This window comes from Eubalaena glacialis, chromosome 3, assembly GCF_028564815.1.
Source record: "Eubalaena glacialis isolate mEubGla1 chromosome 3, mEubGla1.1.hap2.+ XY, whole genome shotgun sequence".
NCBI lineage: Eukaryota > Metazoa > Chordata > Mammalia > Artiodactyla > Balaenidae > Eubalaena > Eubalaena glacialis.
The window spans coordinates 23581069-23869426 of NC_083718.1; the positions used below are offsets into that span (position 1 = coordinate 23581069).

Consider the following 288358-nt stretch of genomic DNA (forward strand, 5'->3'; position numbering starts at 1 on the left):
CTTGACCAGGGCTCAAACCCATGTCCCCTGCATTGGCAGGCGGATTCTTAACCACTGTGCCACCAGGGAAGTCCCATATATATTTTTTAAAAAAGGAATTTCCAGCTGAACTGGAGTAGAGGGAGCGTGAAGGGTGAGAGAGTCTACTGCAGTAGCTCAGGGCAGAAATAATGAAGGTCTGAGTCAAGGCTGTGGTCATGAGGGTGGAGAACAGGGGCCTGAATGTGGAGACGAGGTAGAGCCCACAGGGTTGTGCGTGTGTGTATTGTTGTCGTTGTCGTTCTCGTTGGAAGGGATCTAATAACAGCTCGTATTTATTGAGCGCCTTCTGTATGGCCGCGACCCATGGAACATCTCCTTTGTTGCTCACTGTAACTCTCTAAGAAGGGCTGTTTTTATTCTGGGAAACTGAGGCAGAGAGGGATTCAGGAACTTGCCAGGCTAACACAGGATGTGGTGGAACTGGAATTTGCACCAAGTGGTTCGACTCTGAAGCCTCATTCCTCTAACCCCCAGGCTTCTGGGTGGGTGAGCTGGAGGAGGGGATGTCTCTCTCTGAGCGATGAACTGGTTTGCAAGGCAGAAACAGAGACACAAACGTAGAGAACAAACGTTTGGACACCAAGGGGAGGAAGGGGGGATGGGATGAATCGGGATATTGGGATTGACATATATACACTAATATGTATAAAATAGATAACTAACGAGAATCTGCTGTAGAGCACAGGGAACTGTACTTCGCTGTACAGTAGAAACTCACACAACATTGTAAAACAACTGTACCCCAGTAAAGAAAGAAAGGGAGGGAGGGAGGAAGGAAGGAAGGAAGGAAGGGAGAAATACTGTGGGAATCACCAGGCACATATCAGGTGGCAGAGAAAGTTTAAATTACCTATACATTAGGATCAAACCAGGACAAGCTAGAGCATTCCAAACTTGGAACAAGGGGTCCTATATAAAATTAATATTTAAACCAAATTATATATAAACTATATACAGTTTTTCAAAAAAAAAGAATACTGGGACTTCTCTGGTGGCACAGTGTTTAAGAATCCACCTGCCAATGCAGGGGACACGGGTTTGAGCCCTGGTCTGGGAAGATCCCACATGCCGTGAAGCAACTAAGCCCGTGCGCCACAACTACTGAGCCTGCGCTCTAGAGCCTGCGAGCCACAACTACTGAAGCCCACATGCTGCAACTACTGAAGCCCGTGTGCCTAGAGCCTGTGCTCCACAACAAAGAGAAGCCACCGCAATGAGAAGCCCACGCACTGCAATGAAGAGTAGCCCCCACTCGCCTCAACTAGAGAAAGCCCACATGCACCAACAAAGACCCAACGCAGCCAAAAATAAATAAAAATAAACAAAAATTTTTTTTTTTTTTAGTATTAGTTGTTTTGTTTGTTTTTTTATACTGCAGGTTCTTATTAGTCATCAATTTTATACACATCAGTGTATACATGTCAATCCCAATCGCCCAATTCAGCACACCACCATCCCCACCCTACCACAGTTTTCCCCCCTTGGTGTCCATATGTCTGTTCTCTACATCTGTGTCTCAACTTCTGCCCTGCAAGCTGGCTCATCTGTATCACTTTTCTAGGTTCCACATACATGCGTTAATATACGATATTTGTTTTTCTCTTTCTGGCTTACTTCACTCTGTATGACAGTCTCTAGATCCATCCACGTCTCAACAAATGACTCAATTTCGTTCCTTTTTATGGCTGAGTAACATTCCATTGTATATATGTACCACATCTTCTTTATCCATTCATCTGTCGATGGACAAAAAATAAAAATAAATAAATTAAAAAAAAAAAAGGAATACTGACGGAGGGGCAAGGATTTGGGGGGAAGGGGACAAGTTTAGCCTGGGACATGATGAATTTGAGATGCCTCTGGGATATCCAGTAGATATTCCATGTAACAACGGGTTAATGGAACAGGAGCTTGAGAGAGAGGAGGCCAGGAAATGACAGATTTCCACACCATCGAATATATTTGTTCTCCTGGGGAGTGAATGAGAGCACGCGTAAGAGTCTAGTCGGAAGAGGGGAAGAGGAGAGAAACAACGATGGAGACCTGAGGTTCCTGATACTTAGGGCGGGGGGTGGGGCAGAGGACGAGCGGCCAGAGGAGGAGGTGGGGAACAGTCGGGAAGCAAAAGGAAAGGCTCACCGGGGACTGAGCCTTGGGCACCCAGAAGGGGAGGTTGGAGGTGTCAGCCCTTAGGCGGGGTGAGGACGAGCAGCCACTGGGAGTCAGAGGAGGGACATTTCAGACCACAGTCGGGGGAGGAGGGAGCGAGGGTGAGGCGAGGAGACAGGGAGCGCAGACCTATGTGAGAACCACTGAAGACGGTCCTTCTACCGGCACCTGGTAGGGAGAGCAGGAGAGAGAGTGCCTAATCCTCCGGTCCTGGATGCCTCCGGACACCAGCTGAGCCCCGGTGGGTGTCTGTGATCTGGAGGCTCCCGGGCCGCCCTTCCTGCAGCGAAGCATGCAAATGCTCACGGAAGGATACAGATGACCACAGTCTCTCAACCAAGAGCAAGGAACAGCGAGGGTTTCTGTTTTACTGCTTTGGGAGCATATTCAGGGTTTCAGCAATATACAATAGTTAGCTGAGGTCTGAAGGTTTTTTAGAGTATGTTTATTGTGATACAAAATTGGTTGTAATGGGCTTTGACCAAAGTTTGAATTCTGCTCAGAAAGCCGGCCCGTGCCACTACTCTTTCTCGTTTGTCATGCTTGAGGAAAATCTGATCTCACGTAAAAGCAGCGACCACAGCCAAAATGGCTAGCCAGCAGCCACCAATCATCCCCCACCTGCCCTTAACCTCTGCAAGCTCCTCTCCTATGCCGCCACGTCCGAGCACTCCACATAGGACACCACCTATCTTTCAGGACCCTTTCACGTCACCGCCTCTAGATAAACACTTGCTGAATGACTGAATGACCCACCCACCTGGGAGCAGCTCTCCCCACCAGTGCTTTCAGGTGAAAATGAGGGTCACTTCTCACTATTACCCCAATGAGGGCTCCACCCTCATTGCTTTTTTTAGCCCAAGAAGCAAAACCTGGGACTTTCCTGCGGCTAAGACTCCACGCTTCCACTGCAGGGGGCATGGGTTCGATCCCTGGTCAGGGAACTGAGATCCCACATGCCGTGCAGTGCAGCCAAAAATAAATAAATATCAATAAATAAAATATGATTAAATAAAAACCAAGAAGCAAAACTTTCCAGGGTTGAATTGCTAATCAGCATCTACAGGGTAAAAGTGACAGAGAGTGTGGGTCATCTCCCCCAGCGGGGGTCTTTCACGGCCCTGCTGTGAACCATGGCCACTGCAATGGCCCAGCTAGGGAGGTAATTCCACTTTTCCTTTGAGGCACTTCTCTCCCCTCCAGCTGCCCTTGAGTGTTTTGGGGGGGAACAGCGTGTGGGGCTTCCTGCCCCCGCCAGAGCTAACCCAGAGGGATGGATTGCTTTTGAAGGATCTGGAGGACCCACGCCCTTCTCCTTCGCCTTGCATCCACTGTTTGCCCCTCATCCCTTCTCCGTCTGAGGATGTCCGCTAGGGTCTAGAGGGCAGGCGCGGGGCAGGGCAGCAGCTGGCAGAGGCCTAGAGGGGCTGCTTTCAAACATATTCAAACCCAAATGAACCAACGATAGATAAAACAAACCTTTAAAAAAGCAACTCCCTTAGGACAGCCCTCTGTGGCTCCATAGCCCCGGCTGCCTCTTTCAAGACCGTGTGCTCTGCTCTCTGGAAGCAGATGGCCTGTTGGAGTTTTCTGGCAAACATTCTGCTACTCTGCTGGGACTATGCGGCCCTCCCCAGTCCCTGCCGGCTGTGCCGGTCCAGGTTGCAGCGTCTTGGGCCTGCTGGGCTCCCAGACCAGGCTAGAAGAGAACACAAAAGCCAGAGCCAGCAGGAGTAGTATGCGCCCCTCCTCACCCCAGGACCCCTGCTGCCGGGAGGAACAGCACCGCTCTGTTCTGTGAAAACCAAGATAAAGAATGGCCTGGCCCTAAACCAGCCCGGACCCAGCAGGTCGGTCCCGCCCTCCCTGCTCTCAACCCCTTTGTCAGGAGTGCATTGGGGAAGGGGCAGGAGAAGCAGAGGGGCACAGCTGCAGAGATGCAGGGGGGTCCAGCCACCCAAAGCATGACGGGCCTTCAGATGATTCAGGGGACCCTCCTGCTTGCAGAGAGCAAAAGCTCAGGGGCACGGGACGAACTTGAGGGAAGGAGGGTCAAGGCCGAAAAGCCTGGATTACTGACTTGGGGACCACACCGTTCTTCCCTTGGAGTCTCCTTCAGCATCTGTACAATGGGCGCATGACCCCTGTCCTGCCACCTCACGTTCCAGCCTCGGCCTCAGCCTCAGCCTTCTCACCTTTGATCCTGCCTGCACAGCTCTCCTCAGACCAACTCCCACTGCTTCTCCAGGCCCCAGCGTGGTGGAAAATGCCTCTCCCATAGCTCCCACCCACGGAGAATAGGCCAATTCACCTGAAGAAACACCAGCACCACCTGGTTCCAAATTCCCAGGGAAGAGACTGATTGGCCAGCTGGCTCATGCTCACCTGGGTGGAGGTGTCCTGCTGAACCACGGGAAGTGACCCAGCACCAAGGGAGGGGAGGGGGTAAAATGGCTGGCGGTGGACAGGCGGCTGTGATTAAGGGGGTTGTTGTGAACTGGGAGGAGGCTCCAAAAACACGTGCACCCGAGACGCTACCTTACAGAGAGGGATGCGGGAAGAGGGACGGTGAGCTGAGGCGTGGACACGCTCAGCAGGAGCAGTCGATGCGACTTGTGGGTGTGGAGTCTGCCGGAGTCCAGAGCCTCGTGCTCTGCAGAGGTCCAGCTGGAGGCGCGGATCTGGGAGCCTCAGCATCCAGGAGGCCATGGGGAGGAGATCTCCCAGGGCGAGAGAGTGGGGAGGGCTGGAAAGGGGCAGCGAGGAGCACCAGTGATGAGACTGGCAGAGCTGAAGGAGACGGAGGAGGAGCAGCCGGGGAAGCAGGAGAAAACCGAGAAAACAGGGCAAGATGGAATCCAAAGGAAGAGGCGGGAAGGGCTGGTGTCGTCAGAGGTCAGGCTAAATGAAGCCAGAAAGGTGAGCAGCTGGGGGTGGGTGTGCACAGAAAGGCCCTGGGAGGGGTGATGCTGAATCTAGAGGGACAGGTGGGAGATTCTCAGATGGAGAAGGGGTGGAGCCCAGGCACCCAGGATGAGGAATCATCACATGCAAAGACACAGTGGGGGACTACCCTGGTGGTGCAGTGATTAAGAATCTGCCTGCCAATGCAGGGGACACGGGTTGGATCCCTGGTCCGGGAAGATCCCACATGCCGCGGAGCAACTAAGCCCGTGCGCCACAACTACTGAGTCTGTGTGCCACAACTACCAAAGCCCGCGCGCCTAGATCCCGTGCTCCGCAACAAGAGAAGCCACCGCAATGAGAAGCCCTCGCTCGCCACAACTAGAGAAAGCCCACTGGCAGCAACGAAGACCCAACGCAGCCAAAAATAAATAAATTTATTAAAAAAAAACAAAGACACAGTGGGAACAGAACGCCTTGGGGGCACCTGAAGCAATATGGAATTGGTGGTGAGTGGGATGGGGGCGGCAGAGGGGTGTAGGAGATGGAAGTGAAGAGGGAGAAAGGAGCCACACCTGGAGAGGTCTCTTAGGGCATGCCGAGCTGTCCACATCTTCTGTAGATCAGGGCTGGCAAACCGCAGCCCACAGGTCGAATCCAGTCTGCCGCCTGTTTTTGTAAATAATGTTTTATTGGAACACAGCCCCACCTAGGCTAGGATAGCGGAGTCCACCGTATGGCCTGAAAATGTATTTGACCCTCTGCAGAGACAGTTTCGTTTCACCACGGAACAAGAATGAACAGGAGGATGAGACCTTGCTGGCCGCAGGGTGGGCAGCGATGGAGTGAGTGAGGCTGCAGGCAGGGAGCGGGTAAGGGGCTGTGGCTCCCTCCTGATGAGAGCTGGTGCCGACCTGAGCTAACGTGGTCAGGGGTGAGGGGGCTTAGCTTTACCTGAATGGCAAATAAAATCCTTCCATTAGTGGTGTCTGCCTGAAGCACTGGGTTGAGAAAGATGCTGAGGATATAATTCTGCTCAGCAAGAAAGACTTCACTGACCCATTGCTTAAAAATAAATAAAAATGAAGAATTCTTCTTGGGATTTGCTCACATCTGAAAATTCTGAACAGCTCCCTTTTTCTCTCCCTCTTAATGACAGGACCTAGGAGGCTTGTCTAGGTGTTTACCCATAGCCCTTGCCTGCAAGCCCATTCTGCATCCTCAGGGAGGAGATGACCAGAGATGGAAGGCAGGGTGGGGTGGGATGGTGTGGGTCCTGAGGCTGCCTGTGCTGCAGACCCCAGGAGCCAGCTCTGGGCTTTGACCAGCAGAGGCCAGTGAAGGAGGCTCCATGGGTGGAGGGAGAGGCGCAGCCTGAATGGAGCCGGCAGGAGGCCTGGGCTGTGAACAACAGGGAAAGAAGGCTTAGGAGTCATCCGAGTTGCCTCTGTAAGCAGGAGTGCTGGTCCCAGGGGCAATCTAGGTGTTTGGTGGTGACCTGAGAGCCGACAGAAGAAGTTGTGAAGAAGATAATGCAGGTTAGTGCAGGTGGTTAGCATGTGGGCCTGGGTGGGACAGGAAGTGGGATCGTGAAAAGGTGATGTGACAATGCCTGATCAGCTCAGGCTCGGGGAAGGAAATATAAAGCCTCATCTTTTTCTGGGTGAGCGAAGTGGGTGTGGTGGGGTCCTCCTGTCCCAGTGCCAATGCAGAGGTGCAGGCAGGGCTACGGTGGGCTGTGGCCCGGGGTTGTGGTCTGGACCGACCAAGACTTGAGCATCATTTCCCCGAACCCTGGGGCCTCCTTTGAGACATCTGTTGACTCAAAGGAAGACACACAGCTTTCTGTGAGTTTAAGTTTTATTCAGGGTCCTGCTGAGGACTATAGCCCGGAGACGCCACTCAGCAGCTCAGAGGAAACTGCTCTGAAGAAAGAGGGGAAAAGCCAGTTTATATATGATTTTTGGCCAGGAAATACTTGCAATCAAGCATACATCTTGGTAAAAGATGACTGCTAGTCACAAAGAACAGATATCTTAAGTTAATGATTTTAGTGCTTTCTTATGTATGGGAAGATGCAAAAATATAGGGTCATGGAAATTCTTCCTGAGATATACATCTAACTATCTATGGGCCCAATTATCCAAAGCACAGGGTGTCTCATCCTGTTTTTTATCCTGAATTCCTCTCAGGATGCACTGTTGGTGGGACTGCAGTGGGTTAAGACTTAACCCTTGTAGAACTAGGTGGTGAGCCACACTCTTTGTTCTTTGTTCACACATCTTTGGCTGCAAGTGTGCAGGATGGCTGTGAAATAAACTGTCTGCACGTGAGGAATGAAATGGGAGGAATGTTCACTTCCTCAACCTGGAAAGACAGACAGGCCTCACGTTCCTCAGCCAGGCTCTCAGAGAAAAGGAGAGATGGGGACAGAAGGCCGACTGATTGTTATTGCTTCAGGGGCTGCTGAGGCCCAAGAAAAATCCACTCGGGTTGCCCAAGGCCTGGCAGGGACAGAGCCTAGGCCTTGGACTCCTCCAGTGGGAAGGTCAGACTGCCCAGGCGACATGGCATGTGCCCTGCACAAGTCCACAGAGCTCCCCAGTCTCAAGAGCAGGGCAGGGGGATCCCTGTGCGTGCCCGTGGCCACCCAGGAAGACCCTGTGGGGGACATCTCAGAGCCTCTGGAGGTGGAGGCAGTGCTCAGGAACAGGAGGGGCAGCGATGACCACCCAGGACTGTGGCCCAGGCCCCTTCTCGTGCTCCTATTCCCCTGAAATCCTCGGGATTCCTGATGAGCCCATGGAGTTGGGGGGAGGGATTCTCCAGAGATAAAAAGTGGACGATCCCCCTCAGGGAGATACAAGCTTGAGGTGAGATTAATTTAGTTTAGGAAAATGATGTGTGTTGTTTCTTTTACATTCCAGTGTTAAGGTTCAGTCGGGAGTAACAGAGATCCTAACTTTTACCCAAAAAAGGTGATTCATTGGAAAGAGGATGAGGAAGCAGAGGGAACCTAGAACAGTGTCCCGGCACTGGAACGCCAACAAGAATCAGCCATGCCCCTTTGCTGGCCTCTGCTTCTTTTCCCCCAGGGGTGGGGCATAATCAGAGCTGACTGCTGTTGAGCACTTACTATGCGCCAGGCACTTACAGAATGGAGTACTTTACATGCGTTGTTTAATCCTCATGACAACTCCATGAGGTAGGTATTAATAATATTACTCCCATTTAGCCAATGTCTGATTGAGGCACAGAGAAGTTGAGTCATTTGCTGAAGGTCACACAGCCAAGACATGGAAGGACATATTCTCCAGAGAAACAAGGGTCATCATGAACTGGATGAACACCCTAGATGCGTCTTCTACCCCTGGCTAGCCCCCTCCCAATAACCTGACAAGGCACCAGGGACGACAGGCAGGAAGAAGGCAGACGGGTTATTGTTATCCACCAGTTTACCCGACACTTCACACGTGTTCTCATCTCAGCCTCACCACAACTCCCTGAGGAAACGGAGACCCAGCAACGAAGTGACGGACCTGGAGCCACTGCAGCTGCTGAGAGCTGGGGCCCGTCCAGGGTCTTGGGGGTGTTTTTTCCTCACCTCAGCCTTGGCAAGCGCAGGGGGTGCTGCTGGCCCCGTTGGTGCAGCAAAGACAGACTGTGTGCAAGGCTTTCCGACCAAGTGGTGTGTTCAAGCTCTCCAGGTCCTGACGCTACAGGAGAGGAGCGGGGGGCCGGAGTGAGGTCTCCGCGCTTAGGGAACTTGGATCCACCTGCAGGGCCTGCCTGGGGGAGCCGCCCTTTCTGTGGCTAGGGCTTCTGAGCTCATTTCCTGTCTCGGTTCTCTCTCTCAGGGTTAGGGGGGAGGGGGGGCGGCGACGCGCATCTTTCCGCAGAGGATGGGAGAGGCCAGGGCTGGGCGGGGCTGCGGAGAAGCGGCTCGCCCCGCCCTCCGGGGGCCGGAGGTGATGGGGGGGCACTGCGGGGGCAGTTCTGACCCCTTGGCTTCCCTTCGCCGAGGCGGCTCCTGAATGGAGGTGCGGGCAGAGAGGCCCGTGGGGCTCTCAGGGGCCCTGGGGGCTGGAGGGCCAGGCCTCTCGGGAAGGGTCACAGGCCCGCGATTGACGTCCCGCTTGGAGAAGAGAAGGATAAGGAGCTTTCTGGTCACCAGGGAGCGTGCGACCAGGCACGGAAGAGCCACGCGCTCCCCTTCAGCCCCGTGGATGAGGTCTTTAGAGACCCCTGGAACCGTTCCTTCGCCGGGAGCAGGAGGGGTTTGCACCAGGTGATCCCTGAGGGGGCTTCCCACTTCCGACCCCCAGAGCTTGAGTTGAACCCGCTGGACTGTGTGCAGGAAATGCAAGGAGGGGGAGGGAGGGAGTCAGACTCCAGGAGGGCTTGTTTAATAGTGAGCCCTGTTCCTGCCTACACCTACTAAATTAGAGGCAGGGCCCAGGATCTGCATTTTCACCAGCTCGCACTAAAATCTGAGACATCCCACACCGGCCCTTGTGCAATTCCTCAACCACACCTTCGCCTGCTCTGCCTCTACCATTCCCCCAGATCTGCACAGTTCTCCCTCCATGTCATTCAGGTGTCTTCCCGAATGTCCCTCAGAGAGTTCTTTCCTGACCTCCTGTTTGCAATGTTTGGGAAATACTTGTACTAAAAAAAATATTTGTTGTGAACCTAAAACTGAAATTGAACTGGCATCCTGTATTTTTATTTGCTAAATGTGGCAATCTTGAGGCAGGAGGACTCTGCACCCTCAACCCCCTGAGAGGAGGGCCATTTGGTAGTTGAAGTTTCCAGGAGCAGCAAACAGGGCTGCAGCTGCCACCCCTGCACAGCCCTGCCCTCAAAAGAAGACAAATCCTCTTCTGGGGCCGTCCTGCATATCTGAAGAGGAGTGTGCAGGAACTTCCAGGCTAGGAATTAAACCTAAGTGCTTTCTTCTCCCATAGTCTCCTCCTTTGCCCTGCTTCCTGCCCCAAATGCTCAGGTGTTCTGCCTGAGTCCCCAGGTGATCACACACTGCAATGGACTCTCTAGACAGGCCTGGGTATACTGTACTCAGGTAAGTGCTCCATGCAAGAGTCAGGAAGGGGGAGATTTCCCCCCATCCCCCATGGGTTCTTTTGGTTGCTCTAATAATGAAATTGACACAAGACAGATTAACATGAGGAAAAGCAATTTAATTTGTATGCACAGAGGTCTTATAGAAATGGGACTCCCAAAGTGACCAAATCAGGATGTTTATATATCATTTTTAGACCAAGAAATAATTATTTGTGAAGCTTTAACAAAGGGCCAGCAGTGCTTGGGGCTGCAGACTAATGAAGAAGTAACAAAGTTTGTTTATACAGCTTTCTTAGCCTTGAATTCCCTGACTCTGGTGATAAGGATGCTTTCTATCCTTTCCGTATAGGGAGGATACCTTCACATGGGAGATTTATTTACCACTTTCAGGGGGAAAGAGGGGAGTCAGAGTGTTTTTCTATGTCATTTTTTCCCCCACTGGCTGTTTCTCAAATAACTTTAATTCAGATAATCAATATGCCACTGCAATACATCTTGGGGCGGCCTGCTCTGAGCCCCAAAGGGACAGGGAGCCCCTGCCATAGGAAACAGACACCACAGGGCAGGCTCAGAAATAGACAATGAGCTCCCTGACCTTGACACTAGTAACCATGACAACTTGTGGTTGGGGTGAGTTAGGAGTTGAATTGTGCCCCGCCCCCAGTTGGTATGTTGATGTCCTAACCCCCAATGCCCCAGAATGTGACCTTACTTGGAGATAGGGTCTTTACAGAGGTAATCAAGAGGTAACGAGATTATTATGGTGTCCTTATGAGGCGAAATTTGGACACAGACGTGTACGGAAGGAAGACCATAAGAAGACACAGGGAGAAGACAGCCATCTACAAGTCAAGGAGAGAGACCTGGGACAGATTCTCCCTCCCAGCCCTCAGAAGGAACCCACCTGCTGACTCCTTGATCTTGGACTTCTAAGCCTCCAGAGCTGTGAAATGATACATTTCAGCTGGTTAAGCTCCCCAGTCTGTGGCACTTGGTTACGGCAGCCCTGGCAAACTAATGCAGGGTGCCGGTCTTGGAGTCCGGGGCTGACTCTACCCTCTCTGCCCTGGCACCTCCCATCCCTCTATCCACCCAGGTGGGGGTCTCCACAAGGACAAGTTTGTGGTGAAGCCTCAGGTCACCCTGGGCTTCTTGGATCCCTTAACTTTTGTCCGAGCAACAGGCTTGGCTCAGGAAAGCCATTTGGTGCCCCCCAGGTTGGGGTCTCAGCTCTGGTGGCCAACCTCCACGTGGGGAGCATGCCTGCTTGTATAACAGTTTTGCTGGGGAAACTTGGGCAGTGGCTGCAAACAGTTCACTGGGAGCCGAGAATAAGATTGTCAGGCCTTATAGCCGAAGGAAAGAAATTCAGACCAGCCAGAGTTGGAAACAGCTTTTGGGCACATAAATAAAGCAACATGGAGATCGACTTTCTGGTGTCCAGAGCTGGTCTGTGCTCTCGGGACAAACCTCAATGAGGCAACACACTCACCAGTGGCAAGGACTGTGTTTTATTTCTCTTCGTGCTCCCAGCACCCAGCACAGCAGCTAGTACACAGTAGGTGTTCAATAAGTGTCAGCACTTCCTACAATAAAACATAAACATCCTACTCCAAGCAGCAGAGAAAGGAAATAATTCAGCAAGCTGGGAAGCAGTCCACTTGGTGGTGGGCAATTTGATCTGCTCCCAGTTCTGGAGCAGATATCCAATGCTGGGTGACCTCAGACAACTCTCACCCCTGTGCTCTGGGACTCCATGTCTCTGTAAAACTGGGAGCCTCAGTACCTGACAGGGCAGCCTCCAGCCCCAAGAATCCTTCCTGGTTTTGGGCTAGGCGGATGGTGCCTGGTACTAATAGGCCTCACCAGAGCTACCAGTGGGGAGGCGCTGGCATCAGGGAGCTGGCAGGGAGGAGGCCAGGCTGTTCTCACCTACCCAGCTGCTCCCCAGGACCTCTCCCATCTCTGCACCTTGCAGCCGGCTGGACACTTTCTAACTGTCTGGGTTGTTCTAAAGTTCTACCTTGAGAGGTCAAAACTTTCAGAGGCTGGAGTGAAGAATCGGAGAAGATACGCCCACCCCCACCACTAGCAACCCCATCAGGGTTTCAAGGGTGAGGAATCACATGGAGCTGTTGTGGACTGAATGTGTCCCCTCAAAATCCCTGGGTTGAAACCTAACCCCCAATGTGATGATATGAGGAGGTGGGGCCTTTGGGAGGTGATTAAGTCATGAGGATGGAGCCCTCATGAATGGGGTTAGTGCCCTTATAAAAGAGGCCCCAGAGAGCGCCATCACTCCTTCTGCTGAGTGAGGACACAGTGAGAAGATGGTCATCTATGAACCAGGAAGCAGTCCCTCACCAAACACTGAATCTGCCAAGCCTTGGTCTTGGACTTGCAGCCTCCAGAACTGTGAAAAATAAATTTCTTTTGAGCCCTCCAGACTGTGGTATTTTGCTACAGCAACCCTTATCGACTAACACAGGAGAATGCTTGGCTTATTTATTGTGTATTAGGGAGATGAATGCCAGTTTTGAGTGACTGTCACCTTGCACCTGCCTGGGGACCCCTGGGCCAGAGGAAAATGGGGATGAGAGCAGAAGGGTGAGAGGGTCTGGAGCTCTGCACCTGGTGGGAGGGGCTGGGCATCCTGAGGGGAGGTCCCAGGGCCCCAAGGCTGTGACTCACCATCATTGCTGGCATAAAAGGAAAGAGTAGACAGACACCAGTGGGGGCAGAGAGACCCCGGAGCCAGCAGGCAACCAGCACACTCAGCCAGGCTGGGGGGAGGACAGGGCTGGAAGTGAGTAAGAAGCTGGGGTCCAACACTGTCACCCTGAAGAAGGTGGTGGCCTTCCTGTCCGGCCACTTCCACTCCCAACTTTGCCTGCCAGTCACACTGAACACACGCTGTGCTTAGGCCCCTATTCAAGCCACCTTTGCAGAGGTGAGTTGTGAGGGATGGGACTGCCTTAAGAAGTCAACCCCAGTCTTTACTGGGGGTCCAGGGAGTCCAGAGAGTTGGGGGACCACCCCTCTTCACTGGATAACTGGGAGGGCCATGCAGTGAACCTCCTGTTCTCTGGGTGGGGCTGACCCACGGAGGAGGCTGGGTCAGTAGTGGTGTGGCCCCTAGGGGGAAGCCCTGGGTTATGGGGCGCCAGACCTGGCTTCAGCTCCCCCCACCAACCCTCCTCACCCTCTCGCTACCCTGCACCACTGGCTGGGGTCAGGCGACTCCCAGATGGGCCTCTCAGAAGGAGTGGCAAGGAGAGTGGTGAGCTGATGGCTACCCTGAGGACGGGGTCAGCCTCAGGTTTTGAGTCAAGGTCAAGGTCACCTTCCTCTCGGCCCCTTCAGCCAGTGACGGAGCGAGGTGAGGGCACGTGGGCCTGGCCATTTCCGTCCACCACTGGCTCCTCTGATGGGCTCCCAGCATCCACTGGGCTGCGGAGACGGGTGTAGCAGATCCGAGTGGCACTTTGCCAGCTCTTCCTACCCATTTTCTCCGCTGGTGCTGCTCCCCTGTAAACCTTTTGCGCCCCTAACTCTGGCTCAGTGCTGGCCTCCTGAAGAACCTCACCTGCGGCACCTCTTCTACACCCTCTGCCTCTGTTTCCACTTCACGGGGCAGCATCTGTGCCTCGGGTTCACGCCTGGCGAGGGGCAGGATGACCCGCCCCGCCCGGTCCCCGCGCAGCGCCCCTGCTCCAGGTTCAGGGAGCTCGGCCTGTCAGAGGCTGGCGAATAAGACGTGTCCTGCGCCCCGATGAAGCCCGGCCCTGCGGTGCGTCCACCCCCGAAGCCCCCGGACCTCGTGAGCCACCCCCCACCCCCACAGAGGAGAGCAGATAGCCTCCAGCCCTCCCCAGCGCTGGCCGGGCCTCCTGCCCTTTTGCTAACGCCCACTGCCCTGCATCCCCCAAGAAGCTGTAAGCGCCCTGTCCGGCCCCTCACGTCTGTCCACATCCCTCCACCCCAGCCGGCAAGGGTCAGTGAGCGGCCGTGTCCACCTCGCTGGGCACTTCCTTCCTTTGGAGGCAGCCCGGCTGGCAGAAGGCTCTGGACGGCAGAAATCGGCCTGTCCACAGTCCCCACCGTGGAACCCCGGCGCGCTCCGACTCTCTTCCCCACGCAGCCCTTCGGGTGTGTGGAGTCCCCCCGTGTTCCCTAAGTCCCTTCTCCGGGCTGAGACCCCCCATTCTTTCCATCTTTCCTCACATGACTGGACTTTGAGTCCTCTCACCATTCTGGCCATTCAACCTGGCCGTGTTGCGCTTTGCCGCTGATGGCTTTCCGAAAGTGGGATACCCAGGGCTCAACACAGCCCCCAGGAGTGGTCAGATTTGCTGGGCCCGGGGGAAGGCTCTGTGCACACATTTTTGTGGACATAACTTGAGGTCATATTAGCTATCTTGGTCTTAAGGCAGATGAATTCAAAATGCCCGAATTCACATCCCTTCTCAGTCAGTCTCACTTTGGATAAATTACTTAATTTCTCTGTTTCTCACTTTTCTTAACTGTAAAATGGGAATAGTAACAGCACTGCCCAATCCCAAGGCAAAATTCGAGGAAAATAAAATAACGGCTGTTGGCCCGCAGGGGGCGCTGCACATCCGCTTTGGACTGTTGGGGGGGTCACTGTCGAACGCGATCGCCAGGGGTCGCCCGAGCGCCCCCACCCAGCTCCACGGGCCAGGAAGACCCCGGCAGGCCTGGCAGCTCCATCCCTGCGCCTCACCTTGCCTTCCTGCAAGACTCTCAGTAGTTCGCTGCAACCCCTCTCACCCGGATGTGGACCCAAACCGCGGATGCTGTGGCCGGTGAGCAGGTGTGAAGGGGAGCGAGGGTCTGATGGGAATGGTGCGGGTGGTGTAACGGGGAGTGATGCAAAGCCTTTGGAAGAATGGAAATAACACTACACAGAGACGCAGAATACCCCACCCCCACCCCCATGAGCCCCACCACATCCAAGAATATTATAGAGCTGAGTCTAACTCTGCTCTCCAACAGCCTCCTGCCGTCACCTGCGCCTAAGGCCTGCAGTGGCCCCAGGTGGTCACACTCTCCCCCTGACCACCCCCCTTATATCCCTCCACACTGCGTGGGGTGCATTCACCGTGTTTAGGTGTTGTCCCCCTTTCACCAATGCCCCCTGTCCCCCCCAGGAGCCTACAGACTCCCAGGACAGGGTCTCCTTGGTGGAGCACCCCCAGGGGTCACCAGGACAGGCTGGCCCAGGTCGGTAAATTAGAAGGATCTGGGGAATAAGAAATGGAATACAGAAGCATATCTTTGCATTCAACTTCTTCCCATTGGCAATGAAATGGGGGCAAAACCTCTTTCTGGTCACAGGTGGGAAAGGGCATAAAGTTTCCCTTACTCTTAGTGTAGGAGGAAGCGTTTGGATCTGGCCTAAGTGGAGAAAAGTCCTGTTTCCAGAGTGTCTGCTAGGTCTTTGGCAGCCAAGGGAAGATCAAGAGGACATATCTATGATGGTTAATTTTATATGTTGGAGTTGACTGGGTTATGGGGTGACCAGACATGTGGTCAAATGTTATTCTGGGTGTGTCTGTGAGGGTGTTTTTGAATGAGATTAACATTTGAATCAGTAGACTGAGTAAAGCAGATTGCCCTCCCCAATGTGGGTGGTCCTGACTCAATCAGTTGATGGCCTCAATAGAACAAAAAGGCTGAGGCCCGCAGGGTAAGAGGGAGCTCCTGCCTGACTGCTCTCGAGCTGGGACATCAGCTTTTTCCTGTCTTCAGACTTGACCTGAATCATCAGCCCTTCCTGGGTCTGGAGCCTGCCTGCTTTCAGGCCAGAATGACAGTATCCTGCCTTATCCACTGGAGATTTGTTCCAAGGTGTCCAGTGGATGCCTGAAACTGCAGGTCGTACCAACGAACCGTGTTTATAACTATGTTTTTTCCTCTACATACATACCAATGATAAAGTTTAGTTTATAAATTAGGCAGAGTAAGAGATTAACAGCTATAACTAATAATAAAATAGAAAAATTATAGGGAATTCCCTGACGGTCCAGTGGTTAGGACTCCACACTTTCACTGCTGAGGGCGCAGGTTCAATCCCTGATTGGGGAACTAAGATCCCCGCAAGCCACTCGGCATGGCCAAAAAAAAAAATACAATTATAAAAATACATTGTAATAAAAGTTAAGTAAATGTGGACTCTCTCTCAAAATATCTTATTGTACTGTACTCACCCTTCTTGTGATGATGTGAGATGATAAAAAGCCTGCCTGATGAGAAGGAGTGAGGTGAATGACGTAGGCATTGTGACGTAGCGTTAGGCTACCACTGACCTTCTGATACCATCTGCTTTGGGTGATCTTGGATCATTGAACCATGATGATGTCAAATGGTTGAGTAACAGAGGCAGACGATGTTGATGGTTGGGCCTCCCAAGAGGGACAGAGCGGGAGGTCTCGAGATCTCATCACACTACTCAGAGCGGTGCACAACTTATGAATTGTTTATTTCTGGAATTTTCCATTTAATATTTTTGGACCCCACTTGATCATAGGTAACTGAAGTCGTGGAAAGTGAAACCACAGATAAGGGGGGACTACTGTACAACAGGCATGGGTCTCCAGCCTGTTGAGTGCAGATTTGGAGACTTGGCAGCTTCTGTAATCACATAAGCAATTCCACATGCATATATAGATATGCTATATGATATTCCTTATGATATATATGTGAATATACACAGATCCTATTGGCGCTATTTCTCTGGAGAGCTCTAACTAATGCAATATCCTAATCAAAAGAGCAACACGATATTCTCTCCTCCCACATTGGCAAAGACAAGTCCTTTGAGCATATGGAGGAATACTGTACATGAGCAAATCTGTTGAGTCAACATTTCCTCTCTGGAGTCTGTCCTCGGGAACCAGCTGCGTGCGGTGAGGGTGTCTCGTGCGCATAAGGAGATTCAGGAGGACATCTCGGTTTCCCCTGCCCAGCACCCTGCTGGTCCCCGAGTGGCAGGTGTCACTTCCCTGCCAGTCACATCCTGCTGCACGAACCGTGGGACTCCTCACGCTATTGGGATCACTAACCACTCCCCCACCCCCGCCGCCCAGCCCCCGCTGTTCTCTCTGCTCCTGACTGCAACCCCCTGCAGCGTGCGTGGTGTGCAGCGTCCTCCCCTGAGCAGTGAGTACAGGTGACCCATAACTGATGCCAAACTCCTCTGTCCAGGGTCAGGCGTGGTGTGTTCAGCCGTCCCCACACCCCTGGGTGTGCATCCCTCCCTCACCAACATACACCAACGAAACTCCTGTTATTTAAGCTGCTTTTAAGGTGGCTGTTCTGTTGCTTATGGCTGGAAGCATCCTGTCAGGTTAGCCCAGGCATCCCGACAACACCCAGTGACCCCTGGCTCGAATGTCTTCCACTAACTCTCTCATAACACAGACTCAGGAAAGCGCTAGGCCAATGGACTTACTCTTTCCTGTATCACAGGTCACTTTACCTGATGGCCTGGCAGCATATGTGGGAATCCAAGCAACGCCCACATCACCACAGCAATACGTTGTTCAGGAGATGAGAGGCATCTTACTTCCTGAAGGGACCAATACTCTTTACTTCTCCTCTGAACACTTAAAACAATTTAGATAGAAGGCATTTTCGTTTAGTTTAGTTTTTGATATTTTTAAAATTGAAGTACAGGGACTTCCCTGGTGGCGCAGTGGTTAAGAATCCGCCTGCCAATGCAGGGGACATGGGTTCCAGCCCTGGTCCTGGAAGATCCCACATGCCGCGGAGCAGCTAAGCCCGTGCGCCACAACTACTGAGCCTGCGCTCTAGAGCCCGCGAGCCACAACTACTGAGCCTGCGTGCCACAACTGCTGAAGCCCGCGCGCCTAGAGCCCGTGCTCCGCAACAAGAGAAGCCACCGCAATGAGAAGCCCGCGCACCACAACGAAGAGTAACCCCTGCTCGCCGCAACTAGAGAAAGCCCGTGCACAGCAACGAAGACCCAATGCAGCCAAAAATGAAATATAAATAAATAAATAAATTTATTTTAAAAATTGAAGTATAGTTGATTTACAATGTTGTGTTAATTTCTGCTGTACAGCAAAGTGTTTCAGTTATACATATATATATACACATTCTTTTTTCATATTCTTTTCCATTATGGCTTATCATAAGGTACTGAATATAGTTCTCTGTGCTATACAGTAGGACCTTGTTGTTTAGCCATTTTATATATAAAAGCTTCCATCAGCTAACCCCAGCCTCCCACTCCATCTCTCCCCAAACCCCTGCCCCTTGGCAACCACCAGTCTGTTCAGATAGAAGGCATTTTAAATGGTTATATTTTCCACAGAGGGTCTAAACATGTAGAAGGTTGTTAACCCAGGTACCACTGTGGGCTCCGCGAACAGGGACTGTGTCACACAGTTTTATATCTTCTGCAAACTTCACACAGTCCTAGAACCCTAAGGCCTTTTTCTTCTTTTTTAAAATCAGAATCAACCTCTCTCTCTCTCTCTCTCTCTCTCTCATGAGGACCTCTGAACCTCTCCAGAAACCACGGAGTCTGGTGTGGCACGTGCTGGGATTTCAAAGGGCAAGTGCCCAATATCTCGCCCATCTCTCACCTCCAATCCCGCCCAGCCTGCAGAGCAGGCCTGCACTCACCCTCAAGCCCCGCTGATCGCTCTGCTGGAAACCCTTTCCCCACTGTCGCCTGGCAACACTTGCTCTTTGAAGCCCATCTGGATGTGCGGTGAATGGACTTTCCCATCAACCCCAGGCAGCATGTATTATTTCTTCATTTGTGTCTGTGTCATAATACACAACTTGTTACCCATGCATTGTGACTTTGGTTTTGTAAACTAACTTCAGCCCAAATAGTTTGCAGATCTCCTCCCCCTACCCCACGCAAGGGTAGGGGCCACTCTTTAGAGGCAAGTAATACACGCTTCTCCCTCTTCCCCACCTTACAGTTCTAGAGAAGAAAGGGTAAAAATCATCCAGAGTCAGCCACCTCCCGAAATTTGGCCCTGTGACTTATATCATTCCATTCTTATTTGGGTGTTGAGGCTCTTTTGTATTTGTGATGGAGTTTATTGTGAAGAGAGAACTTTAAACTGAGCCATCTTGGGAAAAATGATCTTTTCAAGCTTATTCACGTTATTTACAAACTAATTGTACCTGATTCCTGGCTGAATTCCAAGTACATCCCCCCCACCCCCCACCCCTTACAGCTCCCTCTGAGGTCTGAGATGGAGCTTGCTGGAAGGCACTGGCTCCACCAATGACAAGCTGCCTTGTGGAGCCGTCACCGGCTGGCAGGGCTGGTAACCCCCAGTTCTAAACTCTAACAGACAGATTTCTTGGATCTTAAGCCCTTTGGCATACCCCTCTTGGAAATCATGATTTTTGAGTTTATAGACCCAATCCTATCCCTGCTGTTCAACATCCATTCCTGCTAAATTAATCCACGAGGATTCCAGAAAAAAATGCCCGAAAATCCGGAACATCAACTCTTCTTCACCTTTTGTTAACTTGGAGGCATTCTGAATAGCTCTCTGTATCCTTTGCTTGCATCACCAGGTTGCAAGCAGCATCTGAGATGCTCTGCCATGAAGTGGTTGGTAAAACAAGGGATCTACAAGGAAAAAAATCCCACTTCTGGGTCCATCTGCTGCCCAAATCTGAACCTTCTGGACCTTGTTGACCAACGTATCTCAATATTAACAAGAGAATCTGATATTTTCTCCGATGATATTAAGGGGAAAAAGTTTTTCCCTTTTTGAAAATTTAGGAGAGGAAAGGAGTTTTGAATTTTGAATAGCTCCCAGTTAAAAAATAATAATTCACTATACGGGCAAAAATTTTTGGAACTTAACACTAGAGATTTGTATCTTAACATCCGCTTCAGGCCCTAAATCTTTGGGTTACCACACAGCAGGTGGGATTACTTCCTCAAATCAAGCAAATTCCCATGCCATAACGAAGCATGTGAACTCCCCCTAGAGGCAGCATTTTTTAGGAAAAAACAAAAAACAAAAACAGAACAAAAGGCAGCTACTTTCTAGGCTGCTGGGCATGTACCTCACTTCTTTTGCCCTGAGAGACATTTCTGTAATCTGCAGGTCACAAACAACTGCTCCGTCAGTCTGTGCTTTGTTAGGTGGAAATTTTAAATGAAATAAATTTTAAAAACAATTTCATTGAGTACAAACAACTGAACTGGAGGGGGAAAAAAAGAAGATTATCTTCTGAGCAAATTCCTCACAATAAGTGTAGACATGAATTGTGTTCTTGGTGAGTAAGAGGGCGAGGAATTTGTGTGAGAAAGTCCTTAATTCCATGTTTCAGGGACACAGGATCAGACTCCAGTTAGGGAATCTCACGGAGACAGGCTTGGTTCTTCCACTTGACCTTCCCTGTGGACGGTGGGCCATTCACAGAGGGGAGCATGATGGAACGGAGGTGCACTGGCCCTTCCAGTGGACATGCCCGCAAGTGTAACAGTGACTCCATCACTGTCATGAGTGTCTTGAAAAGTGGATCAGTATCTGCTGAAGTTGGACACAGGCATGGGCTATGACCCAGGTACATGCCCACGAGAAGCACATGCCTATGGTCACCAAAGACACGTACTGGGATGGACCTTCACGGCACTGCTAGCCCCGGTGGTCCTGAGCTGGGAGCTGTTCTATCACAGTAAGAATGGACAACCAACCACCACACACATTATAAATGAAACTCACCTACGGTATTGAGACACAGAAAATGCACCAGTCCATGGGACTCCCCTGGTGGTGCAGTGGTTAAGAATCCACCTGCCAATGCAGGGGACATGGGTTCGAGCCTTGGTCCGGGAAGATCCCACATGCTGCGGAGCAACTAAGCCCGCGAGCCACAACTACTGAAGCCCGCGTGCCTAGAGCCCGTGCTCTGCATCTGCAACAAGAGAAGCCACCGCAATGAGAAGCCCATGCACCGCAATGAAGAGTAGCCCCTGCTCACCGCAACTAGAGAAAGCCCGCGCAGCAACGAAGACCTAACGCAGCCAAAAAAAGAAAAAAAAGAAAGAAAAAAAGAAAATAAAAAGGCACTGGTCCTATTTATTTATTTGGTTGGTTGGTTGGTTGGTTGTGCTGGATCTTCGTTGTGGCATGCAGGATGTTTAGTTGCAGCATGAGAACTCTTAGTTGCAGCATGTGGGTGGGATCTAGTTCCCTGACCAGGGATCGAACTGGGGCCCCCTGCATTGGGAGCGCAGAGTCTTAGCCACTGGACCACTAGGCAAGTCCCACCAGTATATTTAAATAAAGCACAAAAACAGCCAAAACTAATCTATGGGGTTAGAAGTCAGGAGAGTGTTTCTCCTGGGTGCGGACGGAAGGGAACGCGAGAGGGCTCTGGGGTCATGGCAATGTCATTTCCTGATCTGGGTGCTCGTCCAATGGGTGTATTTATGGCGTCAAGGCAGTGAGTTGTACACGTAAGTGCACTTTTCTGCGTTTTACTTCCGTTAAAAAAAGAAAAAGAGGCAAAATATGGGGGGGGGGGAATGCTAGCTGCGGGGACTCCTGACGGTAGCCCTGGTGCGGGCTTGGGCGGCTCCTGAGAGGTGGTCTCTGCTCTCACCTCGGGGATCAGTCCCCACTGCAGGGACGGGTGCCCTTTCCTGGGCTGACAGTGCCTGTCTGCAGGGTCCCAGAACTCCACTGAGTCTCAGGAGCAGAGGCAGGAAAGGCACAACTCCGTACTATGCATCGCATTTCCAGCGTCCAGGCTTTCCATACAAATTTTTGTTCTGGGGGTCGGGAGTGATGATATATATAGCCATAATCATCCAAGAATAATAGAAATCACTGTCACATCCCAGGTGACTTTTAAATCGAAGAGTTTTGAAGACTAGATCTGCAATGTCTCCTCCCCACGAGGTAGCTTTTCAAATGTTAATTAACATCAGTTCAGCGTTACAATACCTCTCAGCCTTTGCTAGGACAGGCCCTGTGAACAGAGAGAAATGGCAGGATAGTGGCTCTTTACACCTGGTCCATGGAGGAGCCGTGAACTTGACCTACACGACCTCCACCGGTCTGCCACTGCCGGCAAAGTCAGGGGGGCAGTCTCCAGTTCTGTGATACTGAATGTCTCTGTCAGACTGGCCCATCTGCGGTGGGGACCCTCAGCTGCCTGCAGCCGGGTATAAAACCCACAAAGCTTGAGCTGGAATGATGTCAGAAAACCCAGACACTTAACTTTCCAGCTGAGAGAACAGAAGCACCAAACCCCAATGCTTGGACCACCCTGCCAGGGGCTGCCTTCCCCTCTGCACTTCTTGCTGGCATATAATTGCTAATGCAGCATTTTAGGATATCATGCCTCATGATAATAAGCTCCAAGAGAACATCTCACTTGGATCTGAGGAGCCTGGCAAATCTTTTTATCATAGAGTCTCTTAGAGGATAACCTCTTCGCTATAGATAATGGGATTGAGCCTGGGATGAAAACCATCACAGTCTCCAGGAGCAAGGGAAGCCGGACATCGCAGTGTACCCTCCCCGACTCCTTTCCCGTGAACCTTGGGGGCTTCTCAGATATTTGAAAAGGGGAGGAGAGGAAAAGAAATTCAGCTAGAAATGAGGCTAGTGAAAAAGGAAACCACTCAAGTTGCTCTAGTTCAGGCTATGAAGAGCCTTCTTTCCGCTTTCCTGACTTCAGAGTATGGGGAAAAAAATGCAGAAGTTAAAGTGAGGCCATTAAATGGTCACATAGTCTACATGAATGTACCAGCAAGCTCCTTACAAACCACAGGCTAGCAGATATTCTTGGCTCAAAGGTAACCGGCCTCTAGGAAATGCAGTGAGAACGGGATGGTCACAAGACAAGAACGTGCAGTCTCAGGTGCCCTCCATTCTCTAGAACTCCAAAGCACTCCCAGCATCCGCATGCAGTGATTTTGTTGTAGCACTACTCCTGGGTTACAGACACAACACAGTTGCTACTGAAAAGCACAGGGTATTTGGTAGCCCAGAGGCAACCATTCATTTGTCCATCAGGCTGCTCGTTGAGTCTGGGCAACGGCCTCGGGTGGCTCCAGTGAAGACGGCACTGTTTTCTGTGGACACCATTAGACAGAAGTGAAAAGCAGCATTCAGGGATGAAAGCAGATTGCTTGACACCCTCCTTAGTGACAGGTTGAAATGCAGAAGGAGGCCCAGAAAAAGCTCTTCAAGCTTTTAGAATTGAGCATATTTTGAGGTCAGAATCACAACCAAGAAAGCGGAACACTCTTTTTCACATCATATATTTTTGATAAATTAAGAGCACTGGTAAAATAAAAACAAGTCTTCTTTGACTTAAGTATTTCATCTTTTTATTTCAAAACAAGAAAGGATACCAAGAAGCAGAAGAGTGAAACAGTTAAAACCAGCAAAGCTGCAAAGTAGGAAAGAAAGTACAAAGGAAGAAATGGATCCGATTTCAATATGGTTGCTTAATGCAAACACAGGGCTCTGATGCTGCAGACCTAAGAGGTCACATTAAGTCCAAGGACTTCAGCAGGCTCGCTGACCCATCAGTGACAGGGCTACGCCCCTTTTCTGCTGAACTTCACTTTACACATTCTAGACACGTCATGCACATACAGGTTACACTTTATGGTTACATGAAATTGCATGCAATTCACACAGAGAATCATTTTGAAGGCACTGTTGTGCAGCAGGAGCTGCTACTTTCTGGCAAGTCCTTCCTAAGTTGTCTTGCAAGTGGTCCTCCTTTTTATTTATTCATATTTGAAACTTTGGTGCAAAACCCTGGTGCCGTCTAATCCCACCTACCCTGCCAACCATTTTGGTTTCATGTCTCACCCTCTCCTCCACTTCCCTTTCTTAAAGGTAGGCTCCAAACTTGGAAGGTAATGTTTCCTGACAATAAGATCCCCCTTTATTTGGATTTACAAATGATTTTTGAGTCAAGCAGCAATTTACAATTTGTTGCTTGAAAACAAGTTGCTACCAGTTTCTTTTACTCCTGAAATTCAGCAAGGCCAGTAACTCAGAAATTCCATGAGATAAGATACACGAGGTTCTGTATACACATTAAATAATTTCTAATTCCAATTCAAATATGGCCTTGGATATGTTTACGTCAACCTTAACTTTTAAAGTGTTATTTCAGTCCATACTGCCTTAAGAGGCTCACTCCCAGATTATAAAGCCCTAGATTCATGGGCTGCATGTACTCACATCCTTAGCAAAGAAAACCGCTCTGCATAATCTTTAAGGACATAAATGCACATTTCTAGTTTTAAAATTATGTAGCAAAGCAGGATAACATGGGGGACTAACCCATTTGGACCACAAGAAATTCACCTTTAAATTTTACCAACTGGGCTCTTCTACAGGATGCTGTTGGCCTATCAACTAGGTAGGTCTGAAAAGGAGAATGTATTTAATGAATGTATTCTAAATCTCATAATGGAAACGGTGTATGTTGCTCTCCAACCAGAAAGGTTCATCCCTGACTCCCCCACTTCTCAAAAGTAAGATAAAACGCACCAAAAAAGCCTTCCTGTCATTCACTCATATGGTCATCCCAACTCCCCAGAGGTCAGCAGAAAGCACAATGGAACTGATTTTCATTCAGGTCAAGTAAAAGGTTTTGAAAACTCCTCCCACAGGCAAGGCAACAGAAAGCTCTGAACTGGAACTTACCTGGATCAACCTCTGCCCAAAGTCCCACTCCGCTCAAGAACAGATGGGACTAACCCTAACTCACCCACTCTCTCTACCCCAGCTACAGACCAGACTTGCAATGCTGCTATAACTACAGACTGCAGGGATGCTTCCGCGTTCAGTCTTATCAAGCAAACCAAAAAAAGAATGTCTATGAAAATGTGTAAATACTGTAATTGAGTTCTGAATATTTTGCACCAACTACAGATGTCTCAAGATAGAATCTTCTTTCTAGCTCATTCACTTTTGTTAGAAACACTTCATTTTCCCCAAAAAGAAAAAAACACACATTATGAAAAGCGTGTCTTACTGCTAAAAAAAAGTGAATTCCAAAACACACACATGCCCACCAAGAACAGAAGTAAAAGAACACCTGCAAAACAGGACTCATCTTTTCTAATCCCAAACCTTCCCATTCAACCTCTGACTTTGTGCCAATTATCTTCTCCTTAAGATCAAGCAAAGACTAAGAACAACATTCACCCAAATGGTGCGGGAGAGTCACCTCGTTGGCCAAGAAACTGCCGTTAGTCTTTTGGATTAACAACAAGGACCTGGGAAGGAATGACAGCTTGTACACTCGTATATAAGAAGAAGGGCAGAGAGGGGAGGGCAGTATTCCTCCCATGGATGACAGTGATAGAAGGAACCACGGTACAGCAGGCTCAGGGGATATGAGAGCTGCTGAAGTGCATTCCTCCCCAAGAAACAAAGAAGGGCTGCTTCACTCCATCCAGCTCTGCAGAGTGTTTACTTAAAAAAAAGCTACTGGGCCAGAAAAAGAATCAAAAGGGCTTTGTCACTGATCTAATCATAACCGGAGCACGGTTTCACGTCTCACATGATCCCACACGGTATCACTCTTGGTCTGTGGGAATGGATGGATGCCTGTGCTTCCAGACTGAGGCCGTGGCCGGGAGAATGCAGACACCTGTAACCCAATCTGCGAAATCTCACGAGCGAGCAGAGGGCCCTGGGGCAGCAGTTAACATAGCACTAACACTGCATGCGGCACGACTGCAAAATCATCATTTCATCGATTTTACCTTACTGTTCACACCTAGGATGCATGTTTTCCAGTGAATAGGGTCTAAGATTTTGAAACAATTAAAAGCGGCACTTAGGATCAGAGAGCAAAACTCAGGCCCTTTTCTCCTTCTCTTGGATCAAAAAGGAAGAAATAAAGCAAACCAGTGGCTGCAGAGTACACACTGGATGATGACACACAGAGCTAAGCGTTAAAGGGAGGGGCAACCTCAGAGACACGGCCTGGAGACCACATGGACTAGCCCTGCAGCCCGATAGCTGGTCAAGCCGGCTGGAGTCCAGGCCAATGACCAGTCCACTTCCCACATACAAAGGGAGGAGTGAGACGGCGAAGTGGGAGGAACACGAAGTGTCCAGCCTAAGAAAGGGGCAAAGAAGTGGGTTAAAATAAGAATCTTTTAACGATGTTTACTTTCAGAAACAAGGCTATTTTATGTGAGGACCAAATACTACCCCCTAGAATTCAATTTCAGCAACTGAAACCTATAATGATGAAGTGTCTATGGTAAGGAAACCAAACTGTAAACTCCTTGGCTCAGGCCTGAAACTCCCATTCCCCTTGGTAATAAGTAGGCAGAAAAGAAAATGAAGCCAGATTTTAATACACCTCTCTTCTATCTAAATCCTCCCAATACTTTTCTCAGGGGGAAATGATTCTCCCTGGACATTTTAGTGACAAAGTCAGTGCCTACCACCAACCCTTCAAGGCACAGAACTAACTTAGGTCTACATGTAAGTTCATCGCGCCCAGCTTCCACTTGCCCAACCACCACCGCCGGGCAGCCTGGCAGCATCCGAGGTCACACGGGGCCTGGGTGACAGCGCTAAGTTAGTCCACCACCAAGAACGGACAAACCTCGGACTTGAGGATACGAGCATCTAGGGAAACTCCGAAACATTTAAAACACCCAATGCCACGGCAGGCAGAACAAAGCGAGTTTACACCCGAGTTCAACATGGTTCATGACAACAAAAATTTCAAATTGGTATTTCTCACCTAAAATTTAAATGAAGCAAATTGAAAAACGGCTCTAAAACTAAAAATGCCTTTAATCTTTAAAAAAGGGACTCAGGCTAAGGTTCCATTGACGTGACTAAGGGCATGAATGAACCATAATCTTAAAAAGCCTTCTGTGGCAGTTTCTTTTGTATGATTAAAACAGCTTGTATTTTAAGTGTAAGCCAAGAACCTATTTTCTCATTTTCTATAGATTTGAATGGAAACTTTGGGACCTGACGGAGAATTAAATATCCTTCAATGTAAACACCTATCAATATACATTTCTTCAATGTAAATTTTCTAAATGCCATTTCCTGTGTAATCCAAAGGACCAACTAACTGCATGCTTTTTAATATATTCTAAGTCTTCTTGGAAGAACCACCATTAACTAAAAACCAAATGCACCCATATAACGTTATTCACTACCTACATTAGCAATTTCTTTTTTATATATTTTAAAAAGTCTGTTATCTATTGCTAAAGAAATCATTCTTGGAGCCAAAGGGGAAAAAAGTTAAATCAAATTTAAACATGATAAACTATGAGGCTGTGATTTGTATACAGAGTTTTACACTTATGGAATAAATGCAAATTTAGTCCTCTAATGAAATATATAAGCTTTTCTAATAAGTTTTATTAAAATGAAAGCTGTCTTCTCTCAGAACAGTTGAGAAAAGGTCATATTTGAGTTTTCAGTTAGAGTTATATGAAAAAGTGATGGAAAAGAACACTCTTTAGATGATGCATATGTCCTCCCTACCCTCAGCTGCCTCCCTGAGGCCCTGATTTCTTCCCTCTACTGAGGAATCCCACAGCCCTATACCAGAAGCTTCCAGGGGCTCTGCTCTCTGCTCAACTTCTCCAAGTATACAGCATGCTTCACAGAAGTGGGGTACATCTCAGTGACTGTGACCTTTTGGCTCAAACACTTAAAATTGAGGATTCAGCTTTATTTATTCTTCATGTTAAATTAATCAGCAAGTATTTGAAGCCTACTACATGCCTTAATTGATACTAACATTTCAGCTTAGAGAGTTTATGTGCAACAGATGAATCTATAATAACTGAAAAGTCCTTTTTTTCCTTTCTTGACCTTCAGATATATTGGTTTCATCAGATTTAACAAAACTAACCAATAAATGTGGCAGTAATTCTTTCAACATCCTGAGTCATTATGACAATCATTTATTTACCCTCTCACAGGGACTGTTACTTTAAAAAAAACAAAAACTCTTTAGAAAGAGATAAATTTACATAGTTCATAACATTAGGAGCTTTCAATTATATCTCCTTACTGATTCAATTTGCTTCTCTGTGAATTCACCATTGGTATCAACAAGGGAGATATCCTAGACCTCCATTTAAGTTGATGCTGCATATTCCTAACCCTCCTAAATTTACTCTAGTAATATTTTTTCTTTTCTAATCAATTTTAGACTTTTTGAAAATTTGAAGGTTTCACTTTTGAAGTATTATGAACAGATATAAAAACCTACTGAGCCTCAAAAATTATCTAGAGACAACATAAAGGAAACAAACATAATCCACAGCCTATTTGGAAGTTTGGAACAGAGAAAATCTGCATTCTAGACCCTCAACAGTACTTGGCTCAACAGTCCTTTGAGGGGTTACCAACTTTAGCTTCTTAGGCAAATGGTGCTTATTTTGAGAGAAAACTACTCTTAAAAATAAATGTTCTCCACTGTGTCTTTTTGTAGCCAAAGATACCTGGGACAATTCTATTCACCCAGATTGACAAAGATTCCTTATGCATACTTCAGAAACATCTAAGTCTAAATATGAAATGGCTTTTCAGTGAAAAGTCAGAGGTATTAGCATCACTAATTTCATTATACTCTCAGGATCCCTTTCTCATCCCTTAGAGCTTTGAGGAGATGTACAGATCCGAATTCATCTATTAAAAACAAAAACGGTACTACCAGGAACTCGTGTGGAGTTTTAATGTGAATGCTGGAGTAAATGTCTTCAGGAAAGCACGTTATGCAATAGCTTCATAAAGGAATTAAGAGCTCCTAGAGAGTTCTTTCACACAGTATGCTTTATATGATGATGTCATTCTTATGCTTAATCGATAGAATTGAAAGGGTAAGAGGGTTATGTATAAAGTTAGGATGGCTACAGAAAGGAATCACAGAGATCCTGTAGCATACCTTTGTAAACTGTGCTTCAAAGGATAACACTACTTAGAACTTAAAGGCCAATTCTGCACAAGGGCACTGGAAGTATATACAAATTTAGGAGACAAAGTTGTATCTAGGCAAATTTTAAAGGTTACCACCTGTTACTTCATTCATTTTTGAATGGGAAGTGACTCTTAGTTTGTAGACAAACATTCTGATTTATACACGAAGGGAAGCAAGAACCCGAGATGGGATAGAGAGAAAAAAATCAGTTAATATGTTTACACCTGTGGACTGGGTAATGACTGCAAACGTCAGTGAGTGGCAGGAACATGGGGTCCACAAGAAGCGGAGAGGATGAGGGAGGGAAAAGTTGGGGTCCGGTAGGAGAAAGAAGACAAAGACTGTTGTATTTCTAATGAAGACATTAGAATTTTAAAGCGAACTCAAAATCAGTACTTCATAAGAGTCAGATAAAACGTACTGCTGCTTATATGTGGGTTTCAAGAACTACATATAAACAAACACTATATAAACAAACACTACTGTATAAACAAACACTATAGATACAGATTTCACTGTATTTAAAACTCGGTACTTGGTAAGGCCCTTACAATATCCTTTACACTGCAAACTATATAAAGGAAAATTTTAACTGCATAAATGAGTTTAACGTATCTACGCTGTAGAACAAAATGGAGTAAACTTAAACATTTATCACTCTCTTGACTGTAAGACACTGTACCAAGCTGGGCCGAGAGAAAATAAGAACACACAGGGAACACCCAACAGCTATTTCAAGCAAAAAGTAGATAGATACATGATCACATATTCCCTTTGTATACATTACTTACTATTTATGACTTATGAAATCTTTAAAGAATAGTGTTGGTATCTAAACTTTAAGTAGTGAAGTCATGGACTTTAAAGAGTGTTTTTTACATTCAATCCAACTTATTTTAGAACAGATTATGTTAGAAGATTACCTAAGTGTCACAAACAAGCAACACGTATATACTGCAATTTTATTTCAATCGCACAAACGAAGTTAGCATGTAGGAAATTTAAATGAAACAGTACGGTAAAAATAGCAGAGAACCAAAAACTCTAATAAGGAAGTACACCTAAAGCATGAGAATTCAACATTCATTAGTGTTTCATCTTCAGTTTTGATTGACACTTGATGCTTGCAAATTTTGAAACAAACTTTGAGATCATGATGACTATTCTGAAGAGATTTCAGCACCAGCACTAAGATTTGTACATTCAGTTGGTTTGCAATTGACTTGTTAGCCATTTACATAGTGTATAGTACAGATTTGTCACAGGTCAGATCACAGTGTTGAAGGAAAGAAGTACCTTCCTGTAATTAGAAAGGATCCCCTAAACTGCACTCAGCTTAAGACATCCAATGTACAAGAGCACGAAAACCATCATAATATTGTGGCTCCAAGGAACATAGTTTTGATAAGGAAAATAACCTAAGCTTCTGTTTCCCATTTTAATTACTGAAATCTCTAACAATGACAAAACTGTCACATAGGACAGCAAATGTATACAGTAATTCAATCAAACTTCTTGGAAAGAACACATTTAGCAATCTGGGATAATGCAGAACGACAGGAAATAAAACGTGATTCAACACTTGTTCTTTTTGTCATTTTACACAGACAACATGTTAATATTAGACCAAGGCACAAAACGTTTAGTGCATAAACCAGTTTCTTTTTTAAGATCTAGCATTTTTACCGTAGTCTTTTATCTTACTTTGGACCACTTGTACCCAGTACTCTATCCTACCATAGACTGTTTAACTTAATCAACAAAATCAAAAGTGATTTCTGACCAGATTTATGGGGGACATAAACATTTGTATCATCAAAGTGTTTGCATAACCAAAAGTACAACAATAAAGATGAAAATGCCTCCTATTTCTTTTAGAAGGTAGTACTTCATAAGCTTGCTGCATCTTTAATGTCTTGACTATTGGATGACAATGAAGAGTTGATAGAAAAAAAGAACTGTATACTTGAATTATGATAGCTCATCCATCACAGATCTAAAAATGAAGTTTCTACAGAAACAGGAACTATTTTAACAAGGGAAAAAAATTCCCTCATTCAAACCTCTTTGAAGTGGTAATGGCTGCAAACTTGCAGCGCTTAGAAAACTATGCTATCAACAAGTTCTGTCTTATGAACTTAGATTAAGAAATCTAGAAAGCAGATGAAAGTGGATTATTTCTTCAAAATTTTAGTAAAACTACTGATAATCAAAGGTTTCAAAGCAAATATGGCACATAACAACTCACGCATAAATCAAGATGGAGAGCCTGGAGAATTGTGATTTCCTAAAATTTCAAAAAATTCTATCATTGCAACATACAGGATTTCTCCCCTATTTTAATCTTAGAAGTTTCAAAGAAAAGGGAGTGGATAACATACACACACGTGAGTGCCCACACAAACACGCACGCACGCACACACATGGTGGTAAGTAGAGTATCTAGTTCCTTCTTCCCACCACCTAAGTCTCACTTTATTTATTAAAAGAAAATTATGCAGGACCCCCCCTTGTTGTTTTCCCTTTATCTAATGATTTCTGTGACCTTAATTGCTGCCATCATTGTTACTTTTCTAGTATTTCAACATAACAAGGTTCAAAAGCAGCTTTGTAGTCAGGAATGTGTACCTGAATACCTGCATAACTGCAGGGCGCCTAGGTAATAACAACTGCCCAATTCAGGGATGGAACTTTTGAGTTCCACACTAAGATGTAATTCATGTGAAGCTCAGAATCATGTTTCAGACCACTGAACTTACTCAAGTTAAAATACAAATAGCTGAAGACATGATGTAAAAGATTAAGTACTTGGTGCTGTTAACATATTTACCAATTAAAGTCACAAAATATTCCTCATTATTATTCATGCAGATAACTGAGAACGAAGATAGTGCAGAAATTAACTTTAAATTAAAAATTATTCCTTCCCTTCCTCCCGCTCCCCTATACTCTACAAAATGTTTTCCCTGGGACTAGGCCTTGAAAAGGCCACTACATATTAGTTTGACATGCATTACTGTCTGCAATTTAAAAAGCTAATTTTGTGGTGGTTGTAATTACATTATAAAAATGTCCACGTGCATAAATCTAAAAAAGGTTGAAAACCTACAGTGAATCTACAATATACTGTTTTACATTTGACCACTGGTTTGTGTTATGTAGGAGTCACAGATTTGGTAAAGCATTGTAACAATTTAGGAAGGCATCTAAATCTTTAAATTCTGGACAAATTTTATGTTTGAATCTACAAAATTGCATGAAGGCTAAACTCGAGAGACTTCCTATCATTCTAAAATTCCTCACTCCGAACAAATCATTTTTAGGACACTTTCTTATAAATATCACCCTTTGAAAGCACATACAATTTCATTTGTTCCACATTTTATGATTTTAACCTACATAGGGCTGAACTCAATTATTCATGGAATATCAAATATGATAGGAAGACAAACCTGAGAGAAACATTTACAATACAATAGCATAACTTGCTAAATTCCTCATCACCATTCTCTGAAAAAAAATTCTCAAGCCTTTCTCCTCTTTATTTTAGCAATGGATTGTGGAAAACGTGCGATTTTCTCTTGACATGAAAGTATTTCAATGCACGGTGATCTTGCCTGACGGATTCAGTATTTTCTGCATAACTGATACAGGAACTCCTATACGACTCTCCTCCATCCCGTTGTAAAGGTCAGAGAAAAGCAGAAAACTGTGAGGGAAACAGCTTATCGCCAGAGTAGTAATGTCTGAAGGCTTTCAAAGTATGTTGGTTTTTCCCTCCTTCCGACTGTTTGTCTCCATTTTCTTCTTACAGCTCACAAGATGAAGTAAGGGTTTTGTTGTTGTTAACACAGTTGTTCTTTGTAGGTTTTTTTTTTCTTTTCCTTTCTCCAGATTAAAGTCCTATCTCTCCTTAGTTTGATTCTCTATGCAGTATTTGACTTGCTCAGTTCCTGCCTGATTGCTGGGTAGGAAAAGGAAAAATATTAAAAGTAAATGTAATGATAAGGTAAAATAAATGGGTGATTCATTCTTAAGAAATCTTAACGATTGTATTCAAACTCACAGTAATAAAGACACACCGATCTTGCATCTTTCATTGCAGAAATCTTTTTCTTATTTTTACGAAGACCACACTAATTTCTATATATTTATATATTCTCTCCATTTTGTACACAAAATGAAAAGACCAATTTTTGGTGCTTAAAACAAGAGGTCAGTGGGATGGGATGGATGAATAGAAGCAACCTAGAGAAAGACTAGTTCACCTAGTTTTCCATCTAATACTACTCAACACCGGAAACTTAGGAATCTTGCTTACCCCTATTTTCACAAATAATTTCCATTATATGAAGGAGACAGAGCTCCTCCCTGACATCCTAAACCAAGTAAAGGGCAGGATAATATGGAAAAGTAATTGTTTTATGCCCTCAAGTAATAAACTGGGTATTTCTTTATTTGCATTTTCTTTAAAATGGCTATTCTTGAACATTACTCTATAAGGGTAGCAAATTTGTTTAGACACTCACCGTCAATGAGCTCTTCTTTTAGCTTAGTTAATTCTTTTCTCATTTCATCTAAAATGTCCTAAAGTATTAAGAGAAAAACATCAGAAATACAGAAAAAAAAACTGTTAAAAAGATTTTGCTCACATAAAATTTTAAGAATGTATGAAATATTATGTATGTTTTTTGTTTCCAGGGTCACAATTTATGTCTTAGAAGATTAACCTTGGTAAATTTTGTTTTAATAGTCTTTGCTTCCCAATCTTTGCTTATTCTAGCTTAGCAAAATATGAAGCAGAATGTTTTCTAAAACTAAAATAATTACTTGGTCATCCAGTGAAAGGTATGATTCAGATAATTTCTAGAAAACGTAATGGCTCTGCTTTTAATCTAGTCTTCTGGGAGCTGTCTAAGAGGTAATACATAAAGAAGTTTCAAGGAAGAAGACACGCGAACTGGACAATCAGCGCTTGGCAAATCTGTCATCTGGTCTGAAGTATGGGGACTCCTTAGGAATCACCAGAGCTGCCAAACTAAATTTCAAGGAATCTAGGATTCCCCTGGAGGGCCCTCAGGGGCTGCCCTAATAGGTGGGGAAGGAAGAGGATCGGATCCCGCTGGACGTGCACAGTCCAAGAAGGCAGGGACCAGCCACACATAGCTACTGAGCACTTGAAACGTGGCTAGTCTGAAGCGAGATGCATTGTAAATGTAAAACAGACACCAGATTTCAAAGATTTAGTATGAAGAAAGTAATGTACAATGACTCATTAGTAATTTAAAAATACTGATTATATATTGAAATATTATTTTGGCTATATTAGGTTAAATAAAATATATTAAAGTGAATACCACCTGTTTCTCTGTATTTAATGCGGCTACTAAAAATTTAAAGTACTATGTGGCCCGTGTTATATTTCTAGTTAATAGTGATGTTCTGGACCCTCCTTCCTCTATGAAAACCAATCCATCTTTACATATTTTACAAAATCTCTATTTATAAAGTTCAATTTGAAATAATAGATACCCCCTAGTTAAAAAATGAAGACTATGTAATATGAAAGCTAAAAGGGCTAATAAGGTGACACAATTTTCATGGGTGAAAAATAGCTATCCTTTGGAAGGGTTAATTTCAAATTATTTGACTTTAATACTGCACACACCTCAGGTAAAATTAAATTGCTCTGTGTTTAAGGTTCATTTTTTAAAAAAGCTTTTCATGCTTAAAATGAGGTTGAAAACTATCAATTAGTTTAATTCCTCCATTTTCCACTGAGGAAACTGAGGCACAGAAGTTATTATGTGGACTAACAGATATCCTTTTTCAAATTAACTTAAAATCAGTCCTAAAATCAAATCTATCCTCTCTTCTAGTCCCCTACTTCAGATTGCCAAGAACTTACCGTATTTTAAATGTGTGCAAGTGCTCCATTTTAAAATGTTTTTCAAGAAAAGAAAGCCATGTTTAACACACAGGAAACAAGGGCTTGATTATCAATGACCACATGCTTTTCAAATTACATAACTCAACTGAACTGTTCAAACAGCTCTGCAGAATAAAAATTAGGTTGATCTGAAATTGTTAGTATTTGCCTCTTTAATTCCTATTTAACTTTTACTTTGAACTCATTATTGCAACATTATTGGTCCCTTTTTAAGCCCCACTCAAACTTTGTTGGCATTTAAAAAAATGAGTGATAAAATGGGGAAAGCAGACTCCGAAGAAAGACTGGGTTCTGATCCTGACTGTGGGACTGAGTAAATTTAACTTCTCTGAACCTCAGATGTGCACAACTTGAGTTGTTATCTGACTACTATGAGGATTAGGAGACAATGTCATGCTAATAACCTAGCAAATGCATAGCACTGAAGTCCGCCAGACAGTCAATAAATGCCTGTTACAGTGATCTGTACAATTGTGATTTTCAGAGGCTACCCTGAAGTGCAGGGTAAGAAGACAAAGATTAAATTTTTCACTACAGGCACATCTGTACTCAGGTCTGCAAAGCTGATAGTTGTTTTACTAAGATGTCCTGCTTTCCATTTCAAATCTTTTAAACACCACCATTTAAAAAAAATTATTTACCTCTTCTAGAAATAAGATAGTTCAAGGTTCCAAAATCACCTATTACTCCTTCCATTTTTTTTCTGTATATATAGGTATTAAATATAATGCATATGTATCCAAAATACAAACAATATCTTTTTCCTTTTTATAAAATTGACATAACTGTTCATACCGTTGGTTACCTGTCTGTTTCACCTAATGTGGGCAAGTGTTCACAATTCACTGTTCAATGTTCTCAGTTATGGTTCCTTAATGGCTGCAGAGCCCTCCTCCACACTGTATAGTTACATACTTCTATCATATTTTCTTAGCATAAATTCTTCAAAGTGAAATTGCCGGGTTCAAAGGTAAATCATGTATTTTTAAGGCTTTTGGTTTGTTTTCCCAAACTGCTTCCTAGAAAGCAGAAGTATGTGAGGTGAGAGTGCCCATTTTCCTCACATTCTTGCCAAAACCAGACTTGGTGGGTCCATTTTGGCTAATGATAAGTGAAAAGTGCAAGCCCATTTTTTTTTTAAGCAATTGTACACGATTCACTTACATTTAAAGTTTATAATATACCATTAAACCACTGCCCCTACCCTCCGCCACTGCTGGCACTTTATGCAAACTTATGAACCAAAACATGAGGATTTGAAAAAAATAACATAGTACGAATGCCACTGTTTAACTTGTGTAAAAAATATCTACTCTATACTCTTTTCAAACACATTCGCAACCTGTCAAATATATGCACATGGGATATTTTTAAAAAAGAACAAGTACAAATAAAGGGAAGCTGCCACTGGTCGCCCACCTGCTTCAGCCTGTCATAATCCAGTCCCTCCGTCTGGACTCCGTTGGCACTGGGCTGTGACGAGGGTGCAGATTTTGGTCTGTACAAATGAAATTTTCAGGACAGGTAAATAACGCTTAGGATATTTAATGAGTTCATTAGTAATTGCAAACTTACCAACCCAACACCAGATTAAAGTACATTTCTTAAAACAAGAGTTAAAAAGTTAATTGTCCTAATAGTTGCAGAACTGATAAGAACATATGAAAGTATTTCTCACTTTTCTCAGTATTATCAGTTACTTGTAAAGAAATCAGAAAAAGGTGATAAGATGACGAGACTTCTCCAGTAGAGGACAACACTCTTTGGGCACGAGGAGGGTAGCTGGGTAACATGTGGCATGGTGATCAGGACAGACGGGAGGCCAGCTGCAACATCGCAGCCCAAGTAAAACAATCATGTTTTCTCCTTTTGAAACTGTACATTATCTACTAACTATCTGGCAAACCAATGAACAGGAAATTATAAAGACTTGAATATTTCACTCTATATAAATCAATTTACAAATTCTATGCAGGGGGAAAAATATTTAATGAGTATGATTTCTTTGTATGTGTTTTATTCTGTTTTAAGCATCAAAACAAATAAGGATATTTGAAAAATGATTATTAAATTAAAAGTATATTCATATCCAATTGGCTATGTGGCTATTTCCCGATGAAGTTTTTATGAAGATGTCATCTGAATTGTCATCTAACTACTTCCATAAACTTATTTTATTTTTTTAAAAGGAAAAGGGAGGGGAATGCCACACAGAAGCAGATGGTCAATTACTATTGCACTTTCAAAAGTTTAGCTTCTGTTAAAAATTTTACATGAAGAAATAAGTCTTAAGTATTAGGTATATTTTTATCAAGTCAGTCAGTCATGGCTCCCTCTCCAATTCTGGCAATGAGAGAAAATACTAAGTGGAAAATCTAGAATTTTAATTGGATGGTCCTTTATTTTCAGGTTTAGTATATACTAAGTGGCTACTCTTTAAGGGTCACAAATCAATGCAAATGAAAACCATTAGTCAGGTCATATATTTCCAACTTTGCAGAGTAATTTGAACCAACATTCAATAGGTATAATAACTTTTTCAAACTTATAATTCTTATAAGGCATATTTATACTTCAAACCCGTAGGCACTGTTTGTGAAGATGAAATATTGAGTTAATCTGCTTTAATATCAAATATGTGACAACTTGAAAGATTGTTGTGAAGGAAGTCAAGCAATTTTATTACATACCTGCTGCTATGTTTATATGAACAAGAAAAATAATAACTTTCAGAAAACCTCATTCAAGAGGCACTGAGCTAGGCCCTGGGTTGGATAAGAAGATTTACGTGACATACTTGCTTCCCTCTTGAGACAATACACCTTTTTCACTTTGCTGAGGCTACTTAATTCCACAGTCAAGTCAGACGTACTGAGATCCACAGTGTGCAAGTCACAGTGCTCTGGAGAGTCTGGTCTATACAGTCAATATTCATAAAGGTTGACATACTGTGCATTTCATTTACCCATAGTGTCCATTCCTGCTCTCCAGAAGTAAATTATTATTTATTCTGCTTTTCTTTTACATTTCACATTTAACTGGTACAAACTAGCTAACTGTTTTCTCCTAAACTTATACTGGGCTGGCCAAAGAGTTCGTTCGAGTTTTTCCGTCAGGTTTTTTTGTAAGATGTTACAGACTTATCCCTGAAATTCATGTGAATAACTACAGTCTGCTACTTAACCAGGCAGTATGTTATGAACATATCCATATTTAATAAACAATGCAAAAAATTATTGTTATATAATAGAAAATTGTGGAAACATGCAATTTTTAAAAACTTTTAACTCATGCTAACATGCAATCCACCTCCACCTCCACCACCACCACCACCACCGTGATAATTAACTAAAGGGGGGAACTTTTCATACTGAAGGAAAGATGTAATCACCACTTCTCAAAAAAGGCTTATCAACATTATCCCAGGGGGCACTACGTATGAAAGCAGCAAGGTAACTGAGAAGATTTACAACAGAAAATCTCATTGTTAAGTGCTACTTTTCTATGTGCTAGCAAATTTTCTAAGTAAGTCTTTTGGTCAAAACAATTAAACCATCTCAAAAAAAGCAGGAGAAACTGTTTCACTATTGTATTATAAACACTTTATGCAGATTTAACTGGCTGACAAAATGAACTTACCAACTATTTTAATCATCTACGGCATGAAAAGAATTGTAGCTAATAACAATTTGGCCACACAGAGTCTGATTACAGAACTCCTTACTCACTGCCATAGACACCCCCTCCATATACTATTTAATTCATGCTCCCAGTAGACTTGATGTGTATTTTCAAAAATAGATGCATATAATAACACGGGTATGTCTCAGTTATTTCTAACATAAGGGTTTTTACCATAACTGATAACAAAAAAGGGGGATTCTCAGAGGTTTTTATTACTTTATAATGAGAGTGTTGCCTCTAGATACCTGCCTATAAAATAACTGTACTACAACTGTTTAAGTCTCTATTCTGCCAAATTAATTCTAAATATGGCTTAAGCACTTGAGGATTTTAAGAAATTGTCAATTTTTTTAATTAAGAAAGAAATACATGGCTCATATCCTAAGTTTTCTTAATTAAAAAATGGTATAATAATACTCATCCTAGAAAAGAAATAATCTCAAGGATGTTAGATGTCAGGTTGTTAAAGATACTCAATATACTGCAAAGTATGTAGGAAATAGAGATTTTCCTCAAATAATAAATTATTCACAATTGTGGCTATAATACTATCCTGTGTTCCAGTGACAAACAGTACAGGATCTTCTATTCAACTTTTTAAGCCTTGACTTATAATCATAAAGAGAACGGCCTTTAAAATAAAATGCAAAAGCTACAAATACTCTAGATATATGAGGCCTTACATTCCCACGCTAGTATTTCTGATATGTTTATCATTTATATTTATCATAATCCAAATATCAACTGATGGCGGGGAAATGAATACTATTAATCTATTAATTTTTCTCATTAAAATCGCTCAGAATTTTTTTAAAAAGTGTTCTAAATACAGCTAAATATGAAAGACTCGATCTTCCTACATCTCTCCCTTGTGGTGATTACCAATCCATGTAGAAAAAGCTCAGCCCTATCCTGAACATATTATTTCAAAGTCTCAAATCACAAAGTCACATCAGGATGATACCTGTGTAATGAATCATAGGACCTGCTGTCAAAAACAATCTGATTTTTCCTTGGAGAATCCCGTCTATGAAGGGGAAAAACCATTTAAAGGGGTATACAATAGAACTTTAAAAATTAATTCTCATTATGTTACTGTTTTATAGGTTTTTAGTTATAGCAAACAGAAGAAGAACTAAAGGAGTCCATTAACTTTAAAATAATTGTTTTTTCCAATTAAAAAAAATTATTTGGAGACGAGTCTAGTTATATGAGGACACTGTTTACTTGACAATTATAGAGAATTTTTAAAAATCATTAAGCAATGGCTACTTTTATAGACTGCAGACATAGTAAAATCTACCTATACAAAGATTCAACAAGTACCAGACACAACCAAAGACATTTCCATTAGAGTGAATATAAATAAAACTAAGGGCTCAAGTAAAAAACACAATAAAAATCACTATAGCTTGAAGTATACATAATTAACTCTTCTCAGGAGGCACATAAAGAACTTTTTTTCCATCTTGAATACAAGATCTGTAAGCTCTTAATAAAAACCACAAGAAGAATTCACAAACTTTCCAATGTTATGTTCCAGTCATGATTTAGAGCATTTTTAACTACAACACTCTTGCTTTTATTCTGACATCTTCATTTAATAAATATAGCATAATGCAATATCTCATGTATATTATAAGATATTAATCCATCTTATCACTAACATAATTTTGACATGGATATTCAGAAGAGAAATGGGTACTTTCAGTACTGTGCAAGAATAAAGTGTGCTTAAATAAAAACAAAAAATGGCCAATATACTTGCTTTCAGAAGGAACGGGGTAAATAATTTAGGAAGAAAAGCAATACAGTTATTCATCTTTTAAACATATTTTAAAAATCTTTTATGGTTTAAAACTGCTTGCAGTGAAATTTTAAGACGTACATATCAGTGGTTGGATCAAATCTATCAAAAGGGATATGAGTGCTCAGGAAATAATCGGAACGTCTATTTTGGGAAGAGAGAGGAAAACTATCTACCAGAGCTAGAACATCATTACAATACACTACTAGATATAAGAACCCATATTTGACAAAATATTTTTTAAATGGTGATGTTTAGAGCACTTATTTAAACTTCCTCCAGAAGTCTGAAAAATCTCTGAAATAAAATTCTTTCCTTCATTAAATGAACCCACCCACATCAAGGAACACATACATTCCACCTGGAAAAGCTTTTCCATGTCCTTTCTAAGATAAGACTTTTGCCATGAATTTAAGTTTAGCTTTAGCCAAGCTCACTACAGAATCCCTATCAATGAGGAAGGGATGAAAGTAGTGACAAAGGACAAATGGCACGTCACAGTTCTGTTCTGATATGCACTTGATAAATGAGGTTTCGTAATGTGCTACTGAAGAAAATCTGTAACAACTACTAGAGATGCATTAGAAGGCCACATCAATTAGGTACCCGAGAACATAAATGTGCAATTTTTCTACTCTACTGAAAAAACATGTTCACCAAAAGCAATTCTGCCATTTTCTCCTAAAATCAAATATATTCATCTTTCAGTCACTTAGAAACTGAAAGCTTCTATACATTCAAAAAAGGCCCAGTTTCTTGAAACTGAAAGCTTCTATACATTCAAAAAGGCCCAGTTTCTTTGCGGAGCTTAAATAACTATGTCATCACCAAATCTTCCCACCAACAGAAAGAAGCACACAAAAAACAAATCCAAACTTAGATTGAAGCTAACACACAACAGACTTGTGACAATATAAGATCTATTCTTGCATTTTTCTTTATTAGGTTTCTATAATTAGACTCAAGTTTGCTTTTTATGAGGCAAAAATAAGGCAAATAGCTCAGAAAGAAAAGGCGAAAAAACCTTTTAGTCTCTAGATACATACCTTTCTCTGGAAAAAATATGAGTCCTTTAAATTGTCTCATAAACCAAGAAAAAGTTTCATCTATGTTTAAAGACCTATGATATAAAGTTAGCTATGACAGTAAAGTATGCCTGGCTAAGAAATACTGAATTTGCTTGATCATGCATACAAAGCCACTTGTAGAAACATGAATTAACCAGTCTTGTTTCTGAGCATTATCTTTTCTAACTCGATTATAATCAGAAGTTTCAACTGAAAAATAAATCTTTCTACTTTATAAATTCAAAATTTTAGGTTTTATTTTACTCTCTCTTAAACATTGTAGCTTTTTCTCTCCAGCTGCTTTTCAGTTTAAAACATAAGTTTCTTTCAAAAGTTCAGTGTTGTTTATTGACAGGGATAATGGTATTGAGGTTATACAGGAGAATGTCCTGTTTCTTCATAAAAATGCTAAAGTATTCAGGCTGAAGCAGCACATATTTGCAAACTGCCTTCCACCTATTCAGAGAGAAGAAAGTGTGGATGCGTAGATATGAGTTCAAGCCAATGCTAGCAAAATGTTAATAACTGGTGAATCTAAGTGATGGGTACACGGACGTTTGCTATACTATTCTTTCAACTTTTCTGCAGTTCTGAATTTTTTCAAAATAAAAAAATTGGAAGGAATAAAGCTATCTTAAAATTTCAGACAACCTGGGTGACAATAATAAGCATAGGGTAGAATTTAGACAATTACTAATAAAAATACAGTGGGGCTTAGTGGTCGTCCAACAGCAGTAGGATTATAGATGTTTTATTTGCTCCTTTGTACAATTTCAGATCTACCATTCGAATTTTTTCTACAATAAAAATGCAGATTTCTTTTCAGGTACAATTCTAAAATAAAACTTAGGAAAAAAATTGATACCTGGAAATAACAGGTGACTTGCTGCCATTCATAGTACTTGTTCTTTCCCAAGGTTTTCTTGTCGGTTCTTTAAAAATAAAAGAACGTAAGTTATTAAATATCCTATATGCTCCCAGAGTTAGGATTCTAATTTGTACCATTTCAGACCCCAAAATGAGAAGAAATTAATAAGTGTGACAAGTTTCCCTAGGAAGAACTTAAGATTGTTAAATCTAAAATACAATGATTTTAAACACCAGATGGTAAGAAGTTTCTCTAATAAAGATAGGACAATAAGATTAAGGGTACGACAATTTTAATTAATTAGAATGGAATAGTGAAAATTAATAAGGATAGTTTAAATTTATTAGAATGGGACAGTATTAACTATACTCTTTTAAACTATTTTTAGTGCCAATGGTAAAACGAATAAAAAGAATCTTTAATGTGTTCATGTACTTCAATATTTAATCTAAATTCAAACAGTCCTCTTGCGAAAAAATTCAAACTCAAAATATATTTCAGAATCATCCGACTGTATTGTACTTCCTTGATTGTCAAACAACCAATCCAATTCTTGGGACTTAGCAGACAACTCCAGTTTAAATAAAGTTCCCTCTGAGCTTTTAGTTGATTGTGCTTTGAACTGTTTTTCTAATCTGGGCTGCCTCGCTGATGCCATCACTGGCCTCACTGGATGACTGGGCGAAATCTGGAGTGGAAGCTTGTCATGGAAGGATGAATCTGGGCCGCATGAGAATCAAGTCTACGTACAAGTTGTGCAGAGTTTTAGCTAAAAAAACTGGTCTGAGTTCCAATGTAGCCCCTCAACTGGCCTATGCACATTCTTACTGAGGTAGCTTGTCCTCTTTTCAAACTGCACATATGTAAAACTAAACTTAAACTCTCAACTCAAACTCTGAAACACTGCTTTTGTTCTGGATTTCTGTTGCATTCAGTCACCTAGGTGTGAAACAAAGTCATCATTCATCTTGCTTTACTCCCTGTCAATCAATCAATGGTTACTCCTTCATCTGTATTCTAACAGCTAACACACTCCCTCATTGACCACCACAGAGTGAGCCAGGGGACATCAGATAATCAGATGAGGAGGTCCACAACAGACAGAACCAGAAACACATCCAAGAGACATCTGCCAGAGGAGGGGAAAAGAGGGAAATCCTGAAGGACAACTGGACAGGCAGAGAATAGCCATTAGGACACTGTCACTAAAGAAGAGGCAGGCAAAGAGATGAAGAAATAATTCCAACATGATAAGATGTAGCAGTTGCTACCATTTAACAGTTGGCTGACGTCCTTTCTCAATCAGCCAAACCAGAACTATCTTTTAATCTTCAGAGAGCGCATCTGGTTTTGAGGAAGAGCAGTTCAGTTTGGCTCTGCAGATAGTGAGGCCGTGTTCTCTCTGAGGGGGCTCCAGGTCGGTTTCAGGAGGAAGGACAGAGGCTGGGTTGCCTTTACCGGGTCTTTGGAAACACACCAAATCCTTACTGGCACCAGTTTCCCTATCTTGGTCCTCCCTGATTTCTATGTCACTCTGCTCACAACTGCAATTTTAATGTTCCTAGAACAGTTTCAGTTGATTGTCAACTCAATTCTTTGCAGGATGAAGTCTAAACTCCTGATCTTTTCATAAAAAGCTTTCAACATTTTACTTCTAACTTGCTTTTCCAAACTTTCTCCCCCAATACTCCTCAAAAGGAACCCTCCATCCTAGTCAGGCAAGTCTACCTGATATTTCCTAGTCTCTTCCAGCTCCAACTCCCCATCTCTGCCCATGCCATACCCATTTCCTGAAACAGCACCCCTTCCTCTACTTTCAGCTAAGGTAAATACTCTTTAAGGCAGGGTAAAATGTCATTTTTTCCCTACAAAGACGACCCAGGTGACTCCAAACTATACAATCTCCTCCCTCTTTGACACATTACTTAATATTCAACATGTGGTCGTAAAAGATGAACTTTTCACTTGTATCTCATCATCCCAGCTGAACCATGGATTTCTTGTGCTTAGGGTGACTTTATCTTTCACTTCTCTTTGGCCTGTCAAGTGTCTGACACGTGGCCATTAGGGGAAAAAAAATTTTTTTTGACTGAAACAAGTGAAAAAAAAGAGGGCTCCAGACCTTCTGAATGAATCCTTAATTTTATAAACATGGCACACATGTGCAAACACACACACAAAAACACATGCAAAATCCATGCTTCAGTTTTCCATATTTTAAATAAGGGGATATATATTAGATAAGGAGTTCTTAACTGGAGTCCATAGATAACCCTCAGGGAATTCACGAATATTTTGCAATGGTGACCAATTTTGTATAAAAATATGATTCTTCCCTCCCTGGGAGAGGGTTCATAGCTCTTTTCAAACTCTAAAAGTTTCTGTGACCCCAAATTATAGTTGAATTCTAAAACATCTATGGTTTTAATAACAGCATGTATTTTGATTTTGGCTTATAGAAGATAAAGGTAAAATAAGTCACAAACCAGAGAATTTTTAATGAAGATAACATAAACTGATTTGAGTCCTATTCAGAGGAAAACTTATTCACAGTCACAATATTAATTATAACACAGCAATCAGACCGCTGAAGAGTCACTGTTCAATAATGAGAATGAGTGGTTACAGACAATTCCCTATAATGGATTCTTATGGCTCATTCTAGATATTAATTCATCAAACTCATCAAATTTACTTATGTCACTTCATTCCAAATTAGGTAAGGAGATGAACAGACAGTCTAGTGCTTAGCCTTTAGTCAAATATGAAGAAATGACATGTACAATGTAACAATCTCATGTTCTAAATATGGATATAGTCATCATTAAGTACCTCCAGTGAAATGTATTTTGTTAATATTCTAAGTAATATATTCTATGCCCAAGACTTCTCAATGTCAGAAATTTTACTGAATTCAAGAACATTTCCCAAAAGTTTTAAGGAGATTTTTTTCTATTATTTTTTTAATTGAAGTATATAGTTGATTTATAATATTGTGTTAGTTTCAGGTGTACAGCAAAGTGACTCGGCTATACACACACAGATATATTCCTTTCCATTACAGATTATTACAATACAGTTCCCTGTGCTATACACTAAATCCTTGTTGTTTAAAATTTTTTCAACCTTACAAATTAGAAGCTTTATTTCCTTGATTATCAATATTATGCAAATGAATGGCTAAAATGACGATTCAATGGGAGAATGTTTTGAGATAGACTTCAATGCTACCTACATGCTCACATAATCCTTACCTTTAAGAATCAATGACTAAAAATATTTCCCTTTCATATGGATAACATATTTTTCCTTGTTTAAGTGAATAACTTCAAGTCATAAACAATAATATACACAGAATGTGCAAAAATCATGATTTTCAGAGAAAGAGTCATCAGAAAAAAACTTTGGATTTTAATAGATCTCCCAGTATCGGAAAGAAATTAACAGCTGCTTCTGGGGTCACAAAAGGTAGAGGAAAAAGTCAGTGCTCTCAAGTGTGAACAAAGAACTTGAACGTTTTAGTAACTAAGCAGTCACTTTATCCAAACATGGGGAAATGGGGAATTTTTAATTGAGGAGTGTTGATATTTACAGAAAGTTCATAAAGATTAAAATATATCTCGAACTTACCAGGTGTACTTGTTGAAGAGGCCTTAGAACTTACAGGCTCTGAATCTTCCTAAATATACAGAAATACATATTAATAATACCACATCTTCTAGAAACCTGTTGTAGACATTTGGTGTTTCATACTTTCTGCCATTTCCCACTTTTCCCTTCATCAATCTTTTCTCCCTTCTACACTAGTTTAGACCTTCTTCTTATCCTAGCACCTTCACCCCTGCGCCCACCCCCTGCCGCTCCCCATGGCTCCTTTCCTCACGCGTCCTCATTGAGAGCTGTGCTCGCCAATGTGACTAAGCCAGATATGAGAGAGAGATCTGAATGGCATCAAAGAAGGCCAAATGCAGCAGGGAAAACAATTATACTGTTAAACACTAATATATAAAACAAATAAAGCAGAGTCTGCCCTCCTGAACTAGAGAGGGGGGCACAGCTAATAACCACAGGGCTCCTAGGGGAAACATTTGAAAACCGTGATTTAGTCTAATTCCTTCATTTTAAATGCAAGGAAACTGGACTTCCCTGGTGATGTAATGGTTAAGAATCTGCCTGCTAATGCAGGGGACAGAGATCCGAGCCCTGGCCGGGGAAGATCCCACATGCCGCGGAGCAACTAAGCCCGTGCGCCACAACTACTGAGCCTGCGCTCTAGAGCCTGCGAGCTGCAACTACTGAAGCCCGCGCGCCTAGAGCCCGTGTTCCACAACAAGAGAAGCCACTGCAATGAAAAGCCCGTGCACCGCAACGAAGAGTAGCCCCCGCTCGCCGCAACTAGAGAAAGCCCGTGTGCAGCAACGAAGACCAAACGCAGCCAAAAATAAATAATAAAATAAATAAATAAATGTATAAATGCAAGGAAACTGAGACTCTAAGAGATTTAAAAAACCTAGTAAAAGGTCATTCACTCCTTCAATGGTAGGCTTGGGTACAGAATTAAACTCTAAAGGCGAGAATTTCAGTGCTTTTCCCCCAACTCCACACATTCAACCCATTTTACTAAGTAAGAATGCCATTAAAAATTTATAAATAATGCCATTTTTAGTATCTGAAGAGTTAAAAAGAAACAATTGTTAGTTGAAATTAATTAAGTTCAAACTAATCTTTGACACAATTTCCTGAATGAGCTATACTTGAATTTCACATTTTCAGGTGTAGTAGACTATTTTTATTTTTACTCATTTATTTTTTGCCTGCACCACGCGGCATGTGGGATCCTAGTTCCCCAACCAGGGATCGAACCCGCGGCCCTGCAGTAGAAGCACAAAGTCTTAACCACTAGACCACCAGAGAAGTCTCCATGTAGTAAACTATTTTTATTAACTTACATTTTTGTCCTCTTTTTGCTCTGTTTCTATTGTTGATCCCTTTTCAGCAATTCTTCTCCTAGAAAGAAGGTAAATCAATTTTTTAAAAAATACATCCGGTAACTTAGTGTAAAACTATGCCAAAAGGGAAGAACTGCATCTAGTTAAATTATACTTAGAATAAAAGTAACAAAATCCTCTCAATTCTGGACACATCCGTATAATTTCTCACTCACCTCCTGGCCAGCAGGGCACTCATTTCTTCCATTAAACCACTGCCCCCTAATGGAAGGGGTCCATTTCCACGACCCGTATCTGTTTTAGATGAGGCCGAATTCACACCAATGGTATTCCCTCCGCTTGCGAAAGAGGCATCGTCCATCTTAATGAGAATATACATACATAATAAACGCCTATGTGGGACAATCCTATGTTTATTAATATATTACATTCAAAACAGAAGGATATATCAGCATTAATTTCAATAAAAACACCTAGATATTATTTTTTAAACTTTAAGGACCAATGGAGTAATTTTATGTATCAGTTAAGTTTTATCAAAGCTAACATCACCAATAATGGGATAAAATGCTATCACATGTCCCCTTGTGTAATACATTGAAAAGGACATATTACGTTGGTAGTAAAAAAATGTAAAACCTGCCCCCAAAAATGCATAACTCAAATCAAATCTTAGGGAAATATCAGATAAACCAAACTGAAGGATGATCTACAAAATAATTATATTGTTGTCCTCAAAATTGTCAATATCATGAACGAGGAGGTTGAGGAAATGTTACAGATTAAAAGTAAAGAGGCATTACAACAAAATATAACAGGTGACCTTGGAGTAGAAAAAAAATTGCCATAAAAGACATTATTGGACAATAGATGAAACTTGAATAGATTTGTAGATTATAGTATTGTATCACTCGAATTTCCTGATTTTGATAATCATGCTGTGGTCACGTAGGTGAATGTCCTTGTTCTTACAAAATTCATATTTAAGTATTTAGGGAAATAGGGGCAAGGTGTCTCTGATTTATTCTCAATTCAAACAAAAAGAGAGAGAGTGTGTGTGTCTGTTTATGCAGAAGGAAAAATACACAAAGAATAATAAAGCAAATATGGTAAAATGTTAAGTGGTGAATGTTACAGAAACTCTATTATTCTTGCAACTTTAATTGTTTAAGTTATTTCACATGTTTTTTAGTCAATGAAGTTAGTAACATAGGGTTCATAAAATCAGAATACAATAAATTCAATGTTTTAGATACTGAGACAGAATAAGACATAACATAAAAAATACAATTAATTAGGAAATGCATTTACCCGTGACACTTTTCTAAGTTTTGCTCCAGCAATTGCAGCTGCAAGTCCAGTTAAAGGGCGATTGTCTTCAGACATGGATCCCGAAAAAAATCCAGATGCAGGGAGGGGAGGAGCAGGAGGTGGCGGGGGAGGAGGGGGTACTTGATTAGGAAGAGGTGGTGGAGGAGGCGGAGGCGGGGGCCCTGAGGATGGAAGTGGAGGGGGTGGAGGGGGTCCTGGGGGAGGAGGAAGTACGGCTGATGCCTGGGCAGGACCTGGTGGGAGTGGAGGAGGGGGTGGAGGTGCAGGTGGTCCCAAGACAATGCCTGAGAGAAAGAAATGTTAAGACCATCAACAACAGAGCTAAGTGACACTACCTTAGGAGGAAAAGCATGTAGAATGACATGCTAAATTAACTTGACTTGAACATTTAGTACAAATTAATGAGTTCAATTTATCATAATATTTAATGTCCAAATCAGTATTTTAAAAAAACTAAAAATTAAGGCCAAAGTGTATAACTACTCCCTTTACTGTTAGAGCTTTATTAATAGAACTTTGCAACAGATCGTCTAAATTAGTTTCTTTTTTTTGCTCACGGGCATTTGGTAAATAAACAAAATAAATACTTATAAAATGTGGGACAGAGGCAGCATCCCTGAAAGATAAATGAATGTATAGGATGGCAGTTAGTGCTATTCAAAATAACAGACCAAAATAAGCTGGGTAAACCTTAAGAGTTGACACAATAACTTCTACAATAGTGAAAGCATATAGTTACTTGCTTTCCAAAGTGGCTGAATTGAGAACATGAAAGAAGGGTGGGTCCCAGGCTTCAATATGTCAAAAATATTCCACATTTAAAAGCAATGTATAAAGAGAATTGAGAATCATTGAAGTAAAGGAATCTACTAGAACAAAGTAAAACCTCAAAACAACTATCAGAAATAATTAGGAGACATAGAATTTGAAGTACAGAAGACAGGGGTTAAGAGAGCAATGTCCAGATCTTGTAAAATCACAAAGGAGTGGGCAAGAACAAGAACCAGGAGACTGACCCTGTAGGTCCTCCCCCTTCCTTAAGGCTTAAAAGGGGTATTTTAGGACAAATAAAATGTTATCTGCAAACTGGGTGGTAAGTTTTTTGAAACTGCTAACTTTGAACAGTTACACAAGCTGGAATCATAAATTGCTGGAAAAATATAGTGATGGGCTGCATGAGGGGTCATCAGAGCTCTGAGGATACAGGAGGTGGGCCTTTGGACTCTGTCAGGCTAACTGTGTCTCTCTTGTTCCAGAATCACTTTCACAATGACACTGAACTGCACCTACTAGAGTTGTGACTCAACCTTTAAGCAAATTCAGTAAGTCAACATGAAAAATATACACACAGCAATAACAAGCCCTTAAGAACTAAGATTTTTTTTTAAAATAAATGTTTTAAATCCAGACTATAACACCGTTCCTTTGTAAGTACAAATTTGTTGTCACATTCCTTCCTGTAATCCTCGCTAAATCCTATTTTAAAAGGGAGCGGGTTAAGCATCTTCTTATTTACTTATAGAACCAGGTCCTTCTCTACTTACAAATAATCCATACTTAGATTACATCCCCCCTCCCCTGTCACTGTGACAGCAAAGTTCAGGCATGGGAAGTGGGGGGATAACTGTAGAGGATGCTATCCTCTCCCAACTATCCCTTCAGCCTGCTACTTCTTGGAATTTTGGACCATGGAACCCTTTGGGGCACATATCAAGCCTGCCATCCTCTCCACCCTTTGTGCAAAGTTGGGCTGCTCCCCAGGGCTTAGGGTGGCACCCATCCCTGGAAGTCTGATATGAGAAGCCCAATACGAAACAGGGTCCAAGATCAGAACTGTCCCAGAGGAGACTCCTGGATGACAGATCTAACGACTACAGTTGGGCACTAAATATAATCTCTGTGTTTCCCAGAAATTAAAGGAAGACAAGTTTGATTATATCAATATATTTATTGTGTGGATTTATGTATCAAGTAATGTTTTCCTAGTGAAAATGAAAAGAAACATACAGAGGCCCTTAAATACCGAATAACACTTCTGACTATGACACTGCAGAAGATATCCAAATCTAGTTCAATATGGAAACCCCTCATACTGATCCTCCAAATGCAATTAATCCAACAGAAAAGAACCCACCTTCGCCTTTTTCAAAACCATCCTCCCCATTCTTCTAGGCAATTAAAGCTGTGGACGTGTAACATTTCCAAGTGATTAGCTGTTAGTCGCAATAACGGAAGCCTTACCCTGCAGGGCTGGAGTCTCGGCCGGCTGAGAGGCTGCCTGCAAGCCTGGCTCAGAAGCAGAGGAGTCTCCCAGCACAGAGGTTAGAGGAGTCTCCACAGAGGCAGGGGCAGCTGCAGAGGGAGAAGGGAGAACACTAGGCTTGGATGAGGGAGTTGAGGCAACAGGGGTGCTTGGAGGAGGAGAGGCTTGAGATCCACAGTGTGAGAGTGGTGCGAGGGAAGGCGGTGGCAGCGCTGCTGGCCCTGAGGTAGGCGGTGGAGACACTGGACACGTGACAGAGTCGAGCAGCCCGCTGGGGGCCGCTGGTGATGGAGGCCTCTGGGGCACAGGAGAAGAAACACAACCGGGGAGGACAGGCCTTGGACCAGTAGCTCTGCCTGGGGGGCTGCTAATCATTACTGGAGGAGACGGAGGGAGGGGCGAGAAACTGGAAGTAGACCAGGCACAGGGCTTCGTAGCTGGAGGTTGAGGAGAGGGTGTGTTCACAGGAGAAGAAGGTCGAGAGTTTTTGTTCAGAGGACGAGGAACTGTAGCATAATGGGGAAGAACAGGGTGGAAGGCTGAACCTAGAGATGTTGCAAAACGTGTCGCGGAGTGTCGAAGAGGTGGTGTAGGGGGTGTGGAAGTGGGTGGCAAAGCGGTCACTACAGCGTAATCAGGAGTGGCCTCTGACACTGGAGCTGAGATGACTTTAGCATATGATGGAGGAGGTGCTGAAGGAGGCTGGCAACTGGCATACTCAGGAAGTGGAGCATGATACAGGGAGCTGTCGGAGGATGGAGCTGAACAGAGGTGGAAAGCAGCGGCGAAAGACAGGATAAAAAAGGAGAGAGAAAAAGGGAGCTAGTAAAGCCACAAAACCAGCATTCAGACAAAATGTACAAATGTAGACTACAGTTAGTACCAGAGAATAAGCATATGGGCAAATAACTAATTTCACCCCAAAATGTCTTAACTTATAAATACATTTTGAGACCCAAAAGAGGACAAGTTTTCTTTTACTCTAACAAGTTGACTGATAAATTAAACTGATAAGCTTATTCTTTACAAGAAAAAGATCATAGTCTTAATTTTCATTATTTCGTCCACTAAAAGGACATTAACATTACATGAATAAGACCACAAAGAAGAGTAAGCTTAGTTGTTTTTTTTTTTTAAAATAATAAAGAGAGAAACTAGCAAAAAGTTTATCATAAAGGGCTAGAAACCCCCAAATTCAATGTTTATTTGTGGAAAAGTTTTGTTTTGTTGGCTATAACCCCAGAAAACAATTTGGCAATCAAAAGCAAATGAATGAACCCAAACAACAAACCAATCAACCAGTATTTAATCAACCCACGTTGAAACTTTAGATATAGGCCATATGGAATAAAATAATAATTCTTAAATCCTATAATAAATGTTAATTTTAATGAATGTCAAAATACCTCAAATTTTTAGTCGTATCTTAACCCTTAGGTCTTTCAATAAAATTCCATCGATTTAGTAATTTTTACTAATTTTTCACAATACTTGCATATATTTAAATTACTAGTCAGCTCTAGAGAGGATACTTTTTAACCTACTGTTTTTAATTCCTCCTTCAAAAACTTTAGAATACAATCAAACAAATTTCTGGAATGCTCCGGTATTCAAGACAATTTAAGCACTCTCAGAAGGGAAATATATTCCAAATTCATCTAATATAAAAATTTCCCATAAAAACACACTTACACTTTATAGCCAATTTATAGGGAGTTAGAAGAATTAGAATACCAGAATAAAAATTTCCTGGAGCTTTCTTTAAGTCTCCAAGCAATAAAAGAGAGAAATAAAAAGAAAATGTTAAAGTAGCAATAGCCACATATTTGTTCTAATTTCAAATCGTATTGCTTAATCCCAAGCACCTCAAATGTGAAATAGTCCTTCTAATACACGAATACACAAAATGCCATCGCCATCCAAGCTCAGACATCAGGAACACGGAACAATCTGTAAACTTCTTACCGGCATTTGACATTCTTCGCTCTCGCTCCCATTCCAGCTGCTCCCTTTCTAGCTGCTCTTGCCGCTCTCTTTCTTGCCTTTCCCGGTCCAGTCTCTCCAGCCTCTCCCGCTCTTGTCTCTCCCGCTCCAGACGATCCTGACGTTCCCTTTCTTGTCTCTCTCTCTCCAGCTGCTCCTGTTCTAGTCGTTCCCTCTCCAGCCTTTCCCTTTCTAACCTCTCCCTCTCCAATCTCTCCCTTTCCATTCTTTCTCTCTCCAGCCTTTCCCGCTCCAGCTCCTTTTGTCGTTGCTGTTCTTGTAGTTGCCTGAAATTAAGAAATTAAAAATATGCAACTGTGGCTACTCACCATTAAAAACCCATTCTTTTCACAATGAACCTATGAGAACCTTATTTCTGATTTAAATACAAAGCAGTGTAGACCAGGCAATCAACATCTCTCTTTCCACGTGAAGAAAGACTACGTTAGATAGAGATGGCTTATGTTTCATACGAATGAAAATAATTTCTCTTATTAGGATCACCTTGGGCTGCTTCAGCACATTACACTCATGTCTCATTTTATTCTGTACTTTTCATGAATAAAGTGTTGCAAATAAATGAATAACTGAACATACCACTTTAATGACCAAGACATTATTTCAATCATTTAATGGAAATATCTCTAAATTGTAATTACCTCCCTAAAACAACATCAAATTTTTACTGTATAAATTATATTTTATCATTTCAGAAAATACAATGGCTAGTCACAGCACTAGCTCAATAAATGGTGAATGGAAAAAAAAAACAGACTTAAGAAATAAACTTTAAATCATATTAAGTCTCATATCCAGAGGTCAGTAAAATTAACATTTTGGCATTCATACTTCCAAACTTTTCCTCATGTAAAAATATGCATATAAACCTTAAAAACCAAATAAATTAGAATATGTCCCTACCACTCTGAAATCTGTTTTCTCCTCTCCCACTTAATATATTGTAAAAGGTATTCTAAGGCACTAAGTACAGTTTTGTACCTTTACTTTTCATGACTGAGTAGTATTCCATTGTTTAGGTCCATAGTTTAAGCAGTCTCCTATGGTACTATATAAGTTTGCCTAATACTATCACTGATACTACAATAAACATTTATCTTCATGTATCTTTGAACCGTTTTCTACCTGCTTCTTAAGGATCATCACCAGAGGCACAGATTTGCTAAATGAAAAGATACAAATATCAAGATTTTTGACACACGGTTCCAAATTGTCTTCAGGAACATAAGTCCAACAGTATATGAGAATGCCCACTTTCCTTTCCCCTCACTAACACTGAACACCATCACTGCTTTTAATCTTTGCTAATATGACTGATATCATACAACAATTTTCATTTATTTGATTACTTCTGAGGTTAAGTACTTTGCAATCTGTTTACTGATTTTTGTGTTAGTATTAACTGCACATGTTCTTTGACCAGTTTTCTCTTGGGATAGTTAATATTCCATATTCACTTGAAAGAGTTCTTTTCTATATTAAAGATAATAACCCTTTGTCACACATGTTAGTCATATGCATTAACTTTTATTACGGTTTTTTTATGTCTTTGATTTTTAAAGTTTTGTTTTGTAATATGGCTTTTAATTTTACATAGAAAATCTAGTAATATTATTCCTTTATGTGATCTGCTTTTGATATCCTTCTTAGGCAGTCCTGTCCCACAGCAAGTTTATATAATTACTAACACTTTCTTTTCATACTTTTATTTTTTACAATAAAATCCTTAGTTCATATGAAACTCATCTTGGGCTTGACATGTGAAGTAGTGACCTACATCACAGCACCTTGTATCGAATAGGTTATAGACCTAATTGAAGATGCCACCTTTACATGTGTTGACTGTTACTGAAGTTCCAGAATGTTTTGGAGCATATATCTATTTGTCTGGCGTGGCACCAGTATCTTGATGCTTTGATATCTGATGTATACTTTAATATTTAGTAGGGTGCAGCCATCCTTATTAACTCTTCTTTTTGAGTTTTTCTAGGTGATTCTCAGATATATAACTCTTTCTAGGTAAATTTTAGTATCACTTTGTTAAATTTACCCTTTCTGCCAAGACCTATGCTCTCAATTCTATTAACGTTTCATTAAATTTGAAGATCAGCTAGAAAAACATTCACATATTTTTATCTTCTTATCTAAGAAAGTATAGAATGTCTCAGTATTTACTCAATTAAAAATCTTCTTCAACTCTAGGACTTCAAATGATGACTACAAAAATCTCTTTGTGATTATATTATAAACCTGCAGAAGCCTCCTGGATGTGGCTCTATAACAGTTTGCTTTTTACCTTTCATATATAATGTAACAGAGCACGAAAATGTCTCCAAGTATCCACCTGGACTTACACAATTATCTTGCTATAAAAATTAACTCGCCCTAAGATTTAAAAAAAGTTACACTCATCTTATGCATAAAGTATTTCACAGCATTGTGGGGAAGATTAAATGAGATAATACCGCGACAGCTCTTTACTAAGTACCTGAAGCATAAGAACTCAATAAACGTGAGCTATAGTAATACTTATTTGGAGGTTTCAAACTGAGACTTTCCCTGGACTGGCTAATAAACTGGCTGGATTCTGACTGGAGGCTGAGCTTCATGACAGAATGCGCGTGCTGCCCTTTGCTCCTCCCAACACTATCAATAAGCCAGTAAGACCTTTCCAGAAATCCCTCCCCTTCATGGTTGCTGAACTGACTATAAAACAAAGGAAAAGCCCAATCCCACTCCTGGGACAACAACACAAAGGTTCTCTCTGGACAGATCATCGTACTTCATCAGTGCAAGAGGAAAACAGAAGACACCTATGGTAGTGCTGATTATGGGCTGGCCACAAAGTTCACTCGGGTTTTTCTGTAAGATGTTACTGAAAAATCCAAACGAACTTTTTGGCCAACCCAACAGTTGCTGAAAATACTGACAACTGAATAATAAAATCTGATTTTTACGGTACAGTACTGACTTCATTATACCACTTGATAAATTAGGGGCCAAAGTTTCTGAGGGATAACAATATCACTGTAGGGATGAGGGCAAGAAATTAGGTATATTCAGAAGAATATTTTTAATAATAAACTAGACGAAGTTATTATTATTGAATAACCTGCATCTAATGAATAAACTCAGCTAGGGCTTATATTACATTTGAAATATACAACATGCATCAAAAAATAAGAGCACATGAAATGTAATAATACTCTAAGCAATCTCTTGGGTCCAGAAGACAAAAGATATACCCATATTATTCTAATTAGAATATATTTGAAAACAGAAGCTAAGGGAAAGTATTTAACTTTTAACGTAGCTGCACCAAGATCTATGATTAAAAAATCCAATTAGGTCCTGTTACATTCCTGTGCCACCTCTTTCATTTTATTTTATCAAAATAATACAAGCACATAGTTTTTAAGTTTGTAAGAAAAAAATAGCAGCTCATTGTTCCAACCCTCCCACCCCAGTTTCCAATATATCAGAGATAATTACTATCAGTTCTTTTGGCTGTTTCTTTAGATATGTCAATTCTTTTGATTATTTTAACTTTATACATGTCTACTGACTTTTAAGATATCTCTCGTTAACTCCCTCACCACACACAGGCTTTTCACAATATAGTCATGGGAGAATACTGATTTCTGGTTAAATCAATATTCAGAGTTTACATGATGAATATGATAATGTAAACACTGTTCACAGCTGAACCACACTGTACTCTAAGACTACATCTCATTTCTTATCCAAGTTCTTAGTTTTTTTACCCCCAAGTTAATGGCTGCTTCTCTAGACCATATAATGCTTTTAACACAAAAAGTAAGCTTAAAGCACAAGTAGAAGGCCAGGTACGAGTAAAGTGAATCTGAAAGAATTATTAAATAATGGCATTTACAACTAGGGTGTCCTGACTTAAAAAGACTGCTCCACACGTCATAATATTCTGGATTTTCAGTCTATGAATAAAAGAGTATCTACTGATGTAGGGAAAGAGCACAGTGCCAGAGAGATCTCCCAAGTTCACTGATAGATGATTGAAGTAGGCAGTTCATACAGCTGCAGGAGAGTCTGATGACTGTGTATTTTCTTGATTTGAAAGTAAGAAAGATGCAAGAAAGGAAACTGTTCAAAGTCTCTATCTAATTTTTAGCCTGTTTACTGAAAAGAAGCACATCTAAACATATTTCCCGAAGTTGTGTGTCAAACAGAACATCTCAGGCTTACAAATCTTTAGTGGAATGAATAATTCCACCTAAATTGGATGGTATATATAAATCTTCTGACTTTTCATGTTTTGACTTCTAAAGCAAGACATCTGTATATCTTTTTAGGGGGACAGTTTCCAAATGTATAAATTCTGCTTTTCTTAGAACACCACTGCCAACTCACATACTGGAAATGCACATGACTCTTCTTCCTAGAGTTCTGTCTACAAATGACTGTTTTCATCTGAAGATTTTTTCAAAGTACAAGGGCCCTGGGGGCTTCCCTGGTGGCACAGTGGTTGAGAATCTGCCTGCCAATGCAGGGGACGCGGGTTCGAGCCCTGGTCTGGGAAGATCCCACATGCCGCGGAGCAACTAGGCCCGTGAGCCACAACTACTGAGCCTGTGCGTCTGGAGCCTGTGCTCCGCAACAAGAGAGGCCACGATAGTGAGAGGCCCGCGCACCGCGATGAAGAGTGGCCCCCGCTTGCCGCAACTGGAGAAAGCCCTTGCACAGAAACGAAGACCCAACACAGCCAAAAATAAATAAATAAATAAATTAAATAATTTAAAAAAAAAAAGTACAAGGGCCCTAATTCTGAATTACGGAAAAATTCTGGAAGACTAATTTTTCTTTTAAGTTAGGATATGCATTTTACAATAATTTGAAACCTTCTGAGAAAATATATTTTTTCAGAAAAAAATGTAGTGCAAATGACTAATATCATAGCCACCAAGAGCATTTTAAAAATATCAGGAAAAATTCTTCCCACCACCAAAATACCTATTGAATTTCTCACCCAAAAGAGCTATCCCCCAAATGCAAAGAGATGCACGAAGCACCAGCCAATGAGATTAATAGCTTTTTTATATATTTGAACACATATTTAGTTTATCTGAACTCAAAGACTTACTTTTCTTAAAGCAAGCAAAATCTATATAACAAAAATTTGAAACACATTTCATTCAGCCTTATGTATAACAAAAAAATAGTGTTAGGTAAATGAAGAGTGATTTACGTTTGACATAATGAAGTAGGAGGGCAGATTAGGAAAAATGTTCTGGGCTGATAACATTTAGTAACACTAATGCTACTGACATCAGTCAGAAAATAAGACTGCATAAATAAAATGTGGGCATTTCACTTCTCTATCAGTAAACAAACGAAAAATGGATAAAACTAAACAAGATAATTAAGTTTTAATATTACAAAGCTCCTGAGACAAGAGACAATACTTACAAGAGAAGGCGGTCAACTCTTGGTCCATCCTGCCTCTGAAGGCTAATCGGAGGGCTGTACGTTCTCATTGTTCCAACTCCCTGCTTCTGTGCTGGGGTTATTATTCCCCTTTTATAACTTTCAGGTAATAGTGGTGATTTGCAAACTATTTATAGATATTAACTACATTAAGTTCCGTGTTGAGACTGACACAGGACTGACTCATGTTTCTTAGAATACGTTTTTTCATCACAGTCAGCCAAGGAAGCCAAATTAATAATATGAGTAAGAACCAAAAACTGATATTAACAAATGCTACACAACATATGAATAGAAAACTAAACTACACTATCATCGTGTTACTATAGTAAAAGTATTGGACTAATAAGATTTAACACCTAAAGTAAACATTTGTTTTATCAACTCAATTTTATCCTCATTAAAATTTAAAAATTAAACTTGTAAAATACATACATAGTTTAAAAGGTCAAAGAGTGTTACAAAGTTTATAACAAAACACTAATCCTCTTCTCAACCCTTACCACTTCCGATTTCTCTCCCCAGAAGCAACTACTTTCAACACTTTGATACTTATCTCACGTTTCTAACTAAATACATTAATCTGTTTAGAACTAATACTTCTTAGTCTTTCAGATTTAGAAGTTATCTACTGACTTTATACTACACAAATGATTTAATTCCTATACCCTCCAACCCCCTAAAATCTTTCCTTCTTCATTCTCCCAATAAAATCATGACAGTACTTTGGATGCATCAGCATCCATCTAACTTACTCATGGCTGACAATATTTACTTTCCAGAACAATCCCTTTCTTAACCCTGGTGTTACAAATGGCTACCTTTTACATTTGATTCTTTTTCTCTATACTGACCCTTAACTCTCCATCAGAACTGTAAACCCTCTCAATAGGGTCAAGTATATCAGGTGATCTATTTTTTGTTTGCTTATTGTTTTTCTTTCCCCCCAGAAACTTTTGGTCCATTCTGCCTCTGAAGGTTAACTGTAGGGCTATACACTTTCAACACTCCAACTCCCCGCTTCGGTGCTGGGATTATTATTCCCCTTTTATAACTTTCAGACCTGCTGGGTCCCTAGGTTTTGCTTTCGCCTTAGTCAAGCTGGGAATTCCCTTATCTCTTTCCTACACTGGATTTCTTGTTTCCTGGCTCCTCCCATGGTATCATCATTCTTGGTTTACTCTCTCATTTTAATAGAATACATCTTCCAGTAGCTTCCTAGGAAACTGTGCAGAGGAGGAAATTTCAGATTGGAAGTAACGTCTCAGGAATTTGAAGCTCCCCCCACTTTTAAAATCTTCTATTGTAATATTCTAAAATTCCAGTGATATGCCTTGGTGGTAGATCTTTTTATGTTTTCCTACTTATTGGGCTGGACACTTGGTGAATCTTTTCAATCTGGACCAGGGGGCCTGGCAAACTACAGTCCATGGCCCAAATCTGGCCACACCCATCATTTCCGCATTGTCTATGGCAAAGCTACAAAGGAAGAGCTGAACAAATGCCACAGAGAACTCGTGGCCCACAAAGTCTAAGACCTTTACCATCCGGCCCTTTTCAGAAAAAGTCGGCACCTCTGACCACAATCAAGTCACTGAGTTCCAGGAAATTTTCTTATATTATTTATTTGCAGATTCCATTTCCTCACATTTTTGTTTTGTCCCCCTAAAATTCCTAATATTTAGATGTTGGACCTCCTAATCTGATCTTCTTTTATTTTTTTTCTCATATACTATCTCTATTTTTTACAGCTATTTTCAGGGCAAGTTCCTCAACCTTATTTCTCAAACCTCCTAGTATTAAAATTAATGCTTTTAAAAAAAATTCTAAGCACATTTTCTTACACTCTGATTCTTTTTAAATAACTACAAACATTTGCTTTATGAATAAAATATATTCTTAGTTCTCTGAAGCTATTATAGTATTTTTTAGGTTTTCTTCTGTTCCCTGTTATTACATGTTTCCTCCAATTTCAATTTTTTGTTTGTTTTGATCTGTCTTCATGTTATAAAAGTTGTCCTTAAAGGTATGATGATCCCTGGCTGTCCATTCATGTTGATAAGTGGTACTAAAGCTGATCAGAAGCCCTTAAATAAATGAGCTTCAATGGGAGGGACCCTGGGTGTCAATATCTTTGTCTTTTCTCTTGGCCAAGCCAAGTTTCCGGAGGAGGACTCTACAAGTTCCCTACCTGAGTTCTACAGGTCTGGCTGCCAATGACTGGGAGCTGAGCAAAGGAAAGAGACCAAGTTGGCTGACTTTCACTCATCTCTCTTCAGTATGGCCTCTCACCCACACCTTCACAGCTGTACCTCCTATACCTCAGGCTTTACCAGGAGTCAGCAAACCTGCTGAAAAGGGCCAGAGAGTATCTCTGTCCATATTCTTTTTCCTTTTTTTTAAAAAACCAACTCTGCAAAAATGTACAAGCCCTCCTTAGCTCTCAGCTATGCAAAAACAGGCTACAGGGCTGGACTTGGCCAGCAAGCTATAGTTTGCCAACTCCTAGCCTACACTGCTATGCTGTCCAAAACGGTAGCTATTAGCTGTATGTTGCAATTGAGCACTTCAAATGCTCCTAGTTTGAATTGGGATATGCTTTTAATATAAAAACACATACCAGATTTTGGAACACATACCAGATTTTTCATACCTAGTATGAAAAAAAAGAGTGTAAAACATCTCTAAAATTTTGTATCAATTACCTATTGAAATAATATTTTAGATGTATAGAGTTAAATATACTAATAAAATTAATCTCACTTGTTTCTTTAAAATTTTCAAAAATGTGGTCACTAGAAGACTTTAAAATGACATGTAGTTTGCATTACATTTCCATTGAACAGCACTGGTCTAGAGCATCTCTAGAAGATAATAAATCTCTAGTCTCCTGTTTGGGTGTCGTGGGGAAAATCTGGGTAGCTAAACCCTCCTTATAAAGACTTACCTAACCCTCCTACGTGTAGCATTATGAAACGGCTTGCCACTGAGAGGCACCACAGCAACTCAACCCTTCTCTTCTCTGTCCTGGCTTAGTTTAGCTATTGCTGGTCTACTAAGCTAGTTACCACCTGTATTAGTTTTTGTGGTTGCCATAATAAAGACCCATACACTAGGTGGCTTAAAACAACGGAAATTTATTCTCTCAGTATGGGAGGTGACAAATCTGAAATCAAGGTGTTGGCAGTGCTGGTTCCTTCTAAGGGCTCTAAGGAAGAATCTGTTCCATGCCTTGCTCTTCCTTCTCAGGAAGGCTGGTAATTCTTGGTATTCCTTGGCTTGTAGAAGCATCACTATAATTTCTGCTTCCATCTTTACATGGTGTTCTCTCTGTATCTCTGTGTCTTCACATGGCCATCTTGCTTCTGTAACTTTCTCCTCTTCTTATACAGACATCAGTCGTGTTGGATAAAGGGGTCCATCTCACTCCAGTATGACCTCATCTTAACTAACAACTCTATTTCCAAAAGGTTACATTTTGAGGTAGTGGAGATTAGAATAAATCTTTCTTTTCTTTTCTTTTTTTTTTCCTTTGGCCGTGCCATGCGGCATGCGGGATCTTAGTTCTCTGACCAGGGATCAAACCCATGCCCCCTGCATTGGGAGTGTGGAGTCTTAACCACTGGACCACCAGGGAAGCCCCAGGACGTATCTTTCTTGGGAGACACTATTCAATCCCTAACACCACTCATCAACAAAATTTTAGAAACCAGAAAGTAGACGGCCATTTCTTGTCTTCACATTGTACAACTGCTGTCCCTAAAGTGCAACTGATGTTCTTCAAAGTGCAATGGACAGTCCCAAACAAAACCAGATTCGAAATACGTTGTTAAACTTTTCTTTAAGCAATTCATTTCCTTTTTGTAACAGTCAGAAGCCAAGAAAAATAACTTGAAGAATAAGAATTTTTAGCTATTGATTAAAATAATCCATTTATAATTTATGGTTCTGAGCAAAAACCCTATCAAGTTTGTTATGCACACCACACATACACATGCACACATATACCCAAGGAGCACATTACTCACATCATTTTCCTCCTACCCCATCCATTATTATTATTATTTTTTTTCATTCAGATCCAGTCTTTTTATTCATTTCTTATCGCTGGAATTTTACACTCATTTCTTGTTGGATGAGTAAACTGGACTATGGTAGAGATAAGCCAACATTTTCTCAGTCCTGCCCTACTACACGTCTAGAGCTTCATCTTAACTGGTGGATCAGCTACTTTTTTTTTTTTTAAACATCTTTATTGAAGTATAATTGCTTTACAATGGTGTGTTAGTTTCTGCTTTATAACAAAGTGTATCAGTTACACATATACATATGTTGCCATATCTCTTCCCTCTTGCATCTCCCTCCCTCCCACCCCTCTAGGTGGTCACAAAGCACCGAGCCGATCTCCCTGTGCTATGCGGCTGCTTCCCACTAGCTATCTATTTTACATTTGGTAGTGTATATATGTCCATGACACTCTCTCACCCTGTCACATCTTACCCCTCCCCCTCCCCATATCCTCAAGTCCATTCTCTAGTAGGTCTGTGTCTTTATTCCCGTCTTGCCACTAGGTTCTTCATGACCTTTTTTTTTTTTTTCCTTAGATTCCATATATATGTGTTAGCATACTGTATTTGTTTTTTTCTTTGACTTACTTCACTCTGTATGACAGACTCTAAGTCCATCCACCTCATTACAAATACCTCCATTTCATTTCTTTTTATGGCTGAGTAATATTCCATTGTATATATGTGCCACATCTTCTTTATCCATTCATCCGATGATGGACACTTAGGTTGCTTCCATGTCCTGGCTATTGTAAATAGAGCTGCAATGAACATTTTGGTACATGACTCTTTTTGAACTATGGTTTTCTCAGGGTATATGCCCAGTAGTGGGATTGCTGGGTCGTATGGTAGTTCTATTTGTAGTTTTTTAAGGAACCTCCACACTGTTCTCCATAGTGGCTGTATCAATTTACATTCCCACCAACAGTGCAAGAGTGTTCCCTTTCCTCCACACCCTCTCCAGCATTTAATTGTTCCTAGATTTTTTGATGATGGCCATTCTGACCTGTGTGAGATGATATCTCATTGTAGTCTTGATTTGCATTTCTCTAATGATTAATGATGTTGAGCATTCTTTCATGTGTCTGTTGGCAATCTGTATATCTTCTTTGGAGAAATGTCTATTTAGGTCTTCTGCCCATTTTTGGAATGGGTTGTTCGTTTTTTTGTTATTGAGCTGCATGAGCTGCTTGTAAATCTTGGAGATTAATCCTTTGTCAGTTGCTTCATTTGCAAATATTTTCTCCCATTCTGAGGGTTGTCTTTTGGTCTTGTTTATGGTTTCCTTTGCTGTGCAAAAGCTTTTAAGTTTCATTAGGTCCCATTTGTTTATTTGTGTTTTTATTTCCATTTCTCTAAGAGCTGGGTCAAAAAGAATCTTGCTGTGATTTATGTCATAGAGTGTTCTGCCTATGTTTTCCTCTAAGAGTTTGATAGTGTCTGGCCTTACACTTAGGTCTTTAATCCATTTTGAGTTTATTTTTGTGTATGGTGTCAGGGATTATTAGCTCACCAAATACGAATCATTTACCAGTCTTCAAAAATCAATTACTGATACCCACTAACAGCTTACCTAAGAGTAGTAACAGAAATGTAACGTTTATTATAATATGAACTTGATACGGAAAATATAACTACTAAAATTGCAGGTGAATGTTATGATGCACATTAATATTCTCTTCTACTACACTTTCCAGTAACGGCGTAGAAAGATCCAGTTAAATAGCCAAAGTAACAGGATAAAGTTACTCAACTTATGAAATAAAAGTTGTCCCAAGGGTATTTTATCATGCCTCTGAAAATAAAATCAAGCACAAGAAAATTTATTTTTATATAAATAACTACCCAAAATAAATTTTGAAAATATAATTTCTGTTGGGAACCAAACGTCTCACTAGAGTGTGCTGTACATCCCTCTGCCACTGTGTTTTTTAATCTACAAAACGAGATCCAGCCATGCACAGCTGCTGGCTGAGATGAAGTGAAGACCAGCACTAACTGTCTATATAAAATTTAGCAGATATTTTTGGGTTTTGTAGTACCTTTTCCCAAGTATCTTTCAACCATAAGCAAAAACAGATTGTTTGGCATGTAGGTCAAAAGAAAATGGCATATGCTTTTCTTATAACTTGAAAATACTAAAGTTTTACAAAGCAAGATGCCTTTTTATTATATGACAAACAGGGAAAGAATATTAAAAAGCAATGTCTTAGCATGGCATAAAGGCCCTTTACGTACCAGTTTAATAGCACCATCAGTCCTGGAGCGGGGGAAGCGGGGCAGTACTCACGTCACACAGGTGGTGTGCACTCCCTTGGCTCTTACACATAGACTCTTTCCCCCTAGAATGCTTTTCCATTCTATGATTGGAAGCTCCTAGTTCACTTCCCCTTCAAGGCACAGCTCAAAGAGCATCTCCTCAGGAATGGCTCCCACCGTCTCCCAAACAGCACAGACAGAAAAGCCCAGGCAGCATGAAAAGAGTGCGTATTATCTTATTTAATGGTCCCAACAACCTTATGAACTCATATTTTCTGCCTGTTATGCCCCAACACCTACATATAAATGAATTCAGTACCACTGAACTTCTTGGCTTTTTATTCAGAACTTTATTCAGGTCCCTACTCTCAAGTAGCCTGTAATGTTCACTGTGGAGGTAAGACTCATATGTAAAGTAAACAACAAACAATAAAAGAGCGTGTAGTTAAGTTACAGGAGTTCAGAAATGAAAACCATTAATATACCTGGAAAACAGTCTACAGAAAAGGACAAGACAGAAAGGATGAGAAGGGCAGGACAGAGAGGTAAATACTACAGAGAAGCACAGAGGGAGAAACCGAGTATGGTGTACAGACAGTCATAAGGGAGGAAAGAGATACATGGGGTGGGCTCTTAAGTGTCAGGCCAAAGAATTAAACTGGATGCGAGGAGAGCTGGCCACCCGTACAGCGAGCAGGGAAGTGACATGAGCTCCTGGACTCTCCTTACTCAAGTTGGTACATGTGAGCAGTCAAACTGTCTTCCCCCACTCCAAGATTCTACTGGAATTCCAGAAAAATAACAAAAATGTGTAAAAATAAACCCATTACAAAGTAGAAAATTGAGCTGAGTGGTCTTTAGTAGACCAAATTTATCATCAAATTTCTGGAAGACAAAAAGGGTAGGGAGGAGTTATATGTCTAGAATTCTTTCCCAGTTCCTATGTACTAGTACATCCAACTACCTAGTAGTCAACATCTCTACTTGAATGTCCAATGAGCATTTCGGCTTAACATCTTCAAAATTCATCTGATCTCTCCCCACAAAACCTGCTACTCACAGTCTCAGTTAATGGTAATTCCATCCTTCCCATAGCTTACGTTAAAAACCACAACTCCTCCCCTTCTCTCACACCCCACATACAATCCACCAGGAAATGTAAGAATCTGCCTTCTCACCGCTTCCACTGCCTGGGGAAAGCCATCATTATTTCCTGCCTAGTTTACCGCAATAGCCTCTTAACTAGTTTTCTTGCTAGGCTGCTATCACAACCCTGTACCTGCTTTCATTTGTGTTTCTCTATAGTCTGGTCTCAACAAAGCAGGCAAACTAATTCTGTTAAAATGTTAAGCCAGATGATTCCTATCAAAATCATCCAAGGGGCCCTCATTTCTCTCAGAATAAAAGCTAAATTCTTTATGATTGCCTGCAATGTCCTGCATGACACGACTCCCCCACTACTCTCCTTTTCTGCTCCTGTTCTCTCCGCTCCAGCCTCCATGCCTCCTCGTTCCTCCCTGTACACGAGCACAATCCTGCCTTAAGGCTCTGCACAGACCGCTCCCTCTGCTGTAATGCACTTACCCAGACATCCACTCGGCTAACTCCTTCCTTCCATCTCCATAAGATCTACTCTGACCAACCTATTTAAAGTTGTAACCATTTCCCCTTGGCCCTCTGTAACATATACTCCCTTCACTTGGCTCTATTTTTTTCCCATAGCACTTACCATCTTCTGCTACACTGTGTCACGTTCACTCTATTCTGATTAGGTTGAGGCTTTCTGTCCGCCACCCACCACCCTGATATACTGTAAGCACTCAGAACAAAGCACTTAGCCTGGAACATAACTGGACTGAAGAGTGGAGGCATCCAGGGTCCCGAACACAGACTCAGAATGGCTGAAGCAGACGCGAGAAGAATCTCGGGAAGACCTAACTTGAGATTAGCAGGTAGAAAGAATGGGCCTGGGCAGTACAACCTAATCAAGCTGATTAATAAACACACACACTGTCTGAAGAAAATGCACCAGTCACCCCTCTGCTCCCCAACCTGAGCTCAATGGATGGAATGGCATTTATCACAGAAGACTGTCCTCTAAACAAAGTGGACAAGCTGCCTCAGATGAGCTAGGGTGTCTGGTAGAACTAGAGGTAGCTCAGCTTTGTGGGGCTGAGGCCTGTCTGCTCCCCACTCTTGTACCCCAAAGGAGAGCCTGTCAGTCTGTCTGCTTGGCCACTTGCACAGACCCCCTTGGCAGCCCTCGGTCAGGGAAGAATGCTGTCCATAGACACCCAAACCTCACAATGAAGAGGAAACCCAAGCCAAGTACTGACGTCATTCAGACTAATTCTTTTTTTAGAAATAAAGAGACCACTAAACATTACCAGATATTTGGGTAAAACCAATAAGGCAAACAATACTACCCTATAGGAAGGAGATAATTCAAACAACGGAAGAGAAACAAGAGGGACTTAAGATACAATCATGAATTTAGAACAGGCTGTTTTGAAAAAGGAATAATTGCTCCCCCCGCCTCCACCCCGCAAAAGGCTCTTGGAGAATAAAATTAAATTATAGGAGATCAACTACTGTGCTGTCCAATTAGGTGGCCATGAGCCATATGTGGCTCTCGAGCACTCATACTGTGGGCAGCCTGAACAGAAATGTGCTGTAAGTGTAAGAAATACATACTGAACTTGGAAGACTCAGTATGACAAACAGAATGTAAACTATCTTAATTTCTATACTGATTTCTTTTTGAAATGATAATATTTCCGTTATAATGGGTTAAATATTTTATCTAACAACATACTTTATGTTATTAAAATTAATTTCACCTGTTTCTTTTTACTTTTGCTAGTATGGCTACTAGAAAAATTTTAATTAAATATGTAGCTTATATTTCTACTAGGTAATGCTGGTCTAGAACGTATGGTTAAAAATATCATCAAGAATACAGAACACAGAAACAGAGGCAGAAAATGAGAAAAGATAAGCATCATAAGGAAATAACCCAGGAGGCCCAGCATTTGATCAGTAGGAGCTCCCCAAAAAGAGAACAGAAGAAACAGAGAGAAGGAAATGGCTAAAGAAATAAAATTAAAAAAAAAAAAAAAAAAAATCTAGGAGTTTGGGTAAGTCTTCAAATGGAAACAGTCCATTGAGTACTGAGCTTAATAAATGGGGGGGACCCCAAAACCGAAAACATACCACATCTTTGTGAAAACTCAGACTACTATGTTAATAAGAAGGTTTAAAAGGATTCTAGGAAGGGGGAAAAAAGATCACCTACTAACATGAAGACAAAGATTTAATGACAGTAATAGAAAGACTGCAAATGTATAAACCTTGAAAATAAAAAATAAAAAAATAAAATTAAAAAAATGATGTGTCTATCAAAACTAGGTGGTAGAATGGAAGAAAGGGGACAGGGAGATGTGCAGAACTACTGCATTCCTCTTACAGAGTGAAGAGTTAAGAGATACTAAGGTTAGAAGAACTAAAAATAATAACTACTCATAATTGGCAGGGAAAGTGAAGAATTCTTCAATTTTTCATAGTGTAGAGTCAATAGGTACTATCTGTAATGTGACTAATCAAGAAACAGAAATATAAACACATTATATATTACTACAGAAGAACTCATCAAAAGTACTAAAAGTAGAAATGGTTAAAAGTGATTAAGTCTCATGATTAACATGAGGGGAAGGCACAAGTGTGCAGCAGATCACCCTCCCTCTTTTTAGACCCTCCTGCACTGTTTGTGCAAAAAAGTTTAAGAAAAAATAATCTGGCAGTAATAAAGTAGGAATAAGTGAAAGAGATCTAGCTTAAAGACAGAAAAACTAGGAAGTCAGAAAACTACAGCAGTATACAAGAGAATAAATACTGGAGAAAGCTATCAGTAATCAGAATGTCAGGACAGTAAATCCAAAAGGCTTTTAGAGAAAGAAATAACAAAATGTACTTGAATAGATATTGTGAATGAAGATAATTATAGACTTTCTAAGCTGAAATTTTGGGAGAAATATTAGAGAGAAGAAGGAATGTACATTAAAAATGAAATCATAAGGGTTTAAACTGAGGCATCAGTAGGATACCCAAATGGATGAGCTCTAAAATAGGAATTCTCATTGAGGATCCACTGTTGGAATTAAGGGGGTCTGTGATCCTCTGGACCATGTAAGGGCACACATGCGTGCACATGTGTAAAATCACACGCACATATCTGAAGGGTTAGGTTGGGTGGGGTGGGGGGACTGGATGGAAGACGGCAGCAGTTCACTACTTCTACTAAATTCTCAAAAGGACCCATGACACTACTCCATTTATCTGGAAATATAGGTCTGGCTCTCCATTGGATAATCAGGAGCTGTAGATTTTGAAGCCATCAGCACAGAAGTTAAAAGAAAACTATAAGATCCAACCAAATCATCAACTTTTCAAAGGTTACACTGTGTGCAGAAATAAAAAAGAGATAGCTAAGTGTAAAGCCTTATATAAGAAAAGGAAGAGGTACAGAAAAGGAGAAGAGTTAGCAAAAAAGATACTCTAAAGCATCAAAAGTAAGAGAGAGAAGTGGAATATGTAGACCAAGAGAAGACATTTAAACTAGAATAAGTCAATGATGGAAGCAGCACATCCAGTAGATTTGTGAACACAAAGTAGATTTCATGAGATTAAAATGGAAATGGGGTGGGACTCCCCTGGTGGCACAGTGGCTAAGAATCCCCCTGCCAATGCAGGGGACACGGGTTTGAGCCCTGGCCTGGGAAGATCCCACATGCTGCGAAGCAACTAAGCCCACGTGCCACAACTACTGAGCCTGCGCTCTAGAGCCCGCGAGCCACAACTGCTGAGCCCGCATGCCACAACTACTGAAGCCCGCGTGCCTAGAGCCCATGCTCCGCAACAAGAGAAGCCACCACAATGAGAAGCCTGCACACCGCAACGAAGAGGAGCCCCCATTCGACACAACTAGAGAAAGCCCGCACGCAGCAACGAAGACCTAATGCAGCCAAAAAAACCCCGCAAAACAACAACAACAAAAAAGAACATAAAAAAAGGAAATGGGGTGAAGCGTAAAGAAAAGGAATGGAGATGAAATTAATAATGAGAGAGAAGGAAATTGGTTGGTGTCAAGTGGAAGAAGAAAGAAGAGTCTGTGCATGACTATGGACAGAAAATAATTTAAAATTCATACCAATTTTTCAGAAATTCGGATTCCACTCTTCAAAATGACTGAGTTAAAGTCTTCAACTAAACAAATAAGTAATATAAACATCTTCAATTTTCAAACCCTTAAGTATCTACTTACATACAAAGAGAAAAACCTCAAGTCCAGATGAACGCTTTGAAATGAGAAAGAACATACATGAGGGCATGGCGTTCTCCTAACAATTACTAAAAATTCACTCAATACTCGTTTTCAACTAAAACTGCATGCTGCAAGTTCTTGACAACCCTCTGTGAAGCAGATGACCCACCTGTGACCCTTGACAAGGCAGCGGTACCAGCAGAAGACTTCTGTTTGTATTCTGTGCTGTCCTGGACTCCAGCAACTGTGTCTGGGATCACTTGCTTGCCTACGCTGTATTACCAGAGATGATCTATTATGTTCAGGATTTTCTCCTGGTTCTTCCTAGTTTTCTACAAATGTGTTACTCTCAATAAAACTATGATCATTTTTTATTAATTACTTTTCCGTTTGGTGTGTGAGAGACAGCATACAATTTCTAACTCTTGGAATTATTCTAGTATGTTTAAAACTTTCAATATGGAACTGAAATAAATGATTATATTCCTTAAACTTCCCTTATTTCTACAGAAACTTAATTTTATTTATATCTGTTACAGCATCACTCTAAAGAGCAGAAAAAGAGTTTCACCAAATTGGAGGCTAGTTCCAGAGTGATCTAACTAAATATATAGACTGTGGCAAAAACGAAATTCATTTTAAGAGATCCTGGAGGGCCTTCCTCAAGAGCTAAGTAGTTACACAGCAAAGCAACCAACACAGAACCATAGCAAGAGATTCCTTTGACCGTCTGTCAGGGAAACATGACACATATATTAAGACAACATAAAGAATATGAAGAACATTTCAAATATAGGTCCAAATCAAAAGTGACAAGAAAAATTGCTGGCTTGCCATGGAGCAAATGCCTCTCAATTGGAAAATTCCATCTATAAGATAGTTATCAATTCCCCAGAACAAAACAGGGTGCCCTACTAGTAACAAAAAGCAGTATCAACATCTCTAAAAAGTTTTAATTTGTTTAAAATGGGGCACCTGGTTTGACTAGCTCAATTTTAGTTGCTGAATGTGACTGAATTTTACAAAACTATTTTGTTATAAAGTAGCCTCTAATTTAGAGACTCTGGGTTAATTCAGAAAAAACTACCCCTAAATGAGGCTGTATTATAATTTCAAATGTATTTCTAAACTGCATTGAGATAATGAAGATGTTATTGATTTCATTCAATCACAGTTTAATCATAAACAGAATGATTCTGTATTCCATTACTATTCCTGTTCAATATTCAATGCCTTATACAAACAGCCAACACTATTTCAACTTTCCAGTCATGTGACAGGCATAATGATCACAGATTAATTTAACTGCTATAAAAATAAGACTGCTTGAAGTGTAAAGACATTTTGTATGCTGTTAAGAGTATTTAAAATATTTTAAAGTCACAAGTATGATTTTTACCAAAAAAGCATATATGAAATTTTATAACATCTTTTGTCCAGCCTATTAAGAATCTGCTTGATTATTAACAGTGATTCTAAAACTTAATACAACAATAAAAGTTCAGACTTCCAAATGGCTGATGAGACATAATCTACTTTCAATATCATATGTTCACAGATTGGTCTTCCGTAGTAGAAAGGAAAGGTGCAAATAACTTGTGAATTTACCTTCTTTGAATTTCCAATTCTTCTTGTGACGGGCCATTCTGAACTTGGGCAGGTAGTTGTGAATTTTGTCTAGGCAATGTCGGCCCTAAAAAGGGAGGGAAACATTATAGATGAACATTATCTTTATATTGCACTGGATAGAGGAGATAAAATCATGAGAATAACATAAAACCATCACATATTTACAAATGTATCTTCTTTTTGTTTAGCAAAATAAAATATAAGCTTCATATAACACACAGCAAATGAAAGACTGCAACATAATACTGTCATTATCTCCAGAAGACTTACTTGAAACAAATGGAAAACATCAACAATAAAGGAAAAATAAACATTTATATATGAAGAGCTTGAGTAAAACAAGTGTTCAATGAGCATCTGAATAGGCACCTAAGCTTGACGTTTCTAAGACAATGAGACATTCTCTTTGGGGTACTTATTCATGAAGTGGAGAGGGAGAACTTAAATGAAAAATCAGAATTCAAAAAACTCACCTAAATAGAACACTGGAAATGAAAAACAGGAGAGAGAGAGCATGAGAACCTTATTACTAGACTGATGCATGCTAATGCATTTATCAAATTTGCCCACTTTAAGTTGCCATTCTTATTTAATGGCCTGGCATTTCCAGCACTGGTGAAAACAAACATTTGCTAAACTTCCATATATAATTAACCTACTTCTCTGAATTTTTAATGTAACACAGGTAATCATAATAACTTTTCATTTGGGGTAAAAACAAAACAAAACAAAAAAAACCTGCGTTCAAACCAACATGGTTCTGTCATGAGAAACTAATGACCATTCATTCCCACATCATATAAAATGCAGACCCATTTTTAGCATCTCATAAAGAAGGCCACTAAATAATGGGACATTTTAATGTCACTGGATATAAAAATTATGTGTCATAAAATGAGATAAATAAAATACTGGACCTAATATACAATGCCTATGGTTACAACAGAACAATCTTGAAATCTAATCCAGTAAACAAGAGAATAAAGAAACAGTAGTTATCTTCCACTCGTGGAGAGAAATATATGAGTAATGATATGCTGCACATATTTGTGAATTCTAGTGTGCCACCAAAGGCCCCTAGCAGACAGTTTGAAAGTGTTTTGTAGACCACTAGTATAAAAAAAATTAATAAATAAATGCTTCTATGTGCTAAAGCAAACTCTTGTAATCTACGAGTTAAAACCACAAAGTATTTTATACTAGTGGAGAAGATTTCACAAAGAGAAGGATAAGGTTCATTAGAATATAATACAGTACTTTTATATCCCAAGTGTAAAAAAACAAATAATTTGATCTGAACTTACCTACTAATTTTTCTCCTCATCTCTTTACACATGTTTTTAGATTAATCATTTAATTTGTCCTCTAAAGACAAATTAGATGACAACTGCAGTGATATTTCATTAGATTTCCTAAAAGACTCTGCTATTTTAAGAGCCACATAGAGGAAATATAAAAATATATTAATCCCATGTAATCAGTAACAGCAAAAAAAATAAAATAAAGCTTTTAAAATTAAAAGTGCACTTAAATGTTTGCATAAATGAAAATATGTAATGTGTCTAGGAGACAGACTGGAATTCTTTCCTTCTTTCGGATATTAACATCATGATATAAAAATAGACTGTCATATTAAGCCATACCCTAATGTTTAGTACTTTACTTGTCTCTTCTGGTAGAGGAGGGGGACATACAAGGTGGGAGGGTAAGTGTGAGAAAATATAAACTATTTGGGGGAGTATTTTCCAAAGTTATATTTATCCAAAAATATTAAATGTGAGCATTTAGCATGGGCAACTCACAAGACCATCATGGTTTAACTAGTTTTAAAAACAATGTTTGTGTATTTAAGTTAAAACTTCATGCTACTCAAATAATTAAGCAGTGAATGTCAGTAGGTAGATTTGTTTGGCATCAATCTCAAAGAATTCGATCCTACTAGGATCGAATCAGGCACTGTAGCTCAACAATAATATTAATAGATTAAATTCACCAATTAAAATCTCTTGATGTAAGTTTTAACTCAAATACATAAATTCAAGAGAAAGATGTCAAAATTTCAACTCAATCCTACTGATTTTATTTAAAGGTTTTTTTTTTAATTAAACGTCCAAAGTTTGATATAACTCACAAAAAAATCTGAATGTGAGAAAGGTTTCTTTTAGCAATTTATAAAAACTATTTTGGATTTTTTTTTAATTTAAAAGTTTACTCAGCAAGCTCGTTTTAAAAGGAGGTTTTTAAAATGTGGGCAATATTTTCTGGCTGATATTATTAATTATAAAAATAGTTTACTACAAGGAAGATCCTTTTAAAATGGGAGGAATCCAAGAACAACTGAACAACTCTTAAAATTCTTTTCTACATGGTTCTTGGTGATAGTGGGTTATTTGTCTTCCCAAACACCTTCTTTAACTGGGGGGCAGAAGAGAGGACGCCTTTCCCTGGCATTTTCTCACATCCATATTTAACCTGGTTATTTCGTTTGTTTCTTCTTCATCAATGTTGTCAACTAACAATAACAAGCACATTGAAATTCATGTGCATTTAAGAAATAATATAAATATACTGTGAGCATTACATAAAAGTGTCTTAGGTAAATTATGAACTTCAGGTACTCAATTATATTCTTCATTCTTGTCAGACATTCTACTGGGTTATACAATTGTTAAATTATACCAAAGGCACCACACACAACATGAAGCAGCAATTAAGATTAGGCAAGGCTGTCAGCTGCCACTGTATTTTCTGGAATATAACTATTAGTTACTTCACATAGGTCATATGCCTACATGAGTATTTGTGTTCTCAGAGAATGCAAAAAAGGTACTTTCCTAACCAGTGGGTAAGTAACAGTATTTTATGAGCATCACAGGGTGCTTAACAGCTCTTTTGGGGGAAAAAAGGAGAAGGGACAAGTGAACCTGCTTTCCTACTATTGTATCATAAAGAACAGTAGCTACATGAGGGTTAGTTTTCTCTGTTCTATTACCGCAGCCAAAGACAATGGTTGGTCTTAATTTGTCCTGGCTAGAATTCATATAGCAAAGTATGTAAATCACACGTTTCTAATAAAGAAAATGTGTCCATGTCACTGATATGGTATCTTATAAATGATGGAAATCAGAAGAGAATGTCTCTCTAAACCAGGAATGAATGGCAGTTCAGTCTTGACTTCAATACTGAGTTTTGGCTAAAGCATATTTCACTTATTGTCACATTTTAATTTTCACAGACCTAGTTTCACACTTAGCCACAGACTATTTAAAACACAGGACTAAAAGACAAATAGGTGTTATTATACACAATACAATCAAGTTTAAACTTAGCAATGTGGTAATTATATTGTTTGTACACAGTTAAATCAATTAAACATACTACCGGGGGAAACTGCTTTTTAACACATTATTTTACAACTTAAAAAATTCACCTTTATGAAGGCCAAATCAATCTTTTCTCTGCAGTTGGGTAAACTCTATTATTCTGCATGTGGAACTCCACATATTAAGTAGCGAAGTATAGAACATCAAGTAGGTTTTCAAAAAGAGCTAAAAAGAGTCCTAATAACACAAACACAAACATTCACTCATGGCTAGTTCAAAAGACCGCCTGGAAGAACCCCCAGGAGGAGGCAGAAAAATCAGAACTAAAAGTTACTAATTAATCACTTAATCTGTAATGATTAATTAAGGAACCTGAGAAGGAGTGGAGAGTTTATAAGGAGCCGCACAACAGGCTCACTGCTGTAACTGTCACCTGGAGAGATCGTAAAATAAAACCGCAGGTGATTAAGAAATGCATTAGAATTTTCATTTTTGGAAATTTATAACACATGCTTCTTTGCCTAAACCAGCAAGTATATCAATCTTAAAACAATTCTCTTTATAGGTAAAGAAACAATGTTAGTAATATTGAAGGATCATATCAAAAACTCTGATTCACATGGATAAAGTACATATACACAGCTGAATTGTTTATATAAAATTTTAGTAGTATATATCATTTTATCTCTCATAAAACAATCTGGCCAGCCAAGGTATACAGTAGTCAAAAAGGTATATATGAGTTTAAAAAAAAAAAAAGAAGAAAAAAAGGCTCTAAGATTTAAAAGTCACTTTTTGAACTTGGGTTTTCAAATCAGAAAGTTTTAGGATCAAATGAGAATAAAAAGAATTCAGACGTGTGTGTGTTGTGTATATGTGTACATATATAGATACATCCTAGTGTAAGGAGAAGGATATGCATATACCTGATTAACTGTAATGTGGAATGGTTAAGTGACATAACCGGTTTGTCCATGCAAACAACACATATATGTGCACACGTGTGTATATGAGCGTGAGAGTGAAAGAAAACACTCTATAAGCCTAAATTCACTCCTAAGCCACAGATATCTAACCTACTGAATAAAGGAGGCTGTCAATCAGAAATCAACCTATTAATAAGAGCTCACATCTGCCTTACAACATGTACACCTGAAAATTAATTCAAGTTAAGCAAAAGCTCCCTTCCAATAAATCACATTTATATTCCCCAAATCATATTAAGATGAATATAACTTTTCCCCTTAAATTCTAATTTAAAAGACTGCTCTCAAACAAAATAGTTAAAAACAAAAACGAACAAACAAACAAAAACCTCTCTCATTCATGTTGGAAGAAATGAACAAGAATTAGTTCTGAGATCCTAATTCTAACTAAATCCTTACTAAGAAGCCAACTCAAAAGCTGACCAAATCACCTACATGAACCACAACAAATATCACAACATAAAACAGTAGCTTGCTGTGTATCCCAAATACCACAAACCAGACCATGGCCTAAGGAAACAAAAGTTATGGAAATGCGCAAGGAGTATGTACCACAGCTTGAAAAAGTAATGTAAACATAATGTTGCTTACCACAGAAAATACATCGCAAATTAGTGCTGTCCTGGGTAGCAGTAACTTTGCTCTGGGCTGCAACAGACACCTTGGTGTTAGAAGCTTCAAAGGACAACGGGGCCATCTGAAGAACTTCACATAAACTAAAAGGTGCTTTGAAAGGTTCAAAACGTATTACACATACGTCCTAGCTAGATCCTCATTCTGGAAACTCTGTAATTTAATAAAAACGTATCCTCTTTAACATAAACTTGTTAAAAATTTTTATGTGTAATCTTATTTGTGGAAAAAACCCTATAATAAGCCACAGACCAAATGATGCACTTATAGCTTAATTGTTTCCTGAGTTATACAATCAGAGAATGCAATCGATTTGCATTTTACAATTATCTTAAAAAGTAAGTGGACCTGAGTACAAGAAGTCAGATCTATGGCCATTAGTTAATTCCATGATAGCTACCCTCTTTTAGTATTGCTCATTTAAAAGAATTTGCAGCTGAAAAAAATTTAAGGGAAATGCTTAAGATTAGCTTAACATGAGATGAACTCATCTCTACTAGATGAAGACCAAAGCCATTTTACACAGCCTCCAGCAATTAAAGTGTTATATATTCATTGATGTCAAATAAGAATATCTTCATTTTTCATCTTTGAAAAACAGCAAAGCTATTCATTGTTTTATCAAGCCACATTTTATTTTCCTTTTTTCTTCAATATGTATATATGCATACGAATTTGACAAAATCTTGTTAAAAAATGCGTGGCCACCTCAAAAAGCCATTTAATATTTAGGTTGTCTATACTAAAATTTACCTTAAGTATTAATGAGGTAAATTCTCTTTAAGTGAAAAAATTCAATGAGAAGGAGATGATAATTTATGAAAAGGGGAAAGGCTTTTACAAAAGCAAGCTGACACTCAAAACTGGGGTGGGAAAAACAAAAATTAAATTTCTTTTAGTTTTACATTAGTGACATTCAAAACTTTACATCAATACTTTTCTATAAATAAAATACTACAGAAATTCTTTTCAGCATAGGAAAGATTTTCTCTTTCCATTAGTATTAATCAAGAAACAATAAACAAGTTAAAAATATATTGACTTAAGAAAGACTACATAAAGGCAAACAAGAAAGTAATTTAGGTTTCCCTTAAAACTGTATTCTTAAATAATACAACTTATGCTAACTAAAAGTTTGCATAGAATCAGAACCAAACCAATTTATATTTAAAGAATGCACACCTGAAAATGGTAATAAATCTTAAATAAGAGAATTTTTTATTGCTTTTTAGAAATTAGATTTAATATAATCCAATTACATTTAAGTCTTGTTTTAAAGATATTAAATACAGCAGATATTTTCAAACACAAAATAAATAAGATTGTTGAATGTCACCTTTCCTAAGTACTTCCACCCACTTAATCAATTATTATTAAAGTCGCATGCACAATATTTACAGTAATGACATAAAAAAGACCACAGGCATACATATAAAATGTCTACTAGCCTAATCAGATCACGCCAAAGACGATAAACCATTTAGAAGATTTTCAATAATTATATTTTGTTTAAACTTTTTAAAAAATCTGTCTTACCGATGTTTTTAAATGACTACTTCTATAAAGCCTTTATTAAATAAACATGCCTAGTCTTCAGGTTTTACCCTTCAGTTCCTTTCATTCATATTTAAAGGAGGAAAAAAAAAATAAGGAAAATATTAAAAACTTACAGGAAAAACCTGAGAAATTATCTCGTCTCTGACAGCAAAGAAACTGCCACATTCCATTACCGATCATTTTGGTAAAAAGTAATCTGACAATCGTCAGAATTCAGGTAAAACATTACTACCACATAAGACCCCAAATCCCCAATCTTCTCACAGTTTAAACTATTATGCAACATTCTTGCACTTGGTATCTTTAAACATATTCTTTCTACTGACTTTTACTTCATACCATCCCGTAAAATACTTATCTAAATTCTGATAAGGTTGCTTGAGTTCTACTGCAGTTTGCATTTCCCGAAGATACTAAATTATTCATTCCATCATATGCATAAGGCTAACAGCACTCCCTGCTTAATATTGATGCTGTTAACTCTTTTCTTCACTCAGTTGAGGGAGGAGGGTGGAATATGGGAAAAGAATGTTCGGTGTACAGATTGAGTAAATTCAGTTAAAAAAAAAAGACACTTCTCTTTAAATCAGTGTATTAAAATAGGCTTACGGCTAAGAGAAATAAGGATGCACCCTAAAGGAAAGCATGAACTAAAGAGGTTAATTAAAGGGGTTAAGATGCATCAAAAAATCAAAACTTAACATCTATATTAGACTTCTAGAAAAGAAAAAAGACCATCCTTATGAGCTACTCTGACCTTGAAATAGTCTTGTCATGGTTGTTCCTTTATTTCTAATATAGTTTGTAAAACAGCTATCCCTCAGGCTTTTCCTCGCCTTTTAACATCCTTTAGCATTAGGCATTTTGTACAAGCAAGGAAATACACAAACCTTGGGTGAGATATTAGTAGGAGAAAATGACAGGCTGTCATTTGATTGGTATTACTGTATTTTATTGCAATATATAATTACTATAGTAGACCCTTAGTATTCACATTTTTAACATTAGAGGTCTCCACTACCAGGAGTTAATCTCAAAGAAATTTGTAATGAGGAAACTACCCAGCTCAGCATTTTTTCCTGAGGATTAAATGAGATAATGTTTGCTGACAGCTGGTTTTAATTTGATTTGTACTCTCTGGAAAGCTGGTCTGTTGAGTGAGCACAGCATAGCATGCAAATTAGCAGTGATCATACTTCTGACCATCATTAGGGCCCCAGGTATTATCCTCATGATTGCAAAGTTCTACTATAACCATTTTTGAGAAGGCATGAAAGCAAATGTGTTTTTGTTTGTTCTAAGGTATATAGAATAGAATGGAAGAAGCCACTGCAGTGGTATGGTTGCCTGTGTCCAAAAATAGATACCATGGGGTATAAACTGGTGCAACCACTATGGAAAACAGTACAGATACTCCTCAAAAAATTAAAAATAGAACTACCATATGATCCATCAATCCCACTTCTGGGTATATACCCAAAGAAATTGAGAACAGGATATTGAAGAAATATCTGCATTCCCATGTTCAGTGCAGCATTATTCACAATAGTCAAGATATGAAACAACCTAAGTGTCCATCAACAGATAAAGAAGATGCAGTATACATATATATACACACTGCAATATTATTCAGCCATAGGAAAAAGGAAATCCTGTTAGCAGCAATATGGATGGACCTTGAGGGCATTATGCTAAATGAAATAAGCCAGACAGAGAAAAAACAAAGACTGCATGGAATCACCTGGATGTGGAACCTAAAAAAGCTAAACTCACAGAAACAGAGAGTAGAAAGTGGTTGCCAGGGGCTGGGGGGTGAGGGAAAGAGAGAGAGGCTGGTAAAAGGGTACACATTTTCAGTTACAAAATGAATAAAGACTGAAGATCTAATGTAAAACACGGTTGATAACATAGTTGATAACACTGTACTGTATAATTGAAATATGCTAAGAGAATAGAACATAAATGTTCTCACCAAAACAAAACAACCAATCAACCAAACAAACAAAAAAAATATGTGATAGATGTGTTAATTAACCAGATGGAAGAAATCCTGCCACAATTTATATGTGTATCAAATCATCATCGTGTACACTTTAAACATCTTACCATTTTATTTGTCAATTATACCTCAATAAAACTGGGAGGAAAAAGGTACCATATTTGCAGGGCACTGTGCTAAAAGACATGAGAATTACAAATAGTAAATTTTATTCAAAGTGATGATAATTTTAAAGTGGCATTTTAAAACATTTTCAAAAGAATTTCAAATTTTGTTTAAAAATATATGCAGTTTTTAATAAAGGAAAATCATTATATATCTCAAAAAATGAGGTATCATGCATCTATAGCCACATGTGAAAAAAATACCATCATATAGAACTGCTCTCTTTTTTTTTCATTACTGAATCTTAAGCAAAACTATTTATATGACTGGGTTTCCCCGCCCCTCTTCATTTCTTTAGTTCTCCCCCAACTTAGGGCCTCAAATGCATTTTATTCCCTTCTAAGCAAGAATGAAAATGGCTGCTAACAGTTGATAAATTGCTGATAATTGATTAGGCTTGACTGGCAATAGCATCAGTCCAACATCTGTTTTGTAAGCCATTTATTTTTAGATGTGGAATGAGTGACTGTCTCCAGCTAAAGAAACTGAAAGAGTCAACTAGAAGTTGAGGGGTTTATAACTTACCAATCCTGCCATATCCTAACACTTCTAAAGGTAAGAGTAACCCGTGTCCCACATTCATTTCTCTGCTTCTTTCTCATGAGCATAGATCAAATCCCCTCACCATCCCCACCCCCTTCTATTTCGTTACTAAGGCACTATTAAGTACATATATGCTCAGAGAAAACACCACATTCAGGTAGAATGCACTTTAACAAAGATGATTCGCTTATTACTAGAGTATCTGTTAACTCTCTAACCAGCGCTGTTATCTATTCAGTTATGCAAACCAGATATCTAGGGCCCTTCCATTACTACTATTTAACCTATTTCCAAGTCCTGTTAATGCAACCTCCTCATTGTTCTCCAAACTACCTCCACTGTCACTCTTCATGTTCCATGATCTCTTGGTTTTCAAAGTGGGATTCATATATCCCAGAATGCTAAACATACCCTAGGGTAGGAAAGAACATAGTAGTACTTCCATTTCTGTTAATTTTTTTCTCATCCTTTTTACAGTTCTATTTTTCATGTTTTACAATGTATGCAATATGTCAACGTCAAACATATACATAAGCTATAAATACACGTGCATTAGGAGATAAGCTCAAAAATTAAGGGACCACCAGCCTAGACTATTAAATAAACTGTCCATTCTGATGTTGTACCTCTCCCGTTCCCCACAGCAGCCAGTGATACTTTAATAACTAAACCAGATCAAATCATCTCCCTTAGTAAAATCTCTTCAATATCTTCCCACTGATCTTAAGATAAATACCGAACTCCAGTGCTTTCTCCCCATGATGTGGCTGTGGCCTAACTCATCCAATTCATGCTTCGTTTCTCTCTACACTCCAGGTACATTGGTCTTCCAAATTTTCAAATGCGCTATATGCTCCTCCCGCTGCAGGGCCTTTTTTACACATGCACACCCCTTCTGCCTGTGATATTCTTTTCTTGGTCAACTAGTATGTTTCCTTTTTGTACTAATTAGAACTTTCTGGCAGTCAACACTCAACTGGAGTTACTATTAGCCCCCAGACAACTAATATAATTATTTCTCCCTCCTTCACTCAGAATTCTTATTTCCTATTTCTAGTTTTATAATTATATATGTTTTTTCCCAGTTATCCACTTCAAAAAATTTGAAAGGAGATAATAAGCATAAGTATAAAATTGGGTAATACCAAATTTTCTAAGAAATATGAAGAAACTGTCTAAAGACTTAGGAGAAAAGTTTTCATACATTAAAATTAGGCAAAGTGGTACAAACTTATGTTCAGACAAGAAAGAAAGTGGGAGACAGAGAGAAAATAGATGTGTGACATCCTACAAAATGAAAGTTTGGGGCGGGGGGGATGATAAAGGCACCCAATTCCATGGGCCAGGCTCATTTGGGGGTGGTGGGCAATCCAATGAGATGAGACCACCTCAGATCATTTTTAAGGAAACTCATGCAATTTTGCTTCCTCATCCACATGTAAAGAGCTGAAATTCTTTTAACCAAAAAAGTGTTTTCATTCTAAAAGTATAATACAGAAATTTTCAAAGACCATGTCTGTTCTTTCCTACTTTTGTAAGAGAAAAAGAATTAAGAGAACCAAAAAAGTATGCAGTTCTAAGGTAATGCTCTTGGATGTGGGAAAAAAGTGAAGGAAGGACAATGCTGGGAAAGAAAACTGAGCCTGGGGACCAAGAGAATAAACTTCAGAGATTTCACAAATGGCCAAGCATTCATCTCTATTTACATGCAATTTGGCAAAGAAAACTACTACACAATTCTACTTTCACAATTTACCAAGTTTTTAAATGTTGAGTTTTTTAAACTAAAGAATATGAGGAAGCCTTTCTGCTTTGGTTGTAACCTCCTTATTTAAAAAAAATATTAAGTATTAGTCATTACTTTCACTGTATACCATACTCCTACAACTTTAACACACAAACATCAATTGTAAAAATAAGTCAATTGTTAAAACTTAGAGAGTATGCCTAGATACATGAACACATGCTTTCTTATAATGACTTACTTTTCAAACTGCCATACATGATACCTGCTACAAAATATATGAACCTTGAAAAAATTACGCTAAGAAGCCAGTCACCAAAGATCACATATTGTATGATTCCATTTATATGAAATGTACAGAACAGGCAAATACATAGAGACAGAAAGCAGATTAGTGGCTGCCAGGAGCTGGGAGGCATGAAGGAATGGGGGTGGGTTAAGAGTAGGGGTGGTGATAGTGACTTAGGGGCACAGGGTTTCTTTCCCATGTGATGAAGATGTTCTAAAACTGACTGTGGGGATAGTTGCCCAATTCTATGAATATACTAAGAACCACTGAATTGTATACTTTAAATGGGTAAACTGTATGGTATAGTAAAGCTATTAAGGAAAACAAAAAGTGCCATGTCATGCTTGTATTCTTCATCTTAGAATTGTTTATAACATAAAGTTGAAAAATATCCCAGTGCCTATTACCTTTCTATTACGGAAAATATTAAAGGTGATTACCTCTGGATGGTGGGATTTTCTTTAAACATTTTTTAAAATTTATTTATTTATTTATGGCCGCGTTGGGTCTTTGTTGCTGCGCATGGGCTTTCTCTAGTTGTGGCGAGCGGGGCTACTACTCTTCCTTGTGGTGTGCAGACTTCTCATTGCGGCGGTTTCTCTTGCTGCAGATCACGAGCTCTAGGCATGCGGGCTTCAGTAGTTGTGGCATGCAGGCTCAGTAGTTGTGCACAGGCTTAGTCGCTCCACGGCATGTGGGATCTTCCGGGACCAGGGCTTGAACCCATGTCCCCTGCATTGGCAGGTGGATTCTTAACCACTGCGTGGATGGTGGGACTTTAGATATTTTTACTTTCTTCATTATGATTTTCTGTACTGCTTAAACTTTTATAATAAGCACACAACTTTTTAATCAGAAAAAATTTTTTCGCTAGAAAAACAAAATGCTGTGCTGGAAATCCAAGTTCTACTGCCCAGAGCAGTTCTTGTCCGGTGGAGCTCCAACTGGCTCTAGGTTCTGACGAGAGAATTGGATGTACACAATGAAAGAAGTGACTCAATTAATAATACCAGCATGACCCCAAGTGTCTGGAAGGACTGCAGAGCCAGCACCTGGATGTCCCTTCCAAACACTAGAGCTGGTCTGGGAAGGTTCCTCTGCCATCATGTTATTTTTCAGGAGGAATCAAAAATCAAAGGCATTTCTTAGGTCATGACTCTGAATACATATTCATTCAGGATGATTCATCGAAAACCAGGCCTGTCCTAGTTAAACCAGGACAGCTGTCTACTTCTCCCTGGGAACCCTACTGCCCTTGCCCTTCTCATTTTCTCTGGACAATAATTCGTGATACTTCATCAACGAAACCAAGAAGCAACTTCTATCTAAAACAACCCCGGACAACCCTAACACTTAAATGACAAAGATGTCCACATTTACTTTTGGAAACTCAAAAATAAGTAAAATTTTATTAAAAGAATACTTTTGATGAATATATAATAAATTAGATAAACTGGGTTTGTTTACCTCACATGGGGTTTACGAAATAGAATTAAATATAAATAAAGTTATTGGTGTGGGCTGTCAGCAAGTACATAAAAATAAACTTGTTCTACAAACTAAACATCATTAACTTCAGTCTCTGAAATGTAATTATATCCATAACAATATGTATCTTTATTTCACTACTCTTTAAAAAATATGACTCATAATTAGTAGGTCTAAATTTGATATGACAATTCAAACGTGAGGGTGTGTTATTTAGAGGAAACATCAAATATTCAGACAAACAAAGAAAACGAAAAAAGCCATCAGCTATGCGGTCAAACTTATAAAAATTAAGGAAACTTTAAATTAGGAATGCCATATTCCCACTCTTAAGAATCCATAGATGTTACCCGATAAAGAACAACTTCTTCTGGAAAACTGTGCACAAAATACTTATTATCGTATTTTAAATGATATTCTTAGTAATATTTTAGTTCAACCTGTATCCTATGTCATTTTACTTTCTTCATTAGACATTTTCCACATTAAATCTTAGTCTTTTACTACTCATTCTCTAAAACTGAACTACAAAAGCAGCAGTGATACATTGTTATTTAAAAACAAAACAGGGGGAGGGGAAAAAGAAAACTTCAATACCAGCTAGAGCTCAGAAGGAAACACACTGTAAAATACCAAAACTGGTAGAGCCTAAGATCCTTCCAATTTATTGTGAGTTACTACTTTATATTGTGTTAGAGTCAGCTGTCCGCCTCACTAGACTTCAAGATGCTCAAAGGTAGTATCTGTGCCATACTCATCTTCCCATTACCAGCAACCAGCATGGTACTTGGCACATTGTAGGTGACTGATAAATTTATTTAACTAAATAGGAGTTTTACAGAATCAATGTAACTTAATCAGAACTCGCTAAAGGCCTACTATGTGTTATAAGTACCTTTACATTTAGCAATCCATCTAAATAATGCAAATAGGAGAGAATAAATACGAGAATGAATGAATCTGTATATAATTTTATAATAAAGAAGCAGGAGATATATACAAGACTAGAAATATTTAAACAAAAGTCAGGGAAATAAAACCGTCTTCAATTAAAAAAACACCTTTATGTGGATGGGTAAGTGGGGGTTCCTATAAAGCCTTGTTCAGCATAATATAAAGAAATCCCAGAACACCCAGGAAATCTATATCTCAAGTTTTTAATGGACTATAAGGTTGGGATCCCACAAGCTTCCAGGAAAAAAAAAAATCAACTCTTTAAAAAGCAAAGAAGGGACTTCTCTGGTGGCACAGTCATTAAGAATCCGCCTGCCAATACAGGGGACACGGGTTCGAGCCCTGGTCCAGAAAGATCCCACATGCTGTGGAGCAACTAAGCCTGTGTGCCACAACTACTGAGCCCACACACCGCAACTACTGAAACCCATGCTCCTAGAGCCCGTGCTCCACAACGAAGAGCAGCCCCCCTTGCCACAACTAGAGAAAGATTGCGTGCAGCAACGAAGACCCAACACAGCCAAAAAACAAATTAAAAAAAAAAAAAAAAAGCAAGGAAAAAGCCTGGTCCACAGCCAATTCCCAGTGTGAAGAAATTCCGGTGAAGGTAAGTTATTTCCCCAAGCCTCATGACCAAAAAGCATCAGAAGGCAGGGCACAAGAAAACTGTTAAAGGGAGGGGTGACTCTAGAAAACAGGGAGGTGTCTTCAGAAAGGCAATCTGGTTGTATCTCTTCCGGCAACAACTTCACGCTGAATTTGTTTTTAAGCAAGTCAAGACTCCACAGGCCGGCTGCAGGGACCATAGCATCATTATTCACAGGAAGATAAATGCACAAGAAATACTTACGGGAAGTTTTAAATGACACTTGTTCAAATTCATACTTTAATGAATAAAAGGGTAAATAAATATTGGCAGAGAAATAAATAACTGCTGGACTAATCGACAATGTGGAAATATCAGAGAGTCCTGAAAACCTAGCTCTTATCTGTGTTATGATACTTGAAAATAAAACTGTACTACCCAAACTGAGGCCCAAGTACCTACTTAAGAGGGAGAAGATATAATTCAAGCTGATTTCCCAAAAGAATAGTATCCCTTTGGAGCAGAAAAACAGTTATAGCTTCCTAAGAACAAAACTCTAGAGACTCAAACATCTATTCATGTAAATAATACTATAAATTACTACTACTGTATTAACTATACTTGAGAGCTGTTTATATATCTTAGTCCAGATTAATAAGATTGTAGGGTACATTTTAAAAGGTATGTATGCATATATCTTTTGGCCTTTGGCAGAAGGAGACACTTTGAATAATTTGATCTTTATGTGCAAATAAAATTGCTAGTAAATGTCACTGTATTAGGATTGTCACTAACTTTGGTTCTGCCAAGTTTATTTATACAGTCCAGAAATTATCATTTTAAAGTGTTTTTGAAAATAGTAAGTCCCATTGTGGTGAAAGAAGGAACAGAAGGTGCAAGGACCTGAAGCAGGGGAGAGTGCGTTTAGTTAATGCAGAGTCAAGAGGGGCCAGCTCATGAAGGAACCCAGAGTCCCGTTAAGAAGCCTGTACTCTATTCTAAGAGCAATGGAAAGCCACTGCAAGATTATTTGATACACACAACAGAGGTATGCAAAAATCCACCCTACCTCCTATGAACATAAGGTCATTCTCTAGTATTATCTGCGGAAGACACTAGAGACCTGTGTCCCGGGAATTAACATCACCCATCCAGTCAATATCTTCAAATTGGGGATGTATGATTCTAAGACTTAAAGGAACTGTTAAATCCATGGAGACCAGTGACTTTAAATCTGAATAAGAAAAAAGTAATTCTTTGTTTTTAGTATATTGAATAGTATTATCACAGTAAAGATCAGGACAATATTTGCATAGGAAACTCCTTAATAAAAATACATTTCTTCCTACATGAATGGCACTTTCATAGCCAAATATCACTGAAAATTTCCAGAAAACAGCAGTCATTTTTTTCCTCACGTGAATCATCTCAGAAATTGCAAAAGCCCACAGAAATAGCAGGTCTACCTTAAAGGACTTATTTCTGGTATCTTTACATGAGTAGCATGCTATATTTGCCTATACCACTTCCTAATTACCACTCTGTACCATGCATGGTACTTACACTGCCTTGCAGATATTTCTGACTATGGCATATCTTCTCTACACAACTGCTCCTTAAGGTCAACAATTTCGAATCATTCATTTTTGTTTCCCTAGTATCATGTAACATAGTACCTTTATAAGGAGTACAAGTAATTCAGTTTACTGTGGCTTTTCCTCTTTTAGATTATGAGATCATCTACCTCTTAGGAATTTTTAATGGGTTAATAAAACAATACCACAATATTCTTTACCTATAAAAAGCTGATGTCAAAATACCACTATTTAATACCATCTTCAAAAGATTAATTAGAATTTTTCTATCTTGCCTAGATCATAAAAACAGGAATGCCCAATGTTAATTCAGAGGCAATGCACCAATATGCGTATGCTCTTTGCTGAATACAAACATGGACAACCCAACGGTACACACTCTCACTTACAGACTGATGAAAGCATGTCCAAAATTAAGCTGTGATCCTGAAACTAATATAATATTGTAATATACTATACTTCAATTGGAAAAAAATTAAGCTGTAAAAATTGGGCCACAGATTTGGCTGCCACTGTGTGTTGTGATTGGTCTCATGAGAGTAGAAGTGGTTTCTGCAATTCGTGTCTTGTCATCAATGGACAAGTCAGATTCTATTCTATCAAAGCTTCTCCCTGCAACCCCGTTTAAAGACGAAAAAGTCCGACAAAAAGGTATCAGAATTTTCGACTGTTTAACAGCCAGCAAATGCTTCTCCAATTTATGGGCAACAAATATGATTAAAATTCAGGAATACAAGTAAAGTAACTGTATACAAATTACTAATCTCACACAGGAAAACACGTAAATAATCACGGATGACATCCTCAGTTCACTGCAGCACCATTAATTAAATTTCAAGCTTACTGTAAAATAAGCCTGAAGAACTGAAGTCACCAGCTAGACCTGTAACAGACAATACATTAATAAGATACCCAACTACCAGAGAAGCAGAGAAACAAGAAAGAGAGACAGAATAGTGTCTGTCTGACAACAAACTTCAGGCTAAAATAACTTTCTATATGATTATGAAATACAGATTTACCAAAAAAATCTTGTCTCTTTTAGTTATTTAATCAATCCCACTTTGGAGCAGGACAATATCCTAAGGCCCACAACATAAGACTAAAGCTGTGCTTATGAAAAATGCAATATCAGACTTGAGTTATGGTCAAGCCAAAGCAGCTTTCCCGAACAGTTAGTGACTAGAAGCTTAAAAGTCATGAAGTAAATACTTTAAAATTCTTTTATTATAAATAAAAATTCACAGATGAATATATATAATAATTCATATGTTAGAACAGTCACCCAAATCACTTTGCATAAGCACTTAGCTCTCTTACGTAACGCTGGCTGAGAAAGGCTGGGAGAGAGGCTATAAGATATGATGGGTAGGGCACAGGAACCAGAAGCCTAACTCAGTAGTTCCCAACCTTTTCAACAACTAGAAACCCATTTATTATTTTAACTAACCCCTTGGACTCCATGTTTAGGGTGAGCTTGTCCAAAGGAACTGTATTTATCATTAATCTTTGTTCTTCCATAAGTAAGCAAAGATATATAAATGGTCGTGTTCAATTCAGGCACTGGGACTATTGCAACTCTTCTTACCAGTATCTTGGCACAATCACAAGATCTTCAAAGTGTCAACAGTAGTTAATTGGAACTTACTGGTTTTAGATAAATAAGCATCTCCACAAAGAGCTGGCAAATTTAGTCTCAAACAAAGAAGCTTAATATCTGAGTTAGGAGGTACAACCCTATCACTGGAATGTATGATGTACATCATTTATTTAGCTTTCCAAAACACTGAAAATTATCTCAGAACTCTATCAGTTGTTCTGTAGTAGCTTTGTGGGTAATAAGTTGAAAATCATTGTTCTAACCCAAACAGAATTATCTCCCAAGGAAAAGGGCATTCATATATAACGTGTATGCTAACTCTGTTAATAAATTACTAAACTGTGGGCTTAACATATTTGTTCTCTAAAAGCTATTTACAGACAAAAACTGTGCCCATATACCATTCTTTCTAAAACCTGGACTCAGGTTCACAGGAAAAATTCAAACTTATGCTGAACTACATTTTCATTTTTCACCTCTTTCTCCCAAACTACTGATTTTCTTCACATAGCAGAAATAACTTTAGGTCCCACATTATCTGCAAACAGATATGATACTCTCCCAGAGATCTCTACTGTTGCCATGTGAAAATGGGCAGCCAGAATTCCTTTTTAAAGAAAAACTTACCTAAGGGGATAAAGCAGTCATACAATAGTGATTTCCTGTTTAAACGCACCTGATTCTATCACTGTAATCCCTCTCCTATTTGAATTTTCTTCTCTATTCTTAATATTTCTGCCTCCACTCAGAAACTTAAGGCTTGTCTCACGGCCCCCAGCAGCTCCCTTTTCAAACCACTGCTGGCCTTCTGAAGTACAGCTTTGTTCACGTCATTCCACTTGCTCAAAAACGTACACTAAACCTCTATCACTCACAGCTCTCAAAGGTCCTTCTTGATCAGACCTACCTTTCTGACTTTAATCCCCACCAGGCCAATCAAACAACTCCTGGTCTACAACAAGCTCATTCTTTCCACTTTTGTACTCCTATGCTATTTCCTAGGCCGGATATGCCTTTCCCCCCCTCATGTCCCTATGCCTGCATTTTATCTATCTTTCAAAATCAGCTCAAAAAGCCATCTCATCATTAACACTTTCCCCAAGTGTTCCAGTGAAAAGAAATCTCATTCCCCTTCTCATACTCACACAGGATTTTATCTGTACCTCAGATATGACTTCCTCTTTTGGATTATGACTGTGTCTTATCTCCTCTACAAGAGTAGAAGAATCCTTGAGGGCAAGATTTGAGTCTTATTTCCCCTTGCATGTATCCAAGGATGGATAAATTAATTAATTTTCTACAGGGGAGGAGGAACATAACATGGTATACCTGTACCAGGCAGTAAAGACAAAGAAGAGGTTGGAGAAAACTTCAAAGTCTCTCTACCACTTTTATTCCTCTAAGTAAATTAATCCGCATGGTAGAATTTTCTGTGTATTTTTAAATGTTAGCACTAAAAAATAGCATTCTGCTGTATAGTTTAAAAATACTAATGTCTTTATCTCATTTAATTCCCATGATATCCTAACACAGGTATTCTCATGATCCTTTTATATAGTATAAGGAAACAGCTTCAGAGAAGGCAACCTGCCACCAGAGGAAGAGTCAACCCTGGAGTCTTTTACCTCCAATTTTAAGTTCTTTCCACCAAATCAAAATGAAGGACCACAAAATTTTACTAAAAACCATAAAACAAAAAGTAAATGAAAGTTCTTCTCTTTCCTGTTTTCTCACCTGAAACTGACTTCCCTCAAAAGCCTTTTAAAATATGCTTTGAAGATCTTGAATTGAAAAGCAGAGAAATGCAATAAAAAGAAATGGCCTGGAGGTCGGAAAACCCAAGCCCAGTTGTGCCTCCCTTTCTAGGTATATGTGACCTCAGGGAAGTCCCACCTCTCCATATCAGTCTTCCTAATTGGAAATTGGGGGTGACAGATTAACCTCACATTATTGTGGAGACTGAATTTATAAATAGGGAAGGGTGTGAAGAGGTAAGTTAGAGAAGGAAGCAGTACATGGCAGCACCCACAAGAAAACTGTCCCACCCACCCAACCCCCAAACCTGTTACTCATTTAATCCTGATGAACAGCTAACGCTTTACCTGTTTCAGTGTTACTTCTCCAGTAAGATTATTGATTAAGGAGAGCTAGAAATGAAAACTATTATCCAAGACCACCTTTAGAATCCATCTTCACCAGTTGCCCAAACTGACACATCTGGTAATTAATTGTCTTAGAACACCACCCTCTCCTCCTTGACCTGTCCGTTACGTCTCACAGATATAGTGGAAAGAGGCTGAATGCTAAAATCTGGGTACAAACGCCACTTACGCCACTGTCTAGCTGTAGGCCCTTGGGCCAGGCCAGTGACCTTCTGAAAGCTCCAACATCATCTCTAAAGCAAGGATAATGCCACCAACTTTGCAGTGTTGTTATAAAGTTTATCAGTAATAAACGTGCCCAATTAGGACCTGCCACACAGCCGGTGCCTGATAAACAGATTATTATTCTTGCCTCAGAACTGCTTTAACGACTAAATGAGGACATAAGTAGAAGGCCTAGAACAATGTCTTCACAGGCACGGTAGGCACTGAATAAAGTTTGTCACCTCCTCTTCACTCTGCTCCTTTCCTCTTTATACTGTGTCATTTCAGGCCTCATCGTTCTCACTGATATTATCACAGCGGCGTCCAAAACCCATCTCCATGCCTGCAACCACATGCTCACCAATCCATCACTTTTGTCCTGAAGCACAAACCTGATCACATCAAACATTTATTCAGCACCCTTCAAAGACCATACCGCAGACCGACATCATGAGTTGCATGCCTCTCAGCAAGAATACAAGGCCCTTCCCCGTCTTATCTCTTGTGACTTCCCTCTCCCAATAAAACTCTCGTGCCCAAGCCACAACATCACCTGCTTGTTTCCCAATTGCTCCAGGCTCTCATGCCTCCAAGCCAATCCAGAATGTTCCTCTATCACCTACTCATTCTCTAAAACATAGCTCAAGCACCACCTTCTCTTCAAAACTTTCCTTTACCCTAGAATTTTCTTCTACATACTTCATTCACAACATTTTACAAACCGAATTCTAATTTTGCTGTGAAATCCTGGAAGGCAAGGGATAGGCCTTATCATGTTAGCTTTATTCCCAGTGCCTAGCACAGGACCTACGCTCAAAACCTGTTTGATGGTTTCTGTGATATAACCTTAATATTGCTCCCATGAATACTGGCATTCTGGAAGAATGAAAAATAACTGTCACTATAGAACATATAAAGTATTTCTAGAAACTTTTTGAGATATTTTAAATCCATTTAATTCCAAAACATATCTCAAAAAGATTAAAAAATGCTAAGATAAAATTCATACAAATGCACAGAGTGAAAGGTTTATCAGGCCAAATTAACAGTTAAAAAAATGAATGGAATCTCAGTCTTTATAAATATTTAATTACAAAGTCTAAAGAAAATTTCCAACAGGAGGATATCTTGCTTTCAATAGATATAAAACAAAATCCAGCAAAAGCAGTCTTAGTTAACGGTAAAATATTTTAAGGTTTTCCTCTTATAAAGGTATGCTTAATCTTGGTTCAGTAGAACAATAGTAGAATAATCTTACTGAACACTAATATGATTTTCCTTTTAAAAAAAAGGAATTTAAAAATTATTTCCTTTTCAAATGACTTAAATCTTTTTCAAAATGAAATAGATTGTGCAAGTTCACACCTACCAATCATGAAAAGGACTGACTTTACATTTTATATAATCCATAACTATTATCTGCAAAACTGCTATAAATGTACTTGATAAATAATACAGAAATCAAAAATATCAGGCGGGATAACGCATTTTGAATGTACTTATTTGCGTCCATTTCCATTAGACAAAGAAAACTGATAAACTGCAGCTTTTGGTATTAAAAGAAAGCACTAATTCAGCTCTTCTTCAAAAATGTTAGAACATGTGACTTGTGTTTTTTAAATTCCAAACAGAACTCACTGTATTTAGCACCTCCTGTACCTTCCAGTATATTAGATACTTGCACATCAAGTTAAAAACAAAATAAAGGAAAACATTCCTGCCACCCACCCTTTTCATAAAAGAAATGGAAATATTAAACATGTACACAGAGCACCTTTTAAAGGTCAGTATGACGAGCTACAGAAAAAGCTGTTTTTTCTTAATTTAAAAATTTTGCTTGAGGATTTAGAGACGTGGGGGGCAAGGGAAAGAGGAAGGGAGAATTGTGTGATTTTTGATTTTGGCAGAGAAGATGGGTTAGTAATTTCCAAATCCTGCTCTAGGGTACATGGGTGCCCCAGTGGTTATGGGCTTCCAACTCCCACATTAATCAGAGAAGCTCTGGAGGTTTGTTTTTGTTTTTGTTTTGTGGGGAGGGGTCTGTATATGAACTGAGCATCTGAAAAAGATTTTGTTTGAACAAAGGTGTCCATAACTTAAAAATGCCTGAACACCACTAAGAACGACTAACCAATATTCAACGAATAATACATTAACACCTAGTAAACAAAAAAGCCAGAAGCATTCAATATGGAAAACTGGTTTTAAAAAGTGACAAAACACTAAGTAAAAAAGACTAATAGCTGTAGTTACTTTACCTTTATTAATAAGTTTGTTTCTTTCACTTCTGATCAGAGATTTATGGGGTACACTGTTTGCTTAGGGAGGGACATACAAGAGTTAAGCTTTCCCAACTTGGTTTTGGCAAGAAGAGAATAGATGGTTTTAGCAAGGAATTGGCTATGAACCCAAAGCAAACAGCTGTGGAAGGGGAAAAGGTGTTCAAGATGAGAGGTGATATTATTGGGTATGTTTGTTTAGGTGGATAGGAGGGGCCCACTAAATAACTCTGGGGTGGGGTACATACCTATCCTACTTCAGAGATCTACAGAAAAGTTTATATCCTTTCCCGAGGACACTTCTGATTCATATCATCTAAATCCTCCTATGCCTCCACTGCCAAGCCAATTAATGCTACCAAAAATCAGAGACAGTGTTTAACTACAGTAATTTACAAAAACAGTCATTTTCTAAATAAATCAGATTATAAATAACATCAGCCATTTTATATGCTTTCTTTGTCTTCTCTGATGAAAAAGCTACAGAACCAAAAGTTCCTTTGCCAGTGACTGGGGCCATGATGCAAGGAGATGGCTAGGATGGACCAACTTCTTCCACCATTCTCTCTCTTTCCTCAGCCCATGATAAGTTGAGACTGTGACAGAGAAGAGAATAAAGCTTCAAAATTATCTGAGAAGAATCTATTCAATTTTTCTGCCTTACCAAAATGCTTGTGTAGCTAATGAGATGATGGGCGATCTTCCCATTTACTAAACTTTCTATAATGTGGAAATTACTTTATAATAGAGAATGTAATTGAGTCTCTCCACATTAAGACTCATTAATTTCAAAAGATCAAGATCAGAAGAAAAAAACATTAGTTAGCATTTGCATTTTGAAAACAAATTATATGACTATACACCGATAAAAACAATCTTTTCCAATTGGTTAAAAAAAATTGATGATAAGATATACAATAATAATTTTAACCACTTTAAATTAGTAACATTTAATTCCCAATATCCATGGATACTCTTTTGAAGGTTCAGAAATAAAAGTAATGTTACATTGTTCCAAACATGGAGAAGCCAAACGTTATTGTCATACATATGCTCTCAGATCTAAAGTTTGATCCTTTAATTATTTATTATATAGTTGATCTATTTAATTAAGATATTAAGAACCACAATTAGAGTTGTTTCCTTATGGTAAAACTACGGCAACAGAAAAGCAATTCTATACCTACAGGAGAATGCTGATAAAATACTGATGCCTGAAAGAAAAGTACAGTGACTTAGATGATCTACATACAAGACTGTACATACGAGCAGACTTTTCTATGCTATTTTCTGGACTTACTGACAAACCAAAAGAAGTTCCAGTGATTTATTTTCTCAAAATAGATAAGGTATGAGAGTTATGTACAAATTATTTATAGAGATACTAATTTCCTCAAAAGAAAATCTAATATAAACCACCTATAGGCATAATGTAGTTTTAGCAAGATTCCAAAGGGTCTTCTTACTCTGAAATTCATATGTGAAATAGACTAACACATGGGCTAGATGTTTCAATCCTTTTTAGAATAGGGCAAGGTATAAAATTTAAAGTATCTATAACAGGTTCTGAAATTCTATACCTTCAACAAAATACCAAATTTTAATGTAACTATATAAGTTCCTTCCTCTTAAAACATACAAATAAATTTTATTTATGGCATGCTTGTATCAATAAGATTGCTACTAAATACACAAAGGCAAGAGTAATCATATGTCTTGTTTTATTATAACCTTAATTTTCTGATTATAAAATCTATCTCCCCAAAGAGAGAACCACAAATTGGTATATTTTTTCCTATTTTTTTAAGCCAAAATAAAAAAAAAAGCTCACCTCTGATACATACACAGTTTTAAATCCTGTGTTTTTTTAAAATAATGTGAATTATTTCTACACATCTTTCTGACCACGATGCAGTGGCAGAGGACATGCAATTCATGACTTGTACCACCTGAGGGCACTCCAAAAAATCTTTAAACAACTTTCAGAATGGAATTTTTATCTACTAGGAAGTAGACAGTCCTACTTGAAGTTCAGTAGTGGCTTAAAAAACATGTTTGAGAAAACATGTGTTTTTTCATAAAAAATAAGATGATGACAAATATGCATATTCAATCCACTGCATATTCTCTGGGTCTCATGTCCTTGCAATGAAAGTTGAGGTTCTAGATCGGAATAAACAAACTAAATAACTTCAAATGAGGTTAAAAAATTACTAACTACTAACAGTCTCATAAGATTATCCTTTTATAGTACACGTTTATCATCAACAACCAAAAGCTCACATTTTTGTAGAAAACGAGAGAAATTCAAGAATCACTTCAAATACATACATGATATGAAAGTTGGTCAGAAAAGATTTGGTTTAACATATACATGACACTTCAGTTCAAGAAAACAAGTAACCAGAGGACGCCCTACCTGTTTCCTGTGAATTCAACACTTCTAAGGCATGCATCATGGCACTTGCGAAGACATTGGCATCTTCTTTGCTGCCAAAGTTAAGACCATACACCTGTCTAGCATCCCGCCATTGGTGGAAGGTCTGTGTAGCTTGATTGTACTTCAACCCTTTAGGAATGGCACAATTTATCACGACCTAAAAGACAGTAATTCTTTTTATAGTCAAGCTAATAACTGGCAAAATCAACAACGTCAACAAATCCTGATTGGACATATTCATTCAAACCTGCTCCTGACACACCTTGGCAAAAAATGGTTAAAACAATTATCTAGGGTAAAATTAGTCTGCAGAAGTAACAGTCTGATGGACGTTAGGCTGTCTGATAGTTACAAAGGTCTGGCCTTAAAAGAGTAAATCAGCAAAACGAAAGAAAATCTATATCCCTCATTAAATATATTTGAACACGTTTACTGAGGTATTATAAATTCAGAAAGTGTGTAAAACATAAGCATGTATCTCAGTGATTGCTCCCATGTAGCCAAAACCCTAATCAAGAGATAGGACGTTAACATCAGAAACCTGCTCCTTAACTCCTCCCGCCTCCCAAAAGGTATTAGTCATACCTCTAACATCAAAGATCAGTTTTGTAGGTTTGGGGATTTTATATAAATGGAGTTACACAATACATATTGTAATTTATCTGCCATCTTTCCCTCAAAATTATTTATGAGAGGTATCTATTTGTTGCATGTACTTGTGGTTTATTCTTTTTCATTGCTCTATGGTATCCCATTGTACAAATCATGTTTATTCACCCATTTTCCCATTAATGAACATCTGGATTATTTCCAGCTTGGTGTTATTAAAAATAACAATGTTATGAACATCCTACCAAATGTCCACCAAATGAGCACACATTTCTGTTGGGCACATACCCAGCAGTGGAAATGTCACAAGCCATACCTATGTTCAACTTCAGTAGAAAACTCGAAGTAGCTTTCCAAATCGGTCCTATCAATTTTCACTCCCCCAGCAGTATACAAGAGCTTGCACAACTGCACATACAGTGCAACACTGTAATTGGTATAGTCAGTCTTTACTTCAGCAATTCTGCTGGGTATGAATACTACATCGTTGTGGTTCTAGTTAGCATTTCCCTGATTAATATTGAGATTTAGCACCTTTTCATATTTTAATGGCTATCTAGAGATCTTCTTTTATGAATACCTGCTTAAATTAAATCTCTTGCCCACTTTTTAACTGAGTTGTCCATCTTTTTCTTTGTTGATCTGTAAGGGTCCTTTACATATTCTGGATGATCCCACTGTTGGGATCATCAGTTATGTGTTACAAATACTTCTTCCATTTTGTGACTTGCCTTTTCACTCTCTGAATGGTGTCTTTTGATGAACAGGAGTTCTTAACTTTTATTCAGTCCAAATTCACAATCTTTTTCTTTATAGTTAATGCTTTTTTGTAACCTGTTTAAGAAATGTTTCTCAATCCCAAGTCATGAAAATATTATCCCACATTATTTTATAGAAGCTTTATTGTATTAACTTTCATATTTACATCTCCAATCCAACTGGAATTGATTTATGCCTATGGTATGATATAAGGTTCAAGTTTCCTTTTTGTTTCAATATGGCTGTCCAATTGATCCAGCACTACCTATTAACTTGCTGCAGGTTTACCTTTTTCATAAATCAAGTGACTAAATGGTTCTATTTTGTTCTACTAGCCAATATGCCTATCTTTGAGCCAACATCAGTGTCTTAATTATTGTAGCTTTATAGTAGGTCTTGATAGCCACTAGAGTATGTCCTCCTACTTTGTTGTTCCTCAATATTGCTTTGGCTCTTCTCAGTCCTTTGTGTGCAGCTATAATTTTATACTATCAATTTTGTGTTATTTATCCAATCTGCCAGTCTCTGCTTTTAATTGTAGTGTTCAGTCCATTTACATTTAATGTAAATTATATATAAATTTGGGTCTAAATCTATCATACCTTCTTTTAGAGTTGTTTATTATTGTCCCCTCTATTAGCTTGCTAGTTATACATGTTTTCACTGTTGTTTTAGTGGCTGCCCTAGAGATTACAACAGGTACCTTAAACTTATCAAAGACAAATAAAAACTAGTATGTTTAGCTTTACCTCAACAATACAAGGACTTACAATACTTTATCTCCAATAACATTCCCTTTCTTCCAATGCCCATCCTAGGAGTCCTACACTAGTTTTATCAGGTGTTTTAATTCCATTGATATTTTAAACCCCATAAAACATTATTAGTAGTCTTATACAGTTGATGATCATTTAAGATTTACCCAATAGTTACATTTTCTGTTGCTTTTTATTCCTTCTGCCCTCTCCAAGCTTCTGTTCAGACCATTTCTGATACTGAATAACACCCTTTAGAATTTCATTCAAAGCAGATCTCCTGGTGATGAATTATCTCCATTGTGGTTTGTAAGAAAATATCTTTGTTTCACCTTGATTTTTGAAGACTATTTGTATTAGGTTTGGAACTTTAAGTGGCCACTTATTTTCTTTTAGTTCTTTGCAATCTACTGCCTCTTAAGTTTTTGTTGTTTCTACCGAGAAGTCAGCTGACAGTTTATTGTTGCTTCTCTAAAGTTGTCCTTTTTTCACTGACTGCTCTAAAGAGTTTCACCTTGAATTTAGTTTACAGTGATTTTAATATGATGGGTTTATATGTGGTTTTCTTTGTATTTATCCCATTTAAGATTTACAGCATTTCTAAGTTGATGTCCTTTCATCACTTCTGAAAATTCTTGTTCACTATTATGTCTTCAATTACTGCTCCTGCCCCATTCTCTCCTCTCCTCTGGGACTCCAATAACGTATGTGTATACCTTATACTTTTTTTTACTGTATTTCCTATGTCTCTTAAGCTTTTTCGTATGTCCATATTTTTCTCTCTCAGAACATCACAGCTTCAGACTGAATATTTCTTTCTGACTTATATTCCAGTTTACTAATTCTTTTTAGTGGTTTCTAATTTGTTGTAAAACCCATCACTGAGTTGTTAATAGCAGTTATTTTCTTTTTCAATTCCAACATTTCCATTTGGCTCTTTTTTCAAAAAAGTTTCCAGTTCTCTACTGAAATTCTCAATCTTATCTTTCATTTCCTTGAATATATTAAGCACAGTTATTTTAAAGTCAATTTCTGGTAATCCCATTAACTGGATTCCCAGTGGGTTTGTTCTATTACTGTTCCTCTTGTCTCCTCGCATTCTGGTTATTTTGACTGAATGCCAGACATTGTCTATGGACAACTATATGGAAATTTTGAGGCCTACAATGATGTTATATTTTTGCAGGGGAGATTTACATTCGTTTCCGACAAGCAGCTAGGGAAACTAACAATCTCAAATTACCTTAATCCAAAAGTGATTAAAATGTCATTAGAGGCTGAGTATCAGTTCCTATAAGGCCAGTCTACTTATGAGTCAAACTTCTTCCCCAGGGTATGGGGCTTCTGGGTCCCAAATCATGGCCTGGGGGATTACCAAGACAACCCTCCCCTCATTAGCAGTCCCTAACTTATAATTTTTGTTCTACTAGTCCCAGGAGTCTGCCAAAAGCTCTGTTCAGCTACTCAGTCCCCTCTTTCAAAACTGATATGTGCTTCCAGGTAAACATAGGTCCCAAGCTGGGCTCACTTCTCTGGTTCTTTCTGCTTTTAGGTCATGGACCCATAATTCTTCATTGCCACGTAAGCTCTCCAAATAGACTTCTTTCTTTTAAATATTCTGTCCAATTGTTTTGGTTCACAGAGAGAGGCTCTATCTAAATTACCTCATCCACCAATACCCAAATTTGACAACTATTTTAAAAATATGACCACTTAAAGATGTTATGCTAAGTGAAATAAGCCAGATATAAAAGGTCAAATATTGTATGATTCCAATTATTTGAAATGCCTAGAATAGTAAAATTCATAAAAATAGAATGGAGAATGGAGGTTGCCAGGGGTTATGGGTAGAGGGAAATGGAAAATTATTGTTTAAAGGGTTCAGAGTTTCAGTTTGGGAGGATGAAAAAGTTCTGGAGATGAATAGCAGTGATGGTTGCAGCACAACAATATGAATGTATTTAATGTCACTGAACTGTACATTAAAAATGGTTAAAATGGTAAATTTTGTTATTTTTACTACAATTAAGAAGATATGATCGCCTCCTACCATATGATTTCTATACATATCGGGCTAGGGGGTGGGGAGGTCACAAATCCTTAGCTACTAGAAACCCAAAGCTAGAATTTAACATTACCAGGAAATTATAAACCAAATTTTAAGGCAAATCTATATATATCCCTGCTTGGCAAATAGGTTAAAAGGGCAGGCAAAAAAAGATAGTTATGTTCACTTTTTTCAACTTGTTCAGTGACAGAATATTAGAAAAAGTTGAGGAAAATATTACTGGAATCAAAAGAGAATTATCTAAATCATAAGTTCACTTTTTCCAATATAGAAATTTTAAAATGTGAACAAATTATTTCATTCGATTCTAACTTTCAAGGACTGACAAAGCTGTATAATCTCAAAAAGCTTTCAAAGTCAAGGGGGATGCATATACCTTCATTTAATAACAACTGTTTATTGGATGTTCACTAAGGATGTTATCAGGTTTGGACTTCTTCATAATCCTAATACTTCAAACCCAATGAGCTTGCATCTAGATTAGTGATTTCCATCCTACGCACACCCATCCATTTTTAGCCTGAGCATAACAGATTAAACCGTGCAGTTAAACACCTATACTTCCTTCTGACGTGGGTCAATAGCTTATCTTGTCTATGAAGTCATCCACAACCCTCTTTCCCATCTTCTCAACAAAGTGATCATTCTTTTATGCCCTCGCTGAGCAATGATTTGTCATAAATGAAACAACTAACTGTGCTGTTTTCCTTACATGCATAATATCCCATTCTTTACTGCATTGTTCTTCAAGGTCAGGAATTATTATCTATATAAGACCTAACTACAATGCCTAGAACATAAAAAGCACTTAAGTATTAAGGAGAAAAATGGTAGCTTCTCATATATATGTATACAATTTGTACATACTCAGTTTTACAAATAAATGGTGGGTCATTTTTTTTAATGGCTCTTAGTACAGAAAGTTTAGATGTTGTTTAATAAATTATACTAATATGTTTCTACTTAGAACAGACTGATAACCATTAAGAAATGAAAAAAGGTACTCTGGAATGACAAGAAACCAATTATTTATTAGATTTATTCTTAGGTACTTTATCATTTTTGTTACTTTAAGCAGTATCTGTATAAAATTATATTTTCAATTTGTTTATCGTTAGTTCTACAAAAATGCTACTGATTTTTATATACTGATGTTATATCCAGCAACCTTGCTGAACAATCTTATTAGTTCTAATATTTTATCTGCAGATACTCTTGGGAATTTTTTACGTAGACAATTATATCATCAGCGAATAAGGTCAGCTCTGTTTCTTCCTTTTCAATCCTTACTGCTTCTATTTCTTCATCTTCATATTCCTAGGTTACCTCTTCTGCAATACTAAATGAAGATGATTAAAGGTGAAATCCTCAAACTTATTCCTGAGTTTAATGGAAATCCTTCCAACATTGAACCATCTTGTAAGATGTTTGCTGTATGTTTATATTATTCATCCTTATCAGCTTAAGAAAACTCATTTTTATGCCAAACATGCTGAGAATTATTATGTATGGATTTTAATTTTATCAATGTTTTTCCTGAGACTCTTGTTTCTTATAGGTTTTCTCCTAGCAAATTAATAGGTTATCTAATGTTAAACTACCCTTACATTACTGAGATCAAGAGATAAATCCTATTTGGTCAAGTGGTGGTCTTTTTTTTCCCCCATATACATTGTTGCATTTGGTCAGCTAATATCTTATTGAGGACTTTTATATCTATATCAATATTCTTAAGTGAAACATGCTTATAAGTTTCCTCTCTCAAATGGCTCTTCTATGTCTCATATATCAAAATTATACTAGCCTCATAAAACACTCTTCTTTAGAACTGTTTGCATAAAACAGGTAACAGCTTGAAGGTTTTTAGATTTTGTTTATAAATGCTCTGGATGTTCTCCTTTTTTTTTAAATTTTGGGGGTAGATAAATAACTACTGATACATTTTATGATTGAGGTCTATTATGTTTCTATACTTTTCTGCCAGGTGTGGTAAATTATATTTTTCTACAAAATGGCCCATTTATTAGTGTAAAGCTGTTCATAATATTATAATTTATTTCCTTACTATAACTATAGTGATATCTCTTTCCAACCCTAATATTGTTTATTTATAGCTTTTAATTTTTTTGTTTGATTCTGTCAATTTATTCAGGGAAGCAGCTTTTGTGTTAATAATTTCTATTTATTATTTAGTTATTTTTTTCTTTTATTCTTAGTATTTCCTTCTGCTTTTTTGGGTTTGCTTATTATATGCCATTAAGATTTGTCCATCTACCTAGAGGGTATCATGCTGAATAAGTCAGACAAAGAAAGACAAATACGCTACGATTTCACTTACATGAGGCATCTAAAAAACAAAACAAACAAACAAACATGACAAAACAGAAACAGATTTGCAGATATGAGAATAAACGGGGGGATGGGGGGGTGGGTGGTCCATCTAAGGACAACTTAGACATGCCACAGGTTTCTATATGTAATATCTTGTCACTCAGATCCAGGTTGGTTTTTTAAAATTTTTAAACATTTTCTAATCTTCATAATGATTTCATCTTAGTGTCACAAATTATTTAGGAGTGTGTTTTTAAATTTCCAGTATTTTAAGAAACACTCCATTTGTCAAAAGTGGAAGTCATAGTATAGTTTACTTCTCTTATGAATAAAAATTTCAGTATTTCATATGGAAATTTCCTGACTTACACAGATTTCTAATTTTTTTTTCAGTTGAGGTATAACTGACATATAACATTATATTCATTTCAAGTTTACAAATAATGATTTGATCCAATTATTTTTAAATATTCATTTTCATTTTTGCCAATATTTAGATACTTTTAGGTTTGTTCATCAGTGCTATCAAATGACCAATTCACTGAATTTACCAAAAATTTATTTTACAGCTACTAGTTTGGAATGTTGTGTTTAAAATGTTCGATAATTTCTACAAAGTTCTAGTTGTCCAGTTTCCAGTTTTTCTCTATAGTAGCATCTTAGGAAGTATTCAATTTGTCTCTGGCCTAACTCACTGCTGGGACACTTTGCTGGAGGAAACACAAAGGGGAGAGAAAGTACTCAGAATGACCTGGATACCCCCCAGGGAGAGAGGGTTCTTGGTACAGAGACTGTGGAGACCAGAGAAGGGCTGAGCAACAGGCACAGAGGGCAAAAGGAGGGAGGCTAGGGAGGAGAAAGAACAGGGTAGGGGGCCTGAGAGGACAGAGGGCAGGCTGGGACAGTTAGTATTAATAGTTAAACTTGCTAAAATTCAGTGACCTGCCTTTCGGCAGACTGATTCAGGTCTTTAGAAGTTCCTCTCCAGGGGAGCAATGCATTTGTTTTTGCCAGGTGCCCTAGGAGTTTCACTGGCCTGCAACCAGTATTGGTTAATTTCTTGACTGGAGTTGTGTAAGTGAAGTTGGAGGTTCCTATTTTTCAGAGGAGCTCCTAAACCAGCTCAGACAGAAACAAACTTCTTTGCCGATCAGGAGAATTTTTCTAAGTCCTCTTTTTATGGTGTGCAGCCCCTTGAAGAGGCTGAGCTTTATGCAGAGATACTGGTTTCAAAGCCCAGCCTCTCACAGGCCACAAAATCTAAGCCCCTGGATACTACCAGTTCATAATCTCCATCCCAAAACACAGGGCTGCTGCAGCATCTGGCCACCCCACACTGCACCACCCTGTCTCCTAGTGGAAATGCAGGGACCTACCTTTCTTTAGTAAGAGCTCAGCTGGAAATGTGTTACATTTTTCCTGCATATGTTTAACATTGGTTGATTTTACCATCTTACCAGAGCCAAAAAAAAGTATTTTGTAAATCTGTTCTTTATAAAAGTCCTCACTGCTATTGGTATATACTTAATGCTAGCAAGACTCTATTTATATTTTCCTCTATCTACTGCTCCTGATCTGTTAAGGCCCAAGAACTCCAGTAATCAGATAATCCAGTCACCTTTCTAAGAAATCCAGAGCAGGGAATCAGTAAAAGCTTAGTTGTCATGGCAGACATGAATTACAAAAGCCTAACTATTCTGGCAACCTTAATACCTACAATTTTTCTATCGTATATGAATTTAACAATATTTTATGAAACTACTTACATTTTGAACTCTTTCCTATAATCCCATACCCCATACCTTTGGTGGGAAATGAATTCCTTAAACACGCTCTGCTACTTAAGTGTATTTCACATTTTAGTTTGTCTTAAATTTACTTTGGATTCCAAAACCTAGCTAGTTTGAAGGCCAAAGCATCTAAAGAATATTCGTAACTGAAAAACTCAGATTTATATTCTTGAACAATTAGTCCTAAATCCTCATCTAAATTCAGGCTTTATAAAAGGTGGAGAGGGTGGGAAGGCAAACCGATATCCTTTTTCCCATAGAGACTCTTTTGTCTATAATTTTAAAGTACTTCTTTATTTTACTGAATGTATCAAGTCCTTATGTAATACTAGATAACGTTAAGAATTTAATAGACCCTTACCTGATGGTCCTGAATCTTCCTGCCCACCACTCTGAATGTGTTGTTGCCTGTATGATGATATATATGAACTCTGCTGAACCCGGTTGAACCACCAGCTGGCACCCACTTTTTATTGGCATCATCGTAAACCATCACAGCAGCTCTTGCCTGACAGATACTCTGTTCACTAGGGTGGGGGGGGAAGAAAAGCAAACTTTTAAGATACTTAAAATATGCTAAGCTTCCCACACAGCCATATAAACCAGAGTTAGCTAACCGAGCAGTTGGTCAACAATTAGTGCTTTACTGGGTGCTAGAAACAGCAACAATGAACAAGACAGAGGCTTCCTGCTCTTATGGGTGGAGTCTGATGGGGAAGACAGACCAAAAAATGAACTGTAATGAGGGACCAGAAAGAGGTCAGGATCCACAAAGAGCACGTAGATATAAGAAACATTTTCTTCTAAATCTGAGGATCTAATACATTCATTAAGCTGAATATAACTACAAATATAAATTAATCATTATTTAACTGTATACATATGTTTATAACATTGGTGAACTGTTTGTGATTACCTCTCTTTACTGGCAAAATTACTTTTATCATCAGGCTTGCTTCAAGGTCTATATAACAAATTCTGCTAGGCTCTTCTGCCCCTTGAGATATGGAGTGGCCACTAGCAATCAATGGACAGCACCGTGACTGGGTAGTCCCTGACTCCACTCAGGCAAGATAACATCTTATGTTTCAAATTTCTTCACTTAAAAATGAAAAAGTAAAATAAGATGATTTCTAAGGATTCTTCTAGATGTTAAATTCTAAGCTTCACAAACAAATATTGAAGAAAAAAAGACCAACTCCATGATAGAATCTTTAAATCTCAGCTTCATCTCAATTATTTGTTACCAAGTGAAACTGAGATACATGAATAAATAAAATGTAGAGATGCTCTTAATTCTATATTAAGCAATAGTTTCATCTTTCAAATATATTCCAAAATAATACTGGGTATAAAAGACTGACCGGGGGCTTCCCTGGTGGCACAGTGGTTGGGAATCTGCCTGCCAATGCAGGAGACACGGGTTCGAGCCCTGGTCTGGGAGGATCCCACATGCCGCAGAGGAACTAAGCCCGTGAGCCACAACTACTGAGCCTGCGCGTCTGGAGCCTGTGCTCCGCAACGGGAGAGGCCGCGACAGTGAGAGGCCGGCGCACCGCGATGAAGAGTGGCCCCCGCTCGCCGCAACTGGAGAAAGCCCTCGCACAGAAACGAAGACCCAGCACAGCCAAAAATAAATAAATAAATTTATATTAAAAAAAGACTGATTGGAATTTTACTTTATTTTATACCATATGTTATTTTTTTTAAATGAAATACCAAAAGTCAACTACAGAACAGGTATATTAACTCCATGCTGACTATTAACCGAATTAAAATGACTCAATCTCCATATAGAAGACTTATCTTGCCACTTAAGCAGCTGTTAATGGAGATGCTAAGTAGCTCATCCAACCCCATCTTTAACGAAAGCACTGCTCATTCCACCAATTTTAGCCTTCAAGATTTTAAACAGTAAATCATGTGGGTTCTTCCCCAACATCCTGGGAAACAAAAAGTCGCTTTCATGCCCTCCCTTCTTACCCACACTTCTGGCCCATCTCTCAACAGTATATGTATGTGCTTTACTAGACCTGTTGTGTGACTTGATGACAGAAGATCATGGGAGACCTAAAGAGGTCACAGCACCAAGCAATAAAACCACCCAGAACAGTGGGGTTATACATGCTTGTAATTTTCCATTAGCTAAATCTTACAAAAACTTGTAACAATACCTGTGCAGCACAAACACTGAAATAAACCCAGTGGTACTGTCTAAATTTTTATGCTGCACCAAATTTTTTTTAGTAAATTAGTTCTGGGAGTAAAAACGAGGCAATGACTAAAGCTTGAATTATTTTTAAAAGCTTGATTAAAGAGCCTTTGTCAGCACAGCAGTTGAAATCTCTTCATCGCTCACAACAAAAATACTTGTTAAGGGACAAAATTTACATAACCCTATAGAAAGAAACAAGCTAAGGCAAAGTGCCTCTTACAGCATACAATCCAAGAAACAAATTTACTAACTAACTGTAAATAACAACTCAATAAACAAATCTGTAAATTAATACAGAACAGTATTTTCCAGTTCGAAAATTAATGTTTTTGGACATACACGATGTTTCCCCAAGGTTCAAGAAATAATGTCTCTTCAAGAAGTTCCACTGGGATCACAGAAGCTAAAGCAATAGTTGAACCCCTATTTTGTAAATCAGGTCATGCCATGCCTCAAAAAAAAAAAAAAAAAGTTACAAAAGATACATAGGAAATATAAAACCAGGAGAGTTAAATAAAATGTCCCAACTTTCTCCTCCACCTTTTTCTTCCTCATTGCTCTACAGTGGGATGCCGGAGACATTCCAAATTCCTGAAGCACCGAGTTAACTGAATAGCTCTGACTAATGCTTAATTACTCAAGATATATATAAACCACTTAGTCAGCAAGCAAATGTCTGGTCGCTTCAATTTCCCTATAACCACAGAAACAAAGACATCTCTAAATGAACGTATCAAAGTAGCCAAGAAAGGCCAAAAATACAAAAACTGGTTGATTAGTTTTCTAATGAAGATGAAAAGAAATCTTCAAACAGAGATGTTAAGGATACAAATCTAACTCTAAATAAAACCAAGAAGCACCAAGAGAAGCCAAGGTTAAAGGGAAGAAAAAAATAAGATGTGGGTAAGAGCTGAAGTGTTACTGGAGGTATAGTCAGAGCCACGCGGGTTATGCGGCAAGCTGTGAAGATACAAGCTAAGCCCCAAACAACCCTGTAGTTCTACAAGGCATCCAGCACTCAGAGAAGCCAAATCAAGGCCCAGCCAGGAAGGAATGGCACTGTCCAGTGGGCTCTTAGCAACCAAGCCAAGTCTTTCCATTCCTTTCCACACACCTGAGGACCTCTCCTCAACTAGAGACACACATCCTATGGTATAACAAAAAATATTTGGTCTTTGTCAGGTTCCTGGAACAGAGCTCCTAAAACCCTTGGCATCTCCTGAGCAGTAAGAGTGTCTTTGGTATGCTAATGAGATGACTCTAGGTTTCCATATGGGGGCTGGGTACCAGAAATACAAAGCCAAGATCAGAGGGTAGAAATGTTCAGTCTCACCCCTTCCCCACCTCTGGGGAGGAGAGAAGGGCCGGAGACTGGTCTCACTCACAATGGCCAATGATTTAATCAATCATGCCTACATGACGAAATCTCCGTAAAAACACCCAATCGAGCTCACGTCCAGGTGCTGGTTGGGTGGCATGCCTAGAGAGGACCTAGAAGCTCTCTATTCCTTGCCCTATACATCTCTTCCACCTGGCTGTTTCTGAGTTGTATCCTTTATGATAAACCAGTAATGGTAAGTAAAACACTTTCCTGAGCTCTGGGAGTCATTTTAACAAATTATTGAGCCTGAAGGGGAGTCTTGGGAACCCCCGAATTTGTAGTCAGCCGGGCCTAAGTGTGGGTAACCTAAGTACCCCACTGGCAGTGCCAACTAAAAATTGTCACTTGCTACCTGGTTCTACAAAAATGAAGCCACTAAGCCACTGGAGTCGCTGACCTTCAACACCCCCTGAAAGGAGTTCGGGGCGGAGATCAGGAATGAGGCACTCTGTGCTCTAGGAAAAACTGGCAGAACAGGCCTTCAGATAGTTAGGTATTTTCAGAAGACTTTATGAGCCCAATTTCTTGCATCTTCTCACATCTAGAAAAGCACTAAAATCATTAACAGAGACATCGTGACTAGCAGCAACCTTCTGCCAAAATGTGTGCTTGATTGATCCTCCTTCGCTAAAATCACATAGATACTGACCTCCCCCTTATCTTTTCGGAACAGTTCCCCAGAGCTTTCTGAGAAGCTGTCTCCCAGGTTATAGTTCCCATTTGGCCCCAGATAAAACTTACTCACTACTTAACTCACTACTGTCACGTTGTACTTTTTTTTTTTCAGTTGACAGCAGCCAGGTCTAAAGTGGGAGCAGTCCTGTGGGACTGAGCCCTCAACCTATGGCATCTTGTACTAATTCCAGAAAGTTAGTGTTTGAATTCAGTTGAATTGTTGGACACCCAGTTTGTATCAAAAAAATAAGAGAACAGACTGTTGATTTGAGAAGAAAACTCCCACTCAATATACCAACTCCAAATTACAGGTACGCACAAAATAAGCTAGTGGTACCCAGTTTTGGATTTCACAAACCCATAAACTTCAAAAACCGACTGGATGAATCAATACAGAATAGGGTTGACAGTATTTTGGCCTACTTGCCAGGTAGGAGATTTCAGGGTAAGGTAGGGGACCACCATAACTTACTAAAATGAAGATATTTTGGAACTTAAAAATCTCAAAATAAATACAATGTAATATACTATAAATATAATAATTAGCTTTCCATACAATTCTCTACATTGTCCACTTTTTTTTTTTCTTCCATTTCTCCCTGCTCCAGTGAAATACTTACAAGCCTTCCTGCTTTATATGTATGACCATATGACTGGCCTGAGTCACAACAGAACTGCCTGTGCGTTGGTGTATATACAAGCACTAGAGCAGTGACAGGTCAGCTTAGAGGTTCTTCTGGTAAGAATTTCCAACTTTATCTAGGAGGATTTTTAGATGAGAAAGTCAATGAGTGAATTTCTGAAATGATGAAATATCAGAAATTCACATATGTGCAGTTTTTCAGGGAAAAGTAACATGGAAGGAAGGCAAGATTTAAGAACCACAGCTATTGAAGAGTCAAAAAGGGGAAAAAATTAAAGAAAATAAAGATCTAAACAAGCACAGCAAAAAAGACAAAAATTTTATAATCTTTATATTATCATTCTATCTGAATTATAACAAGGCTCAAAATGAATACCTAGTCAAAGCCTTCAACATTCTGAGTCAGTAAAGGAAGTACATAAAAGATTAAATTAGTAAATTACTGAGCTGTACTTTTGTGAAGATCAGGCAGTAAATTAGTTATAAACAAAAATTTCATTTTATGACCAAATGCAAATGGTATATATAATTGATTATACCTCATTTTCCTGATGTTAATTTTGGTTTTTTAAAAAATGAAATATGGCATTAGAAGGCTAAAGACAGCTGATTTTTTAAAAAAGTATAAAAACCATGACACTACAATCCAATTCTGTGGCTTTGTTAAAATTCATTTCTGAATACAGTCAAATTTCCTGAACAGGTATATATGATGGTAGAAAATGCTGGCCCAATTTTATTTTTATAGGTTACCTGTGAATGAAATGGTTCCTGGTATTTAAGCAGAGTAAGGATCCCTTGGCTATTCTTGTCTATGCTGTTTACTGAAATTGCAATAAAGCCAAGTCTTTGAAAATAGCAACTTCCTTTCAAAGTAACCATTACTTGTCAAAGAAAGCATGAATATTCAGTGCCTAGGCACAGAGTAGGCATTGTTTAAATTCTCGTTCAGTACATAATTTCATTTAACAAAATCCTACTCAAGAAATGGATCATCAAGACCTGGATCAAATACCATTCCTTCTGTTAAGGTCTTTCTGGAGTCCCCAAAGCCAGAATTAATTGCTCCCTCCTCCCATAGTATTCATTAATTTTTCCACCAGGAGGACTCTGCGGAGGTAATATCTGAGCCACAGGAAGGAGTTAGGATTTTACTCCAAGTGCATTGGGAAGCCACTAGAGGGTTTTAAGCAGAACATGACTTACACTTTTAAAAGATGACTCCGGCTACTATAAAGAGAAGGGATTCAGAAAGGTGGCATGGAAAACAAGAATGCAAGCATGAAGACCAGTGTGAGACGTGTGTATGGTGACATTTGGACCAGACTAGAAATAAAGGAGAGGGAAGCATATGGGATATATATGTCAGAAGCACAGGAGACAGGATTTGCTAGTAGGTAAGACGAAGGAGAAGGGGAAGGAGGGGACAACCAAAGGCAAGAGAAAAATTATGTCACCTAGCATTTTACTGATACTCCCAAAGTAGTATGTGACATGCTACAAAGGATGTCACTACTGGAAGTCATGGTCCCAATTAATTTATTTTTACATACATATAAAAATGTATTCATCATCTTTGAAAAGGAGAATGTCATTTATCTTCGAATGACAGAGCCTAGTCTGCAGTAAGTTATCAAGATCTATACAATAACCTCTGCTATACTACTGACGACTTAGAGAGTTTACCCTAAGAAAGAGAATTAGCATCTTGTCTGTTATGATACTGAGTCACTCTGTGAATCAAGATGTCAGTTATTCAGAAGATAAAATATTAAGAAAGAAATTACACAAAGAAGTTGGGAATTTTAGGGCTTCCCTGGTGGCGCAGTGGTTAAGAATCCGCCTGCCAATGCAGGGGAAATGGGTTCGAGCCCTGGTCCAGGAAGATCCCACATGCCGCGGAGCAACTAAGCCCGTGTGCCACAACTATTGAGCCTGCGCTCTAGAGCCCGCGAGCCACAACTACTGAAGCCTGCGCGCCTAGAGCCCATGCTCAGCAACAAGAAAAGCCACCACAACAAGAAGCCCGCACACTGCAACGAAGAGTAGCCCCCGCTGGTCGCAACTAGAGAAAGCCTGCACGCAGCAACGAAGAAGACCCAAGGCAGCCAAAAATAAATAAATAAAATTAATTTTTTTTAAAAAGTTGGTAATTTTAAAGACAGTATTTCCATCTTATTCTCTGATGTCAATTTTTTTTGCTCAAGCTTGCAATTTTTATAACATTTCAAGCATTAAAGAGGCTTAAACATAATTTTAGATTTCAATTCAATTCCACAATTATTTTTCACACCTGCATTCCATGGCCTCCTAGAGTTATAAAAGATTATGCACTCAAATCGGGAATAATAAACATGTATTTTCTTCAAATAGGAAAGTAAGCAATAAATAGCATGCCCTGTATTGTGTTAAGCACTAGAGGAGTCACAAATAGAAGGCTTTTTCTCTCAGTTCACCACTCTGGACTCTAGCCATCCTGCAACCCTAGGGGTCACACCAGCATCCTCCCTGCCCTTCACCCTGCCAGGCACTCTGTCACCAAGGCCTGTCAATTCTACTTCCTAAAAACTTCTAAATTCATTAGTTCCCTTTGCTCACAATGCTCAAAAGCTTTAATTTGGGCCGTCCCTAGTTTCTCATCTGGATTATTTCAAGTCTCCTAACTGGTATCCCTGACTGCAATTTTACTCCTTCTTCCCAGTGCTTCCAGAGGGAAATTTTTCTAAATCAAATCTCATCACCTCACTGTTCTGCTTAAGACACTCCAAAGACTCATTTCAGGATAAACTTTGGCTTCATAGCATGGCACAAGGGGTCTACTGTGATTTGGCCTCTGTCTTTCTCAACATTCATACTTTCTTTCTTTCAAATACTTGTAGCATGAAATGTGTACAAGACACCATTCTACCATCCTGCTGCTGGTGGCACATCCCACCACTGGGGGCACATCAGTATTCACTACAGCAATAACAATTATGCCATATTTGTCCATATATCTACACCTTTGCACATGCCCTGTACCTAAACTACCTGCACATTTCCTCCTCGCCTAATACTGACAGTTCTGCAGAATTTAGACACAAGTGTCACATCCTCTTGAAAGCTTTTCCTCTCTCCCTCAATATATAACAGGAACTCACTCTCTGGGTTCTCACAATACACTATGCATATCATGTCTCCAACAACATCATATTAAACCCTGAAGGGTCGGCATTGTATCTTTTCATCTCTCCTAATTAAGATTTGTTGAAGTACTGACTTGGAAAGTAGTGAGCAATATTAACTGTAAAAAGCAAAAATCCATAAGCTTTGAGTAAGAGCGCCAAAACATGCCAGTGAAAGCTCCCTTTTCTGACTTCCAATGCCCAAATGGACAACCTCAGACCTTCTCCTTTCCATCTATAAAACATACCATTAGCACTCAAAACACTCAGCTCTGAGCTAGAAAACTATTCTCATCACCCCGCACTCTTCTGCTCTCAGTTAGGCTGTATACTTATTAAGAAGTCAGCTGTGTTTGTGACCAAATATATTCATTCCAATTGTACTTGTACTGTAATTATGCAATTTAAATATTATATAAAGGGATACAATGTGAATATATAGAAATTCTATGAAAATTAAGTTCCTATCAAGATGAGGCACTAAAAAATTGTAAGATATACATAAAAGACGGGGGAAATCACACAAGTCTAGCAGACTGCTATACTGAGAATGCTTTGCATATATCTTAAGTTCTCTCTCCACTTTAAAGAAACCAAAGCTGAAACTCTGAAGATAAAACATGGGCATGCTTCAGGAAAGAAAAACGATGTAGACTTCTCATCACCAGACTAACACTAAAAGCTTTACCAAAAACAAAAGTCAGAGAATGAACATAAAGTAGACTAAAATGCTCTAAGGTACATGTCATTTTTAAGGATACCAAGCTTGAGATCAATTAACCAACCATCATCACCCGTACAGATCACATTACATACAAAAGCTTCTACTATACGCTACATTTGTGAAATATTAACTAGCTTTTCTCCTTTCATATTCCATCCATAAACCAAAAAACTTGCTAAGAATGGCGGGGGGCGGGTGCTGCTTGCTAGAACAGCTAGGTGCTGCTGTCCTGGCTCCCTGATTGAAGGATACGGGAAAACTCTGTGAATGCCACTGACAAACAGCAGATACAAATAAGGCAGCAAACAAACTTATTTTCTGCAAGGCAAGAAAACCATCTGTGAGGCAGTAGCTCCAATAACGTAGAAAGGCAAAATTTCCACTAAAGACCACATAGTTGTATACCATTCATCTCTCTAAGAAATACTAAAAGGTTGTTTTTTTTTTAATAGCTCTTTATCGGAGTATAATTGCTTCACAATACTGTGTTAGTTTCTGTTGTACAACAAAGCGAATCAGCCATATGCATACACATGTCCTCATATCCCCTCCCTCTTGAGCCTCCCTGCCACCCTCCCTATCCCACCCCTCTAGGTCGCCGCAAAGCACCGAGCTGATCTCCCTGTGCTATATGCTGCTGCTTCCCACCAGCCAACTATTTTACATTCGGTAGTGTGTGTATGTCGATGCTACTCTCACTTCGCCCCAGCTTCGCCCTCCCACCCCATGTTACCAAGTCCATTCTCTATGTCTACCTCTAAAAGGTTTTTTAAAAAGGTGAAAATATCAATGGCACTACTTAACTCTTCATCCCATAATATCTATATTCATGTGCAAAGTACAACTGTAATCTAACATATAACAGATCCACAGTCACCACAGAAAATGACCAATATATCTAAAGCAATATAGCATGTTTTAGAAAACATTTCAGCAAATCTGTTGGGTTATCCCATAGGATGAAAAAGTCTCTTAAAAAAAAGGAGAAATCATTAGGTAAAATACTATGTAGAAAAAGTACCTGAAAGGAGGCACTTCCTGCATGCAGTTATGCATGTTTAGGAATAAGAGTAAGCTTTTTAGAAAATCTTTATTGTACTATTTGACTTTAATTATGAATACCTCTTATTTGCAGAAGTATAGAACGTGAAAAATTCTATAAATGTGACTTGGCCAACAAAAAGAACCTGCCTCTGCCAACAATATACCTGGAGAGAGAGGAATAATACAGAAAATGAAAATGCGACTATTTTGATATTCTTAGAACCACAAGAGAGAGGAGAAAACGAGGATGGAATTTATAAGGGTTTGTAGAGAGAAAAGAAAATGAAATCATATTGGGCAGGAAGTAAAAAGAGAATTAAGAAACTACTAAGACAGAAAATCTTGGATGGAAACCTGCCTCTGCATGCAACTGGCTGGGCACATACTGAAGGAGCCTTGGCCTGCTGCCGAGAAGCCCAGGTAAATCAAGCCCTCCTGCTTTTCCTGTGATACAGAAGACTAGTTAACAAAAAAAAAGCAAACACTATTTTTAAAAAATTAAAACCAACTGTTTCAGGAGACTGTACTCTACAACTATCCATAGATAAATATTTTCGGAGCCTATGTTTCAAAGTATTGCTTAACTGCAAGCACAAAAATCGTAACAAATCAATGAGGGAAAATCTATTAATTTTTGACTATCTATAGTATTTAGTATAGACTGACATATCCCCAGTTGTAGTCGCAAAGAAATCTCCTTACATTAATAAAGACCTAAAACCCAGAGACAAATAAGTGACATATATAATTAATTACTGAGCCAGGGTTGTGATGATAATAATGATACTATAATAAAAACAAATACTAATATGAATATAATACTTAAGAAGATCCACACACTGTTCTATGTGCTTTGCCTTTATTAATTCATTTATTTATTCAACAACTTTATTTGGTAGATACTTGTTAATATTCCCATTCTACAGATAGGAAATTGAGAAGTGAATTAATTTGACCAAACAACATACTGTAGGAAGTGACAGAAATGGGATTCAAAGCAGCCAGTCTGCTTCAGAGTCTGGACTTACGATCACTCTACTTGAATAAGAGAGCTAGAGTCTGCCTAACTACCAATTATATTAGTTCAATAAAATTAACTCCTCAGAAGTTTTCTATCATTTCTGCATTATACTTCATGTTATATTTGTTGAAGCTAAGGGAAGGGAATTTGCATATTTGCTGAAATTGATGTTCTTGTAGAAATAAACCAGGATTCTTTTGAAGACTTCACTAGAGAAAATTATACCTTATACTATTACGAAAACATATCTAGACTATCACAGACTTTTTTTTAAAGATAGTACAAAACATATGCATAAAATTAATACTTCAGGGAAAGTTTCCTTCAAATTGAACCTCAACATTCTTCAAAGAATTACATGAAGGCAAAATCTGTAGGAAGCCTTTTAGACATCAAACTAGACACACACACAACACACACACAAACACGCATGCACGCAAGTGAAGAATATATAAATATAACATGATTTTTAAAACAAGTCATATGGTAGAACAGCACCCACCATTCCATTATTTTTAACTACCCTGATTTTGTTACTATACAATGTAACAATTTAGCATTAGAGGGAGTACATGAACTCTAAAATATACTAGCTAATATGAGGAATACCACTCTCATTTTTCAAAAAGAATAGGTAAAACGAAATAATACAAGAAACTTTAGTTATTTTCATCCAAGTTAGTAAAGTATTGACTAGAAAATTAAGATAAAATTTCAACCTAAAACTACAGAAAAAAGATCCTTTCAGACAAATGAAAACAAAGAAGAGGACTGAATATGAACACAGACTGAACTAGGGGTAACACCATAATCATTTACTAATGTCTTCCCAACTAGATTGGGAGGGGAGGGACTGTGTTTTACTGATATATTTAACAGTAGCTGGTGTTTAGCCCCTACTTAGGAGCTCACTAAATTTCTGCTGAATCAAAGACTTGGTGCAGGATGAAGTGATAATTAAAAAAAAAAAAAAAAGGTATAGTATAAGAAAGCTCCATTTTATGGCTGAGTTCTAGATGGTTAAAGTTGCCAGAAATCTCACCTTAGCTAAGTGGCTAATTTACTGTCTCTGACTTTCCTAAAATTGGGCACACCTGAATTATAATCTGAATCCAAAATTATTGTAGAAAATGTGAATGGTCAGCAGACCCAGTGACATCTGGTGTGGTAGTTTATTTTCTAAAATACCATAAACATCATCATCTTAAATTACAGTAAGTGCACAGAGTTAATTATTCTTTAAACCAGTCATTAAAACAAAATGAAACTTTTATGAAACGGTTTTGTTTTTGTTTTTTTTGGTGAAACTTTTTATGAAAACTTTCTATGAAAAGCTCAGTCTTTCACAAAAAGACCTGTTAACACCATTTGTAACTTGGTAAGGTTTAATGAAACAACTTACTTAGGTATCTATCACTTGTATTTTTTAACTAGTAGAAACCTCTCTTGTCTGCTATAGATCTCTTTTTCATCAGAATTAAACTTAAAGCTAATTCCTTTCCATGCCCACCTATGCTGGGCAGCTTCTGAGACAGTCCCCAAAGCAGAGACTTGAACAGATATTTGTATACCAATATTCACAACAGCACTATTCAGCCAAAAGGTGGAACACCAATGTCCATCAACAGGTGAATGGATAAATAAAATGTGGTAAATACATACAATAAAATATTATTCAGACTTAGAAAGGAAAAAATCCTGACAAGTGCTGTAACACGATGAACCTTGAAGACATAATGCTAAGTTAAAATAAGCCAGACACAAAAGGACAAATACTGTATGATTCCACTTATACAAAGGACATACAGTAGTCAAACTAATAGAGACAGAAGGTAGAATGGTGGTTTTCACGGGCTGTGGGGAGGGAAGGAGGGGGAGTGACTATTTAACGGGTACAGTTTCAGTTTGGGAAGATTAAAAAGTTCTAGAGATGGTTGGTTTACAACAACCATTCACAACAATGTGAATGTACTTAAGGCCACTGAACTGTGATTACAAATGGTGAAAATACATAAACTTTGTATTATATATTTTACCACAATTTTAAAAATATATAATAGCTTCAAATATTAAGAAAACATGAAAATGTAAAAAAGTATTTTTGTCTATCAAGGAATAAAACTGTATTTATTAATCCACTTGCATTTGGTAAAGGTTATGTCTTAATACAAGTCAAAATTTTTATGCTAATAAAGAAAACACAAACAATAACATTGTCTAGAATTAATCCAACGTGTTGCAACGAATATTCAAAGTTTTGTTATGTCTTGTTATTTGAGATGCTTTGCTACTCTTATTTCTTTTTATAAGACAACTCTTTGGGCTGCACTGACAACCATTAGCTTCCTAGTTATAAACTTTGGTTTATATTTTCTCCCTGCTGTTTCTGGCTCCTATTACAACTATAATTATAAGAAATAATTTGCATCTTCTTCCTTCCTCCCAACCACAACAAAAAAGATGGCTCCCAGTGATCTCCACCACCTGGTATTCATGCCCTTGTGTAATCTCTTTCCCCTGTGTGTGGGCTACACCCATCAACTTGCTTCTATTCTATGGCAAAAGTTATGGAATGTCAGTTCCAGGGTTCATTTACAAAAAGACTGTGGCTTCCATCCTGTGGGAAAGGCTGGCGTGACAGGCCAACTGTGGGGAGGAACTGAGGCCCTCAGTCCAACCGCCTGCAACTGAATTCAATCAATAACTATGTAAATGAGCTTAGAAGATTTCCCCCCCCACCAACCGTGATGACTTCGGTTAAGACTGCAGCCCTGGCCAACCTCTTGACAGCAATTGTTGAGAAACCCTGAGCCAGAGGACCCAGTTAAGCTGTACTCAAATTCCTAATCTACAGAAACTGTGTGATAATAAATGTGTGTTGTTTTAAGCCACTAAATATTGCTGTAATTTTATTGTGTTGCCATAAATAACCAATACAGCACCTCCACACACCCTCTTGCCTGTCCCCCAAGATCTTAAATTTCTTTCTTCCCCCAGTATGTTAGTTCCAGGTATACAACATAATGATTTGATATTTGTGTGTGTGTGTGTATATATATATAGCAAGATGAACACCACAGTAAGTCCATCACCACACAGTTACAATTTTTTTTCTTGTGATGAGAACTTTTAAGATCTCTCTCAGCGACCCTCAAATATACAATACAGTGTTTTATGTAAACTTAAAAGCCAAGACAATCTCTATTTCACATGCCCCATAGCACTTAGCAGACAATAAACAGCACACAATCAACAGGTTCATATCTTGTATCTACCCACTTATCTTTTTTTTTTAACTGATCTGAAGTTTTCAAAGATTAACTCCCAGTGCACCAGCAAACCTAAACCCTCATTAACAGCATGATAGCTCACGAAAGTAAGTATATTTAGAAATGGTCAGTGACAGAAGGAAAAATATGGGTAAACACTTCACTTGGCAGCACATAACTTCCCTATCCTAGCAAATCACCCCATTAACAAGAATTGAAGCAACTGATTAGAGATTTCACCTGTTTCCTGAAGTTTTCTGCCTCACATTATTTTCATCAGGTTGTAAAAACTATAAAAGGTTCGATTCATCATAAAGATACAACAATCATAAATGTGCATGTATCTAATTAGTTTCAAAACACATGAAGCAAAAACTGAATTATTTTGCAATATATCACTGCATCAAATCAACACCTTACACTTCCACAATCTTTTTTTAAAATTTATTTATTTATTATTTTTTGGGGGGCTGTGTTGGGTCTTCGTTGCTGTGCACAGGCTTTCTCTAGTTGCGGTGAGCGGGGGCTACTCTTCGTTGCAGTGCGCGGGCTTCTCACTGTCGTGGCTTTTGTTGTGGAGCACGGGCTCTAGGCGCGCAGGCTTCAGTAGTTGTGGCTCGCGGGCTTAGTTGCTCCGCGGCATGTGGGATCTTCCCGGACCAGGGCTCGAACCCGTGTCCCCTGCATCGGCAGGTGGATTCTTAACCACTGTGCCACCAGGGAAGCCCCTTCCACAATCTTATATGTCAAGTTAATCTCAATAAAGCTAGGGAAAAAACTGACAGAATTAAAGAGAGAACAACGTTTCCACAACATTAGTTGCAAATTTTAACACCACCTCTCAGTTAACTGATAAAACTAGACAGTAACTGATAAAACTAGACAATAATTTATAAAGTACATTAAAAAATACTGAACACTTGGGCTTCCCTGGTGGCACAGTGGCTAAGAATCCGCCTGCCAATGCAGGGGAAATGGGTTCGAGCCGTGGTCCGGGAAGATCCCACATGCCCCGGAGCAACTAAGCCCATGCGTCACAACTACTGAGCCTGCGCTCTAGAACCCGCGAGCCACAACTACTGAAGCCCGCGCACCTAGAGCCCGTGCTCCACAACAAGAGAAGCCACCGCAATGAGAAGCCCGCGCACCGCAACGAAGAGTAGCCCCCGCTCGCCACAACTAGAGAAAGCCCGCATGCAGCAACGAAGACCCAACGCAGCCAAAAATAAATAAATTTTTTTTTTTTAAAAATACTGAACACAGAAAATCTGAAAACTATTAACTACTATGACTTAACTAATATTTAAAAAGCATTACACCCAACAACTGCAGAATATACATTCTTTTCAAGTACACACGGTATGATCACCAACACAGATGATATACTAGACCATTAAAAAATTCTCAATAAATTTAAAATAACTGAAAGCATGCAAAGGATGTCCTCTGACCACAATGGAATTAAATTTGAAGTTAACCATACTAGGATACCTAAAAAAAATTTGGGGGGTGGGGTGGTAAAACACACTTCTAAGTGATTCATGGGTCAGAGAAGAAAACACAAGAAAATCAGAAAATATTTCAAATTAAATCATTATGAAAATACGACAAAAATCATGAGATGCAGCTAAAGCACTGCTTAGTGGTTAATTTAGAGTTGTAAATGCTTATATTAGAAAAGAAAGTCTAAAACCAAATATCTAAGCTTCCCTCTCTTAAGAAGTTAGAAAAGAACAAAGAAAACCCAAAGGAAGTAGGAGAAAGAAAATAATAAAGAAACCAGTGAAACAGAAAACAGTAAGAAAAATTAAAATTTCTAGCTAAACTGATCAAGAAAATGAGAGATCACAAATTACCTATTATCAGGAATGAAAGAGGCCTTATCACTACAGATTCTACAAATGTTAAAATAATACTAAGGGAATTTGATGAACAGCATTATGCCACCAAATCTGACAAATTAGATGAAACTGGAAAAATTCCTGAAAAGCAAACTGACATGAGAAAAAATCTAAATTACTTTATCTATTAAAGAAATTATAGAGCTTCCCACAAATAAAACTCCACACACATGGTTGCTCTAGTGAAGTGTATCAAATATCTAAGGAAAACATAGCATCAATTTTATACAGACTCTCAGAAAATAGAAATCATTTCCAGTTTGTTTGATGATGTCAGCATGACTCTAATACCAAAACCTGACAGACAGTACAAATAAAATGACATTGTCCTTCCATAATACAGATGCGAAAATTAACAAAATATTATCAAATCAACATTAGCAATATATTTAAAGAATAATTTAATATTGTTTATCCCAAGAATGCAAGGTTGATTTAATATTTGAAAGCCAAAGTAATTCACTACATTAACAGAATAAAGGAGAAAAACTGTGCATTGCAAAAGATGCAGAAAAAGCACTGGATAAAATGCATTATCTGTCATAACAAGAACTCTCAGCAAACTAGGAACAGAAGGGAATTTCCTTAATGTGATAAAGAGCATCTACAGAAATAGCTATAACTAACATTATACTTAATTGTAAAATACTGAACTCCTCCCCCCTGAGATCAGGAACAAGGCAAGAATGCCCTTCTCACCATTTCTATTCAACACTATAGTGGCACTCCCAGCCTTTGCACCAAGGCAAATAAATAAATAAAAGATCAGAAAAAGTAATGCCCTCTAATTGAAGATAACAAATATTTATATAAAAAATCCTAGCGGGCTTCCCTGGTGGCACAGTGGTTAAGAATCCGCCTGCCAATGCAGGAGACACGGGTTCGAGCCCTGCTCAGGGAAGATCCCACATGCCGTGGAGCAACTAAGCCCACGAGCCACAACTACTGAGCCCGAGTGCCACAACTACTGAAGCCCGCGCGCCTAGAGCATGTGCTCCGCAACAAGAGAAGCCACCCAATGAGAAGCCCGCGCACCGCAAAAAAGAGTAGCCCCCGCTCGCCGCAACTAGAGAAATGCCCGCGTGCATCAACAAAGACCCAAGGCAGCCAAAAATAAAAATAAATTAATTAATTAAAAAAAAAAATTCCTAGCAAATCCACAAAGCAGCTACTGTAACTAATAAGTGAATTTAGCAAGGTTGCAGGATTCAAGTATTTGACTTAGGAATAAATTTAATATCATATGTGCAAAATCTCTGCACTGAACATTATAAAACGTTGGTAAGAGAAATTAAAAACAACCTAAATAAAAAGATATACCACGTTCATATATTGGAAGATTCAATATTGTTATGATATAAAGGCTCCCTCAAATTAATCTATGGATTAAATGCAATTCCAATGAAAATCCCAGGAAGCATTTTTGTAGAAATTAACTGAGTCTAAAATTCATATGGAAATACAAAGAACACAGAATATCCAAAACAACTCTGAAAAAGAAGAATACTGTTAGAAGGCTAACACAATCTGATTTCAAGACACAAAGCTACAGCAAACAAGAGAGTATGGTATTGGCTTCAAGATAGACAAATATATCAATGAAACAAAATAGAGTCCAGAAATATGGACTGATTTTTTTTTTTTTTACAAAGATACAAAGGCATATTAATGGAGAAAAGATAGTCTTTTCAGTAAGTAGTACTGGAACAACTGAATATATAAATCTCAACCCAGACCTCACACCATACAAAAAAATTAATTCAAGATTATCACAGACTTAAAGATAAAAGCTAGACTCAAAACTTTTAGAAGGAAACATAGGAGAATATCTTCATGAGTTGAGGGTAGGCAAAGGTTTCAGCAATAATCACAGAAGAAAAAAGCAGGAAGGTTAAAATTTTCTCTCATTAAAAATGACCTTTAAAAAAATGCATATGTACGGTATATGAATTATATCTTAATAAAGCTGCTATAGAAAGGAAGGAAAGTAGGGAAGGAGGGAATTAAGGCCGAGAGGGAATTTCCATATAGGCAAGGCACAGATGAGAAAAAAATACTTGCAAAACATAAATCTGAAAGGTATCTAGGATGCATTTTTAAAACTCAACTAAACAATTAAAAGACAACCAATAAAATATTGGGCAAACAATGTGAACAAATGTCACAAAATGTGATATACAAACGGTCAGTAAATCCATGTAAAAGTGCTAAACATCATTAACCATCAGGGAAATACAAATTAAAATCACAATGAAATGTCACTACCCATCCACCAGAAGAGTTAGAATGTGGTGCAACTGTAACTCCCATACACTGCTAATGGAAATATAAAATTGTTAAACAACTTTCAAAGATGATTTGGTACTTTTTTTATATAGAACTTACCCTCTGACCCTTCAATTGCAATGCTAGATATTGCCAAAAACTAGAAACAGCCCAGGTATCCACAAATAGAATGGATAAATTGTTGTATATTTACACAATGGTATATGACAAAGCAAGAAAAACAAAAAACAGATACATGCAATAACACAGATGAATAGCAAAAACATACTGTGAGGGAAACCTTACACAAGAATGTGTATTTTATGATTCCTAATAGATGAAGTTCAGGATCAGGAAATACTAATCTACAGTAGAAATAAATCAGAACAGCGGTTGTTTGGGAGGGGGGGGGCAGTGAAAATGAGGATGACATGGGAAGGGGCTTTAGGGAACTCTGCCATCACCCCAGGTTGTTCTGTACCTTGAAAAAGATTGGGTTACACAGGTGCGTGCATCTGTCAAAACTCACCCAACGGTCTGTGCATTTCACTGTATATATTTTACCACAAAAGGAAAAAAGCTGTATTATGAAATCCTAGTTAATGATATACACACTGAAATACTTAGGAAATAGTGCACTGATGACTCTTTTTTGAAATTCATAGAAGTTTTATATATATATATATATATATATATATATATATATATGGCTAGATGGATAAGTGATAAAGTATTGTAAAATGTTAATGGTAGAATCTAGATGGTGGGCATGTAGATTTTCACAGAGCAATTCTTTCAATTGTTCTGTGTGTTTACAATTTTGCATAATAAACTATTAGGGGTTGGGGGGTAAATTAACCAAATGTTCATTCCTGTGTAGTCTTCTCTGTAAAGGAGCTAATTATGCACAGACTCAATACCTGTAATAAAAATTATGATTATGTAATATAGTACATTTTTTATTTTCAGTAATAAAAAGGAAAGACAAAAGACTGGCATGTTTTATTTCTCCATGTTCATTCAAGTAAGAACTCTAAAATTTTTTAAATTGAATGGATTGAAAAACAATGTGTAGATGAAAATAATCAGTTTGGCAAGTAGTCTAGTGACTAATCCCCTCCCCCTCTCACTCAAAATACACACACACAACCACCACCACCACACCACCACGGCTTAGACCAGAGTCCACACTCACAGTTTCAACTAATACCTGTTAAAAAGTGCCAAAAAAGTTATTTCCAGCCGATACTTCTCTTCTAAGCTCTAAACCTATATAGACAACTGCCTAGTATGTATTTCTATCTACATACCACAAGCATACCTCAAAATGCAACCTACTTTCCTCCCTCACCCTATCTGCTCCTCCCTATTTCCAATCCCAGGTGAAGGATACCAAAAGCCCTACTGTCTGGCCCCAGCTAGAAACCCAAGTGCCACTCCAGACTGCTCCTCCGCTATCAACCCCACACCAGTCACCAAGCCCTGTCAACTCCACCACCTAAGTCTCTACTAATACCCCCTCCATCTGTCCCACTGTCACTGCTTTAATGCATTATTTCCTGAATTACTACAGGGCCCTCCAAAATAGCATTCCTACCTACACCCTCTCCGGGTAGAAGCCGGATAATCAGCACTTTCTGAACAGAGATAAGCATCTTAATATTACCTAGAAAACATGATGTCCTACTATTTCTGCATAAGAGACTCCAGTTAAGAATATTTTAATTAGGACCTTTTACAAAATAGACTTACATTTCTGATGGCTCTCATTTTCAGCGTAAACTGATAAAGACAGTTTATTCACATTACCACATCACTTTTATAGTTAAGACCAGGTGACAGTGGTGATCTTAGATTTCACCACAGAACTGTTGCTAAGCATATACAAATTATCCAAATCATTGATACATGGACTATACTTCCCTCCCTCCCCCCAAAACAGCCTGTACTTCAACAAGGTTTCAAATTTCTTTCTGGGATCTAGATCATCAGTACTAGATTCTACAGGGCACAGAGTGGGTATCTTTACAAGTGCTGGAGCATGGGAGTTAAGAGCGGAGAATCTGGAGTTGAACCTGAATCAATTTCAATTCCAGCTCTGACATTTCCGTGTACACATATATGTGACCTTAAACAAGTTGCTATATAGCCTAAGCCTCCTGATTTCTAAAGTGGAATGTAAGAGTTCCTATGTCATAGAACTGCCATGAGAATAAAACCATGTACATAAAGCACTTCCAGTACCTGACACGTGATGGGCGCTCAATAATGTCAGCCATTATTTGTATCAGCAGCAACAGCATTTCGGTAAATGAGGCCAGCAAATAAATGGGATTCCAGGATCACAAGTGACGGCAATACTACCAAAGAACTACAGTGCACCCTTAACATTTGATGTGCTGACAAACAAACCTAAAGATCCATGGCATGCATGGAGTCATCCATCAAGCAATACAAGAATCGGAACTTCCCACTCTGCCAGTCTGGTGCACGGAGAGTGAGCTTGATGAACTTTCTATCACCTGCATGCCAATGGGGCTTTCTCCATTTCTACTCATCCTTGGGTACCTATTTAATTTGGTGCCTATTACAGGCTACAGTGGTTATTTATGGATCTGGGAGTTCATAATAGCCTTGAAATGTCACAAGTATACTGCTGCAAATGGCTGTTGCTTAGCACATCTCTATGGGACTGCAATATAATTCTAGCTTCATGTTTCAATTTAACCGCTACTGTACGTGACTTAATAAGGATTATGGACTCTTCAAGTCATAAGAAGTTGCTTTTTGTTAATTTTTAATATTTGATTTACAAATCAACTTAAAATAAGACAAATATGAATATGATATTCAGGTACATAGGATAATTAGTCACACTAAGTCAATTATAAACAATGCTTCTCAGGCTTAAAAATAACCACCTAAGGAGCGCGCCTGGTTTTCCTATTACCCTAAGGAAACTCTTAATTTCCCAAGAGTATTTCTTGGACATTCATGGTTCCAGACCAGATATTTATATAATCTGGCAAACACATTCAACACTCACTAGCTGCCAAATGTTGCTCAAAACTACATTTTATAAGTGGTGAAATTCTGCCCTGAAAAACAGTCTGTCCACTACAGCTGGGAAAGCATACTTCTCTCCTCTTTCTCCATATATAGTTCTTCCACACAGACCAGGAATTCAGCCCCTAAATGACATACCATATCACCCTTGGCACATATTAGTTAAATCAAACAAGGTCAGCATACTTTAGTTCTGAGGACTAGACTATGATGACTATCATAAAACAAATATTCCAGAAAAAGTATCTGAAGATTACAGGAGATGGCACACAGTAGGCTTTCAACACACATGCCCTAAAGAAGTCTAGGAGCCCTGCAGAGCCTACAGCAAACAAATTTCTTGGAAGTTTCAAACTAAAATACAGTGAATATTTTGCAATTCACTCTACTACAGAGCCTATTTCAATAGGATGTTCTCCACAAAAATCTTTCAGCAAAATTGACGCTCCAGGTAGAGAGGCCATGTTTGTCTTATGGTCTGCTCCATACACTAGCACACTGCAGCATGCCCTGGGGAGGGAGACAAGTAACCCAGCAGTGTGAGAAGATGGAAGTACCAAAGAGTGCTGTCAGCGCTACAAGAGGAAGCCTGAACTGCAAGATGAATACCAAAACTTCATGCAGGCGCTGGGAAGTGGAGGAAAATACATAGATGGAAAGTCAGTAGTCACGAGATTGACAATGACAACAGAATAAACATGATAAAAGCTAACAGGAATTTAGGAATCACTAGCATATGATGTTTTGTCACACACTCTGTCAGTGTGTTCTGAAAGTAATTATAGCACAGCGTGATCAAAGAGAATGACTCGCCGTAATCTGAAAAACAGCAGCCCCACTTTTATCACTGGTCTTCAGCCAAATACAAACTGCATGACATTTAAGAAATTTTGAATTTCTTGTTCTGTACTTCTACAAAATGTTCAAACAAGGTGTAATGGTAACTGCTACTTTTTTTTTTTAAGTTGCTTGACGAGAAGCCCTTAGTGCTGTGCTTTTCTAATAATACCAACAAAGTAGAGTTAATAACAATCAATAGCTGGTTGCAGTGAAGACTGTCCGCTGGAACCTGCTGAAGAAGTAGCCATACTAATGTGCCTTGAGAATATACCTGCTATTCTTACATAGTATCAGCTGTAAAATTCTCTTTTCAGTCTACCATAAGAAGCAGCTGAAATGAATGTGCATGCAATAAATGTTGAGGTGAGGCTAGAAATGCAGAGATTATTTTATCTTGGGAACCAACTACAGGGCTTCACTGGAACGTTGCTAGATTCAGAGTTCAAGGGCATTTGTTCTTAAATGGTTGTGAAAAGTCATAAGCACATGCAATATTTTTACTTTTTCCAATTTGAGTGAGGACATCTTCAAGCAGTGCAAAGTCTGTTTCTGGGATTGCTTCAGTGAAACGACATCATTACAATCTCCTAGATCTTGCTGCTCCACTGGGGCACCGTCTCTCTTCTCTCCATTCCTTTAATCAGGCTATTCCTGAATGTTCAAAAGCCTTCTTTGCCCTCACCATCTTGTTAATTAATTGTTACTGCTCAATCCATACCTTACAGGTCACATCAAAGTATTCTTCTTGGACTGGCCCCTTTCCACACCACCCCTCAAGTAGGTCTGCAAGCACCACAGAACTCCAGGAGTACTCCTATCACAGCATGATTCTTACTGCATTATAACAATTCATTAGGCAGTGCACATCCTGGTATAGAGAACTGCATCACCTCTATCTACAGTGTTAATACCTGAAGTATATTCAAGTATTTGCTGAATGTCAAGTGAGCAAACGGATTACATGAAACATGGACAGAATGAAACATGGACAACCACTATTTTAATCTTTTTAAACTTTTTTTTTATTAGCGATCATCTCCCAAAGAAATAATAGGCAATTTTGTATTTGAAGTAAATGGTAAACTTCTCTTACTTTATAGACACCTTTGCTAAAGCATAGTCAGTGAAGGTTAAAACCTAACCTTCTAAATTCTGTATACGTATGTATTTATTTATGCACTAAATAAACATATGGAATTGATACAGTTGAGGGAAAATACGCATCTAGAAAACAACATACAGTGTCAGCTCTATTTAACTGAACCTTGGGAGCAACTCAATCTTAAAACCACCAAATTAATCATGGCAAAAGATTCAAACTAAATATTTCTCCTAATCAATTAATTTTAATCAGATGAAGTCTAAAACTGAAGTTGACTTAATGAAATATATCTTGACATGAGTAGTTAGCTGGTCACACTTAACTCTAATTCTTAACAAAATGAGGGGAAAATACTCCCAGCTTTTGAATAGAAAACCTAAAGCCAGTGTTCCAATCATGAAACGCACTTTGTCATGACTACTAGGTACCTAAAACAAGGTAGGCAAATTCAGAACATTCTAAAGCATTATTTTACACCCATATTCTCATGTGTTAGCTTAATCTTTTAATTTTGTGGCAGCTGACTATCAGCTGGCATAGGACCTAAATCATGACCCTGTTTCTCACAGTAATTCACATACATCTCCAAGCAACAGCTGTGTAATTCTTAGAGTACATCTAAAAATATAAAGTTTAAAACATTAAATGAATTTCATCTAACATTTAGGAATGACTGAACAAAATAGTCAAACTCAATTCATGTTAAAGGAGTAATTTAGCAGAAGGCAACATTCAAAACGATGAGTAATTCAATTCACAAAAATTAAAAATGTTTATGGGCTACATTTTAATTTTAGAAGTGTCCTCTTTTTTCCTCAAGATATGTAATGCCTGCAACTAAACTTCAAGTATTCTTTTTATTTCCCTACTACTAAAGAGGATATTCTATTTGGCTAAAAATTTAGAAAACTAGTTTTCTCAGTATCTTGACACAGTCCTTATTTCCTCCCACAACTTTAATTGAAAAAGACTTTTTTGAAGCTGGCTTATTTTTTCTTTCCTTGACTGACCTCATAAGCCACTTAGCTGCAAAAGGCTCATGCTATCTTTTAATACGCTTTTCCAGAAGTCCCACTGCTAGTGAGACAGACAGCTATGTCTAGCACAAAGTACTCCTCACTGGAAAACCCAATTTTCAGATACTTTTCTTCCCTTAGCAACAATCACAATAGGGACGTAACTTATGCTAAGCATGCCAGGGAAACCCACCTAACTGATCCCTCTGCCAATCAGACCTGGCACCAGGTCAGCAGAGTCTGGAGGACTCAAGCTGAGTTCAGCCTTCCTGGATCTTCAATTTCCTGATCTCTAAAGTAAAATGGTCCCTGAAATTACCCAAGCCATATTACAAAACTAGGAAGACCACATATAGCCTTGGTGAAGCTTGGGTTGGGGTGCAGGGGAGGGCTGGCTTCAGAAAGTACTCTTCAAAAAGTTTAACTATTCATCAAATAACACTTAAAATATACAATAACAAAAAAAAGACCACAATTATTCTCTAACTATTAAGCCTAAAAGGAGAGATTTAGCTTATGTATATTGCTCTAAATCAGTTTTAACAGTTTCTAGGAAATTTGACTTCTTTGGTCTAGGAAAACAGTTGAAAACTTGATCATACAGATAACCATTTCATTTCAAAAGTTAAAGAATAAAATCAGGTGATAAAAATCACAGGTGATAAAATGAGGTGATAAAAATCACATCATAATCAGGTGATACAGATGTAAATTGGGCAGCAAAGGGTTAAAAATTACTGTTTATCTTGCAGTTCGATAGGCTATTCCTCACACACAGCTGCCACCTTAAGACTTCAGTTCTTCTCTAGATATTTAAATGAAAATTAAAACATTTGACCAGTGACATAAATATGGTACATAAGTTGAACAAGTGGCCACAGCTGCTAGCTGCATTGTTTCTCTCATTCTGATGAGACGTCTAGGTCAGAAGACTTAATTAAATCCCCCTCTTATCTCTCCCCTCCTTTCTCAGACTCTCTTGAAAAAGACAATAAAAGTGCTCCAGTCAAGTAGTGGACACCATTCCTATATGCAGGACATATACCCAAAGTAACCCATTATTTATGTTTCTGTTTTGCCAAGAAATGAATATTCTACCAGTGGTGAAGTATAACAATTTAAACATTAAAACCATGTTAAATCATTACCCATAGGGACTCCAGGTTTTGTAATGGTAGTGCTTTGGAACAACGTAGATACTGAAACAAAAAGTAACCGAAATTAGAGGACATTTTGGAGGACATTATACAAATAACCTTTACTCATCAAAAAGGTCAAGCTTAAGAAAGACTGAAGAACGTTCCATATTAAAAGAGACATGACAACAAAACCCAACATGCCATCTGAACTGAATCCTGAACCAGAAAAAAAATACACTTTTTTGTTTTCTTTTGCTATACTAAAACTGAACAGAATATGAAAAAATAATGCATAAGGCCTACTAGGTATATTCTAATATCACATTCTAATGAGATCCAAATCTGAAATCAACCTGTTTAACTTTTTAATTTAAATCTTTGCTTCTTAATCAGTGGTATTAAGAGTTTACCTCTGCTTACTGTTTTTTTTTTTTACAATTATTAATATTATTATTTAGTTATATGCTTCTGTATGACCTCAATCTTCACAAAACCTCTGCAAGGTCAGTATTCTTAATTCCTTTTTAAAGATAAGGTAACAACTGCAAAGAACTGAAGGAACCTCCCTCAGAGCACCCAGTGGAACCAAAAGCCCGTTTACACAATGTTTATTTAACACAGTCACATCTCATGTGGTAAAGTTAAAAGAGAATGAACTTGTCCCACGTACAAGAGTATTCGTATACTTTTACATATGAGTTTCAAAACTTGAGCAAGCAAGAGAGAAGAAAGAAATGAAGGAAGAAAAGGAGGGAGAAAGAAAGAAAAAGGAAAAAAAAGAAAAAGAAAGGGAAAGACAAAGTGTACTCATAATTATAAGAACTAAAAATCCTAAATAATATCCACTTAATTGGGTGAGGGTAAACCTCACCCAAGAACATGAAAGTGTATTAAAATACTTGTCTTATTAGAGAAGATACAGACATTGGTAATTTTTAAGAAACCAACAGAAGTAAATAAACAGGGAGTTCCCTGGTAGTGCAGTGGTTAAGAATCCACCGGCCAATGAAGCGGACACGGGTTTGATCCCTGGTCCGGGAATATCCCACATGCCGCAGAGCAACTAAGCCAGTGCGCCACAACTACTGACCCTGCACTCTAGAGCCCACGAGCCACAACTACTGAGCATGTGTGCCACAGCTACGGAAGCCCATGTGCCCTAGAGCCTGCACACTGCAACTACTGAAGCCCTCGCGCTCTAGGGCCCACGTGCCACAACTACTGAGGCTGCGTGCTGCAACTACTGAAGCCCACACGCCTAGAGCCTGTGCTCTGCAACAAGAGAAGCCACCGCAATGAGAAGCCTGTGCACCGCAACAAGGAGTAGCCCCCGCCTGCCGCAACTAGAGAAAGCCCGCGAGCAGCATTGAACCCAATGCAGCCAAAAAAAAAAAAAGTATATAAACAGAACTATGTTTTATGTTAAGAGCAAATGGTTAAGACACACACACAAAATGAAAATATACCTTTTAAACCAACAGAAGAAAATTCCATCTATCCAGTGGAAAGCAGGAAGAGGTAAGGAAGAATAAAAGGATGGTAAAAGATATAAAAGACATAAGAAAGCTGGAAGAGCAATCTTTTTTGCTTTTTTGTTGTTGTTTTTTAATTTTTATTGGAGTATAGTTGCTTCACAATGGAAGAGCAATATTAATACCCAATAAAAAGGCAAAATTATAGAGGAATGGCAGTTAACAGAATAATAGAGACAGGAAAATCACCATTTTAAACTACTATAATAATATCTGATTCAAGCAAAAATTAATATTACGGATGCTAAACACTGGAGCAGAAGTTGTTGGATATTCACTCAGTCTCAAAGTATCACCCTGCAGATCATTTAATAATTATAAAGAGACAAGGATGCCTTTAAAATGGAGAGATCTGGTGGACACCATCTTAACAAAGCAATCAAACTTAACATCCCAGTATCCAGGAAAACTGCCATCATGGGCCTCCAGATGATGGACTGAAAAGAATACAACCTCACTATGTAATATAATACTCCTGTACCAAAATGTTTAGCCTGAATATACTCACGAAGAAACAAACATAATCAAAATAATGGATGTCTTACAAAGCAACTGACTTGGCCTCCTCAAAATGGCAATATCAAGAAAAAAAAAAGGCTAAAGAAATGTTCTAGAATCTAGATCAAAGGAGACTAAAGAGACAGTTTTATTAAATGTAACTGATAAATGGAGAGAAGGGGAGAAGAGCAATAAAGAACATTACTGGGGAATTTAAGAAAACCTGAGGGTAGACAGTGTATCAGATAATACTATGGTTATCGATGCTAAACACCTAGAACAAGATAACTGTAATGTGATTTCATAGGAGAGTGCCCATGCTTATATTCAGGGGTAAAGTGTTGTGTGAGAATCTCATACAGTGCGCCAAATACATGGATATACAAAGAAAAATTAGTAAGAAAGCAAATATGAAAAAATATTAACTGGTGAATCTACATGAAAAATACATTAATTTTCTTTGTAATATTCTTGTAACTTTCCTAAAGGTATGAAATTTTCCCCAAAAAAGTAAATCGAAAGGAATTTTAAAATATATAAAGAAGTTATACACTAAGAAAACAAGAGAATAAAATCTATCCACCATAAGGAAACTCACTCATATACATGCCTCAAAATATATCTTAACAACTAACAGAACTGTAGGAGAAAAATCAATTATTCTTTAATCTACTCTGTTCAGAACTGATAGATCAAGCAGACAAAATATAAGCAAAAATATTGAAGTCCTAAACAATCCAATTAGAAGGCTCAAATTAGAAATACACAGAACTCTGCCCCAATGTAAGAGAAAGCATGTATTTTTTCTAGCATATCTAAAACATTTATATAAATAACCATGTACTGGGAGTAAAGGAAGCCTCATTAAATTCCAAAGAATCTATCTTATGGTTATGTTCGGATAATAACTGCAATAAAATGAGAAAGCAGAAAGTAGAAAATAACTATAAGAAACTCCTGAAGTATAATTAAATACTTTACGTTAAAAAGGAAATCAATAAAAATTAAGTAACATTTAGAAAATGTTTTTCTATATATAGAAAAGGCAAAGGCAGAACTTAATAGAAAAATACACAGCTTTAAACACATTTATCAGGAAATAGAAAAGGTTACAAATTTTAAAACCAACAGAGAAAAGCCAAAAGAATAAAAAGGAAGGAACTATCAAAGACAAGGGCAAAAATCAATGAAAATCTAGACCAAAAGAACAACTGAGAAGATTAACAAAACCAAAAGCTGTTTTGGTAAATATTAATAACCCAGATAAAAACTCTAGTGAAACTGATCAAGAAAAAGAAAAAGAAGACCCAAGAGAAGGGAAATAACTAGACAGACTTTTTCTAACAAGGGTAACTAAACCCTGATGAATGTGTAATCTAAATGAAATGCCAAAATCATCACAGGAAAATACAGAGAATCTGAATAGACTGGAAGAAAAACAGATTGAAAATCAGATCAAAAGATTGAGGGCTTCCCTGGTGGCGCAGTGGTTAAGAATCCGCCTGCCAATGTGCGGGGACATGGGTTCGAGCCCTGTTCAGGGAAGATCTCACATGCCTCGGAGCAACTAAGTCCGTGCGCTACAACTACTGAGCCTGCGCTGTAGAGCCCGCGAGCCACAACTACTGAAGCCCGCGCGCCTAGAGCCTGTGCTCCACAGCAAGAGTAGCCACCGCAGTGAGAAACCCGCGCACCACAACGAAAAGTAGCCCCTGCTCGCCACAACTGGAGAAAGCCTGCGCACAGCAATGAAGACCCAACGCAGCCAAAAGTAATAATTAATTAATTAATTAAAAAAAAAAAAAAGATTAAGGAAACTGGGACTTCCCTGGTAGTCCAGCGGTTAAGACCCCAGGCTCCCAATGCAGGGGGCATGGGTTCGACCCCTGGTCAGGGAACTAGATCTGGCATGCCACAACTAAAAGATACCGCAAGCAGCAACGAAGATCCGGCACAGCCAAATAAATTTAAAAAATAAAATAAATAAACATTTTTTTTTAAAGATTAAGGTAATTAAAATGGCAATGCTCCTCTCCAAAAAAATTTCTGGTTGAGATTTTTTTAATAGGTAAATTTTAAGAAACAGTTTATCCTCATCTAAAGTAAGTTTTTTCAGAAAGTAAAATAGAGCAAAAGCTGCCTCACTCATTTTATCAGGCTGGTAATCTTGATTCTAAAACCAAATAACACTATAAAGTTACAGGCCAATTCACTTACAAAAGTAGGTGTAAAAAAATCCTAAATAAAATATTGACTAACCAAATCCAATAGTGTACTTTAAAAAAACAAGATTCTCCATATTAAAAGCTAAAAGAAAAAATATATGATTATCTCAACAGAAGCAGAAAAACTGCAAGAAATCAGCATCTGTTTAATAATTTTTATCTTAGCAAACCAGGTATAAAAGAAAGTTTCCTTAACTGGGAAAGGTTATATATACCAAATACTATAACAAATATAAAACAGACAAACTTCATATGCATTTCCCTTAAGTCAAAAGATACCACCATGCTGACTCGCACAGTGCTGAAGGCCCTGACCAACACTGCGAGAAAGGAAAACGAAAAGGTAACTTTTAGAAGGGAAGAGAGAAAACTGGCACTGTTGCCAGTGACATCACCTATCTAAAAGAACCAATACAATCCACAAATATCAGAACATCATTTCTCTACAAAATTAATCTATAAATTTAATGCAATCTCAAATTCTAGTTGGATTCCTTAAGGAACTCAAAACTTAACCTAAAAGGTCTATACAAAAATAAAAGGTTAACCAACAACTAAATCAACTTTAAAAAAAATAAACTTGCAGGATCAGACATTAAGACATAGTGTAAGTTATAGCCACAATATTAAGAACACTAAGGTATGAGCACAAGAATAAATGGCCAAACAGAACTGAATAAGAACTTACTCCATGACACCAAAAATTAAATGACAATTTAACAAAGGGTGAGAGGGCACCACAAACCAATGGCCCAAAAAATGGATTGTTGAATCAACGGCTCTTGACCATCCAAAATGAGGACTCTACCTTAAGAGTCATTTTCTCAAAGTAAAAATAAATTAAAAATTTGACAAAACAACATTTAAAATTAGATATGAAACTCCTTAAAACTTCTAAAGGATTTTTTAAACTACATATACACCTCTTTATTAGAGTTCAAAGTACATGTTTAAGAGCTAGTGAAGAATAACCCCTGAAATGAGTTATTTAAGAGATGGCAATCTTCAGCTCCTACAAAATTATTTTTAATTATACATGAATATTCTATATTAAATTAGAGAATATTGAAAAAAGTATGTCTTCTAATATAAACCTTTGCTTTTCTCTTTCTCCAAAACTGAAATTCTGTTCACCTTTAAATTTAACACTACTATCAAGTTCATTTTCAAAAAGAAAAGGGATTGCTTGCTATGTTTATTCTACCTCAGCCTCAAAATGTACATAGAGGCATTCATTATAGGCATGCCTGGCTACTTAAGTGCTATGAGTCATGTTTATTTTTCAAAGACAACACTCAGGGAATATCAATCAGAAGGACTGTAAAAAAGTACATTAAGAAAAACATTAGTATTTTCCAAACGTAAAGTTTTAAAACTTAGAGCATTAGCCAATATACAAAATGGTAAAACAAATCACTTAACATAAAATTTCATAAATTTAAGTGGCATATGGCTATGGGTTTAAACGGTCAAAATTAAAAATGCTGATCACTTAGGACTGTAAAGAAAAAGACTGTAAAAATCAGAAATGTATTATGTAAAAACAAAGGAAGACTGCTTACAAGCGACTTCTCCACAAGCAATAAATACCAATGTTTAAAAATTATATGTGTTAGAAAACAAACTTATGGTTACCAAAGGGAAAAAGAGGAGGGGATAAATTAGAGGAGTTTGGGATTAACAGATACACACTACTACATATAAAACAGATAAGCAACAAGATTTACTGTATAGCACAGGGAACTATATTCAATATCTTGTATAACCTATAATGGAAAAGAATCTGAAAAAGAATAGATAGATATGTATAACTGAATCACTTTGCTGTACACTTGAAACTATCACAACTTTGTAAATCAACTATATTTCAATAAAAAAGAAAAACAGGGGCTTCCCTGGAGGCACAGTGGTTAAGAATCCGCCTGCCAATGCAGGGAACACGGGTTCGAGCCCTGGTCCGGGAAGATCCCACGTGCCGCGGAGCAACTAAGCCCGTGCGCCACAACTACTGAGCCTGCGCTCTAGAGCCCGCAAGCCACAACTGCTGAGCCCACGTGCCACAGCTGCTGAAGTCCGCAGGCCTAGAGCCTGTGCTCCGCAACGAGAGGCCACCACAATGAGAAGCCCGCGCGCTGCAATGAAGGGTAGCCCCCCCTCGCCACAACTGGAGAAAGCCCGCGCACAGCAACGAAGACCCAAAAGCAGCCAAAAAAAAAAAAAAAAAAAGAAAAACAAACAACAACCAAAATAAATTATATGTGTTAACATAAAACACTGGACTATAGTAATAACAGAATAGAGCAAACAGTATAAATCCTTTTTTTTATTCAGCTAATTAGCACAAAAAAGCAACAAATACTTGTAAATGGAGAAAAACCAAGATTTGAAAATAAGCATAATTTGCATTATTTAGAGAAAAGATTACAAGATGGCTGCAAGCATATACTTTAATCAACATTAACTAGACATCACAGTAGGGACTGTGAAGGGTTAAACAGTTTATACACAATAGGGGTGATGTCAGTATATAGTGTTGATTGCTCACAGGGCTAATGAAAGAAAATCTGAACAACAGAAAAACAATTCCAAAAACATGAACCTGGAGCAGTCAAACTGCTTGTTAATCTCTGAAATGCAAATAGGAAATACTAAATTAAAAATCTAAAACACACACACACAACTTGTAAATAGCATAACTTATTACTTTGAAAAGACAGTAAGAACATTACAAAATAAAGCTTGAAATGTAAAACAAAGTGTTACATCTGCCCTTCAAACAGTCCTGCTATACCACAAAAAGTACTACTAATGATGGCTAAACAGTGAATAAATTATAATCTAATTTTAAAACAGACTGGATACAAACATCTAACTTTTAAATTTTACTGGGAAAAAAAAGAAAAGTCACCAGTTTTTCTTATTATTTAACCAAGCAAGATCTACCAGCCTTTCATCACAGTTCCTGTAATGTGCAAGCCTTAACTTTCCCAACAATCAAGATACATCCAGGGTGTGCCTGCTATGCCTGTGAGCCTGTGTTGTAACAAAACCAGGTCCAAAGCAAAACCATCATAAACGTGGGTCAGTTACTGACTGCTACTAAAAACCAATGGTGAGTTACAATAGGAATCCCTCTTAAATACGGTGTATTTTGTTTTTATTTTTATTAAAGTATTGTTGAGTTACAATGTCGTATTAGTTTTATTCTGTTTTTAAACTATGATCACAAAATTAGAAAAAGCAAAAGCAACTAAATAGATGTATTCAAGAAATTGTTTTAAGACTAATTACAATTAGCTGGTAACACATACTCTGTCTTGAAATGAAAAATGATAAATACTATTTAAAATAAATACTACTACTCTGTATTAAACACTGAGGGGGTTTCTAGTGAAAAGGTTAGGAATGCCAATAAACAAAGGGCTCTGGAATCAAGGATTCTACTCCCACAACCATTAACTAATCTTATGGCTCACAGCTAACACTCCACACGGTACTTACTTACTATGTGACCTGCACTGGATAGGAGCTTTGCAACCACTGTCTCATTTAATTCTTGCAATAATCATGAAATAGATACTGTCTGTTGTTATTCCCATTTTGCAGGTGAAGAAATTGAGGCTTAGAAGTTAAAGAGCTTGCCTAAGATTATAAAGGTACTAAACCATAAAATCAGGGTTCAAACTTGAGCAATCTGAACAGAGAATCCTTCCCTTAACTACCAAGTGTGTATGGATGTGGTCTTTTAGGTTTCAGCTTCTTCATCCAGGAAATAAAAGGTTTTATTCTCTTTAGTTTAATTAACAAATGGGAAAACAATAACAGAATTTTCAACTTTTACACAAGACAAATCTAGAAGCAATGGAAAAGATATCTTTAAAAAATAAGAACCCAAATACCTCAATATAAAAATGGACAATTCACAAAACATTTAGAGAAGCCTGATAAAGATACGGAAAATACTGAGGCTCACTAGACAAAGAAACCCAAGTTAAAACAAGATATCCTTTCAAACTTCGATAATGTCAGAATGGGAAAAGGGCACGATCATATCATGCTGATAAAGGTGAAATAAGCATTTTGAAAAGCTGTTTGTCCTTAAACATTAAAAGTCTTTGAAATGTAGATATGCACTAATCAAGCAGATTACATTTCCGTAGGTTTCACTTAAGTAAGTGTATTACGTATGTATAAGAATGCTAAACCAACAACTTGCGATGATGGGAAATTTCACCAAGGGACAGACTGGGTAAATACATTTTTAGGTTGAACCTTATGAAACTGCCAGTATTGAAAATCACTTGTGAATAGAAAAGCATATGGTAATTTTAAAAATAATATATGTCTATATTTGAAATTGACATTTCTTGATATTAAATAAGAAAAAAAAAGGATACACAAAACACAGTATTTTAGGAAAGAAGAAAGACCAATAGCGAATATTTGAGAGGCAAGTATATGTCCAGGCACTTTAACAAACATAGTCTTTAATTTCATACAATCACCCTGTGATATACTGTTATTCTCAGTTCACCGATTTGGGAGCAAGTCTTACAGAGGTCAAATAATTTAGGGAACTACTAAGAGGAAAGGCTAAGATTCGAACCAGGCCTATATATCTGACTACGAAGCCCATACTATTTCCACTGGGCTACACAAATACATTCCTTTCTCAAGTGTATTTGAAACAATACTGCTTTCAAAGCATAAGAGACAATAAAAATATTTTTTAATGGCTGAATTTTATTAATCTCCCCACACCCCCAGCCCAAATTCATATGTTGACGTCCTAATGGCTAGTACTTCAGAATGTAACTGTATGTGGAGTTAGGATCTTTAAAGAGACAATTAAGGTAAAGTGAGGTCATATACGTGGGCCCTGATCCAATATGACTGGTATCTGTACACGAGGATAGTGGGACACAGACTAAGGGAAGACCATGTGAGGACACAGCAAGGTGCCACCTACAAGCCAAGGAGAGAGGCCCTCAGAAGAAACCAAACCTGCCAACACCTCAATCTTAGATCTAGCCTCCAGAATTGTGAGAAAATACATTTCTGTTGTTTAAGCCACCCAGTCAGCGATATTTTGTTACGGCAGCTCTAGCAAACTAATTAATACTCTTACCCTGAAAGTACTGAACATCTTAAAAACCTAAACCTCACATCCCCCTTGTATTAAAGAATATGCTCCTTTTAGATTATCCATAAAGTACCAAAAGAGAATGTTTTATAAATCCTTCTAATACAATATTAGATCATTTTAAAAAATACATATCGGGCTTCCCTGGTGGCGCAGTGGTTAAGAATCTGCCTGCCAATGCAGGGGACACGGGTTCGAGCCCTGCACCTGGAAGATCCCACATGCCACGGAGCAGCTTGAGCCCGCGTGCCGCAGCTAATGAAGCCCACACGCCTAGAGCCCGTGCTCCGGAACAAGAGAAGTCACCGCAATGAGAAGCCCAAGCACCACAAGGAAGAGTAGCCCCTGCTGCCGCAACTAAAGAACGCCCGCACGCAGCAACGAAGACCCAACGCAGCCAAAAATAATAAATAAATAAATAAATAAATAATAATACATTATATCTAAGTTTAACCTACTAGAATTACCATATTTTAATAAATTAGTTGAAAAGCATTCACGGTCCATTCAAAAGTAAACTTTAATAACCTTAACCAGTCACAAAACTAGCCCAACGTTTATCTGATAAAAGAAGCATACATGCAGGTCCTGAGTGACGCAGTGGGCAGGTCCTGAGTGACGCAGTGGGCAGGTCCTGAGTGACGCAGCAGACAGCCCCGCCCGACACAAAGACCAGAGAACGCCTCACCCAAACACTTCATGCTCTCCTTGGCAGAATGGAGCAGTGGCATTTCTTTCAAGTCCAACACTAAATAATAAATAATTTTTTTCAAGGCAGAGACCACACACAAACAAAAGAAGAAAGAGAACTATAGTAAACTATATATACACACATACATACTACTAATTGTAGCAAACTACAATTTTGGAAGCTGGAAAGCAAATGGATGAAGAAAATGGAAATTGTCTAGTGAAGTTGTTGAGGGTAAGTGCCCAGAAAAAAAGCCTAGAAAAGTTCAAGAATCAGGAGTGGTGTAGGCTGAAAAGAACTGGTCAACACACTATACAAGGAGCAACTCCCAGACTCCACCACCCAAGAAGCCCAATCAGACACTCAGTCCTTCACTCTGGAAAGTTTACACTAGGGAGACTACAAACAAAGGCCATTTCTGAAGGAAGGTATAATGAGAATGAAGTGCAAGTCTAAATACTGAATGGTAACTACCAACCACCTACTACCCTCCTCTTCCCCAACGTAGCCACAGAATCTTGGCAGTCAAGTTTATTCTCTTAGGCAGGAAAATCTCTCTATGGAAAACAAATGCCTAAAAGAAAAAAGACCTACCAACACTGGCAAATGAAGATCTCACAAAGAAAATCAGATCCACTAGTTTACCCTTCAAAGAGGAACATCATCCTATAAGCTGTGCCCATGAAAATACACCTTCCCTTTCACTTTTTCTTTTATTACTTCTTCATAGGTCCCTGGACTCTTTATGCTCTTCACCTCTGCTGTACATTTTAGACCTATGTCTTTCCCTTCTTTCTACCCAACACAATCCCATTCATCTTTTTTTTCTTTTCTTATAACCTTGACAAAACCTTTTTTTTTTTTTTTTAATTTTTGGCTGTGTTGGGTCTTCATTGCTGCACGTGGGCTTTCTCTAGTTGCGGTGAGCAGGGGCTACTCTTCGTTGTGGTGTATGGGCTTCTCACTGCGGTGGCTTCTCTTCTTGCGGAGCACGGGCTCTAGGCACACGTGCTTCAGTAGTTGCGGCATGAGGGCTCAGTAGTTGTAGCTCACGGGCTCTAGAACGCAGGCTCAGTAGCTGTGGCACACGGGCTTAGTTGCTCCACAGCATGTGGGATCTTCCAAGACCAGGGCTCGAACCCGTGTCCTCTGAATTGGCAGGTGGACTCTTAACCACTGCGCCACCAGGGAAATCCCTTTCACTTTAAAAGTAAAAGTAAAAAAAAAAAAAAAAGTCTCACATATAAATCTGAAGAGACAGGCAAGGACCATCAAACATTTAATAAAGCCTTTAACTTGAAAAGTAAGAAGCAAAACAGAAGGAGAGGAAAAGAAATTTTAATACAAAAACAAATACATTAAACCAGGGAACAGGAAAAATTTCAAACTATGTGAGATTAATATCCTCAGACGGAGAAAAACATATTCATTGGTGAAATAAGAATGTTATTGGGACTTCCCTGGTGGCGCAGTGGTTAAGAATCTGCCTGCCAATGCAGGGGACACAGGCTTGAGCCCTGGTCCGGGAAGATCCCACATACTGCGGAAGAACTAAGCCCACACGCCACACGTACTGAGCCTGAGCTCTAGAGCCCGCGAGCCACAACTACTGAGCCCTCGTGCCACAACTTCTGAAGCCCGTGTGCCTAGAGCCCGTGCTCCACAACAAGAGGAGCCACTGCAGTGAGAAGCCCACGCACCACAACGAAGAGCAGCCCCCGCTTGCTGCAACTAGAGAAAGCCTGCGTGCAGCAACGAAGACGCAACACAGCAATCAATCAATCAATCAATCAATATTTTAAAAAAGAATGTTATTAAAAGGAACATTCATAAAACAAACCAAAAAAAAAAACTTTTGAAATTAAAAAAAGACACTAAAAATTTTAAATTCAATAAGAGTTGGAATATAAAGAAAAGAACAGCAACAACAAAGACAATAAACGGAAAAAAAAGAGGTTAAAAAAAAAAGAATTGGTTCAGAAGGCCCAAAAACCCCATAACAGGAGTTCTTCCTTTTCAGAGCCCATTACCAAAGAAATAATAAATTTCTTAGCATTGAAGCACATATGTTTCTAGATTAAAAAGGTCTAGCACAATGAGTTTTTTGTTGTTTTTTCTTTTTACAGAATCACACTAAGATTCATCACTAAAAAGTTTCAGAGCATCAGGAATAAAGAGAAGATACTAAAGGCTCCCAGAAAGAAAAAGCAGGTTTTTTACAAAGGACTGGGCATCAGAATGACACCAGATTTTTCACAGCAACACTGGAAACTAGAAGACACGTCGAGCAATGCCTTCAAAATTCTGAGGAAAAATAACTTCCAACCTTGACTTCTAACTACAGCCAAATTATTGGTCAGAAGAGGCTCTAAAAAACATATTCTTAAATAGTCCAGGTCTAAAAGAATTTGCTTCCCATGCTTCAATAATGAGGGAGCTACTAGTAGTAATAAGCACACAGAAAAAAGGCAAAGAGAATTCCCATGATGATGCTGAAGAAAAGTTCCACTACAAGAAGACAGCCAAGGAAGCAGCTGGTCCAAACTGTAACAGAAGGTTAAAGGTATCCAAGAAAAAAACTAAAAAACAATGAAAGATTACTTGATGTGTTTGACTATATTGAAAGGAGAGTTAAACATCAGAAGGAGAGTTTGGAGCTGAATAAGTGATGAATGCATGGAAAACTAAGTAAATGAACACAAAGATTCATTAAATCTGGATAAAACAAAACGTTGCTTCAAAAGAAAATGTAATCAGAGCATACACAACATGGCGCAGATGTAAATATTATGTAATCATAATAAACCAAACTTGGTTAACCAAAATTTGTCATATAACCATATCTAGAATATGGGAAGTACACATCATGGGGAGGGAGGCAATGCTTAAAAACTAAACTCCTATCTTCCACAGTGGGAAGACAAGAAAGAAATTCTAAAACTGGAGCAAGTTAAGAAATGTTGGTTTAAGCATGTTATCTGGAAATACCAAAAAACTGTACAGGAAACAAGTAAAAGACAGCAGTCGTTCCTCTGGAGAGCTGGATTCAAGAGGGGGAAAAAAAAAAGCTAGGGACTACTCCCCGCCTACCAAGTCTAAGCCTTGTAGAACTATTTGACCATATGTACTACTTTGATAAAAACTAAACTTTATATCATGCTTTTATTTTAAAAAATCATCATTTAGAATAATATTTAAGCCCAGAGATAAACCCATGCACCTATGGTCAACTAATCTATGACAAAGGAGGCAAGGATATACAATGGAGAAAAGACAGTCTCTTCAATAAGTAGTGCTGGGAAAACTGGACAGCTACATGTAGAAGAATGAAATTAGAACACTCCCTAACACCATACACAAAAATAAACTCAAAATGGATTAGAAACCTAAATGTAAGACCTGACACTATAAAACTCTTAGAGGAAAACAGAGGAAGAACACTCTTTGACATAAATCACAGCAAGATATTTTTTGATCCACCTCCTAGAGTAATGGAAATAAAAACAAAAATTTAAAAATGGGACCTAATGAAACTTAAAAGCTTTTGCAAAGCAAAGGAAACTGTGAACAAGACGAAAAGACAACCCTCAAAATGGGAGAAAATATTTGCAAACGAATCAAAGGACAAAGGATTAATCTCCAAAATAAATAAACAGCTCATGCAGCTCAATATTAAAAAAACAAACAACCCAATCCAAAAATGGGCAGAAGACCTAAATAGACATTTCTCCAAAGAAGACATACAGATGGCCAAGAAGCACATGAAAAGCTGCTCAACATCACTAATTATTAGAGAAATGCAAATCAAAACTACAATGAGGTATCACCTCACACCAGTTAGAATGGGTATCACCAGAAAATCTACAAACAACTAATGTTGGAGAGGGTGTGGAGAAAAGGGAACCCTCTTGCACTGTTGGTGGGAATGTAAATTGATACAGCCACTATGGAGAACAGTATGGTGGTTCCTTAAAAAACTAAAAATAGAATTACCATATGACCCAGCAATCCAACTACTGGGCATATACCCTGAGAAAACCATAATTCAAAAAGACACATGCACCCCAATGTTCATTGCAGCACTATTTACAATAGCCAGGTCATGGAAGCAACCTAAATGCCCATCGACAGACGAATGGATAAAGAAGATGTGGTACATATATACAATGGAATATTACTCAGCCATAAAAAGGAACGAAATTGGGTCATTTGTAGAGATGTGGATGGATCTAGAAACTGTCATACAGAGTGAAGCAAGTCAGAAAGAGAAAAACAAATATATTAACACATATATGTGGAACGTAGAAAAATGGTACAGATGAACCGGTTTGCAGGCAGAAATTGAGACACAGATGTAGAGAACAAACGTATGGACACCAAGGGGGGAAAGTGGCTGGGGGGGGGGGGGGCTGGGGGCAGGATGAACTGGGAGATTGGGATTGACATGTATACACTGGTATGTATAAAATGGATAACTAATAAGAACCTGCTGTATAAAAAAATAAATAAAATAAAATTCAAAAAAAAATAAAAAATACTCATGACCAAAATGTTAAAAAAAGAATAATATTTAATTACAGAGCAAAGTATTCACAGTACATTATTAAGGGAGAAATCACATTATAGAACATTATGTTCAACAGAAAACTAATATTGCATTAAAATAATAGGAAGTATATACACCAAAAGTGGTTTTTTTCTAGAGTAGCAGTATTACTTTCATTTTATGAAAGCTTTTCTGTATTTTTCAAGTTTTCTATATCACATATGCATTATTTTGTAATTTTAAAATAAAGTACTCTTAAGGCGTAGAAGGTTAATAGAGCTCAAAGAACAAAGAATGACAGTAATATTTATTCCTGCCTCAATAAGTCACTTAGATCCCACTGTGGGGTTAAAAATAAATGTGTTTTTTATAATTACTGTAAAAAATACTGGAGGACACTCTTAAAATCTAATAAGAAAACAAAACAATGCCAGGTTCCCAGGTCAGAAAATATTCTCTCTTTTTTTTTTCAAGTATGCTTACATCTGATCCGTCTTCAACTTCATACCAAGATTACCTGACTCAGAGCTGACTCTCCATATCAAAACTCTAGATGGAGTGGTCACTTTCTAAATTTAAAATTAACCAAAGAAATGAAAAAAGGAAACCACTAAAAACTTCCTTATGTCCAAAAAAGAACTAAAATTAAACAAACCAAAAAAAGCCAACCAACAAAGTAGAGGAAATACTTATACCAATGGCAACACTGCAAAAATAATACTAAACCTGAAGCTAGTGCAACCACTATAGAAGCCAAATATAGTCAGCACACACAGGCTCAAGAAAAAAAACAAATACTAGAATGCTCAGAACATTATAATATCACAAAACTAGAAACTACAAATGCAAATGTTCATCAACAGTAAAATGGATAAACAAACTAGTATTTCACACAGTGGAATAAAATGAACAATATGGATGAATGGGTCAAACAAAGTTAAGCCAAAGAAGCCAGACACAGAATACATACTGTATGATTCTATTTATGAAAGTACAAAAACAGGCAAAACTAATCTACGTTGTTACAAATCAGAGTGGTTACCCTTTGGGAAGACGTTTGAACTGTAAGAGGGCATGAGGGAAGCTGTTTCTTGATCTGGGTGTTGGTTACATGGACAACACAAATGATAGGTATACTTCTGTACATGTTATACATGTTATACATCAATAAAAATTTTAAATTGAAAAATTTCAATGGCCAACAAGCACATGAAAAGATATTCAACATCATTACTCATTAGGGAAACACAAATCAAAAATCACAATAAGATACCACTTCACTCACACTCACTAGGATGGCCATAATAAAAAGCAAAAATATCAAGTGTTGGCAGAGGATGTGGAGAAAGTGGAACCTTCATACACTGCTGGTGGGAATGTAAAATGGTACAGCTGTGGAAACCAGTTTGGCTGATCCTCGTTAGATTAAAAGTGGAATTACCATTTGACCCAGCAATTCCACTCCTAGGTATATGCCCAAAGAAACTGAAAATGGGTACTCAAACAAATACCTGTACATAAACGTTCATAGCAACTCTACCTACTCACAATAGCTGCAAGGTAGAAATAACACAATTGTCTATTTACAGATGAATGGAGAATCAAAATGTAGTATATCCAAACACATACCCAAACACGTACCAAACAAGGGAATAAAAAGGAATAAAGCATTAACACTTGCTATGGCATAATAAACCTTGGAACCTCAGCTAAATAAAAGAAGCCAGACACAAAAGGTCACGTACTCTATGACTTCATTTACATGAAATGCCCAGAATAAGCAAATACATAGAGACAGAAAGCATATTAGTGGTTGTCAGGGACTTGGGGGGTGGTGTTGGAAAGTGACTGCTCAATCTCAGTGGGTACAGGGCTTCCATTTGGGGTGATGAAAAAGTTCTGAAACTAAACAGTAGTAATAGTTGTACAACATGGTGAATGTACTCAATGCCAATGAACTGTAACTTTAAAATGGTTACCGTGGTAAATTTTATGCTATAAATACGTAATCACAATGTTAAAAAATTTTTAAAAAAAGATAATAATGCAAGCCAGGATATAGTTAAGAACTCTCATACGATGGTAACTGCAAAGTATTTTGGCAATAAGTAATTCATACCTTTGCCCCAGTTCATATTTCTCCTTCTGAGAACCAATCCTAAGAAACAAAAAAGCTTTCAATCCAAAAGCACTCACGTAACATTTATAATAGTGACAGACAGAAAGAAAGAAAGAAAAAAGGGAGGGAAGGAAGGGAGGGAGGGAGGGAAGAAAAGAAATCTAAATGTCCAATTATCAGGGAATAGGTAAGAAAATCATGATGCATTTACAAAATTAATTATGCCAAAACTAAAAATGTTTACTAAAAGCATTCATTGTGAAATGGGGGAATGTTATATTATGAAGCAAATGTGATAAAAGCAGAATACAAATTCTATAAATACAAGCCAAACTATACATCAAAAAAGACTCAAAGGATGTTTACTATGGGTTTGCTATGGACACTATTTTCTTTCTGCTTTCTGCCCCTGGGAACAAAGCAAGCTTATTCTCATCTCAAGGCCTTTGGACCTACTATATCTTCTGTTTAGAATGCTCTTCCTCCTGATCTCTGCATGACTGTCTCCCTCATCTTTCAAGTCAACTCAAACTTCACCCTCCAAGCAAGGCCTTCCCTAATCACTCCAATCAAGTCAAGCCTTGGTGCAGCCTCTTCCCCCACCTTTTCCCACCACACATTTTATCTTCCTCTTTGCACTTATTATGACATGAGAATAACTGGATTACTGATTTATTGGTATATTCATCTTTCTCCTCCATCCCCTACTAGAATGTAGGCCCCCTGAGTACAGGGACTCTTACTTTATTATTTTAAATGTATCACGCCACTCCCTTCTGGTCTGCAGAGTTTCTGCTGAAAAATCAGCTGATAACCTTATGAGAGTTCCCTTGTATGTTACTTGTTGCTTTTCTCTTGCTGCTTTTAATATTTTCTCTTTACCTTTAATTTTTGTCATTTTGATTACAATGTGTCGTGGTATATTCCTCTGTGGGTTTATCCTGTATGGAACTCTCCATGCTTCCTGGACTTGGATGATTGTTTCCTTTCCCAGGTTAGGGAAGTTTTCAGCTATTATCTCTTCAAATATGTTCTCAGGCCCTTTCTCTCTCTCTTCTTCTAGAACCCCTATAATGCGAATGTTAGTGCGCTTAATGTTGGTCCAGAGGTCTCCTGCACTGTCCTCATTTCTTTTCATTCTTTTTTCCTTGTTCTGCTCCACAGTAGTGACTTCCCCTACTCTCTCTTCCAGCTCACTGATCCATTCTGCTTCATTTACTCTACTATTGATTCCTTCCAGTCTGTTTTTCACTTCAGTTATTGTATTGTTCAACTCTGTTTGGTTGTTCTTTATATTTTCTAACTCTTTGTTTAAAAATCCTTCTAACTTATCCATTTTTCTCCCGAGTTCTTGGATCACCTTTACAGTCGTTACTCTCAACTCTTTCTCGGGTAGATTGCCTATCTCCACATCACTTAGCTCTTCTGGAGTTTTATCTTATTCCTTCATCTGAAACACATTCCTCTGCCACCTCATTTGGGGTTAATTACGTTTCTCAACTTCGGAGAAGTAGCCTTCTGTAGGAGACGTCCTATGGGTCCAAGCAGTGCACTCACCCAAGGGCCAGGGGCCAGCGGTCCCAGGGTAGTGTCTAGCCTGCGTTTGCAGACTATAGACTACTGGATCGTAGTTTTCTTCCTTCTGATTTCTGGCCCCCTGGTGGGTGAGGCTGGTCTAGAAGCTTGTGTAGGCTTCCTGGCAGGAAGGGCTGATGCCTGCCCACTGGTGGGTGGAGCTGGGTCCTGGCCCTCTGGTGGGCAGGGCTGTGTGATCAAGAAGTCTTTAGGCAACCTGTCTGCTAATGCATGGGGCTGTGGGGCTGTACTCCCACCGGGTTAGGTGTTTGGCCTGAGGCATCCGGCACTGAAGCCTAAAGGCTGTTGGGTGGGGCCGGGTCTTGGTGCTAATGACCCAAGCAAGATGTCTGCCTCAAGGAGAGTTCATGCAGATGAATAATCCCCAGTATATCTGCCACCAGCTTCTATGGCCCCAGCAGGAGCCACAGCCACCCCCCCACCCCACCTCCCCAGGAGACTGTCCAAGACCAGCAAGTGGGTCTGGCCCAGGCTCCTATGAGGTTACTGCTTTTGCCCTTGGTCCCGGTGCACGTGAGATTTTGTCCAATCCCTTTAAGAGTTAAGTCTGTTTCCCTCAGTCCTGTGGAGCTCCTGCAATTAAGCCCCGCTGGCCTTCAAATCCAAATGCTCTGGGGGGACACCTCTTCCCGATGCCAGACCCCCGGGCTGGGAAGCCTGATGTGGGCCTCAGAACTCTCACTCTTGTGGCAGAGCCTCTGCAAGGTCACCCAAGGTGGGGGGTGGGAGTGGGGGGGTGGAGGATAAGGATTTGATTACATTTCAAGTGCACCCCTCCTACCATCTCATTGTGCTTTCTTCTTTATGCCTTTAGATGTAGAAGATCTTCTTCTGTAGGTTCCAGTCTTTTTTATCGATAGTTGTTCAGAGGTTAGTTGTGATATTGGTGTGTTCGTGAGAGGAGGTAAGCTCAAGGTCCTTCCACTCCGCCATACTGAGAGACTCCTCGGGACTCTTATCTTATTTATCTATATATCTCCAGGCCAGAGAACTGAACCTGACAGTAATAATGAATATTTGTGAAGCTAACCAATAATATTAGTTGAATGATTAACCTGTTCTTTTCCATACTTTGTTGATTTTCTATAATAGCACATACTATTTTTATATTTTTAATCTTTTGTTTTGTTTTGCTGGGGTTTTTTGGCCAGGTGGCACGGCTTGTGGGATTTTATTTCCCCAACCAGGGATAGAACCTGGGCCCTCGGCAGTGAAAGTGCGGAGTCCTAACCACTGGACTGCCAGGGAATTCCCTTTAATCTTATTTTTAAATATAAAATACTTCAGTGGGCAAGTAACACTTACCAAGCCAAAGAAAACATAACTTTGTGGATATTCCCTAAGGACAAGGCAAGGGTCTAGTTTTCAGTCATAACAACAAAATCACTAATTATATATTCTTCTTAATAAAGGATAATGCTGTAGTATACTTCATAGCATATCTGACCAATTTTCAGAAATTTAGAGACCTACCACAATTTTCTGATTCCATAAGGTACTTATAATAACCTTTCCCCCAACACCAATCTTATGCCCACCATCCCAATGCCCGCCCCCCCGCACACACACACACACACAAACCCTCTGAGTAATATTTTAATAGAGTCACATCTGAGGCATGAGAATTATTTCAGAACTCACTGGAGTCAATATGCCAATATTAAATAATGTTGAGAAAAAATAAATAAATTTAATTTTACTCATATAAGTGAATTTCAAATTTAAATATACTAGAAAAACAGCCTAACTACATTTACTCTTCTGTAGTAATGATCTGTAGTTGAAATGCAGTTTCACAAGAACCTAACTATATGTAGTATTTGCAACTATATTTATATTGTATCCATATATAGCAATTGAAGAGAAAAATATCCTTTTTTGAAGAGAAGAGCTAGGTGAGATGTTCAAGAATCAAAGTGAAACCACCCTTTAGAGGGAGTAATTCCAGACTCCAATAAAATACAAGCATTCAAAATTTACTGTCACTGAGTTTCCACTAGTGATTAGAAAACTGAGTCCACCCACTAAATCAAGGTTTGAAGACACCAGGCTTAAGTCCTGAAAATCCGCTGAGCTCAGGCCAACAAATGCAACCTTGCACATCAGAATGAAAACGACATTTCCAACTCTCATTCCGAAGTTAGATAAAATTTACCTGTCCACTAACAACTGTACCATCAATTTTAAAAAAGTGAATTAAGTTCTACTCACAAAGATACAATCAAACTAAATATGCAAATATGCAAATATACCTCCAAATCCTTGTATTTTACTTTTCCAGGCTCAGAGATACCACAAAAGACTTTCCAGCTTACTGACTGACAACTTGTAGGCCAGGCCTAAATAGAGACCGGGGTTATTAAGACACTGGCTCAGGATATTCAGACACATTATTTGATATACAGAAGTCAGCATACACCCCAATTAATGCACCTACAGCAGATTCTTATCTCTACAGTATTAAAAAAGTATTTACTCAGATAATCAAAAGGATCTTAACAGAACAGTGCTAAATGAGCAACGGGCAATAGGCTGGCAATTAATTTAGCCTCTTCTGTAAACTCTTGACGTAATTAGTACCACGAGAACTGGTCAGAAATATGCCCCATGTATGCAACCCCAACTTACTAGCAAGCTTCAGATTCAACCACCTAAGTAAATTCTATTACTAACGCTTCTAAAGGTTATTAGAATTTAAATTCCAACACAAAATATGGGTAAATCTTGTTTGATACTGACATCCAAAGGATCAAAAGGCATCTTAAGTCTCTACCATTACCAAAATGGTCAAGTAATATACAGCTAATTTTTTAATTCAAACGTTCTGCTACCGCCAACTTGTGATTAAATTCTGAGCAAAAACTAAGGGAAGACAGAAGCAACATTTTTAATTCCCTCATAGTAAGTAGCTGTCAAATACTCCATCAAGGAAGCTCCCTTAAAGAGAAAGGTTATCAGTTAGAACATTACCAGCCAGAACTAAATGAATCTAACTGGAGTAAGCAGAAAAACATTTATCCTTGAGGCAAAGGAACATAATTTCAGGAACCAGGAGGCAGATTTCAACTACATACCAACTTGCACCTAATCCCCAAACAGATTGTTTAGCAGCTGCTGCCCTTGCCAAAGCAGTCCCTCCATTCTCATTCAAACATTCCCCTGAAGGAAAATGACAACTCCCTGAAAGCAATCAGCCTTCCTAACAATCAACTTTTCCAATAACTGGGGAGAAAGAAAAAGTGAACCATGGGCCAATATCCCTCAAAACTAAAACCACCACCAGCTCTTTGTATGAATGGTTTATCCATCTCTCTTAAAAAAAGAATGGTCATCCAGATACAAAACTGGCCACAGGGACTGCTTTTAACCAACCAGTTGCCAATTTGGGATTTCTTTCTCCTTATCTCTCTCCTTCAGAGAGTATAGCATAAAAATAAGGGAAAAGATAATAGCCTCTGTTCACTTGTGCTTCATCATTCACTAATAAGTAGTTCAATGATGCCAGACAAGTGCTCAGACTCTCTCCATTCACTCAACCAGTCTACAAATATTTTTTGAGTGCCTATTAAATGTCCTATTCTATCTTGTTTTCCTCTGAATCACAGATGAATCCTTAGTGATTTCTGTACAGAACTCAACTAGGAAGGTTTTTTGTTTTTGGCCATGCCACATGGGATCTCACCCCGACCAGGGATCCAACCCATGCCCCCTGCAGTGGAAGCACAGAGTCTTAACCACTGGACCACCAACGAAGTCCCTCAACTAGGAAGTTTTACATTCTACTTACAACACTGAAATGAAAAAGGAGAACGGAGAACGGCACCTCTGTGCCTTAGGTTTTCTGTTTTTAACTACCTTTATACCAGCAACTACTAGGAAGCCCCTTAAAAAAAGACTCCCAAAGGATTCCACCCTGTGTAAGACTATATTTCATTACATAGCAGGTAAAGAAAAGGACATGAGCCGGAGTTTTGAGAAGCATGGTGGTACCTAGTGAAAGGAAAGAAGGCCCATCATTTAAGCCAACAGTAGAAAGGAAGTTAAGGAAGTCCCAGGACCCTACAATGGCATACCTGAAACCCCGAGATGCCCAACCCATAGCGATTCATCTCCCAAAACAGCATCAAATTTTTGAAGCCGGTGATAAATACACAGTACATACTACGATCTAGTACATACATACAAAGAGAACTGAAACAGTTTCATGGAATAATACTTGCCAATTACCATATGCAATGTATTCTGATATTTTCTATTCTTTCCATTTTGAAAAATAGCGTTAAAAAACCCAGTTTGAAGATCAGCATCCTAAAACACTCCCCTCTTACCCCTCTTCCCTTCCCACTCCCTCATCTTATTTTAGGGACAGAGAAAGAGAAGATAACTACTAGAGAAGACCCATGAGAGCCTCAAGACCAAGGAGAACCCCTGTTCCCAGACAGAGAGGGAACAACATCAAGGGGAGTGGGGAACCTTCGATCTCGGGCATCTCAATTTGAAACTCCGAATGGATGGTCCCAGAGAGATGTTTTAAGACATGTCTATCAGGTCAATTTTGTAGTCCCAGGGTTTGTCAAATAAATAAATTATAGACATCAAAAATGTCTGGTGATAATGAAATGTACTGGGTTGAACCATATTCAATTGCCAATATCTGACACTTTTTTGACCTAATAGTGTAATACATACTTCAAAGACATGATGAATTAAACGGCCTGAGGATTAAGGACCTAATCACCCCTCATTACAACATAGCTTCCACAGAAAGACATGTGCTAAATTCCTACCAAACAATTGATTTCAAAAGCTGAGACTATCTGAAATTAAGCTGTGGTGTGACTTAATGGCTCTGAATGCTTTTTTTTTAAGTTTATATTATATATATATATATTTTTTTTTAATGTTTATCTATTTATTATTTGGCTGCATCGGGTCTTAGTTGCGGCACCCAGGATCTTTCATTGCAGCGGGTGGGCTCTAGAGCATGCAAGCTTAGTTGTCCCGTGGCATGTGGGATCTTAGTTCCCCGACCAGGGATCGAACCTGCATCCCCTACATTGGAAGGCGGATTCTTAACCACTGGATCACCAGGGAAGTCCCTCTGAATGCTTTTCCAATATGACCATTACTGGTTTCTCCTCTATTAAAAGCCTAGTACTTTCCCATGGTTCATTCTTCGTTTTCACACAATTACCAAATCTGGAGCCTCAACCTCTGCCCGCCACTTCTATCAGTCCTATCTGATTTTCTGAAAGTATGTTCAGTTCAAACCAATAGATCATAAGCTCCTTAATGGTAGAGACAATCCTTTTTAATCTTTAAAAATCCACTTCTTTGCAGAGTCTTGTACTATCAAAAACAATAAAATGTGTCCTGAATTAAAACAAATCTTCTCCAGAAAATCCTTGCCTGATTTCAACTTGCCTAAAATCTTTTGAGGAGTGACAATGCTATCATCCTACCTACTACCAAATTCCAGAACACTGGCTATCCTTTCACACCTCACGACCTTTATCTCACTGGAGTCACTGGTATATCAATGCTATTTTATCCACAAAAATAATCTTCCCAAACATTCCTTCATATTCCTACCAATAATCTAAAGCTGTCCCAGCAACCATTCTCATCATATTGATACTTACTGTAACTGAGCAGGACCCTATGGGGCCTTCAGGGGACAGACTCCTCCCCCATATCCTCTGCTTTGGCTCCTCTCTGAAGTACCTAGATAACAGTATGGGATGCACATTTCCTGAGTTGTTTTACAGATGCTAAAACCCCCACCAAATGAAAGATGTTAACTACTTGAAGACCATGAGCATGCAGCCCCCAGGCCTAGTGAAGCCTAAGGATTGATAACCTTAACCCCTGTGACACCACCCTGTTACCTCACCATTAACAAATCAGAGAAATGTACGTGAGCTGACACATACCCTTTGACCCCCTCCTCCCTCACCTGGCCCTTTTTTTTTTTTTTTTTGACCGTACCTCGCGGCTTTGTGGCTTAGTTCCTGACCAGGGATAGAACCCAGGCCTACAGCAGTGAAAGCAGAGTCCTAACCACTGAACTGCCAGGGAATTCGCCACCTGGCCTTTAAAAATGCTTTCCTGAAAACCCATCGGGGCGGAGCGGGGGAACCCATCGGGGAGCTTGGGCTTTCTGAGCGCTAGCTGTCCCGGACTACTTGTATGGCGCCTTACAGTAAACGCTGCACTTTTCTTCACCACGACCCGGTGTCAGCAGATTGCCTTTACCGAGCGGCGAGCGGACCCAAGTTTGGTTTGGTAACATTATCACCCTCCTGACCCACTCAGCAGGGCCGTGAGAATTCTCTCTTTAAACCTACCTCTTGGCATTGTGCTAACTGAGTAAGCCAGAGAAAGACAAATACTGTATATTCTTGCTTACGTGTGCAATCTAAAAGAGCCGAACTCATAAAACAAAGAACTGACTGATGGGTGCTAAGGGCTGGGGGTGGGGGAAATGCGGAGATATCGGTAAAAGGGTACAGACGTCCAGTTATAAAATGAATAAATTCTGGGGATCTAATGTACAGTATAGTGACCATATTAACAGTACTGTACATATACAGTTGACCCTTGAACAACGGGGCGGTTAATCCAAGTATAATCTAGAGGTGGCCCTTGGTATCCAAGATTCCTCCGCATCCAGATTCAACCAACCAGGGACCGTGTGGTACTGTAGTATTTACTACTGGAAAGTATCTGTATATAAGTGGACCCTGAAAGTTCAAACCCACATTGATCAATGGTCAACTGTACTTGACCGTTGTTAAGAGAATACATCTTATTCTCACCACACACAAAAAAATTAATTATGTGAGGGGATGGAGGTGTTAGCTAACCTTATCGGTATTCATTTCATAACATATACATATATCACCTTAAATTTACATATGCTATATGTCAACAATGTTACATGTCATCTCAATATAGCTGGGGAAAGAAAGAAATGAACGTGTGTAAATAAAGAAACAAACCTACCTCTTAATCAACCATTAATATTATTTTACATTCACACCATGAGGATCCTGTCATTCCACCTACCAAATTCTTCGCGGGTTTTCCCTAAATTAAATATTTCAAATTCGAACTCTTGCCATGTGCTACATGGGCCTTTAACAACTGAATACATCCCAACTAAGCACTCTCGTTTACCACCTGCCTCAGCCCACAGCTTCAGTTTCATTTAGTTAAAACATACAAGCTCTCTGTAGCATACCTCTCCCTCTCACAGCCCTTGGAGACAAGAGTACTCACTTTGGAAGAGAGGGAACCGTCAGATCTGCTCTCGCTCTTTTACTCTCTCCTTGCCTCCTTCTTCATATCTCTTACTCCAAAAGCAGCTGAAAATCTGTCTCTACCCCCAACATGAAACATTCTGTGTACTATCGTGTCAGATGTGTAAAGAGTGTTTTAACATGTCACTGGTCAACTCTTTAAAGTCTTGCCACTATTAAGACCAAGTAACAAAGGGGAAAAGTGTTATTGATACTGTGGTAAATGAAAAAAAGACACCAAAGATCATGCAAATTGTTAGGGTTTATGAGTGACTTCCCTTTTTTTCCCTATTCTCCAAATTTTTGCTGACACGCTTATATTACCTTTTAAACTGGGGGTGATGGACAGGTTCACTAAGTTGACTGTGGTGATGGTTTCATGGGTACAGACATATGAAAACTTATCCAGGTGTACATTTTAAGTGTGACATTTAGTTTATGTCAATTATACCTCAATAAAGCTGTTAAAATGTCTAAGTTGTATTAAACATTTATGAAACTATGGCAGAATGACAGAACTGCAAGCCTTATACACGTAAAGATAGCTTATAGGAAAAGGCTGAAGGGTGGGGGACCCTATATGCTTCATAAAGTCACTCAAAGGGTGAATTGCAAAAGGAAGAAACCACAAACGGTGGGCCGGACAGGGGAGAGATACGCTTCTAAAGAGAAACCTGCCGGCCAGTTTACAGAAGACTTCTCAACTTGAAGCAAAAAACTTTAAAGTTAAAGTTCCAGAAGTAGAAAAACTTTTGTATTGCAGAAAAGATTCTGGATTACACTAAGATCCAAAAGAAAGGCAGCCAGGAACTTTCAAGACACTAGAGTTCTTACCATGGACTTAAGATATCTCTGAAAAAAACAGGCTTAGAGAAAGGAACAAGATGAAACAAAGAGGGTTTTTTTTTTTACTATTTGTTTTTAAGGATACATGCTTCTTGCGCTTAGCTTTTATATTCTGTTGTTCTGTTCTTTGCATTACATCTATTAATTAGCAAATCAGTCCCTTTGATTTGTTTTCTAAACTATTTTCCCCCAATTCTTCTGTTTTGCTTAATATTAGTAAAATACTTCCCCAAGGGCTCTGAGATTAGAGGTTAACTCTTTTGTGTTGGTGCTTTTCTTAAAAAACACCTAGTGACTGAGAAAAAACGAAAGGAAATAACTAACAAGTCTTTTTATCTGCAATCAAAAACCCATAATGTCACTTATAAATCCAAAGTACCATGATACTTCCATTAATAAATCTCTTGGGGGCTTCCCTGGTGGCGCAGTGGTTGAGAATCTGCCTGCTAATGCAGGGCACACGGGTTCGAGCCCTGGTCTGGGAAGATCCCACATGCCGCGGAGCAACTAGGCCCGTGAGCCACAACTACTGAGCCTATGCGTCTGGAGCCTGTGCTCCGCAACGGAAGAGGCCGCGACGGTGAGAGGCCCGCGCACTGCGATGAAGAGTGGCCCCCGCTCGCCGCAACTGGAGAAAGCCCTCGCACAGAAACGAAGACCCCATACAGCCAAAAATAAATAAATTAATTAATTAATTTAAAAAAAAATAAAAAAATAAAAATAAATCTCTTGGAAAACAGACAAGCTTTAAATGTTAAAAGCTTCATGGTTTAGTGGAGGTTAGACAATCTGTTCTAGACAATGAAAGGATGCTCTGTTTTCCTCAACATCTTGACTCTAGCTACAGGGGAAGAAGAAGCCAAGATCAAGATCCCCTAGAGGGGATCAGGATGCTGATCCTTATACCTGTCACAGGGTGAGTTCTTTCTGGGCCACAATCTTACATGGTGGATACAAATAAATGGGAAAGCTAAGGAGTAAGGACCCCCCCCCCCCGACCTGCTGGGATGTGAAGTGCCTCCTCCCTGAGTCTGCTTTCTTGTGGTGGAGTACCAGGGTCAACAAAGTGGACATGGAACACTCAGACATGGAATTCCAGTATCCCTACTCTCTCAGACATCACCCATTCCTGAAAGCAGGATGTCTAAGAGCTAAGCAATAGTCTTAATTTTAAAATGAGTTTTCATTCCAAGAGTCGAAAGATAGGAAATCCCTAGTTAGCAGATGAATGTTTAGTTTTAAAAACTAAGGTACAAGCAATCACTTAAATGAATAAAAAATATAGATAAAATTAATTGTCTAAATAATTCTCACCTCAAATTTCTGGTTTCTTGGCTTACCGAAAGCAGTATTTAGTAGACAGAAGTGATTTTTTTTTTCAGTTGCTCAGAGACTTTGTAAGAAATGAGATGTTGGGACTTCTCTGGTGGTCTCTTGGTTAAGAATCCGCCTTCCAACATAGGTGACGTGGGTTCGATGCCTGGTCGGGGAACTAAGATCCCACATGCTGAGGGGCATCTAAGCCCACATGCTGCAACTACAGAGCCCACAAGCTCTGGAGCCCACATGCCACAACTACAGAGACCACGCACCGCAACTACTGAGCTCGCACACTCTAGAGCCCGCGCTACAACTAGAGAGAAGCCTGCACACCGCAATGAAAGATCCCTCGTGCCACAACTAAGACCCGACACAGCCAAAATAAATAAAATAAATGAGTAAATATTAAAAAAAAAAAGAAATGAAATGTTATCTAACCAATTTTCTTTAGACTTTGTCTTAGGAAACCCTTTCTTTTTTTTTTTCTTTTTTTTTTTTTTTTTTGGTGGGATCTTAGTTTCCCGACCAGAGATCGAACCTGTGTCCCCTACATTGGAAGTGTGGAGTCTTAACCACTGGACCAGCAGGGAAGTCCCCCCCAACTTTCTTTTATTATAAAGGAAAAGGAGTGTTGCAAGCTACATTCTTCAACAAGCTCTATAACCCTGTATATCTAACAGATCACTAACATTAATCTCTAATTTCTTCCATCGTCTAAGACTTCACCTTTGAGACATGTTTCCGTGTTTTTTATATATAACTGACTTTTGCCATTGTCTTTTTCTTAGTTGAATATCATAATGGATATCTGTTGCCAGGATTCCTTCTCTCACTTTAGAAAAGCTCATTCCCCACTACCACTGGTGCTCATCACAGCAACCCAACCCCTACTAGAGAAGACGGGACAGTGACCTAGACAGGGCTTGTCACCAGTCTTCATCCAGGATTTTTCTACCTAAAGATTACAAGAAACATTCTGTGACTTTAATTTACAAAAGCTGGATGGAATATGGGAATCTGGAGAAACCATGTGAAGAAAGACTACAGGGGCCAAGAATAAAGCCTAGCAAAAAGAGCAAGTAACTCCTAGTCAACCAAAATTGCTAGCTCTGTTCTCATCCCTGAGGTCCGAGAGCGGCCCTGGCTCCAGCCGCTCTCGCTTTGATGCTGTAAGCTATACTAGGGTCCTTCTTCAGCTAACTTGAGTTTCCATCAGTGTCAAAATTACCATGTACGATATACAGACACAGACAACCAGCTTAAGTACAAATAGGGACCCGTCCCATTGAGACTGAAGAACTACCACTTTCGGAATACCTAGTGACTTCCATATTTATCTCAGTGGTGTTACTAACATTTTGTTTTTTCTACTTCCCCTTCATTTTTTTTTTTTAAATAAATTTACTTATTTTATTTATTTATTTTTGGCTGCATTGGGTCTTTGTTGCTGCGTGTGGTCTTTCTCTAGTTGCGGTGCGCGGGCTTCTCATTGCTGTGGCTTCTTTTGTTGTGGAGCATGGGCTCTAGGCGTGAGGGCTTCAGTAGTTGTGGCACGCAGGCTCAGTAGTTGTGGCTCGCGGGCTCTAGAGCGCAGGCTCAGTATTTGTGGCGCATGGGCTTAGTTGCTCCGTGGCATGTGGGATCTTCCCAGACCAGGGCTTGAACCCATGTCCCCTGCATTGGCAGGCGGATTCTCAACCACTGCGCCACCAGGGAAGCCCCCCCCACCTCATTTTTGTGAGGGCAAAAAAGAATAGTACAATAAATAAATGCATATAAAAATACAATAAATAAATGCATAACAATAATCAACAAAGGCACTGATACCGACAAAACTGAACTGTTGAGTAAGCAAGTTGTACCACCATACAACAGTTCAAATTATTGTTTGTCAGCTTGACATATGAAATACTACACTGAGAAAAAGGAATGGTGTTTAATGGTACAGGTACATAGCATATGAAAGCTCACGTAAGAAAAATCCTTTAATAAATACCTTTCTTTGTTCACACATTCAGAAGAAAAGAGGTAAACTTCCTTCTGGCTTACCAGGAAAAAAATCATGGGATCTAAAGCTTACAAAATCAGTGTGGAAAGCACTCATTTCAATATTACAAGTCTTATATTGATGTTATTTATAATTTAGCCCCTTATGTTATTGTTATGGTTGAAAGTTGAGGGAAAACTGTCATTGAAATACCTATTTATCAGTAAGTGAAAATTTGTGTGTACATATCACACACTCTGATTTGGACACGTGATGTTTAAGGTGCCTATTAGTTATACAAAATGAATTATTTGTGAGCTTCTTATCTGGAACTCACAAGAGAGAGCCAGCCAGAAACTTGAATCTGGGAATCAGCAAACACGGGGTAAAGTCCAGGGGTTGAATAAGACTGCGGAGGAATGGAAGTCCAGGGTAAGAAGAGAAAGGGAGGAGAGGACCAAGAGATGCAGCCAATGAGATAAGGAGAGAACCAAGAGAACTTAAAGTCACCTAAGTCAAAGTGGTTCAAGGCCAGGATGGCGGCTTCCACATTATCAACTTTCAGGAATGCTTTTCCCTTGACCTTTCTTCTACTCAGGGAAAACATTCTAACAGCACTTAATTTTTCTGAATTCTATAACAAATTTTTAGGGAAAAGCTACTTTAACTCCAGAGTTGTTAATTATTTTCTGGCTAAAGAAGTAACAGTAACTCAGGCTGTATCCAAGAAGCACCCCCTGGACAAGGTGGCCACTGAACCTGATCTCAGACGCCTCTGCTGCCAGCAGAGCCCCCTGAAGGGCGAAGGAGAGAGCCAGACCTATTCCTGCCCTGGCTCTCAAGGGAAATGTCATCTGAAACACACACCACTTTGTCCCATACCATCCAACATATCAAAATAATTAAGGGATTGAAAAGCAGAAAAAAAGCAGTCACTTCACACATCCAAAAGCATACAGCGTTAAATGAAACCTTATCTGGGCAGTGACTGCATCAAAACAGAACTTAAAAAGCAGTTTAAGGAGCAGAAACTGGTAGCCAGGCCTTACTTGTCTCGAATCCAATCCCGCCACAATTATAATTCTAGGTGTAATTTAGGATAAAGGCCCAGCCGAGCTGTAAGTCAATTCTTAAAGGTCAGCATCAAAACATTCTCTGCTGCTGCTGGTTGTGGTGAAATGGACACTCCATATATTTGCAGGCTGGCATGAAAACTGGCACAACACTTTTGGAAAGCATTTGGCAATATGATTCAAGAGCTTTTAAAACTGTTTCTATTTATTCAGAGATCTAATACTATTTCTGGAAATCTATCTTAAGGAATTAGTCTGTAATTAGGAGGAAAGAAAAAACCCTCTGGGTTCATGAAAACATTATTCATTATACAAAATCACTTTAAACCATACAAACAGCCATTTAAAAAGAAATAGGTAGGGCTTCCCTGGTGGTGCAGTGGTTAAGAATCCGCCTGCCAACGCAGGGGACACAGGTTCCAGCCCTGGTCCGGGAAGATCCCACATGCCGCAGAGCAACTAAGCCCGTGCGCCACAACTACTGAGCCTGTGCTCTAGAGCCCGCAAGCCACAACTACTGAGCCCACCTGCCACAACTACTGAAGCCTGCAGGCCTAGAGCCTGTGCTCCGCAACAAGAGAAGCCACTGCAATGAGAAGCCCTTGCACCGCAACAAAGAGTAGCCCTTGCGCGCCACAACTAGAGAAAGCCTGCGTGCAGCCAAAAATAGATAAAATAAATAAATTAAAAACAAAAAAGAAAATAGGTAAATTACAGTGAAATATGCAACTAATAAAATTCTGAGTTTTTAAAAAGCATAGAGAATGCAAAACGTATCAAGTGAACAAATTTAAAAATGCATAATCAAACATATATAGAAATGCACAAAAATAAAAGGAGGAAAAATTTTTTAAAAGATGTTGCAACTGTGAAGAGAAATGAAAAGAAAACTGATTATAGAGTAAATCTGTTAGAGCAGGATGAGACCATATAAATCAGGGAAGATCAAGGTCAAGGGTTCTCAAGGCAGAAGATCTACTGGAACGGGGGAGGTGGGTAGTGCGGGGTCAGAGGGGAAAGGTAAGTTCTTCAGTTAAAGAATGAAAACAGACATAGAGCACCAAGCAGAAAGCAGCGGAGTTTAAAAAATTCCATCCCTTTGCATCAACCAGAAGTTCAAATGACACCTTGCACTGCTTTTCTCCCTTTTCACTCTTGCCCATTGCTCTTTACTCTGCCAATACATAATTAACTCCAGATTATCCATGGAAAAAAAAGAGCATGAATTTAGAAAATACTAAGAAGTAGATGATCCAACACCAGCTGGCTTTAGGTTTTAAATGGCATCACATTAGAATTCTTTAATAACAATGTACCTTCCTTTATGTTAGTATTAAACTATCAGAAAATAATCTGCATACTCCATACACTCTACTGGAAGGAACAGCATGGCAAATGGTCCAGAAACAAGCTGAAAAAGGGAATTAAATCTTTTCTATGTGATTAACCAAAACATATATAATTTTATATGCAATTAACCATAATACAATACAAACTACATCCTTTTTAAATATTTAGGAAAAAAGCCTAAAATATGGCCAAACTAAATTCATTAATAGTCCGTAACGCTGTTAAAGTATGTTAACTTTACTTAAATAAACTAAAAAAGGAATTTTTTAAAAAAAATCATTGCTCCTACCACTAAACAGAAATGAAAGTAATTCCAAAAGAGGACAACACAGCATAGTGGCTGAGAGCACAGAAGAGCTAGACGGCTGGGGTCTGAATTCCAGCTCCACTCATGGCTAGTGTGTGCTCTTTTCTGTGCCTCAGTCTTCTCCTCTGGAACATAAAAAAAATACTTACTTTATAGGGTTGTTATAAAGATTAAATGAGTTAATTTATCTAAAGCATTCAGAAGAGGGCCTGGATTAAGTTACTAAATGGATGCAAAATGCTATTGTTCAGTTCCAGAGATGGAGACATGATGGTTTGTACAACTATGTGAATGTACCTAATGCCATGAAACTGTACACTTAAAAATGATTAATACAGTGAATTTTATGTTTTGTATACTTTACCCATTTTTTTAGGAAAAGGCTATTATCAATTACCCATTTGCTATTAAAACATTTTAATTTCCCTGGAAGAAAATCAACTATCAGATTCTACAGGAGATTCTATACAAGTTTAGGATTCCTATAAAAATACTTTATCAATTAAGGGATGCTGATACCAACTTCTGGGTCCATACTTTTCAAAAATAAATTATAAAATAATATGTTGTGCTATGGTAAAGCTCTGATGTTCAAATTATTTAACTTGAATTTTCAAGCAAAAATTTACTCATTGGAAGTAGCAGTATCATCCCTCTTACAGTACCAGAACAAAAATACTGCTCTAACCTGAAACTACTCAGAAACAGATCTATAAAACCCTTTCTTTGAACACAAGCATTTTAGTGTATCTACTACACAAGAACAGAAAGACTTCACAGACCTTAAACGTACCCAATTACAAAAAGCAACAAAAATCTTTAAATGCCTGTTTTAAAATAAAACCTTGCAAAATAGCCCGAAACCACTTCTCTCAGATTACAAAATGAGCATGTGTTGAAAAGGGACAGAGAATACCAATTTACTATACCTTATGCTGACTGACAACGTTTGTTGCATAGCAACAAGATTCTGCAGTCTGAAAACAGCACAGAACTCCTTTTCTTGGCTTGCCAAGCCACAGTTAACCCCATCGAGGCTGAGAAAACATGCAAAAACAAATTTGCAGAGACTACTGCCAACATCAGAAGTGTAATGATATAAATTCTAAAACTATAGAATCAAATTCCAGCCTATTTACAACTTGAATGTATTGGTATGCCTTCACTCTCAATGTTTCTTTCTCTATGTGCTAGAATAAAACTGCTACTTAAATTTGGACATCTCTTTTAAAACCATCATCTGTAAGAGTTGTTTTTTTAAAATCCTATGTAATAGCATACCACATACCTTTTGTTTCATAATTTAAAAGAAGTAATTTGATCCTTTCAGTTTATTTTCAAAAAATCCTAATTTATAAGAGCAAGGGCTATAATTTCCTAACAATTTAAATTTTCTCCTACTTAAAATTTATTTGAACTATTTTTATGGATTTGCCTATATAGATAACTAGTAACTTTTATTTTTTTTTTTTACAGAAGTCTTCATCTAAAGAACAAAAATTTAAAGTTTGCAGTTATCCTTGCAGTATCTTTAATACTTGCATTGTTTCGGGATATCCCCTTCTTTTGAGAAAGTTAAATGGCTGCCAAGCCCCACCTAAGAAACAGATCAAATACAGATAAAATCAATTTACAACAGTGGTTCTCAGCCTTTTTGAAGATGAGAAGGCCCTTTAAATTCATAAATTCTACTTTTAATACAGGTTGACTGAGAAAATGTGATTTTAAAGTACTCAGAATTTACTATCTTTTAAATTAATCTGTATCTTATTATAAAAGCACCTACATACTTGAAATATAACATATATGAAGGCAGGCATCTTTGGGTTACAAAGCTTGGTGCACAAAGGGGTTCAAGTTATCTCCCTAAAATAATCCCACAGCTGCCCCCAGAGCCCACAAATTAGAAGTCATTAATCCACCAGAAAAGTTCAAACCATTTTGAAGACATAGGGTAAAATGCATACAGGTTTGGAAGTGAGACAAAGCTGGGTTCAGGGACAGGTTCCACCACTTATTAGCCATGTACTCTCAGCCAAGGGCATTAATGAGGGTGATACCTACCCTAGGGAGTAGCTGTAAGGACTAGAAGAAAAAGTGTATAGAAATACGAAGCATATTAGTTTCATTCCTTTCCTGTTATTCAAAGCCTTACTGGATTTTATAATCCAGTCCAATCTGCTGCATTTCCCATCACTTCCTTCCTATACAAACTCCAAGATGAAAGTTGAGACACTATTGGATGTGATCTTAAGGATGGAAAGTGAAATTTGAGAAGCAGCACTGAAAGGTAGAACAGTTAGAGGCCAAAGTATTAACAGCAAGGTCTTTGGATTTATGCAGGACTTTGATTTGAATCTCAGGTGTCATTTAGACCATGTGACTTTAGCCAAGTCCCTTAAGCACTGGTTTCCGCTAATGTAAAACTGCAATGCTGACACCAATCTCATTTATCCTATCCATTAAATGAAATGATTCACATGAAGCATTTAGCAAGTTGCCTGGCTTGTCTTTAAATGCACAACAAATAATAGCTAACACTTATCAAATATCTACTTATTTTGCATAAGTAGAGGATACTAAAAGTTGTCATATGTAATTGGCTAGCCCATGCAGTTTGTACACAGTGTGAGCAAAGGTTACCCGAAGGTTATCCTCAGAGATACTACAAGCTACAGCCAGGGACTCATGCTCTGTGCCAGGCACGTGGTGGGTCTTCAGGTATTGGCAAGCCTCTGGATCAGTGAGGAAAATTTATCAGGTCTTTGAGACACAAAAGTTAATCATGAAAATATCTTTAAAAACAATGAGTTACGTTTATTTTAAACACTTGTATTGAACTAACAATGAGGTATAACAATTTCTTTGAAAGTATTCCTTTTTTCCCATTTCACCTATGTTAAAATTCAAAGGCTGATTTTTTTCATCTTCAGGTAGTTTCTAACTTACAAATGTACTTATATCAACTGATTTTCAGAACAGATTTTCTTTTTTGAAACTCTATAATTTGTGGTTGAGTTAACAGACTAAAGTCTAGGTAACCAAATAGATACAAATCTTCTGTAATAATAAAAGTAAGAAACAGCAGGAGTCACCTTTTTTCATTTAAACACAAAACAGGGACTTCCCTGGTGGTGCGGCAGTTAAGAATCCGCCTGCCAATGCAGGGGACAGGGACACGGGTTCCATCCCTGGTCCAGGAAGGTCCCACATGCCGCGGAGCAACCAAGCCCGTGCGCCACAACTACTGAGCCTGCGCTCTAGAGCCCGCAAGCCACAACTACTGAGCCCGCGAGCCACAACTACTGAAGGCCGTGCAACTAGAGCCCGTGCCCCACAACAAGAGAAGCCACCACAATGAGAAGCCCACACACTGCAACAAAGAGTAGCCCCTGCTCGCCGCAACTAGAGAAAGCCTGCATGCAGCAACAAACACCCAACGCAGCCAAAAATAAATAACTAAATACACTTATTAAAAAAATAAACATAAAACATTTAAGGGAATTCCCTGGCGGTCCAGTGGTTAGGACTCCACACTTTCACTGCTGAGGGCGCAGGTTCAATCCCCGGTCGGGGAACTAAGATCCTTCAAGCTGCGCGGCACAGCCAATAAATAAATAAATAAACTTAACATATTTTTTAAACGCTTAAAAGTTATACAATAATTCCTGACATTTTAGAATTTAGAGTAGTAATTCTCAACTGGGGTGATTTCTCCCCCACGCAAAATTTCACTAGGAAGAGAAGTTAGCGGTGAGCTATAGGCATCTGGTGGGTAGAGGCAGGGATACTACTAAACACCCTACAATGCCCAAGATGGCACCCACAACACAGAATTATCTGGCCTCAAATATCAATAATGCCAAGGTTTAGAAATCCTGATTTAGATGTAGGCATTCATATTATAGGAAAAAATACTAAACTCTTTCAAAAGAACTACGAATATCCGGATTTCTCAGCATCATTTGTTGAAAAGGTTATCCTTTCCCCATTGAATGGTCATTGCAACCTTGTCAAAAAATCAACTGACCATAAATGTGAGTTTACCTCTGGACTCTCTATTCTGTTCCATCCGTCTACAGGGCTAATTTATGCCGGTACCACACTGTTTTGATCACTACAGCTTTGCAATAAGTTTTGAAATCACGAAATATGAGTCCTCCAACTCTGTTCTTTTTCAAGACTGTTTTGGCTATTCCAGGTCCCTTGAAATTCCATATGAACTTTAGGATGGGTTTTTCTATTTCTGCAAAAATACGCCATTGGGATTTTGACAGAGACTGTACAGAATTTGTAGATCACTTTGGGTAGTACTATCACCTTAACAATATTAAGTCTTTCAATCCATGAAAGATTTTCATTTACTGAGGTCTTCATTAATTTCTTTCAGCAATATTTTGTAATTTTCAGTATACAAGTCTTTCACCTCATTGGTTAAATTTGCTCCTACGTATTTTATTCTTTTAGATACTACAGTAAATGAAATTGCTTTCTTAATTTCCTTTTCAGATTGCTCATTGTTGGTGTACAGAAACAACTGATTTTTGCACGTTGATCTTGTACCCTGCAATTTTACTGAATACATTCATTAGTTCTAGTAGCTTTACTGTGGATATTTTGCACGTACTTATATTTAATGTATGCATGTCTCCCTCTGTATCTGTCATCTGGGGCAGTTAGCTCAACTGATTAAAGTGAGAGGTGAATGAAACCAAAGTCGTGGTCCATACCCAAATGGGAAATTCAGGCTAGAGTTGATGTGTTGAAGTACTAACGCCCAGTACCTCAGAATGTGATCTTACTTAGAAACAGGATCATGGCAGATGTAATTAGTTACGATGCGATCACACTGGAGTAGGCTGGGCCCTTAATCCAGTATGACTAGTCTCCTTGAAAGAGGAAAAACGTCATGTGAAGACAGAGACACACAGGGAAAAGACAGACCTATGACCACGGAAGCAGAGATTAGAGTGGTGCATCTGTAAGCCAAGAAATGCCGAGGATTGCCAGCACACACCAGAAGCTAGAAGAGGCAAGGAAGGAATTCTGCCTCAAGACTGTAACATAAAAATTCTGAGTTTCCAGCCTAATGGCCTGCCCTACAAATTTCAGATTCAAGGTGCAACATCAACTCCTGTCTGAGTATCCAGTGTGCCAGCCTGCATAACAAATTTCAGATTAATCAGCCCCCACAATCATGTAAGTCAGTTTCTTTAAATGAATGAATGAATAAATATTGGTTCTTTTCTCTAGAGAATCTTGATTGATACAGAAATTATGGGAACATTTAGGAAAATGGGGGAAGGGAAAGAGTAGATCTGGAGGTCACAAAAAATGAACTGCCTACTTCATCACTGTATCTATGATCTGTATAAAAACCTTACTGAATTAGTTTCTAATTTTAGTACTTTTTACATACTCAGAAAGAACTAAAACAGTTAATCTTTTGAAGGGAAACAGGCTTGCTGACTGGATGATAGAATTCTTATTTGTGTAAGATTTCCAGGTAGGAAAAAATATATATATATATACACATACATATACACACACACACATATTTGATGTGTTGGTCCTTACGCTTTCAAGTAAATATTAAATTTTTTAATCCAAATATCATTACCACCACTTATCCATACCTTTACATAGCTTTATTAAAGGAGTATAAAAACATACTGTGTTTAATATTAAGTTGTGCAAAGTACTACCTAATACCTTTGAAAATCAGATGATTTATCTAGAGAATTAAAATGAGAAGGCCTAAAACACTCAATAATCATGAGTTTAGTTTTTCTATTTCTTTTTTAAAAGTTACTGGAAGTCCCTGATTGTACCCAGCACGCTACAAAGTGCTTAGGGAAATGTGCCATGAGTAAAGGGAGCTCACACTTGATTTTTTGAGGGAAAATTTTAGGTCTGAAGTACCAAATGAGCTGAACAGTCAACAGATGATCTGAGTTCAATAAGAGAGACTTAGCCTGGAGTAATCACTAAAGACATAAACTAGCAGAGGAAACTGAAGCAAGAGTGAGTCTGAGTGGGCACAGGGAAGGCAGCTTTCCAGAAGACAGAAGTAATGAGACCAAAATTCCACCAGAACCTTTGGGGAACAAGCAGCAGACCACTGTGAAATGAATTCATGTGGGGTGTATGGACAGGCATGGCTGGAATGTTTTGCAGAGGACCCTGAATGCCAGGTTGAGACGTCTGTGTGCTACAGAGTGCAGGTGAAGGTTTTTTAGGAGGAAGTCTGGGGAGAATAGCTGACGAAGTAGGAACCAAGCGTATGAAAAAGGAAGGTAGAGAGAGAGACTTGAGGTGGCCACTGCAGGAGAAAGGGGGCTGGCTCCTAGTGATACAAATAACGGTTCCACAGTTCAGGGGGTCTGCTTTTTAAGATTCATTTTAACAAAGTTTAAAACATTTTAAAATATAGGTTCTTTAAGAATTTAACTAGCTCCTTTGCTTTTAGAGTGCCTAAAATAAGAAAAGAAGTCTTTCACATTAAAAGTTAAAGAAAAAGGCAAAAGAACATTCAGGAGCTTGAACTTCATTTTTTAAAAAAAGTTATGGTGCAACACAAAGAAAACAATAGCTAGAATACACTAAATCCATAAATCCTCTAAATGCATTATGGCAAACCACAAAGCAAGGCAATGCATTATTTTTTTTTTAACATCTTTATTGGAGTATAATTGCTTTACAATGGTGTGTTAGTTTCTGCTTTATAACAAAGTGAATCAGTTATACATATACATATGTTCCCATATCTCTTCCCTCTTGCATCTCCCTCCCTCCCACCCTCCCTATCCCACCCCAAGGCAATGCATTATCAATTCCATTTGGCAGAAAGAGAAATTGAGATTGGGCACAGCCAAGGTCTCACAGCCAGTAAAGTGCAGAAAAGCTTTGAAGCCAATGATGATTCTATTAGACCTATCTCCTCCCAAAATGAAACCACCTTGAAAAACTTCCATATCCAGAGGAATATAAAAAGATGATGGAGGAATTTCCCTTAAAGTAGATGCTTTGAAAAAAAATAATAGATGGGTATAACAAAATACTAAAGCAATACAAAATAACACTGGCAACCTGCTGTAATTAAAAGGCATACACACTAGAGAAAATTTTAAAATATTATTTGCACATGACATTATTTAAAAAGGAATCAAACAAAAATATATGAAAGTCTCTACCCTCACAATACCATGTACCAAACTGATTAATGCCTCCTCCCCCACTAAACTGTAAGCATAAGGGAATGGGTATGTCCATGCACATCTTTACTTTTTTATAACTGGGTTTTTTTTTTCTTGGCCGCGCTGCGCTGCCTACTGGATCCTAGTTTCCCAACCAGGGATCAAACCCAGGCCCACAGCAGTGAAAGTGCAGAGTCCCAACCACTGGACCGCCAGGAAATTCCCTGTAACTGGTTTTTGAGGATTCATCTTACTGGGCCATTTTACTAACTTTGGAATCACAGAGCAAGGGAACCATGTGGGAAGTAGGCCATGATAATGAAGAGTTTGGTATTAATTCTAAGAGCAATGGGAAGCCATTGAAGTGTTTGAGAGATAAGACTGCGCTGATAAAATCTGAATTTCAGAAAGATCTGACTGCTGCATAGATCACAGACTGGATGGGGTAATACACCAATGCAATAAATTAGAAAATCCAGCAACACATATGTAAAAATGTAACATAGGCCAAAACAGGTTCAGGGGTCTTAGTATGATTCATTGCCAGACTCCCACAACTTGCCAGGTCGCCCAGGGAAGCGAAGTCATCCTAACATACACACACCAAAAAAACTAATGAACTAACAACTTATAAAATTCATCCCTGTCAAACATCCCTCCTACGGTAACAGGAGCCTCTGTCAGTCCACTTCACCTTTGCCCTGTCAGTCTCTCAAAGATGGCAGGTATTTCAATGACAAAGCAACACAATGAGTATCATGTACAAAGTAGAAGTGCAAACCTTCCAAAAGATGCAGGGCTTTACAAAGTCACTAAAAATGATGAGAACTTTGCAACTATTGGCAAAGCCACTGGCAGAAATGAAAATTGGAGAGGGACAATGCCTGGGAAGGAACCTAAGGGCACTTAATGGGGTGAAAAGTACTCGATATGTTCTGTATCCTGACCTGGTTGGTAGCTACACAGATGTGTATATAGTAAATATCCATCAACCTGTAGATGTACTTATGATTAATACATTTAGCTGTATGTAAATTATACCTTAAGAGGGGAAAAAAGGAACAAAAGAAGAGATGGTTCTCCTTCCTGTAAGAATTGCTAGTTCTGAATGTGAAGCCTAGAAATCTCATGGCCTGCTTGCTACCCGTGTGAAGATGAAATGGATACTCAAGATGGCAAAATGTACCTGGATTCTCAGAGACATCCATGAGCCACTGCGTGTAGTGGGCCTGGAGCCCACTCTTTCTCGGGACTTCCAATTATATGATATAGTAAATGTTCTTAACGTTTAAGTACTTTGTCTGCTACTTGTCCCTGAAAGCATTTTAACAGATACCATGAGCAAATAATTGGAGAAAGCTAATGAAGATGAGATAATAGGAGGGCAAAAGAAAATAATATGAAAATATAAGTGGGCTTTGATAATGAAGCCTTTGAATATTTTGGCAAAAATGGATTTCTTTAGGATCATACTAGGAAAGTCCATCATAACACGAAGTATATAGTTTCATGGGATCTTGCAATTTTTAAAGAAAAATTATGCAAAACAAGCAACCAACACTTGATTCATTCTTCTTCCATTTTAAGAATTTAACACATCGTAGCAACCATAACATGAATGTTTCCATAATTTTGTTTCATTTTTCAAGATTAAACCCAAGTAAAGTCTTTTCTCCCCACCCCTGCTATCTCTGCAATGTTACTCCTATTCTAGGTCAATTCATTCTACATGGCCTTGTTCTTGTACCAATTATTTTCAGAAAATAAAGAACCCTTATATGATGAAATCACAAAGAAAAAGTAAATTATTCACTCACACATCAACACTTAGAAACTTCAAACACAGACCTCAGTTCATGTTTGAATGAGAGACCCGAGCATACTGGTTAAAAGCATGGGCTCTGGAATCAGACTGCCTGGGATGGAATCCCAGTTTGCTGTTCACCAGTGGGTGACCCTGGGCAAGTTACTTAACCCTCTGCGACTCAGCTTTCTCATCTATAAAAGGGGAATAACAACTGTTCCTACCTTATAAGTTATAAGAGGAATATTAAATGGTTAATATGGGAAGTATTGATATTTCAGGCAGTAAGTACTCAGTAACCATTAGCTATTACATTTCAAAATCTAAGAAAACTGAGGAATATAAATGCCAACATTGGAATTCAGTTATTGGAGAAGGAAAAACTTTTTTAAAGTCACAAGCTTTATGTTTAAATACAAGTATACATTTTAAATAAAATTAAGACAAAAATGAGAAGAGATATACTTAGAGTAAAAATAAGCTGAAAGTTTAATTTCTAAATAGGTAAGAACTTTTTAAAGGTACCATATCAAACCTACTAAACTAGAAACTAAAGTGTTGATGCACTTTACTAAAGATGAAATAAAAAATCTGAATATATGGAGGAGAAAAAAGAATGAAAAACTCAGTATTATAAAGGGGTCAATTCTCTCCCCTACCCCTATTAATCCATTAATTTTACACAATTCTAATCAAAACTCCAACAGGTTTCGGGGTGCAATTTTTCTTTTTTATTTCATTTTCGTTTTAATCGATGAAATGATTCCAAAACTAATCTAAAAGAATGTATTAAGTAGAACAGCAAATAAAGTTTTGAAAAACAAGAAAATGAACAGTAACTTTCCTTCCTAGAAATTAAAATATACTACAGACTCAGAGTAATTAAGACAGTGAGGTAGTAACACAGAATTAGACAAATAACTAATGAGTCCAAAAACAGAACCAAGTATTTATGGGAATTCAGTATACGAGTGTGGCATTTCAAATCAATGGGAAAAGACAGATTATTCAACAAATGATGCTGACAAAGGACTAAATATTTGATATTTCGTCAAATACTAACCTCCTATCTTACACCAAAACAAATTTCAGATGGCTTAAATTTAAACATAAATGAAACCATAAACCAAAAAGTAATAGAAAAAAAGGTAGGTAAATACTAATATAATTTTAGGTTGGGAAAGGCATGACACTAAAGGCAGAAACTATAAAGGTAAAGACTAACAGATCTGACATGAAATTTTAATGCTTCTTTACCAAAACAAAATTAAAAGACAAGTGATAAATTTCTTTATAAGATACATCTGGTTGACTTTACATCACAGCACCCAACAGTCACACCTCTTGATTCACCCTTGTGTCGTCTCCTCCCACCCTGACTCTGAGCTTGACCATGTAACTGGCTTTGGCCAAGAAGACTAAGGGAACAGGATGCAGGCAGAAGTTTGATAAAAGCTTGCACACTGGGGCATGATCTAATGGAAGGCTGCTATTACTAAGTGAGAGAAACAGACACACCACACGAACTCAGTCAGGGAATGAAAAGATGAGTGAATCCAGGTGAGACCAGCAGAACTGCCCAGCCAACTCACACATGTTTTACTAGGTTTTGAGGTGGTTTGTAATACCACATTAGATAACTGGTATAATATCAATATATCTATACCATAAAGGGTTACTTATTAAAGATGGTATAAATCATTACAGGAACAACTAAACATCCCATTGGGAAAATAGACAAAGGATATAGACAATTCACACAAAAACAGAGATGTCCAGTAAACACATGAACAAATGTCCAACTCTAGTATCAAAGAAACACAAATTAAAACAATGAGATAACACCTTTTGCCTATCAGATTGGCAAAGATTAAAAAGGCAGATAATGGCTTGAGTTGGTCACAATGTGGCACTCTCACTCTCATCCATGTTGTTAATTTGGTAATGTGTGTCAAAAACTGATAAAATTCCCTCTGGTCTGGTAATTTCATTTATTATTCACTCAAATACTTACTGCATACTCAGAGGCCTATGCTGGGAACTAGAATATAGTCAGATCAGGCAAGACCTACTAATAATTTTGCTTTTATTATTAATTTGGGTTTTATCCTAAGAGCACTAAGATGGCATTGACGGCTTTAGCAAGCGAAGAACAATATCGGATTTCCACTTTAAGATCATTTTAACTGATGTATAGAGAATGGGGGACAAGAACGCAACTGAGGAGACACTAATTGTTCCAGTGAGCGTTAACAGTGGCCTGGATTTGAGCAGTGTCAGTGAGATGGAGAGAAGCAAAGGGAGGGCGACATGATGGGACCTGCTGACAGAAAAAAGTAAAAGAAAGGGGAAAAATAAATACTCCTCAATTTTAATTCTAGAAACGTATGCTAAAATATAAGTATCTGTGCAGATATAAAATATGATACACAGGTGTACAAAGATATATACCCAAAGATGTTCATGGCAGTGTTTTTTATAATAAGAAAAATAATTTAAAAAAATCTAAAAGTCTATCCCTAAGAGATTAAGGTCTCTCCAAGCATAGTGAGAACACTGTGCAGTCACTTAAAATTATTTAGATTTCTATTTAGTGACAAGATGTGGAAAGGGGCCAGTTACAAAATACATAACATAATTTCACTTCTAAATAGTATGATCTCACTTTTATTTAAAACATACTCATACACACACAAGCACATTTATGGCTGCCTATGTGCATTATAGAAAGTCTAGAAAGCTATACATCAAAATATCAAAATTCTAGATGCTTTGGACTTAAGTTATTAAAATCTGTATACTTTCCATACCATCTAAAATCTATGCAAAACCTGTACTGCTTTATAGTGAAAGAAAAAAAGTAATTTTATAAAAAAAAAAAACACTGACCAGACATTTATTTGGATAATAGTAAATTGGTTCATTTTCTTAAAATACTGCAAATAAAAGATTAAAGAGACTAAAAAGAGATCAAAATAACTGAAATGAAAACTTATGATTCATAAATCTTAAATTGTTAAAAAATGAACAATTTGTTTGCGATACTAGTTGAATGTGAGACGAGAATTTGGGAGAGGAGAGGAAGGGACATCTCAGAGCAAAGCAGACACTCAAATATAACCAATTTTATCATTACAAAACCTGCACAGAAAGATCCCTCCACTGCACTGTTTTTTGTTTTTTGTTTTTTGTTTTTTATTTATGGCTGTGTTGGGTCTTCGTTTCTGTGCGAGGGCTTTCTCTAGTTGTGGCAAGCGGGGGCCACTCTTCATCGCGGTGCGCGGGCCTCTCACTATCGCGGCCTCTCTTGTTGCGGAGCACAGGCTCCAGACGCGCAGGCTCAGTAATTGTGGCTCACGGGCGTAGTTGCTCCGCGGCATGTGGGATCTTCCCAGACCAGGGCTCGAACCCGTGTCCCCTGCATTGGCAGGCAGATTCTCAACCACTGCGCCACCAGGGAAGCCCCACTGCACTTAGACAAGCAATTTGGACTCCCTTGAGATTTGACCTAAAGAGCTATTCATTTTATTTCACTTTACGTTCTGAGGTTCTTTATGAATCTTCTTCCCTACCAAGTTGACACATACAATAACAGATACCAAAAAGGATAGGAGATTGAGGACCTCTGAAGCACAGTTAGTCATTCTGACTTCATTATCATCAGATGTACTGGTTGCCAAAACCAGATGTTCTAGAAGGGCAAAAAAATGTCATCAAGGTTGCTTCATTTCCCAAAGACAAAAACTTTCTTTGGTATTTGAGATTATTGTAAACAGACTCCCAAAAAAAAAAAAAAAAAAAAACACTACCTGGTTTGAACAGTTTTCTGAAGATTCTGATGGATTTGCTTCACTGATATAATCAGTGACCTTAGTCATCCTTGCTTATAACAGGGCTACCAGAGATGGCTGCTACCTGAGCACAAATATATGACCCCAAAATTTGTTCAGGCCTCTCAAAGGCACCACTAATTAATGTTTCCACTTCAGCACTCCTACCTGCCTGGTTCCCTAAAGAGAAAAGCCCAATGGTTCTACCTTCAATATCTCTTCTTTAGAAAACATGAAGATGTCAATTTAAAATATTAGTCCAAAGTAACAAAAATGTCAGAAACAATGTAAAGCAAACAAGACCATCTTCTGGTATTATTTACTCTAGTGCATAAGTGAAAATAATAATCCAAGGATGGGGAGTGGAGGTTGAGACATAATTCACATACCATAAAATTCACCATTTTAAAGTATAAAATTCAGCGATTTTTAGTATATTCACAAGGTTATGCAACTATCATCGTTTAATTCTAGAACATTTCCCATCACCCCTGAAAGAAACCCCATACACACTGTGATTTGTAAGATATATGTTTGGTCATTCAGATATATATATGTTTGGTCTTCCTCCACAGTTCCAGGTTCACAGCTCCTAAAACCCTTGGAATTTCCTACGTGTAGAGAGCGATAAAGGTGTCTTTTGGTTATGTGAATGAGGTAACTTTCAGAAGCACCTAAGGATGGGAGCTAGTGCCAGGAGAACCAACCAAGTGATTAGAGGGTTGGAACTTTCAGTCCCAGCCCCTACCCCGCCCCGTCCCCAGGGATGAGGAGAGGGGCTGGAAGTTGAATCAATCACCACTGGCCAATGATTCAGTCAATCATGACTATGTAAAGAAGCCTCCACAAAAAACAAAAGAACAGCCTTTTAGGCTCTTTTTTGAAAGCTTCCACACTGGGGAACCAGAACACTTCCACATGCCACTGTGCCGGCCCCAAGCTCCACGAGGACAGAAGCTCCCTTGTTCAGGAACTCGCCCGGTGTAGCAGCTCTTCATCTGGCTCCTACTCTTTAATATAATCTTTTCATAATAAATCAGTAACCTAGTGAGTAAACAAGTTTTCCTGAGTTCTGTGAGCTGTTCTAGCCAATTAACCACACCTGAGGAGGGAGCTGTGGGGACCCTCTGATTCACAGCCAGTCGGTCAGAAGTACAGGTGACAACCTGGACTTGCAACTCACCTCTGAAGTGGAGGGTGGGTCTTGTGGGACTGAGCCCTTCACCCTTGGAATCTCATGCTATCTCCAGGCAGACAGTGTCAGAGTTGAGATGAATTCTCAGACACCCTGATGGCATCTGGGAATTGCCTGTTGGTTTCGGGAAGCCCTCAACCTCCCCCTGACCCTGACACACACACACACACACACACACACACACACACACAGAGTAGAATGGGGTCAGGGAACCCTTTTGCACACACTCACTTCCCACTCCTCCTTCACTATCCCAAGACCGTAGCAACTATTAATCTACTTCCTGTCTCTATAGATATGCCCATTATGGACATATCGTATCAATGGAATCATAAAATAAGTGGCTTTTTATGTCTGACTTCGTTCACTTAGCACGTTTCCATCCATGTTCCTTTTGACTATTATGAGTAATGCTGCCATGAACATTTGTATACAGTTTGCACGAACATATGTTTTTATTTCTCTTGGGTATATACCGACGAGTGGAATTGCTGGGTCATCTAGTAACTCTACGTTTAGCATTTTGAGGAACTACCACACTGATTCTAAAGCAGCTGCACCATTTTACATCGTTTTTCACATTCTTAACATAAACTTAAGAGATGTCAGACTTTCATAGAAGTAGGGGATTTACTCTTCTCAAGCCCATTTTACATGCCAAATGCTATGCCAGGGTTTTATATAATTTCTGACTTAATTTTCCTAACAACTCTGTAATGCAAAAAGCATCTCCATTTTACAGAAGGAATTCATATCTCAAAAACTGTTTGTAACCTACTCAAAAATCACTTAGTTCATAAACGTCAAAATAGAATTTGAACTCAGGTTGACTTCAAAGCCTGTCCTCTTTACCCTCTTCCATGCAACCTCTGCACTGAAATATATGCACACTGACTGCTTTACACCAAAAGAATTCTTTGGAAAAGTATATGTTAACTAAGTTTATTAGAATCATTATAAAACAGAAGCTTCCAGTGTACAGAAATTTCTAGAAAATATAAGAGGTCTCTTGTGTAAATCATTCCCTGTTAGTAAATGATTTCTTCATGTAGAGTTACTTAATAAAACCAATCTATAAATCATCTAAGCATTATACAGATTAGTTTCTTCCATCAAAGTTATATCCACTGACAAAAAAAATCTGGGTATCTTCTACTGTGGGCTGAATTATTTCCCCCAAAAAAATCCATATGTTGAAGTCCTAACCCCCAATGTGACAATATGCGGAGACAGGGCTTTTAGAAGGTAATTAAGGTTAAATGAGTTCACAAGGGTGGGGCCCAAATCCAATAGGATCAGTGACCTTATAAGAAGAGAGAGAGAGCTCTGTCTCTCTCTCTCACTCTCTGCCATGTGAGGACATAGTAGAAGGTGCCCAAGGAGATGGCAGTCTGCAAGCCAGTAAAGAGAGCCTTACCAGAACCTGGTCATAACGGCACCCTGATCTCAAGATTTCCAGCCTCCAGAACTTTGAGAAAATAAATTTCTGTGGGATTTTGTTACAGCACCCTAAGCTAATACATCTTCCTTCATAAATATCACAAACTATCCAATTATTGGTATTTTAAGCACTAGTAAGAATCAAAACAAAGCAGTCATTAAGTAGAGTAGAAATAAGCTAAACCAATAGACATGCATAAGCTTGTTGCTCAAAAATATCTGCAAGTCTCATGATCAAAGAGACTAAAAAACAGAATGATGGCCATTCTGTTAATGCAGAATTTAATGAGAAAGTCAAGGAAACCCGGTATCCTCCAAAAGGGCTTTGGAGTTTGACAAACTTGAGTTTGATTCTTTTTGGCCACTTCTGAGCTTTGTGTTTGAGTGAGAAACATACTCCGTTTGTTTCTGAACACTATTCCTGTGGTCAGGATGCTTGTTTTTGTTTGTTTGTTTCAATTAAATAACTTTATTAACATTTACTATATGCCAAATACTATTTTACATCCTGTAATACCCAGTACACCTTCTAGAACACTACAGGTGCTCCAAAAATGGTGGTGGTTATTGTCAGTGCATAGATTCTGGAAAAGGACACCCCAAAGTTAAGCATTTACATGAGCACCCACTATTTGCCTAATATTTTGCTGGTACCGTGAATATAAAAACGCTGTCCTATCCTCAAGGAGCTTATAATGAAGAGGAACAGATAGATCCAGATCATTATAAAACAGTGTAATAAATGCAATGGCCAAAAAACATGCAAAGTACATAGTAACACAAAGGGAGAGCTGGGAGGTAGATAAATCAAGGACTACTTCCCAGAAGGTCTGACAAGGAATTCCCTTTCTGATTTCTATTCCAGAAAACTTCGTAAGAAAACTTCATAAGCCCTTATTAGGGGAATCATTCACTGAGGTACAGCCTCAGCTCAGATTCTCCCTTTTAACTTTTACTTCCACTCAGTTCCATCTGTCAGTTTCAAAGAAGGGGGAGAGGGGCACAGGAAGAGTTTAAGTATCCTTTTCCTCCCCAACAACTGCATAAAAATTGAAATCACATTTTCCCAAATCCTTCTTACACTTATGATAAAGACTGGGTGTTTTACAAGTTATACAGTCACCCCAGATTTAAGCTGTGTGTAGGATAAGTAACCAAAACTGTCAGTCCAGTATGTAATTTCTTCTATACCAGCCAAATGGGCCTGCCAGTTATTTTGCTTATTCCAACTGGGCTAAAAAGGTATCCAAAACCTTGACTACTGTAAAAACCGGTAAATTTTCTTCATTAATCCACATTCTTATTCAAGATGTGTTCACTTAATACCTACAAGGCAAAACAATGCCTAAATACAATGCACTAACATTCCAAAAAATGCAAATTTGGCTCCTGCCCCTAAAATTAACGTCTGTGAGAAAGTCACAAAACATCCCAAAGCTACAAACATAAAGGAAGATCCGTGGGCATGGAGACTACTATTTGTATCCTTTCATGGGTATCTCACTTGACATCTGACACAACAATCTTTGAAATAATAGAATTATCTCCATTTTTATCTGTTTTCTCCATTAACAAGTCAGCATATAAACCCTGGACCTTCTGAGCTTTGATTGTGCCACACTGTAAAATGTATATTAAATTTAAATGAAGGTAACAAAATCACAATAACTACTTCAAAGACTAAATATACACACAGGAAGGAAACTTAAAGATCAGTTTCCTCACCTACAAAATAAGAAGGGTGGACTAGATCACAGATGGTTAAATAATGAGCATTCCAGGAAACACTCTACTGCCACTCTCTGGGACCCTCATCCCTATTAAACATTACTAATCATGGCACTTTCTCACCAAACCCAGAAATGCAGCTATGTCCTTATCAACATGGCAGCCACTACCAATTGGGAGTAGATAAGCAAAATATAACTTGCTTGTGGGACTTCCTTGGTGGCACAGCAGTTAAGAATCCGCCTGCCAACGCAGGGGACACAGGTTCGAGCCCTGGTCCGGAAAGATCCCACATGCCGCGGAGCAACTAAGCCCGTACACCACGACTACTGAGCCTGCACTCTAGAGCCGGCGAGCCACAACTACTGAGCTCGGGCGCCTAGAGCCCATGCTCCACAACAAGAGAAGGCACTGCAATGAGAAGCACACGCACCGCACCGCAGCTACAGAAAGCCCGCGTGGCAACAAAGACGCAACGCAGCCAAAAATAAATAAATAAATAAATTTATTTTTAAAAAAAAAAACCTTGCCACACTTGGACTGGATGAGGTGAAGCTAACTACCCAAAAGATTTATATAACTAGTCTAAAACAGAACTAAGCCCTAAAACAAGAAAAGTAATATAATTGTATAATGCTTATAAGTAGGCAATACACACTCTCTTCCATTATCATTTGATCCTTAATACCCAGTAAAGAATTATCCCTATTTTTACATATTTTAAAATACAGATCAGTGAAATAATGTGATCAGCTCAAGGTCATCCAGCTAATAAGTGGCTTGGATGAATCCTCACAACTCCACAACACCTTTTTCCATGAGAAAGTCACAGAAGAGTGAGTGGAAGCCTGGACTATTTAATATGGACCTAAGAATGTCAATCCAAAATCTTCTGAGCTCTTCTTAGCCACTAGGCTACATGCAACTATTTTAGATCAGACAAGCTCTTCTTTCTATCAAAATAAGATCTTGAGTAACTAACCAACTAAGTAAAAATGTAATCATTTAAAAGGCATACACTATATTAATATTACGTATATACACCTACCTCAATCATAAATCTTATACTTTTGAAACAGTACATAAATGAACAATAAGAACAGAACCAAAAAGTTGGATGTTACTAACAAAAGTACCAGTTTTTTGGGTCTCAACCCTTTCACTGTCTTATGTGAGAAATACACTTTCTCATTTTTTAAATTCTTATCTGTAAGCAAAACATTAACAAGTAATTCTATATACAGCTTTTTACAAGTATAGAATGCCATTAAGATTGTTTCAGGAATGTAAAGTATTATTCTGTTTCCTTCTATATAGGAATTATTACATTATACCACAATGAGCGTGCTATTCCTGAAATTACAGTCATTTGAAAGATCTTACACCAATGCCTAAACCGCCAACATATTTAGCATATCCTCTCTTCAGAATTCTGACCAACTTAAATGGAAATTCCTACTCATGCACTCCTATTTCCGGATGGCCTTTAAAACATCAGAACTACTCCTTAATATAAATAAGAGAGATTCGACTTAATAGTATAACATTTATGTCCTACCATACTTGAAAGCATCATTTGGACTAAGTCAAATATGAATATAACCTGAAGAGCCCTTTCTTAAGCACCAAAATATCCCAGAGCTTTTTGCAGCCAGCACAAGAACCTTTTACTTTCATACCACACCATCCTGCTTTTACAGGTATCTAAGGAAATGTGTACATATGAGTTGTACAAACCACCTACCAAATAATCCAATGCCTTCCAAAGTGAAAAGCTGATCCTCTTTTCTGCTCTTAAATTATTCACAATTAGTCTACAAAGAATTACTGTAGACTACCTGAACAAACTTTTCTGACCTGTGTACCATGTTCTATATTTATGCTACTGGAAAGAATCAGTGTGATTCGTCCCTCTCTACATTTAATAAGCAATAGAGCAGGAAAACAGCTTAAAAATTACAAGTTACTTTTTATAAGAAAAGGAACTTTTAAGTGAAGACATAATTTACTGTTGACAGACTCACAGCTATACATGATAGTGATCAAACTTCACTGAATACTTTTAACTTTTTTTTTTTTTTTTTTTGGCTCACAACCTCTGAGTATGACAACTTTACGATCATTTTATTTTAAAATATCCCACTTTCATTGTTTTACATTTCTCAATGTTGAGAAAATTTTACCCAAAGTTTGGAAAAATTTGATAAATTCTTGTCTGCAAGACCCCTATAAGCATTAAATCTTTAAAGCAGAAATCAACAATATGTTGTATTACAAGATGTTAACATTACGGATGTTTTATTATAGTTCCTGAGTCTTCAAGGACATCACTAACTTGATAAAAAAACCACGCTCAAATGCATGACTCGCATTTTTCAAGCCACATTTTATGAAGATTATGTTTTTTGGTTTGTATGCCATAATTACATTTTGAACTGATCCATTATATTTGAAAATAACTTGCATGTGAAATCACTAAGGAAAAGGGTCACTTAGAAACACAGCATTAAAAATTTTTAAAGCCTTCAAATAAAGGTCTATAACTTGGAATTAAAGAAAAACAATTCAAATTCACAGTAAGCTGAAGTGAAAACTCAACACAGCTTATACCACAAAATATATATATATATAAACAAAGTGGTAGTGTTCAACCTTGACAGAAAAAAAAAAAAGTTTAAAATGAAAACTACTTAAATTGAGAAAGAATTCCAATGACATGACATTTTCTTGCCAAAGCGCAGGAATGTGTAGATTATATCATTCAAATCTCATTGTATTACATTATAAAGGTCTTGGCAACGGTTAGCCATTAATCTTTTAACACAAAGGAGATTCAAATCCAAATGAACTGTAAGACTATCTCTTCCAGAAGACAGAAATGGAGTAATTTACTTTATCCACAACTGTTTAACCTAAAAGGAAGGCCGTAAGGATGATAACGCAGAATGGATCAGCCTTCAGTCTACCAAGTCCCATTTCTCACGAAGTCTTGCACCAATCCGAAAAGAGAAGGTTAGGGACACAAAACAGGCTTAGGAAAGGCTGAAAAAAATCTCCAATGAATGACACACCACATCATGGTTTATTCTCTTACACAATTGGAGAAACAAAAACGAAAAATATCACACCATATGTTTCATCGTATCAATTAAAAAAATATTTTACGACCGTACTTTCAATTCTTTGGGGCTGAAAAAATAATTTAGCTTCTGTTTTATTGATTACAGAGGAAAAGGAAAAAGCAGCTGCTGCAATGCAACACAGGCTGCTACAGAGGAAGGAGAGGAAACGGTTTTCCAAACAAATCCCTCTCCCGCCCCCGTTTACACACCCCAAACAACTTACTTATCCCCAGTCTTTCACTGTGTCCCCCCAAATATAAACCTAATAAATTACTTCCCTTCCCCCACCATCGTGAAATTTCACCTTTCAGAGCTTTCACCTATCGCTACCAGAGCACTTTATTCCCCGCAGAAATTTCAGATCTTTCAAACTTTTCTCCCTTTTTTAATTAAACACGAGAGTTTTGTTATAAAAGTGCACGAAATTTTTACCTACAGACGGAAAAATACCTGTTTCCCAGCAACATGCACGCTTCGATTCTCGAACCCCTCCCCATCTCCCAGGTCTGGCTTGCAAAGGCTGGTGGGGGGAGGGAGCCAGGAGCAAATTAAATTTAGGAAGGGAAATCCTGGGCGAAAGAGGAGCATTTGAGGAAAAACGGGACAACGTCGAAAAGAGGACCCCCCCCCATAAGAGGGTTGGGGAGGATTACAAGAAAGAAAGAGAAATGAGAAGGGACAAAGCGGGAGGGGGGAGAAAGAGACCAGAGACCGGGGAGACGCGCCGGGCCGGGAGAGGGAAGGCGGGGTCCGGGGAGAGCGGGGTCGCGGCTCCCGCGGCACAATGGCCCGCCGGCCCCCGCCCCGCGCGCCCCTCACCTCATGGTGTCGGCCGCGCCGAGGCTTCCCCAGCAGCCGGGAGACGCGGGAGGCGCCGAGCCGAGGGGGGTCTCTCCTCCAGGGGCGGGGACGCAGCTCGGGGCCGGGAGACAAGTGTCCAGCTCCTCCTTCGGGCGGCCGCGGGGCTACACCATCTCCTCGCACAAAGCCGAGGCGCCGGCCCGGAGTGGGAGAGAAGAGGGCGAAAGAAAAGCTGGGGAGGGGGCGGAGAGGCCGAGGCGCCGAGCGGGTCCCGCGGCCGCCACAGCCCCCCACCTCCTCCTCCTCCTCCTCCTCCTCCCCCGGGAGCTTCCTCGGCCGCCCTCGGAGGGGTGCCCGCCGGGGCCGCGCGCCCGACCGCCGCTCCACAAGCCCGCGCTCGCCGCGCCCGCCGCCGAGGCCGTGTGCAACCGGCAGCTGCGGCAGCCGCGGGAGGAGAGTCAGGCTCGCCTCGAGAAGCCCGGGAGGAGGCGGGGCGCGCGGCGGAGGAACACGCAGGCGCCGCCCTCCTCCCCCCCTTCCCCCGGGGGCGAGGGGGCGGTGAGGGGGGAGGGGAGGCGGGGGGCCGGCCGCCCCCCTGCCGCCGCCGGACCCCCCGCGGTACTGCGGAGAGCGCGGAGGGGCGGGAGCGGGCTCGGCGACGACGGGTTAGCAAAGGCTCTTTGTTGCTTTCCCACCCCGCCTCCCCAGCCCCCTGGGATCGGGGCTGCTTCCCCCACCCCGCCCGCAGCCGGCTAGGGTTCCTCCCCCGGGGTTATCCTTGGCCGTCGTTCCCCCCCCCGGTCGCCTACCGCTCCCCTGAGACTGGGGGAGCTCCCGGGCCTCCCCCGCGCCGGAGTGCGGAGACTGGGGCGCCGGGACCTCCCGGCGCGGGACCTGCGGCCACCGGCTTGGGAAGCCAGGAGGCGGCAACCGGGATGCGTGACTGGGCACAGGGCCGGGCCGGAGGACTCCGGATCTGCCCGTCCGGGTGCCCTCGTGCGGGGCTTGTCTTCAGCTCGTCCTGTTGCTATCTCAGGACCGGGACCTGCCAGTCGATGGGCATCCCGGCCAGCCCCACGGCTCGCCCCCGCCGCGCGCCGCTCCCGGCGATTCCTCCGGGGTGGGGGGAGGGGGTGGCGTATAAATGTAAAATATGGTCATCATTGTTCGCTTCGCTCCTTTTCTTCCCGAGGAATCCCAGTGTGCTGTACCGATTTAACGAGCTGATATGCACACACCAAGTATAGGGATGACTTCATCCCCGAAAGAACGCAGCCAACTCGCGGGGAAACGCAGTCGCCGGGAGACGCGCGCGGCATCGTATGCAGCAGCGGGAATGGAAGAAGAGAAACGCAGCCGGTGAAACCGCTTTCTATCGTCATTAGCAAAAAGGGAATTCCGGCCGCGGGAGGGGGGCAGAGGGAGGCGGGGGGCCGGGGAGTGATGTCAAATAATGATAGTTTTAAATTTTTCGTAATTCGTTTGGTCTTGAAATCACCTTGAAAAGGTAAACGTAAAATGCTGGCGAAGAAAACATTTTAAGTCAATGGCATGGGGTTGGGGGGGGGAGTCCATCCAGAAAGCCAGGATTTATAGTTGTGGGAGTTTTTAGGTATCGAAAAGCAAATCCAAAAATCAAATGAAAATTTAAACTGGACAAATTGCAGGCCTCTTGTAGTCCCGAGAAGGAGTGTGTATTTTTTAAGATGACTAGGATGGATCTAATCCAAAATGGAAGACCTGCCATGACTCCAGGAATCTATTCAAAAGTTTTGGTGTTTTATTTAAAGATGGAGGCACAATTCAAATTATAGTTTTGATAGTTGAGATCATTTACACTTCCAAAAGAAAAGTGAACAAGTTACAGTCATACTTGGTGAATGCCTGACTTGTCTATAATAGAACTGTGTGGCCCAGTTTTAACTATAAAAAGCTTCCCCATTTCAGACTCAATACCAAGTTATTTTCTTTTTGGAACCTGCAGCCTCAAACCAACAGCCTTATATACTCAGTGACCTGGACCTATGGCACAGGACCAGGGTGGCCTCAAGTAGTCAAAAGGTACAGTGCCTCCGCTTAAACATGGTGTACTTGAACACTAATTTCCACCCACATGTCTGATTACAGCTTACCATCACAGAAGAGCATTTTATTCAAGGATCTCCAAGCGCTGGAGGGAAAACAGCCTTGCCAGTCAAATGTCCTTGTTGCCATATTACAAGTAGAGACAGGGAAATAGAGAACCCAAGAACTGGATGAGTTTGTGCAATAGGCACAATTAAAAACCATAGCTACTAACTATGAGGTTCATTGCCTTATCATAAATACTCACTGTCATTTATGTAATTAAAACACATGCACCTCAAATATTCTCCAAATTAGCCAAAGAACATTTGCTGTGGAGGCTTTTTTCTTGGAAAAGTTATAATAAGACTTATCGAACCATCTTGGAAAAGTATTAATAAGACATATTTGACCACAAAGAATTCACACCAATTTGCCTTAGTTCATTCATAGCAATACAGTAAATCCAGCAGAGCTTATGTTTTAGGGAAAACTCTTACAAAGGGCCAAAAGGGGTGGAGATGTTGCTGTAGTGACTCAAACTATCTCCTCTTGCCAGAGACAAGAGGCAAGGATAAAAATGCTTTACAGATGACTCCATAACCTACTTCTCATTTGTGAAAGTTAATTCATCCTGCACTAAATAAGTGATATATCACATCATCTTTATCCTTACAGCAAATGTTCTGATGGTATGGGCACCAAATTAAGCAATCCAAGTGGAAAATGCTGTTCTTATTTTCTATGTTTATTAAAAATGTACCAGCCAAGAATTTTGGCCGCCTACAACCATTTCCATCCTTTTGGATGGCAGCCCGCCAGCTCACAAGTTGGTCATACCATTGCCTTTGGATTTAGATATTGCAATGGGTGACCTGACCTCCAAAGATCATTCAGTGGAAGGGCAATTTGTTGGCTGTGACAAAATGTTATTGCTTCTTGTTCATATTTGGTTTAACAATGAAAGAGGGCAAAGGGAAACTTAAGCTAAGAAATCACCGACTAATTCTGGTCACAAAGGAAACTTTGTGGAATGTGTTACCGTATAGAATAAAAGAATTTTAGAGATGGAAGGAATCTTAAGTCCAACCCACTCATTTTTCAAAAAAGGAAAGTGAGGCCCAGAGAGGTTAAGTAAATTGCCCACAGTCACACAGTCTCTTTTTGTTGGAACTGGAACTTAAACCCAGGATTTATAATTATGGGTCCATTGCTCCTTCCACCACATCAGACTGCCTTCGTATGGCATAAGTAAGTGGGTTAGACAGTAAGAATTAAAGCGGATTCTCTTCTCATAAACCCTGCTCTAAAATTAGCCGAGATTGTGTTGGCTTGGCTGAATGGTGAAAATCACTTGAATTTTTCTCTCACAAGGGCTACCCAGCCTGAAGCCCAATACCTGGCACTCAGGTAGGCACCCGGATGTTTGGAAGTGAATGAATGGATAAATGAATGAATGAATGAATGACTGCTCTAATCGAAGAGGAAACTCTTCATCAAAAGAAATACAGTCTAGGGACTTCCCTGGTGGCATAGTGGTTAAGAATCCGCCTGCCAGTTCAGGGGACACGGGTTCAAGCCCTGGTCCAGGAAGATCCCACATGCCACAGAGCAACTAAGCCCGTGCGCCACAACTACTGAGCCTGTGCTCTAGAGCCTGCGAGCCACAACTACTGAAGCCCGCACGCCCTAGAGCCAGTGCTCTGCAACAGGAGAAGCCAACGCGATGAGAAGCCCGAGCACCGCAACCAAGAGTGGGCCCCCGCTCGCCACAACTAGAGAAAGCCCACGTGCAGCAACGAAGACCCAACACAGCCAAAAATATATTAATTAATTAATTAATTAACTAAAAAAAGAAAATGCAGTCTCCTCTTAACACTGAGTATGTGGACCTCAACTTTGGCTCACAGAGCAACACCCCAGCTTAACACCACAATGGGAGGCCTGCTCCAAGCCCTAGGTGTGCACAGCGATCTCAAGTTGTTCTACGCCTCTATTAGCAGTGTGCGTACGATGAAACAAAACATGCTTCTGTTGAAGATGGGTTTGCTGCAGGAGTGTTGTCAGTCTGGCTCTGAGGGTTCTCTCAGAACAGGCCTTGTTTAAATTCATCTGAGAGCATCAGTGTAGGCTTGTCCTCCATTTATGGGCATGAGGAGGATGCATGACTAATGCTGCTCAGCAGTCAGGAAATCATTGCTAAGGATTGTAGGCACAGTCTTCTCCATCACCCAAAAAAGGGTTCTACCCTGAAAATTCAGGAGTTACTTAGGGATGGGTGAGGACAAGAAGATAGTTTGGAGTGAATGTGATTGTATACTTTCTACTTATATGTAACAGTATTGAGTTTTCTTTTGTGGCAATTAGTGTAATTTTTGTTCGTTTTCCCAAGAATGGGAAAAAATAATGTAGAACATGATATTCCAGTAGAATTCAAGATATTTTTATTACTCATCTTTCAGCTTTAGCTGTCCATATATAATCTCGGTTCTAAAATATTATCAGGAGACAGACATTAGAGGAAACTATTTGCCTCTCTGCCATTTGCATTTTTCTTCTATTTGTCATTTTTCCCCCTTCCAAATTAGGATTTTTTAAGCTAATTTCATTTCCTCTTCCCCAGAGTCTCTTTCTTTTCTTAGTGCCACAGTGTTTAAACTTGGCAGGAGATTCCTAAAGCCTGAACAGTATTGGAATAACAATTGGTAGAGGCCATATTCTATAAAATGCAAGGCATTATTTCCACAAAATTCAGCTATGGTTGCCATTTAATGAATATGGCAGGTGGGCTCCATTTCTAGATAACAATCAAATCATGGTGCTTTAAGAACTGGATTGAAAAGAAACATCACCATAACCCAATTCTGAACTCTTATCTCTTATTTTATAAAATCTAGCTGATAGCTTGGCAAGAAAAAAATGAGTGGTTGCCCTGTTTCTTGCATTGAATTGATTTACTTGTCCCATTGACTTAATCAAATTTGAAAATATCAGTCAATTATCCTAGGGACATTATGATTGGGTGACAACTGACCTTGGAGTATTTCCTCAAAGGAGATGAGGAGAAAAGCTAATAAAGAAAAGATTATTTTCTGGCTAATCACAGTAGAGAAGAAAGATATTACCACTAGGATGTATCCTGTAAGAGCTGTCTAAAGTCACACTGCCTAATACCACATCTTTTATAGCTTTTATCCCACCTTTCTGGTAAGTTTCAAAGCTCATTAAAAATCCCAATTATCTTTCTCTTTGAAACTGGTGCTCAGCATGGTAACATGGCCAAATTCTAGTTTGAGAAATTATCTTCAAAACTTAATTTTCTTGGGTTTAATGTCAAAATTCAATCTCTAGTCAAGTTTTCCTGAAGTCAAAAGAAAAGCAGCAATTATTAGAAAAATAATTTATGTCACTAATCGTTAATACTCTCATTTGACCTAACATTCTAATGCTCTTAACTCATTTCTCATTGCTACCAACTTATGGTGAAATAAAATGGTGATATTGTACTCATTTTGTGTATTAAGAAGTCGAGTCCTTTGACCAAAGTAGCCAGTGGCTAAATATTCTAGTGGTAAATGAATCGAATTGCAAATCAACAATGAAGGCAATTAACAGCCAAATTTACTCTCATTCCCCTCTTCTATCTGTATTAATGCCTGCTATAGATGGAAACCAACAGAGATAGGCTTTACATTTGAAGGAAGAAGTGTTCTTTGAGTCACAGGAATGTAAGAGATGAACACAGATAAGTGACTGGCTAGCCAATAATGATGTTTGCTAACCTGCTAGGCACTTACATACATTAATTCAGTCAATCCTCACAACATTCCTAGAAACTGGGTACCATTACAGTCATCCTTGCCGTACATGTAGCTCATGAATGTCAGGTACAGAAAGGTTAAGAGAATAACCCAAAGCCACACAGCTAGGAAAGGGAAAGCCAGAAAGTCCTGTTCCACAAGCCACACTCAAGCTCTGCACCAGGTGGCTTTTTCTATTTCACTTTACTTCTCTGATTAAAAAAAAAAAAGGAGACTCAGGTTCTACTTAGGAAATAGAACTAGCATAGTTAAAAACAGAACAAACAAAACACAAGTCACTTAACTCCTGATTCTGCTACAGCAATAGCCCATCTAGTAAATCATGACATTTGGATTACCCAAACTATAAATAAACCTCTCCCTTAGGCAGGGATTTGTATCCCAAGTGCCTAGGCTTGTACCTTGTGCAATGCAGGGGCTCAATAAATGAGTTAAATGAGTCTCCAAATTAGGGAACTCCAATTAATATTTTTTTCCAGAATGATAATGCTACTGAGAAGCGACCAGTGGTAATTCACTCATTCACCACTCCTTCCCTTAGATATTCCAGCCATACAACTACCAGAGGTTAATAGAGCTTACAAAGGTCAAGTTTCCTTAAATCAATTTGGTGAACCAGAAACTCATATAGAAATGCTTAGAGTATATTCGCTAACATTTTTTGTTGAATACAGGGCAATAAACGAAATGAAGCCAAGCCTAAGTGTTTTTAAAGGTGTTTAGAGAAGTGTCTACATACTCTTTATTAATATTCTAACTAATATCAGAGAGACTAGATAGGGAATACCATACCCCCTAGGTGACCCTGTGCTATCTTTAGCTATGGTTGTTTGCAAAGCAATTGGCCATAAAAGTCTTAGTCTAGGATGAGACTTAATAAAGTCTTTGAAAAGGAATCATCTATTTTTTCATTTATCTTCTTGTGAAAGACTTTTTTAGGACTTAAGTACTCATTGAAAAATTTATCACCAATACATATTGGTTACAATATTTTAGGGAAAGGCCTTGAATAGAACCCTGCTATCTTAGCTTCCTGTTCAGGCTTTCTTATCTAACTCAGGTGGCATTTTATATCTGTCAAGCATCTCATAATTAATTTTTCTTTAAATAGCTCCTGTTTTATGTGGGTTTTTTTGTAATGTTGCCTTCACTGAGCATCTCATTGTTTTTCATTTTGTTCAATGTCTCTCGCTTGCAAATATTTCCCTTCAAAAGTTCACAGTCTGGTCTTTTCCTTCTTATTTTTCACTTTATTTTCTGTCCTATTACTAATGAGATGGTGATTTTGATTTGCTATTTGAGTTATTTATATCTTCAGGCTTCTGTTTAATATCAGGTCTGGTTTGGCATTCCTTTCCTACTGAATGATGCCCAAATTAAGTTAAGAAACAATTCCTAAGAAAGCTGGCCTGTGATTCTTCATGTTCTTCTGGTATCCCAAGCACTGGACAGTCTGTTTGATTTTGAAAGTTGATGTAACTAGCTAAGTTCATAGTTTATATCAGGTTTGACTCAGTGAGTCCTTTCCAGAATAACTCTGTTCTAAAACTGGTTGGGGTGATACAAGTAGGGAAGGAAGAATTAAAGCAGTCTAGGTGGTGAGCAAAAATGCATAAAAGTTATTGACATGCAGCAATTTGCTGTCTTGGTTAACTCCTACTCATTTGACATCAATCCATAGACTATAAGGCATTTAACCCTCTCCTAATGATGGGGTTTCTAGTAAGAGGACACTAAGTGGAGTATAGTAACAAGGGGCCCTGATGCTGCATCTACCATATGTAGCTACTCCCACCATTACCATCAACCTATCAAAGAACTATATTTAAGATAGATAATCAACAAGGACTTACTGTATAGCACATGGAACTCCGCTCAATACTCTGTAATAACCTAAATGGGAAAAGAATTTGAAAAAGAATAGATACATGTATATGTGAAACTGAATCACTTTGCTGTACACCTGAAACTAATACAACATTTTTCATCAACTATACTCCAATATAAAATAAAAAAAATTTTTTTAAATCTATCAAATAAAAGGAACTTTTCCCCTTTGACCTTCTACTCAGGTCTTTTTGTTAGGTTTCTGATGGCAGCTGACAGAAATCCAATTCAAACTAGCTTAAGAAAAAAAAGAGAAAAAAAAAGTATCTGTATATTTCAAGTATGATCTTCAGGCTAGCTAGATTCAGGGGCTCAAACAATGTCACCATCTTCATCTCATAGTTCTGCTTATCTTTGCCTTTTTGTTCTGACCTACCGTGTTTTGACCTATTCTCTCCTACTATACTACCTACAATTTCACATTCTACCAGCACTGTGATCCCAAAGCTGGACAGTCCATCCAACCAGCAGGGACTCTGATTGTCCAGCTTGAGCCACAGCACCATCCTGAGCCACTATGGCCAGGGTGAAGAGGTTCTTTAATTAGCCAGGACCAACTTGTGGGCCCTGTGGTCAGATTTTTTGCAAAATGGCCATTATAAATATTCTCTCAGTATCCATGCCTTTGGGTTGGACTCTCCCATACCTACTCTGAGCTTGGTCATGTGACTTGTTTTGGCCGGGGAGACAATCGCAAATGTGACACAAACAGAGACTTGCCTGCCCTTGCTGGCTGCTCTTTGGAAACCAAAAATGAGATGGCCATATGAAGAAGCCTGGGCTGGTTTATCCACATGGATGAAAGGGAGTTGTCCAAGTTGAGGTCCTAAATCAACAGCCTGTCAACCTGCAGATTGTGAATGAAAGTTCCAAGGACTTCCCTGGTGGTCCAGTGGGTAAGACTGTGTGCTCCCAATGCAGGGGGCCCAGGTTCGATTCCTGGTTGGGGAACTAGATCCCACATGCATGCCACAAGTAACAGTTTGCATGCACAACTAAGAAATTCACATGCCACAGATTAAAAAAAAAGATCCCACATGCTGCAGTGAAGATCCCACAAGCTGCAACTAAGACCTGGTACAGCCAAAATAAATAAATAAATAAATATTAAAAGAAAAAAAAAAAAAGAAAGTTCCAGACCATCCAACCCCAGCTGAGCAGATCCAGACCAAAATAACTGCCCAGTCAACCCAAAAAATCATGAGAAATAATGGTTATTGTTTTAAGGCCACTAAAGTTACGGGATAGTTTGTTACACAGCAAAATTAACTGATACACCTTTTTCTTCTTCAAGAAGTTCCCACATTCTTTGAGTAGAGCAATGTCTGCTGCACTGAGAGGGAAATGTGTGACTGAAGCTCTTGCTCTAGTTGAAGGATGTTCACTTGTGCCCAGGTTCTCTTATCAAGGGATACTCTGAAGACTTCTCAGAGTCTATGTGCCTTTAGACACCAAAACTCTTCATTGGTTGGGTGGTTATTATACCTTGAAGTTCTTCCTCCAGAAGAAGGCAGAACCTGCAAGATGGGGAAGAATGCGCAGAATGATAAAAAGGCAGGATCTCTTAGGACACCAAATTACAAGCAGATAAGACAGGAGCTCTTGAGGTCATGAGCAAGAACTGTAACTTATATACCAGGCGATCTAGATTCTTGTTTTCCTCTCTGCTTATTTTCCTTTTGTTATCCACAAATCTTTAGCAAAATCTTGTTTGAATGCTCCAAACTGCTCTCAGTTGGTCCACAAGTTATTAAAAGTTTTTGTTCATGTTCAAGTTCCTATGGGGGACAGCACCCCTCTCAGGCCATCAGTTTGGTGGAAGAGGTAAATATGAGGAAGAAACTCCCCCCTAATCCACCAAACTCTTAGGAATCAGCTCCTACTCAGTTCTTGGCAAAGTTCCCAGTGAGGGACCATTTTCTATATATCATGGCTAAGGAGCCAGGCATGAGTTGGGATGAAACCCATGTTTCTCTCCAACTTGAAAAAGACATTGAGGTCATTCTTCAGAAGAGTTCAGGAAGGCGGTTTCTCTCAATGGAGGGAAGAAGGGATGAAGCAGATATTCCTGGAGGTCTCAGAGCAATATTTTAGGTCTTGGCCTCCAGGCTTATAGGCAGCAGTCCAGTGAAATGACTGCAGTGAAGCAAGAGTATCTGAGAGATCCAAGAAGGCTCTAAGAAGGGAACTTAGAGCTCAAGACACTTAGGTCTGAATGGAAGTGGTAATCTCGGTCAGGAAGGGGGAAGAATGGATGGGAGTGGGAGGGGAGGTCCTTTAGAAATATCTGGGGTGCAGTGATCTGGAAGGGGTCCTGGAAACCAACAAGTTGCATATCAGTATACATATGCCCTTGTTGGAGGATGCCTGATTTTTTTTTTTTTTCATTAGAGCCCCCAACCACTCTCTGCTGCCCTGGAAAGGTTGATTGTATTGTAGTCCATTGCCAGAGGACAAGAGACCTATGTTAATCACTCCTTCTAAAAGGTTGTAATAGACAGAAAACCAGCTTGAACTGAGGGAATTATTTCTCATGTCATAAAATATCAGGAAAGGCAGGGATGACCAGTGTGCCAAATGGTCAAGACTCTTTCTCTGTCTTGTTTCTACTTCTCTCTGAGTATTAGCTTCTTTCTCTCAGATTGGCTTATTCACAAAGCTATAACACAGCTGCCAGAGCTCTTGGCTCACCTCTTACTTGGCTATCAGGGAGGGACATGCTCTGCCCCGATAAATTGTATGTGGGGGAAATGGAGATAGATTGTGATTGACTTGCTTGGGTCCTGTGCGCATACCTGACCCTAACACTGGCCAGGGGATGAGTACTTTGATTGGTCCAGCTTGGGTCCTTGCCTAGCTTGAGAGCCCTCCTAGAACCACACCTCTGGAGGGAGGAAGAGAGGTTCCTGAAAAGAAGGAAGGGAATTTCCCCTGAAGACAGAGATAAAGCAGTTCTCAGTTCTTCTGGCTTCCTGACCAAGTTCTGCTCCTTCCCAGGGGATCACTCCTTTAAAGACTAACATGGAAAATAATAAAGTCTAAATGATGGCAGAGTGGCTATAGAATGAGTTCTGGGCAATGTCTCTCTCTTTCACTTTATCCTCCATCATATTTTACTTTTCCACACTTCTTTTCCTCTGGATGTATACTAAAAAATGTGAAAATAGGGCTTCCCTGGTGGCGCAGTGGTTGAGAGTCTGCCTGCCAATGTGGGGGACACGGGTTCAAGCCCTGGTCTGGGAGGATCCCACGTGCCGCGGAGCAACTAAGCCCGTGTGCCATAATAACTGAGCCTGCGCGTCTGGAGCCTGTGCTCCGCAACAAGAGAGGCCGCGATAATGAGAGGCCTGCGCATCGCGATGAAGAGTGGCCCCCACTTGCCGCAGCTAGAGAAGGCCCTCGCACAGAAACGAAGACCCAACACAGCCATAAATAAATAAATAAATAAATAAACCCGAAGTTTAAAACAAAAAAACAAAAAAAACTGAAAATACAGTATGAATTCAACTTTAAAAAAAAAATGTGAAAATAAGATACAAATGAAAATACAAAGGAATAAAGAAATGTCTAAGACCAGCATTATTAAAGATAACTGTTTTATGAAGCTTGACTACATAGAGCAGAGACACATTTAAAATATAGAAAAATATAAAAATAACTTTTCAAATGGGTGAAAGGTGATGCATGAATCCTTAACATAAATTATTTCCAATCTAGTGGAGTTTATTAATACCACACTAACATCTACTTGAGTTGCTTTTTGCTAACGTGTGGAACTGGGGCTCTGTATTATACTGGCTGCTGAATTTTACTGTATAAGTCTCTCCCTTTGGTTGGCTGAATGGAATGGAATGGGAGATCCTTTCTATATTTGTTTCTGTCTGTGTCTTTTTTATTATTTTAAGACATCAGTTCATAATTAAATAGAACCAATGGAAAAACCTGCAAATCAGATCAACTGCCATGTTTTTAGTTTATTTTTTTAGTTTATTTTACCATCTAAGTTCAATTTATTATTTTAAATGAAATGTATTGTAGTATAATTTATATGTAATAAAATGCATCTGCATTTTATTGAGTTTTGCCAAATTTATATGCCCTTGTGACCGCCATCACAATCGAGGTATAGGACAACCCCATCACTCCAAAAACTTCCCTTGTGATTCTTCCTAGTCAATCCTTCCCTCACCCTCTGCCCCAGGCAACCACTGGTCTGCTTTGTGTCATTATAGATTAGATTAGTCTCTTCCAGAGTCTCACATAAATGTAATCATGCAGTATGTACTCTTGTGTTGACTTCTTTTACTCAACAGAACGCATTTGTGATTCCTCCATGTTGTTATGTGTATCAGTAGATCATTCCTTTTTATTGCTGAGTATCCATTTTAATGCCATTTATCCATTGATACACATTAGGGTTGTTTCCAGTATTTAGGCTATGATGCATACAACTGATAAGGACATTCATGGACAAGTCTCTGTATGGACTTTGTGGACTTTAAATACTGAAATGAAGATGTTTTCATTTTTCTTTGGTAAATAATTAGATTGGGAAGGGCTGGATCATATGGTTAGTGTATATTTAACTTTATAGAAATCTGCCAAGCTGTTTTCCAAAATTGTACCATTTTACATTCCTTCTAGCAGTATATGGGAATTCCAGTTGCTCCACATCCTTGCCAACACTTAGTATGGTCAGCATTTGTAAGTTAAACCATTCTAGTGGATATGTAGTGTTTTCTCATTGTGATTTTAATTTGTATTTCCCTGATGACTAATAAGCTGAGTATCTTTTCATTTGCTTATTGGCCATTCATATATCTTCTTTGTTCCTTATTGCCACTCTTCCACATTTAGGCTCTCATCATCTCCTGTTTAGAATGTAAATTTCTAACTCATCTCCAGTGCAAACCGAGGTCTGATCATATCCCAGCCCTATTTATAAACCTTCCACGGACCCATATTTTCTTGGAATAAAATTCACACTTAGCATGACATTCAAAGTTTTTACCAATTTAGCCACATGAGACTCTTTAAGACCAATTTCCTGCTATTTTTCTCCCCTATCTTTTCTCCCCCACACTTGCACCTTACACTGTTGACCATTCCCTAATCCTGCCATAGATGCTCATGAGTTTGTAGCTTTGCTCATGTTATATATTCTACTTGGGTTGCCCTTTGCTCTTCTCTACATGAATACAAGAAATGCTCATTCCTCAAGGCCCAGCTCAAAAGTGTCCTCTTCTGGGAAGACTTCCTGACCTCCTCAGGTAGAATTAACAATTATCTTTGTGCTTTGGTAACACTTAGCCCGTGCTGCCATCAAGGTCCTCACCACAGTCTGCTATAGTGACTAGTTGTGGGGCTGCCAGCCTCTCCTCACTGGAGTTTAATTCCTTAAGGACAGTGTTGGTGTCTTACACTCTTTTTTGCATTCGGAGGGCCTCACATTAACTCCTGCTTGCTAACCATGGTTGCTTGAATGTGTGGATAAATGACTGGGTGAATAAATGAAAAAAAAATCTGCCTTTAGGCAAGTTGTTTTCTCTGTTTACCCTCTCTGTTTCCTTATCTGTAAATTGAGAAAGTAAGAATAACTGATTTATAATATCTTTCCAGTTCTAATGTTTTTAAAATTCTATATTTATTATTTGAAATCCAGCAAAACAGTATATTTCAACATATTCCGAACTAGATGATGGATGAAGTGGTGCTAATTAGATAATGGTGGATTGTCACTGACTTTGATGCTTAAGGAGCAGCATCTCATTCACTATGAAGTGATAGGAGGAAAATAGTGGGATTCTTCACAATTAACTTTGCTAGCAGATGTGATCATGAAAAATTGCACCATTTTAGTCTAAATCTACAATGCAGCAGCAACAGTACATTCTCACATTTTCCTGTAAATTTGTGCCTTGATGTTTCTGTATGTTGTGTTTTTTTTCTTCTTTTACAGTTTGAGGGAAGGCAAAAGGAAGAAGAATGATAATACTTAGGAAAATATAGTCTACTATTTAGCTGTATAGTCACAATTAAAACAATCTGGTAATTATTACTTAAATTGTAACTTGCAGTATTTATAATCTTTAAAAAAATGTTTACTGAAGTATATCATGTTAAAAATACATGATGAAGAAATTTTTTCCATATGGGAATATGACAATTATTGTTTTAAATAATACAAATTATCTATCTTTTTTTTTAAAGTGCACATACTGCTTTTTAAAATTATTTATTTATTTATTTATTTAATTTATTTATTTGGCTGCGTTGGGTCTTTGTTGCAGTGCATGAGCTTTCTCCAGTTGTGGCGAGCGGGGGCTACTTTTTGTTGCAGTGTGCGGGCTTCTCATTGCGGTGGCCTCTCTTGTTGCGGAGCACGGGCTCCAGGCACGCGGCTTCAGTAGTTGCGGCTCGTGGGCTCTAGAGCTCAGGCTCAGTAGTTGTGGCGCACGGGCTTAGTTGCTCTGCGGCATGTGGGATCTTCCCAGAGCAGGGCTCAAACCTGCTAAGAGAAGTTTCCCTTCCACATGATTACCCTGAAGCAGTCTATGATAGCTTCTTAACTTCTTCCCAGTATTATAGCATTTGTTAGCTGGCAACAGTGAGAGCCAAATCCACAATTTGGATTTTGAATTTAGTAAGTGGTAAATCATTTGTAAGACCCAAAATACTCAAAGCTACAGCAGCAACAATATCCTTCCCAAGCATTTCAGAAGGATCACAAGCACACTGCCAACACTTATTAATTGCTCTATAAAAAGACACACATGAAGGCATGAGCCCCAAAGGTCTGATGATGCCAAAGCATCATTACGATTATTAACTGTCAATTAACTCTGAAGCAAAAGCTGCTCATGGAATTACATAATAATCTTCCAGGACGTCTTCATATTTTTTAGGAGTCTTTGTCCAAATTAGGGATTTTCTTCCTCCTCTGACAGTTTGAATGCCACATTGAATTGGCCCATTCTGCATGTCTCTTTCCCATATGTAACAGATCAATATTCCTGCCATTTAGAAAAAAATACCAGACCAGAAATAACTCTCTGCGTGTCTGTCTTTCACCACCTATAAAATGGGAGTAACAGTCTTAGGAAAGAGTCTACCCAGTGGGGCGCCTGTAAAAACAGGTTTAATTATTTTCTTAAAACTCTATAGTATCCCTGAGAAAGTCCAGAACGTGAATACTTCCCCAAAAGATAATAAGAGGTGATTATTTTTTAAGGATTCTTACTGTACAGCTATTAAAAAGTATGTATCTGAAGATTATTTAAAAATATGACATGGGAAAATGCTCTTAACATTTTTTTAATAAATTTATTTTAATTTATTTTTATTTTTGGTTGCGTTGGGTCTTTGTTGCTGCACGCGGGCTTTCTCTGGTTGCGGCGAGTGGGGGCTACTCTTCGTTGCAGTGCGCGGGCTTCTCATTGCGGTGGCTTCTCTTACTGTGGAGCACGGGCTCTAGGTGCGCGAGCTTCAGTAGTTGTGGCATGTGGGCTCAGTAGTTGTGGCACGTGGGCTCTTGAGCACAGGCTCAGTAGTCGTGGTGCACAGGCTTAGTTGCTCCACGGCATGTGGGATCTTCCTGGACCAGGGCTCGAACCCGTGTCCCCTGCATTGGCAGGCAGATTCTTAACCACTGTGCCACCAGGGAAGCCCTCTTAACATATTATGAAGTGAGAAAACCAGGCTACCGAACTGTAAGAATGGAATAAGGCCAATTTTAAAAAATAAGAGTGGATAAGCCACAAATCCATGAGAATGTAAGGCAGGATGAGAGAGTGGTCAGCAGTCTAAGGTGCAAGTGTATGAGGGGTTTGGGGGTCAGGGGAGAAATGATAGGGAAGAAAAATGACAGGAAATATATATATTATATATTTATATATACAATATACATATACATAATGTATGCATATATAAATATATATGTGTGGCGGGGGAGTGTATAGAATGGGGGGATATGGACACAAATGTTAAGTTATCTCTAAACAGTGGCATTATTTTCTTTTATTCACTTTTCTATAATTTCCAAATTTTCTACAGTGAATATATTATTTTATAATAAAAAGTTACTTTTAAAAAGATCTTTTAGGACTTCCCTGGTGGTGCAGTGGTTAAGAATCAGACTGCCAGTGCAGGGGACACAGGTTCGATCCCTGATCCAGGAAGATTCCACATGCCGCTATTTAAAAGAAGCCTATAATCGGGACTTCCCTGGTGGTCCAGTGGTTAAGAATCCATCTTGCAATGCAAGGGATGCCCATTCGATCCCTGGTCAGGGAACTAAGATCCCACATGCAGCGGGGCAACTAAGCCCGTGAGCCACAACTACTGAGCCCATGAGCCACAACTACTGAGCCTGCACTCTAGAGCCCATGAGCCACAACTATTGAAGCCCACGTAACTAGAGCCAGTGCTCTGCAACAAGAGAAGCCACCGCAATGAGAAGCCCATGCACCACAACAAAGAGTAGCCCCCGCTCGCTGCAACTAGAGAAAAGCCCATGCACAGCAATGAAGACCCAAAGCAGCAAAAAAAAAAAAAAAACTTAAAATAACTGATTATAGGCTTCTTTTTAAAAAATATTTATTTATTTATTTATTTATTTTTTGGCTGTGTCGGGTCTTAGGTGTGGCACACGGGATCTTTCATTGTGGCATGCAGGCTCTTCGTTGCGGTGCATGGGCTTCTCTTTAGTTGTGGCACGAGGGCTTAGTTGCCTCGCGGAATGTGGGATCTTAGTTCCCTGACCAGGGATCGAACAGGCATCCCTTGCATTGCAAGATGGATTCTTAACCACTGGACCACCAGGGAAGTCCTGATTATAGGCTTCTTTTAAATAGCTAGCTCCTCTATACTACATTTATAGTATGATTTTTATTATCACAACTGCTGTGCAAAGTGAGACACACCTGCTTAACTTGTTATTGCTTCATATAGGAAACAACCCACTGATCCAGAGGTCTGAAAGCTGGTTTTCACTATATAAAGACAACTAAGAACCAATAAGTAAGCAAAAAAGGCATTTGACAAAAAATAACAAGTGTTGGCGAGGATGTGAAGAAGTTTGAACTTTTGTGCATTGTTGGTGGGAATATAAAATGGTGCAGCTGCTAAGGAAAACAGTATGGCAGTTCCTCCAAAAATTAAGAATCGAATTCCTACATGACCCAGCAATTCCACTTCTGGGTATATACCCGAAAGAATTGAAAGCAAGGAGTCAAAGAGATATTCGTACATCCATGTTCATAGCAACATTATTCACAATAGCCAAAAGGTGGAAGCAACCCAAGTGTCTATCAACAGATGAGTGGATGAACAAAATGTGGTATACCCATACAATGGAACATTATTCAGCCTTAAAAAGGAAGGAAATTCTGACATATGCTTCAACACACATGAACCTTGAGGATATTATGGTAGGTGAAATAAGCCAGTCACAAAGGTCAAATATTTTATGATTCCACTTATGTGAGCTACCTAGAGTAGTCAAATTCATAGAGACAGAAAATAGAATAGTGGTTGCCAGGGGCTGGGGAGGAGGGGGAATAAGGGAGTTATTATTTAATGGGCACAGAGTTTCAGTTTTGCAAGATGAAAGAGTTCTGGAGATGGGTAGTGGTGATAATTGCACAACAATGTGAATGTACTTAATGCCACTAAACTGTATACTTAAAAATGATTAAGATGGTAAATTTCATGTTATATGTATTTTACCACAATTAAAAAGAACAACAACAACAACAAAAAAGCTTATGTTGTTTTAAAAATCAAGGTACAAAAGCTCAGGCACTTAAGTGAGGATTCAGGCTAACACTGAAACTGTTTTCAGTCTTATTTATTGAGCAATTCTGAGAAGTTTGACCTTCTGGCTCCCTGGCCCTATACAAATTAAAGTTAGCAAAAAAGAAAGGGGCCTCAAGAGGCAGCTCTGGATGTGACAGCATGGCAAGCCAGCACCTGTACACGGGGACAGGAGAGGAGCCCCACAAACCTTACAGGTCCTAAACATGGAATATTAAGGGAGTCTCAGGAAGGAGGACCCAGAGCCATATCCAGGTAAATTAAAGGGAATGCATCTAGAAAATTTCAAAAACAACAACAAATATTTAAAATTTGCAGTTTGGGTTCTTAAAAGAATAAGTTCCAGTTACCTGGAAAATTCACCAATAATCGAGAAGTTCATTGGCCTCCCCAGCGCTGGACAAAGGAGGTGTTACTTGTCCGTTTGTTTGCAGTCGTTTCAGTAACACCACAGCCAGGCCAGCCCCACGATCGCCTTGGTTACCGTTTCTCCGGCAAAGCTTCATCCATTGCCGCTCGCTCTCGGTGCTTCCTCTCCAGGCACGTGCCTCTGCGCCCCGGATCTCGGCCTCGGACCTCGGACCTGTTACATGCCGGACTCCGCCTGCGGCATCCAGCCCTCTCCGGGGGCCCTCACGGGGCAGCTGCAGGTGCGGATGGGGCTTCTCTCCAGCATTGTGGGTCAGGCATTAGGAGGGAGTTCACGGACACGTTGAGATCACAGACTACACACGCTGCTATCACCCAGTACTTGCTTTCTTTTTTTTTTTTTTAACGTATTTATTTGTTTATTTATTTTTGCTGCATTGGGTCTTCATTGCTGCACACGGGCTTTCTCTAGTTGCAGCGAGCTGGGGCTACTCTTCATTGCGGCGCGTGGGCTTCTCATTGCAGTGGCTTCTCTTGTTGCGGAGCGTGGGCTCTAGGGCACGCGGGCTTCAGTAGTTGTGGCTCGCAGGCTCAGTAGTTGTGGCACACGGGCTTAGTTGCTCCGCGGCATGTGGGATCTTCCCGGATCAGGGCTCGAACCCGTGTCCCCTGCAGTGGCAGGCGGATTCTTAACCACTGCACCACCAGGGAAGTCCCAACTCAGTCCTTTCAATGAAAGGGAATCCTGCCCTTTCTTCTTTCTCTCCATTTGGGCCCAGGATCATTAACCATGTTTAGTGCATAGTATTTTTAAAAGTGCCCAAAGATCACTTTTGGCTGATCACAGCAATTGGTCACCAGAAGCAGAGAGCTAGAACCCCGTTTAGGGTTGGGTGACTTTGTTAGAGAAGTCGGTTTTGAAGTACTGGAGAAATGACCAGCTTTACCCCCAAAAAAGTAAATGCTACAGTTTGGGCAGAGAGAGAGAGAGAGAGAGAGAGAGAGAGAATGTCCAGGTGTGCTTCAGTAAGACTTGTAAAGATTTAGAAAGTTCTGGTCAAACCAATGGGTAGTTTCAGGATTCCTCAGGCCACCCTATGGGCAGCACCCTCCTGGGGGATCTTCTGGACCCCTCACCCCCTTCAGTCAGAGCAGATTTGCCTTCATTACTTCTAAATTCTGAGTACACTTTTATTTAGAAATCCATAAACAAAAATAAAAACATGTTTCTGCTTCTAGAATGGAGGTGAAGGTTGAGGACTCTTCAAACGAGATAGTTTGGATCAAATCTTACACTTGCCAGTCCCTGGGCAAGCCACCGACTTGAGTCCTAATTTCTTAGGAGGAGAAGTTGTGATAATGTTATTTACCTCACATGAGATAACTTGTTAGTAGCAAAGCCAGAACTGACAGGTTGTAAGTTACTAAAATTTTATCCAGTCCATAGTGCATCAGTCTACCTCTGTCTCTTTTCCCGGGATTAAACACTTCTGACTTAAAGAAAGAGCTTAAAATTTAAATTCAGAAGATGTGGTTTCTAGTTCCTATGCTGCCACTTCTTAGGTATGTAACCTTAGATATGCCACATAGCTTTTCTGAAATCTCGTTTCCTCACATGTAAAATTATTTGTTAATACATGCCTTTACCTCCCTGATTATTGTGAAAAATCAAATGATTACCCAGTTTTTGTGTTTAAATTGACTTTTAAATATCAATGTTGAATGTGTCGAACTACTGAAATTATCAATATTTTTACTTACAGAATGTCTTACAGCCTAATTTGCCCAAGACCAGATACCTCCTTTTTTTTTTTTGTAAATTCAGGAAGAGCTTGTAATATGATCCCATTTCAATCAAATTGAAAACCTGGGTTTAAACGAGTGCTGTTTAGAGTTAATAGGGGGTTTGGAGCTCACTCTTCCTAACTACTCATCTGGACTAGTTCGAAATGCTCTCACTGGCTTGCTTAGTTCTGGTAAAGGTCTTTCTGATAGGCTTCAGGGAACGTTGATTTAGAAATGTGAGTGTCATTCTAGAGTCACCTACCAGAGGCTGTACCTGACCAGGGGTTCTAAACACAGGGGTCAAAGGACACCTGAAACTAAGAAGAACCACTGGTGGTACAGCTTTTCAGGCAGATGGTGCTGCTGTCTGACTGGCCTCTGGGGGAGCCGGCCTGGCCCTCTGCCTCCCTCTGCACAGGCCCTTTGGCTGCCCGCCCTGACTCATCTTTCCCCCTCATCTGCCTCACTTTCAACCCATCACCTGCCCCCTCCCCAACTGTGTCTGACTTTCTTTAGTGATCCAAAGATGGGAGATGTCAGAAAATGACAAGGTATGAAAAGTAACAACTCAGGCGGAAGCAACCCAAGTGTCCATTGACAGATGAATGGATAAGCAAAATATGATATCTAGATGCAGTGAAATATTACTCAGCCTTAAAAAGGAAGGGAATTCTGACACATATAGCATGAGTGAAACTTGAAAGCATTATGCTAAGTGAAATAAGCCAGTCATAAAAGGACAAATATTGTATGATTCCACTTATGAGGTACCTAGAGTCATCAAATTCACAGACATAGAACGTAGAATAGACGTTACTGGGGCTAGGGGAAGGAGGGAATGAGGAGTTATTGTTAATGGGTACAGAGTTTCAGTTTTGCAAGGTGAAAAAGTTCTGTAGATGGCTGGTGGTGATAGTTGCATAGCAATGTGAATGAATGTATTTAATGCTCCTGAACTGTCACTTAAAAATGGTTGAGATGGTAAATTTTATGTATATTTCACCACAATAAAACAAACAAACAAACAAAAAAACTAACACCTCCCAGCAGAAAGTTTAGGAACCCCTAGCAACACCTTTTTTTTCTTTTCCAAAAGATCTAAATCACGAGCAGTTCAGATTTTCTGACCAGAGCGTTGGAAATCAAAAACAAGTGCTTATTACTTCTCAAGCATATCCTGTTTTGTTCCACTCATTATAGGACTGGCTTAGCCAGTAAATTATATCTTTATTTCTCACTCACAAATCAACAGAAATTATAAGCGGATAAGTAGGATTTGGGCATCTAATGAAAGTATAATTGTACTGGTAACAATTCTAGAAGATGCTCTTAGCAATTCAGGAAATTGCTAGCTGCTTTTCCTACCCTCTGTAAAATGTCTAAGTTTTCAAACATCTCAGATGTCTTTGAACCCTTTTAAAAAGTAAGATAGTATCATTGTACTTTACTACATACTTATCTATAAATTCATTTGTCTTAATAAGTAAATAACATTGATGGAACCCCAAAATTCAGTTATTTGAAATGCCTATATACATTGAGCTGCATAACAAGAAATGTAGGCAAATACTTGACTTAATTATAACGTTTGGTCCAACACCCCTAACCTTGTTTGAAGGAGAGATTGCCTTATTCAGCTGAATGACTTCTTTAACAATGAACCATTCATTCGCTTGTGATTGCACCAGGAGAGAATTACCAGTTCTTCCAAGTAGCTTTTGAAAGCAAGACACTAGCCTTTTGGGGGTAACGAAGGCTGGGAACAGGTAGGGGGTATGAAAGTGGATCTAGATTAATTCAACGTGGACCACCCAGGACCAGGAAGCCAGTTCCAAATTGAGGTCTTTGGGGACTTCCCTGGCTGTCCAGTGGTTAAGACTCCACACTTCCAACACAAGGGGCACAGGTTTGATCCCTGGTCAGGGAACTAAGATCCCACATGCCGTGCGGCCAAAAAAACAAAAAACAAAAAATTGAGGTCTTTTATCTGAGTTCTAAACTGGTGGCCCTATGCCTTTTTTTTTTTTTTTTTTTAATAGATTTATTTATTTATTTATTTATTTTTGGTTGCGTTGGGTCTTTGTTGCTGCCTGCGGGCTTTCTCTAGTTGCAGCGAGCGGGGGCTGCTCTTCGTTGTGGTGCGTGGGCTTCTCACTGCGGTGGCCTCTCGTGTTGCGGAGCACGGGCTCTAGGCGCGCGGGCTTCAATAGTTGTGGCGTGTGGGCTCAGTAGTTGTGGCTCGTGGGCTCTAGAGCGCAGGCTAAGTAGTTGTGGCACACGGGCTTAGTTGCTCCGCGGCATGTGGGATCTTCCCGGACCAGGGCTCGAACCTGTGTCCCCTGCATTGGCAGGCGGATTCTTAACCACTGTGCCACCAGGGAAGCCCCCTATGCCTATTTTTAATGCAAAGAAATCTTCATCACACTGAAGCAGCTGATACTGATTGGTTAAACAGCCAACTAAAAGTAGAATCTTTATTCCAGGTCTCCTGATTTCAAATGTTGACTATAAACCTACAGAGTTGTAATTATAATATTTAGTATTTAAATAGGAGATAAAGCATTTGCCTAAATCTTAATGATCCAAAGTATTAGTTTGCTATGACTACTGTAAAAAAGTACTGCAAATTGGGTGGTTTAGAGTAACAGAAATCATTGTCTTATAGTTCTGGAGACTAGAAATCCAAAACTGAGATGTCAGTAGGGTTGATTTCTTCTGAGGGCTGTTAGGGGGAATCTATTCCATACCTCTTGCTTAGCTTCTGGTGGTTTTCTGGCAGTTTTTAGCATTCCTTGGTTTCTGCTGCATCACTCCGATCTCTGCCTTCGTGTTCACATGGCATTCTCCCTGTGTGCATGTCTGTGTCCAAATTTCCCCTTTATAGAAGGACACCAGTCATATTGGATTAAGGGCCCACTGACTCCAGTATGACTTTGTCTTAACAAATTACATCTACAGTGACTCTGTTTCCAAATAAGGTCATATTCTGAGGTAGTAGGGGTTAGCTCATAAATTTTGAGGGGAAACAATTCAACCCATAACACAAAGATATGAAAGTTTGTTCCACCTTTGCGAGCCGAATAGTTCACAACTGATGCTTTTATTCCAGTAAGTCCTTGGGACTAGGAATGGTTTTTAAGACAGTAAAGTTTGCTGTACTGTAGAGACACTTAATACTTTATGGCAGATACATTTCCTGGGCTTCTATGTGGCTAATTTTACTTTATTCTCAGTAATAAGTAATCATGAGTACTTCATGAATTATTGAGACAAACGCATGCCTGGAAGCCATCGCTTGTATTCAGTTTAAAGGATGCATCCATTTCAATTGCATTTTGAGAGTGAGGGCAGCTAATGAATTGTGTCCGCAGAAGAGCCTGGTCCAGGTGCCACATGCTGTACTCCCACTGGTAAAAATGGGTTTGTGCAAAAATACAGTTTGAAGAAAATAATCTATTTTAGTCAAGAAATGTAGACAGGGAACATGGCCTGTTACTAACTTGGGTGAATTTATTCTGGGAACCTTTTCTGCTTTAACATTCAAAGGCTGATCCCTGGAGAAGACATTCTGCTCCTCAACAGGTGTCTTGCCTGGTTCATTCATCAACCATGAAAATCACATCGCAACTCACACACACATGGGTGCACACACATATGTGAAACAATTTACGAAACAAAACTTACCCTTACTACAGACAATGTCCTCTAAGTTTTTCTACTCTATTGTATTCTATTTTGTTTGTTAAAAATGTTGGTTGTGTACCACTCAATTAGGTTCATGACCTGCTAACGGGAGCCTGTTTGGGAAAAAAAACCTGATCTAGAATATATACCCGGGGGAAACTGCTAAGTCCTAGTTATATGTGTGTTGAACTTTACAACAAAATGCCAAATGGGTTTCCAAAGTCATTATACCAATCTACATTCCCACTAGGAATGTGAAAGAATTTCTGTAGCTTTACCTCCTGCCCACACCTGGTGTTGTCAGCGTTCTTAATTCTTGCTAACCTGGTAGGTGTAGGTGTCTCACTGAGGTCTGCATTTGCAGTTCTCTGAGGAATAATTAGCTTGGACTTCTTTTTTTTTTTTGGACTTCTTTTTGATGGTATATTCACAGTCTCAGTGAATTGCCTGTTCACATCTTTTGCCCAACTTTCTGTTGGGTTTTTTACAAGGTGTCGTTAAACAATTTGCAACACTCTATGATGTTTTGCTCATTTAACACAGGGCTCAAGTGGGAAGATTATTCCTTTGGGGATGGATTGGGAGTCAAGGAACTTGATCTGGTATGAAGGAGGTTTAAAAGGAAAACTGGGACCTCATTTCTGGTTTACTACTGAGACCTTCTATTTACTCTTGTCAAGAATACTCTGCTCTCTTAGCTAGGTTCAGGACCTTTTCTCCCCCCTTTCTTAACGCATGATAGCTGTTGGAGACAGTTGCGGTGGGAGGTGTCATTCCTCACTGACACAGCTTGAGGAAGCCAGCCCACCTCCCCCTTCCCTACCACGTTTGTCTTCTACCCCAACTGAACATCTTGCACCTCTGCTGAACAGGCACTGGGATTATGGGCTCCTGTACATTCTCGAGGCTTCTTTTGATGTCATCCATAATTTAGTCCTAAGTCGAACTTCTGGATCTTCTCTTTCACACACCCCTCTCTTCCTTGATATTTCACCATAAGAGGTGAGAGAATCGCCGGGCACTGGGTGCTGGTAACGGTGCTCCGACCAGCGAGCTCGTGCCCTTTGCCCGGATCTGCGCCTGCCTCTAAGTCAGGGTGGACCTTGTCCCACAAGGGCTTTTGTCGCAGTGCAGTCCATGGAACCACTTCATAAAGTGGATGATATTGTCCCATGGTAACCATGTTATAGTTGGGGGGTTGTGTTGTTAACTAAATCAATCATAAATATAGCCACCCCAATATCACAAAAACAAAACCCCCAAAAATACACAAGCCTCTGTAATAATAAACGAAATGAGTCATTGCTACCACAGAATAGGGTTGACAGAAGACCTTACTCAGAAAATGAGTGAAGTTCAGATTTGCCACTTCTAGGATCTGGAGCATGACTTCATTGTTACAAGGTTCAGAGTGGTCCTAGTTTGGCTTTCATGAAATTATCCTTGCTAGTAGCTTGGGCCTTGCTTCCCACAGCTCAGGGGTCCTCAAACTGGGTTTCTTGGAGCCTCACTGTTCTGGGGGAAAACCTTCAAGTGGACATCATACCCCTTGGGTGTTGGCCTCTAATGTGCCATGACAACCAGAGCAGGTAGCTGGAGCTCTGGGCCCTCTCCTCTGTTTCAGCCAGAGCAGCCCTTTTGTTTTCTTATTTATAACTAGAATCCCATGTAAGAATGCATTTATAAATGCAGCTGCTTTTTTAAAAGTTTGGAAATCACTGCAGCGGTTCACCTGGAGGCAAAGGTCCTTAGAATAGTGGGCTGTAGCCAAAGAAGAAGGGCAGGCTGGTATTTGCTGATGGTGTCTTTTCCTTGAAATGGACATGCAGTTCCTAAGGATGTCACCTTTTTGCTTTCCCCTTCCCATGATATTTCTAATGGCTGGTGAAGGGTCTATAATTTCCCCTGTCCCGGCTGATATGGCCTTCTGGTTCCTTATTGTAGCAGACTGCCCTTGTCTTCCCAGATCTGTGTGCCCCCTTCTCCCCTGGTAATGGAGTTGCGACCCACACATCCCCACCCAGCCAGGGGCTTCATTTCCCAGCCCCCCACGGTTCAATGTGGCTCCGTGGCCACGTTCTCGACTGTGAGTACCAGTGATGTGTGTAATTCCCACATCACTTGCTTAAAAAGAAACTGCTTATCCAGGGCTTTTCTTTCACTTTTCCCCTCTCCCACAAGCTGAGGGCAAATATGATGGTGACCCTGCACCCCATGTGCAGACAAGGACAACTCTGGGGGAAGATAGAGCAGCGGATAGAAAGGATCAAAATGTTTGATCACATTTTACAATAGAAATGAAGAGTTATGGAGACTGCCCTGGCGGTCCAGAGGTTAAGACTCCACGCTTCCACTGCATTATGTCTCTTGATCTTGGCTTCTTGTCCTCGTGCCACTGTTCAGATTCCTGCTTTCCTTCCCAAGTCTCTTCGCTTGAGCCCTGCCCTTATGTGAGAGTCCGTTTTCTTCATCTTTCAGCATCGCCACAATTTCCCTCTCTTTACTGAGCAGACCCAGCTTTCTGTGTGATCTTACTCCTTGGCTTCTTTTCCTTCTTTGCCCCGTGTCAGCAGAACATGGAAACAAAAAGTGGGCAGGAACCCTTTGGGTGACAGCCCATAAGATGCCAAGACAAACAGGACAGATTGCTTGGAAGTACAATCGTATAACAACCAGGGATAAATGAGTAACAAGCTAAAGGCTGGATTTCTGAAAAAGACCACCACCTCTTCTGTAGATACTTGGAACCAGCGTCTCAAAATGAATGACTGCAGGGAAGGCACCAAATTCTCCTAAGAGGGCACACCCTCCACTGTTCATCCATTTTTCTTGTCACCACCTTTCTGGTTGAAAAGAAATAGGAAGGGGCTTCCCTGGTGGTGCAGTGGTTAAGAATCCTCCTGCCAATGCAGGGGACACGGGTTCGAGCCCTGGTCCGGGAAGATCCCACATGCCACGGAGCAACTAGGCCCGTGCGCCACAACTACCGAGCCTGTGCTTTAGAGCCCGTGCGCCGCAACTACTGAAGCCCGTGAGCCACAACTACTGAGCCCACGAGCCACAACTACTGAAGCCTGCGTGCCTAGAGCCCGTGCTCCACAACAAGAGAAGCCACCGCAGTGAGAAGCCTGCGCACCACAACGAAGAGTAGCCCCCGCTCGCCGCAACTAGAGAAAGCCCGCGTGCAGCAACGAAGACCCAATGCAGCCAAAAATAAATAAATAAATTAATTAAAAAAAAAAAAAAAGAAATAGGAAAGCTGTACTTGAGTTTCACGCTGGTGCTTTTTAAGATCCAGCAGGAGTCCCACATTCTTTCATTGCCTCTTAGATTTCATTCTCTTCTCCCCTTTTCCTCCTTTTTTTAAAAAAATTAGTTAATTTATTTATTTTTGGTGGCGTTGGGTCTTCGTTGCGGTGCGCGGGCTTCTCACTGCAGTGGCTTCTCTTGTTGCGGAGCACGGGCTCTAGGCGCGCGGGCTTCAGTAGTTGTGGCGCACGGGCTTAGTTGCCCCACGACATGTGGGATCTTCCCGGACCAGGGCTCGAACCCGTGTCTCCTGCACTGACCGGCGGATTCTTAACCACTGCGCCACCAGGGAAGCCCCTCTTCCTTCTTTTTAAATCAAATCATTTAACAGACAAGGGTCAGAGCTAAAAATAAATCCTCATTTTTCAGAGCTACCTATGATGTCGTTTACTGTATTCTTAGGTCTTTGGAGTCGACACTCCAGACACACAGGCATGTAGATACACATTTGCAAAATAAAACCTCAGCTCACAAGCAGCTTCCGGAAGCTTGTGGCATTGCTTTGAGCTGAGGACTGGACTTTTCCAGGGGCTATTCATCCAGATTGCTGCTGTGCTTCCCTATCACCTTTCACCCAGGGGGTCTTACCTGGATTTGTAGCCCAGCATTGGTGCTCATACCTCCCCAAGGAGGTATTAGTAACTGCTTTTAACAGAAGGAAACAGGTCCAGCAAAAAGAGACAACAGACCGAGTGAGTGGGGAAGTTTCCAGCCAAGTTAGAAATAAAATTTATTTTGTGTAAAACCAGGAACGCATGCTTTGATCTGTTTTTCTTTTGGCTGATACCAAAAGGTGGTCAACATGCAGAGGGTTAAACATGTGGGGGAAATAAATTTGGTGGTGTCGGCTCAGGACAGAACATATTGGGAACGAATAATAGAAAAACAGTACTCTCACTAAGTTTCATAACTCCAGCAAATTTGTGGATATGGGTTAACCGAGGCTGGAATTCCAGAACTGAAGTTACCCAAGTGTGGCAAGCCAGGGGAATTTCTGTTGGTTGGATGGGAAATCTTCAGTGTCAGCATTCGTGTTCAAACGTACTCAACATTTTCACCCAGTATGTAAGTAACTTTCTTTCCATTTTTATGTTGATAAGGAGCCTACAGTCTGGATGGAACAGAGGCAAAGGTCTGTATCCACTCAGACTAAATGTGGCCACCGGTCATGAAGAATGCTGACCGTGTCCATTCCCAATCAGTTCCTCATGCCTGGCACTAAAAGACACTGGACACCTCAGGCTGCAATGACTTCAAGGCAATGACCACATCATGCATTTGTCACTTGATCTGTGAGCTGCCACGAGTCCCCAGCTGGCTGTGTTAAAGTGTTCCACCTCCCCATTCAGCTGGAAGTCCCTTGAGGGCAGGGACTCCCTCATATTCCTCTGCAGCTCCCATGGTGCACCATGTTGATTTTCCATCAGTCAGATTTCAGCGGGGAAAGCAGAACCACTGTGAGTATCACAGGATGTATGAGGCAATTATGGGAGAAGCTGGGGAAGTAGGGATACCTAATGGGGAACTGGAGGACTGGTGACTAACCAGCTCTCCTGAAGCACTGGTGTGAATGGAACAGTCAAAGTTTGCCAGGAATAGGGGCAGCCAGGCACATGCAGTTGCTGGAATAGAGCTGTGAAAGCAGAGTTGGTAGAGAAGTCCATGGAGAACTATTGCCTTTGCATCTGGTGGTTGGGCCTGGGGCCACTGGACCAACCATCAGAAAGAATTGCTGGAGAGAGTCTAATGGTGGTTGCCAGGGGCTGGGGGCAGACATTAGTCAAAAGGTACAAAGTTTCATTATACAATATGAGTAAGTCCTAGAGGTCTCCTGTACAGCAAAGTGCCTACTATTACCAATACTGTATTGTATACTTAGAAACTGGCTAAGAAGGTAGATCTTAGTTTCATGTTTTAATAACACCAAATAGCACACAAAACAACAACAGTAATGTCAATGATAATAAAATAAAGAGGGTGTGAAGAAACTTTGGAGGTAACAGACATGTTTATGACATAGATTATGGTGATGGTTTCATGGGTATATACTTATCTCTACACTCATCAAGTAGTATACATTAAATATGTAAAGATTTTTGTATGTCAATCATACCTCAATAAAGTGGTGGAAAAAAGAAGGAAAGAAAGGAAGACAGAAAGAGAGAGTTGCTGGACATGGAATGGGAAAGAGCAAGGACACACTGGAACCCACCAGCACTTTTCCATCTGTCTGTCACCACATGAAACCACAATGACCTTCACAAAGTAGTGGCTGTTGCTTTACTTCCACCTTCCAAATCTTGCCCCCATTTCTGTTTGGGCCAACTCTAACCCAGAACCATACAGAGAAGGGGATTCTGGGAAACCATTCCAGCTAAACCAAATAGACACAGTACAGTACAGAATCATCACAGATATGCAATAGTCTCTCTGAACTCATCTGGTCAGTTTCTAGCATCATTGGGAAAGTTCTGATCTAGAGTGAGGAGATGAGTCTGGTCATGGTTCTACCTCTAAAATTGTGTCCTTAGCTAAGTTGCTTAACCTCTCTGCCTGGCAGGTCCTCAGAGGGGGAAAGGAAAAATGATTCATCACCTCCTAGGAGGTCCATGCAGAGGTGAGGGAGTTAGAATGTTAGCAGTGAGCTTTGATAACTTCCATCCAAAGGTTCTGAAGGATACCAGATTCTGCAACATTGTTTCTCTCAGATTTTGCTAGTGTGCATTTAAAGCATGTCTATTTAGAGCTGAGTCTCCTGGCTAAAGCATGGGTTTGACAGTCAGAAATTCCAGCTAGTTTTTCTCTAACTATAATCTTGGCGTGCTATAAAATTTGGAGCAAGTCATTAAACCATTCGCTGTCAACATTTACTTATGTACAGAATGGGGATAATAACATTCCAAGAACAGCAATTGCCCACTAACTCAATCCCTTAAAGAAATGAAGCCCTGGGCTTCCCTGGTGGCTCAGTGGTTAAGAATCTGCCTGCCAATGCAAGGGACATGGGTTCAAGCCCTGGCCCGGGAAGACCCCACATGCTGCAGAGCAACTAAGCCCGTGCGCCACAGCTACTGAGCCTGAGCTCTAGAGCCTGCAAGCCACAACTACTGAGCCCACGTGCCACACTACTGAAGCCTGTATGACTAGAGCCCGTGCTCCACAACAAGAGAAGCCATGACAATGAGAAGCCCACGCACCACAACGAAGAGTAGCCCCTGCTCACCGCAACTAGGGAAAGCCTGTGCACAGCAACAAAGACCCAACACAGCCAAAAATAAATAAATAAATAAATAAATAAATAAATTTATTAAAAAAAAAAAAAAAAGAAATGAAGCCCTGGCAGAGCGACTGTAAGCTTTACCAGAGCAGCGTTCTACAAAATTTCCAGGGCTTGCTCTGTTATCTCCTTCTTGGGGCAGTAAATAAGATTGTTCCAGAGTTTATGAAGCCAGCAAACTTGCCCCATTTCACCTCGAGCTGAAGCTACAGCTGAAGCTTCCTTTAATGATGTAATATCAAACTCAGAAAAACTGGTTCCAGTCTGATCATCTGCAAAGCAATAAAGAGTGTCCTTCCTTGCTCGGTCCACAGGATGTGGTGACAGGGAGCCAAAGAAAGGTGGAGGAGATGGATTCAGGCCAGGGTGGAGGAAGCAGGCTCTAACCCGAGCAGATTACCCTCTCCCGAGACCAACTAGTTTCTACAGAGGAGCAGGGAGCCCTGCCAGAGACCTCCCTCCAGAGACCACAGCTCTGAAGAACATAAAACACAAACTGCACCCCTTGCATGTGGAGGGTTAACTTCACGGCAAACAGAGGGTTAGGAAAAGAATGCACAATATTTCCCCTCACATTTTTCATGAGCGACATGTCCCATCCTAGGTCTGAGTAGTTTAGTGCCTACCCTTAATAATCACTATCTGGGGCATTAAACGTCTCAGCTCTTTCTACCTGGCATCCGTAAGTGTCAACCAGAACCCACTAACAGGGCTTCCCTGGTGGCGCAATGGTTAAGAATCTGCCTGCCAATGCAGGGGACACGGGTTCGAGCCCTGGTCCGCGAAGATCTCACATGCCGTGGAGCAACAAAGCCCGTGCGCTACAACTTCTGAGGCTGCGCACTAGCGCCACGAGCCACAACTACTGAGCCTGCGTGCTGCAACTACTGAAGCCCGTGCGCCTAGAGCCCATGCTCCGCAACAAGAGAAGCCACCGCAGTGAGAAGCCCACGCATCACAACAAAGAGCAGCCCCCGCTCGCAACTAAAGAAAGCCCGCGTGCAGCAACGAAGACCCAACGCAGCCAAAAAAATAAATACATACATACATACATTAAAAGGAAAAAAAAGAACCCACTAACAAATGTAAACATATGACATTTGAACACAAAGTCATATCTCTTGCCCTCACAGGTGACAAAGCTCAGAGTAGCATTTTTCACCCTCAGCTTCCCACCGTTAGCCAGTTCATTTATAAAGGTGAAGCCTTGGGAATTCCTTGGCAGTCCAGTGGTTAGGACTCTTCGCTTTCACTGTCGAGGGCGTGGGTTCAATCCCTGGTCCGGGAACTAACATCCCACAAGCCGCACGGCCCCCCCAAAATAAATAAGTAATAAAATAAGGGTGAAGCCTTGTACTGCACCATGCACGTTCTCCCCCAGGTCTCTGTGATCCAGGGGCACATCTTAGCAAGTTGGCTGATGGACAGTGAGTGAGGTCTGAATATTTATGTACAGTCAAGGATGAACACATTTTGGTACTTTAAAAGCCCAGCATAAAAATAGCAGTAAGAATATTTCGTGATAAAAATAATCAATTCCAAAGTCCTTTATTAGTATCCCCTTTTCTTGATTGGAAGACTTTCATGTGACTTACAGCATTTGGGTCCAGGGTCATGTTTGTTAAGTTTATATAGTAACCAAAACTCCGGATAAATATTTATGTAGTTACAAAACTTTTAACAGGCCCCAAACTTGGAATAATCCAAAAGAGAGCAAAATGCTCCACTTGGGGCTGTTGTAAATCCCCTGTTGTCAACGTGACTTGGACATCGGAAGGAAAGGAGTAAGCCCGAATGGCTCCCACATGTTTTGCCAAGAACAGCCTTTGAGGGGTGGGGGCAGAAGGGAGAACAGAGGAAGAGCTGCAGTGGACGGTCTGCATTGAGTGTCCCAACAGTCTGGTAACAGGCAGAGCATCATTTTGCACTTGTCAGCTGTTACCCGGTGGACGCCTGCGTGATAAATGAATAATGGGAGCCACAGGGCTCTTCTTACACTAAAAAATTCATTACACATGGTTCTGTCCAGTTCTCTATCCCATGCTATCTTTTGGTCATTATGGAAGTACATTTGTTCCCCGGGCCATAAAAAAGAGTATTACAGCTTTTAGAAGAGAATTGAGGCCAACAACTTAGAGATTCACTCCTCAGGGACATGATATAAAGGACTCATATCGGAACCCGGGATGCAGGGTCATCGAGAAAAATACTCAGGCTCACTGGGGCAGGGTCGTAGAGAAAAAAAAGAATCTAACGAGGATTGTTCCTTTGAATCCATAAAGACCCAAACGTGCACATTTTAAACTGGTAATCATTTGAGAAATTTTACAAGACAGAGAAAGTAAGTCAAGGATGCTCCCAAGCATGTATGCATTACAAAGCAGCTGTGGGCTGACATAAATTTGGGGCCAGTGATCTATAAAATAGTAACAGTAACTGTACTGACCTCACAAGGTTGTTGTGAGAAATAAATGCAGCAATATAGAAGCTGCTTAGCACAACATAGGCACAAAGTAAGAGATTACGTAATCCATGTGCACTATTAGTATTATTATTACTTAACTTTGGAGACACTGCCTCACTACCTGCACCGCAAGGAGAGAGTTCATACTAGATACATTTAGCTGAAACAACTGGAAAATTTAAGCAGAAAATCATCGCAAAGGGCTCGGACTTGGAGGAAGCATGTGTAAGGTTCTGTTCCCCGAAAGCTCTGGCCTAGGGGCATAGACAGTCTCTCCCTACCCAGGAGAGAAACCCTACCCTCACTGTGGCTTAGTTAGCAGAAGGCTGGCCTGCTAGGAATGGAGGCCATAAGGGCCTTTTCGTCCTTGAATAGTTCAAAGCATTTTTGGAAGCTTTGCTTAGTGGGGCAAGGAACGCTTGGAGAAACCTGAAATAGCCCTGGCAGGGCTGACGGCCAACAGCTGCGGCCATGACAGTTGCTGTGTCCCATGTCACTGCACCTGACCCCAGGCACGGGGATCCCTGACAAATGTTCATGAGAGCCTCACAATTTTTATCTGTCTGGAAGCCAGTGGGAGCCTGATTCTGGCCCCCAACACTGGCACCCTGTCAACACCGTCACATCCCCCTCCTATTACCTCTCTCCTTGCCATGGAATCCCAGGCTTTGGAGCTATACGAGGAATATTATTTTGTCCTGTTTTCAGGACAGTTTTCTTTCACCTCGAAATTCAGGTAAATTTCCCAGCGAAATAGAATTTTATACCTGGTGCTATCTGAGTATGGTTTTGAACACTGAATATGATTTGAGCAAGAATAATGATGCAAACTGCCAGTTATTAAGCATCTGCTATATGCCTCTGAGTATTGTGGGTGCTTTGTATATACCATTTCACTAAATCTTATAAGTGTTACCTCTAGTACCAAGGTTACACAGCTAATGAGTGGCAAAAGTAGAATCAACTCATCTTTCTCCTCTGTAGAAGGTTACCTGCTTTTTCAGAAGTCTTTTCCGTCTTAAAAATGGTTTATAAACTTTTCTGGTTATAAAAAAAATGTTTGTTCATATTAGAAAATTCAGGAAATACGAGATGCCTAACAAATAGTAATTCTGCTACCCCATGTAACTGCTGTTAACTTAAAATTTTTTTTCTAGTGTATTTTTCTGTACATGTATTTATAGTATTTCCCCTTTTCCAAAATTGGGATCATGGAACTTTTTAGACTTTCCAAAGATTTTTAAATTTCCTTGAAATACCAGGAAGGCTGTTTTACCCAGGGAAACAACTATGGACTTCTGAAGTTCAAATATAGTTCAGAAAACTGACCACACAGTTTCCAAGAGGTGACTAAATTTGGCAAAATGCCTTTTTCCACCCTGATAGAGGCTTTAAGTGCCTGGTCATTTGTTTTTCTGGCAGCAGGACCACTCTTCAGTGTAACCAATGGCTATTAATGTCATTAGAAGTTCTTCAACCTTTTTAGGCATTAATCATGCTCCAGATGTTACAAACATTTAGTGACCGAAAATGAACATACATTCAAGTCTTCAGCTGCTGCCTCAAGGTCATAGGGATTTCAGCTTCAGTCTCTTAATTTGGAGTTTCAGCCAGACCCCATCAGGGGGATTTTACCCTCATTATAAGCCAAGGAGATTTCATTACACACATATTTTAGTAGTTTATATTTTCAGTTGGCCACCCCAGTAGAGTATGTGTTCCTTTGAAACATCTCTCCTTTGATAGACAGCCCTTCATGGGGTCCTTTTGTGGGCATGAGAGATTATACTGTTTTGAGTCTATCTTTGCCCCTGAGATAGCAACCAGTAGCATTCTTCCTACTTTGATCAAATAGAATTATTTTTAGTAGAGGCTGTGTTGCTTGAAAGACAGCTTGTAATCTTAACAAGCCCTTTACATTGTAGACATATGGGTTTCTTGACAGCGTGTGGCTAGAATTGCAATGTCTTCTCTGCCCAGAACACTACCATTGAATGCACCCTCTCTGCTCCTGTATGTCTGTAAAGATAAATGAATCCCTTTGGTGCCGAATATAGTAACTGTAGCATCCATCATTTGTGACAACCACTTCCTGAACTTCATCCCTGAATGTTGTATAAACCATTCTTATTGGTCCTCACCAGAGCTCAATGGTGCCAAAGGAAGTGATCAGCAGGCAGCAGTAGCAGGCCGGAGCTGTACCTTCCCATGACTTTTACATGCTGCTTTACACAACTCCGTCCCATAATTCTACATATTCACTTAACAAATGGAATGCATGATTTATTTCACTGGAGCCCTGTTGGATAAATATGGAAAAAACGTGGGAGCTATGTCATGAACCACAATGGGTTTGCGTTCTGTGTAATTTGAAGACAAGATTCCTTTGCTGTGTGTCACTTACCTCCTATATTACCACCATCGCCCAATATTTCATAACCATCAATTCTTTGCCAGTGCCCACATGCAAAGATGGGTTTGTATTAAAAAATAAATGAGAACAGCACATTCTGATGTGGTGTAGTATATCAGCATTTTCCACCCGAAGCCTCACTGCCTGCCCTTCCCCTTTTAGGAAACAAAGGATACAAGGCAGAGCTACTTATCCAGTTACAGCTCCCGGTGAGAAGGGTGACCGGATGTCAGAAAGAAAAGAAAAGCCTTTTTCCTTTGAAATATCTAAATGTCCAAAGATGGGAACAGTCACGGGGGGAGAATACTGTGCTATGCAGTTTGATCTGATTCTGTGGACCATCCATTTCCAGTTGGACAGCTCAATTACTTTCAACTGCCAGAATCAAAAAACCAGACTTAACAGCGGCTTCAGCATACAGAGCTTTATTTCTCTCACAGAACGAGGAGACCGGAAGTGGGCGGTCCAGGCCGAGTCATGCAAGACTCAGGTTTTCCTTTCTGCTCCACCAACCTTACCATGTTGGATTTCTTCCTTGTGCTTGTTGCCTCATGGTGGCAAGGTAGCTGCAGCACCTCTGGACTCATTTTTAAGGTAGGAAGAAGGAGAAGGGCCATACTAGCCAGACAGTGGTCTCCTCTTACCTGGAAAGCAAAAGTTTTCCCTGAACGCTAAGCAGATCTCTGCTGTCTTCTCATTGGCCAGAACAGGGTCACGTGGTCACTCTCAATCGGCTTAAAAAATGAGTTTTAGCTGGGCGCACGGCTAACTTGAACTACAGTGTGGTTGTGTGAGTGCAGAAGAGCGAGGAATGGGTGCAGTTTAGTCACATACCTCCCACAGCTGCTCTCCTTAAGATGCTACTGAGAGGATGGCGCGGCTGAGGGAAGTGCGCAGAGGTAGAACGTACTGACCTCTTTGGAGATGTGACTGTCCCCGTGATGTGTTCTTCCAGGCACAGGAATCACAATAACCCTTGCTATATGAGAACAGTCCCAAACTTTTTGTTCATATGTGAACATTTCTATAATAGATTGTTAATTCCCCATTGCAATTGTTATGAAAACTCACTGTGTTTAAATTAATGGGAAAGTAAGTGTTCTTTTTAAAAGGTTAATCTGACCATTTTACCCCCCTGCTTAAAACTCTTCCAGAGCTTTCCATAGCTCTTAAGATTAAACGTAAAAGCCTTGGCATGACCTTTAGAGACCTGCAGGACTTTATTTCAGCAGCCTCCCATCTGTCTCTCTGCCTCAGGGCCCTTGCATAGGCCCTTTCTTCTGCCCAGAAGCTTTTTTCCCCACCATGAGCTTCACACCCCCTGCTTATCTTTCTGCTCTAAGATTGAAGATTCCCTAGAGAAACATTCCTTAACCTGTCAGGCTAGCTTGGGGCACCCTGATATGAACTCCAAGTACTCTAATCTTCCTCTTAGCATTTCTCTAAAAAAAACTAATTAATTTGCAGTGAGTTTTTCGAGTCTGCTTCCCCTGCTAGGATGTTAGCTTTGAGAAGGCCCTAATGTTCTTGTTTATTGCACCTGGTTTATTGCCTGCTGTGTAGCAAGCACTTAACAAATATTATTGAATGAAAGAAATGAAATTCTAAAAGCATGAAACTGATTTTGGTGATGATATGCACTGTGCTACTCAAAATATAGTCCTTGAACTGGTGCTAATCTGCAAATTGCTCCTTGTTAATCTACCACAAATATAGAAATTGAAAGTGTTTAGAAACTTTTATAGCAATTTAAAAAGTGTCGTCACTCAATGGTTTGGAAATTTTAAAAAATAAAATAAAGCTAGTCCTTCAACACAGATGGTTTGAGAAGCTCTGTTATAGGTTACATACTACAAACTGTCATTACACTAGTGAAAGGCAAGCATTTCTAAAGCTGCAGGCACACTACTATATATAAAATAGATAACCAACAAGGACCTACTGTATAGCACAGAGAACTATACTCGATATTTTAAAATTATAAGGGAAAAGAATCTGAAAAAAAAGATATGTATGTATGTATAACTGAATCGCTTTGCTGTACACCTGAAACTAACACATTGTAAATCAACTATACTTCACTTTTTAAAATTAAAAAATAAAATAAAATAAAATAAAGCTGCAGGAGCTCCACAGCCACTGCCAGCAGCCATCAGAAGCTGGCAGAGTAGCATGAATTGCCAGCAAGAGGAAGCCATACAGCCCCACCTCTACCTCCTGAGTGAAACCCTGTCTCCCTAACGTCACAGCAAGTTATTTAACTTGGACACGTTCTTTCATCATTTGTGCCTCAGTTTCCTCATGTGTCAATGGGGATAACAACAGAACCTACTTCACAGGGCTGTTGTGAACGATTAAGTAGAGCAATTGTATGCCAAGCGTTTGGAGACACATGAGTATCTGATATTATTTTTACTTGCAATACATGAGAAAGCCATTTTGCCAAAATAAGAGAGGATTTTAAAACATGGTTTGGATTAAAATAACGCTTGGGGTATAAAAGCACACTGAACAGAGATTGACATCAAACACTGAGAACAAACAGCCCGCTGGGAGGATGTGAGGCTGTGTGTGCTGAGGCAGGCTGAGACCGGGTCTGACCTCAGATCAAGGAAAATATTTGCACAACAGAGCTGGCATATTCGTGCATAGTTCCTATATAGGAAAACTGGCAAACCGAACAGTCAGAGAGGGAGGGATGAGTAAGTGGTTTTTACTCTGATATTCTGTTCCAACTCAGGGTAGATGAATTCTATCTATCATAAGGGCTGCATCCTCTTAGTTGAAGGCTTTAGTGTAAAATGCAAGTACAACTTATAGATTACATTTTAAGCTCTTGTCAGTCATTTACACTTTAGCGTGAAGAAAAAAATCTGAACGGAGCTTGGATGGGAGCCCTTTGCTCATGTATTACCCTAACTAGGCCCTTGCTCCCTAACCCTACTCCCACCCCCGCGAATCCTGCCCATTATACACAGTGTAGCCTTGCTCACAGCTTAAACTTGACTAGCATTTCCTTTTTATTTCTTTGGCTTAGAACAAAGTCATTTATTAGATTTTTTTTTTATTGGAGTATAATTGCTTTACAATGTTGTGTTTGTTAGTTTCTGCTGTACAACAAAGTGAATCAGCTATATGTATACATATAGCCCCTCCCTTTTGGACCTCCCTCCCATTCCACGCCCCCCATCCCACCCGTTTAGGTCATCACAGAACACTGAGCTGAGCTCCCCGTGCTATAAGGCAGGTTCCCACTAGCTATCTTTTTTTTTTTTTTTTTAAGAAGGGAGTCATTATTTTTTAAAGTATTTGTTTATTTATTTATTTATGGCTGTGTTGGGTCTTTGTTTCTGTGCGAGGGCTTTCTCTAGTTGTGGCAAGCGGGGGCCACTCTTCATCGCGGTGCGCGGGCCTCTCACTATCGCGGCCTCTCTTGTTGCGGAGCACAGGCTCCAGATGCGCAGGCTCAGTAATTGTGGCTCACGGGCCCAGCTGCTCCGCGGCACGTGGGATCTTCCCAGACCAGGGCTCGAACCCGTGTCCCCTGCATTGGCAGGCAGATTCTCAACCACTGCGCCACCAGGGAAGCCCACTAGCTATCTATTTTACACACGGTAGTGTATTTATGTCAAACCTAATCTTCCAGTTCATCCCATCCTCCCCTTCCCCCGCTGTGTCCACACGTCCATTCTCTACATCTGCGTCTCTATTCCTGACCTGGAAATAGGTTCATCTGTACTATTTTTCTAGATTCCACATATATGCATTAATATGCGATATTTGTTTTTCTCTTGCTGACTTACTTCACTCTGTATGATAGTCTCTAGGTCTACTTCCTTGGCTGTCGAGCCTCGCTGTTCTCCTGCATCCCTGATAGGAAGTATAGGCTGTGCCACAAAATTTAGCACTTCTTTATATTCTGCCATCCACTGTTTCACGCTGTTTTGGGGTATTTATCTTAATTGCATCTGCAAGTTCGAGGACCCCATCTTCACTTCGGGTCACCCCTCATCCCTAGGCACAAGGCTGCATACAGAATAGTCCTCAATAAACGCTTGTTGGATCACGAGGAAGGTGAGGCAGAAAACCTGGGACATCTGTGTCAGTAGAGTGTAGGGGTAAGCCTTGGATTTGGGGCTGGAGAAGGTCATTGTGACCTTAAAGAGAACATTTTAGGTGGGGAACTGAAGTGGGGGGCAAGGAGGAAGGAGCGAGAGGGTGGTGAAAACAACGGAGGCAAGAAGTGTAACAGTCTTTTTTTTTTCCTATATGTCTTTTTTGCTGCCTCCTTCCTCTTTATTTTTTTCTTTCACTATTATTGAGATATAATTGACATATAGCACTGTACAAGTTCAAGTTGTTCAGCTTAATGACTTGACTTAATATATTATGAAATGATTGCACAATAAGTTTAGTTATCCAGTATCTCATATGGATACAAAAAAAGGTTTGTTTGGTTTTTTCCTGGTGATGAGAACTTTTAGGATCTACTCTCTTAGCAACTTTCAAATATACCATACAGCAGTGTTAACTAAAATCATCATGTTGTACATTACATAGTACTTATTTATCTTATAACTGGAAGTTTCCTTTTGACCACTTTCCTCCAATTCCCCCTGCCTCTGGTAACCACAATGTGTTCTCTTTTTATATGAGGTTTTTTTTTTTAATTCCATATGTAAGAGAGAGCATACAGTATGTGTCTTTCTCTAACTCGTTTCACCTAATATAATGCCCTCAAGGTCCACTCATGTTGTCCCTAATGTCAAGTTTTCATTCATTCTGTTTTACGGCTGAATAATATTCCATTGTATATGTACACCACAGTTTTATCCATTCGTCCATGGATGGACACTTCAGTTATTTCCATATTTTGGCTATTGTAAATAATGCTGCAATGAACATGGGGGTGCAAATATCTTTTCAAATTAGTGTTTTCATTTTTCTTCAGATAAATGCTCAGAAGTGGGATTGCTGGATCATGTGATCAATTAAAATCAAAATTTTTAATTTTTTGAGGCACTTCCATACTCTTTTACATGGTGGCTACACCAATTTACGTTCCCACCGACAGTGCACAAGGGTTCCAATTTTTCCACATCCTCGCCAACACTTGTTATTTCCTTTTGATGATAGAAAGTCCCTTTTAAAAAGAGTTCATCAGGGGCTTCCCTGGTGGCGCAGTGGTTGAGAATCTGCCTGCCAATGCAGGGGACACGGGTTCGAGCCCTGGTCTGGGAAGATCCCACATGCCGCGGAGCAACTGGGCCCGTGAGCCACAACTACTGAGCCTGCGCATCTGGAGCCTGTGCTCTGCAACAGGAGAGGCCGCGACAGTGAGAGGCCCGCGCACCGCGATGAAGAGTGGCCCTCACTCGCCGCGACTAGAGAAAGCCCTCGCACAGAAACAAAGACCCAACACAGCCAAAAATAAATTTATTAAAAAAAAAAAAAGATCTCACCCTATGGTTGTAGCTGTTTAAAAAAAAAAAAAAAAAGAGTTCATCAGCAAAGGCTATTGGAGGAGGCCATAAGGAGGGAGGTTTTCAAGAGAAAAGAGACCTGAGCTTGTGTGTATGCTGGAAGGAATGAGACCACAGAGAGGAAGCATTTGTAGGTGAGGAGAAAATGGAGAATTGGTGAATTACTGTCCCCGAAAGGCATGGGATCAAGTGTCTCAATAGAGGGGTTAATCTTGGTTAGAAGGAGGGATCCCTGCTCTTCTGAGACAGAAGGGAAGGAAAAGTGGGTGAGGGCACAGAAACACTGAGAGGTGGAAAAGTAAATGGATGAGGGAAGGAACTGGCAGACTTGACCTTCTTAAAAAATCGAGAATCTAGGTTCCCTCCAAGGGAGGGCATCCCACCTCTTCTCACCTGTACCCCAGAGTTTGGGGCTTGATAATAGTGGAAAGAATGTTCAGAGCAGGTGCTGAGATATCAGCAAAGAGGTGCTTAAAAAGGGTACTCAGCAACTCTGAGGACCCTGCTCTAACAGGCTGCCACAGATGTGCATCAGACCCAAGCGGGTCACTAATCCATCCGAAAATTCTGTGTCTGGCACCTATCTTCTGCTGGTCTTACTTAAAGCCTTAGAGATTCAGCTGTGAACTAGGCGATTCCGTCCTCTTCTCAAGGAGTTTGTACACTGGAGGGGAGACAGACAGGCAAATAGGTAGTTCGTGGACACAGTGCAGGGAGTATTACAATAGGGGTAGATATGGGAGCTGTGCAGAGATGACTCCAATCTTGAGAGAACTAAAGGCTGCAAAGATTATTCCAGCCATGGTCAGGGGCAGGATCAAAGTCCCAAAGGCAAGAAAGGGCCCTGCATTTTTGGAAACTGAAAGTGGAGCAGTGTGCCTGGAGGGAAGAGAAGGTGACCAGTCAGGGAGGTGGGAGGGGCCAGATCACGAGGAGCCCAACCTGTCCCTCCAGGGCCCACCCAACACGCTCCAGGGTTTTATCCTGCAGGGAGGGAGGGAGTTTGGAAACAAACAGGCCTGTTAAGAGAGCAGTGACAGTGGAAATGAACAGAAGTGAATAGATTTGAGGGGTTTATAGGAGGAATAATTGACAAGGCTTGTTAATTGATTGGATAAGGGAGAAGTGAAGGAAGATTCTCAAGTTTCCAGCTTGGGCAACTGGATAGAGAGTGGTGCCACTCACTGAAAGAGAGAAACAGGAAGAAAAGCTAGTTTATGGGGAAATATGATAAGCTTATTTTTGAACATATGGTCTTTGAGAGGCCTATGGGAAATGTAAGTGGAGAAGGCAATGTATAGTGCATGCATCTGGAGCCCAGATGAGAGGTCTGGGCTGGAGGCACTAAATTATTGGTCTTCAGCATGGGATGATAAAGGAGGCCACAGAGTCACTGGGCTGAACCAAGGGACAGGGGAGAGTAAGAAGAGAAGCAGACTGAGGCTAGAATAAGAGAGACCATAACCACTTAGGGGCGGGCAGAGGCTGAAGAACCCACAGAGGAAGAGGAGCTCACACAGGAGACTGACGAGGGAAAATAGGAGGAGGAAAAGTAGGAGGCAAAGATGAAAGAGTGTGATGTTATGGAAGTCAAGGGAAGAAAAGGCATTTCAAGGAAGGGACAATTAACAATGTCAGAAGCTGAGGAGAAGCCAAGGAAGAAAAGACTGAAGATTGTCTGTGGGGTCTCAAAGCCACAGGAAGATTTTAGTGAACTTGGTAAGACTGGCTTGGTGGAGTAGTAGGTGGATTCAGAAAAAAAGGGAGGACAGAAAGACAGTGAGAGGGGACCACTGTTTAAAGAAGGTTAGGGACTTCCCTAGAGGTCCAGTGGTTAAGACTTTGCCTTCCAATGCGGGGGGTGCAGGTTTGATCCCTGGTTGGGGAGCTAAGATCCCACATGCCTCGCGGCCAAAAAACCAAACATAAAACTCAATATTGTAACAAATTCAATAAAGACTTTAAAAATGGTCTACATCAAAAAAAAAAAAAATCTAAAAAAAAGAATTAAAGAAGGTTAAGTAGAGGAGAAAATAGAATGACAGATGGAGGGGGCATATGGGGTCAAGGAAGGTTTTTAATTTCATTGTCATTTAAAAAAATTGGAGTAAATTGAATTTTTTAAAATGCTGATGGGTAGGAACCTGTACAAGAAACGTTGAAGAAATAGGGAGAGTGAATTAACTGATAGAAATGGAGTTCCTGAGGAGGCAAAATGGGATAGAACTCAGAACACCGAGGAAGGCCTTGGACTAATGCTCACAATTACAGGAAGTTTCTTGTGTGAGGCCTTCTGCTGAGCCTTTTATGTCCATTATCTCATTTAATGCCCACAACAATCCAATAAAATAGGTACTATTATTATCCCGATTTTTAAGTGGGGACCAGTTTTTAACTGAGGCCCACACAATTGCCTCAGTCAGTGTCACAGAGCTCGTAAGTGGTGGAGCTGGGACTTTAATCTCATCAGGAGTGGAAGAGGAGACGATGGACTCAGATGTAGGCAGGTTTGCTGGCAGGAAACTGTGGGCATTGTCTTCTACCTCTGTGAATTTGGAGGTGGGGGGAAGGGCAGTGGAAGGGCCAGAGGGGAGGGAGAGGTTGCCTGCAGTTGTGAGACAGTCATGAGAGATAAGCAGCTGACAGGGCCACATCTCCAGCAGCTCCTGGCAGCCAGGGAGCAGAAACAGAGGCGACGGCCACACAGGACTGGGGATTGATTCTCCTTTGTCCTTCCCTGTTTTTACCTGTCAGACCTGAGGGAGGACCTACCTTGGAGGTGTACTAGCTGGAGTGCCAATGTAGAAAGAAAGGGGCAGGAAACTCTGGTTACCTGCCAATGCTAATACATGTCAGAACAATAGTCCTGCCGGGTCCTGGAAAATTATGGTGGAACGCCCATGTCATTACCATCCCTATAATTTTTCACTGGCTTTTGGAGCAACTTTGTAATTTGTCTTGAATTTCATTTTTGAGTTACCAAATCTCAGTAGCATAACAGTTTTTAGTTTTCAAATGTTTCATTCATTTCATCATTCATTTATTCATTCCATGAATATTGATTGGGAGGCAGTGGTGGCCAACACATCCATTTTCCCTGTCCTCCAAAGCCAGGGAAACAGATCTATTTTAACTAGAGTGTAAGTGCCACAGGTCAGAGACTTGGATTATTTTGTTCATTGCTGTATTCCTAGTGCCAACAGCAGTACCTGGTATGTAATAGATTCTCAATAAACAGGTGTTGTATGCAGAAGCACCTTGAACTGTGAAGCCAAAGGAGTTTAAGCTTAAGCCCCTCACTTGCACTGGCCCCTTCCAAGGCTCTGGGAGAGGCCCTACTATGTGCTTTCATGGTTATGTGTTTTTATTAAAATTTCAAAAGTAAGATATTTTAAAATTTCAAAAGTAAGATATTTAATAGTTAAGACCTCTGTCTCTACTCCAGCTTCCCCTCCATCACCTTCCCCTCCTGTCAAGGGATATTGGGGTGGCCATGGGCATTTAGGGATCCAGCTAAGGGGCAGTTGTGTTGGGAATACATTTAGTATGGGATGTGGGGGACACAGTTATATGGTATGCTGTTATTTAAGTGTAGAGTTATTGCTAGCTGTCCCAGTGTAGGAACAGCTTCCAGGAATACTCCCACCACCCACTTTGAAGACTCGCGTGGCATGTCACAAAGGAGCAGGATCAGATGTGGTGTCACAGAAATGAGCATGTCCTAGGCTCCTGGCACTAGAAGTTCGTGGGTGGTAGAGAAATAAGATCTTCCTTAAAGAGGGCCTCCAAAATTGTTTCAGGCCCCTCAAAACGTGAATCTGCCCTTGGCTGGATAAATGGGTGAATCTAAATCCCCTCGGGATGAGAAATAATCAGCTCCTACTTTAATTTTCTCTAGTACTTACAGACAATAGAGTTTAGTTCAATGCTTATTTTTGGTCCTAGGGAATACATCACACCCTTCTAGTAAATGGTTCGTCTTCCTAAATGATGCTCTTGTGAGACTTCTCTCCAAAGGGCAGCTAGCTTGCAGTCACATCTTCAGAGCTGAGGTAGCCATCAAATTCTAATTCCCTATATATAATAGCCAAGTAAATATTGTCACTGTCAAGTTCTTTGTACCAATTGCTTTAGCTAATGGTTATGTTAGTAGATTTCTGGTGGTGTTCATTCATTCATTCATTCAATAAATGTATTGAGTCTTTACTATGAGTCAGGCATTGGGGGTAAAACATTAAACAAGACACAGTCCCCTTCTTCAAAGAGCTTTTAGTCAAGTGGGGGAGTGAGACGTTTAAACAGACAATGACAATTCATCATTTGCACTAAGACAGAGGCAGTGATGAGCACAGCATTTTCGAAGCACTTGGGTGGAACGCCTGACTCCAGAGGCGAGCCAGGGAAAACTCCTTGGAAAAGCTGAGTCAACCGCTTGGCAGGGATGTGGAAGCACTGGGTGGGAGGGTGAACTGGATCAAAGGTTCCCAAGTCAGGCTGATCAGCACAGTCACCTGGGACAGCTTCACGACTTCCAGGCCCACCCCCGACCTACTGACTCAGAATTTCATCCGGGTGAACCTCAGGAATCTGTCTTTTAAAAAAAATCATCCCTGGTGGTGTTTTTGATCAACCAGATCTGGTGAAATAGATGACCTTTGGGATTGTGGAGGAGATAAAGAGGCCTGCAGGAACCCGGAAGGTCCTATGATGGAGGCGGCGTGAGAAGGAGGGGCTGAGGATGGAGGCAGGTGGAAGGGATGTTCCGGGCAAGGAAACAAAAGCCTCCTAGATGGGCTGTTTGAACGGATCTCAGGCCCTTCTAGAAAAGTCACTCAGCGTGGCTGGCAGCTCGCACAGCTGCCAGCTAACTCAGGCTCTGAAAGCCGTTTAACAACCTGATAGAGGGCACAGAGCCAGGTGTGTCCTGCAGGGAACAGGTTTGTGAGTACCTGTGCTGTGAGCAAGAAGGAGAAGGCTCAGGCTGCCCTGTGACTCTTCAGGGACTTCCCATCCCCTGAAGTTGGCCCTAGTCCAGCCTCCAATTCTCTGGTTCAAGGGATAGCTCCTTGTGTCATTTACCTTTAAAAAAAAACCAGTGTGTTTCATGTTTGGTAATTGCAATCATTGTTGCTTTTGTTGTGGTCATCCATGTACAATGCTTGGTGTCAGTCTATTTATCTCTTGTAAAAATAAAATACGGTGTGTGTGAAAAAAAAAAAAAAAAACCAAAAAACAAAAAAGATGTAATTCATATACCATAAAATTCACCCTTTTAATGTACAATTCAGTGGTTTTTAGTATATTCACAGAATTGTGCAACCATCACCACTACCTAATTTTTGAACATTTTCATCACCGCTGAAAGAAACTTGAACCTATTAGGAGTCCCTTCTCATCCCCGCTTCCCCTACCCTTATCCTTCTCCCCATCCCCTAGCCGCCACCAATCGGCTTTCTCCCTATAAACGTGACTCTATTGTATATTTCATATAAATGGAGTCATGCCATATGTGGCCTTTTCATAGCATGTTTTCAAGGCTCATCCATGTTTTAGTATGTATTCATTTAATATGTACTTCATTCCTTTTGATGGCTCAAGAATATTCCATTGTATGGATTTTGTTTATCCATTCTTCCGTTGACAGACCTTTGGGTTGTTTCTACCTTTTGAATATGAGGAATAATGCTGCTATGAACATTTGTGCATCAGTTCTTGTGTAAACATAGGTTTTCAATTATCTTGGGTATATATGTAGGAGTAGAATTTATGGGTCATGTGGTAACTCTATGTTTAACTTTCTGAGGAACTGCCACATTGTTTTCCAAAGCAAGTGCCCCATTTTACATTCCCGCCAGCAGTGTAGCAGGGTTCTGATTTTGCCACATCCTCCCCAACACTTGGTTTTGTTCCTTGTTTTTATTAGAGCTTCATCCAATGATGAAGCGATACCTCGTTGTGGTTTCGATTTGCATCTCCATTATGACTAACGACGTTGAGCATCTTTTCATGTGCTTATCAGCCATATATATATTTTCTTTGGAGAAATGTCTATTCAAATCCTATGCCCATTTTTTTTTGAATTAATTAATTTATTTATTTATTTTTGGCTGCGTTGGGTCTTCGTTGCTGCGCGCGGGCTTTCTCTAGTTGTGGCGAGCGGGGGCTACTCTTCGTTGCGGTGCACAGACTTCTCATTGCAGTGGCTTCTCTTGTTGTGGAGTATGGGCTCTAGGCGCACGGGCTTCAGTAGCTGTGGCACACGGGCTCAGTAGTTGTGGCTCGCAGGCTCTAGAGCAAAGGCTTGGTAGTTGTGGCTCACGGGCTTAGTTGCTCCGCGGCATGTGAGATCTTCGCGGACCAGGGCTCGAACCCGTGTACCCTGCATTGGCAGGCGGGTTCTTAACCACTGCGCCACCAGGGAAGTCCTCTATGCCCATTTTAAAATTGAGTTGTCTTTATGTCAAGTTGTATGTGTTCCTTATATATTCTAGATATAAGTCCCTTATCAGTTATATAATTTGTTAATATTTTTGCCCATCCTGTGGTCTGTCTTTTCCCTTTCTTGATGGCATCCTTTGAAACACAAAAGTTTTTACTTTTGATGAGGTCCAATTTATTTTTAACTATTTTTTCCTTTGTCACTTGTGCTTGTATTGTCATATTTAAGAAACCATTGCCTAATTCAAGGTCATGAAGATTTATTTCTTTGTTTTCTTCAAAGAGTTTTATAATTTAGCTCTTACACTTAGATGTATGATCCACTTTGAATTAATTTTTATATGGTGTGATATAGGAGGTCAACTTCATTCTTTTGCATGAGGAGATCCAGTTGTCCCTATACCATTTGTTGGAAATACTATTTTTTTCCCTCTTGAATTCTTGGCAACCTTCTTAAAAATCAATTAACCATATGTGAGGGTGTATTTCTGGACTCTCGATTCTATTCCATTGGTCTATATCTCTATCCTTATGCCAGGACCGCACCTGTCTTGACCTTTGTAGAAAAGTTTGGAAATCAGGAAGTATGAGTCCTCCAACTTTGTTCTTTTTCAAGATTGTTTTGGCTATTCTGGGTACCTTGGATTTCCATATGAATTTTAGGATCAGTTTGTTAATTTCTGCAAAAAAGGCAGCTGGGATTTTGATAGGGATAGCATTGAAGTCATTTATTCTTGAAGCAGTTTCATGAGGTCACTAAAAGGTCAGAGAGGGACATAGGTATTTATTATCACCTTGACATACAGGAAAACTGAGACCAGAACAATGCATTTTAAAAACCTCTCAGTCTGACAATGCTGCTTTCAACAGTAGGACGGATACCTCCTAACCCCCATGATGCCAATCTCCTTCTCTGTTCTTCTCCGTTAATTTTCAAACAAATATTTACTGAGTGCTTGCTCTGTGCCAGGCACAGTTCTAGGTACTCAGAAACTTAGAGGTCAACCTTAAGAAAGGACCATTTGAAATTTGCTGTCAAACCAATTGTTCTTTTTGATACAGAGAGATGATGCCCATTAAAAATTTCATGCTCTTTACTGTACAGAAATTCCCATTTACCATTTTCTTTACCATTAATTTACCATTTTTTCCTGATTGCAAAATTAAATGTGCTTATCATAGAAAGTTTGGGAAATACAAAAATTCCAAAGAACAAAATAAAAATTACCCATAATCCCACTAGTCAGAGACAATCACTATTACCATGTTGGTCTAAGTCTCTAAACTCTATAATAATAATAGGTAACATGGTGGTTACTGTGTGTCTGGCCTGTTTAATTACTTCATATTCATCAACTCAATTCAATCCTCACAATAACCCAACAAGTTAGGTATTTATTTTCTTGTTCATTTGTTCAATAAATATTTTTTCAGCCCCTATCATGTGGTCATTTGATCCTAATCTATGTGCTCAGGATGCAGGGATAGACTATGAAGAAGTGGCATGGGTTGTCTCACTAAGTAAATAGGATAGTCAGGTCTATTTATCTATTTATGAGGATTATAGTAGAAGTTCTGATGCTGTCCAAGTACCCCTTCAGGACTGAAGACTTTTCCCCCAGCTGCTGGGAGTGTTGACAGACTTCAGCTTTTTTGGAAATTGCCTTTGATGGAGAAAGTCACCTTACCCAAGATCACACTGGCTTCAGGGGCAGCCTACACCCAATGATTGGTTAATGTGAGGATTCAAAGACCTGCTCCCTTGCCCCAGCTTGACACTACTCCAAAGGGTCAGTCCAGCTTTAGATCTTCACATGGGCCTGGCTAAGGCCTCACTGAGGCTGCACTGTGGTCCAACCAACTTCTCCCTGTATACAATCCTGGCCCCTTCACTTCCCATCCAGAGGTGTTGATATCAAGAGCGCTTCCTAACATAACTTCTGTGTTGATACCTGCCTTAGGATCTGCTTCCCTGGGAATTCAACCTATGACTATTGGTATCAGTAGTGGTTGAAGAAAGAAGGTGCTAAGATAGGATTTTGGAATTAGATCACCCATCATCCAGCTGACAGTAAGGACCCTGCCTTACCTAGTAAGGTAGGAGTGAACTTGTTAAACCTTTCACTGATGGTAAACTGGGATAGTATTCTGGTGGAAGGGGATGGCACTAGTGGGTGTGATATATCAGGCATTTGAGAAATATGGGGGAAATAGTAACTACTGGGACAGTGGAATTAGAATAATTAACACTTTGCAATATTGAGAAGGATTAATCAGCAATTAAAAACCTGGTGTGAAAGCCAGAGGACCTCCTTGGGAACATATAAGGAGATGCTCACCTGTGCCTGGAGGTCAGGGAAAGCAGAAGAGCAGGTCCAAGACTTAATCACAAGAGTAGTGAGCACCAAAGATGGTCAAACTCCCAACGTAGACAGGACAGAGCCCTTATTGGGAAAGAATGGAACCGCGACACATGGAATGTGAATATCTGAGTTGATGTACCCCAAAACCTTGAATTTCCAGGTTACCTGAACTCTCTGAGCCTGCAGAAGTGGCCCACCTCTCCCTAAGAATGGCTGGCACTGCCCCCTTGCTTAGAGAGGATGCAGGGGACTCTCCCTGGCAGGACACACACCTCCTATAGAATCTGCCACCATCTGCCCTCCTGACCACTAGGCTAATACCTAAGGTAAAGCCACAGCATGACCTGGACAGAGACAAGCTAGGCCTGATAAGGTAGGATAGGGCTCCTACTCCAGAGGACCTGCTAGACCTACCAACATACACCAGGAGCTGCTGTGAGATTCCGCAGGCGACTGCATTCGGAAGGTGCGGGGTTAACAGGGGCAACGTATAAAGCCGGAAAAGAGATTTTCAATTTGGGAGCAGTCTTTCAGGACATAGGATTTAATGCCCTGGCAAGATTCCAGGGTGAGAGAGTGAACATGCTGCTAGGATGGTTCTTAGAAGCATGGAAAACTGATGGCCCACACTAAGTGAGGTAGAAATGCCAGAATAGCCGTGGCAGATGATGGAAGATGGGAATAAAAGGCTCAGAGAAGTGGGCACGTTAGAACTGATATACTATGTGCAACAGAAAAGCCTGCCAGGTGGCTGTGTCCCATAGGAGGGCCTGGAGGATACCTCAAAGCGTAAGAGGTATCCTGGTGAGTGTGAGAGGGGCACCAGTGTCACTAAGAGTCTGTAGGCCAGGGCTAAGGGTAGGAGATGCCGTTACAGAACCTGGCTCACTAACGATAATGGGGATGATAGGACCCTGAAACAACAGGGACCAGATGTGGTGTCTCACCCTCAGTAGCCAGGTGGATGCAATTATCCTAATGAGTAGCAAGGCTGGAGTGGCAGCCAGGGGACTCTGGCCCCCAGAGAGTTGTGGAGGTGGTTAATAGAACACAACAGAGGTAATTGGGCAAAAGCGTTCTGCTCAGTCTGATGATCAGTAATCCAAGGATGGCAGCCCCAATAAAAAGCCACGATCCCTTGCTCAGTTTCCAGAAAGGAACTAGTTTTCAGACCTAGAACTCATGCATTGAAAGAAAGGTCAGGTCCCCAGTAGGAAGTACCCTGTAACACCATGATGATGTACACGGAGGCATTGCCCAAACCTTTCCCAAAAGGGAACTGTGGCTACTTGTTTGGGTAGTCAGATACTGAGAAAAAGGAATACTCTTTCAAGGACTGTTGGGCATGGGGTCTGAGTTTAGACCCTGATACCTGAAGTATCATCATGAGAACCCTGTTAGAGTGGGCGCATATGGGGGCCAGTTAGTAAGTGGAGGCTGGCCCAGGTCTGGCCCCCAGTGTGCCCACTGGGTCCATGGGCCCACCAGGTGGTCACTTCCCTAGTCTCTGAATGGACATATCTTGGTTCATTGGCCTGTGGAATAAAAACTATTTAGTGGAAAGGCCTTTGAAACTCCCTTTCTTGCACCACTCCTGCCCCCCATGAGCCAAGATAGTAAATAAAAAACAGTAGTGCATCCCAGGGAGGATGATAGCAATTCATACAAAGTAATTACAAAAGCAATTCAGAGTCCTAAGGGACAGGGCTGGTGGTCGCCAACATGTCTCCATTTAATCATTAGTCTGCACCCTGCAAAAGTCAGACAGATCCTGGAGGATGACAACAGATTACTGTAGTCCACCAAGCAGTAGACCTATCTGCAGCTGCTGTGCCAGATGTTATATCTTTGCTAGAGCAAATTATCATATCTTCAGGTACATAATATGTGGCCAGTGAACCAATGAGTGCATTTATTTCTATCCCTACCAGAAAGAGGATCAGAACAGTTGATTCACTTGGAACAGACAACACATACATTTACAGTCTTTTTTTTTTAATATTTATTTATTTGGTTGCGTCAGGTCTTAGTTGCAGCAGGTGGGCTCCTTAGTTGCAACTCGCTGGCTCTTTAGTTGTGGCATGCAAACTCTTGGTTGCGGCATGCATGTGAGACCTAGTTCCCTAACCAGGGATCGAACCCGGGCCCCCTGCATTGGGAGCGCGGAGTCTTAACCACTAGCCACCAGGGAAGTCCCTACATTTACAGTCTTGCCTCAGGGCTATGTTAATGCTCCCACTCTTGGCATTATGTAGTCCCAAGAGACCTGGACTGGTTGGATATTGATGACATCATGCTAGTTGGACCAGATGAGCAAGGAGTGACTAGCTCGTTAGAGACCTCTCTAACACGTGCATCCCAGAGAGTGGGAGAAAAACCTTATGAAGATTCAGAGGTCTCACATGTCTGTAACATTTTTAGGGGTCTAGTGGTCTGGGGCATGCTGAGACATCCCCCCTCCAAAGTAAAGGATATATTAGTGGCTCTTGCATTTCCCACCACAAAGAAGGAAATCCAACACCTGTTCACAGGCAGCATATTCCAAACCTGGGAATATCACTTCAACCCGTATACCAGGTGACATGAAAGCCTGTCAGCTTTAAGTGGGGCTAAGAGCAGGAAAGGGCTCTGCAGAGGATGTCCAGGCTGCAGTGCAAGCAGTCCTGCTACGTGGGCCACATGATCTGGCAGACCCTATGTTCCTAGAGGTATCAGTGGTAGAAAAAGATGTCATGTGGAATTAATGACAAGTCCCAATGGGAGAATCACAATGCAGATCCCCAGGGTTCTGGAGCAAGGCCATGCCATCTGCTGTAGAGAATTAAACACCTTTCCAGAAAGCTCCTGGCATGCTATTAGGCCCTAATAGAGACAGACACCTGTCAGACACCTGACCGTGGGACAACAAGTGGCCAGGAAGCCAGAACTGCTCAGCACGAGCTGGGTTCTGTCAGAGCCGTTGGAATCATCAGGTCAGGCAGTCCCAGAAGTAGTTCATCATAAGATGGAAATGCTGCAGCCAGGGTCAACCGTGAGCAGGACTGATGGGTATAAGTGATCTACACAAGTTGGTGACCCAGACACACAGGCCACCCATCACTGCTGCACCAGCCCCTCTCCCTCAGCTCACTCCCACGGTTCCATGTGGATCCCTGGATACCAGGTGATGACCAGCTAACGGAGGAGGGAAAATCCTTAGTGAGGTTCATGGATGAGTTGTCTTGATATGTGGGTACGAGCTGAAAATGCATGGGTAGCTGCACTACAGTATCATTCTGGGGTGATCCGAAAGACAATGGAAAGAGAAATCCTCTCAATGGCAAGACCTTCAGGCACTGAATCTGTCATCCAATTTGTGTGAAAGAAAGAAGAGGCTTGGGTTTTGGAATAAATAAAAACTAATGGGCAGTGGTGAACGGCCTGGTCAGTGGCCTTGAAAGAGAAAGAGTTGAAGATCAGGATAAGGAAGTCTGTGGTGGAGACACTTGGATGGACATGTGGGAACCGGCCTGCAGGGTGATGGTTGTTGGCTTGCATGCCTATGAGATAGTACTTACCAAAGAAGAAGAATTAAACAACGAGGTAGGCAAAACTGACTCAGCCTGTTAAAGTCAGCCCACCTCTGTCATATCTGCTGGCACACTGGGTGCATGAGTAGCCATATTGTGAGGGACAGAGGCTATGCATGATCCCAACAGCATGGGCTCCCCCTCACCAAGGCTGATCTAGCTACTGTGGTATATGTCCAACCTGCCAGCAACAGAGACCAACTCTGAGTCTTTTCTTTGCTATCATCCCTGAGGAAACCAACCAGCTACCTTGCAAGGAGTAGCAATTAAATTTTTTAAATAGAAAAACTAGCAGAAAATATAACATTTATTAGGTCTGTGCAGGAATGACAATTTTCATGGCTTTAAAGCAAGAGAAGCTATCAGTGAGGAAAAGATGAACAGATTTGAATATTTAAAAATTTAAAACTTCTGTGCAAACGAAGAGATAGAAGATGGAGAACATTTGCATTAAATTATGACACATAAATGATTAATGTGTTATGACTTTAATTTATAGCTTACTCAATGTATGAGAAAAGCGCTGGGACCCTAATAGATGAATGTAGAATATAACAACTACCATTTATTGAATATTTTTCTATGCTCACATAGATTTACAAAATCAAATTGTACTGATTGTTTTGTGTATAAAATGTTTTATAAACAGCTTTTCTCACATAACAGCACAGACTATGTTACTAACTAGTCTTCTAGAACATAGTTTTCAGTAGTTACAAAGTATAATATTTCATTGATGAGGAAGTACAGCTTTATTTTAAAGTTTTCTTTCTTCCTTCCTTCTTCCTTCCTTTCTTCTTCCCTTCCTTCCCTTCCTTTCTTTCCTTCCCTTCCTTTCTCTCTTTTTTTTTTTTTTGCAATTAATGTTGCAAGACTTAGATATTCCATTGATGACTTTGCCTTTACTCCATGCAGGGCCTCAACCAGTACTGCTATCCAAGTGCTTCTAGAGTGTTCCAATCTGCCAGCATCAGATCGCACGTAACATTGTAGTAAACCAAGGGACTCACTTTGCAGTAAAAGAGGTGCGAATGTAGGCCCATGACCATAGGCATACATCATACTATCTAGTCAGAGAGAGTGAAGGAATAGGCTGTTGAAGCATCAACTTGAAGGCATTGCTAAGATGGCGACATCCTTTTTCAATCTGGGAACCAAGAGGTAGAAGCAAGAATGACTCCCTTTACCATCACTCTCAATGATCCTCTCGGGGAATTTGCGCTTCCTGTCTCTGCAGCTCTGGGCTCTGCAGGGTTAGAGATCCCGGTTATAAAAGAAGAAGTGCTGGGGCTTCCCTGGTGGCGCAGTGTTTAAGAGTCTGCCTGCCAATGCAGGGGACACGGGTTCGGGCCCTGGTCTGGGAGGATCCCACGTGCCGCGGAGCAACGAAGCCCATGAGCCACAACTGCTGAGCCTGCGCGTCTGGAGCCTGTGCTCCGCAACAAGAGAGGCCGCGACAGTGAGAGGCCCGCGCACCGCGATGAAGAGTGGCCCCCGCTTGCCGCAACTGGAGAAAGCCCTCGCACAGAAACGAAGACCCAACACAGCCAAAAATAAATATAAAATAAATAAATTAATTAAAGAAACTTTAAAAAAAAAAAAAAAAAAGAAGAAGTGCTTCCACTAGGGGACACAGAAAAATTCTCACTGAATTATAAGCTATGGCTGCCCCTTGGGAACTTCAGGCTCTTTCGTGCCAAATGACAAGCAGTTAAGGGGAGGAGTCCCCATCTTGGCAGGAGTGACAGACCCTGACCAGTAGAGAAGGCAGGATGGCTATTCCACACTTGGGGCAAGAAGAACAATGTGGCATGCAGGGGATCCATTTGGGTGACTCTTGATACTTCCTCACCCAATTTTGACAGCTGATGGACAAGTCTAGAAGCTATGGCTGAGAAAGGCATGGTGACAGGGAACAGAACCATCAGAGACGAGGGGCTGGATCTCCCACCGGGTAAGCCACCTAGATCAGCAAAGGTGCTATTTGTAGGTGAAGGGAATCTAGAATGGGTAATACGGGGAAGAAGAGAAAATACATTTCAGCTGTTAACCCAAGACAATCTGCCATGCCAGGGGCTATGGTTCATCCCCTTAACCTCTCTCTTGTAAGTTTCCCCTCAGAAAGAAGCCTCCTGGAATTCTGGAGGAGCTGCTCCCCAAACTTCTATCAAGTAGTAGATCTGAGCACAGAAGGGGTGGATTATAATGGATGCTGTAATGCACCGCCCATGATCCGCATCAGGGCTGATGACCTTATTCACCCAATTTGTTGGGAGTGCGGCCAGCAGACATCTCTCAGCTGTCAGCCTTCCTCTGGAACTGCCTCTGCTGAAGACAGTCGCCTGGTCCCTTCCCTACAGCTGCCTTCCAACGGTCAATTCAATCCAATGTCTGGTTGAATCAGGTAGAGAGTGTCTTAGCCCCTCACTCTAACTCTGCCAGCTTCAGAGCTCCGTGTGGGGTTGGCTTACAGCTTTATTGAGACAGACCAACCCCGCTTCTTCCTCTCCCTCATGTGGGAGTTGACCCCAAGAGCACTCCTAAATAAAATTCCTGCGTGCCAATCTCCAGCTCCGAGGCTGCCCTCTGGGGAACCCATCATGTGACAGTGCTATCTGAGCAGACTTGAAAGGAATAAGAAGGAAGATCATTCCAGGCAAAAGGGTGGCTATTCCAAAAGCGCTAAAGGCAGGAATGTCTGTGTGGGTAAGAAACAGCAAAAGAGCCAAAGTAGCTGTAGTGGAAGGGAGTGAATGGGGAGAGTGGTGGAAGATGAGATTAGAGTGATATCAGGAAACCAGATCATGGAGGACCTTGAAAGCCCTCATTGGGATTTGGCTTTTTACTCCAAGTGGACACCATTGCAGGGATTCGATAAGAAAAGTGACATAATCTAACTTAAAATGTAAAAGAATCATTCAGGCTGCTGTCTTGAGAAAAGAGTGGTGGAGGGGGCTTCCCTGGTGGCACAGTGGTTGAGAATCTGCCTGCTAATGCAGGGGACACGGGTTCGACCCCTGGTCTGGGAGGATCCCGCATGCCGCGGAGCAACTAGGCCCGTGAGCCACAACTACTGAGCCTGTGCGTCTGGAGCCTGTGCTCCGCCACAAGAGAGGCCGCGATAGTGAGAGGCCCGCGCACCGCGATGAAGAGTGGCCCCCGCTTGCCGCAACTAGAGAAAGCCCTCGCACAGCAACGAAGACCCAACACAGCCAAAAATAAAATAAATAAATTAATTAATTAATTAATTTAAAAAAATCAGTTGATTTTAAAAAAAAAAAGAGTGGTGGAGGGCAAGGATGGTCACAGGGACACTAATTAGGAGTCCATTTCAGTAACCCAGGTGAGAGGGGATAGTGGCTCAGATCAGGCTAGTAGTGGTGAAGGTGGTAAAAGCTGATCTGATTCCAGATATATTCTGCAGGTAGAGTCAACAGATTTTCTGAGAGATTGGATGTAGGGTATGACAGGGAAAAAACCAAAAAGAATTAGGGATGACTCTAAAGTTTTTGTTCTGAAAAACCTGACGAACGGAATTGAGGTAGGAATGCCATGGGTGGAGCAAATTGGGGAGTGAAAATAAGGATGTTAATTTTGTTTTGTATATTAATTTTGAGATGCCTATTAGACATCCAAATAAAGATGTTGCGTAGTCAGTTGGAAAAACCAGCCTGTATTTCAGGGAGTGGTCTGGAATGGAGATATACATTAGAATCATCTGCATACAGATATTATTCAAAATCTTGAAACTGGATGAGACCATCAAGGGAGGGTGAAGGGGTGTAGATGGAGAAGAGAAGACCAAGGACTGAGTCCCAGGTGCCCTGTCCTTAAGAGGGCAGGGAAAAGGGAAGATACAGCAAAGGAGATGGAGGAGTGACCAATGTGAGGTAGGAAGAAAATCTGGAGTGTACAGGGTCCTGGAAGCCAAGAGAAAAAAGTATGTCACAGAAGGAGGGGCCAACTGTGCTGAATTATGCCCAATTATGATGAGAGCCAAGGATTGTTCGTTGAATTTAGTCAATATTGGTGACCTGGACAACATCAGTTTCACTGGAGTGGCGAGGGCAAGAAACTGGTGGGAGCCGATTTCAAAGAGAGTGCAGATAGCCTACTCTTTTGAGGAGTTTTGTTGCCAAGAGAAGTAGAGAAATGGTGAGTCATGGCTGGGGAAATGGTTAGGAGAAGGTACTATTATTGTGCCCATTTTACAAATGAGGAAACTGAGGCTTAAAAAAAGTTGAGAAATTTGCCCAGGTTCATTCAACTAGTAAGTTGTGATTTGAGCACAGATCTGTGTGATAGAAACTTATTCTTTCTTAAAATTTTCTATTATAAAACTGATGAATATTCTTATAGATAAGCATATAATTACATCTCTGATTATTTCCTTAAAATGAATTTCTAGAGGTAGAAATTCTGGGTCAAAAGGTATGCACCTGTGGATAGCTTTGAATCCACATTGCCAAAGCCCTGCAGAAAAGCTTGTAGCCGGTTACACTTCCATCAGCAGCCTATGAAGTCTGTTTCCCTGCATTATTGCCAACACTGGATCCTATTTTTTCTCCCCCCTCAGTTGCAGAGGTGAGAATAATAGTATCTCATTTTGCATATGTATGATTACCAGTTAGAGCTGACCATGTTATACAAGCCTGTTTCCCAGCATCCCTTTGGCTTCTGCTGATGTTTATCACTCTCAGGCCTGATCACCCTCACCTGACCACTCTCTTCACGAATACTCATCCCCTGCAGCAACATGTCCAGTTTAGAAGGTAAACTGCACAGAGAAAAATAGAATTAAAAAGTAATAATAGCTTTAAGGTAAGAAATTAGATCTTGAGTGGTTTTTATATCTGAGAGACTGTGGAAGAGCTAAAATATTAGGAAAAGTTGGGGGGCAAAGTGGAACTGTGTCTAAAAGGACCCTGTATATGATCCTCTATTGTGACTATGACCTGAGAGTATCCAGTTCCAAAGAATCCCCCAGAGGGTGCATGGGAGGGGAAAGGGAGATCCCTTTGGAAAATATACTTTGTAGCCCATAGTTTCCAATTTCGCCACTTTTTTTCTTTTAATAGATTTTTTTTTTTTCCAACAGCTTTTCTGTTCTTCCTTTGCTCTTCAGTCTGGGAAGACAGCTGATAAACTGGCCCTTGCACATTTGAAAGAGATAAAGATATTTATTTATGCCAGCAATACTAGTTGTAGAAAGATTAGGAAATAAAGAGAAGCAGGAAGAAAAATAATTAAACCAACAGAAATTCCTCCCACTGTGCTCTAGATAATTATTATTTATATTTTGCTGATTTTGGTTTCCAGATATATTTTTAAAAATTATTTATTTATTTATTTTTGGCTGTGTTGGGTCTTCGTTTCTGTGCTAGGGCTTTCTCTAGTTGCGGCAAGCGGGGCCACTCTTCATCGCGATGCGTGGGCCTCTCACTATCGCGGCCTCTCTTGTGGCGGAGCACAGGCTCCAGACGCACAGGCTCAGTAATTGTGGCGCGCGGGCTTAGTTGCTCCGTGGCATGTGGGATCTTCCCGGATCAGGGCTCGAACCCGTGTCCCCTGCATTGGCAAGCGGATTCTTAACCACTGCGCCTCCAGGGAAGCCCTTTTTAGGGGTTTTGAGATGTGTTTCTAATTGCCCAAACGCTTCCCAAACCACTTTATCTCCACAATAGAGTTCTAGCTCATAAACGAACATTGGTTTTCACTAAGCAATGTTCATGCTGAAATAAACAGAAGGAAATCACAAGTTTTCTTTGGAAAGATAGTTCCCCAGGCAAGGATATTACTTAAGAAAGACAAAGTGAAAACAAGAGATAAGTGGAGGGAGGGTAGATTAGCATCTAGAAAGTGAAGAAGCAGGTCTGTACTCAAGGAGGACCTGAGCTTCCAGAAGCTTCATTTGGCCTGGACTCTGGTTAATGGCAGGGGCAGTGCCAGGGCTCTTGTTTGTACCTGTCTACTTTTGCACCTGTCTCCTTCCAACACTCCTATTGACACTTATCCAATGCGAACTCCTTGTGCAGGTGGCTCCTGTAGGCTCGTTGTCACTTTGGAAAGGACCTAATACCTTCCAAGTTCCCTTCCAGCACACAAAACTCCTGCTGGCTGACGGAAGACATGACGGCATCAGAAGAAGGGCCAGGTCAGAGATGAGCGGGTGTGGGCACGTAGCTGGCACAGACACCAGGAGGACGTGGTGTCCTCTTAGAGGACCCACATCATAAACAACAGAAGAATCCTCTGCAGGAACACCGACAGCCACCTTCACTCCACACCCTGGTCTCTTAACCCAGCAGGCCGCAAAGCAAGCTCATTATTATCTCCTGTGGGCTCCTGCTCCTGTCTTCACTTACTGGCTTCCCCACCTCTTAGAAGCCTGTGCAGGAGGCCTCATCTGTCACTTGTGACTGCGCCCTCTCCTCGACCTCCAACATCTAAGCTGCCAATCATATGCAGCCATTCTATCCTCAGAGCATCTCCTTCCCTCCTCTCCATCCTCACAGCCTTGGGTAAAACCGCCATACCTCTTGCCCGTGAGAAGGTGGCAGTGTCCTGAATGTGTCTTTCCGTGAAAGTTCAAAATTCTCATGGCTCCACACAGTCTGCAGGGTACCGTTTCCATTCCTGAGTAAGGCACTGACAGCCCTTCCAAACTCTGGCCCCATCCTCGCTTTTCAGCATCACGCCTGCCCCTTCCCTTCTTGTGTCCCATATGTCTGGACCCCCCCCTAGCAACCACCTCCTTGTGCCTTCGTTCCAGTGTTTTCCCCCCACTGTTCTCACTGTTGCTCAGTCTGCTGAAGTCCTTCTCATCCTTAAAGGCCCGACGCAAACATTAATTCTCCGTGGCTTTCTCCAGGCAGAATTCATTATCCTCTCTTCTGTGTTCCCATAGCGTTTTGTCTCTACTGCTGCGGGAACATTCATCATGGTAATAGCTGCCTCCTAACAGACTAGGAGTTCACTGAGGACACGGACTGTGTCCCATTCATCTTTGGATTCCTAGAGCCTAGCCCAATGCCAGGCCTATAGTAGGTGCTTAGTAAATATTGGTTGAATAGGGTTGAGTCAGAAATAGACTCAGGTCGCTTGACTCTTATTCAGTGCCTTTTATACTATCCCAAAGCAAAGGCTTGCATGGCTAGGATGGGCATTACCACAAAGCAGGATGGGCTAATCTCTCACCTCTCCACTGGCCATTTCTGTTACCTGTTGAAATTCCACTGGAAATTAATTCTTTTGGGTATGATATTATCTCTAGTTAAATTACAAATATCCCTGGGAGGGATTCATTTTCAACACAATTAACCCTGCAAAAATTTTCATGCTGGAAGGGAACTTAGAAGCTATTAGCTTTTTTTCCCCCCAGCAACTAGCCTACAAGAGCCACCTGCAGGAGTTGGCGTTGGATAAGTGTTGATAGAAAGAGTAGAAGACAGGTCCAGGGAAGGGCCAGTCCTGCATGAAGTACCATGAAGGGAGGTACAGGGCAGCAAGAGGGCATGGATTCCAGGGGAGGGGGTGTTCACTGGAGAAAGGAGTCGTGTGGTGGGAGGAGAGAGGTAGCAAAGAAAAATTTCTCCAACGTCTCAATTTGGTCACATGTCTTCGTTGTGTACAGTACTGATCCCTAGTTCTGATTTCTAAACACCTCTGGTAAATCTTTTTTGCTAGAGTGCCAGAAAATTCTCAGGTAATTTTCCAATTTTAATTCACCTTAATCTTAAAAATAAATACATGCCTCATGGCATTTTTAAGAGGGGTGGGTGTTTGATGAGATGAAATGAGTGACAATAGGGTGTCACAACTCCAGAAAGGTTTCATATCGCTGCTTTAGAGTTTCCCAGTGAGTAGGAGTTTGATGAAGTGAAAAAATGAAATGGCTTCCAAATCACTCTGCCCTACTATGCTGATTTGCAAACACATAACCTTCCTACACTGCTGAAAAGATCCAGCCCTGGGCTGAATGAACCCTGCAAAGTTAGCGCTTGGCACTCACCCAGCAGTTTGAAAAAGGCAGTGAAAGGAAACGTTACCAGTCAACTGATAGCAGCAGGACCCTGAGGGAAGGAGAGCCCAGCCAAGGCAATCTGGACAGGCATCCAGGTCACAGCACAAAGCCTTCCTGGGAATTCTTAGGACAGCAGCAGGTTGGAGCCCTGGCCTCACATTTCACTCTAAAGGAGGCCACCACCGAAATGGGTTGAGATGCTCCTTTCTGGTTTTCTGTATTCAGAGGTTCACACACCCAGGAGAAGAGAGAAAAGGACAAATCAGCCTTATTAGCATCTGTCTACTCTTGGGGTTGACTCTGAAGCATCCTTGGGTGGTGTCTTTCAGGACTAGAAGAGTCTAGAAGCTGCCAGGCATTCATGACTTAATTTCAAATTTTTAAAGCTCTGGATTATGTAGGACTCTTCTATATGTGATTGTTACCTCGGACTGATACTTCAAATTGTGATCTTCCGATTTCCCAAAGAAGAGAGTTTGAGGAGTCCATTAGGCCAGAATCTGCCTCTTTTAGAACCAGCAGGTGGTGTAGCGACCCCTTCACAGGTGCCCTGCTGAGGCCCAGACGACTTTTTTAGCCTTACCTCTCACCCAGGGAGTGACTACCTCTCCCTCTCTGTTTTTTCCTTTTTCAAAACTCTTCATAGCTACTAACGGACAGGGCTCTGTCAACATATAAAAACATTTTTTTAGGCTGCACCATGCAGCATACGGGATCTTAGTTCCCCAATCAGGGATCGAACCCAGGCCCCCTGCATTGGGAGCACGGAGTCCTAACCACTGGCCAGGGAAGTCCCTCCATCAACATTTTTAAAGAAAAGGAACTCTTTCAGATCAAATCTGTGCCCAACGTCAGTCTATAAAACAGAAGAGATGAGGTCCGCTGGTTGACCTGGGATTGGGGCCTGGTGCCTTCACCTCGCCCTCTCCCCTGGGAAGCAAATCTGTCACAAGTTCCAGAATTCTGCCATCATCCAAATCGCAGTTTCTCAATCTCCAAGGGAAATTTTGTCATCTGGCATTTCCATGGCTGTTTTAAAATGTTACAGAAGATTTGGCGTGTCCCACTGGGAGGGGCAGGCACCTGTGTCTGGACTTGTAAGCCGGCGGGTGTGACAGGAGAGAGTGACCACTGCTTGCTCGGCTCAGCGGCTCCTGTCCTCCTGTCCTGCTCGCTGTCTACACCGCACGAGGCACCTGGCTGAGAAAAGGGCTTAGGAAGAAGCCGAGGATGCCAGAGAACAGGAAGAGTATGACACACGCCTGAGTTGGGTCAGAGGGCCCGGCAGCTTTCCTTTCCCAGCTGACTCAGGACGCCTCCCAACAAGCTGCTTGCTTGCTGAGGCCTGTCTTGACAACTGGCGTTAGACGGTGGTGACTCATCAGTTTTTACCCCAGGGGTTAATGAACACGCAGCAGAGGCAGGCCTGCCACCCCTCAGAATCCTCCCGAAGGCTCCCGATCAGGTGTTCTCCTTGTCTGAAACCCCTAGAGACTGGGGCCACACGAGCAGCTTCCATGCGGGGTCAACGCAAGAATCCAAAGCAGCTGTTGCTCGGGATTTTTCTGGAAAAGAGAGAGGAAGGGGCTCTGCCTCCGTGAACAGAGGGGGCTGCTTTGGTATTGGAATCAAAATAAAATGAAATGCGTTCTTTGGAATCAGTGAGCTCTGTTCCTGGGACCGGGAAGGCATGGGGTCAGGCCTGAGCTTTGGGACTGATTTCAGGCGCCCCCAGGCTTTGGCAACGGAGGAGAAGCCCTTGGCCCCGTCGTGCTCCCGATCCCCTCACCGATCAGGCCCAGTGGACTCTCCGCGCTCTTCGCACAGCTCAAGACAGGCGCACTCAACATCCTGTCCCCCGAAGACTGACCTGACCCGGGGGGCGCGTGCCAAGAGTGTCTCTGCTTGTGGTGGCAGGGACGGATCGTAAGGCTGCCTTGACCAAAGGCATGAGTCCCCCCGGGGGAGGGGGGCAGGCCAGGCCTCCTCCCTGAGGCGCGCACGTCCCCAGAGCCTGAGCCCAACACCCAGCTCTGCGGACTCACACTCAGTGCTGTCCTGAGAGGCAGCTTAAGTTACAACTGTGGAGATTCCAGAATCAGGAGCTAGGTTATCTGAGCTCAAGGCCCAGCTTCTGTGAAAAGGAGAACGATCATACCTGCTTCCTAGAGTCAGAGCCGAGAATGAGCTAATATCAGTAATGAGACAGGGCCCAGCGCACAGTAGGTGCGCCTTTAGCGCGGCACCCGGATTTGCCTCCACCTCCCCCTCAGCCTCACTGGGGCCACACTCCAGCCGTGATTTCTTCCACCTGCTGAAAACAGGGGCTGCCTCTGGCTCTCTTACCCCTCCTCTGCCCCCATCGCATCTCCAGAGCTCTATAGTGTGACATCTGTCCTGGAAGAGTTCCAACCTCCCCGCTCCAGGACTTGCTGGCAGTCAGATCCACTGGTGATTTGGTCGGAAGGGTCGCTTTTCACCTCTTGTCCTAAGCTGTGAGCGAAAACAGTCACATACCCTAGAATTCCGCCTCTGCCTTTCTCCCGTGATTATGAGCGGCCGATGTGAGCGATGAGTACACTGACTGCAGAGGCCCTGCCAGGCACTCACCGAGTGGATTGATGGAGCTTACTGAGTTAAGTAAGCAACGTGCTGGACATCTGGGGGTCATGAACTCTTAACTTTTGCTACTTGGCCTCATGCTGTTCAGCCAGTTACTTCTACCTTCTGCCCTTCCTAAATGGGAATAAGCTACCTCTGAGATAGTTTTAAGAGACACTAATGAAAATGATTAAAGTGGAAAGCACAGTGGACCTACGTGCTTTATGTAATGGCATTCAGTCTTTCTTCCTCTCTTTGCCACCTGAACCACAGAGTCAATAATGTTTTTCCAAGTGCAGTGTCCCCAGAACAAGATGTGAATCCATTCCCTGAGCCCTGCCCTTGGCTGGGGAGTGGCCCCTGCCCTTTGGAGCCTGGTGTCTGGGGCTGGAGCTGGCTTGCCGTGGTTAAGTGCCCATCCCTTCCCGGGATTCCAGCCAAGACACCAAGGTTGCACATTTCTCTAATTTCAGAGGAAGCTTTGTTCAGGGGTTGAGTCTCCACAATGGCTTTGGCCATCTATCTCCATTCTGTATTCTCAGACGTAAATTTAACTTCTTTTATTGAGTACCTATTGTACTCCAGGCACTGTGCTAAATGCATTCACCAGCATTATCTTGTTTAATCCTCTGAGCAGCTCCATGAGGTAGGTATGTTACCACTCCTGTTTCACCTGAGGAAATGGACTCGTGGGGGGAGTTAAACAAGTCAGCAAAGCAACACAGAAAACAAGGGGCAGGGCCAGGATTCTAGCTCAGAGCTCGTTATTACTTCCCATGTTTCCTTTATCATAGTTGTCCTGCATACAGATGGTTCCAATTTAAGAGAAAATCAAGCTGTAGTCTGAGAAAGTGCTAATTAGGGAGCCCAAGGTAGTGGGGGCTTCTGCCCGTGTCCTGGGAAGGATGCTCTAACTGTGGCTACTGGGGACCATCTGCCTTGAAGGATGAGGGTGGAAGGAAATTTTCCCTCCTCCTTCTTGTCCTGGAGCCCAGTGCACAGGCCTGCATGCTGTCAGAGCACTTTCTGCAAGCTGCGGATCTGAAACACGGAGGATCCAGGCTGTCAACCCCACAGCAGGGCCCCCAGTGTACTGTGTTTCATTCAGCATTATCGGCAATCCCCATTTCGGCTGAGTCATCCAGGCCTGTGAGAGTTGCCCACTTGCTACAGAGCTTTTCGACAGCTTGTTTGTGGTGAACCCTTCATATGGTCCCATCCGTGGCAAGTGCAAGCGATGGGTGCAAACTAGAACCAGAGCACAGGAGATGACCCTTTCCATGCTTCTCTTAGTTCTCTACGCAGAGACAAAAGTATTGATTACTAGCCCATCTATCAAAGGGAACAGAGATACAGAGCAAAGTGGAGCTCCCTATAGATCTACTGATATTTTAACTTATCTTAAAAGGGGGCTGGGGGCTTTCTGACAGTTTTGCTTGGGGACTGGGGCAGAGACTTCAGGTTCCTACATACTATCTGTTCTCCTCTTCCCCTTGAATTATAAAACTCCAAGTTTATTTGGGACAGCAATGTGCCCAGTTATTGCCCACATTTCTAAGCTTTCCTGACCAATCAGATATAAGAGGATGTTATATGTGCAATTTTCAAGAAGTCTGCTTAGACTCAGATGGGCAAGATGCCCTTTTGTTGCCCATTTGCCCTTCTCCCTCTGTCCTGTTGCCTGGAATGCAGATGTGATGGCTGACTTGCCACAGCCCTCTTGGACCTTGGGGAAGCAAGTGCTAAGGATGGTGCTAGAGAAAGCCAGAGCAGCTTGGGGTTCCTGATAACTTCTGGAGCCACCATTCCTGCCCAGGACTGAATTCCTCTGGACTTCTTTCACATGAGAAAATGAACACTTGCTTTGATGACCACAGAGTGGTTGTCTGTAGATGTTTAGATATGGAGACTTTTGAGGTAGCACTAAATTAATGCCTGAATTCAGTCCTTTGTTGAATAAATTTATATTAAATATCTACCATCTGCCAGGTATTGAGCTAAAATACATGGTCTCTACTCTCAGGAATTTAAACAGGCAATTTAAACAGAGTATACTTTAAGGAAGTACTCTAACAGAGAGGAGGTCCCTAACCTAACCTTGGGGAAGGCTTCCCAGAGAAAACTGGGGCTTGTAGGGCAAGTGGAAACCAGTCAGGAGTAGAGTAAAGGTAGTCAAATAAGGAGCTTTCTGTAGCTGATATGCAGTCCTTTTTAATGGACTACATTTGTCTTTCCAAACAGGCTATGACCCAGTAGCTGATTCTTGCTAAGCTTGCAATGATCTTGCAAAGATCAATACTGACAGCCACTCCATTACTGGACTCACAGTTTAGAAGGTAGTTTACCTTTTTCCTTCTTTTTTTAAAAAAAATATTTATTTATTTACTGATTTTGGCTGCATTGGGGATCTTTGTTGTGGCACGCGGGATCTTTTAGTTGCGGCATGCGGACTTCTAAGTTGCAGCATGCATGCGGGATCTAGTTCCTCGACCAGCGATCGAACCTGGGCCCCCTGCATTGGGAGAGTGGAGTCTTACCCACTGGACCACCAGGGAAGTCCCTCCTTCTTTTTCTTTTACCACAATCTTTTCTCCCTTCTAGGGCCTAGAGCAAAGGAAAAAATGCATGTGGATCAAAAATCTGATCCTTTACTGAGAGTAGATTTGGGTGAAGGTCAGCCTCTGGTTGTATCCAGATCAACTTGCATGTTCCCTGTGTGCTCTTAGCCCTGGGCCTTGGAAGAGAGGTGGTGCCGGGCAGGAGAGTGTCCTAAAAGTGATCCGTGGTCTCTAGGGACCAGTTTGATTGTCACTCCCAGTCCTGATCTTATCAGGCCAATTCTAAGTCTGCTGCTTCTGCCCTGAACAGAAGTTCAAAGTTTTTGTTTACATTGAAGATGAGACTGAATTGGTCTTGAGTAGCAGAAACAACTTAAGCTAGCTTAAGCACAGAAGGATAAGTCATTGAATGGGTGAGGTTTCTTCTTACGCCTGCAGCAGGAGAGCAGCTGGGCCTCAGGAAAATACCAACATCGGGGCCTAGAGGGTATCAGGGTGTCTGTCCATGCTGCATCTCTATGTCTGAGTCCATTTCTGTCCTCTTACTCTGTAATGGACTTTTTATGCTCTCCAGTCCATATGGTAAAAAAAAATAAAATAAATATTGTTAATAAAAAATACCCAAAGGCCATTCCTTAGCTCCTGGTGTTTTACATGTTCAAGAGATCAGCCCAGATTGAATCTTTTAGTCTCAATTCCAGATCCTGTGGCAATGACACTAATTAGGTCAGCGTGGCTTAGAAGCCCATCCTGGGATGAGAACCAGGGAAGGGGTCCACAGACAGAGCTGCAAAGCCCATGACTGGACCACAGCAATGGGAGCGGGCACAATTGGTGAGGTAGGTCCGCAGACAACCCAGCAGGGGTTGTCTGCTCCAGTCTCTGTACGGCAGCCTAGGAGACCCAGAACTTCCATTTCTCCCCCAGATCCTCCCTGATCCACGCAAGGACCTGTTCCATGCAGTTAGAACCTGATCTCTCAGACAAACGTCTGTACCCTGGCTAGAATATGAGTTCCATAAGGGCAGAGGTTTTAATCTGTCCTGTTCATTTCCTTAACCCCAGAAACTAGAATAATGCTTGGCACCACGGGAGGCACTCAAATACTTGGGACGTCAAATAATGAAATTCAACTTCGCCATTCTCTGCCTTCCTGGAAGGGGAAGGGGGACAGGATGGCAGCCGGGGAGTGAAGCGCACAGGAGAGAGGATGAGAATAGAATCTCCAAAAGCAGCCCCGCGGCATATTTGTAGGCATTGGTCTACCCAGTTTCTGGGCCCTGGACGCGGTTATGGAGCAGCGTACAAGCCCTGATCTTGGAGCCTGGTAGACACCGTTCACTAGATGCAAAGCCTGTCTACTCAGCATTGACAGGCCTAGGTTTACTACCTCTTTGGTCCTGTGATTCCTGGCTACCTTGTAGCCTCTCTGAGTCTTCATTTGTTTATTAGTAAATAGATCACAAGGTTATTGAGAAGATCAAATGATATAACATATTAAATACTTCCCTGTATGTACTACGTACAAGCTGTCGTATAAATATTTATTGACTCTTGCAAAACACGGGGTCGGATTTTGTGTTGTTTTCTGGTGGGTAAATTGGGAATAGGGTAGAATTGTAACTATGTAATTTACTACAGGCCTTGGGTTCTTAGAGGAGATGGAATTGACTGGTATAATTACCATTTCTCACACAAGAATAGCCCTGCCTTCACCTAGTTCCTTTTTTTAAAAAAAATTCATTAATTAATTAACTTTTGGCTGCGTTGGGTCTTCGTTGCTGCGTGCGGGCTTTCTCTAGTTGCGGCGAGCGGGGGCTACTCTTCATTGCGGTGCGCGGGCTTCTCATTGCGGTGGCTTCTCTTGTTGAGGAGCACAGGATCTAGGTGCGTGGGCTTCAGTAGTTGTGGCTCGTGGGCTCTAGAGTGGAGGCTCAGTAGTTGTGGCACACGGGCTTAGTTGCTCTGCGGCATGTGGGACCTTCCTGGACCAGGGTTTGAACCCATGTCCCCTGCATTGGCAGGCAGATTCTTAACCACTGTACCACCAGGGAAGTCCCTCACTGGTTCCTTTTGTGGAAGTGCTGTTCTTTCTGTATGAAGGCAAAGCTTTGGCCCATCAGCAGGAGCCCTAAATACAGCATGGGTCAGTTGGGGGGATGACTGCAGTTGTGTTGCCCCGTGGATATCTTCCTACACACATCGTGGGCAGAAGGCAGGTCGAAGCTAAGGGCTCCCATGGAGTGAGTCCTTGGCCTCATTCGCTCTGTCTCCTCCCCACCTCAAGTGCAGTTCAGCCTCTTTGAATCTCCCTTCTGCTACCCGTGCTCCAGCCACCCCCATCCCTCAGATTCTTTTCAGACCTGCATTCCCAGCTCTCCTGCTTCCACAGCCTCGCCACCTCTTCTGCTCTAGTTTTGATGCCCTGCCCCCAACTCTCCCAGGGCTCCCCCCCTCACCCCGACCCCTCATCCTACACTGACCTGAGAAAGAACGGCTCCCAGGCCCTCTTCCCCCAGACACTCTCCCTCCCTCCCTCCCACCCTCCCACAGTTTGGCCTCATAGGGCAGATAGTTTGTGTTTGAGAATCAACCCTCTCCTCCGGATGTCCCATTATCCACCTTCAGCCGTCAGGGACACAGTGACAATCTGAACCAAATGGAGGATGCAAGAGAAATTTTTAAAAGAGAAAAAAAGAACAGATAATTTCAAAAGGACATTAAGCTCCATTCAGGGACACAGTCTCCAATCAACAAAATGAAAGGCAAGCGGTAGCCCCACAGGGACTGACTGAAAGGCAGCTGGTGGTGAGTGTTCTGGAGCCGGCTTCTCACACAGGCCTCCCTCACTCGCCCAGCGACAGCTCCCTTCCCGGCAACCAGCCCCACCCTGGGGGATTAGGTCTGGACTCCACCCCAAGTGACAGGGCCTGGGGCCTCCCTGCCAGTGGGGCTTCCTCCCTGACAGGATTCACAAAGGCTCCCTCACCAGGGGTAACTGCAGGACCGTGCTTGGCTGACAGAACCCTTTGGCAGAAAAATGCCGTCTGAGTCAGCCCTCAGAAATAATTAACCCTCAGGACGTTTCCTGGAGCACTGAAGTGGGTTGAAGGCCGAAGATGCAGGGAGTGATGCAGCATTTGTCTTCTGAAGGTGAGGGAGGGAATACGTGGGCACTCAGGGCCCTCCCAGCTCTCTGGGCCTCAAGATTGTTCTCAGAGGCGGGCAGAAGGCCCTTATTTCCTTAGAGACTCTTCCTAGAGGCCTGTTTTCGTTTAGGGGCTTTTCAGAACGTGAGTCAGGCAGTAAACAAAGAAGAAGAGTCGCTGTTTGCTGCTAAGTGTGGTACCAAGGGCTCAGAGGAGCCACGGGTGAAATCTGAGACCCAGACCAGGCCTCGGGAATTCACCAGCTGGGTAGAGAAGTGAGACAGGAAAAGACATTAAGTTAGACAGTCTGTTGGCCATACGTTCAAACATCCAGTGTGAAAAGAGAAAAGGCATTTTCTTGAGCCTAAGCAGATTATTTTACACATTTAGGCCAGGAGCTCAAAGACGTGCTAAGATGATAATGCTGCCCGTGATTTACATTGGTTCTTCCTTCTAAGAAGGCTTCAGAGCTCCCTGCCAATGTTTCAGTGAGACTTGGTCAGATTCTCCTCTTTCATTTCCCTCCTTTCCAAGGCCAAAATTTCTCATCCTCGTTTCACAACCAGGAAGGTTAAGAAACAGGCCACTGGCCGCCCTGCCAGGCAACCAGGCCCACATCTACACAGACTCAAAGGCGCAGCCACTGGCACTTCCATCGTCATGCACACAATGAATCCACTGAGTTTTTAATTGTTAAGTGCACTCTTAGAAGAGGCATATTCCAAAGAGAATCAGAGAATTAGAGAATGACAGACATCACGCTGGGGCTTACTGTCAACACATATGACACTGGTGTACCGTATCAAGATGCTGTAGGCGCTAGCTCTAGTGTCAACAAACTTTTTTATAAAGAGCCAAATAATAAATAGGAAATATTTTAGCCTTTGTGGGCCAAATATTATCTCTGCTGCATATTCTTCTTTTTTTAACACAAAAAATTGTGTTAAAATACACATAACATAAAATTCACCATCTTCTCAAGGGGGAAAGATACTCTCTTCAAAAAATGATGTTGGGAAAGCTGGATAACCATATGCAAAAGAATGATGCTGGATCCTTCCCTTACACCATATACAAAAATGAACTCAAAATGGGTTAAAAACCTAAATATAAGACTCCAAACTATAAAATCCTTAGAAGAAAACATAAGGGAAAGCTTCATGACATTGGACTTGCAATGATTTCTTGGATATAACACCAAAAGTACAGGCAACAAAAGCAACAGTACACAAATGGAACTGCATCAAACCTAAAAACTTTTATACATCAAAGAACACAATCAACAGACTAGAAAGGCAACCTATGAAGGGGGAGAAAATATTTGCAAGTCACATATCATCTGATACCCAGGGTATATAAAGAGCTGCTAGAATTCAACAACAAAAAAATCAAATAACCCAATTAAAAATAGGTAAAGGACTTGAATAGACATTTCTCCAAAGATGATATATAAGTGGCCAACAAGCATATGAAAAAATGTTCAACATCACTAATTATCAGAGAAATGGAAATAAAAGCCACAATGAGATATTATCTCACACTCATTAGGATGGTCACTGTCAAAAAAAACCTCAGAAAATATCAAATGTTGGTGAGGACGTGGAGAAACTTGAGCCATTGTGCAACCATTGTGTTGGTACGATTGCAAAATAGATGTAACTACTACGGAAAACAGTGTGGTGTTTAAGAAAAAAAAGTTTAAAATGATCCAGAAATCTCATTTTTGGATATATATCCAAAAAAAATTGAAGCAAGATCTCAAAGAGATATTTGCACACCCATGTTGATAGCAGCACTACTCACAATAGCCAAGAGATGGAAGCTTAAAATGGTTAAGACAGTAAATTGTATGTTATGCCTTTTTACCACAGTTCTTAAAAAAAATAATTTAAAGGCCCAGCCAGAAAAAAAATTTTACCATCTTAACCATTTTAGCGTGTACAACTTAGCGTGCATGTGCACCCATGCACGTGTGTGTTTAACAACCTTTAAAAATGTAAAAAGTGGGCTTCCTTGGTGGCGCAGTGGTTAAGAATCTGCCTGCCAATGCAGGGGACACGGGTTCGATCCCTGGTCCGGGAAGATCCCACATGCCGCGGAGCAACTAAGCCCGTGCACCACAACTACTGAGCCTGCGCTCTAGAGCCCGTGAGCCACAACTACTGAGGCCACGTGCCACAACTACTGAAGCCCGCGTGCCTAGAGCCCGTGCCCCGCAACAAGAGAAGCCACTGCAATGAGAAGCCCGTGCACCGCAACGGAGAGTAGCCCCTGCTCGCCGCAACTAGAGAAAGCCCGCGCCCAGCAACGAAGACCCAACACAGCCAAAAAAAATAAAATTAAAAAAAAAAAAAAAAAGTAAAAAGCCATTCCCAGCGTGCAGGCCTAACAAAAAAAGGCTATGACTAGATTTGACCCATAGGGCATAGTTTGCTGACCCCCATGCTAGATCAATATACACAAGACCTAGATTTGGTAAAATGTAAAGGCTTTAATCCAGGACAAAGGAAAATCATCATATACATGAGACAGTAGTATGGTTGTTAAGACTGTTGCCTCAGTCAGACTTTTAGCTCTGCCACATACCGGGAATATAATCTTGGACAAGTTACTTACCCTCCCTATCCTCAGTTAGTTCATCGGTAAATTGGGGTGATAACTGAACTTTCCTTGTAGAGTTGTTATGAGGATTAAATGAGATAATACATTGTAAGCACTTGGCATAGTGCTGGGCACATAGGAAGAGCACAGTAAACTTTGGCCTCTGTACACGTTATGAATAAGGGAATTGTGAGAAAGACATCCAGTTAACTGCACTATCAAGGTTGAAACCATTGGAATTCCAAGATGCAGCAGTGGTCAAATATTTTTGCTCAGCCTGGAAAGTCTCTGGATGCATGTGGGCTACAAGAACTGACTGCAAGTTGTATTGTTATCTACCAGGGTTCTTGTCCTTCCTTAATCAATAGAAATTGATAAGAGGCCAGACAAGAAATTCACGCAAGGCTTTATTGGGACTCCTGCTGCAGCAGGAGGGAGTGAAAACAAGTAACAGGTTCCCTTGCTCAGTCCCCGAGTGGGGGGCCGAGCTAGTTCCTTACATGGGGGGAGGGTAGGTGTGTGTCCAGGGGTCGGGCTGGAGGCGTGGCTTAGGTGGTTTGTCCACCTCTCTGGTGGTGTTGAGTGCAGGGGGAATGAGCAGTACCCTGCTTTTTCTCCCTACACCGTGTTTTCACTCACAGTTCTTCAAGAGTGGCAGTTGGGGTTTTGGTCTTTTTGTATCTTAACAGTAAACTTTATGGAACTTCCCTGGTGGCGCCGTGGTGAAGAATCTGCCTGCCAATGCAGGGGACACGGGTTCGAGCCCTGGTCCAGGAAGATCCCACATGCTGCGGAGCAACTAAGCTCGTGCGCCACAACTACTGAAGCCCGTGTGCCACAACTACTGAAGCCCGCACGCCTAGAGCCCATGCTCCACAACAAGAGAAGCCACTGCAATGAGAAGCCTGCCCACCACAACGAAGAGCAGCCCCCGCTTGCAGCAACTAGAAGAAAGCCCATGCGCAGCAGCAAAGACCCACCGCAGCCAAAAATAAATAAATTTCTTAAAAAAAAAAATAAATAAATAAACTTTTTTTTTTTTAAGTATTTTGTTAAATTAATTTATTTATTTTTGGCTGTGTTGAGTCTTCATTACTGCGTGTGGACTATCTCTAGTTGCAGCGAGCGGGGGCTACTCTTCGTTGCGGTGCACGGGCTTCTTGTATCTTGTTGTCCATAATTTGCCCTAACTTTGCATGCACGCAGTTATTTTTAGTCCCTCATAGCTTTGTATTTTGTTGCTTGAGGAGACATTTGTCCAGGTGCAAGCACTGCAGCAAAGGGCCCCAGGTCCCAGCCTGTCTTAGTATGGTCCCATCACCCTGGGGCTCCTGGGTGGGAAGCCAGGCCCCCTTGAGTTCACTGATGGTGCCATTTGAACCCTGCCAATTCGGCCCCCTGCTTCCCCTGCCCTTTGGCCTCAAGCTTTAATGCAGGTGAGAGGCTGCCCACCCCCCTCCCCCATAGCGTTTCCCATCCAGGCAGGAGAAGTGGAGGCAACCGGTTGGTCAGGAGGGACAGGTGATGAAGGGCGTCACAAGATAGAGAACCTGTGGCTCAATGGGTGGAGCCAGAGCCTCAGAGGCCAAGCCAACTACACACAATGCGCTGAGGGCAGCTCTTCTTTGCTCCAACGCATGTGACAGTTGGCCACGGGGCCAGGAACAGAGACTGATCGGTGCACACCCTGGCTCCTTAGCGGGCATCAGAGAAATTAAGGACAGGGATGAGGATTCTGCCACACCCCTCAAAACAGCCTCCTAACTCCCAACTCTTCCGCCATGCTGTCAGCAGCCTCCCCTGGAGGCCCTCTGTGTACACAGCCCCCTGGGAACCAGTGGGAAGTTAAATGGGAAACGAAGACAGGGCTCAGCCCTGGCTGTAGAGGGCTCATGCTGATCCACATAACACAGGCTAGCACGGGAGGCCAGTGCTGGCTCCAGACTGGTACATGAGTGCTTCCAAAGCAAAGGGGAGGAGGAGAGGGGATGTGCTCATCCCGCCGCACCTCCAGCAGCTGCTCCTCAGGGGTCACTGTGGCCCTGCCCTAAAGGGCACCAACAGGCCAGGACGCGGGTGGGGATCCTTTGTTTTTAGCAGAAAAACAACCACAATCAGATTTCAAGGCTTTGAGTCTCCACCTTCTCCTTCCAGTCTTTTCCAAATAGCTGCATGAACAGGGGAGGTGGCCACAGGCCCCCAGCACGTAGGGCAGGACCTCTCCGAGCTCCCACCCAGCTCCTGCTGCCCAGGCCTGGGAGCAGCCCTGGCTAGGAATCTGTAGGAGCCAGTGAGGACCAAGCCTGGGTGGTTCTGACACCAAGATCCACACCGGGAACTCAACCAAGAACAAAAAGAGCAAACAAGATCAATTTCCTCCCACAGGAGACAGAATCTTCATACCAGTGTTCAGAGACACCTTTATCCTGTGCTGGGATGCCACCCTCTTTAGGAGCCCTCTCCTTTCCCCTTCCTCCTGAAAAAAAGGAGAGAAGCCCCTGCCCATTTGCACTGAAACCCCTCTAGGTGTCAGCAACAAATGTTTTATGAATTACTTCTCCCAGGGTGAACTAGTTTCAAAACTCAAGTTAGGATAACGACAAGGGCCTACGGTATAGCACAGGGAACTATATTCAATATCTTGTAATAACCTATAATGGAAAAGAATCTGAAAAAGAATACATATATATATGTCTATGTATAACTGAATCACTTTGCTGTACACCTGAAACTAACACACCATTGTAAATCAACTATATTTCAATAAAAAATAAAGTAAAATAAATGGAATGTCATTAAGCAATAAAAAAAAAAAAAACTGGAGTTAGGGTGGGAGGAACCTTTAAGACTAATGAGTAATTATATTAATAACATTGTAATAACTAGGCTTATCTTGGTGATCATTTCATAATGTATCAAATCACTATGTTATATACCTGAAACTAATATAATATTGTATGTCAAATATAATTCAATAATAAAAAAAATTTTAATTAAAAAATAAAGACATGGGCCTTTAGAGACTAAAAGTCACACACCTCAGGAATGGTGCCCTCTTTAACCCCGGGAACTGGGGGCAGGGGTGTGGGCAGTAAGGTGTGTTCAGACAGGGACCACGCCTAAGATCAACGTGTCACTTGCACTTTTAACTGCAGCCCCCCCCGCCTTGGGTTAGTTGTTCCACAAGCAGTGGCATCACCAGCAGCCCTTCAGTTGGCATCTGCAGTCATGCTGACCCCGGGGGGTACTCAGGCTTTATGAGATTCTAGGACCAGGCATCAAACCTCCAAGGGCTGGAGCCACCCAGGCACACCCAGTTCAGCAGAAAGCAGCCAAAGCTAATAAAGGAAGATATATTTTAGAGGTCATGTCCCAGATTTGGCTCCCTCCAACTGCAGATCCAGCTCTGACCAAGACCAAGATAAAAATTTGCATTATTTTGCATTTTAAACAATCTACTTTCAAAGAGTACTGATTGATGAGTGGCAATTAACTCAAGTAATCAGTTGTAAATTGCCAATAATTGCTATCATTTCAAGTACGGGTTTTTTTCCTTCTTCATTTTCTCCTCTCTGCTCTCTGTCTCCGTTTTTAAACCAACATATGTTTATTGACCTTCTTTAGACAAGGTGGGCTAGGAGCCACAGGGCATAAAAAGATACACCAGCCAAATGTTTGCATTTGGGAGATTCCTAGTCTGGCTTAGGGTAGTAACATGGTACACACAGGGAAAAAAACCAAATGTCCAGAGTGCTGTGTGATGAATGCTAGCCCTGAAAAGGGCAGCGTTACACTGGATGTTCAGGGAGTTTGATTTTCAGTTGTTGGGGGTTGTCAACGACTTTTGTTTCCAAGGAGGGGCTTTCCTTTACATCAGTGGTTCCCAAACTTGAAAGTCTATGAGTTAGTGACAAAAATTCTATGAAAAAGGTGTTCTATTGGCCAAAAACATTTGGAAGACATGCAGGTTTCTTTTTATGTAATTGAGATGCAAGTGACATATAATGTTGTGTAAGTTTCCGTTACTGCTGAGCATCACAGAGGCTTCAAGAGCCAAAGTATTACGAATCAGTTCAACACGGTGTAGGCAGCAGGTCCCAGATTTGACTTTGAAATAGTCCCTCCTCCCTGCCCCTTTGCCCACAACCAGTACATGTTAGCATCTTTCTAGACATTGTGATTCCAGAGAGGCTAAATGTTCTGTTTAGAAAGCCAAAAAATGGTTTAAGCCTCATTCTCTCTATGGACTTTCCCCTCAAAGTTCAGCCCATACTGATCCCTCTTTCCCCAGATCTCCAAAAGCATTTCAGTGTCACCAATTTAGCACCCAACCTTCATGTGTTTCCTGTCTGTTTATACAGTTCCATACCACATACCATCCAACTCGCACAGAATATATAGCAAATGCTCACTAATGAGGAATTACCTGGTAATTAAATACACTTCGACATCATGGATAAAAGCAGATCCTGGACTCAGGAGGCCAGAGTTCAGATACTGGTTCTGGCTTATTGACTGTGTGACCTTGGGAAAGTTACTTAACCTCTCTGGACTTTTTTTTGGTACTTCATGAGGTTGCTGTGAGCATTAAACTAAAGTGCCCAGCACACAGTCAACATTTAATCAATGTTAGCTATTTTTGTTACTAGTCCTAAATGTGTTGTGCACTTGGTCACCAAGCGAAGGAGAGAGCCTGGCCAGTGCATGGAGAGCTAGATTTCAAGGGCAGCCCATAACGCTGGCCCCAAACACAGCGACATTGTTTGTTCATCTCTTCTAAGATCTTGAAGCACTTTAAAATCTCAACTTATCACTTTTCACAGGAGTTCCTTGACATAAGTTGGAATCCACTATAATCACCCTAGGGAGGGGTTAATGACCTGCTCAAGGTTACTTGCCAGGGTCAACCACAGGCTAGAAATAGAAATTGGCTCCACGATCACCTCTTTGTCTCACTAGCTTCCTCCCATTGTGGTTTTGGCAAAGATAAAATACGCAGGAGTGATGTAGCAACTGGAGTGAAGGTCAAAGAACCGCATCTGTGTTTAGCACAGCCTTGATGATGCTTTTCTTCCTTCGTCCTCCCACAAGCAGGCTGATATATCCAGCAGCCTCCTGTCCCTCTCGAAGCACTCAAAATAGTATTCCCTGACCTCCATTCACCAGGATATGCCAGTGAGAGGGAGCGAGGGTGTGCTGGAAACGCCGCGTGGAAGGGCTGCCACGCAGAAAGCGGCTCCCTGACCTCAGACCTCTTTGCATCAACACATCCTTCTCATCACCTTGGCTGCCTCCCACCAACACTGCAGTCACACTAGCTCCTTGGAAGGAACCCACAGTTCCCTTGCTGCTGCCATAAGCAAGAAAAGTTCTCTGCAGCCCATCCCCTGCCCGAGCATCCTGGGACCAAGTTGGCAACAGCCCTACTTATGACTGCAAAAGCATTTAGGCTCAGCAAAAAGCAAAACAGAAAACTCAGAAAACCATATAACAAAGTCACTGAGAAAACTCATCCTGCACTTTTGTGTAAATGTGTGTGTGTGTGCGGTGCGTGTGTTGTCAAACCCCTCTCTGCCCACCCTCTCCGGATACTCACAGCTCCTTGCTTTCACGATTCCAACAGTTAATAATTTATGGAGTACTATACTGCATTCAGAGTCTCCCATGACCACCTAGATTGTTACCACCCCAGGGAGTTTACTGCCTAAGTCAATGGGACAGAATGGGCAAGTAAGTCACAGGTGACCAGTAAGGGACAGGTGACCTAAGCTGGGGCTCCTGGCTTCACCAAGGGTTGGGAGAAGTAGTATGAGGAGGTGACAGAGGACAATGGAAGAGTCTGGTCTGCCTAACTTAGCAGTGGTAGTGATACGAAGGAAGGTAGGAGGGACGCCAGGAAAGTAGAAAAGTATAAACAATGAATCCCTGATCAAGCTGTCAGGCAACCTCTGTTGTCACAAAACATGCCTGGAGTGGCTTCCTGAGAACCCAAACTTGGGCTCTTGGAGAGCAGGATGCATAAAGAGGTCAGAGTGCAGTCTAGCCTGAGACCGAGGCCATGAGCACTGCGGGTTCTATTCTTGATTGCCCGCTTATTATCTGGGACACCAGATATTACCTGGGGACTGGTCAGCCGCTTCCTTCATAGAAACCTTTTGTTCAGGAATTTTGCTTGCAGGGCTTTATGTCTGCTCTTTATTGCTCGTTACACAGAGAATTTCAAGGTGTATCTTCTTCTGGGTCTCTGCCCTCTAACAGCTTACAAAATAAGGCAGAGTAGATAAGACATGTACACAATGCTGCTTTTGTGGGGGAATGAAATGGAATGCTGCTCTGGAGCCATTTTTTGCAAAAGTATGCACCCCTAGAACAGTGTTCCAAAGCCTCTTTTTAACACTGATAGTTAATATTCATATCAAATAGTAAAAGCTGTTTGCATTTAGAGACATTTTAAATACCTTCCCATATACCTTATTTCATCTAATTATAGATACCATCAATAGAAGATGCACTTTTATTTTTGTATACCAGCAAGAAAGAAAAAAAAAACAAACTTCTATTGCTTGAAAAATGCATCTTGATTTCGGAGATATTAACATGTGAAAAAATGTGCATCTTAGAATTGATACAATATTAGCCTTAAAGGAATCTCATTTTCATCAGCTTCTTGCCATATGTCAGAGAAAAGCACCTTACCTTCTCTGCAAATCCTATGTGAGGCCAGCCTGCTTTACGGTTAATATCACCGAAGAAAATCTACAAGGAAGGAAAGGAAGGGGGAAAGATGGATTTAACGTTTATATGGATGAGATCCTGTATGGATAAGCATGTCTATTCATCCCACCTCTGCTTCCTGGGTCTGCTAAATAATTGAGCTCAGCATTAATGGAAAGGGATCTGGGGAGGGGGAAGGATGTGCCTTCTAGACCCGTTTTGTACAAAAAGATTTGCCTGTACCTAAGGCAGCACACGGGCTGTGCTACAGGAATGGTTCTGGCAGTATAACTGGATGAAAGCTTTGTAGAAAAGGCATTTGATCTGAGCTTGAAGCATCTCAAGACTGAAAAAGCAGGAAGACAGGAAGACATGCAGCATGGCTGGGTGCTTGTGCCACCTCCTTAGTGACAGCAGACAGTGGGCAACAAAGCTGGAGAAAGAGGAAGGCATGCGAACAAACGGTTAAGGATTTTGGACCTTCTTAGGCTGGCAGTGGGCCACCATAAGGTTTTTGAGCTTGGGAATAATTGATATAAAATAGCATTTTGGCGGGGGTGGGGGAACAGCACTTCAGAAAAAAAAAAAACAGAATTTCAAGATGACAAATTTGCAGTTCTGTGTATAGTAAACTCAATGGGAAAAGGTAAACGTTGAAAGGACTAATGAAAATAAAAACTAATATTTTTTAAATTTATTTTTTTATTGAAATATTTACAATGCTGTGTTAATTTCTGCTGCACAGCAAAGTGACTCAGTTATACGCATATATACATTATTTTTTTAAATATTCTTTTCCACTACGGTTTATCCCAGGACATTGAATGTAGTTCCCTGTGCTATAGAGTTGGACATTGTTGTTTATCCATTCTGTATGTAATAGTTTGCATCCACTAACCCCAGACTCCCAGTTCATCCCTCCCCCACTCAACCTCCCCCTTGGCAACCACAAGTCTGTTCTCTGTGTCTGTGAGTCTCTTTCTGAAAACTAACATTTATTGAGTGCATTGTTGACAGAAACAGCAAACTAAAGGAAAGAGCTGTTTTGAGACAGCAGTGGTAGAGATAATTGATTTGGAGGATAAATTTGAGATAATAGAAAAACTAGCCATGAAGTGAATTGGAGACATAGAAATGATGCTGGGGAGAGAAAGGATGTCAATCGGATTTGGGAGTCGTTTTCATAGAGGTGCAAGGTGAGTCAGGGGGTTCTGAAGTCATAGGAAAAGGTGATATTTAGAATGTAGATGCTCCCCAACTTAGAAACGAGGTGCTCCAGAAAAACATGTTTGAATTCCAGGATGCTTTGTCCCCTAGAGGCAAACACATAAATGTTGGTTGGAGTTCCACACATGTCCACAAACGCCTAAATTACTCATAGTTTGGTTAAAATATTGAGGGAGGGGGGAGAAAAAGAAAAGGTGATATTTAGAAGGGAGGCACTTTAGGACCTCAATTAAGAAATTGTTTTTTCAGAAATAGACTTACAGACATAGAAAACAAACTTATGGTTACCAAAGGGGAAAGGGGGAGGAGGGATAAACTAGGAGTTTGGGTTAGCAAATACAAACTACTATATATAAAATAGATAAACAAAATAAACAACAAGGTCCTACTGTATAGCGCAGGGAACTATATTCAATATCTTGTAGTAATCAATAATGGAAAAGAATCTGAGAAAGAGTGTATGTATATACACACACACACACACACACACTCTTTGCTGTGTACCAGAAATATAACATTGGAAATCAACTATACTTCAACTTAGAAAAAAAGAAATCGTTTTTTAAATTAGAAAGTATTTGAAATATGCAGAGTAGTACAGAGAACGATGTAATACACACCTTGTACCTACCTCTCAGATATTTCAAATGTCAGTCTTTTGATATATTTGCTTCAGATTCGTTTTTTACATTTTCTCCTAGAGAAAAACCAAACACAGATAAAACTGAGATCATCCTCACTCCCTCTCTCCTTCCCTGGAGGTAAGTACTATTCTCTTATTGCTCTGCGGCCCTTCTAATTATTTTTGTACTCTTATGACATAGGGAGAGAGCCAAAAATATTATGTTAGATGTTTTAAGTTATTTATATACATGATGTAATAACATACATGTTCTTTTGCAATTTTCATTTCATTCAATATTCATATTATGTTTTGGAAAATCATCCATAATTATATATAATTATGGGTATATATATGACTCATATATATGAATTATGTATAATTATATATAATAATGGAACACATTCGTTTAACTTCTATGTAGTCTGCCATTATAATGACTATGTCATGAATTATTTCTCCATTTTTTCTAGTTTTAACTATTATAAACAATGCTGTAATGAACATCGAAGTATGTGTTCAAAGTATACGTTGTGCATTTGCCCCAGACTTTCTGAGGGATATATATTGAGAAGTAGAATCCTAGGTTGTAGGATATAAACATTTCTAGCAGATATTGCCAAATTGCTTTCTAATATATGTATTAAACTCTATATCTCCACTAATACTTGGTATTGCCAGACTTTAAAATGTTTGCTCATCTAATGGCATAAATTGGTGTCTTGTTTAGTAATTTGCATTTTTCTGATCACCAGTGAGTGTGGGCATTTGTCATTCAAGCTTCCCCTTCTAGGAATGGAATTGCTTGTTCTAATTTGTGCCCTTTTTTTCTATGAGGTTGATGATTTTTTTAAAACTGATTTGTAATTCTTTATATATTTTGGATAGGAATCATTTGTCAGATGCATGTGTTCTAAATATCTTCTCCAGTGTAGGTCTTGTCTTTTAACACTATTCACAGTGCCTTTATTTTATTTTTTTTATTATGAAAACATCCAATCATCCACAAAAGCTGAAAGAACAGACTCAACCATTAACAATGCTTTGTGTCACTCATCTTATCTCTTTTTTTTTCTTATATTTCTGCTAACATATTTTATAGCAAATCCCAGATGGTATGTCGTTTCACTGCTATGTCCTTCAGTAAGCATCTATATATACCACTATGGACATTTTCTTACGTTGTTGTCATGCCATGATGATACCTATCAAAATTAGCAATTATTCCTTCATATCACCTAATATATGATGATTTTGGATACATGGAAGTTTTTAATTGGGCCTCATTTTTTTTTTTAATTTGTTTATTTTTTAATTTTTGGCTGTGCTGGGTTTTCGTTGCTGCGCATGGGCTTTCTCTAGTTGCGGCGAGCGGGGGCTACTCTTCGTTGCGGTGTGCAGGCTTCTCATTGCAGTGGCTTCTCTTGTTGGGGAGCACGGGCTCTAGGCGCGTGGGCTTCAGTAGTTGTGGCATGTGGGCTCAGTAGTTGTGGCTCACGGGCTCTAGAGCACAGGCTCAGCAGCAGTGGCACACAGGCTTAGTTGCTCCACGGCATGTGGGATCTTCCCAGACCAGGGCTCGAACCTGTGTCCCCTGCATTGGCAGGCGGATTCTTAACCACTGGACCACCAGGGAAGTCCCTGGGCCTCAATTTTTCTACTGCAAGACACAGATGTAACATTGCCTGGCCTGGGGTTATGATAGCTGTACTTCCTATGTGAGGACGACCCACAGGGTGTTCCATGATGACCGATGGCAGGTCCTTCTTCAAGAAGCAGGCAGGCCTTTGCACACCTTGGGGAGACATGAGACACCGTCAGTCTGTACTCTGACAGCTGCTCACGAAGCCTATGATGACTTGAGCCACTATCTCTGACACCTCTGTTAGAAAACAGCCATCAGCCTCAGAGAAGGTGGTCTTCCTGCTGCTAGTATTTCCCGATGCTACCTTGTGAGGCCAGTGAGAGTTCACAGATAAATTCTTCATATCCCTGAGGGAAGAGGGGCGTCAGAGAAACCCAACTAGAGTCAGGATGGTTTGGGGGATGAGCTGGGTTAATTCCTCTGCCATGTTCTCAGAATAAAGAAAACAGATGTTTACTGGGAAAAGAAAGGGCTTGAATACAAATACTAGAACAGTGTGTTCTGTGAATCCCTTTACTCAGAGAAAAAGAGTATGGATTTCTCTCTATACTGCTCAACATGGCAAAAGACCCTGAGTTACTGGAATTAATGGGAAGACTGGAGCAGCTCTGGATAAGACACCAGTGAGGTAATGTCTGGTTTTTGTTAAATATCCCAAATAGATTGCTCACTCTTGCTAGATAAAAGGTAAAGACACTGTCGTGTATAAACACAAACCCTGCTGAAAACAGGGCCCCTGTAGGTTCCTGGGCTGGGGATCCCCTAGGCTGCCCCGAAGACCAGTGACGTTGGCATCACAGGTAAACCTGTCGTCACAAGAAAACAAATCAGCTCTGTGATCTTGGCACAGAAACTCTTATTTGCTAGGACCCCAGACCACCAGTGAGAGCAGGGATACCCACATCAGATGAAGCCAAAAAGAAGGGCCATGTGAAAGGTCCTTTCTCTTTGTCTTCAGGAGACGACCTAGTCAGGCCCAGAAGGCTCCACTCAGCTCCTCTGACCCTCTGGGAGCAATTCCCAGAGAATTTTGTGCCTGGAGCAATTCCTTCCATTTAAAGCACTTTACAGTTTACAAAAAATTTCCTCATTGATCCTCACAAGATAAGCAGTTTACAATGAGGCCCCATAGGTTAAGTGATAGGTTAAGTGACTGGGCAGAACCTCCAACCCAGAATGTGGACACCAAGCTCAGGGGTGCTTTCCTCCATCCACCGAGAGGGTTGGATAACCCTCTCCTAGGCAGTCCCTGTTGACCTTACAGTGTGGGGTTGTCAGAGGCCTGGGAGAGGCTTAGAAGAGAGCAAGGGATCACTTTCCGGTTCCTGGGGTTCAGCCCAGGCATTCCTTCATGTCACCGCATCACCCCCCAGCATCCTGCCAGGGTTCCATCTCTCTCGTCCCCACCCAAGGCCACAGGCTGCCATGCAGAGAACAGACCAGCTGCCCAGTGCTGGGCTCCGAGGCAGAGCTTCTGTTCTGGAAAGAGACTAATGGAGTGCCAGGGAAGTGGACCGATTTCCCCAAGGATTCTTGCTTCAGCCAAGTCATCCCACACACTCTCTGTGGTAGGGTCCTTGAGATTTCATTTCACAACTTCCTGGCGGATAGCAGGGCAGCGGATGGTAATCCCATTGGAGTTGGCCAGTCTCCCAAACAGGCGGGAATCCTGCTGCATCTGCTGCAGACTTCCTCCTCCCTCACACGGCTGCCAGGCCAGCCGGGGCCACAATCTTGGTGGCAAGCTCTGAAACCTCGCCAAGAAGTCTCTCCAGGACACTTGAAGGCAGCTCACGGTAATGAGCAGACAGTGAGGCTGCCGCGCTCCCCGCACTACCACCCCCCAATCCGGCCTTTCCCCTCAGTCAAAGGATGTGAATGCTCCCCACCCACCTCCGTTAACAAGCTCGTGCTTTGTGCAGAACCTGCCTTACAGAAGCCCTGCGGCACAGACAAGCTCCTAGGAGCCTGAAGCTCCTCCAGGGACCGGTTTGCACAGGGGACTGTGTGTCCTCAACCCATCTCATCATATCATCCAGGAAACTTCACCTCTGAGCAGCCCAGCCCTTCTCACGAGGCTTCTTACTGCTCCCAGATCCTCCTTCTGAAGAAATCACCAGCCTCCCATGGGGTCACAAGGCTTTAGTAACCAGGAACTAAACAGCATGGAAATGTGATGAATCGCATGGAGGCAAAACAGGACCACAGCAGTACCTGCTGTTATCAAAGCCAGATCAAAGTGCTGCCTGCTCGGTCATCTTTCAGTTACCCAGGCGATTGGTGGGTATGAGGTGGGGGAGGTGGTGGTAGAGAGAAAATCACAATTTTTAAAATAAACACATTTAAAATATGTCATTTATCTCAAACTTAGAATGAAACTGTCTGATACATAGTAGATTCAAATATTCGGAATAAAACTGTCTGGTACATAGTAGATTCAAATGTTGGCTTTTCTGAGGTTGGAAGGGAAGATATGATTATCCCCACTCTACAAAGAAACAAACCAAGGCCATAATTACTCAAGATTAAAAAAAAAAAAAAAAAAAAATATATATATATATATATATATATATATATATATTACACTAACAATGAAATATCAGGAAGGGAGAGTAAAAAAAAAAAAATCATGTTTAAAATCACATAAAAAAATTCCTTGGTTGGGAATAAACCTAACCAAGGAGGTGAAAGACTTATACGCTGAGAACTATAAAACATGGATAAAGGAAATTGAAGATGATTCAAGGAAATGGAAAGATATCCCATGCTCTTGGATTGGATGAACTAATATAGTTAAAATGGCCATACTACCCAAAGCAATCTACAGATTTAATGTGATCCCTATCAAATTACCTATGACATTTCCACAGCCTAGAATAAATAATCCTAAAATCTCTATGGAAGCACAGAAGACCCAGAATTGCCAAAGCAATCCTGAGGAAAAAGAACAAAGCTGGAGGCATAACCCTTCCAGACTTCAGACAATACTACAAAGCTACAGTAATCAAAACACTGTGGTGTTGCACAGAAACAGACATATAGATCAATGGAACAGAATAGAGAGCCCAGAAATAAACCCACACACCTAGGATCAATTAATCTTTGACAAAGGAGGCAAGAATATACAATGGAGAAAAGACAGTCTCTTCAGCAACGGGTGTTGGGAAAGCTGGACAGCTGCATGTAAATCAATGAACTTAGGACACTCCCTCACACTATAGACAAAAATAAACTCAGAATGGCTTAAAGACTTAAATATGACATGACACCATAAAACTCCTAGATGAGAACATAGGCAAAACATTCTCTGACACAAATTGTAGCAGTATTTTCCTAGGTCAGTCTCCCAAGGCAATAGAAATAAAAGCAAAAAGAAACAAATGGAACCTAATCAAACTTAAAACATTTTGCACAGCAAAGGAAACCATAAACAAAAACAAAAAGACAACCTACTACTAGGAGAAAATACTTGCAAATGATGCGACTGACAATTTGGCCTTAATTTCCAAAATACACAAACAGCTCATACAATTCAAGAACAGAAGAACAAAAAGCCCAACCAAAAAATGGGCAGAAGACCTAAATAGACATTTCTCCAAAGAAGACATACAGATGGCCAACAGGCACATGAAAAGATGCTCAACATCGCTAATTATTAGAGAAAAGCAAATCAAAACTACAATGAGGTATCACTTTGCACTGGTCAGAATGGCCATCATCAAAAAGTCTACAAACAATAAATGCTGGAGAGGGTGTGGAGAAAAGGGAACACTCTTGCACTGTTGGTGGGAATGTAAATTGATACAGCCACTATGGAGAACAGTATGGAGGTTCCTTAAAAAACTAAAAATAGAACTACCATACGACCCAGCAATCCCACTACTGGGCATATACCCTGAGAAAACCATAATTCAGAAAGAGTCATGTACCAAAATATTCATTGCAGCTCTGTTTACAATAGCCAGGACATGGAAGCAACCTAGGTGTCCATCATCGGTTGAATGGATAAAGAAGATGTGGCACATATATACAATGGAATATTACTCAGCCATAAAAAGAAATGAAATGGAGGTGTTTGTAATGAGGTGGATGGAGTTAGAGTCTGTCATACAGAGTGAAGTAAGTCAGAAAGAGAAAAAGAAATGCAGTATGCTAACACATATATATGGAATCTAAGGGAAAAAAAAAAAAAAAGGTCATGAAGAACCTAGTGGCAAGATGGGAATAAAGACACAGACCTACTAGAGAATGGACTTGAGGATATGGGGAGGGGGAGGGGTGAGATGTGACAGGGTGAGAGAGTGTCATGGACATATATACACTACCAAATGTAAAATAGATAGCTAGTGGGAAGCAGCCGCATAGCACAGGGAGATCAGCTCGGTGCTTTGTGACCACCTAGAGGGGTGGGATAGGGAGGGTGGGAGGGAGGGAGATGCAAGAGGGAAGAGATATGGGAACATATGTATATGTATAACTGATTCACTTTGTTATAAAGCAGAAGCTAACACACCATTGTAAAGCAATTATACTTCAATAAAGATGTTTAAAAAAAAAAAATTCTACAAATCATAAATGCTGGAGAGGGTGTAGAGAAAAGGGAACCCTCCTACACTGTTGGTGGAATGTAAATTGGTGCAGCCACTATGGAAAACAGCCTGGAGGTTACTTAAAAAACTAAAAATAGAGTTACCATATGATCTTGCAATCCCACTCCTGGCATATATGCAGGAAAGACGAAAGCTCTAATTCGAAAAGGCACATGCACCCCAATGTTTACAGCAGCACTATTTACAATAGCCAAGACATGGAAGCAACCTAACTGTCCATTGACAGATGAAAGGATAAAGAAGGTGTGGTATATATATATATATATATATATATATATATATACACACACACACACACACACACACATACACACATACAGTGGAATATTGCTCAGCCACAAAAAAGAATGAAATAATGCCACTTGCAGCAACATGGATGGACCTAGAGAATATCATACTAAGTGAAGTAAGTCAGACAGAGAAAGACAAATATTACATGATATCACTTATATGTGGAATCTAAAAAATAGTCAAATGAACTTATTTACAAAACAGAAACAGACTCACAATGAGAAAATGAACTTATGGTTATCAAAGGGGAAGGGGGGGAGGGATAAACTGGGAGTATGGGATTAACAGATGCACATGAGCATATATAAAATAGATAAACAACAAGGATTTACTGTATAGCCCAGGGAACTATATTCAATATCTTGTAAGAAAATATAATGGAAAAGAATCAAGGAAAAAAAGAATATATATATACATATATGTGTGTATAACTGAATCGCTTTGCTGTACACCTGAAACTAACACAATATTATAAATCAACTACACTTACATTTAAAATAAAGTATATATATGGTAGTGGCCCCTAGACTCAAAAGAGCTTTCCTGGCTGCACATGTCCAGATCCCAGAATCCTGGGGTATATACCTTACCTCTTCCTTCCTCTTAAGTCCTTCACCCAATTAGTCCTCTTGATGCTACAGCTTTAACCTGTCTCAGATGTGTACCACCCTCACTATTCCTGGCACAGTTCTAAGCACTTTAAATCTAGTAACTAATTTATCCTCATAAAACACTAAAGTAGGTATCATTATTATTCTCATTCTACCAATGAGGAAACTGCACGTAGTGGTGAAGTAATTTGTCCAAAGTCACATGCTTCTTCTAAGTGGCAGAGCAGGAACCTGAGCCAGGTGGTCTGGCTCCTGAGTCTGGGCTCTTGACCACTGCGTTACATCAGCTCTCGCTCACTTTGTTCTCAGTGCCTGCCTATCTCAGACATTAGTCATTAAGTCCCTTGAAGGCAAGGATCATCTTTTTATCCTTATCCCCGAGCCCTAAGAACAATGTCTGGCACACAGTACTTGCTCAATAACTGTCTACTCTATAAACGGTCGGTAACTGGGAAGGAGGGAAGCTGGAGAAAGGCCATCCTGTTTAAACCTAAACTCTCAGAGCTCAAATTGGTCATGAATTCTTTCCTCTGCTTTTATCCAAGATATTAAATGGCCACAAAAACAGGTCATTGATCCCACTGAGTCCACTTCTGATGAACTTTGAGGAAGCAGCCCTCCCAGGGGCAACACCAGAACCCAAGGACCCGATGCAGAGCTCCTGGGGCACCCTGCCTGAGGTCTGACTTCAGTCTCCCAGGACTGCACTTCTGGGTCTGGGCTTAGAATCAATAGGCTCCCCACAAAAACTGGAAATCCTACTCGCAGGTTCTATGCTGATGTGCTGAGTTGGAATCAAATGGTGAGGACTTCCCAGAACGTTCGAGTGAATCAGCTGCTCAGTTTGGGACGAAGCCAGAACATGTGCCCATAAAGGGTAGCACGTTGCAAATTGAGATCTAACATGAGCCATCTGGTCTGGAGAAACGGCCAACTGGAGGGATGGGGGCCTGGAAACCTCCCAGAGAGCAAACTTATCTGGGGGAAATGATGAGTCAGCTCTGCCCAGAAACAAAAGGCTTCCATAAAGCCCTTTGCAATAAGCCCCACAGCGTCTCTTCTTGGAGGCGTCAGAGGTGGGCAAATCCATCTAAAGGTTACCTTTGGATTCAAGGTTCTAAGATGCCTGGTCCCGGGCTCAGCATGGACCTGGGTACCATAAACCTGCATTGCCGTGTTGGGGGCAGCATGGGGTGCAGAGAATCATTTCACAGCCAGACAGATGTGCCAGGCAAGATGTGACAGGAAGTACTGGACTGGCCGGGGACCAGCATTTTCCCCTAAAATCAAGACAGCTTAGCCTTGATCCTGGAGGACAACTTTCTTTTGTGTCTTCTCCCAGCCATAGTTACTGTTGCCTATAAAAAAGTAAAAAGCAAACCAATTACCAGGTCTAATTATCTCCCTTCTTTCTCCTCTTGGCAGCAGCTGCCAAGGTTCTTGCCAAAGCTCTGCTTCACCAGCACCCTGATCCAAAAAGCCCCAAGTTAGCGAGAGAAGGCTTTGCCAGCGCAGAGCAGCTGTAAGGCTTCCCAACACCAAGACAGGGTGCAGGAGTTCAGCGCAGGAGCTTCAAAGCAGCTCTCTCCCAGGAGACCCCTTGGCCTCCGCATCCGGACAGAAAAGAAGTAGTGGCGCCGGCCACCTGGAACTGCACCAGAAAATGATGCAGTGGCCACCAGCAGCCACTTGCCCTGACTGCCCACCCACCCCAGGAAGCGAGGAGGCTTTTTAAAGGCCTGTTTGTGCTGGTAGCGGGAGCTGCCAGGTAAGGGTGAGCTTCACGGCGTTTCTGTCCAGGCTTGCTTAGAGCTGAGCCCGAGCCCCCCAGCTGAGCTTAGCTGGGAGGTGGGCCAGGGGCTCTCAAGGGGACACTGGGAAGCCCTCCAGGCACCACGCCAGTGCCTGTGCGCACCTCCTTGCACTTCCAAAGTAGCTGTCCTGTCTCTGCCCAGCCTGAGACCTGTTAGTCTCCTCCTGCTTGGAGCCAGAGGTAGCTCACTCCTGAAGGATGCCCCAAGCTTCGAGGCTCTCTTTGACTCTTGCCATAGTGAGCCAGCCTCTAAAACCCCAGTCGCCTCGGGGGCCTGGCCTTGTGGGAGCCACCAGGAGGCCATCTACTCAGCCTCCAACATTGCAGCCTCGGGGGAAGAAGGAGCAGGTGCAGTTCGCGAGGGGGTTATGAAACCTGAGAAGAAGCTGGAGTGGCTTTGGGCTGGTGCTTTGAGAACAGGCAGGTATTGTGTGGTTGGGTACAGAGGGGGTATAGAATACCCATCAGTTCACATACAAACACCATCCCAGCCTTGAGTGGGGAGGGAGCAAGGGCCTTGCAGGAGCCTGGGTGATCTCCAACCAGAATGGAAGAAGGAAGGCTGTGTCCATGAGGAGGTTGGTGACCCACACCCAGAAGAAAGCAGGCCCAGACGCCAAGACGGACATGTTTCCCAGCCCTCACCCCAATGCACACAACAATTCCATAGATCTCAGAACATATGCCTGAGACACCTCTGGGGATAACGGAAATTCCATCGGTCAGTGATCAAAGAATGTTTTCCTAAAATCCTTTGGTGGGCATTAGTTTCTCCACATGTCATCATGCTGGCCATCAGCAAATAATTACTGTCTGTGTGGTCAAAGGTCAGTGCCTGCCCTCCCAGCCCCTGCATCCTGGAGACAGACTGCAAAGGGCAGCAAAGCTTAGCTGGATCTTGAGCAACCAGACACAGCTGGCTTGCAACTGGTCAAACACAGGAGACACAGGACACCTCACCTTTGTGCTGAAGTCAAAGCTTTGCATGTTTTACCATTTTTCTCTTTCACAGTGGCTGGAAGGCTGGGAAAGGTGAGAAGGGAATAAGAGCAGGAGAGAAATTGGGTGAGAGCACAATGGCGTGTGGAGAGAGTGATAACAGAGTGAGAGGTAGGGGGCCTGGGGGAGGGAGCTGTGGGAGGGCGGCTCCCAGGTCTGACTGGGGAAGGAGATGGGCAGACACCTAATCAGTCATTGTTTCCCCTGGGGCTGGGCTTATCTTCTCCATCTGTCCTCCCACAGTCAGCCAGTGCTCCGGACTTGGTAGGTTTCCCTTTCTTCCTTTACTTACTGTGATGAAGGCTGTAGTTATCAATGTCCTGGTTCCTGCAGCCCCAGGCGGCCACACGAAGATCCCAGGTCAGTCCCTCACCCTGTGGCCTCTAAAAAAGATAAAATCCAGGCAGAGGGGGTGGGAGGACCTTCCTCACCGTGTTTCCAGTCATCAGTGGCCACTCCAATGCCCTCTTTCCCAACTGGTCATCTCTGTCACTAAGGTCACCATATTCTGAGTACCCCAGCCTCCCCCTGGAGAAGGGCTGCACCTGCTCCTTAAAAGTTTGTCTCTGTGCCTTCGCTTACACCTTCTCTGTAACCTAAAGCCTGCCCATTCCATCTGTCATAATCTGACCTTTATTTTTAAAATCCAGCTCCTCTGTGCAGCTTTTCCTGATTCCCATTCCCAATTAACCTGTCCCTTCTCTGCGCAGAATTTTGTGACTTGAATGTAAACACTACTTATTAAAGCCAGTAGTGCTTACAGCTGTAGCCTTCTTCATGCTGTGTCCATCCCCCCTCACAAAACTCCAGCGAGTACCAGGTAGACACTTAGGACGTGTTGATTGACTTGTTGGACTGAATGACTGAGGACATGACACCTGTGATCAATCAAGAGTCCACAGTCACCATTTCCCAGGCCACCCGGACAGTTTCCACAGCAGAGCCTGCTGCTGAGTGGAGATGTCCTCCGATTTATTTATTTATTTATTTATGCAGTTATTAGTGTCAATTTTATTGTTGGTATTATTGATATTCTTTTCTTGTCATTTCACAGAGCATCCTTGATCAAATATTCTGCTTTCTTTGGCAACTGCACCTCCCTTCCCTCTGCCAAACTGACTCATTTTCCTCTTCCTTAAGAAGGCACATAGGGAGGGTGGGAGGGAGGGAGACGCAAGAGGGAAAAGATATGGGGATATATGTATATGTATAACTGATTTGCTTTGTTATAAAGCAGAAACTAACACACCATTGTAAAGAAATTATACTCCAATAAAAATGTTAAAAAAAAAAAAAGAAGGCACAATTGTCTATCTTAAGAACAAAACAAAACAAAACAAAACTTTGATCACCTAACTGTCTTGGATTTATTTTATTGCAAAATTTCTTAAGTAATATGTATGTTAGTGTCCTGAGATTTGTTTTCCACTTCATAATTTTACTGAGTTTATACACCTAAGACTATTCTCTAATTTTCTTATTATCTTTCAAATCCAAAGGGATTTTCTTTTTTTCTTATTAGTTATCCATTTTATACATATTAGTGTATATATGTCAATTTATTATTAATTATATGTTGATTTATTAATTAACACAAACACTGTTCATTCAAATGCTCTAGGCCACAGTCAAAAGAAATCCAGAACATTTTCTTTTTTTCTTTTTAAAATTTATTTATTTATTTATTTATTTTTGGCTGTGTTGGGTCTTCGTTTCTGTGCGAGGGCTTTCTCTAGTTGTGGCAAGCGGGAGCCACTCTTCATCGCGGTGAGCGGGCCTCTCACTATCGCGGCCTCTCTTGTTGCGGAGCACAGGCTCCAGACGCGCAGGCTCAGTAGTTGTGGCTCACGGGCCCAGTTGCTCCGCGGCATGTGGGATCTTCCCAGACCAGGGCTCGAACCCATGTCCCCTGCATTGGCAGGCAGATTCTCAACCATTGCGCCACCAGGGAAGCCCCAGAACATTTTAAAAACATGATAAAAATAACATTTACCAGCCTAGGAATAACTGAAGTTTTATTTCTAGACCTTTTGTTCCAGCAGTGATCCCCGCCCTCCCCAGCCGCATCCCCCATAACCCCCTACCAGTTGGTTGTCCCCTTTTCCCACCTTCCCCACCGTGCTTCTTTGGTGATGAACAGAATCCCTGCCAGTGATTGTTAATTGGGTTAATGGAGTGACTGCGTAATTGTCCTCTCCCTGCAGCCCAGCCCACCATACTGGCTGCTTTCTGACTACCTGCCTCTCATCTGTTCCAGGATCACTAATTTGCAACAATGACTTCCATTGACATCCACATCTGGGACTTTGGGGTTTTAAGTGAATCTCCCTAAGGCCGAGAACAGAAGATGCTGCTATTTTGGTTTGTCTCATCTACAATGGGGCCATTCTCTGGGGTTTCTGGGCAGTGCGGGGCTGCTCGGGTGAAGGGGAAATCTGAGCATTGATGGGACCCAGGCCAGAGTGCAGTGTGCTGAGGAGGGAGGGGAGCAGGCGGGAGTAAAATTCTGACCTTTTTTCCCTAGTGACTTGGGTTTGCATTTCATTTTAATCAGTTTCAGAGGAAACTGACAAGGCAGGAGCCTGGGGAATCTCAGTGCCCCCTGCCATTGGCCTCCGGTCTCCAGAGCACAGCGGCCAGGGTTGGGCAGCATCTGACCTGGCCTGACCCACCTTCCCCCAGAGGAGGCAACACTGAGGGTGGCCTTTCCGATCCTCAAGGCTCAATGGGAGCCTGTTCTCTCTCAACATCCTTGGACAAAACAAGGCTTTTCCCCCTTGTTGTTTTTTGAGGTGTGTTCATTCTGCTTGAAATCTGTTTCACCTTAAAGGGAGAATTACCTGCCCCAAGTATGGCAATGTTAGCATCCTAGGAATGGGGTTCAATTGGGGCAGCGAGAGACAGCCTCCAGGAACTCTGCCACACGCCTGGGGGACGGCTTTGTCGGTGAGGGTGGCATGAGGGTGCTAGCACAACCTTTGGTCTCTAAGCCCCTTTGAGCATGGCTCTGGGAAGGGGCTTTTTTTCTTAGGGTGACTTCTATCTCGGCCTGTGTCCCTCCCTCCCTCCCTCCCTTTCCCACCCCGATCCCCCAGCCTCAAGGTGATCCTTACTGTTCCTATGCAGCTCCGGGGGGCTTCTGATCACAGAATCTGGGAGTGCTGGATGTGGGTCCTGGAGGTCAGCTCTGGGCTTCATACAGTCACACTCTTGTCTTTACCTCCTGACCACCCCTCCCCCCCAAACACCTGGGAGGGCAGGGGATGCTTAGACCTGCGTGAATCCCCATAAATATTTGTTTCTGCCTCCAGTTTTGATTATTTATAAACTTGCCTTATCCCTGCAGCCTGCTCTGCTCTCATTAGCGTGTAAGCTTTTCACGCACATCTTTGTTTTCAGTGTAGAACACCTGGTAGGGTGACTGACAGGGAAGAGGTGCTCAATGAGTAATTAATGAATTAAACTGGGTTGGAAGTTCCTGGCAATTAAGTAAGAGCTGAGGCTTTTTCTGGAAAGGAAAAGTTGAGATTGAGCAAAAGGTAACAAAGCGCACCAATAACTTCCTCAGCTAAACTAGGGGTATGTGCTGCATGGGGACCATGAAAAGGCTGAAGTCAGCAGTCAGGGACCCGTCTCCGCATGACCGTCTGCACACCACTGCCCTCCGCCGGACACCGGGCCAAAGCTGCCCCCGACCTGCAGCCGTGTCAGGATGTCCTCAGGTTTCCTTCCCTCCCCATTCTGGATCCAACTCCTGGGCAAACCGGTTTCTCAGTTGCCTTCTCTTACCAGGTTTGTTACACTCTGACTGCTCTGCCTTGAATCCATGAGACCTGGGAAGGCACAAGAGGAACAGCGGCTTCTTTGACTCCGGTGTATCGTGGGTTCCACAAATGCTTATTGCATGAAAATCAACATAGTAACACGCAGTTCCTGGCATGCCAGCAGCACTGTGGACTGTCATTATGATTGTTAAATAAGAAGCCACTTAAGAACCTACTCCTATTCGTAGTCTACAACCACTATGGTGCTGACAGTTTTTAGAAGACAACCGAGGAGAACAAAGAAGGACAAAAAGCTCCAAGGAAAGAATTTGAAAACAATCAGTCATTTCTAACTTAAAAACAACAACAGACCTTCCTCCTTAGGGGAAAGAGAGAGGAACAGGAGAGTAAACACATGTATCGCCAAATCTTGTGGAATGGACTGCTCTCTGCTGTACTGTGACACATTTTCTGTCTTTAATTGTAGGTATTTGTGAATTGCCTTATTATCTCTGCCCCTCACCTCACTAGCTTATAAATATTTTGCCCAACACAATCACTGGCCCTTGAAAGATCTGCAATACATAGGTATTGAATTCCTGGCAGTCAAATATAGTATATGAGTGGCTAATAATTTGCCAAATGGCAATAGTAAAATAAGTTTAAAAGGAGGCATCACATTTGTGGCTTATAAATTGCTTCAATTTGCTGAAAAATTGTTTTCATCTCCCAAAATTGAACTCTGGGGTTAGCCCCGGGGCCTGGCAGGCATTTGGATATATGAATCTGAAGCTCAGGGAAGAAGTCTGGACTAAGCAGCCTGGAGGTGGAAGTGAAAACCCAAAGAACTACAGAAAGAACTACAGAGAGTGAAATCAAAGTCTGGTATCTTGGAGCCCAGTGCTGAAGTGCTGAAGGGCCAGAAGGGCACAGGAGGCTAAGACAGAGCCAGAGTGGGAAAAGCCAGAAAGGTAGAAGGAGGAGCAAGGAAGGATGGAGTCAAAAAAGCCAAGCAGCTGGGAAATTGTAAGGATGAAGGGGTGGTCCATGGCCTCAGATGCAGCTGAATAATCTGGTCAAGAAAAGATTGAGAGCTGTCTGCTGGATTGGGAAATATGAAGGTCACTAGTGACCCTGAGAGCAGTTGGTGACCTCGTGAAAGCAACTTCAGTTGAGGGGTGTGGTGGGGACAGAGTGGAAGACACTGTAGTGGGAATGGAATTGAATGGGAGGCAAGGACAAGAAAACAATCACAGGAGGCAACCAATGCAGGCGAAAGAACAAAGGCTTTTGGTTTTGACCTTGCACCCAGGCTGGGCTCCACCCATCCAGCTTCCCTACTGCCACTAGTGACATGCTCTAAAAATCAAAATTAATCATACCACTTTCTGTTGTTATTAACATCTGCTAGCTTGCCACTTGCTGAACAATGGAGAGGAAAGTCCAGTGCCAATCTGTTTAGTATAATTTATTTCTCAGACTTGGTTTCTTCATCACTTGTAAAGGAGAGTCGCACAGGTCCATAATCCCTTATCCAAAATCCTTGGGGCCATATATCTTTCGGAATTCACAGCTTGCTGGATTCTAGAAAGGTAATATGGTACACATGCCATATATTACATAATACCTCCAGCAGAGACTAGGCTCCACCCTATAATCAAATACACCAACTTGGACAAATAAAGACTACAAATAGCCTTATGAGAGGTCAGGTCAAGTTTTCCACCAAGATATCAAGATACTTCTGTTTTTCAGAGCTTTTCAGATTTGCAGAATTATGATAAGGGCTCGTGGGCCACCCTCACAGGGTTGTTTTAGTGCTCAAATGAGATACGTGTGTGAAGATGAAGCCAAAAGGATAACCACAAAGGGTGCAGAGGCCCTGCTCTTCCTGACTGGGAATGAAAGGAATTTTTCTTTTCTGACACGTGCAAGTGTGAGCAATTTATAAAGGACACTCTTTGATAGCCCTTCGGAAGCTATTTCTCCACAGCTGGAAAGAATAACCTACTGTAAAGAATGCACCCAGGTGTGGCTGGGAACATTTGAATGAAGAAGGGCCTCTACCTTCTTCCTCATCTTGATTTATCTCTCTCTTTAGGGGCTGGGCTGGGCTAAGCTCGGGGGGTACTGGAACTCATCATGGGAACCCTCACAATGGAAATCACTTCTTCATTGTCACCCTGCTTCTAAGCTGTGATCTCGATGAGGAGGGGACGAGGTCTTTCTTGTTCACTGCCGGGTCTCCAGTGCCTAGCACAGCTCCTGGTGCTTGCCCAGGGTGGGCACTTGATATATGCTTTGCTGAATTGATCTCTTATGTTCCTCATTGTGATGAAGGCAAAGTTGGCATTGTCTTCACTCCCATTGTTTTCACCTTCAGGCAAAAACCCCTCCTCCCAGAGGGTCATTATTTCTGACTCTGCCCTCTCTGCCTCGTTCTTTATGGCTCCCCCAACTCCGTTCTCATTAACTGAGGATTTGGGCCGCTGGCTCACAGCCTTCTCCTTCATCCTATCCCCTTTCTTACTCATATGTGACTTTGATCCTAGTATGGACAACCCAGGAACCTTTATCCTCCAAAATGTTAAACCCCAATATCTCATCTGACTGTAACTTCAGTTCCTCTTTCCTATTATATTACCTTCAGATTTCCTAGAGACCTGGTCCCTTAAACTCTCTCTTTTGACCCAATTAATTATCCCATGATTTATCACTTCAACTGCTCTCTTGTCTGTACCTTCAACATTTTTGTCCCCTTGTCCTTCTGCCTTGCATACCCTGCAAATCCCTGCTATCTGCCTTTTCCATTCTAAGACCCAAGCTTCTGGATGGTGCTGGAGACCATCCAGATTGGGGCAGATGTGCAGATTGGGGCAATTCCCAGGATATGATCTACAGTTTCAGCTGGGCCTTCAACTCTGTTTGACATACTTTTTTTTAAGTTTCTGGTCTGCTTCCTTACTCATTTCGCACAATAGCTTTTCTAAATCTTCTCAAGGCTCCAAACCCACTCTTGCCCTCCTATCTTAGAAGATGGCCTTGCCTCTTAGGTGGCAAAGAAAGTTTACCTTCTTGTCCTTGTATCTACATACTCACCTATATCCTTACCCACCTTACCCTCCTTCCCCACTACCTCAAAGGCAATGCTGAATCTTCTCCTGTTTTCATACATCTGTGCCTTTAGTCCTCCCCTTCACGTTTCCCCTGAAATCTTGCTTTCCTCTTTCTCTTGTATTTTTTTTTTAAGAAATTTATTTATTTATTTATTTTTGGTTGCATTGGGTCTTCATTGCTGCGCACTGGCTTTCTCTAGTTGCGGTGAGCAGGGGCTGCTCTTTGTTGCAGTGCGTGGGCTTCTCATTGTGGTGGCTTCTCTTGTGGCGGAGCACGGGCTCTAGGCGCGCGGGCTTCACTAGTTGTGGCTCACAGGCTCAGTAGTTGTGGCACGTGGGCTCAGTAGTTGTGGCTCATGGGCTCTAGAGCGCAGGCTCAATAGTTGTGGCGCACGGGCTTAGTTGCTCCGCGGCATGTGGGATCTTCCCAGACCAGGGCTCGAACCCACGTCCCCTGCATTGGCAGGCGGATTCTTAACCACTGCGCCACCAGGGAAGTCCTCTCTTGTACTTTTTAATCTTTCCATCTCTTACAATTCCTTCTCTGAAAGTTATAAACAGGCACAAAATCTTTCCATCTTAAACAATAACACTTTCTTTACTGGTGTCTTTGGGCCATCTTCTTACCTCCTCTTCTTTTTTTAATTTTTATTTATTTAACATCTTTATTGTAGTATAATTGCGTTACATGTTGTGTTAGTTTCTGTTGTATAACAAAGTGAATCAGCTATATGTATACATATATCCCCATATCCCCTCCCTCTTGCGTCTCCCTCCCACCCTCCCTATCCCACCCCTCTAGGTGGACACAAAGCACCGAGCTGATCTCCCTGTGCTATGCGGCTGCTTCCCACTAGCTATCTATTTTACATTTGGTAGTGTATATATGTCAGTGCCACACTCTCACTTTGTCCCAGCCTACCCTTCCCCCTCCCCGTAGCCTCAAGTCCATTCTCTACATCTACGTCTTTATTCCTGTCCTGCCCCTAGGTTCGTCAGAACCATCGTTTTTTTTTTTAGATTCCATATATATGTGTTAGCATACGGTATTTGTTTTTCTCTTTCTGACTTACTTCACTCTGTGTGACAGACTCTAGGTCCATCCACCTCACCACAAATAACTCAATTTCGTATCTTTTTATTTACCTCCTCTTCTGTTTGTGGTTAAGCTCTTATAAAGAAGAGTATAAAGCAACTGCCTTCACTTTTCTACCTCTTCAGCCTCTTTCAGTCAGTTCTACCCAAACCCGAGTCTGACTGAGGGTTCTCTGGCTGAGGGTCGCCAATGGCCTCCCAATGACTACAATCAGTGGACTCATTTTAGTTCTCTTTGTACTTGCTCTCTACCCGCCATCTGACACCACTGACTACTCCCTCCTCAAAACCTTCTCCCCGCCACTTCCCAGACACTCCTGGTCTCCTTTTATCCCTCTGATAATTTCTGCTTCGCCCCCTTTGCGAACTCTACTCCCTCTCTCTAACCGTCTGTACATGTGGCTGTTTCGCAGGCTTTGTCCTTAGTCTTCTCCTCTTATGCTGTGTCCTCTCCCCAGGAAGGCTCAACTAAGACCTATCCGCTGATGACTCCTATTTCATACCACTCCCGGAGTTACCGATGGAGATACCCAGCTAAGCTACCAGACATCTTCACCTGGATGTCCCAAAGATATTTCAAACTCATCAAGCTCACAACTGAGCTCATTGTCTTCCCCAATCTCCCCCAGACCTGTTCTTCTTCCCTTTCCCCTGCATCAGTCAATGGCATCACCACCTCCACTGGCCCAGGAGTCATTCTACTTTTTCCTCTCCTGCATACCCCACATCATTCACTGAGTAAATCTCAAAACTGTTTCCTCCTCTCCATTCCTAAGCTAGTACCTTAATTCAGATCCATGGCTTTTTTTTTTTTTTTGTAAAATATTGGCTATATTCCTTGTGCTGTACAATATATCCTTAAAAAAAATTTTTTTTTGGAGTATAGTTGTTTTACAATGTAGTGTTAGTTTCAGGTGCACAGCAAAGTGAATCAGTTGTACATATACAATATATCCACTCTTTTTTAGATTTCTTTTCCCATATAGGTCATTACACAGTAATGAGTAGCGTTCCCTGTGCTATACAGTAGGTCCTTTTTAGTTATCTATATGCCTGTATTACTGCATGAGCATCTTAAGAGGTCTCCCCATCTCCAGGTTTGCCACTTCACTTCAGTCTTTGTGTGAAGCTGGAGCCCTATAAAATGCAAATCAGCTTAAAGCCCTTGCATGGGCAGGAAAACTAGAGTGGCAGAAAGCAGATCAGTGATTGTCCGGGGTTAGGGGTGCAGGTGGTGGGATTGAATATAAAGAATCATAAGGGAACTATTCTGGAGATAGAGATGTTCCTTATCTTGATTGTGGTATCTGGTATATGGGCATATACCCAATGGTTTTAATATATAAATGTGTGTGTGTGTGTCAAAATGCATCAACCTGTACGTTTAAAACTGGTGTGTTTCATTGTACAAAAAAATATACTTCAATAAACTTGATTAAAGAAAAATACCCTTCTACATCACTCCATTGCCTGGAGAACAAAGTTCAAATGTCTTCTGGCTTAAGTGATGACATGATTTCTTCCCTTGATTCTTCTCTTCCCCCATCCCCCAAATACCTATCACATTAAATACACTACAGATCTAAAGTGGGCCTAGATGTCCTGCCCCGCCTTGCCCACCTGTTGGACATCCACCATGTTTATCTACATTCAGCTTGTGCCATCACTATTAGCATCCCCCCACCCACACGTGCTCACTCTTCCTTTGTGTTCTACTAACCCGACATAAATATCCATCACATAAAGTTTTCGGTTGCATTCTTGTGTTTATGTCTCCTCTCTCTTTTACTAAGCTGTAGGTGTGACAGCTGGACCCTAATGTCTCCATTCTTGTAGCTCCAGCGCTTATCACTAAGCCGCTCAATGTTTTCTGAAGAAACCTGGGCTTTACCATTGGAGTCCAGCCCAAAGAACAGCGGGACAGATCCTCCTCCAGTCCTACAGGGGGCGCTGTGGCAACCTCCATCGTTTCCCCTCTCTCCACTTCTCTGGACCGGCTCCCAGAGTCACACGCTCGGGGCTCCACCTCCTCCTTGGCAACATCCCTCCTTCCCATTGGGCGAGGCCGGTCCGGGCAGTCCAATGGAACGAGGCGTTGGTGCGAAGAGGCGCCACCATCGTTGAGCGGCTGGGTCTCTGCCGCGGTAGGTGGCTGCGAGAGGTAGGGAGGTAGGTGGGCCACGTCGCGTCGCCTCAGGTCCGTAGCTTTGCCTCCCTCTCCTGTTCTGCCGCGGGCCCACGATGCCGCAGTACCAGACCTGGGAGGAGTTCAGTCGCGCAGCGGAGAAGCTCTACCTCGCAGACCCTATGAAGGTAAATCACTGGAGGGGCCAGTGCCTCTGTCCCAGCCCCCGGTCAGGATAACTTCTCTGCTGTCCGCTCGGCCTCCGAAGCTTCTCCAGCATCCTAGTAGGTGCTGTGAGTGAGGAGAGACGGACCCCGCCAAGTCCACTTGTTCCTCCTTTATTAACGGCCCGATGAAGCCCTGAAACGGTCAAGATCGGGGTCATTTTAGGGCGCTTAGGTAGCCTTCCCCCGCCCCCAATCCCTGAACATCCCTTATGGCTGTCGTTGGTTTACGTGTCTCTAAGGGCAGGACTTCTCTCCCTGCAGTTTCGGCCTTCTGTCCCTCAGCTGTTTTGGTGCCCTTGTCCCGTACTACCTCGTGTAAGATAAAACGGTTATGTTTTTCTGCCACCGCAGAGAAATTTTGGGAAGACCCCAGTTTGGAGGCATCTACAGCCATTAGCTTAGTGGTTCTTAATCTTTTGGAGGTCACTGCCTTTTTGAGAACATGAGATGCTTGCACCCTTTTCTCAGAAAAATCCACTTGTACGTAGAAGTTTGTAAACAATTTTAGAGGGCCCATGGATCCCTGTAATTCATTCATGGCCCCCACAAAAATTATAACAAGCGAGTGTCAGAGGTTAGCTTATTATTAAAAAGCAGAGAAGTCGCAAGGATGAGAATATAGCATTTGGGTCTTGACCTTTCTTCCTCTCAGGTTTTTATTTATTTTATTGTCATCTAAATAATATTTGAAGCAGCTCCCTGTTAATTAGAAATTTTGCTAGCGGGACTTCCCCGGTGGCGCAGTGATTAAGAATCTGCCTGCCAATGAAGGGGACACGGGTTCCATCCCTGGTCCGGGAAGATCCCACATGCCGAGGAGCAAGTAAGCCTGTGCGCCACAACTACTGAGCCCACGTACTGCAACTACTGAAGCCCGCGCGCCCAGAGCCCTGCTTCGCAACATGAGAAGCCACCGCAATGAGAAGCCCGCACACCGCAACGAAGACCCAATGCAGCCAGAAAAAAAAAAAAAAATCCTGCTAGCTTTTTAGACCTAGATAAGTAACAAGAAGCTGTAAAACATTCTTAGTTTCATTCTTTGCAATACAAAGATGTAATAATAACAAATTATGAAATGAGTTAGATATTTTTGAAATTGAGTACTTTGTTTATGACACAATTTCTGGCTCCTCCATTTGGTAGATTTTGTGTGTAGGGCCATCTGTTTCTTTAAGCACCATGAGGACAATACAGGATTTTTGTCCAGAAGTACCCACAGTGTAAACTAAAAATATTTGAAAAGATACTAAAGAATATACAAATTCACATCAAGAGTAATCATATTTTAAGAATGTGGTCATTCTTAGGGAAAATGAAAATAAAATGGTAATTATAGAGCATTGCTGTTAGCAAGGCATGTCTAGTATAGGCAAGAGAGCGAGAATCTTTGAGCTCTTTCCCCAATCAGAAAATTCCAGTGGCCTAAAAACTTGTGCCTTTTTATGATAACCTTGCACTCGTTAAAAACTAGTGATTTTTTTGATAGGAAGGTGAGGGGATGAGTGGGGAGAGACTGACAGTTATATTGAGTACCTTGTATGTGACAGACATTTTATATATATATTTATTTGTATAATTTATGTGAACAATTAAGACAGCCCCTTGAGGTAGATGAATAAACAATCTTAGATACATTAAATGATTTGCTTAATCTCTAAGAAATGAAGTTAAAATTTGAACCCACGTCTCTAAACCCCATGTTCATGCTATTTCTACCGGTCCATACTGCTGGGACTAAAAAAGAAAAGAAATTTTGTCAGAACTCTTTGGGATCTGTTTTACAGAATTCGGTCTTCTCTCCCTGTTGATTACATCTATCACCTTTTACCATTCTCTTTTGCATCCGCTCTAACTGAAGATGGCATTATTTCTGGACCATGTAATAACCTCTTAGTCTGCCTGTTTTTAAAATCCCTTCTTCACTCTCTTACCACAGCTATCTAAAACACAAAAATTGAATTCTCAGTTTCCTGCTTTAAAACTGGTTCTTCATTGATTGGTGGTAGACATCCGGACTCCCATTCCCCAGTCTGACCCTCTCTCCAGTCTTGCTGGCTTTGTCTTCCACCACTTCCACCATCCTCAGCCCTAGTCTCATGAAGCTACATAATGCATCATATCTTCAGACTGCCACTTCAGCTTTTCTCCTAACTTCTTCCCTAAAAGAAAAAAAAAATGCGTTTCTGAAGCCATCTCCATAAAGCCTTTTTACACTTCCCCTTCTCCCAATCTAAATTACTTGTGTTCTCTTTTAACATTTTACCTGTATATGCCTTTATAGGGTTTAATTTATGTTGTCTTATGTTTTGATTATTTTGCTTGGTTGAATTCAAAGTTCCTAAGAAAGCAAGAACCTTGATTTCTTTTTCTCTCTTAGTGGCATCTGACATGGTAACTTAGGCGCTCCCTGAGTTACAAAATGGACTCTCTTATAGTACCACAGACCTTTTAACTCTCATTTCTCCTACTCACCAGTGAGTATTCTTTTAAGTGAGAGTTAAAACTTTACGTAGTTGTCATGCTTAGTATATTTTTTAGTTTCAGTTTCCTTTTGTTTCTGGAGGACTGAATTTTTTTAAATATGTAAAACTGAATTTAATAGCTCAATAAATAGAATCAGGTAGTCTAAAGGTACTTAACCTAGTTTTCATTATTTATACCTACTTAAGTGCTTGGTGCGTTCCCTTTCCTCCCTCACCAAGACAAATCTCAGGGTGGTATGACTTTTTTTTTTGCAATCCCAGGAGAGCAGAGAGCAGAATGGGAAAAGCTGTAGGAAAAGCTCTAATAGCCCTTTTTATCTAGTTTCCAGAATTGTCTTGAGGGTTCTGTGCTACATTGTAACCATTTTAAAATTATGTTCCTGTTTTGGCTTATAGATACTTAGCACTTTTTAAAACAGCTAGCTAAAACTAAACAAGAGTTATTTATTTTGGTTAACAAGAAACTTGACTCTGCTGCAGTACACTTTTGAATCCATCATTTAAAGAAGTAAAAATAATGTTCATGGAAGTTGTAAACCCTATTGGGAGATGTCTTCTTTTATTGGAATATCGTAATACCTAAATCATTTTCTTGGCTTCCTAACTGTAGAATACCAAACAACAAAAAGTGCTGTGTAGCATGGCACTCAATATAGGAGTTATTCTGGATTTAGAAAGTTGTTGATGGAGACATCTTGTGCCATCATGATAAAGATGTGATTTTGCTGAGTAACGTAGCCTGAGTCCACCTCCTGAGAGCCATGGGAAAATGGAAAGTATGAACTGCGACTGCAGTGCTCTTTCCTGGGGAATGGATTTGAACTTAACTAGCCATTTCTGCTATTTTTTTCCGCTTCTTTTCCTATCATTCCTCTGTGGCTAGGTGTGTTGGTATTGTAGGGGAGAAAAAACTTTCTCCTTTACTCTCTTAGGTTTTATAACTGGGGCTCTGCAAATTAACAGGTAGAAACATACATAGCACAGAAGTTCACAAAGAAATGTGACCTGAGGAATTTGGGACCTATACGCCATCTTAACAAAGGGTGGGAAAGAGGCTGGACAAAGGAAAAGAGGTTTGGGGCTTCTGGGAGGGGGTAAGTTGTGAGAAGGTGACTAGGAAATGTATGGGAAAGAAGAGTTGTTTAGTAAGGTTTGTTAGGGAACAAACCTTGTTCTCTTTTCCCAGGGAGAGGGAAACACCTTTACAATTGGAAACTTATGTCACCTTTACAAAGGTTAATTTATGTCCTGCTTTTGGCCAGAAAGGGCAGAGAGCTAATCGCCTTCAGCTCAAAACATTCCTTATGCCTAAGTGGTATACTTTGAGGTGGCAAGCTGTGAATACCCTTCAGTATATTATTCTTACTGGCAAGAAATGCCAAACCACCTTAAGAGTCTCACAGGCTCTCTGAATATGGATGTGTCTTGGGAATTTTCAGTACATCTCTTCAAAGTGGCTGAAAATAAAATACCTGACTTTAAGTCTCAAAAAAATTGCAGCAATAGAAATGAACAAAATGCTGTTTTCCCG

At 40.8% G+C, this 288358-nt stretch overlaps 2 protein-coding genes across 7 annotated transcripts in view; one reads left to right on the forward strand and one right to left on the reverse strand.

The window, feature by feature from the left end:
• Nucleotides 1–30205: 30205 nt before the first annotated feature.
• ENAH (ENAH actin regulator) lies at nt 30206–184146 on the reverse strand. Of its 6 annotated transcripts, none has more exons than XM_061187342.1 (15): nt 183833–184146; nt 105061–105226; nt 96367–96544; nt 71820–71904; nt 53070–53374; nt 51083–51193; nt 48821–49125; nt 47725–47870; nt 47510–47567; nt 46191–46239; nt 42558–42624; nt 39783–39845; nt 36554–36632; nt 33714–33771; nt 30206–33148 (listed from the first exon to the last, which is right to left on the reverse strand). In XM_061187342.1, exons 1-15 carry the CDS (start codon nt 183835–183837, stop codon nt 33111–33113), a joined length of 1713 nt encoding a protein of 570 aa, XP_061043325.1. In that variant the 5' UTR covers nt 183838–184146; the 3' UTR covers nt 30206–33110. The 6 variants fall into 6 exon arrangements, with proteins under 6 accessions (XP_061043325.1, XP_061043323.1, XP_061043327.1 ...); XM_061187340.1 differs by having other exon boundaries at nt 51083–51865; XM_061187344.1 differs by lacking the exon at nt 51083–51193.
• A 99941-nt stretch (nt 184147–284087) lies between these two features.
• Nucleotides 284088–288358, forward strand: part of SRP9 (signal recognition particle 9) — a 9379-nt gene continuing 5108 nt past the window's right edge. Inside the window, exon 1 of the mRNA XM_061185357.1 lies at nt 284088–284305. Coding sequence (XP_061041340.1) covers nt 284234–284305 — 72 coding nt within the window. The 5' untranslated portion in view covers nt 284088–284233. The remainder of the gene's footprint in view (nt 284306–288358) is intronic.

Excerpts from the sequence above, each read along its gene's own strand:
- ENAH (XM_061187340.1), bottom strand. Across the intron at positions 39,846-42,557 it reads AAGTCACCTGTTATTTCCAG|ACGGGATTCTCCAAGGAAAA; the intron begins GTATCAATTTTT and ends TCCCCTTCATAG. Across the intron at positions 36,633-39,782 it reads TCCTATGATTCATTACACAG|ACCAAAATCTGCACCCTCGT; the intron begins GTATCATCCTGA and ends TCATTTGTACAG.